General features: G+C 42.7%; 5 protein-coding genes across 9 annotated transcripts in view; 2 read left to right on the top strand and 3 right to left on the bottom strand.

Annotated features, from left to right (window-relative positions):
* The first annotated feature begins 10646 nt into the window (after positions 1-10646).
* On the top strand, positions 10647-203067 carry LOC106590128 (plexin domain-containing protein 2). Of its 2 annotated transcripts, XM_014180733.2 has the most exons (14): positions 10648-11167; positions 101765-102015; positions 131178-131324; positions 133483-133552; positions 145983-146105; positions 150853-150971; positions 152396-152495; positions 163183-163278; positions 163771-163852; positions 168528-168588; positions 168874-169030; positions 175319-175357; positions 196373-196536; positions 198602-203067. In XM_014180733.2, the coding sequence occupies exons 1-14, from the start codon at positions 11068-11070 to the stop codon at positions 198719-198721; spliced, it is 1629 nt and encodes a 542-aa protein (XP_014036208.2). In that variant the 5' UTR covers positions 10648-11067; the 3' UTR covers positions 198722-203067. The 2 variants fall into 2 exon arrangements, with proteins under 2 accessions (XP_045566480.1, XP_014036208.2); XM_045710524.1 differs by lacking the exons at positions 196373-196536; positions 198602-203067 and adding an exon at positions 175486-175708 and having other exon boundaries at positions 10647-11167.
* Positions 203068-208996: 5929 nt separating this feature from the next.
* gimap4 (GTPase IMAP family member 4) lies at positions 208997-213579 on the bottom strand. The gene is made up of 3 exons (XM_014180731.2): positions 213358-213579; positions 211985-212734; positions 208997-211574 (listed from the first exon to the last, which is right to left on the bottom strand). Exons 1-3 carry the CDS (start codon positions 213386-213388, stop codon positions 211549-211551), a joined length of 807 nt encoding a protein of 268 aa, XP_014036206.1. The 5' UTR covers positions 213389-213579; the 3' UTR covers positions 208997-211548.
* Positions 213580-213700: 121 nt separating this feature from the next.
* chmp4c (charged multivesicular body protein 4C) lies at positions 213701-217026 on the bottom strand. Its single transcript, XM_014180732.2, has 5 exons — positions 216598-217026; positions 216063-216240; positions 215683-215791; positions 215365-215497; positions 213701-215247 (listed from the first exon to the last, which is right to left on the bottom strand). The coding sequence occupies exons 1-5, from the start codon at positions 216833-216835 to the stop codon at positions 215186-215188; spliced, it is 720 nt and encodes a 239-aa protein (XP_014036207.1). The 5' UTR covers positions 216836-217026; the 3' UTR covers positions 213701-215185.
* Positions 217027-217787: 761 nt separating this feature from the next.
* Positions 217788-228934, top strand: zfand1 (zinc finger, AN1-type domain 1). The gene is made up of 8 exons (XM_014180730.2): positions 217788-217914; positions 218558-218600; positions 218804-218843; positions 219009-219136; positions 224725-224816; positions 225099-225220; positions 228066-228221; positions 228668-228934. Exons 1-8 carry the CDS (start codon positions 217860-217862, stop codon positions 228842-228844), a joined length of 813 nt encoding a protein of 270 aa, XP_014036205.1. The 5' UTR covers positions 217788-217859; the 3' UTR covers positions 228845-228934.
* A 14467-nt stretch (positions 228935-243401) lies between these two features.
* myripb (myosin VIIA and Rab interacting protein b) overlaps positions 243402-249446 on the bottom strand; it is a 181998-nt gene continuing 175953 nt past the window's right edge. For all 4 annotated transcript variants that reach the window (XM_045710516.1, XM_014180725.2, XM_045710517.1 and 1 more), the window contains one exon: positions 243402-246722. In XM_045710516.1, the coding sequence (XP_045566472.1) occupies positions 246682-246722 (41 nt within the window). In that variant the 3' untranslated portion in view covers positions 243402-246681. The remainder of the gene's footprint in view (positions 246723-249446) is intronic.

Below are 249446 nucleotides of genomic sequence, written 5' to 3'. Positions count from 1 at the left end.
GAAGCAGCTATTCCTCAAGCACCGAGAACCTAACGCTTCAATATAGTAAAAATGTTTATAATTTCACTTTTAAAAATGTGTTACCTTTTGATATGTGGCATAAACACAACCAGTCACAATGTTTTAGTCTGATTAAGCTATGTCAAAAGTCTCCTGTAGGCATGTCCCCTCATACTACTCTGGTGGTAGAGCATTAATGTGTCTGTATCTCTGTATTGTGTCTGTATCTCTGTATTGTGTCTGTATCTCTGTAATGTGTCTGTATCTATGTAATGTGCCTGTATCTCTGTATTGTGTCTGTATCTCTGTAATGTGTCTGTATCTATGTAATGTGTCTGTATCTATGTAATGCGTCTGTATCTCTGTAATGCGTCTGTATCTATGTAATGCGTCTGTATCTATGTAATGTGTCTGTATCTCTGTAATGCGTCTGTATCTATGTAATGCGTCTGTATCTATGTAATGCGTCTGTATCTCTGTAATGCGTCTGTATCTATGTAATGCGTCTGTATCTCTGTAATGCGTCTGTATCTCTGTAATGCGTCTGTTTCTCTGTAATGCGTCTGTTTCTCTGTAATGCGTCTGTATCTCTGTAATGCGTCTGTATCCTATGCAATGCGTCTGTATCCTATGCAATGCGTCTGTATCTATGTAATGCGTCTGTATCTCTGTAATTGTATATGTATTCATGTCAAAAATAGGGACTTCAATGGAAATAAGTCCCCGACTTTATTGTGAAATCTTTGTACTGTATATATATGTATTTTATATGTATCCAAACTGTGCAGAGGCCATTTGATGAAGGGAAAGAGACATCTGTTACAAAACACCAATAAGTTTAATGACATTCGGAGATTGTCAAGCCAAGCCTTCGCTACTGGGTAAGCCTACAAAGTAGGGAGGGATGTGTTTTCTGTCTGTGGAGATTGACATAGTCTATTTATTGTGGTGTTGAAAACACAAACCATGATATTGAAGTGCCCGAAGTCGCTATGTTTTGTTTATTGGTTGCGTTGTGCATTGGCACAGAAACCTGTTGGTGGACAATTCGTTGCATAGATTTTATATAATTATTAACATGGCATAAAAATGTTGGAAATCTGATTTCCCGGCTCTGATGGTAGTGTAATGAAATAGATGGGGAGAGTGAGCTCGTCCGTGGTGGTCGGCGAACCCTCAACCTTCTGGCCCGTAGCTCTGCGTTGCATCTACTGTGCCGCAAAGTCGATATCCACGTTAATAAACACAGGGTTTTTGTATTTGTATTTATTAAGGATCCCCATTAGCTGAGGTCCAGCAAAATGAAGGCAGTTATATACATTTAAAAATACGACATGGCATTACAGTGGTTGCTCAACAAAAAATGTTGCGATTATGCTGCTGGACTGAGAGGTAATTTGTGGTTTAGTGCAGTACCCTGCATCACTACTTCATTTCTCCAGACCAGCGCAAGGGGGAATTAGAGCACTGATTATGCTTTTCGGTCCCGAGTCGCTACTGTGTCTCTAAAAATACACTTATTTTTTTGTTACTACTCGTCAGTATTACTTACTAAAACTGTTATTACATTAAGGTTTTTATTCTAAGAGAAACTTAGACTACAATTAGGGTGTGCATTTCATAACACTTTTCACAATACATTAAGTGTATTCCCTCTAGCCAGGACTCTACTACCACATATTTACAGTACAGAATCCATGTGTACGTGTGAGTAGAGTGTGTGCTAACATGTGTATAAATAGGGTCGCTACAGTTATTGATATTTGTGGCCGTAAACATTATTTTGACTTAATTCCATGAAAGGGGAGGGTTTACAATTTATTTTACAGCACAAGGAGAGGTTCGTGAAAATATTTGTTTTATGTTGGGGAGGGGGGTGCATTGAGTTGGTTCCGGGAAAGTATTCAGACCCCTTCCCTTTTTCCACATTTTGTTACGTTACAGCCTTATTCTAAAATGTATTAAATAAATGTTTTCCCTCATCAATCAACACACAATACCCCATTGTGACTAATTGAATGTATTACATTTGCAAATGTATTAAATATTAAAAACAGAAATGCCTTATTTACATAAGTATTCAGACCCTTTGCTATGAGACTCGAAATGCAGCTCAGGTGTATCCTGTTTCGATTGATCATTCTTGAGATGTTTTTACAACTTGACTGGAGTCATGATTGGACATGATTTGGAAAGGCACACACCTGTCAATTTAAGGTCCAACAGTTGACAGTGCATGTCAGAGCAAAAACCAAGCCATGAGGTCAAAGGAATTGTCCGTAGAGCTCCGAGACAGGATTGTGTTGAAGCACAGATCTGGGGAAGGGTACCAAAACAGTTCTGCAGCATTGAAGGTCCCCAAGAACACAGTGGCCTCCATCATTCTTAAAATGGAAGAAGTTTGGAACCAAGACTCTTGCTCGGGCAATCGGGGGAGAAGGGCCTTGGTCAGGGGTGACCAAGATGATCAAGAACACGATGGTCAGTCTGACAGAGCTCTAGAGTTCCTCTGTGGAGATCGGAGAACCTTCCAGAAGAACAACCATCTCTGCAGCACTCCACCAATCAGGCCTTTATGGTGGAGTGGCCACACGGAAGCCACTCCTCAGTAAAAGGAACATGACAGTCCGCTTGGACTTTGCCAAAAGGCACCTAAAGGACTCTCAGATCATGAGAAACTAGATTCTCTGGTCTGATAAAACCAAGATTGAACTCTTTGGGCACATGACAGTCCGCTTGGACTTTGCCAAAAGGCACCTAAAGGACTCTCAGATCATGAGAAACAAGATTCTCTGGTCTGATGAAACCAAGATTGAACTCTCTTTGGGCATAGCAAAGGGTCTGAATACTTATGTAAATAAGGCATTTCTGTTTATAATATGGATTGGATTGGCCTGAATGCCAAGTGTCACATCTGGAGGAAACCTGGCACCATCCCTATGGTGAAGCATGGTGGAGGCGGCATCATGCTGTGGGGATGTTTTTCAGCGGCGGGGACTGGGAGACTTGTCAGGATCGAGGGAAAGATGAACCGAGCAAAGTACAGAGAGATTCTTGGGGAAAACCTGCTCCAGAGCGCTCAGGACCTCAGACTGGGTCAAAGGAACTCAAGCATTTCGCTACACTCGCAATAACATCTGCTAAATATGTGTATGTGACCAATAAAATGTTATTTGATTTGAGGTTCACCTTCCAATCGGACAATGACCCTAAGCACACAGCCAAGACAACGCAGGAGTGACTTCAGGACAAGTCTCTGAATGTCCTTGAGTGGCCTAGCCAAAGCCCGGACTTGAACCCGATCAAACATCTCTGGAGAGATCTGAAAATTGCTGAGCAGTGATCCTCCTATTCCAACCTGACAGAGCTTGAGAGGATCTGCAGAGAAGAATGGGAGAAACTCCCCAAATACAGGTGTGCCAAGATTGTAGTGTCATACCCAAGAAGACTCGAGGCTGTAATCGCTGTCAAAGGTGCTTCAACAAAGTACTGAGTAAAGGGTCTGAATACTGATATAAATTATATATTTCAGTTTTTTATTTTTAATACATTTGCAAAAATTTGTGTATCCGTGGAGGCTGGTGACTTGAAAAATTGAGGAGGATGGGAGACCCACGGTATAGGCCCGGAACGCACAGAGACGTCAAAGTGTGTTTCAAAAATCGTCAAAGTGTATTTATTTTAACCTAAAGCATGTAATAAAGACATTTATAGTACAATATTATGAGGAATGGGAATGAGAGGGCTACTTACACCGTTTTGGGAAGGGATCACAGCAGGGATTGAATGAGGGTATGAGGCATGAGTTGAAGTGTTCAGAGGCTTGACTTCAGAGCAGGACAGGATTTGACTGGGAAGACAAAAGACAATAACACAACACACGACAGAGTTAGACAACAGAGCTAAGAATGTGTTAGTCCAAGCAAGGAGTAAAATCATTGATGTGTAATGATGTGATTGAGTTTGTGTATGTGATTGACTCTAAATACAGTAATGAGAGAAAATTGATAGGGGTACTCACAGTGCTTGGAGAGGAAACATTCAATGTGCCAGTGGATGAGCGGGCACATGAGACGTGTCTTCAGTTCATGTCAGGAGAGAGTTGACATTGGTAGTGGAGTGGAGTGGTCATCACCTCTTGATCAGAGAACAGGAGGGGACTTAGCTGTAAATACAAATAGCATATACATTCCATTACAGCTGTGCCCTCGGGGGGGGGGGTGCTGTCAAACTGCAGCAACCTAATACTTGTTCTATGAATTATATTTAGACTAGATTAGGAGGAATTTCCTCTACCCAGACACAGAGACAACAAATGATAAACAATATAACTCACAGGGCTGAGCTTGCTTTATGAATGTTTGCATAGTGCAGGCCTATGCAACTGTAGGCCTTTAAAAAACAATTCTCACATCTGTCATCACTATCATGTTGATTGATTAATTACAGTTTATAATTTTGGAATGAAATGGTCTAGGCAGCCTAGCCAGACTAAGTTTGCATATAAACCAAATTTGATCACATTCACATGTTCTCCTGACAAACAAATGGACTATAAATACATGACGTTACCAACTAGTTACCCTGACCAAATGAACAGTGCACATAGGCTGTATGCATCTGTTCTTAATAGTAGCCTACAGTTGATCAGACTGAAAAATTGTCTGGTTTTCATCCAATACAGCATGTCAAATCTTTAATGTTAAGGTCTAGCCTAGGCTGCTGCACGATTTATGTAATGAGATTTTGCTTGTGTCTGTCTGGAGAGATTATGCGTTATCGTCTTTGCTAAATCATTACAGGAGGAAAGTGGAAATCCTACTTGAGTGTGAGCCCAAACAATGCGCTGCATCAACCTCTCTCTTTAATCTAACTTTTAATGGATGATGCGATGGAAGCTATCAAATCATTCTGAATTGATTTTGACATCCCAGAATAGACAGTAGAAAGTTCCGTATGTTCAGCAAGTAAAGCATTGTAACGTGCAACTACCGCTTCAACCTCCTTATAGTTGCACTTGTTAGCAGAAGCTTCCCTCTCGTCGTGTCCTCTAAAAGCCAATTCTTGCATGCCCAAAAACGTGGTGGTGTTGATAAGCCGCTTGAAGACATCCCTGTTCCTTCTTACTCTCTCATTGTGTTTCATAGTTTGAATACGCAGACCTTCGTCATGATCGATTCGGCTTTTTCCCAGAAGCTTGAATCTGATATGGGCATTTATATGCTCCCTGCTTTTGTTTTGCCGTTTAGCTGAACGATCGATGTTCTTCAGGTCACTATACCCCCAAGGCTCAAATTTTATAAAAAGCAGGCAAGGCCAGCAATATCAAATCAAATCAAATCAAATGTATTTTTATATAGCCCTTCGTACATCAGCTGATATCTCAAAGTGCTGTACAGAAACCCAGCCTAAAACCCCAAACAGCAAGCAAAGCATGTGAAAGAAGCACGGTGGCTAGGAAAAACTCCCTAGGAAAAACTCCCTAGAAAGGCCAAAAACCTAGGAAGAAACCTAGAGAGGAACCAGGCTATGAGGGGTGGCCAGTCCTCTTCTGGCTGTGCAGGGTGGATATTATAACAGAACATGGTCAAGATGTTAAAATGTTAAAATGTTCATAAATGACCAGCATGGTCAAATAATAATAATCATAGTAGTTGTCGAGGGTGCAACAAGCACGTCCGGTGAACAGGTCAGGGTTCCATAGCCGCAGACAGAACAGTTGAAACTGGAGCAGCAGCACGGCCAGGTGGACTGGGGACAGCAAGGAGTCATCATACCAGGTAGTCCTGAGGCATGGTCCTAGGGCTCAGGTCCTCCGAGAGAAAGACATAAAGAGAGAAAGAGAGAATTAGAGAGAGCATATTTAAATTCACACAGGACACCGGATAAGACAAGAGAAATACTCCAGATGTAACAGACTGACCCTAGCCCCCCGACACATAAACTACTGCAGCATAAATACTGGAGGCTGAGACAGGAGGGATCAGAAGACACTGTGGCCCCATCCGATGATACCCCCGGACAGGGCCAAACAGGCAGGATATAACCCCACCCACTTTGCCAAAGCACACCCCCCACACCACTAGAGGGATGTCTCCAACCACCAACTTACCGTCCTAAGACAAGGCCGAGGCGGCTTGATGAAAGGCTTCCTGTTTACCAGCTATAATTTTGATACCAATTGGTATTGAACACCCTCACCTTTTCATCCTTCTTCATGAAACTGATATCAGGCAAAGGTTGACCCTTGGTTTTAATTTCCACCTTTTCCATGTACCCAGAGAATGAAAGGGTTCTTAACACAAACCCTCTCATAATGCTCTGCGGCACAACCCCAATACAACGCACTAGGACCATTCTCTGATCCTAATCCTATGATTGGGTGGAAAACATGTCAGTTTATACTGAAAAAGCTTTGATTGGTTGGAGGGCGTACTCCGAAAGTGGTCATAATTACTATGTAGGTCTATTGAAGGGGATGAGGCCTACGAGCCTCCTAGGTTTGTATTGAAGTCAATGTACCCAGAGGAGGACAGAAGCTAGCTGTCATTTGGCTACACCATGGTGCTACCCCAGAAAGTACTGTTGAAGGTACTATACCTTCATTGCAAAACAGTGTGTTTTAATCAATTATTTGGTGACATATTAATATATTTAGTATTGTTTTATTTAACAAGGATAACTTTTTAATGTTTCACTATTTTTATTTTTATGACATTTCACTGAGGAGGATGGTCCTCCCCTTCCTCTTCTGAGGAGCCTCCAATGTTGGGTGTAGATTGATGAGGAAAAAAACAATTTAATCAATTTTTGAATAGGCCTCTAACATAACAAAATGTGTTAAAGTCAAGGGGTCTGAATACTTTCCGAATGCACTGTATGCATTTCAAAACTATGGGAGAGAGGATCTGAAAGTAACCTGGTCAGGACTTCTGAGGTGACATAGTCTGGTGGTAAAAACATTGTCACAGAGAAGTGAAAGAAATTCCCCACAACAATATCCTCAAAAACCGTTTCCTCAGATCCCCATTTCAAGTCCAGGCTGCACTTGAGCAATAGTTTGAGCCCTGCTCAGGGCAGAACAGAAAGCACTCTGTAACACATTACAAAACAAGTCAGACACAAGGAAAGAGCCCATACCAAGGTGTACCCATTGTCTCACAAAGCATGGTAAGGTACATTTCTCAAAGCTAAAGTGAGATTCATGCACCACTTCCCTCAGCTCTGGGACACTTAGCTGTCACAGACACTTACAGCACCTGGCACAGATCATGAGCTCCATTCACTTAACGCAGCGTTATGCCTCCCAGAGATAAATCCCGTTAGCACTGCTGCACTTGCTTTGTTGGCAGTCACTCAGTCTGTGTATACCTGGTGAGCAGCACAGTTAGATGTGGGAGTGACTGTTAGCCTATTCGTGGGTGCTTTTATATATATATATAACATTTTTACATTTTAGTCATTTAGCAGACGCTCTTATCCAGAGCAACTTACAGTAGTGAATGCATACATTTCATACAATTATATACATTTTTTTTTTTTCTGTGCTGGCCCCCCGTGGGAATCGAACCCACAACCCTGGTGTTGCAAACACCATGCTCTACCAACTGAGCTACAGGGAAGGCTTTATATATATATATATATAAAGTGGATTCAAAAAAGTGGAAAAGAGGATAATATATTCTTTCTAATGATGTCAACTTTATTTCTCAACTCCTAGTGTTTAGCTAATTACACTCATTGGAGCCAATCACTCACTTGAGTATATGACATAGGCTTTGATTTAAATAATAATAATAATAAAGATTACAAAATAAAAAACATTAAAACAAATATTTAAAGAGCAACAACAAAACAACAGTAACGAGGCTATATACAGGGGTCCTATTTAGTAGGGGTGTTTTTTCATGGGTTTTTGTGGGTAGTTGTTCTGTGTGTAGCTGTGTGTCTCACAGGACTGTTTTTTTCGTCGTCGTTTTGTATTAAGTGTTTATTTTGGTTTTCATCTGAATAAAGAAGATGAGCATACACATTCCCGCTGCGCCTTGGTCCCATCTTTACGACGTACCTGACAGGTACAGAGTCAATGAGCAGGTTAGTCGAGGAAATTGAGGTAATATGTACACTACCGTTCAAAAGTTTGGGGTCACGTAGAGATGTCCTTGTTTTTTTTTAAATAAAAAATTCCCCATTAAAATATCATCAAATTGATCAGAAATACAGTGTAGACATTGTTATGTTGGAAATTACTATTGTAGCTGGAAATGGCAGATTGTTTATGGAATATCTACATAGGTGTACAGAGGCCCATTATCAGCAACCATCATTTCTGTGTTCCAATGGCAGGTTGTGTTAGCTAATCCAAGTTTATCATTTTAAAAGGCAAATTTATCATTAGAAAACCCTTTCGTAATTACGTTAACACATCTGAAAACTGTTGTTCTGACTAAAGAAGCAATGAAACTGGCCTCCTTTAGACTAGTTGAGTATCTGGAGCATCAGCATTTGTGGGTTCGATTACAGGCTCAAAATGGCTAGAAACAAAGAACTTTCTTATGAAACTCATCAGTCTATTCTTGTTCTGAGAAAGGAAGGCTATTCCATGCGAGAAATTGTCAAGAAACTGAAGATCTCGTACAACGCTGTGTACTACTCCCTTCACAGAACAGCGCAAACTGGCTCTAACCAGAATAGAAAGTGGAGTGGGAGGCCCTGGTGCACAAATGAGCAAGAGGACAAGTACATTAGAGTGTCTAGTTTGAGAAACAGACGCCTCACAAGTCCTCAACTGGCAGCTTCATTAAATAGTAACCGCAAACACCAGTCTCAACGTCAACAGTGAAGAGGCGACTCCGGGATGCTGGCCTTCTAGGCAGAGTTCCTCTGTCCAGTGTCTGTGTTCTTTTACCCATCTTAATCTTTTCTTTTTATTGGCCAGTCTGAGATATGGCTTTTTCTTTGCAATTCTGCCTAGAAGGCCAGTTTTCAGCTGTGCTAACATAATTTCAAAAGGGTTTTCTAATGATCAATTAGTGCCTTGACACCAAGGAAATTGAAGCTCTCAACCTGCTCCATTACATATCCGTCGATGAGGACCTCTTTTTTTCTGTGGTCCATGATCATCTCCTTTGTCTTGATCACGTTGAGGGAGATGTTGTTATCCTGGCACCACACGGCCAGGTTTCTGACCTCCTCCCTATAGGCTGTCTCATCATTGTCTGTGATCCCAATTATAATGTGGGGAGGTCAAAATAATGAAAAACTATACACCAAATCTATTCATTTTAAAATGATTAGTTCTCCTTGCCATTATCATTCACCTGATGATAAGACAAGACATGATTTTTTTTCTTCTTATAATATATTATAGGGGTCCCTGGGTCACCATTTTGCCTGAGAGGGGGTCCCTCTGAAAGAAAAGGCTGAAGACCTCTGCTATACAACAAGAAAATACAAAATATTCCACTTTACATCATTCAACTGTGGCCAAATGACTGATATGCAGAGCTTACTTTGAAAGGGTATGTGGGGAATCATGACCTGCCTAAATGATTATTTCCATTGTAAGCCTCCTAAATCACATGTAAAAGGACCCCTTTATGACCAGAAAATGATTTGTTCATCATCAAGCTTTTCCATGACTGCGGTAGCCTACAGTGGCACAGCCCTCTGAATTCCCTTGGGGAAAATGTCTTAATTGGAAAGATTCCGTGGTCCAACTTGTCTTTCCTGAACAGCAGAGCCAAGTACAGGGGGAGAAAAAGACGGTGAGTTCTAAGGCATGGAGCGCCGCCATTTTAGACCAAACGGAGCCGTCTGGCAAAGGCACCAAACAAGACTTTCCAACCCTGCTGCCAGACACAAGTTACTGCAATAATGGTTGCCAGTTATTTAAAAGGTGAAAGAAGGTGAAGGAATACAACCTTGTCCCTTGATCACAGTACAACTCCTGCTGAGATTGAAACAAGTCTTGCTGAGACTGAGGCTGTCCTAATATGGACACCGTAAATGTCTACATTGTATGGTGATCTGTATTGTTACCTTGAAATAATAGTCTAAGTGTTATTAAATGATTTCATCATGATTTATTGGAAGATAATGTTAACGCCTACAGTCCCTATTTTTCTTGACCTTTTGGGGGAAATTGGCCAGTCGTTCCCCAAAAGAGGGCGCCATTACGGTCCAATCAGGCGATAAGAAGGTGATACCTGTACCACCATCAGCAGAGGGGCGCATGGTTGCCTATATCTTGACTGTAATGACAAAATATTTTCACACAAGACTCATGCAAATAATTAATGCATACTAGTATTTCGGAAAAAGACAGAAATATTAGACAATCCAATATCAGACATTAGCATAGGTCATTAGGAGCGCGCAAAGTGAGCGCGCAAGCACAAGCAGCATATGACTGATAAGGAGAGCGTGTTTTCAATAGATTTTATGGTTGATTGTAAAAAATAAAATAATAATGTTTAATGAAAGAAACTGCCGTAGAGTTTGATATGTCCCTGTTGTGTGTCACAACAGGGACTATGCAGTTATTGGTGGATACCATATTCCAGAATAGAGAATACGCGCATCAACTGCGAGTCTTGCACGGTATTGTTGCGGGACTGGTGGTTTGCACTGACTGTCAAAAGCAAAACACTATATTGGTGGTGGTGAATTGGTGTGACGAGGGAGCGGGGGCAGCTCACCGTCCTCTCTGAGAACGCAACTCACATTACACCTCCTCTTTCCCGGGTAGGAATGAGACCTACGTTTGCGGAGCTGGGATGACCTCAATATTTTGAACCGTGTTGCTTGTTTTAGTGGTGGCTAGGGTCCTCTCTCACTCACTCACTCGCGCACACACACACACACACACAAACAAAACACCACACATCATATTTGCCGTTTGTAAACCAGCGAACAGCGCAGACAGGGTTTGCTCTGCAGAAGGCTGTCTTGCAGACTCGAGAAGAGTTACGGAGTGGAGTCTACGTTTTGGACCCCCTACGACTTTGGTGTATAGAAAATACATTCTAAAAAGAGGAGCAGTGCAATCAGTCGCGAATCTCGAATATGGCGGGGGTGAAAATATTCAACCTTGTTGTTGGAGTTGTTTTAGTTTTGCAGTCTCTTGGAAATGCGTTTCAAGTGCCTGGAGGGGACCTGACAAACGGTAAGAAGACCTCACACTACCTAATATTTGCACCATGAAGACCTCTCCATATTTGGATAGACAATGGTCAAATAAAACACTATGCATATTGTCCTGTAGAAATACGTTTACATTGCTTTATTTATTTTTGCCAAGTGCGTTGTGGTGTAATATGGTTCAATATGGTGCCATTATTTTCACTATTGCTCTAATGGTGTACAATAAGGAAACGAGGTTATTTGTAGACTCATTTACTCTATATTTTACTGTCTTTAAGATTGTCAGAAAATGTTTTGTATGGTAAATACCAACTTATATGATCACCTAGACCATATAGTTTTGATTAATGCTGTGATATTGCGATTTACAAAAAAATCTAACCATCAGCATCCACGACCACTAGAAATAATTTCCATGTTTTTTTATCACGTTGTAAATGGGTTATAAAGGTTTGTGTGCTTGTGAGGGTTGATGAGATGCGTGGTGTGCGTCCGTGTGTGTGCTGCGCGCGTTCGCGTTTGAAGACTGCTGTTATTGGATGTGTGCAAGCTATTGTTCTCTGCTATTTTTATTTCAGTGATCGATACAGCTGTTACATAGGCTACGTCAGAGACTTTATTAGTCTCACTATAAAAATGAGCACAGCACAGCCTGTGTCCCAACATGTTGTCATGGTTATTTATAATAGTATATTGTAAGAAGTGTTGAACGTGTTTTTTTCCCTCGTTTTTCATTATCACATTTAATGTTTTAAATGTATTAGATGTGATTCATGAAGGGCTCGATGAATATAGCAAGCTAGGGTAGGATTTTTGAAAATCAAATAAAAACGTTTTACATTGTGGTATCCTATAAAATCCAACAACCTGCAGTCTTTGGCCCAACTATCATGTTCACAAAATCCTTCAATAAATGATTATCTCCATGATAGGAAATAGCAATAGGGTTTTGGCAGTGGTGCACCCCTTCAGCCATCTGAGTTTAAGTGACTGGAGTGCACTTTAAGACTGGTCCCAGATAAGACCAGGCCCTGGCAGTGGTAGTGCTGTCTACCACTGCCAGGGCCTGGTCTTATCTGTGCTCCTCTTGTGCTTCTCCATTGTTCCTCAAGCTAGGTGGGAGGTCGATGGCATCAGATTTCCATTACACAAAGTAATCAGTGGCGGTCCTTTTTTTATTTCTATTACAGCATATTGGATGACTGTCATTCATATTCCATTCACCCAGTTCAATGTAAAAGCGATAGGTTTAGGCTACTACATGCTATTTGAATTTTCCCTATACCCATCATGAGGTTGCTACAACCTATCCAATGAATGAAAGTTTACAACGTAAGTGCACACAGGTTGAGAGAAAAATTTGAGGTTACTGACAGTGACACATTCAATTCCGCCTTGCACACTCTTGCCATCTAGCTGATATAGGGTGTAATCATTAGTCCAACAGTTGCAAATGAGAGTTTCTATTGGACAAATTCAGGTATGTTCATCCCCGTTTTGTTCCATTTGCTTCCGTTTAAGAAACATTTTTCAACAGAATCGGTGGAATTAATACACCCCTGATCACTGTAAACACAGTTCACTTTCATAGCAACCACGTTGTATTCCTTCCCGCATCTATGCACTCTCCTCCTCTCACCTTGTCCCTTCGCTTCTGGACTTCAATGCACAACACATCAGCTGTATGAGACCAGGCGAAAAAACCTTTCCAAGCCAAACCATATCATAACCGCCACACATAACCTACATCGTTGTCACCATATTAGCTAAAGTAACGTCATATTCAACATAGCTAATAGAACTAATACGTTAGTAAACCTGCTACAATCATGCAGTAACGTTACAGTTTACAGTGAGTAAGCAGTTACACCAGTGGGCCCTGGTGGCAATAAATTAGTAAAACCAAAAGCTTACCTTGACTTGGAAGAGTTCCAGTATTGTGTTGGATCGTCATAGCCAGCTAGCTAACATAGCATCCCTCTGTTTGAGCAGGTTGTTTGAGTAGGCTAAACTAGCTAACTGCATTTGCTAGCTAAGTAAGTGATGCTGAAATAAATAAAAAAATGTCTCTCTATTTCTCTTGCTTCTCCTTCATTTTTGAGGAATTTAATTTGTTCAAAACTGTTCTCTCTCTCTTTCAGTTAACTACTCACCACATGTGCACTGCAATGCTAGCAAGCTGTAGCTTATGCTTTCAGTACTAGATTAATTTTCTGATCCACGGTGGACAACATGTCAGTTCATGCTGCAAGAGCTCTGATAGGTTGGAGGACGTCCTCTTGAAGTTGTTAATTACTGTAAGTCTATGGAAGGAGTTGAGAACCACAAGCCTCCTAGACTTTGTATTGAACTCAATGTACCCAGAGGAGGACAGAAGCTAGCTGTCCTCCAGCTACACCATGGTGCTACCATACAGAGTGCTGTTGAGGCTACTGTAGACCTTCATTGCAAAATAGTGTGTTTTAATCAATTATTTGGTGACGTGATTATGTTTGTTTTATCTAAAAAAGGATAACTTTGAATGTTTTAAACATTTTATTTAACATGAAATTCACTGAGGATGGTCCTCCACTTCCTCCTCTGAGGAGCCTCCTCTGCAAGTCATTGAATTACCTACTCCTTGAAATTTGCAGTTGTCTAAAAAAAGATATATATATATATTGCTCAAAACATTTTATCCTTTAGTGCGTGGTCTCAAACCCAAACCCTAGGCAACACAGGGAAAAGGGGGTGATTTCAATGATTGACTTGGCATAGAGGAACTTTGTCAATACTTTATCCTCTTGAATAAAATACAAAATAGCTAGCAAGACGGAGATCAGAGGTCATTTTTAATGAGTGAACTTCGCAAGTGGCTAGTTTACAGCAACTACCTTACCTAAAACCACTGCAAAGGTTTTGCCTGCAAACTTGTTTTGAATCATGACGTTCTGCCTCGTGATTTGTCCACAGAATTTATTTTTTCTCATCGACGAAGTTCCTCTATCCCAAAAGAGTCGCAGTGTTGCCTAGGGTTGGGGTTTCAAGACTATTTAGTGTGTGTACTTTACTATATTTATACTTACGATATCATTTAACAGTAAAAGTTCAAACCTCACTGGAGGACGTCTGTTGTGGAGTGTAGAGAGATAAGATGTGCAGGTATTTAAGCTTTATGGGAGAGTTCCTCTTTCTTCTAAGTTTACCTAGAACAACCTGTACAAGTCTGTCAGTCTCCACTTCCAAAGTTCAACAACCACACACTTTTAATGAATAACCATAATTTAGAGTATCAAGTATTGGTATTCCTGAAGGAGATGCAAATCTTTAAATTGAGTGAGGAAACTTGATGATCCACCCTCTCCAGCATGGGTTCTAGTGGACAAGGTCATACTGTCCACCAGGGCCATAGTGGGTGAGTCCACCTAGGGAAGACTACAATCTCCACAGGCCTCTAGTGGATGTATAGTAAAGGTGGACTGTAAGCAGGGTTTGACAGGTTCAGAGTTCAAAGTGCCTGTAACGACCGTCGCAATGAGGGGACCAAGATGCAGCGTGGCATGTGTTCATGATTATTTATTTAAATCAGAACACTAAACAAAATAATAAACAATGGAAACAAAAGCGCACAGTTCTGTCATGTAAAACACAAAACAACTACTCACAAAACACAGGTGGGAAAAGGCTGCCTAAGTATGATTCCCAATCAGAGACAGCGATAGACAGCTGCCTCTGATTAGGAACCATACTCGGCCCAACACAAAGAAATACAAAACATAGAATGCCCACCCCACACCCTGACCTAACAAAATAGAGAAATAAACCATCTCTCTCAGGTCAGGGCGTGACAGTGCCACCATTGCTCATCAATAAGAAGCAGATGAAATGCGGTCAGGAGATGAAGCAGGAATCCAAATAGGGGGGTTTATTGCACAGACATATGAGCACATGGGGAAACATAAAAATCATAAAAATCCAGACGGAAAATATTTACACAAGAAGCAACCTAATATCACACAGTCAAACTCTCAGTCATTTAGTAAGTTCAACATTCTGCCATTCTCACTGTTAAACATCGCACAGTGTTCAAGACAACAACTCTTTATGTCAATCATTTGATCTGATCAGTCAACACCAGTTTTTTTTCTAAAGTAATCTAGTATCATTTCATTTCAACCCAATAAGCAAAAAAGAAAAACTGTACCAATCTTCATGTTAAACATGGATAACGTTGTAGTTTACTAGAGAAATTCAGGAGGGAGATAAACACATGTTAACATACAAGCATGACTGACAAGTGCAAAAGGGATAAATAACAAATGGATCTTACTATACATGGACTGACAGGAAATTAAAAGGATCTTAATATGAACATTTATACATGTTCTTCAATAATGGAAAGTACTCACTTATCAGTCACACACCACATGGAAAGGAAAACATAAGCTGGCTGCCCCATGTATTCACCAACAGGAATAAGGAAGAACGGAGTGAAAAACTGTTGCTTAAATAGTCAATGGCGCTAATGAGCAATGGAGGCAGGTGAAGTGAGTGGCAAGGGAGGTGCGTGGCCAGAGCAGAGGGAAAACCAGAGGTGTGTTCAATTTGCTTGAACATTTGCTACGTTGTGGAACAGTTTGTACTAAACGACACGTTTCTCCAAAATGTTATTGTACGTTCTTGAACAGATTTTGAGGTACTTTTTCTCCCATTTGGTGAGTGTGGCAAGGTGTGGCTTGAAGCAATGAGTGATGTATTTAAAGGGCAGTAGCCATGCTGACAGCGTTCCCCAACACACAACCCAATCCCTCCCCCATTTTCAACTGGTCGTGTAGTACAGCATCGTTTCCGTTCATTTCAACACAGCCCATGAGCCTTTGTAACAGGGAAGACTCCGATCTCCACAGGGCTCTAGTGGATGAGTCCATACGGTCCACACAGAGAAGACTCCGATCTCCACAGGGCTCTAGTGGATGAGTGCACACTCTCAAGTTAACTTATTGAGAAGCATGCAACTGGGGAACCTTATGCCAACACTGGTTCTGTTTACAGACATGCTCCTGTTTCCCAGAGACTATTAATTGCTGGCAGGGGAATTTCATCACATATTGGATAATGGTTAGAGAAAGGTATGGTTCCTGACAGCGACAGTAAATTAAAGCCTCCTCTGTGTGTCCGTGGGCATTTGTGGAGAGCTCTTCTGAATGTGTGTCTTTATTTGAGAGAGAAAAACAACTATTAGTATGTGATTGTTTGAAATGTACATGCACACACACGCATGCACACACACGCATGCATACACACGCATGCACAGCTTTGTTTTCGTGAAATTTCAGTATAAAAATGTTTGACCATTCAAAATCATATTTTCCCTAACCGCTGAAACGTAACCCTTAACCTAACCCTAACCCCAAAAACCCTAACCTTAACCATAACCCTAACCTTTACCCCAAAACCCTAAACCTAACCCTTAAGCTTAAAATAGCATTTGAACAAATTCAGGACCTGAAAAGAGTTATTGCTTTCCTACCTTATCAGGACATTTGGGTGAATTGTTAGGACATTGTGGTCCTGATAATGTAGGAAAACAAGTACACACACGAGCACACACACACACACACACACACACAATAGATATTGTGTTGTCTTTACTGCGCTATTCACCATGTCAGGTACTTTGTCTTGGTTTATAGCGCCAATCAATCTCCTTGGTCAGCCCGTGTTGCATGTGGATCATCTGGCATTAGATCCTGGTTAGGTTAGAATAATCATGAGCTCACATTCTATCTAGAGGACTCAGGATCTGGGCCTTTCAGAGATAAGGTGTGAATTAAAGTGTCACCCTGAGGTTATAGAATCAAATAATTACCACGCCATCGATTCCAACCACTACCTGTTTTTCCTCAAATGCAACAAAGTTTTCCAACCTCAACAGTTACTAGCAAAACACATGGAAATGGATCTATCTGTCAACCTCTAAAAGGCTTGGAGAAATTCACAACTTCAGAGATCTTTCCAGGTGCTTCTCTCTCTGCCTCTGTTCTATGTAGGGCATTATTTTTAGAGTAGCTATCCAGTGAGGTGCTTCCCGTGTCATAGCATTGACTGACCATATTTTATATTTTATGGCAGGGGATTTCAACTGGGGATCTGTAGCCCCCTAGGGGTCTGCTGAGTTACTGCGGTGAGTCCGCAAAAACTATCGCTAGCAACAACAGAATAAACAAATGTTGAATTACATACCTACGGTAGAAAAGAGGACAATGTTTCTTGTTAATGATGTCAACTTTATTTTTCAACTACACAACTACACACACTGGAACACACTTTAAAAAGCACATGTGAATAGGCTACCAGTGCGGCATGTGCCTCTGGCTGCTTGTAAGCTTTCTACACTTGTACATACAGTGCCTTGCAAAAGTATTCATCCACCTTGGCATTTTTCCTATTTTGTTGCATTACAACCTATAATTTAAATTGATTTTTATTTGGATTTCATGTAATGGACATACACAAAATAGTCCAAATTGGTGAAGGTAAATGAGAAAGATTACTTGTTTGAAAAAAAAAAAATTAACGGCAAAATGGTGTGTGCATATGTATTCACCCCCTTTGCTATGAAGGCCCTAAATAAGATCTGGTGCAACCAATTACCTTCAGAAGTCACATAATTAGTTAAATAAAGTCCACCTGTGTGCAATCTAAGTGTCACATGATGTCAGTATATATACACCTGTTCTGAAAGGCCCCAGAGTCTGCAACACCACTAAGCAAGGGGCACCACCAAGCAAGCGGCACCATGAAGACCAAGGAGCTCTCCAAACAGGTCAGGGACAAAGTTGTGGAGAAGTACAGATCAGGGTTGGGTTATAAAAAAATATCTGAAACTTTGAACATCTCACGGAGCGCAATTAAATCCATTATTAAGAAATGGAAAGAATATGGCACCACAACAAACCTGCCAAGAGAGGGCCGCCCACCAAAACTCACAGACCAGGCAAGGAGGGAATTAATCAGAGAGGCAACAAAGAGATCAAAGATAACCCTGAAGGTGCTACAAAGCTTCACTGTGGAGATTGGAGTATCTGTCCATAGGACCACTTTAAGCCGTACACTCCACAGAGCTAGGCTTTATGGAAGAGTGGCCAGAAAAAAAAGCCATTGCTTAAAGAAAAAAATAAGGAAACACGTTTGGTGTTCACCAAAAGGCATGTGGGAGACTCCCCAAACATATGGAAGAAGGTACTCTGGTCAGATGAGACTAAAATTGAGCTTTTTGGCCATCAAGGAAAATGCTATGTCTGGCGCAAACCCAACACCTCTCATCACCCCGAGAACAACATCCCTACAATGAAGCATGGTGGTGGTAGCATCATACTGTGGGGATGTTTTTATCGACAGGGACTGGGAAACTGGTCAGGATTGAAGGAATGATGGATAGCACTAAATACAGGGAAATTCTTGAGGGAAACCTGTTTCAGTCTTCCAGAGATTTGAGACTGGGACGGAGGTTCACCTTCCAGCAGTGACCTTAAGCATACTGCTAAAGCAACACTCGAGTGGTTTTAGAGGAAACATTTACATGTCTTGGATTGGCGTAGTCAAAGCCCAGACCTCAATCCAATTGAGAATCTGTGGTATGACTTTAAGATTGCTGTACACCAGTGGACCCCATCCAACTTGAAGGAGCTGGAGCAGTTTGCCTTGAAGAATGGACAAAAATCTCAGTATATAGATGTGCCAGGTTTATAGAGACATACCCCAAGTGACTTGCAGCTGTAATTGCTGCAAAAGGTGGCTCTACAAAGTATTGACTTTGGGGGGGTGAATACTTTTGCAAGCCACTGTGCATTTTTGCTAACACATGGCTAATCATCATTTAACCAGCTAAACAGCTGCTCTTAGTGATAATGTGTTTGAAATAACCTTTCTAGCCAGTGCTGCGTTCACGTGCTTGTCGAAACTTAGACATTGCCGACTTGCTAACTGGTTGAACGCGGCACGTGTATAACTATAACCAGTCGGAGATGTCATGGTTTCCTAGTTCCAACTAGCAAGTGAACAGGAGGCTGTGTTGGAGTTTACACTTTCAATTATAATGTGGGGGGGGTCAAAATAATGAAAAACAATCTACCAAATCTATTCATTTTAGAATGTTGATAACTTATCCTTGCCATTATCATTTACCTGATTATTAGATATATATATTTTTTTCTAATACATGAAGGGGGTCCCTGGGTAAGAACAGGTTGAAGACCCCTGTTTTATGGTGAGTAGAGTCTTTCTCCTTTCCTAGATAGTACATTAATAATAGACAGGGGGTAAAAGACAAGAAATACGATAATGAACATCAGCCGTGCACAGTAGATCACCTGCTGGGTGTTGATGAACGGTGGTGATTCAACATGTAGAATCATTGGAAAATTCATCGAAAATTATGGCCAATGATCTGTGGTCAGGGGCGATAGGAAGGCCACCCGCTGCTTTAAACCGTCTGTCGGTGCAGTCTGTTTTGTCTCTAAGACTTTCCAATATGAAGTTCACTGGTATCTGGGACCTTGTTATGTACAAATCACGCGGAGACTTACTCACACACTCTGGTTCTGTATTTAGCCAGCATCCACAGCAGCAGAGGACAGGGAAAATAAACACATTTTATTGGCTACATTTTAAAGGCTACACACACAGAGCCCGACACACACACACACACAGCCACATACACGCACACGCACACGCACACTTCCTCTCATAGTTATCAGTGAGAGGAGCTGTGGCTTACATCTGGATGGCATTAGATGACCCCATGGGCTTAACACATTTCTTTGAAACATTCCCGCTCATCCTCATAGCCATGTGACATGATGCCTGTGGGGATGCCAGTGGCACGCTCACACACTGATCAGAACAGAACGTATGATTTTGGGGTTAATTCTCACCCTGGTTCCCTCTCAGAGAGAGATACTGTAGGCCGCTTCAGTGTGTGCTGCTTGCTAACGCTGCGGTCTGATTTAAATGCCTGCGAGGAGGACTGTTAATGTGCTAAGATTGTGGTTGTTTGTGGAATGCCATGTGGAAGTGGAGTGCTCTGTTGTATGGGATTCAGGGACAGTGCTGTTCAATGCTGCGTTGTGCTTTGCAGAGTTGAATGGGTTCTCAGTTAGCGAGTGACTTAACCATGACAGGCAGTTATCCACGACCCTAGTTCTGGGACCCCTGCTTCTCATCCATCATAGTGCCACAGGCTGCCTCCGTTCTCACACACACACTGATACACACACTGACACACACTGACACAGATACAAGCCACACTTGTACGCACTCAGACACAGAGTTGATGCAGTGGTTTCTTAGCAGTGCCACACATAACCTTCAAAAAGCTAATACAGTTTTGACCTTCACGGCTAATACAGTCTATCTAACTTTTCTGGTGAGGTGTCTTCGGTGTCTTACTGGCAAAACGGGCCACAAAAGAGCTCTTTCTGTCTGTTCTGAAAAAAAATGATGTTGAGTCAGAAAGAGGAGAAGTGCGGGAAGTTTATAAGCCTTCTCGGAAGGAATTTCTCTCTCTGTCTCTCACTGCACATTCTCTATCCGGTCACAATGAACCAGAATGCGTGCCAAATGGCATCATATTCCCTATGTAGTGTACTACTTTTAACCAGTGCCAATAGGGCTGTTTGGGCAATTTGTGACGCAATACCAGTCTCTTTATTGGCTCTCTGAAGCTTCCATGAATGGACGGAAGGCGGTGGGGTGGTTGGAGCCGAGGAATGGGTGGTGTGGGTCATTGTCTTTCTTGCTCTATATATGGTGTCAAGCCCTTTATGCCACGCAGGACCTCGATGGTGCGGTCCCATACCGCAACAGGGCAACACCAGGCTCTCGCGTTAGTCACACCTCGGACCCTGTCATCTCGGGTCCACCCCTTCGCTCTGTGAAGAACCCATATAGATGTAGGGGTTAGGGGGCATGGGATAGATCTTTAAGGGTAGAGCCAGAGAGAGAGGGGCGAGAGGTGCTCAATAGGTACAGAGACAAAGTAAAGTATGCAGTGGTTAATGAAACCTGGTGCAGTTAAGCTGCAATTTATTGCCAGCTATTGTCTTTCATGTCGTTTCCAATCTCTTTCGTGTCCATCTCTGCCCTTTGTCTCACACAGTCATTTTCTTAGCCTTTTCTTAGAATTACAGTAATCACTCTCAGTGGGGTGTGTGTTGTGCTTTTGTCTTGTGTTTATTAGATAAATATAAGCACTTAAGACTGGATTGGGTTTGTTAGGCCCCCTATAAAAGTTTGAGGAAGCAGGAATTGATGGATTAAAGGATTGGTGTTGACTATAAGTGACTTTTATTGAATAAACTGGATCTGAATGGGCTTAACTGAGTGCTCTCTCTGTTAATAGAACTGAATGGTTAGAATTCAATTCGCCATGCATGATAAACCCTTTGATAAACAGCCCAGCAGGAAAGGCTTATCATAGTCTATGACAACTGATCTCAGACCAGCCACTGAAACGGAGATGAATCCACAGGTAGAGCCTTATCTGTCGTCTGGCTGTCCCAGCAGCTGTATGATGCTTCCTTTGGCTCAGCTGGGTAGTCTTAACAAGAAAGATAAATAAATGTGTTTTTGAGATGGAAGGATTTTCACCGGGCTTCATTCGCATGCAGGGCAGATGTGAGTGTGGGATGACAAAGGAGGAGAGGAGATTTGGGGAGAGTGCACTCCCTTACCTCTCCCCCATATTCTGCTTTCTTTCCTGAGCAGGCAAGGGTACTAGTGTAGAGGGGTGATAGTGTGGAGTGAGTTAGGGATGGTAGTATGCAAGACCACATGGTAATAGGGCATGGGCTATAAAGGCAAGTATGTTGCACCTGTATAGTCTGTTCCGTGATAGAAAGGCCATACTCAATCATGTACGGTTTGCATGTTGTCCTCAGCGATCAACAAAACCATGGGAAGTAGCTGAGCTCTCAAATACCTCATAGCTGCTGGAAATGGCAGTTTCATAGAGGCAGTACCTGAACACATCAGTCATCCTGTCGGAGGAAAAACCTCTATCTCCAAAAATGACACTTTTCCGGAATTTTTGGGAAAAACATATTTTGAACCTACATTAATGAAACATTAGGAGCAACTTTTGATACATTTTCTTGGTCCTACAGTCATTACATTGTCAGAGTACATAAAGGGGCGTGGGTAGTTCTTCAGACAGTGATACAGCGTTGCTTTGATCTAAGCTAAAGCAACATCTTAAAGCAGCCAGCCAGTCAACAGAGAGATTAAGGAGCATAGCCCTGAAACATGATACACTTCAGCAAGTATAACACATTTCCCTGAGTTAGACTAAGAGTCAGCTCAGCAGACTACTGGGTTTTACAAGAGCAGAGAGAGCAGCTCGCTGCCTCAGAGGAACTGTCTGCCTGTGTAACGCTATATCAGTTATGTGTTGTGTTGTCTACTCTGTATACTCTGTATTAGTGGTCCCAGGTGGGTAGTGTCAGTTAGCACGCCGCCTCAATGCATACAAAATTGATACTCACATGACTGTAAGTTGCTTTGGATAAAAGCATTTGCCTGATGGCATATTATACAGTACCAGTCAAAAGTTTGGACACAAAGTCATTCCATTTTTTTTTTTTTTACTATTTTCTACATTGTAGAATAATAGTGAAGACATCACAACTATGAAACTATAACACATATGGAATCATGTAGTAACCAAAAAAAGTGTTAAACAAGTCAAAATAGAGATTCTTCAAAGTAGCCACCCTTTGCCTTGATGACAGCTTTGCACACTCTTGGCATTCTCTCAACCAGAGGTAGTCACCTGGAATGCATTTCAATTAACAGGTGTTAATTGACATTTCTTGAAGTTCTTGAAATTTTCTTCAAGTGCAGTCGCAAAAACCATCAATCGCTCTGATGAAACTGGCTTATGAGGAACGCCACAGGAAAGGAAGACCCAGAGTTACCTCTGCTGCAGAGGATAAGTTCATTAGAGTTAACTGCACCTCAGATTGCAGCCCAAATAAATGCTTCACAGAATTCAAGTAACAGACACGTCTCAACTTCAAGTGTTCAGAGGAGACTGTGAATCAGGCCTTCATGGTCGAATTGCTGCAAAGAAACCACTACTAAAGGACACCAATAAGATGAAGAGACTTGTTTGGGCCAAGAAACATGAGCAATGTACATTAGACCGGTGGAAATCTGTCCTTTGGTCTGAAGTGTCCAAATTTGAGATATTTGTTTCCAACCACCGTGTCTTTGTGAGACGCAGAGTAGGTTAACGGATGATCTCCGCATGTGTGGTTCCCACTGTGAAGCATGGAGGAGCATGGCTAAAACAGCATGGCTATCACAGCATTCTGTAGCGATACGCCATCCCATCTGGTTTGCGTTTAGTGGGACTCTCATTTGTTTATCAGGACAATGACTCAACACAGGTGAAGCTGGTTGAGAGAATGCCAAGAGTGTGCAAAGCTATCATCAAGGCAAAGAGTGGCTACTTTGAAGAATCTAAAATCTAAAACATATTTTGATTTGTTTAACACTTTTTATGGTTACTACATGATTCCATATGTGTTATTTCATAGTTTTGATGTCTTCACTATTATTCTACAATGTCAAAAATAGTAAAAATAAAGAAAAACCCTTGAATGAGTAAGTGTGTCCAAACTTTTGACTGGTACTGTCAATATATTTTTTTATTAATGCTGTGGAACATAGATGGGATGCCGGGTTGTTTGTTTGGGATGGACCCCGTGGAGAGGGAAACTGAAAACGTCCTGTTAAGTGTGTCTCTGTGTTTTTGTGTGTGTATGTGTGTGTGTGTGTCTGTCTGTTTGTCTGTCTGTCTTTTCTCTCTCACTGTGTGTTCTGTGTGCGTTTCTGTATGTGCATATGTACACCACTCTCTCTCTCTCCATCTATTTTGTGTGTTGAGTGTTGACAGTTGTATACCACTCTCTCCATCTCCCTCTCGCGCTCTGTTTTGTGTGTGTGTTGTGTTGACAGTTATATACCGCTCTCTCTCTGTCTCTGTATTTCTCTCTTTCTCTCTCTCTTAATTCAATTCAGTTCAATTCAAAGAGGCTTTATTGGCATGGGAAACATGTGTTTACATTTCGAAAGCAAGTGACTCTGTCTCTCTCTAACTCTCTTTCTCTTTGTGTGTGTTGGTGTGTGTGTTGAGTGTTGATAGTCATGGGAGAGTGTGGAGTGTTGAATAACCCTTCTGGGTGTTTCATGAAGGAGGGCCAAGGCCTTCAGGGGCCTTTCAGTGTGCCCAGGCATGCTGAACGGAACACAAAGGGCCAGGGGAGGACTATCTCACCACGGCCCATCAGCAGGCTTCATTTCCCCAGCCCAGCGGGAGCAGTGGCTCCCCTTTGTACCAGACCAAGCTGTGTCACTATCTGGGGCTAACAACATGCTGCTACATGTCTTTGTAGCATGTGTGTGTGTGTGTGTGTGTGTGCGTAAGAGAGAGAGAATGTAGGTGTGTGTTTGGTGTTGTCATTCTCTCAACGTTTTTATATCAAACTCGAAATGATAATCATCAATTATTTTCATATCTCATATTTATTTTTTCCTTTGCTGTAATATGAAATGAAACCCGCCAGGAATAATAATTCAGTGTAAAGGTTGGAAAGTTTCCCCAAAAAGTTCCAAGGGTATCCTGTCACAGCGGTCGATGAAAGGGGACCAAGGCGCAGCGTGTAGAGTGCTCATTCTTACTTTATTTCACGAGAACACTTAAACAAAATAACAGAACGACAGCCAACAGTTCCGTAAGGTACTCAGACCAAACGGAAAACAACTACCCACAACCCCAAAGGAAAAACAGGCTGCCTAAGTATGGCTTCCAATCAGAGACAACGAAAGACACCTGCCTCTGATTGGAAACCATACCCGGCCGAACATGAAAACCAACACATAGAAAATGATAACTAGAACAAACCCACGTAGAAACAGAAACCCCAAAATACCTACAAAACAAACCCCCCTGCCACGCCCTGACCACTCTACTATGGCAAATTACCTCTTACAAGGGTCAGGACGTGACATATCCAGCTTGCCAGCTTCTCACTTAGAGTTGTTCTACTGTTGATGCTGCTCTGTACTCAGCGATATTAGTGGTAAAGATGTTTTGAACTGTCTGCAAGTCCAAGCAGAACTATGGGATTCCTTCGTTCTGAAAGCAACAACACAGTCTTTGTTTCTGTGCCTGGAAAGAGGCTGTGTTGCTGCCGGGCAAGTCTCTCCCTCTGCCAAACAAACTCATCCTTACAACCAGCAAACATGCCATGCAGCAATAACAGTCAATGAAGTGTCTTGGGTTAAAAGAAAATAATTCACACTACCACAAGTACATTTTTGGGTCAGAAATGGGGAGGACAGATGCTGAAGTCAAAGTCATGTTTTTGTGAACTACCACCTCTGTCAGCAAATGGGTAAATATTGTCTCTCTCTATAACTTTAAGACATTTTTTTATGAATAATAAGGACGATTCCCATAGTCCAGTTAGCTTTGAGATGATATTTCATTGTCATATGGGTGTTTACTCTATGGATGTTATTTTGGTTGTCGTCAGATTCTCCATTCACAGAGATGGGCGGGTGCTCCTCTTCATGTCATTTGTGTTAAATTGATTTTATGGAGAACTAAATGCAGCAGAAAATAAATTAGCTCCGATTTGGGGGAGAACTGAGAAAGTGTTTTCGCCTATCGTGTGTGTGGGAAAGCAAGAGGAAAACTTTGTTTGGTCATTTGTTTGTGCATACTGTATACTGCAGGCTAAATGACTAGATGGATTACGAGCGCAGCTCTGCTTGTAGGGGGTCCAAAGTTAGGCTTGGTGTTTTCACTAGTCACAGGGTTAGAAAAAACTCCTGTCCCTTAGTGTGATAGTTTCACTCGTGATCTACTTAGTGGTTGCTGTTTTGGTGTAGGCCAGCAGATCAGGAGATACTTAGGGACTCTGAGGAGCTGCCTGGAAAGGGAGGATCCTGGTTCAAGGACTCTCCCATCAGCCAACAGTGTTTGTTTGAGCGAATGCTCGATGCCTGGCGCTTCTGACCTGTCCTGATGTTTCCCAGCTGTTGGGACCCTGCCCCTGTCTAAATGGGTCTCAAATGGCACCCTATTCCCTATACTACTTTGGACCATGGCCCATAGGGAATAGGATGCCATTTGGGACACGGTCTGTCGGCAGAGAACTCATCCCTCCCTCCCCACAATCCACAGGATGTGTGTTTCTCGTGGACTCTCACTCAAACCAAATATCTACTCTGGGATTTTTAGTAACCCTAATGATCATTAACCTAATGATTAGAAATATTTACACAATGTAGAGGAGTGATCAACCTCTGGCTGACATTATGACATCATGGCAAAAAAACGAAAAATGAAGCAAAAAACCTTCCCTGGGAGTCTTCGTTAACACGATGACTGCGATTGTTTACCTGAGTCGTATTCGAAAAAGGAAAATGAGCGTTTCTTATTAGATAAGTTCAGGCTAGAGAGCTGCATTGCACCTGCGTGTCCCGACAAAGTATTTGGCCACCGTCAGTATATTTCAAGCACCTCTTTGTCACACTAATCACACACGCTCATAGGATAATTCTGCTGCAAGTTCAGTAGCCTTCCTCTCTTCTCTTGGGTGTGCGAGATAAAATATGCTTCTGCGTGGTGCCAATGAAATAGCCTATAGGCTATATGCATGGGCAGAGAAGCATACACAGTTGTCTTTCCATGTTAATTAACTTCCTAAATATTATAGGCGATAGTTTAGGCTCCGCCATTGACTGGAAATAAATATTGATCACACGTTTTTTTTCTTCTCTGCCTGAAATTGGTCCCGTTCCCAAAGTTATGCAAGATTATTTTGAAACGGTTGTCTATCTGTTTTGTAGGCTATTTGCTATCTATTGTATTAAAAGCACCTCTGTTGCAATATTCATAAACTAATAGCCTAATTCTTGATGATTTATGTTCAGTATCCTATCTTTCTTCTCTTTTGCTGGGCGTGCGAGATCAAGTGCGCCTGTATGTGTAGTCTCAATTAAATAGCATGTAGACTAGGCTATATGGACGGAGAAACACCGTGCAGTTGTCTTTAACTCCCCAAATGTGATAGGCTTTAGTTTAGACTCTGACATTGACTGGAAATAAATATACTGCTCAAAAAAATAAAGGGATCACAACCTCTATGGGCTAGGTGGCGTCCCACCCGTGGTGCACTCCATCAACAGCAGGTGCATTTCAAGAGCGGCAAATTTGAATCCAAATAAATGTCAAAATTCAAATTTTTCAAACATACAACTATTTTACACCCTTTGAAAGATAAACATCTCCTTAATCTAACCACGTTTTACGATTTCAAAAAGGTTTTACGGCGAAAGCATAAATTTAGAGTATGTTAGGACAGTACATTTACAAGAGTTGTGTGTAATGTTGTGCCAATTCAAAGACAGGCGTCACCAAAACCATAAAATCAGCTAAAATTATGCACTAACCTTTTACAATCTCCAACAGATGACACTCCTAGGACATTATGTTAGACAATGCATGCATTTTTAGTTCTATCAAGTTCATATTTATATCCAAAAACAGCGTTTTACTGTGGCGTTGATGTTCAGGAAATCGTTTCCCTCCAATAACCGGCATTCAAGTCAGCACCACAAATTAAATAATTAAAATTAGAAAACATTGGTAAAATATTATATTGTCATTTAAAGAATTACAGATTTACATCTCTTGAACGCAATCAACTAGCCAGATTTAAAAATAACCTTACTGGGAAATCACACTTTGCAATAATCTGAGCACTGCGCCCAGAAAAATACGCGTTGCGATACAGACTAGCCGCCATGTTGGGGAGATCTAAAATCAAAAATACTATGTAAATAATCCATTACCTTTGATTCTCTTCATCAGATGTCACTTCCAGGTATCACAGGTCCATAACGAATGTAGTTTTGTTCAAAAAAGCTCATCATTTATGTCCAAAAATCTCCGTCTTGTTAGCACATGATCTAAGCCCGCCGGACTTCACTTCATGAACGAGGGGAAAAAATATATTTACGTTCGTTCAAACATGTCAAACGTTGTATAGCATAAATCATTAGGGCCTTTTTTAACCAGAACATGAATAATATTCAAGGTGGACGAATGCATTCTCTTTTATAACGTATTGGAACGAGGGTACCCAACATGAACTCGCGCGCCAGGTGTCTAATGGGCCATCATCGTTCCATGAATCTTGTTCGGTCAGATCTCCCTCCAGAAGACTCAAAACACTTTGTAAAGGCTGGTGACATCTAGTGGAAGCAATAGGAAGTGCCAAAATATTCCTCAGCCCCTGTGTTTTTCTCCTCCCAGACCTGGACTAAAGCATCCGCCAACTCCTGGACAGGCTGTGGTGCAACGTGGCGTTGGTGGATGGAGCGAGACATGATGTCCCAGATGTTCTCAATTGGATTCAGGTCTGGAGAACGGGCGAGCCAGTCAATAGCATCAATGCCTTCCTCTTGCAGGAACTGCTGACACACTCCAGCCACACGAGGTCTAGCATTGTCTTGCGTTAGGAGGAACCCAGGGCCAACCGCACCAGCATATGGTCTCACAAGGGGTCTGAGGATCTCATCTCGGTACCTAATGGCAGTCAGGCTACCTCTGGCGAGCACATGGAGGGCTGTGCGGCCCCCCAAAGAAATGCCACCCCACACCATGACTGACCCACCGCCAAACTGGTCATGCTGGAGGATGTTGCAGGCAGCAGAACGTTCTCCACGGCGTCTCCAGACTCTGTCATGTCTGTCACGTGCTCAGTGTGAACCTGCTTTCATCTATGAAGAGCACAGGGCGCCAGTGGCGAATTTGCCAATCTTGGTGTTCTCTGGCAAATGCCAAACGTCCTGCACGGTGTTGAGCTGTAAGCACAACCCCCACCTGTGGACGTCGGGCCCTCATACCACCCTCATGGAGTCTGTTTCTGACCGTTTGAGCAGACACATGCACATTTGTGGCCTGCTGGAGGTCATTTTGCAGGACGCTGGCAGTGCTCCTCCTTGCACAAAGGCGGAGGTAGCGGTCCTGCTGCTGGGTTGTTGCCCTCCTACGGCCTCCTCCACGTCTCCTGATGTACTGGCCTGTCTCCTGGTAGCGCCTCCATGCTCTGGACACTACGCTGACAGACACAGCAAACCTTCATGCCACAGCTCGCATTGATGTGCCATCCTGGATGAGCTGCACTACCTGAGCCACTTGTGTGGGTTGTAGACTCCGTCTCATGCTACCACTAGAGTAAAAGCACCGTCAGCATTCAAAAGTGACCAAAACATCAGCCAGGGAGCATAGGAACTGAGAAGTGGTCTGTGGTCCCCACTGCAGAACCACTCCTTTATTGGGGGTGTCTTGCTAATTGCCTATAATTTCCACCTGTTGTCTATTCCATTTGCACAACAGCATGTGAAATGTATTGTCAATCAGTGTTGCTTCCTAAGTGGACAGTTTGATTTCACAGAAGTGTGATTGACTTGGAGTTACATTGTGTTGTTTAAGTGTTCCCTTTATTTTTTTGAGCAGTGTATATTTGACTCTGCTTGCAAATCGTCCTGCTCCTAAAAGTTATACAAAATGTAGCTCAAGTCAGGTAAGTGTCCACTCTCCTCCTATTTTCTGGCCCAACTCTACTCCGTTTCAAACTATGTCTACCCTATTGACAGATGTAGGCCAATAATATCGATGGCCTAACATAATGGGTAAGAATCTCTGGTATTTAAACATTTTTTATTGATCTTGCCTGGCAAAAAATTCTGGGACCGGGGCTGCAAAGCAAACTACACATCTAAAATAACATTGCGGGACTGCGGTTGGGTTCGGGACCGCAGTTGGGTTCGGGACCAGTTTGGGTGGGAGTCGGACAAGAAGTCAGCGGAAGCGGGCGGGCGCAGTATGAACAGAAGCGGAGCGGGACGAATAAATCAGTCCCGTGCAGACCTCTAGTTCAGGCATTCCCTCCCTGTTTGAGTCCGTTTTCTTCCGCTTGGTGCCTAATGTATACGACCCGGATAAACCATGCATAGGGAAGGCTGATTAAGATGTTGATTCCCATCCTTGTCATACAACAGGAGTTTCTGGTAAAGGCTGTGTGGTTGCTGCCAAGTGCTCTCAGGCTCACGCCTCTTCTTACTAACTGCCTGGGAGGCTTCCTGGAGCTCAACTCAGACACAGAGCTTGTTTTTAGGCTTACATACTGTAACGGTAGGTGTGTGCATGTGACTGGCAGGAAGCTCTGCCCAGGTAACCGGAGACTCTCTCAGTGAGGCCTGTGTTAATCCTGTGGAATGCCCCGTGGCATTTCTGAGAGTTAATTGTGTTCTGTGGAGAGAGCATTTGTCCCAATTGGCACCATATTTCCTTCATAGTACTTTTGACCAGAGCCCATAGGGTGCCATTTGGGATGCAAATTTGTACAGTCTGAGATGAACAAACAACACCCCTCTTGAGCAATAGGTGTGGTAGAGTTTACACGTGACTCAGAGGTCCACACTATTTCAATTGCACAGGAACACTAAATCAAAGTTTGTGGTAGAGTGCAGACATTTCATAATGAATTGGCTGGTCTGAATGAGAAACGTTGGTTGTGAAAACATTGGTTGTTTTTCCTCGCAGCTAGCACCTTTATTTGCCCCGGGTTTTTGATGTTTTCAGCAATGGCCTTCGGCATCTGCTGTTGAATATTGGAAGGAGAATGTTCAAAGGCCGCTTTTGTGGTTTTCTTTTGTTTACGTTTATTTAACCAGGTAAAAAGAGCTGAATAGTATGCCTGGGTCTGTAGAGCTGTTCAAGGTTAATGTATTTTCTAAGCAAGATACAGTTGAAGTCGGAGGTTTACAAACACCTTAGCCAAATAGATTTAAACTCAGTTTTTCACAATTCCTGACATTTAATCCTAGTAAAAATTCCTTGTTTTAGGCCAGCTAGGATCACCACTTTATTTTAAGAATGTGAAATGTCAGAATAAGAGTAGAAAGAATGATTTATTTCATTCATCACATTCCCAGTGTGTCAGAAGTTTACATACACTCAATTAGTATTTGGTAGCATTGCCTTTAAATTGTTTAACTTGGGTCAAACGTTTTCGGGTAGCCTTCTACAAGATTCCCACAATAAGTTGGGTGAATTTTGTCCCATTCCTCCTGACAGAGCAGGTGTAACTGAGTCAGGTTTGTAGGCCTCCTTCCTCGCACACGCTTTTTCAGTTGTGCCCACAAATGTTCTATAGGATTGAGGTCAGGGCTTTGTGATTGCCACTCCAATACCTTGACTTTGTTGTCCTTAAGCCATTTTGCCACAACTTTGGAAGTATGCTTGGGGTCATTGTCCATTTGGAAGACCCATTTGCGACCAAGCTTTAACTTCCTGACTGATGTCTTGAGATTTTGCTTCAATATATCCACATAATTTTCCTCCCTCATGATGCCATCTATTTTGTGAAGTGCACCAGTCCCTCCTGCAGCAAATCACCCCCACAAAATGATGCTGCCACCCGCGTGCTTCACAGTTGGGATGGTGTTCTTCGGCTTGCAAGCTCCCCCTTTTTCCTCCAAACATAACGATGGTCATTATGGCCAAACAGATCTATTTTTGTTTTATTTTTATTTCTCCAAAAAGTACGATCTTTGTCCCCATGTGCAGTCTTTGTCCCCATGTGTTTTTTTTATGGTCGTTTTGGAGCAGTGGCTTCTTCCTTGCTGAGCGGCCTTTCATGTTATGTTGATGTAGGACTCGTTTTAATGTGGATATAGATACTTTTTTACCTGTTTCCTCCAGCATCTTCACAAGGTCCTTTGCTGTTGTTCTGGGATTGATTTGCACTTTTCGCACCAAAGTACGTTCATCTCTAGGAGACAGAACGCGTCTCCTTCCTGAGAGGTATGACGGCTGCTTGGTCCCATGGTGTTTATACTTGCGTACTATTGTTTGTACAGATGAACGTGGTACCTTCAGACATTTGGAAATTGCTCCCAAGGATGAACCAGACTTGTGGAGGTCTACAATTTTCTTTCTGTGGTCTTGTCTGATTTATGTCAAGCAAAGCGGCACTGAGTTTGAAGGTAGGCCTTGAAAGACATCCACAGGTACACCTCCAATTGACTCAAATGATGTCAATTAGCCTATCAGAAGCTTCTAAAGCCATGACATAATTTTCTGGAATTTTCAAGCCGTTTAAAAGGCACAGTCAACTTAGTGTATATAAACTTCTGACTCACTGGAATTGTGATACAGTGAATTATAAGTGAAATAATCTGTCTGTAAACAATTGTTGGAAAAATTACTTGTGTCATGCACAAAGTAGATGTCCTAACCGACTTGCCAAAACTGTAGTTTGTTAACAAGACATTTGTGGAGTGGTTGAAAAACAAGTTTTAATGACTCCAACCTAAGTGTATGTAAACTTCCGACTTCAACTGTAAATGAAGAGGTCACAGGACTAACCCTGTGTGCTAGGTCTTCATATGCATAGTGCACAATATGGGGAATGGGGTCCCATTTGTGACACACGCTATGTGTCAGTTGTAATGTCCCTCTGGTCTTGTGTATATTTCAAGTTGTTTTGATGAGTGGGAAGTTCTCAGGTGGTGGTGAGCTACACTAATCTCATCAACAATACTCCTAATTGACTCTGATTAACTGTCTTTTGTCTACTGGACCCCGGATGACACTAATTGCGATAGAGAGCAAATTAATCCTGGCAGATTCATTAGGAATTCATTAGTCATGCCATTACACACCAGTAATTGATGCGCCCTCCTCCAATGAAGGGGTCACGACAGGTTGTAGACGTGACGTCACTCAACCATCAGTACTGACTGGTCCGTGGGCGGTGATGGGAAGGAAGCGTGGCTGGTGGGCGGAGATATCGGAGGACAGGCTCACTGTAAAGGCTGGAATGGAATAAATGGAACGGTATCAAACACAAAGATGTGGTCTCCTTGTTTTTGATACCGTTTCATTCGATCTTTAATCTTTTCCAGACATTATTATTAGCCGTCGTCCCTCCCTCATCCACACCAGCCTCTATGATCTATGGGGACACAGGATGACTCGTCTCTTAAAACATCCAGTTCCTGCTGAGCCTAGGGGGGGGGTTATGGGGTGTCTGGGGGAGATTGAAGGATTGAGATATTGATGAAGTGTCAGCCTGACTCTCTCCCTCTTGGGTCCTTTCCCTTCTGCTAGCACTGCCATACAAAGTAGCCAAGGTGCCAATGCGATGTGCATTATCACGGCTCTGGCGTTGTGAGCTGCTAACCAAACTCCGTCTCAGCGCCTTTTAGTAATGCAATAAATAAAGGTTTGTGGGGGATTTAATCCGAGATCTGTCGGTCTATCAATTTATCCTCTGTTAAATATTTTTGGCCCTAGCGTTGTAGAGCTGCCAGTAGGCCTATCAGAGGCGCCGGTCAAACATCAAGTGTCCAATCCAAAGAACTGTCTGCTCCTTGATGTATGCAGTACAAGTCTTTTCTATTGACTTTGGCTGAAATATATCGACGAACCGATGAGGAGAAAGAACAAAAATGTCTTATTTGGCTTTTTTTTGTTGCCTTTCCCAGTAAGGGAAGTGTTTTGCATATAAAAGAGTATGCTTTCTAAGCAAACTAGTGATTCTCTGATATCAACAAATCCCCCACTGTAGATGCTATTTCCCTTTTTCTGGATGAGATGTAAAAAAAAATGTCCGCATGCAGAGGAGCCATTTTTCTGGCAACATTTTCCTCAGTGAGTTGTTTTGGAGATGAGCCCAAACAGAGCCTGGAGAGAAATACAGATGCTGAGGGAAAGACTGTTTTATTGTCTGCACATTATTTCTGGAAGTAATTAGGATTCAACAAACTAAATGGATGGATGAACGCACAGAGTTTATTAAAAGGTCAGTCTCCCTCACTCGGATGGCGTTGGCTGACTGTGTGTGTGTGTGTGTGTGTGTGTGTGTGTCAGAGGATGCTGGTGGGAGGAGCTATTGGAGGATGGGCTCATTGTAATGGCTGGAATGGTATTTTTGGAACAGAGTCAAACATGTGGTTTCCATATGTTTGATGTGTTAGATACCGTTCCATTAATTCCATTCCAGCCATTACAATGGGCCTGTCCTCCTGTGTGTGTGTGTGTGTGTGTGTGTGTCTCTGTGTGTGTGTGTGAGAGAGAGAAAGATAGCGAGAGAGAATATTGAGCAGTCACTCTACACCGAGACATCCACAGCTGCCAAGTATTGACGATGTTTCTCCTAACAGGTAAACTGATGGCACAGATGAGTTATTATGGGATAATTCTTGAGAGAGCGATAGAAAGAGATGGATAAAGATGAGGGGGAGAAGACAGATGGTGAATGAAAGAGAGGAGAGAGAGAGGGAGAGATGGAGAAAGTATTTTCCTACTAGCGCTGACTTTACTGATAACTACTTTGAGGGAAAATGTATGACTGTGGTATGTGGTTGTCTTACCCAGCAATCTTAAGATGAATGTTCCAATTTAAGTCGCTCTGGATAAGAGCACCTGCTAAATGACAAAAATGTATTTATTATTTATTTATTAGTATTTTCCTATGTGCACTGCTGGTAACTATACTGAACAAAAATATACAATGCAACATGCAGCAATTTCAAAGATTTTAGTGAGTTACAGGAAAGCAGTCAATTGAAATACATTAATTAGGCCCTAATCTATGGATTTCATATGACTGGGAATACAGATATGAATCTGTTGGATCAGAAAACCAGTCAGTATCTGGTGTGACCACCATTTGCCTCATGCAGCGCGACACATCTCCTTCGCATAGAGTTGATCAGGCTGTTGGTTGTGGCCTGTGGAATGTTGTCTCACACCTCTTCAATGGCTGTGTGAAGTTGCTGGATATTGGCATGAACTGGAACACGCTGTCATTCACGTTGATCCAGAGCATCCCAAACATGCTGATTGGGTGACATGTCTGGTCAGTATGCAGGGCATGGGACAGTTTTCAGCTTACCAGAATTGTGTACAGATCCTTGCGATAGGGGGCTATGCATTATCATGCTGAAACATGAGGTGAAGGTGGCGGATGAATGGCACAACAATGGGCCTCAGGATCTTGTCATGGTATCTCTGTGCATTCAAATTGTCATCGATAAAATGCAGTTGTGTTTATTGTCCTTAGCTTATGTCTGCCCATATCATAACACCCCCCCCCGCAACCAGTGGGCACTCTGTTCACAACGTTGACATCAGCAAACCGCTCGCACACACGACACCATACACTTGGTCTGTGGTTGTGAGGCCAGTTGGATGTACTGCCACATTCTCTAAAACAACGTTGGAGGTGGCTTATGGTAGAAAAATCAACATTTCATTCTCTGCCAACAGCTCTGGTAGACATTCCTGCAGTCAGCATGCCAATTGCACGCGCCCTCAACTTGAGACATCTGTAGCATTGTGTTGTGTGACAAAACTGCACATTTTAGTGTGGCCTTTTATTGTCCACAGCACAAGGTGTACCTGTGTAATGATCATGCTGTTTAATCAGCTTCTTGATATGCCACACCTGTCGGGTGAATGGATTATCTTGGCAAAGGAGAAATGCTCACTGACAGGGATGTAAACAAATGTGTGCACAAACTTTGAGAGAAATACGTTTTTTTCTGCATTTGGAACATTTCTGGGATATTTTATTTCAGTTCATAAAACATGGGACCAACATTTTACATGTTGCGTTCATATTTTTGTTATTGAAGGTTGTCTCACCCAGCTATCTTGAGAAGAATGCTCTAATTGAAGTCGCTCTGGATAAGAGTGTCTGCTAAATGACTAAAATGTAAATGTAAATAAAAATGAGCGAGACAAGGAGAACCGATTGGGAGATAGTGCTGTGATAATGATTCTCTCCCACAATCAGTTTTCCTATCTGTCCTCGACTGTGTCCAAAATGGCACCCTACAGTGCATTCGGAAAGTATTCAGACCCCTTTCTCCACATTTTGTTACGTTACAGCCTTATTCTAAAATTGATAAAATTGTTTGTTTTTATCATCAATCTACACACAATACCCCATAATGACAGAGCAAAAAAAGGTTTTTGGAAATGTTTGCAAATGTATAATTTTTTTACTGAAATATCACATTTACATAAGTATTCAGACCCTTTACTCAGTACTTTGTTGAACCACCTTTGGCAGCGATTACAGCCTCGATTTTTCTTGGGTATGAAGCTACAAGCTTGGTACACCTGTATTTGAGAAGTTTCTTCTATTCTTCTCTTCAGATCCTCTCAAGCTCTGTCAGGTTGGATGGGGAGTGTCGCTGCACAGCTATTCTCAGGTCTCTCCAGAGATGTTCGATCGGGTTCAAGTCCGGGCTTTGGCTGGGCCACTCAAGGACATTCAGAGACTTGTCCCGATGCCCCTCCTGCATTGTCTTGGCTGTGTGCTTAGGGTCATTGTCCTGTTGGAAGGTGAACCTTCGCCCTAGTCTGAGGTCTCGAGCGCTCTGGAGCAGGTTTTCATCAAGGATCTCTCTGTACTTTGCTCTGTTCATCTTTCCCTAGTCTCCCAGTCCCTGCCGCTGAAAAACATCCCCACAGCATGATGCTGCCACCACCATGCTTCACTGTAGGGATGGTGCCAGGTTTCCTCCAGACGTGACGCTTGGCATTGAGGCTAAAGAGTTCAATCTTGGTTTCATCAGACCAGAAAATCTTGTTTCTCATGGTCTGAGAGTCCTTTAGGGGCATTTAGGCAAACTCGAAGCGGGCTGTCATGCTTTTTACAGAGGAGTGGCGTCCTTCTGGCCACCATAAAGGCCTGATTGTTTTTTGGGGGAAGGTTCTCCCATCTCCACAGAGGAGCTCTGTCAGAGTGACCATCAGGTTCTAGGTCAACTCCCTGACCAAGGCCCTTCTCCCCTGATTGCTCTAGGAAGAATCTTGGTGGTTCCAAACTTCTCCCATTTTAAGAATGATGGAGGCCACTGTGTTCTTGGGGACCTTCAAAGCTGCAGAAATGTTTTCCTCAGATCTGTGCCCCGACATAATCCTGTCTCTGAGCTCTACGGACAATTTCTTCGACCTCATGGCTTCGTTTTTGCTCTGACATGCACTGTCAACTGTGGGACTTTCTATAGACAGGTGTGTGCCTTTCCAAATCATGTCCAATCAATTGAATTTACTACTCCAATCAAGTTGTAGAAACATCTCAAGGATGATCAATGGAAACAGGATGCACCTGAGCTCAATTTTTGAGTCTCATAGCAAAGGGTCTGAATACTTATGTAAATAAGGTATTTGTTTTATTTTTTTATACAGTTGCAAATATTTCTAAACCTGTTTTGCTTCGTCATTATAGGGTATTGTGTGTAGATTGATGAGGGGAAACATTCTTTTAATCCATTTTAGAATAAGGCTGTAATGGCATTTTTTGCTGTTGAAAAAGTCAAGGGGTCTGAATAGTTTCCGAAGGCGCTGTAAATTCCCTATATGGTGCACTACTTTTGACCACTATGTCAAGAATAGGGTGCCATTTGGGATGGGGCCCTCAGTAATATAGGACCTTGTGACACCTCTGATTTAATCTGTATGATCATAGATGACGGGGGCATTGTGTCACTGTCAGAGTTCTGCTTTGCACATACAAAATGAACCATTCTGCAACAGTCACTTGATATCCTTACATCAGTATTTCCATATAGAGACAAGCGTCGTATTAGTGCACACAGTAGCAAAATGTTTCTCAAAGGAAAATTAAAACAAGCATTTCTTATTGGACACATTCAGGTGGTCCCTCGTTTCGGTCCAACTACTTCTGTTTAATTCGTAGTGAAAACGATCAAGTTCAACCATGGATATAAATCAACTTCCTTCAGCCCTCACATTTGCAGTGAAACCCATGGGGTGCCCAGCCAGCCCCAGAATCATTCCTCCACAGACCAGAGTGTACGCAGTTCCGTTCCTTGGCTCTCCACTCTGTCTGAATGTGATTAGTTAGCCCTAGTTCTATTTCCCCAGTTTCCTGCCTTAACGTTCAGGTGTCACATGTGATTAGAAGGAAGCTCTTAATGATTGGCCAATCTTGCTGTTTTCTCTGGACCGACCGGGCCAATGCGATGTGTGTGTGGTTAATTGGGTGGATGGCTGGCTGGGGATGTGAGTGCAGTTGACTCAATCAATCAGTTTCTCACATCATATCACTACTCTCTATTCAGCCTTCCAGACGACCGTGGAGTAAGAAAGACAGACCTTGAGACAACTAAATCACCCATTCTCAGTCAGAGTAGGGTTGCAAAATCCTGTTAACTTTCCCAAAATGCCCAGTTTGAAGATTCCCATAATCAGAAGGGAATGAGCAGGAAATCTATCCATCAACCAGGATTTTAGGAAAACCTGGAGATTTTGGGAAAAGTTCCTGGAATTATTTAACCCTGTTGTGGAGTCCATCTATAGGAGAATGGACCAGTATTCGAGCATGCAGGTGTCATAGTGTGTACAGATGTGTCACCTGAGCTGGCTAAGGGGCTTTTATGGGATATTATTCACTGTGTTAGACACAGTGTTGTGCGTGACTCGGCAAGTGTTCCAGAGATTTGCACACCGTAAAACACTGCTCTACTGCTCTCCTTAAATGTCTGGCAGAAACGGATTGGCCATAGGGCAGTTTGGGCAATTTCCAGATGGGCTGGTCTATCTTTAGCCCAGTGGGCTTGTCTTATTTGAGGGTTTGCGCAGAATTATAATTATTTGGCTAAAAATGGGCCGGTATGTTAGAAATGCCCTGGAAGATTTCTGTTCCCAATCTGTCCCTGGTTTCTGTGTGACGGTGTTAATTTGGCAACTATTTTATATATAGTTTCAGTCTTAGTTTTAGTGTTAAAATGCCTTTTAGTCTTAGTCACCTTTTTAATAATTTCATTCCTTGTTCAAATGGAACAGTATTCTCGGTCATGTTGTCAACAAGGCAGCATAATCAATCGTTCAGAAATATACAACATATCTTTTCTATAAAATACTCTGTTTGAATTTTCAAACTGGTTTTCATTGGGAAAGCAGATAAAGGCTTTTTATTAAAAGCAATTACTCTTGCATGTGAAAACACAGAATCCTACTCATTACTACACGTGCTTAATCTACGTCACTTTTGGGTGGCAGGTAGTCTAGCGGTTAGAGCATTGGGCCAGTAACCAAAAGGTAATTGGTTTGAATATCCGAGCTGACAAGGTGAAAAATCTTTATTGATTTTAAAAATGCAATCAATGTTCACCCGGGGCATTAATGGAACCCCCTCATTTCTACGTTCATAGGGGCCGGGTTAAATACTAACCAATATTGAAATGTATTACTAATCAGCCATAGGAGCTTGGACAAAAACATAACCGAACAGCAGAAGATTTACATAACCATTGCAGGCATACAGTGACGGAAAAAAGTATTTGATCCCCTGCTGATTTTGTACATTTGCCCACTGACAAAGAAATTATCAGTCTATAATTTTATGGTAGGTTTATTTGAACAGTGAGAGACAGAATAACAACAAAAAAATCCAGAAAAACGCATGTCAAAAATGTTATAAATTGATTTGCATTTTAATGAGGGAAATAAGTATTTGACCCCTCTGCTAAACATGACTTAGTACTTGGTGGCAAAACCCTTGTTGGCAATCACAGAGGTCAGACATTTCTTGTAGTTGGCCACCAGGTTTGCACACATCTCAGGAGGGATTTTGTCCCACTCCTCTTTGCAGATCTTCTCCAAGTCATTAAGGTTTCGAGGCTGACGTTTGGCATCTCGAACGTTCAGCTCTCTCCACAGATTTTCTATGGGATTAAGGTCTGGAGACTGGCTAGGCCACTCCAGGACCTTAATGTGCTTCTTCTTGAGCCACTCCTTTGTTGCCTTGGCCGTGTGTTTTGGGTCATTGTCATGTTGGAATACCCATCCACGACCCATTTTCAATGCCCTGGCTGAGGGAAGGATGTTCTCACCCAAGATTTGACGGTACATGGCCCCGTCCATCGTCCCTTTGATGCGGTGAAGTTGTCCTGTCCCCTTAGCAGAAAAACACCCCCAAAGCATAATGTTTCCACCTCCATGTTTGTCGGTGGGGATGGTGTTCTTGGGGTCATAGGCAGCATTCCTCCTCCTCCAAACACAGCGAGTTGAGTTGATGCCAAAGAGTTCCATTTTGGTCTCATCTGACCACAACACTTTCACCCAGTTGTCCTCTGAATCATTCAGATGTTCATTGGCAAACTTCAGACGGGCATGTATATGTGCTTTCTTGAGCAGGGGGACCTTGCGGGCGCTGCAGGATTTCAGTCCTTCACGGCGTAGTGTGTTACCAATTGTTTTCTTGGTGACTATGGTCCCAGCTGCCTTGAGATCACTGCCAAGATCCTCCCGTGTAGTTCTGGGCTGATTCCTCACCGTTCTCATGATCATTGCAACTCTATGAGGTGAGATCTTGCATGGAGCCCCAGGCCGAGAGAGATTGACAGTTCTTTTGTGTTTCTTCCATTTGCGAATAATCGCACCAACTGTTGTCACCTTCTCACCAAGCTGCTTGGCGATGGTCTTGTAGCCCATTCCAGCCTACAATCTTGTCCCTGACATCGTTGGTGAGCTATTTGGTCTTCGCCATGGTGGAGAGTTTGGAATCTGATTGATTGATTGCTTCTGTGGACAGGTGTCTTTTATACAGGCAACAAACTGAGATTACACTCCCTTTAAGAGTGTGCTCCTAATCTCAGCTCGTTACCTGTATAAAAGACACCTGGGAGCCAGAAATCTTTCTGATTGAGAGGGGGTCAAATACTTATTTCCCTCATTAAAATGCAAATCAATTTATAACATTTTTGACATGCGTTTTTCTGGATTTTTTGTTGTTATTCTGTCTCTCACTGTTCAAATAAACTTACCATTAACATTATAGACTGATAATTTCTTCGTCAGTGGGCAAACGTACAAAATCAGCAGGGGATCAAGTACTTTTTCCCTTACTGTAGAACACAATCTAACAATTAGTAGATTTAAAGGGTCAATTTGGGATTCTAGTCCTTTATGGATTTTACAGTAAATAATTTGTGTTGTTGTTCCCTAATGGTTATGAACATGTATGTTTGGAGATGAAGCAACCAAAGAGTGTTTTTTTCCTGCTGTAACCACAAAGCACAGGGTGTAGGGTCAGCCGAACCCATAAAGGGTCATCTTTCCCCCACAGTCAGAGGGTGCATCCCAAATGGCACAGTATTTCCTAGAAAGTGCACTAATTTTGACCAGGCTCTGGTAAAAAAAAAAAAAAAGTGACATGCGTGTCACGTGATTTGTTAAAACGTGTTCATAAATACATTTTTTGTTTTACGTGTGATTTTTTTTCAAGTTAGATAATAGAAAGCTGAACTGCACTGAAAAAGCTAACTGTCTTCATGCATCTCAAATGGCACCCTATCCATATATAGTGCACTGCTTTTGACCAGAGCCCTGTCAAAATAAGTGCACTATATAGGGAATAGGGTGATATTTGGGACGCCAGATGTATGTACACACACTTTGAGGTAATGCAAGGCTTTTTGTGTGCACAGCCATAAAGCAACATGTGATAGCTCGAAGTAGATAGTAGGCTAAGGGTCAGCCATTCTGTCTTTTACTGCCTGTCTGTTACAGTTATGACCTAATCTGGTGGTTTTAGAGCATGCCAGGGTTGCTGTGACCCCTGTCTCTGGTGTTTGTTCCCAGCTAGCACATAACGTTCTGAGAACCATATGCTTCTTAGAGCTTGGTGAGAGCCATGTTGTTCTATGGTTATTTTGCATAAAACCTTCCCAAAACTTTCTGGGAATGGTGCAGGATAGTTGCTTTGCTTTGAAACATTCTCAGCACATTTAAGGAACAAACAAAACAAATATTTTCTTGGTATTTCATTCCTTTAACCTGTTGGGGGTAGGGGGCAGTATTGACACGGCCGGATAAAAAACGTACCCGATTTAATCTGGTTACTACTCCTGCCCAGTAACTAGAATATGCATATAATTATTGGCTTTGGATAGAAAACACCCTAAAGTTTCTAAAACTGTTTGAATGGTGTCTGTGAGTATAACAGAACTCATATGGCAGGCAAAAACCTGAGAAGATTCCTTACAGGAAGTGGCCTGTCTGACAAGTTGTTCATCTTGGCTCTTTTTATTGAAGACTGAGGATCTTTGCTGTAACGTGACACTTCCTACGGCTCCCATAGGCTCTCAGAGCCCGGGAAAAAGCTGAATGATATCGAGGCAGCCCCAGGCTGAAACACATTTACGCTTTTGGCAAGTGGCCGATCAGAGGACAATGGGCTTAGGCGCGTGCCCGAGTCGACCCCATGCTTTATTTTCTTTCGTCTGTTTACCTAAATGCAGATTCCCGGTCGGAATATTATCGCTTTTTTATGAGAAAAATGGCATAAAAATGGATTTAAACAGCGGTTGACATGCTTCGAAGTACGGTAATGGAATATTTTGCATTTTTTGTCACGAAATGCGCCATGCTTATCACCCTTTCGGATAGTGTCTTGAACGCACGAACAAAACGCCGCAATTTGGATATAACAATGGATTATTTGGGACCAAACCAACATTTGTTATTGAAGTAGAAGTCCTGGGAGTGCATTCTGACGAACACCAAAGGTAATAACATTTTTCTTATAGTAAATCTGACTTTGGTGAGTGCTAAACTTGCTGGGTGTCTAAATAGCTAGCCCTGTGATGCCGGGCTATCTACTTAGAATATTGCAAAATGTGCTTTCACCGAAAAGCTATTTTAAAATTGGACATATCGAGTGCATAGAGGAGTTCTGTATCTATAATTCTTAAAATAATTGTTATGCTTTTTGTGAACGTTTATCGTGAGTAATTTAGTAAATTCACCAGAAGTTTGCGGGGGTATGCTAGTTCTGAACGTCACATGCTAATGTAAAAAGCTGGTTTTTGATATAAATATGAACTTGATTGAACAAAACATGCATGTATTGTATAACATAATGTCCTAGGTGTGTCATCTGATGAAGATCATCAAAGGTTAGTGCTGCAGTTAGCTGTCTTCCGGGTTTTTGTGACATTATATGCTAGCTTGAAAAATGGGTGTCTGATTATTTCTGGCTGGGTACTCTGCTGACATAATCTAATGTTTTGCTTTCGTTGTAAAGCCTTTTTGAAATCGGACAGTGTGGTTAGATTAACGAGAGTCTTGTCTTTAAAACGGTGTAAAATAGTCATGTTTGAGAAATTGAAGTAATAGCATTTCTAAGGTATTTGAATATCGCGCCACGGGATTACACTTGATGTTGAGTAGGTTTGACGAATTCGTCCCGCCTAGCCCAGAGAGGTTATGCACGCTCAAGTTCAGTTTTTTTGTCTTATTTCTTGTTTGTTTCACAAGCGTCCCACCTAGCCCATAGAGGTTAACAGAAGGTTTCCTAAAAGATCAAACATTGTTACATGTACCAGTTCTCCAACTGTTTTGACATTGGGAATATTTTCAAACAGTTTGAAGAACATTAAGAAACAATGTTCTTCTTTGGAAATTTCGGTACTTCAGCATAACGTTTCCTCATGGTTCTGAGAACGTTGAGAAACAACATTCTTCTGTGAGAATTTCAATACTTCCATAGAACTTTCCACACAAGTTCCCATGTGGGTCTATTTAAAGTCAAATTTTTACTATTCTTGGAACATAAAAAAAAATGATGCGACTTAAAAAAACCTCTTACGACGACAATCCCGTTAGCGGGATTGAGTTTGACAACAGCCAGCGAAAAATCAGACCGCCATATTCAAAACCACAAATCTAATGATTTCTATTTCTCAAACAAAGGACTATTTTACACCATTTTATAGATACACTTCTGCTGAATCGAACCACGTTGTCCGATTTCAAAAAGGCTTTACAGCGAAAGCAAAATATTAGATTATGTTAGGAGAGTACATTGACACAAATAACCACACAGCCATTTTCCAAGCAACTAGCATGCATCACAAATACCCAAAACACAGCTAAATGCAGCACTAACCTTTGACGATCTTCATCAGATGACACTTCTAGGACATCATGTTACACAATACATGCATTTTTTGTTCGATAAAGTTCATATTTATACATAAAAACAGCATTTTACATTGGCGCGTGACGTTCAGAAAATATTTTCTCTCAAATACTGCCGGTGGAGCAGCGCCACAATTTACAAAAATACTTGTCATAAACGTTGATAAAATATTAAACTGTCATTCAAAGAATTATAGATGAACATCTCCTTTATGCAAACGCTATGAAAGATTTCAAAAAAGCTTCAAGAGGAAAGCACTCTTTACAATAATCTGAGTACTGAGCTCAGAAAAATACACTAGGCTATACAGATAGCCGCCATCTTGGAGTCATCTAAAATCATAAATTGCATTAGAAATATTCCCTTACCTTTGATGATCTTCATCAGAAGGCACTTCCAGGAATCCCAGGTCCACAACAAATGTTGTTTTGTTCTATAAAGTTCATAATTTATGTCCAAATAACTCCTTGTTGTTCGCGCGTTCCATTCAGCTACTCCAAATGTAGGAAGTGCACGGACAATGTCACGACGAAAAGTTTAAAAAAAGTTGTATTTACGTTCGTTCAAACATGTCAAACGTTGTAAAACATCAATCTTTAGGGCCTTTAGAACGTGAAGATTCAGTAATATTTCAACAGGACGGTTCCTGTGTCTTAAAAAACGTTTTGGAACGGAGGATCCATCCTCGTGAACGCGCACCAATGAAGTGATGTCATTCCCTGGCTCACCAAATTCCCCACCTTCTCATTCGGTCTCTGTTCATCGTAGATGCTTCAAACAACTTTGTAAAGACTGTTGACATCTAGTGGAAGCCTTAGGAACTGCACAATTATTACTACGTCACTGTGTATTCAATAGGAAACGACTTGAAGAGAGCCCATGCATCCAGATTTCCACTTCCTGGTAGGATGTCTCTCAGGATTTTGCTTGCCATATGAGTTCTCTTATACTCACAGACACCATTCAAACGGTTTTAGAAACTTCAGAGTGTTTTCTATCCAAATCTACTAATAATATGCATATCCTAGCTTCTGAGTTTGAGTAGGAGGCAGTTTAATATGGGCACATATTTTGTTCCAAAATTGTCAATACTGCCCCCTATCCTTAAAGAGCTGTAAGAGGGTATTACACGTACCAACACAGGTGTGATCATTCTACAGTAGTCCCTGTTGCGTACGATCAAACCGGTGTGATTAGAATGCTTATTTAGAAGTTTCTAATGATGCAGCAATCAGCATGAGCTGGCCACACTCTTTTTTTCAGAAACATTTTGCACAAACACAGTCCTTACAAAGTTGTCCAGAATGTGAGCAGTTTATTTTTGGATGCAATGTTCAGACATTCACAGAAGTATCTACAGCATAACACAATCACCCAAACGGAAAAAATGTAGGCTACATTTGTCCTAGCACAAACTAAGGAAAGATTGACCTAACAAGCGGTTATATTTTTATAACTCTCGGCTGACAAAGTGCAATATGAATTAGCTAATAGCAATTACTATTTATAATTAATCACATCACGGGTAAGCTCACCATTGATCGAAATAATTGAGTAAAACTTTCTAGAAATCGAAAGTAATCCAACAATGGGTAGTTTCTGCGCACCCCCATGCTTTTTTTCTCTCACAGAAACCAAAGATAATAAGAGAAGACAAGATGAGTTTGGTCTGTTTATAGCTGCATGTTGAAGGGGGTGTGTCATCTACCATCGTTCACATCCCACCATTCACTTCCGAAAGTTCTCAAAAATGAGTGAACCCTTACCTCATTTTGTTATAACATATTTGGTCCGACAGACGATTACGTGACGCCCATAATGCATTCTATGTCAACAAACATGGCTCCACACACAGCTGGAATTAGCTTAGCTTACAGCAGTCCCACACTCCTCCAGCAGCACAGGTGCCTGTGGCATAGTCAGGTCAAACAGGAAGGGGATGCCGGCATTCAGATGCAGGAAGATACAGAGAGGGGAGGTGGAGTTCAAGGAGAATGGTCAACAGCTGGCAGTATAGTGGCATGACAAACGAGACGTCCGTGTCCTCTCCACTGTCCATACAGCAACCATGTCAGCCACAGGGAAGGTGGACCACCTGACGGGAGAGAGAAAAATCAAACCAGACTGCGTGCTTGACTATAACCTCAAAATGGGGGCAGTGTATAAGGCGGACATGATAAACAGCTTTGTGGAATGCACTCGGAAAACGAAGAAAAAAAAAGTGGTATAAGAAGATATTTTTCCATCTGATCGACACTGCTGCCCGTAATGGCCACATAGTTCACCGCCAACTAACAGGTGAGATGATTACTGAACAAGGTATTTTTTTGTAATTGGACATACAGTTCACACAGAAACTATTATAACGTAAAAAGGCACTTACTTTGATAGAAACGCAGCCTGGATTTGAGCCAGGGTGTCTGTAGTGACGCCTCTAGCACTGATACACTGTGCCTTAGACAGCTGCGCCACTTGGGAGTCATAACGCCAGGGCAGCTTCAAAATACAACACAAGCTAATACTTTTCTGACGCAATTAGCATTGTTTTACAGAGCTAATGGAAGAATGTAGCTAACTACATAAGCACGATTGAATATAACACCATAAAGGTTATGAGATGTGTAACGTTACCTTGCGTGTCGCCATTATAAGGAATATGGACAAATATATTATGCTCTATACATACAGTGAGCTACAGTAGAAACGACATAATACGACATATAGAAACTATAACGCAATACACATTTCCAAAGTTATTATTGGTAACGAAAACAACAATGACTGCGATGCGGGCAACAGGCAGAAAATGTGAACACGTGTGTGCAGATCCTGTTCTGAGGGGAGATGCGCAAATGTCTGCAGACTTGAACTGCACAAACAATTGGGAAGTGCTTGTGGAATTTTGTCCGGGTCAGAAATGTCAAAACAAATGTATTGTCCGCAAAAGAAAAAATTACTACTTTTATGTGAATGAATGAGGCGGAACACACCTCAATTCAAACTGTTCTTAGAAAATAAAAACTTGTTAGAAAATCATTTGAAATTGACAAGTTGAAAACAGCCTATAAATAAAAACAGGCTGCATGCCTTTTTTGAGGGCAGCGCAAATTAATTGTACTGTTGCGTAACAATCGCATTCTGGAATGGAGAGAATATTCACGCTGGGGTGACCGTTAGAGATATTTGGAACTCACGCATGAAAAGGTTAAGCGATGTTCTCAGAACATTCAGAGATGTCTGTTCTTGGGAATGTTCAAGCAAATGTAATTGTACACATGAGCATCAATAAGCTCTAAATTCCATTCTCAGAACATGAAGAAAATGTTCTATAAAAATCACAACTTTAGTAACGGTCAGAGAACGTTATTTAAAAACATACGCATTCCGTTCTTAGCATCAACAAAACTCTATCACCTATCTTGTTAAGCGTGTTGGCCGTGCCCACTAATTAGCCACACCTGATCTTAATGAGCGCATGTTTCCTTTGAAATGAGGTCTGTTTGAATAGACTGCAATGAACAGCTTTGAATGAGTAAAAAAACATAGCATGCTAGCTACATCCTGGTGGCAAGTGGACTAATTTAATGGGTAGAGAATAGAAGATCATAGGTTTTGATACCATGTTACAATAAAAAAGAAATGCGTTTGCATGATTAATGCCTAAGGAAATTAATTTCCATGTGTCCTATCTGTGCTTGGAGTTCAAAAAGTGAATGCAAAATAAGCTAGCAGTGTTATTAAAAGCAGGGGTGCATCTTTGGTTTCAAAAGTGGGGGGACATCTTTTTTTTATCCAGTCAGATAAACACTCCAAACAGCCTACCCGACCGCTCAGAGGTGTCCGCATGGTCCTAAAGCACACCATTACGTCATTTTGTATCACATTCCAATTATAAAACTTGGCGGGACGAAAATGCAATTTCAGAATGTTCCCAGTGAAAGTTGCACCCCTGATTAAAAGTCTTATTTGGGGCTAGGGGGTAGCCTTAATCCCCCAGTTGGGATTGCTAGCAAGGCGGGAAATTCAAAACATCAAAAATCTAATAATTTCAATTTCTCAAACAATCAACTATTTTACACCATTTAAAAGATAAACATCTCCTTAATCTAACCACATTGTTCGATTTTCAAAGAGGCTTTACGGCGAAAGCATAAAGTTAGATTACGTTAGGACAGTACATAGCCAAAAAAGTACAAACATCCATTTTCAATTCAAGGACAGGCGTCACCAAAAGCAGAAAACCAGCTAAAATTATGCACTAACCTTTGACAATCTTCCTCAGATGACACTCCTAGGACATTATGTTATACAATACATGCATTTTTGTTCCATCAAGTTCATATTTATATCCAAAAACAGCATTTTACAGTGGCAGAATTTTTTTTCTCCCTCAAATGCTTCCGGTAAATCAGGTTACAATTTACAAAAGTACTATTCGAAAACATTGGTAAATTATAATATTGTCATTCAAAGAATTATAGATTAACATCTCGTAAATGCTACCGCATTGCCAGATTTCAAAATAACTTTACTGGGAAATCACACTTTGCAATAAACGGGGTCCTATGCTAAGAACATGCTAAGAACAATAGGCTAGGATATACAGGTTAGCACCATCTAATATCAAAAATACTATTGTTAATAATACCTTACCTTTGATTATCTCCATCAGATGGCACTTCCAGGAATCCCAGGTCCACAACAAATGTGGTTTCTTTTGACAAAGTTCATAATTTATGTCCAAATAACTCCAAATTGTTCCATGTTGTTAGGCGTTCAGTAGGCTCCTCAAAAGTAGGGCGGGGGGGGACGTCACGACGGAAAAGTTAAAAAAATAATCTATTTACGTTCGTTCAAACATGTCAAACGTTGTTTAGCATCAATCTTTAGGGCAATTTTTAACGTGAAACATCAGTAATATTTCAACCCGACCTCTCCTGTGTCTCCTATGTCTTGAAAACCGTTCTTGACAAATGTCTCGCCTCACATGCATGCGCAGGTGCGCGCAATAATGAAGTGACGACATCCCAGGGACGTCAACTTCTCTTCCTTGTCATCCGGTCTCTGTTCATCATAGACGCTTCAAACAACTTTATAAAGATCGTTGACATCGAGTGGAAGCCGTAGGAAGTGCGAAAGAAATCCTTTGTCACTGTGTGATCTATTAGCAATGACTCGAATATAGTACAGCCACAAAATTCTAATTTCCTGGTTGTATTTTTCTCAGGTTTTTGCCTGCCATATGAGTTTTGTTATACAGTGCTCAAAAAAATAAAGGGAACACTAAAATAACACATCCTAGATCTGAATGAATGAAATAATCTTATTAAATACTTTTTTCTTTACATAGTTGAATGTGCTGACAACAAAATCACACAAAAATAATCAATGGAAATCCAATTTATCAACCCATGGAGGTCTGGATTTGGAGTCACACTCGAAATTAAAGTGGAAAACCACACTACAGGCTGATCCAACTTTGATGTAATGTCCTTAAAACAAGTCAAAATGAGGCTCAGTAGTGTGTGTGGCCTCCACGTGCCTGTATGACCTCCCTACAACGCCTGGGCATGCTCCTGATGAGATGGCGGATGGTCTCCTGAGGGATCTCCTCCCAGACCTGGACTAAAGCATCCGCCAACTCCTGGACAGTCTGTGGTGCAACGTGGCGTTGGTGGATGGAGCGAGACATGATGTCCCAGATGTGCTCAATTGGATTCAGGTCTGGGGAACAGGCGGGCCAGTCCATAGCATCAATGCCTTCCTCTTGCAGGAACTGCTGACACACTCCAGCCACATGAGGTCTAGCATTGTCTTGCATTAGGAGGAACCCAGGGCCAACCAGACCGGCATATGGTCTCACAAGGGGTCTGAGGATCTCATCTCGGTACCTAATGGCAGTCAGGCTACCTCTGGCGAGCACATGGAGGGCTGTGCGGCCCCCCAAAGAAATGCCACCCCACACCATGACTGACCCACCGCCAAACCAGTCATGCTGGAGGATGTTGCAGGCAGCAGAACGTTCTCCACGGTGTCTCCAGACTCTGTCACATGTGCTCAGTGTGAACCTGCTTTCATCTGTGAAGAGCACAGTGGCGAATATGCCAATCTTGGTGTTCTCTGGCAAATGCCAAACGTCCTGCACGGTGTTGGGCTGTAAGCACAACCCCCACCTGTGGACGTCGGGCCCTCATACCACCCTCATGGAGTCTGTTTCTGACCGTCTGAGCAGACACATGCACATTTGTGGCCTGCTGGAGGTCATTTTGCAGGGCTCTGGCAGTGCTCCTCCTGCTCCTCCTTGCACAAAGGCGGAGGTAGCGGTCCTGCTGCTGGGTTGTTGGCCTCCTCCACGTCTCCTGATGTACTGGCCTGTCTCCTGGTAGCACCTCCATGCTCTGGACACTACGCTGACAGACACAGCAAACCTTCTTGCCACAGCTCCTATTGATGTGCCATCCTGGATGAGCTGCACTACCTGAGCCACTTGTGTGGGCTGTAGACTCCGTCTCATGCTACCACTAGAGTGAAAGCACCGCCAGCATTCAAAAGAGAGCAAAACATCAGCCAGGAAGCATAGGAACTGAGAAGTGGTCTGTGGTCCCCACCTGCAGAACCACTCCTTTATTGGGGGTGTCTTGCTAATTGCCTATAATTTCCACCTGTTGTCTATTCCATTTGCACAACAGCATGTGAAATGTATTGTGAATCAGTGTTGCTTCCTAAGTGGACAGTTTGATTTCACAGAAGTGTGATTGACTTGGAGTTACATTGTGTTGTTTAAGTGTTCCCTTTATTTTATTTTTAGCAGTATACTTACAGACACCATTCAAACAGTTTTAGAAAATTCAGAGTGTTTTCTATCCAAATCTGTTAATAATATGCATATCCTAGCTTCTGAGTTGGTGTAGGAGGCAGTTAAAAATGGGCACATATTTTTTTCAAAATTCTCAATACTGTCCCCTAGCCCCAACAGGTTAAAAACCTACAAATAACCTATTATTTCCATTCTGGGAGCGTTAATAAAACCTCACAGGAAAGAACCAGAGTAAGATTTTCATAGAACCTCCCTGCAACCAAATGTTTTTTTTCCTTCTTCCAGAACAGGCTAAATGTTTACACACACACACACACACACACACACACACACACACACACACACACACACACACACACACACACACACACACACACACACACACACACACACACACACACACACACACACACACACACACAGGATAAGTCTCCCTGGTCAAGCAGCCAAAGCCAACCTTTGTTGGAATCTCACCAATCTGTTGACAAACTGTGAGAGAAAGCCACATCCCGCTGAGTACATAATTGCAGCCAGTTCGTCACTCTCCAAACAAAACTGAACATGGTCAATAAGAAAGCAGCAATGCCTTCCCGGGAACTTTACAGTTCGAGAAACTAGTTAATGAATGAATATTATGAGCTTTAGGAAAACAGTAGAGAACTGGTAAGATAGGAACATGTAAAAGTGCCTTTGGTTATCCACTGCATTGTTTAACAGGAAGACCTAATATAATAAGCAGATCCTTTTATCCAATGCTACTTACAGTCATACATTTCCCCAGCAAGAATCAAAGCCACAATCCTGGTGTTGCCAGTGCCATGCTCTACCAACTGAGCCACACAGGACTATACTAAACCATACTGACACATCACTGTGCTTCCCTCCACTGTGAAACAGCAGGAAATGGGCCCTGTCCATATTTTCATTGTCGATTGAATAACACATAGATTTTCTCAAGTCATGACTCCTTGACTCACTCTCAGTAAATGGTTAATTAAACTGAAACGTAAAGCTCTGCTGTTTCCACCATTGCTAATTAATGTCCCAAACACAGAAATATATATTTCCAGTTTCACATCGTTAAATTAAACAAGACGTTGAGCATGCTTCGAACTGACATCAAGTTGACTCAAGCGAGCAGATCAAGTATGAGACAGAGAGAGAGAAAAGCAGAAGTTGCCAATCACTCCAGCAGCTTAACAAAAGGCTCACTATACCCTCTGTCAGGCAGCTGTGTGGGGCTGGACTGTGGGGCAGTAACTCTCAGGTGAGGCCATCCTGGGGATGCAGGCTGGGACTTGCTAGCTACTTCAGCTCAGAGAGACAAAAACAACAGCAGCCACAAAGAGGACAGCTGTAAAGAGGGGCCAGTGTATGCCAGTGGAGGCTGCTGAAGGGAGAACGGCTCATAATAATGCCCGGAATGGAGCGAATGGAATCAAACACCTGGAAACCATGTCTTTGATGTATTTGATACCGTTCCACTGATTCCACTCCAGTCATTACCACAAGCCTGTTCTCCCCAATTAAGGTGCCACCAACCTCCTGTGGTATATGCATGACATGCACAAGGGCAAAGGGGGACATGATACATGTCAGAGATGTGCTAACACAGTGTTATCAGGCTTATCGGAGCCTGAGTACTGAAGCCACGTTGACATGTGTTTGTTTATTTTCTCCCCATTGTGAAGTTGTGTCAACACAGCAGTTAAAATTAGCCAGCTCACCATGTGTTGCTACTATTGATCCGTCTAATAAGAGTATTGATCCAATTCAAACATATATTTGACCCCTGGAGAGGATGTGTTGGAGGCCTTCGCACACTTCAAGACTGATGGCACCATTTGTCCTCCGCCGGAGCGCGGTCTATTGCGTTGATGGAATCTTTAATAGAAATAGACAGTCAGGCGAACAAACATTGCCGGGGAGGCTTTTGAATTTGCGAGGCTAGAATGCAAATGGGGTTGTAATTCCTCCTCTACCAGAATATCCTCTTCAGAGCATGCGCTCGCCTTCTCTTCTATGTTTCATTCTGCTCTCCAAGAAAAGGTAAGCGCTCTGATTAGAGAGGGATGTGGAAACTAGAGAGATGGATGTTCCTTGGCACCCACACAACCCCCAACCCCCCCAAGGCCTGATGGGAATAATGTGTGTGCCATATCGGCTCCATGCCTCTGGGCTCTCTTCCAACAGCTCCTCTGCCCTAGCTCTGCCCATTCTGGCCTCCATTGATCAAACTCACAGGCCTCTCAGACACAGCCATGGCTGCCAGCCTCAACCAGACAGGAGAGAAGGAAAGGTAGTGGTACCACTTAAAGGAGCTACTAGAATAACCCTTCCCCTCTCCTCCACTCTGGCCTTGCACAACTACAGTATGGCGGAAGGGAGACAATGAGAGGTAAATGCATACAGACAACTCCAGAGGAAGACCGGAGTATATGAATAAAACATAACAAAACTGAGAATACTGTAGTAGCAACAGCAGTGCTGTTTGCAGACAAAATCCCTGACATTCTCCCCTTTCCAAAATTGTAAAACAGACTGCGAACAGAACATTTTTGGGAAAAACAGTGACAATACAGTGAGGGAAAAAAGTATTTGATCCCCTGCTGATTTTGTACGTTTGCCCACTGACAAAGAAATCATCAGTCTATAACTTTAATGGCAGGCTTATTTGAACAGTGAGAGACAGAATAACAACAAAAAAATCCAGAAAAACGCATGTCAAAAATGTTATAAAATGATTTGCATTTTAATGGGGGAAATAAGTATTTGACCCCTCTGCAAAACATGACTTAGTACTAGGTGGCAAAACCCATGTTGGCAATCACAGAGGTCAGACGTTTCTTGTAGTTGGCCACCAGGTTTGCACATGTCTCAGGAGGGATTTTGTCCCACTCCTCTTTGCAGATCTTCTCCAAGTCATTAAGGTTTCGAGGCTGACGTTTGGCATCTCGAACCTTCAGCTCCTTCCACATATTTTCTATGGGTTTAAGGTCTGGAGACTGGCTAGGCCACTCCAGGACCTTAATGTGCTTCTTCTTGAGCCACTCCTTTGTTGCCTTGGCCGTGTGTTTTGGTTCATTGTCATGCTGGAATACTCATCCACGACCCATTTTCAATGCCCTGGCTGAGAGAAGGAGGTTCTCACCCAAGATTTGACGGTACATTGCCCCGTCCATTGTCCCTTTGATGCGGTGAAGTTGTCCTGTCCCCTTAGCAGAAAAACACCCCCAAAGCATAATGTTTCCACCTCCATGTTTGACGGTGGGGATGGTGTTCTTGGGGTCATAGGCAGCATTCTTCCTCCTCCAAACACAGCGAGTTGAGTTGATGACAAAGAATTCAATTTTGGTCTCATCTGACCACAACACTTTCACCCAGTTGTCCTCTGAATCATTCAGATGTTCATTGGCAAACTTCAGACGGGCATGTATATGTGCTTTCTTGAGCAGGGGGACCTTGCGGGCGCTGCAGGATTTCAGTCCTTCACGGCGTAGTGTGTTACCAATTGTTTTCTTGGTGACTATGGTCCCAGCTGCCTTGAGATCACTGCCAAGATCCTCCCGTGTAGTTCTGGGCTGATTCCTCACCGTTCTCATGATCATTGCAACTCCACGAGTTCAGATCTTGCATGGAGCCCCAGGCCGAGGGAGATTGACAGTTCTTTTGTGTTTCTTCCATTTGCGAATAATCGCACCAACTGTTGTCACCTTCTCACCAAGCTGCTTGGCGATGGTCTTGTAGCCCATTCCAGCCTACAATCTTGTCCCTGACATCCTTGGAGAGCTATTTGGTCTTCGCCATGGTGGAGAGTTTGGAATCTGATTGATTGATTGCTTCTGTGGACAGGTGTCTTTTATACAGATAACAAACTGAGATTAGGAGCACTCCCTTTAAGAGTGTGCTCCTAATCTCAGCTCGTTACCTGTATAAAAGACACCTGGGAGCCAGAAATCTTTCTGATTGAGAGGGGGTCAAATACTTATTTCCCTCATTAAAATGCAAATCAATTTATAACATTTTTGGCATCCTTTTTTCTGGATTTTTTTGTTGTTATTCTGTCTCTCACTGTTCAAATAAACCTACCGTTAAAATTATAGACTGATCATTTCTTTGTCAGTGGGCAAAGGTACAAAATCAGCAGAGGATCAAATGCTTTTTTCCCCCTCACTGTAACTTCCCTCTTGTGGACAATCCGTCACAGGTAGTGTATAGCAAATAAGGCACAAAATCCAGCCCAGTATGTCACTGCAGACACTCAATATAAATGGCCTTGTCCCGACAATGTGCCTCTGCCACCGGTAGGTTCTGATGAAAAAGGGAGAAAATAAATCAGAGGTATGGAGGGATGAGGGAAGCCACAGGGGGGATAAGACTAGGGCCTGGGCTGTATGGCAGTAGCTTGCAGCAAGCAAGAGAAAGATACCTGAAGCTTCAAACACCAGTCAGGAAGAGAGGGAGAGAAAGAGAGAGCTACCTGAAGCCCCAGGGGATATTACAGGCTTCTTCTCTAGCCTGCCTTTCTCTCTGTCTCTGGGGAGAAGAGAACGCAGGTTAGCGTTTTTCGTCATGAATCTTGTTTTGGAGGCAGCTCTGCAGGATTTTAAACCTAACCCTAACTTTAACCCTAACCTTAACCACACTGCTAACCTTAATGCCTAACCTTAAATTAAAACCAAAAAGCCAATTTTTGTTACAATATAGCCAATTTTTACTTTGGAGCTGGCCCATATAGAAAAAATCTTTCAGTTCTGCCTCAAGGACAAGACTCATCCCAATAAACATCAACCTGTAAAGAGAACAAGGAGAGAGAGAGAGAGCCGTGGACGGCTTTACAGACCGCAAATATCAGTCAGGACCAGAGGAAACAGAGGAATGCTGGAGAAATTAGCTTTGCTCCTTCTACACCTTCTGTAAGGCAGCCAGGACTGATAGTAGTCTGATATGTAGGCTGTGTCTCAAATGGCACCCTATTGGCTATATTCGTTAATATTAACCCTAAATACTCTGCTGCTACAACTATTATTGTTATTATTATTATTATTATTATTATATCCTGCTGCCTAGTCAATTTTACCCCTGCCTACTTGTACATATCTACCTCTACTACCACTGTATCACTGCACATTATGTTATTGGTACTGATCTTGTATATACCGTAAATTCACGTGTGTTTTACTCTCGTTTGTTTTTATTTATATATATCTGACCTGGTATGGATTTCGTGCTCTTTAAAATCGTATTCTGGATGTTCTATTTTCTTACCTTTTGATATTCAATACTGCATTGTTGAAGAAGTAAGCATTTCGCTGTACTGTTTACACCTGTTGTATCCTGTGCAAGCGACAAATAAACTCTGATTTGATATTACCAATGTAGTGCACTAATTTTGAGCAGAGCCTATATAGGGAATATGGTGCCATTTGTGAACCGTACAGTTCTTCTTTATGAAGAGACCAATAGGGGAAGGGTAGCCAATTAAAGAATAGTCCTTCTCTGTTAGTCTTTTGTGTCGATATAGCAACTCAGATGCTTCCTTTAGATTGATAGCTATTCCAAAGTAACTTATCAAAGTAACAGCCTTCAAAACAGAAGGACAAATGAAAAGTATGTTGTGATTCATCAACTGATTATAGAATTAGCATACCATTATAGGCTGGCAAGGAACGTAATAACTGTTGGAGAGACTTAATCTTTAGATTTACAACAAAATGGACAAAAGGTGGGCAATAATTAAAAGTTAGTTCACACAGATTTCCTATCAAGTCAAACAAATATTATTTTTCCTGCAAACATTTGGAAGAAGTTTCAATTTTACATTTCAGTTACTCCTGGTTGCCTTGAATTTTAGCCCATAAACTCAAAGGAAAATCAATAAGGAAAGCAGTTCAGGGTTCTTTGCGGCTTGAGAAAAAAACGGCATAATACACCCACACTTGTGAAAAAGAGCCAACATAACAGTACTGTGTATTCAAACAACACGTGTCATCCTCAAGAGCTAGAATAGAAACAAAGATGCATCCACAGACATTTCATTTGCATCAAAAGAGGTAACTGACAATGTTTCATTTAATGTTACACATCCTGCAGCAAACTCTGGTAATTGGTGTTTCTCTAAGAAGCGGAGAAACAGGTATTTTTTATACCTGTTACCTGTCAGCTCAAAGACACGTGGGAAATCAGAGCTGCTGGGTGGAAAGTGGAACAGAAGCCATAGAGTTGGATAAAGGGGTCATCTTTGCAACTTTGCTATAATGGCTTCGTCAAAGTTATTATATCTATTGTGCCCTCTATCCAACTCTATGGTCAGGAGCACACCTCTTGACATTACAGTAGCGACTTTGTGACAGCATGGGCAGCACCATTGAGGGCTATCAGCATTTTCCGGGCTCTATTCAATCAGATCCGCTTTAGCCAACATCCGCATTGCAGTTGTTTTGGCCATGTCGGAGGAGCTCCTGGCATTATAGCTAAAGTGGACATTGCCATTGGCTGCACGGAGTCGTATTAACAGAAATCCTATGCAGCATTGTTTACAAGTTAATCTACAACTTAATTAGGATGATAGAAATCCACATTATTTCGTTTTCTATATACAGGAAGTTTTAATATCCCTTGACTTTTTCCACATATTGTTGTGTTACAGCCTGAACTTAACATGTATTACATTGAGATTTTGTGTCACTGATCTACGAACAGTACCCCACAATGTCAAAGTGGAATTTTGTTTTTAGAAATTTACAAATTAATAAACAATGTAAAGCTGAAATGTCTTGATTCAATAATTATTCAACCCCTTTGTTATGTCAAGCCTAAATATGTTCAGGAGTAACCATGTGCCTAACAAGTCACAGAATAAGTTGCACGGACTCACTCTGTGTGCAATAATAGTGGTTAACATAATTGTTTTTAATGATTACCCCTTCTCTTTACCACACACATACAATTATCTGTAAGGTCCCTCATTAGAGTAGTGAATTTCACGCAGATTGAACCACAAAGATCAGGGAGTTTTTCCAAAGACTCGTAAAGAAGGGCACCTATTGGTAGATGTGTAAAGATAAATAAATCAAATACTGAATATCCCTTTGAGCATGGTAAAGTTATTAATTACACCCAATCACTACAAAGATACAGGCGTCCTTCCTAACTCAGTTGTCAGAGAGGATGGAAACCGCTCAGTGATTTCACCACGAGACCAATAGTGATTTTAAAATATAGTTACAACGTTTAATGGCTGTGATAGATAACTGAGGATGGATCAACAACCTTGTAGTTACTCCACAATACTAACATTACATTTTAGACATTTTAGTCATTTAGCAGACACTCTTATCCAGAGCAACTTACAGTAGTGAATAACATAAATGACAGTGAAAAGAAGGTCTGTACAGAATAGAAAATATTCCAAAACATGCATCCTGTTTGCAATAAGGCACTAAAGTAATAGTGCAAAAGAAATGTTCCAAAGAAAATACCTTTTTGTCCTGAATACAAAGCATTGTTATTGGGGCAAATCCAACACAACACATCACTGAGTACCATTCTTCATATTTTCAAGCATGGTAATGGCTGCATCATGTTATGGATATGCTCGTCATCGACAAGGACTATGGAGTTTTTCTTTAGGATAAAAAGAAACGGAATAGAGCTAAGCACAGGCAAAATCCTAGAGGAAAACCTGGTTCCGTCTGCTTTCGACCAGACACTGGGAGACAAATTCACTTTTCAGCAGGACAATAACCTAAACCACAAGGCCAAATATACACTGGAGTTGCTTACCAAGACGACATTGAATGTTACTGAGTGGCATAGTGACAGTTTTGACTTAAATTGGCTTGAAAATCTATGGCACGACATGAAAATGGCTGTCTAGCAATGATCAACAAACAACTTGACAGAGCTTGAAGAGTTTAAATAAGAGTAATGGGCAAATATTGTACAATCCAGGTTAGCAAAGCTCTTAGAGACTTACCCAGAAAGACAGCTGTAATCGCTGCAAAGATGATTCTAACATGTATTGACTCAGGGAGTTGAATACTTATCTAATCAAAATACTGTATATTAGTGTTTTATTTTTCATTAATCGTTAAAAAATGATATCTCTTCCACTTTGACATTACAGAGTATTTTGTGTAGATCATTGGAAAAAAAATGACATTTTAATCTCAATTTGTACTACAAAGTGTGAATACTTTCTGAAGGCACTGTAGCCTACAATTTCTCGTTCTTAACTTCTAACACGAGTGGGGCGGGTATGGCTTCGTGACAATGACGCAAAAGCAGCTGCTCACCGATTTGACGGCTCCAACGCAGTTCCACCTCTGACCCGCCAAAACATCCGCTACGCGGGTGTCTGTTATCGCCGATTAGCGATTGATCTGATTGAATCTAGGCCTAAAGTAGTCAATCTCTTCATCTTCTACTTCAATAAGTTATTCTATTTGTTGTGCCCTCTATCCAACTCTATGGCCGGAAGCAAACCTCTGCTCTGTAATAGCAGGTGAGGGCACATGACCAGACTTGGGTTGTGTAGATTACATGGCTTATCACCTTTTAAAGGGAGTGTGTCTGTCTGTCAACGCGGTTTCCTGTGTCTTCTCCTAACAACTTTGTGGGCTCAGGAAGTGTGTCATGCTGAACTCATTGACACACCTGCAGTGTTCACATTTTCTAGGCTGCTATATGAGTATCCCACCAAACATGTACAACTCTACTGTTAACCATTGGGCTAAATACTATATGGTGTCTCAAATGTCACCATACAGTATATAGAGAACAGGCTGCCATTTAAATCGCAGCCTATATCTAAATACTCTCTACCATTCCTAATATAAAACTATACTCATGATCACCTAAGATCCTATAAGCACACAGTCCCTCCCTAGTGTATGACAGCTGCTGCCATCTCCCCAGAGCTGGTTGGGCATCCGTGGTTGCGTCTCAAATGGCACGAAAGTAGTGCACTATAAAGGGAATAGGGTGCCATTTCAGACGCAGATAGTGTTTCCGCAATGGACCACTCTTCATTACATCGACTGTGTCATTCAGGCTATGACAGAAATGAGGGTCTCTTGGAGACTGTGGGTCTGGTGTGCTTATCTGTGTGTTTTCTTGTTTCTGTGTGTGTCAGTGTGGGCGTGTACTGTTGGGTGCCTGAGTGGGCCTGGGGTAACAGACGCCACACAGACAGACACACACACACACAGACAGACACACACACACACACACACACACACACACACACACACACACACACACACACACACACACACACACACACACACACACACACACACACACACACACACACACACACACACACACACACACACACACACTCTGCTGCTTATGTTAATAGAAGAAAACATTTGCGGATGGGATTGCCTAATTTGTCATTAAAGCCTATTAGTGTGTTATTATTAACTTGACTCTATTAACTCAACTATTGAGTTGAGTTGGCTCCAAGTTGAAATTCTTTTTGGCTTTGAAATGGCTGTAATGTTATTCAAAAAAAAAAAAAACATTATTTACACCATTAATGAGAGAAAGGCTGCATGACTTAACACTTAACAAACAAGTCTGTGTCCTAAATTGCACATTATTCCTGATATATAGTGCACTACTTTTGACCATGGACCATTGACCCCTGGTGAAAGCAGTGCACTATACAGGGAATATGGTGCCATTTGGGATGCAGACAAGGCTCCGCAGGGCTTGTGAAAGAACAACTTGGACAGAAAATGACTCACAAAAACATTTATATCTGCGGGAGAGGGGGAGAGAAGCAGAAAAAGAAGAGCGAGCGAGAGAGACAGTGAGACATCCCAACAACATTTTAGTGTGTTTAAAGCTCAGGGTGTGTGACAACCAAATAGTGTGGTGAGAGAGAGAGAGAGAGAAAGGGGAGAGGGGGAGAAGAGATAGAGATACTTTTGGCTTTGTCTTTCCTTAAATGTTACATTCTCATTTCATTAAAACCTCACCCCCCCCCTTAAAAAACAAATATCCCGTGTACTACATACTTACCTTGCCCTCTACCCCACGATACAAAACAACACCACACATCACAACAACCAAAACCTCACCACTTCTACAACCGTAAATCCAAAACATCTTCATCAGCTATACAGACAGCCCCTCCCCCCAACACACCATATCCCCTGAAACATCTCCACACTTTTTTATCATTTTATAGAACTCAAATTCCACCCTAAGGCGCGCAGAGACCATCCCATTAAATAATAGTAAACCTTTGACTCTATTCCTCCTTGTTAGCCAAATAGCCAACTTTGCCTGAGCAAACAGAAAATTCAACAACATACATTTGGCCTTTTCCTTATTTGAATTCCTGTACCCCATTATAAACATCCCAAAAGTAAATTCCAGCCCCAACCTCTCACACAGACATTCCAACAGAGACCGAATGGCATTAACCTGGCGCACACAGAAAACACATGAATCACAGTTTCACTCATGATACAGAAAGGACATGCCTGTCCGACTCCCAGGTCGACCCGTGCCAACCAGCTGTTAGTTGCCAGGGCTCCATGTAGAACCCTCCATTGGAGGTACCCTGACCTCTTTGGTACTGGGGGTTTGTAAAGCCCCCTCCATCTAAAACCCACCATACTCTCCGCCCCATATACCCCCTGCCACTGATGTGCCTTCACTCCTGTTAGGCTTCTAATGTTCCTTACCTTAATGCAGATGTTGTAGAGGGATTTACCTCCCACCCCCTCAAACTCCCCCAGGCTCGGCGTGTTAAAATCAAACAAGTCCTCCAGACCCCCTTGCCAGTCCCCAGTCTCTGCCTTCACCTGCAGTGGCAGAAACATTGGTGGCCCCTCCCCCTTTGGCTGCTCAAACACAACCCTTACCGGCTCAGACAGTGCCTCCTGGACCTCCTCCAGGAACCTCTCCAGCAACCTAAGATATGTTAGTCCTGTTTGTTGTGCCAGGACTTCTGGGGTTTTCCACCCCTCCTCTCCCAGCAGTCGCAGGTCACCCAGCCATAGTAAACCCACTGCCATCAGTCGCCTCTGCAGGGTGGCCGACTGAACCGATCTCAAAGGGTTGGGTTGTGGAAGATAGGCTCCTCCCACACACACAGCCCAGGCTCCACACCCCCTTCTCGTGTGGGCCTTAATAGCTGCCAGGCCCTCAGCACCGCAGAGTAAAAATCTTAAATACCTGCTGCATCTCCAGCTTCATGAGGAATAGCTGCCAGTCCAACCCTAATCCACCAGCTGTTCTCAGCAGCGCGCATGCTGGTTCCCTCCAGCCGACATCAGTATGGTACAGCAGTCTCTGCGCTGCCTTTAGTCGGAATGCAGCCACCTTGCTCTCCAGTTCCACCATACCCTGTCCTCCTTCATGTACGGACATGTACAACACTGCCGCCCTCAGCCATTGATGGCCCTACCAGAAAGAAAATCCACCAGCTTGCGTTGTAGGTCTGCGAGCAGACCTGCGGGGGGGTTGAGGACAGCCAGTTTATGCCACAGGGAAGATGCCACCAGGTTGTTGATTATCAGCACCCTCCCTCTATATGACACTTGGGACAAGAGCCACCTCCACCTGGCCAGTTTTGACACCACTGCCTGTGACAGCCCCTCCCAGTTCTTCCTGACCCACCTCTCCGAGCCCAGGTACACCTCCAACATTTTAAGCCCTTCACAACCCCACTGCAAACCCCCTGGAAGCAGAGAGGGGGCCCTATCCCTCCATACGCCACATAACAGAGCTTTGCTCTTGCCCAGTTCACCTTAGCTGACGAAGCTCCCTCGTACACCTTCAGACTAGTCTCTAGTGCCCGCGTATCCTGTCCTTCCCTGACATCATAGAAATGTCATCTGCATATGCTGACACTGCTATGCCTGTCAACACCCCCATGCCTGTCCAGCACACTCTCTGCAGTCTCCTGCGTTGCAGGCGCAAGAAAGGCTCAATGGCTAGTGTATATAACTGCCCCAATAGAGGGCATCCTTGTCTAATGTCCTTCTTCATCCAGACTTTGCCTACTGAGCCCCCCTCCCACCTTGACCATACAATGATGATCCAGCATACAACATCTTCACACAGGCCAAAAACCTTTCCCCAAACAGAGACATCACATTAAACATATACTCATGGCCCACTCTATCAAAAGCCTTCTCTTGATCTAGAGAGACCAGTCCAAAGGTCACATTACAACCTCTCGACAAGTCTAACGTCCCTGATTAAGAACAAGTTGTCCGTGATTGAGCATCCGGGTACACAATATGTCTGGCCCTTGTGTACTATAGAGTCCAAATGGGTCTTCAGTCTGTTAGAGAGGACCTTGGCAAATATCCAGTTCTAAAGTTCACACAAGTCCCCTTTTTTTGGGCAGGAGAGTCAGAGCCGCCGGACGGCAGATCATCGGCAACTCTCCTACCCCGATGCACTCACGCAACACGCAAAAGAAGTCCAGCCCAAATATTCCCCAGAATATTTTATAAAACTCCACTGGGAGTCCATCGACCCCCGGTGCACGGCCGGGGGACATCTGGATTACGGCCTCTGCCAGTTCATGAGACAACAGAGGAATGTCCATTTCATCCCTCTGTGCCAGAGAGAGCTTAGCTCTCTCAGAGTACCTAGCTCTTACAAGTGCTCCCTTTGCTTTAACCTGGAAAAAACTGCCCAGGTCGCTACGTAATTCAGTTAAATTAGCCTACATTGCCTTGCCCCACCATCTCTACCTCCATCTCACTAATACTACGCTCGAATTCCCCCAATACTCTCCTAGCCTCTGAGGATGAGAGAGCTGTATACTGTTGACAAAAAATACGCATTTGGACTTTCCCCACATCTCACCATTGACTCAGACTCATACTCCTCTCTTTGCTGCCCCCATCTTTCCCAAAAAGTCTGGAAACCTGAGCAAAAAGTGGCATCTTCTAAGAGCTTTACATTCAACTTCCAATAGGATGCCTGCCGAGGCCCTGGTGAAATAAACAGTCGAGCCATGGCTATGTGGTGATCCGAAAAACCCACCAGGACAATGGTAGCACCCAACAGCCTATTGCTCTGATTCCTGGACATGTAAAATCGATCAAGTCGGGCTGCGCTCACCCTAGCCCCAAAGACCTTCACCCATGTATACTGTCTTGTGTCAGGATGTCTAGTTCTCCAAACATCCACTAGGTCGAACTGATTTAATGATGTCCCTTAACACCCCCAATGAGCCTGAATGAGGCTCCTCCCCATTTCTGTCTTTCTCAAAATCCATTGTACAGTTCCAGTCCCTGCCGACCACAGCATCTCCTCAGGCGCTACCTCTGAGAGTTTCTGTCTAAGACACCCAAATAGAAGCCCCCTCTCTCTCCCTGGTAGGCGCATACACATTTATAAAGACAAAGCCAATGTTGTTCATTTCTGCTTCTACTACAAGCAGTCTACCCCTACACACCTCCTTTGAGGAGCACATTTTTACAGACAGACCCGGTACAAAAACGACTGCCACCCCTGCACAAAAATTTGGCCCATGGCCCCCAATCGACTTCATTCACCTCATCACTATGCGTCTCCTGCAGAAACAACACCTATACTTTTTTTTTGTTTTACATATTCACCAAACATACTTCTCTTTCCCACATCTCTGGCGCCATTTATATTAAGCGAGCCTACCAGAAGAGTCTCCATAAGAAGTGAGAGGAAAGCCAGCAAAGAAAGAGACCGATAACAAAGCTCAAAAAGCCCCAGTGTCAGAAAAAAACTATGAATCTAAACAACGTCTGAAGGTAGCCATTTACGCACGGTTGTGACCTACTTCCTCAACCTAATCCGTTTCCTGGGTGAGATGACACCATGCCCCTCATTTTTCATAGCGTGTTGTACTGATCTTACAAACTTTCCCAGATAAAAAGAAAAGCCTCAAGATGATATTTTTCCCCTTTGTCTCATTCAGGAACCTTGATAGTTCCCTCGCCGTGTACTTTGACCCCTCTGCTTGAGTGGCTGTCAGCTCTGGACCCATTGAGGAGTCTGCGGAAAAAAAGGCCTCATCATCCTCTTCCTCAGACTCACCTTCCTCCTCCTCATCTCCATCCTGACCACCTGCCCTTTCTCTCTGGTTGGGGTCTCCCCCCAAACACCAGGCAAAGGTTCCTTTGACCACACCAGCCTCTCCCCTCCCACCTCTTTTCTTCTCCCCCTTTTTTCTCTTCCGCTTGACACCCTCCTCCACCCCCCCCAGTCGCTTACAATTCCCTACTATACTGTCCTCATCCACTTGCATAACCTGACTAGATATCCTCATTTACACCACCATCCATGACATGACTAGGCCCAGCCTCATCTACACCACCATCCGTAGCATGACTAGGCCCAGCCTCATCTACACCACCATCCATAGCATGCCAAGGCCCATCCTTAGCTGCCCCACCATCTCTAGCCTGACTAGACCCAGTCTCAGCTGCCCCACCATCTCTAGCCTGACTAGACCCAGTCTAAGCTGCGCCACCATCTGTAGCCTGACTAGGCCCAGCCTCATCTACACTACCATCCATGGCATGACTAGGCCCAGCCTCTGCTGCCTACGTCTCATGGCCCCCTGCATGAACCCCCCTTGACCTCGATTTCCCCCACTAGCGCTTGTACCCTCACATTGTCTACGGCCTTTATGTGGGCATGAAAGCTCTTATGCCCTAAATCCCCACACTCAAAGAACCGTAGACTATCTGTGCTGGCAAACCCTGCGTAGAGCCTCTCCCCATGCCTCACTTTAAAATGCACATTTAGCTGTTGCTCATTGTTATTCAGAAACATGAAGAATTGCTTCCGGAATGAAACATGCTTAACGGCATCTGCCTGAAAACCTGCCGACAGTACATAAAACCCGCTAGCAAACTTACCAAACCGACTCAGTTCTTTCCGGATTTGATCAACCGTAATAAACGGAGGCAAATTAGCGATTACCACTCTAGTCGAAGGACTCGACGGGAGAAATCTGCACCAACACATTCCTTACAAATATTCCGCTAGCAATCAACCTACCTACCAAATTCACTATTTTCATGAACACAACCACAGCTTTGTTCATTCTAGATGCGGAATGTATAAATTCACCTCCTACCTGTTCGCCGACGGCGAGTAGAACCTCTTCCACCTTAATTCCATTCTCAGGAACACACCTGAATCCATGCCGTAACGACAGTGTCTCCTCCGCCCTAGGCTGCGAAGCCATCGCGCACACTACACCTTCCAAGTCCCAGGAAACTAACACTCTGTTCACTTCCTCCCTAACTTTAAAAAAAACTGTGGGTATCGCTAAATTAACAGTGTGTTTAACCTTCCACCATAGAAAAAACATTTAAGAAAACACCAAGAAAGAAATTCAAGAAAACCGCCACTCAACTACACACGGCCTCTCAACTACCAAACACTCCCAGCATGCACTGAGAGAGAGAGTTGTAAAACAGGAAGGCAGGGACAAAATCTTGCTGACAAACAGGAGAATTGCTGTGTAGTTACATGCTCCAGATAAGAATCACATAATCTCCACAGAATCTCTTTTAAGGCTGCCTGTAAATCCCAGCCTATCCTCAGTTTCTCCAACACGGCAGGGTGAGTATATTCCCCAATTCACTCTCCTATGCTTACTAGCGCGGGTGAGACTATCGTATCATCAGCGGTGGTGTAAAGAACTTAAGTATAAATACTTTAAAGTAGTACTTAAGTGTTTTTTTGGGGTATCTGTACTTTACTATTTACAATACCGTTCAAAAGTTTGGAAACACTTAGAAATGGCCTTGTTTTTGAAAGAAAAACACATTTTATGTCCATTAAAATAGCATCAAATTGACCAGAAATACAGTGTAGACATTGTTAATGTTGTATATGACTACTGTAGCTGGAAACGGCTGATTTTCTGATGGAATATCTACATAGGCATACGAAGGCCCATTATCAGCAACCATCACTCCTGTGTGGTCCAATGGCATGTTGTGTTAGCTAATCCAAGTTTATCATTTTAAAAGGATAATTGATCATTAGAAAACCCTTTTGCAATTATGTTAGCACAGCTGAAAATGGTTGTTCTGATTTTTAAAGAAGCAATAAAACTGGCCTTCTTTAGACTAGTTGAGTATCTGGAGCATCAGCATTTGTGGGTTTGATTACAGGCTCAAAATCGCTAGAAATAAAGCACTTTCTTCTGAAACTCATCAGTCTATTCTTGTTCTGAGAAAAGGCTAATCCATGCGAGAAATTGCCAAGAAACTGAAGATCTCGTTCAACGCAGTGTTCTACTCCCTTCACAGAACAGCGCAAACTGTCTCTAACCAGAATAGAAAGAGGAGGGGAGGCCCCCTGTGCGCAACTGAGCAAGAGGACAAGTACATTAGAGTGTCTAGTTTGAATAACAGACATCTCACAAGTCCTCAACTGGCAGCTTCATTAAATAGTATCCGCAAAACACCAGTCTCAATATCAACAGTGAAGAGGCGACTCCGGCAGAGTTTCAAAGAAAAAGCCATATCTCAGACTAGCCAATAAAAAGAAAAGATTAAGATGGGCAAAAGAACACAGACACTGGACAGAGGAACTCTGCCTAGAAGGCCAGCATTGCCTCTTCACTGTTGACGTTGAGACTGGTGTTTTGCGGGTACTATTTAACGAAGCTGCCAGTTGAGGACATGTGAGGCGCCTGTTTCTCAAAATAAAAAATACAATTAATTCCATTCCCCACCCCCAAGAACCCCCAATGCACCAACAACCAAGAGAATGAAAAGGAAAAGACAGAAGAAAACAGCAAACCACAATGCAAAATAAAATAAAAAATAAATGTAAAACAAAGGACATCAAGGACAACTAAAATCATAACAGCAATGCCAACTGTATATGTTTGTGTGCATGTCTGGCACTATTACATGTATGTGTGTGTTCTTGTATGTGTTTATTTGAATGAGAGTGTGTGTATATGCATGTGTACAAACACCTGCACAGCATCAGCCTCAGGCAAACCGACATTAGGTGTAAAAACACTGCCACTTAGTGTCATTCAAATGTGCTTTTTATTGTTTTATTTTGACTTAAAAAAATGTTTACTTTTATCTTTCACCATCATTCTATCTCCCACACAGTAACTCCACTCCCACTTGTCTCCAATTCCACATACGAACCCTCAGCTTCCCTCAGCCCATCCCATCTATCTCTGCTGGCCACCCACTTCGGGTTTCTACGCAACACATATCTTTCAACTATGCTATGATGTTTAACATACAATTTCAATATATCTAATTGAATAGAATCCACAGATTGTGAGTTGAAGATAAATACTTTTACTAAGAGTATTAGTATATTAGTAATTGACTGACCCGGTCTCTCCAGATCTCCTAACAGTACTATTTCTCAGGTCAATTTTAGATCAATGCTATGCATTTTCAGCCATTCCTGAACCTGAGACCAGAAACAGGCTACCTGAGGGCAATACCAAAATAAATGGTCTATTGATTCTGTATCCTTACAACAAAATCTGCAGAGCTTCGATGATTTTATGCCCCAAATATTCAACATTTTGTTGGTGGCAAGAATTCTATATAATAATTTTAGCTGAAAAGCACGAAGTCTTGAATCTTGCGTTGTTTTATATATCAACTCATACCTCGTACCTTGGAATCGGAACATAAAAAAAATCTCTTCCCAACTATTTTTAGCAATCTGTATGGCACAGTTGTCAACATCCTGGTCCTCAAATGAAACTGGTATACTTTCCTATTTATGCTATTTTTATTCCTCCGCCAGTTTTGATCCTTTATATTGGGCAGACAGACCATTTCCCTACCTACTCCCACTGCCACCTGCCTCCTCCATTTTTGGGGTAATGCTGTAATCAATCAGTTGTACTCTTGGATTGAGCAGACCTTTCCGTACAATTCTGATAACTCCATGAAGGACATAACTCTACTATTCTAATTTACAACATCATTTAAGAACAAAATACCCTTTTCAAACATCTTTCCCATAAATACAGGTATTTTATCAACCAGCACATTTGAGTTCAGCCATAATATTTGTTGTAATATTTGTTTTATCTTTTCAGGGGGATGAAATTGAAATTGTAGCCAGATCTGCAATGCTTGTTTGAAAAAGTGTGATACTACTTTTCAATTAATTGAAAATGAGACATGGCAATCTGCGCAAAGTCAAAAAGGCCATTTTTAAATGGATGAGCTTTTCTTAGTAATCTACTTGAGAATCATTTAGGGTTCAAATAAAACTTTTGAATGAGTCAAGCTTTAAGAGAGAGGTTTAGTGTGTTTATATTTAATCATCTCAACCCAATTCATATTCACTATATAGATAGGCACGTTTCATTTTGTCTGGTTTAGCGTCCCAGATAAAGCAAAATATTTTTTGCTCATATGATTTGAAAAACGAATCATCAAGAGTAGGTAGCACCATAAGTAAGTGAGTAAACTGAGATATGACTAAGGAGTTAATCAGGGCAATTTTTCCATAAATGGACAGGTATTTACCTCTCCATGGTTGCAGGATCATGTCTATTTTTACAAGGTTTTTATTGAAATTCATTGTGGAGAGCTTATTTATATATTTTGTGATATGAATACCGAGTATGTCTACTTCACCATCAGCCCATTTTATAGGTAAACTGCAGGGTAGTGTAAAAAGTAGTATTTTTTTAAGGATCCGATACGTAATATTGTACACTAGGTTTTAGTCCAGAGAGTAAAGAAAAATTATCTAGATCTTCAATGAGACATTGCAGGGATCTAGCTTGCGGACTTAATATAAAACTTGAGTCATCGGCATACATGGACACCTTTGTTTTTAAGCCTTGGATTTCTAATCCTCTAATGTTGTTATTACATATGATTTTAATAGCTAACATTTCAATGGCCATAACGAATAGATATGGTGACATCGGACACCCTTGTTTAACTCCTCTTGACAATTCAAAACTCTCTGAGAAGTAGCGGTTATTTACTATTTTACACCTGGGGTTGCTATACACTATTTTTACACATTTTATAAGAGAGTTACCAAAATTGAAAAAATCAAGGCATTTTTAAATAAAATCCAGTCTTACTTTATCAAATGCCTTTTCAAAATCCGCTATAAATACAATTCCTGGCTTCTTATATGTTTCATGATGTTCTATTATTTCTAGTAGTTGTTGTATACGTATTATCTCCAATGTATCGTCCATGTAAAAAACCTGTCTGATCAGGATGAACAATACCTGGTAAAACCCTTTTAATTCTGAGTGCTATGCATTTTGCTAGTATTTTTGCATCACAACATTGAAGTGTAAGGGGCCTCCAGTTTTTTAGATAGACTGGGTATTTATATTTGCCATCTGGGACTTGTTTTAATAATAGAGAAATCAGACCTTCCTGTAGAGTACCTGACAGACTACCCTTTCTATAGGAGTAGTTAAAACAATCTAACAATGGAGCTTTTAATATATAAAAAAATACTTGATATGCAGTTGAAGTCGGAAGTTTACATACACTTAGATTGGAGTCATTAAAACTAATTTTTCAACCACTCCACAAATTTCTTGTTAACAAACATTTTTGGACAGAACTGAAAAAGCGTGTGTGAGCAAGGAGGCCTACAAACCTGACTCAGTTACACCAGCTCTGTCAGGAGGAATGGGACAAAATTCACCCAACTAATTGTGGGACGCTTGCTGAAGGCTACCCGAAATGTTTGACCCAAGTTGCTACAACTTCGTATGTCTAGTAGCGACTCCTTCATCACCCTGTTTTCCCTGAGTAGACAATCCATGTTGGAATCGTGGATTTTTACCTTGACTGTGAGTGTCTTGTTTTCTCTTTGGAGCGTGAGAATTTCACTCTGGCTGAACTCCAAACTCCCCCTCAGCCCTGCGACCTCCTCACACAAGTTTTCCAGTGTTGCATGGATTCCAGCCAGAGCACTAGCCTCTACCTCAATGGTAAGTAACGTCCGTGTCTGTATATGATTCTGTTTTTCTTTTTTTTGTCGGGTTAAAGTTATTTTGTGAGGTGGTCGGATCTTTCCATGATGGAGTATGTTGTTCCTCCATAGTGTAAAGCTGTTGGTACTCGTCGATTTCCCTCAGAATCTCCTTAGTATCCAGATTGGCTCTTTACTGCAACCAGTTGTTTTATGAAAAGATAACAATGAGTCTTTCCCACGACGACAGCCAGCTAGCATTCGCGGATACCACGCAAAAAAAGGAATACAAACTTGCAGTCCCAGCCATAAAGACTAACCTTTAGAATCCTTAGCAACAAAACTTTAGTTCGGATTAAAATCAATTTAATGAAAATGTTTTAATAAAAATAACAAATATAATATAAACAACAAACCGAGTGTAGACGCCACACATAGCTGGCAAACCATGCTCATTATAATCAATACAACCTTCAAAAAAGTTTTTTACACACATCATAGGTGTCCATTACAATATATGCAATAATCGGAATGCATTATTTGTCACCAGGAATTGAAAACATGAATAAAACTGTAAATACATTATGCTCCATACATATATACACATACTGTATGTGCCTACAGTAGAAGCGACAACACGATATACAGAAAAGAAGGAACTTACTTTGATAGGAATGCACACATGTCCAAAGTTATTATTTGTAAGGAAAACAACAAGGAAGGCAAAGCCAGCGCCAGGTAGAATAATCTTCCAATTCTTCCAAGACTGTGCAAATATATGCATATTTGATCTGCGCAAACATGAGTGAAGTGTGGTGGGTTCTCCTGGAAGAGAGAAGTTTATTCGGCTCAGTAAAGCCTCAAACATAAATTGTCTGCAACGCTGAAATTGACTACTTCTATGTGAATTAATGAGGAGGCGTAACACGCCTCAATTCAAACTGTTGTTAGAAACATAGCTTATAGATCATTAGCAAGCAGCGTGTGTTAACTGTGCTGTTGCTTAACAATCACATTTTGGAACAGTGAGTGCATTCTGACATCACGTGCATAAAACAACTCACGCTGGGGGGACCGTTAGAGATGTTTGGAACTCACATGTGAAAAGGTTCATCAGAGCAACAGTTTTCAGCTGTGCTAACATAATTGCAAAATGGTTTTCTAATGATCAATTAGCCTTTTAAAATTATAAACTTGGATTAGCTAACACAACGTGCCATTGGAACACAGGAGTGATGGGCCTCTGTACGCCTATGTACGCCTATGTAGATAGTCCATTAAAAATCTGACATTTCCAGCTACAATAGTCATTCACAACATTAACAATGTCTACACTGTATTTCTGATCAATTTAATGTTATTTTAAAACAAGGACATTTCTAAGTGACACCAAACTTTTGAACGGTAGTGTATATTTTTGAATACTTTTACTTCAATACATTCCTAAAGAAAATAATGTACTTTTTTACTCCATACATTTTCCATGACACCCAAAAGTACTCGTTACATTTCGAATGCTTAGCAGGACAGGAAAATTGTCAAATTCACGCACTTATTAAGAGAACATCCCTTGTCATCTCTACTGCCTCTGATCTGGTGGACTCACTAAACACAAATGCTTAATTTGTAAATTATGTCTTAGTGTTGGAGTGTGCCCCTAGCTATCCGTAAATTAAAAAAGCAAGAAAATTGTGCCGTCTGGCTTGCTTAATTTTTTTAGATAAAGCAAAGCAGTGCGACACAAACAACAACACAGTGTTACACATGGAATAATCAAACGTACAGTCAATTACACCATAGAAAAGTTTATACACAGTGTGTGCAAATGAGGTAAGATTAGGGAGGTAAGGCAATAAATAGGCCATAGTGGCGAAGCAATTACAAGTAGAGATACTGAGGTGCAAAGGAGCAAAAAATTTAAATAACAATATTTCGATGAGGTAGTTGGATGAGCTATTTACAGATGGGATATGCACAGGTGCAATGATCTGTAAGCTGCTCTGACAGTTGATGCTTAAAGTTAGTGAGGGAGATATGAGTCTCCAGTTTCAGTGATTTTTGCAATTCGTTCCAGTCATTGGCAGCAGAGAACTTGAAGGAAAGGCGGCCAAAAGAGGAATTGGCTTTGGGGGTGACCAGTGAAATATACCTGCTGGAGCGCGTGCTACAGGTGGGTGCTGCTATGGTGACCAGTGAGCTGAGATAAGGCAGGGCTTTACCTCGCAAAGACTTATAGATGACCTGGTGGGTGGGTTTGGCGACGAATATTAAGCGAGGGCCAGCCAACGAGAGCATACTGGTCGCAGTGGTGGGTAGTATATGGGGCTTTGGTGACAAAACGGATGGCACTGTGATAGACTGCATCCAATTTACTGAGTAGAGTGTTGGAGGCTATTTTGTAAATGACATCGCCGAAGTCAAGGATCGGTAGGATAGTCAGTTTTACGAGGGTATGTTTGTCAGCATGAGTGAAGGATGCTTTGTTGCGAAATAGGAAGCCGATTCTAGATTTAATTTTGGATTGGAGATGCTTAATGTGAGTCTGGAAGGAGAGTTTGCAGTCTAACCAGACACCTAGGTATTTGTAGTTGTCCACATATTCTAAGTCAGAACCGTCCAGAGTAGTGATGCTGGACGGGCGGGCAGGTGCAGGCAGCGATCGGTTGAAGAGCATGCATTTATTTACTTCATTAGAGCAGTTAGCCACAAGGAATTTTCATTATTCTGTTACAGAATGGTGTCATCTGCGTTGAATAGCGGCAGACGTTTTAAACTAAGAATTGAACCTGGGCACCCTAGACTGCCAGAGTCCGACAACAGGCCTGAGAATGGCAGGCGGGCAGTCATTTGAGAAACTAAGGCTGTTGAGTCTGCCGATAAGAATGTGGTGATGGATAGAGTCGAAAGCCTTGGCCAGGTCGATGAATACGGCTGCACAGTATTGTCTTTTATCGATGGCAGTTATGATATCATTTAGGACCTTGAGCGTGGCTGAGGTTCACCCATGACCAGCTCGGAAACCAGATTACATAGCGGAGAAGGTACGGTGGGATTCGAAATGGTCGGTGATCTGTTTGTTAACTTGGCTTTTGAAGACGTTAGAAAGGCAGGGTAGGATAGATATAGGTCTATAGCAGTTTGGGTCTAGAGTGTCTCCCCCTTTGAAGAGGGCGATGACCGCGGCAGCTTTCCAATCTTTGGGGATCTCAGACGATACGAAGAGAGGTTGAACAGACTAGTAATAGGTGTTGTAATAATTGCGGCAGATCATTTTAGAAAGATAGGGTCCAGATTGTCTAGCCCAGCTGATTTGTAGGGGTCCAGATTTTGCAGCTCTTTCAGAATATCAGCTATCTGGATTTGGGTGAAGGAGAAATGGGGGAGGCTTGGGCAAGTTGCTGTGGGGGGGTGCAGAGCTGTTGATCGGGGTAGGGGTAGCCAGGTGGAAAGCATGGCCAGCCGTAGAAAAATGCTTATTGAAATTCTCAGTTATCGTGGATTTATCGGTGGTGACAGTGTTTCCTAGCCTCAGTGCAGTGGACAGCTGGAAGGAGGTGCTCTTATTCTCCATGGACTTTACAGTGTGCCAAAACTTTTTGGAGTTTGTGCTACAGGATGCAAAATTCTGTTTGAAAAAGCTAGCCTTTGCTTTCCTAACTGCCTGTGTATATTGGTTCCTAACTTCCCTGAAAAGTTGCATATCGCAGGGGCTATTCGATGCTAATGCAGTATGCCACAGGATGTTTTTGTGCTGGTCAAGGGCAGTCAGGTCTGGAGTGAACCAAGGGCTATATCTGTTCCTGGTTCAATTTTGTTTGAATGGGGCATGCTTATTTAAGATGGTGAGGAAATCACTTTTAAATGATAATCAGGCATCCTCTACTGACGGAATGATGTCAATATCCTTCCAGGATACCTGGGCCAGGTCGATTAGAAATGCCTGCTCGCTGAAGTGTTTTAGGGAGCGTTTGACAGTGATGAGGGGTGGTCGTTTGACCGCAGACCCATTACAGACACAGGCAATGAGGCAGTGATTGCTGAGATCCTGGTTGAAGACAGCAGAGGTGTATTTAGAGGGTAGGTTGGTCAGGATGATATCTATGAGGGTGCCCCTGTTTACGGATTTGGGGTTGTACCTGGTAGGTTAATTGATCATTTGTGTGAGATTGAGGGCATCTAGCTTAGATTGTTGGACGGCCGGGGTGTTAAGCATGTCCCAGTTTAGGTCACCTAACAGCTCTGAAGATAGATGGGGGAAATCAATTCACATATAGTGTCCAGGGCACAGCTGGGGGCTGAAGGTGGTCTATAACAAGCGGCAACGGTGAGAGACTTGTTTCTGGAAAGGTGGATTTTTAAAAGTAGAAGCTCGAATTGTTTAGGCACAGATGTGGATAGTATGACAGAACTCTGCAGGCTATCTCTGCAGTAGATTGCCACTCCGCCCCCTTTGGCAGTTCTATCTTGTTTGAAAATGTTATAGTTAGGGATGTACATTTCAGGATTTTTGGTGGCCTTCCTAAGCCAGGATTCAGACACGGCCAGGACATCCGGGTTGGCAGAGTGTGTTAAAGCAGTGAATAAAACAAACTTAGGGAGGCTTCTAATGTTAACATGCATGAAACCAAGGCTTTTACAGTTACAGAAGTCAACAAATGAGAGCAACTGGGGAATGGGAGTGGAGCTAGGCGCTGCAGGGCCTGGATTAACCTCTACATCACCAGAGGAACAGAGGAGGAGTAGGATAAGGGTACGGCTAAAGAATATAAGAACCGGTCGTCTAGTGCTTTCGCAACAAAGAGTAAAAGGAGCAGGTTTCTGGGTGCGGAAGAATAGATTCAAGGCATAATGTACAGACAAAGGTATGCTAGGATGTGAATACAGTGGAGGTAAACCTAGGCATTGAGTGATGATGAGAGAGGTTTTGTCTCTGAGACACCATTTAAACGAGGTGAGGTCACCGCATGTGTGGGAGGTGGAACAAAAGGGCTAGCTAAGGCATATTGAGCAGGGCTGGAGGCGCTACAGTGAAATAAGACAATAATCACTAACCAAAACAGCAATGGACAATGCATATTGACATTAGAGAGAGGCATGCGTAGCTGAGTGATCATAGGGTCCAGTGAGTAGCTAGGCGAGCTGGAGACACGTCGATTCAGACAGCTAGCGGGCCGGGGCTAGCAGGCTAGCAGAAGGGCCTTAGGGGGACGTCATGACGGAAGAGTCTGTTGTAGCCCCCTCGGACGGTTACGTCAGCAGACCAGTCATGATGGATCGGCAGGGCTCCGTGTAGGCAGTAAAAGGGTCCAGGCCAATTGGCAAAATAGGTATTGTAGCCCAAGAAATTGGCTGATGGACCTTTTCAGCTAGCCGAGAGGTGTGCGAAGCTCGGGGCTAGTTCCAGGCTAACTGATGCTTGCTTCGGGACAGAGACGTTAGCCAGGAGTAGCCACTCAGATAGCAGCTAGCTGGCTGCGATGATCCGGTGTAAAGGTTCAGAGCTTGCGGTAGAAATTCCGAGATGTAGAGATGTGGTAGAGAAAAAGCAGTCCCATATGCTCTGAGTTGAATGCGCTGTGCAGACTGGCAGGAGTTGACCGGACTGAGGTTAGCTGATGACCGCTAGTAGCTAGTTAGCTGGCTAGATCCTGTTGGGAGTTCCGGTTCTAAAGTATAGAAAAGAGCAGATCCGTACCACATTGAGTGAGGCGGGTTGCAGGAGAGTATGTTGAAATTGAGGTTAAAAATATATACTAAATATACTGCTCAAAAAAATAAAGGGAACACTTAAACAACACATCCTAGATCTGAATGAAAGAAATAATCTTATTTTAAATACTTTTTTCTTCACATAGTTGAATGTGCTGACAACAAAATCACACAAAAATAATCAATGGAAATCCAATTGATCAACCCATGGAGGTCTGGATTTGGAGTCACACTCAAAATTAAAGTGGAAAACCACACTACAGGCTGATCCAACTTTGATGTAATGTCCTTAAAACAAGTGAAAATGAGGCTCAGTAGTGTGTGTGGCCTCCACGTGCCTGTATGACCTCCCTACAACGCCTGGGCATGCTCCTGATGAGGTGGCGGATGGTCTCCTGAGGGATGTCCTCCCAGACCTGGACTAAAGCATCCGCCAACTCCTGGACAGTCTGTGGTGAAACGTGGCGTTGGTGGATGGAGCGAGACATGATGTCCCAGATGTGCTCAATTGGATTCAGGTCTGGGGAACGGGCAGGTCAGTCCATAGCATCAATGCCTTCCTCTTGCAGGAACTGCTGACACACTCCAGCCACATGAGGTCTAGCATTGTCTTGCATTAGGAGGAACCCAGGGCCAACCGCACCAGCATATGGTCTCACAAGGGGTCTGAGGATCTCATCTCGGTACCTAATGGCAGTCAGGCTACCTCTGGCGAGCACATGGAGGGCTGTGCGGCCCCCCAAAGAAATGCCACCCCACACCACGACTGACCCACCGCCAAACCGGTCATGCTGGAGGATGTTGCAGGCAGCAGAACGTTCTCCACAGCATCTCCAGACTCTGTCACGTCTGTCATGTGCTCAGTGTGAACCTGCTTTCATCTGTGAAGAGCACAGGGCGCCAGTGGCGAATTTGCCAATCTTGGTGTTCTCTGGCAAATGCCAAACGTCCTGCACGGTGTTGGGCTGTAAGCACAACCCCCACCTGTGGACGTCGGGCCCTCATACCACCCTCATGGAGTCTGTTTCTGACCGTTTGAGCAGACACATGCACATTTGTAGCCTGCTGGAGGTCATTTTGCAGGGCTCTGGCAGTGCTCCTCCTGCTCCTCCTTGCACAAAGGCAGAGGTAGCGGTCCTGCTGCTCGGTTGTTGCCCTCCTACGGCCTCCTCCACGTCTCCTGATGTACCTGCCTGTCTCCTGGTAGCGCCTCCTTGCTCTGGACACTACGCTGACAGACACAGCAAACCTTCTTGCCACAGCTCGCATTGATGTGCCATCCTGGATGAGCTGCACTACCTGAGCCACTTGTCTGGGTTGTAGACTCCGTCTCATGCTACCACTAGAGTGAAAGCACCGCCAGCATTCAAAAGTGACCAAAACATCAGCCAGGAAGCATAGGAACTGAGAAGTGGTCTGTGGTCCCCACCTGCAGAACCACTCCTTTATTGGGGGTGTCTTGCTAATTGCCTATAATTTCTACCTGTTGTCTATTCCATTTGCACAACAGCATGTGAAATGTATTGTCAATCAGTGTTGCTTCCTAAGTGGACAGTTTGATTTCACAGAAGTGTGATTGACTTGGCGTTACATTGTGTTGTTTAAGTGTTCCCTTTATTTTTTGAGCAGTGTATATACAAAGAAAAAAAAGATATATACACAGGACACGACAAGACAAAGACAAAGACGTCTGACTGCTACGCCATCTTAATATAAGGAGTTTGAAATTATTTGTCATTTAACTTTTTGATACTTAAGTATATTTAAACAAATAGTCAAGTACTATTTTACTGGTTGACTTTCTATTAAGGTATATTTTACTCAAGTATGACAATTGAGTGCTTTTTCCACCACTGATCATCAGTCCTCAGACTTTCTCTTCATATGTGTGTTTGAGTGTGAGTGAGGGTTTTTGGTGGGGGGTACTAGTAACTGTTTCAGGGAAGAGATGCGGGTGGTGGGGGTTGGATGGATGGTTATGAGTCTGACATTGGGTAAGGGTGGACATGAACACGTGTGTGAATAAGTAAGAAGTGGGGTCCAGCTGTTTGACCTGGGGGTCGACTGCATCAAGCTTTCTGGTAATACCAGCCCTGCCCTCTTTGGCCCTCTCGCTCTCCCCTCCCTGTCTTTTTTCTCTGTCGCTTTCTGTTTATTGTCTTATTTTACAAGGCTGCACCTGTTTTCCCCTACACAGCTGTGTAGTCTTGACTGGAATCCACTTCCCTCCATCCCTCTCCTTTCCTTTATGGAAAATGCAGGGATTTTCCCATAACATAGAAGACAACTGACTATTGGTGAAATGGTAACTACCAGGTGTAAACAAAACAAAATGGGACTTAAGTCAATTCCTGACACATGACTTTGCACCTGCCTATTCCAATAATTACATTGAGCAACAGCCTAGTGCAGTGTGTGGGGTTGCAAAATTCCCCAAATTCCCAGCTTTTCCAGATATCCCAGTTGGAAGATTCCCAAAGTCCGGGCAGATTGAGGGAATAAACAGAAAATCAGGAATCCTCCAAACAACCACTGTTGTCAGAAACTACGTGACATATGTGCAGATAGAGTATGTGCACCACATAATTGCTCCTCTCTCACTCTGCTGTGTGTGCATGATGTGCCTCTTGCTTGCTGTCGAGGGGCTACATGGCGAGGGGCTGAAGCTCATTGGTTGAACTTGAATTGCTAGTGGCTGTAGGGAAAATGGTGCAGCACAACTTTCAGAAAAACAGTCACTTTCAATACTAGGGATTTTGTTGCTAATTGAGATTAGACAGTAATCATGCATATATGAACTACACATTGCAACATCCAGCCCAAAGCAGGGAACTTTAAAAAATACTCACCAAAGTTCCAGAGCATGTCTTTAAGTCACAAGGAGTTGAACTGAAAATTATTCCATTTAAGTGATAATGCCCGAGAAGACGGTGTTTCGAGGATATATTTGCAAACGGTGCCAATATATCCTCCAAACACCGGCTTCAAGGGCATTATCATTTTTTTTACAACGGATTTACCAACATATTCAAATAATGATCGACATATTTTCATTAAAAACGTTATTTTGATTAATTTATTAGTATTATTTCAACCTTCCACAAGATATAGCCCCGACACAAATCTAGGACTACTAGAGACGTGACCCAGTCGTTTGTTCTTTTGTTCTGTATTTATAGACTTGACCCAGTCGTTCGTTCTAAATGTTCCATTGCTGTACTGGTTGGCAATGTTCTTATCCCTTACTTACTTGCTAGCTAGCCAACTCCTGCTAACTTACAGTCACATCAAAAAATGCAGACAGAATAAGACAGTAGCTGCATTTGTTTAACCTGTTTTCTAGTGACATTTATTTGGATACATCCATAACAATGAGCTAATCAGGCACGATTTCGCCTGCCATAGAAAATGTGCTCTCTCGTTAGGACACTGTTGTTCAGAGGAGCTAGCCAACACAGCTAACACAATAACTTCTAACTGAAGATGGAAAGATTGCAAACTAGTTGCACTTACTTCAGTTTTACCTTTTTTCAATTGCCATTTCTTTGTATATACAGTTGAAGTCGGAAGTTTACATACACCTTAGCCAAATACATTTAAACTCAGTTTTTCACAATTCCTGACACTTAATCCTAGTAAAAATTCCCTGTCTTACGTCAGTTAGGATAATAGTAGAGAGAAAGATTTATTTCAGCTTTTATTTCTTTCATCACATTCCCAGTGTGTCAGAAGTTTACATACACTCAATTAGTATTTGGTAGCGTTGCCTTTAAATTGTTTAATTTGGGTCAAATGTTTAGGGTAGCCTTCCACAAGTTGGGTGAATTTTGGCCCATTCCTCCTGACACAGCTGGTGTAACTGAGCCAGGTTTGTAGGCCTCCTTGCATGCACACACTTTTCAGTTCTGCCCACATATTTTCTATAGGATTGAGGTCAAGGCTTTGTGATGGCCACTCCAATACCTTGACTTTGCTGTCCTTAAGCCATTTTGCCACAACTTTGGAAGTATGCTTGGAGTCATTGTCCATTTGGAAGACCCATTTGCGACAAAGCTTTATCTTCCTGACTGATGTCTTGAGATTTTGCCTCAATATATCCACATAATTTTCCTGCCTCATGATGTCATCTATTTTGTGAAGTGCACCAGTCCCTCCTGCAGACAAGCACCCCACAACATGATGCTGCCACCCCCGTGCTTCATGGTTGGGATGGTGTTCTTCGGCTTGCAAGCCTCCCCCCTTTTCCTCCAAACATAATGAAGGTCATTATGGCTAAACAGTTCTATTTTTGTTTCATCAGACCAGAGGACAAGTACAATCTTTGTCCCCATGTGCAGTTGCAAACCATAGTCTTGCTTTTTTATGGCGCTTTTGGAGCAGTGGCTTACATTTACATTACATTTTAGTCATTTAGCAGACGCTCTTATCCAGAGCGACTTACAGTAGTGAATGCATACATTTTCCCCCGTGGGAATCGAACCCACAACCCTGGCGTTGCAAACACCATGCTCTATGGTTATGTCGATTTAGGACTCGTTTTACTGTGGATATAGATACTTTTGTACCTGTTTCCTCCAGAATCTTCACAAGATCCTTTGCTGTTGTTTTGGGATTGATTTGCACTTTTCGCACCAAAGTACATTCATCTCTAGGAGACAGAACGCGTCTCCTTCCTAAGCGGCATGACGGTTGCGTGGTCCCATGGTGTTTATACTTGTGTACTATTGTTTGTACAGATGAACGTGGTACCTTCAGGAGTTTGGAAATTTCTCCCAAGTTTGAATCAGACTTGTGGAGGTCTACAATATTTGTTCTGAGGTCTAGGCTGATTTCTTTTTTTTTTTCCCATGATGTCAAGCAAAGAGGCACTGAAATACATCCACAGGTACACCTCCAATTGATTCAAATGATGTCAATTAGCCTATCAGAAGGCTGTTTAAAGGCACAGTCCAGGCTGTTTAAAGGCACAGTCAACTTAGTGTATGTAAACTTCTGACCCACTGGAATTGTGATACAGTGAGTTGTAAGTGTAATAATCTGTGTATAAACAATTGTTGGAAAAATTACTTGTGTCATGCACAGAGTAGATGTCCTAACTGACTTGCCAAAATTATAGTTTGTTAACAAGAAATTTGTGGAGTGATTGAAAAACGAGTTTTAATGACTCCAACCTAAGTTGATGTAAACTTCCGACTTCAACATTAAAATTATGCCAGCTGATTTATGATTTAGACTGGCTGAGAAACGCTGCCTGCCTCTCTTTCTCGTCCCACCTATCATCTAAACAATTATGAATCTCATGTACTGTACCTATGTATCAGACCTCAGGGTAAGGCCCAGATGCAGACAGTTCGAATAACAGACGTTTATTTATAAAACAGGGGCAGGCAAACGACAGGTCAAGGGCAGGCAGAGATCGGTAGTCCAGGGCAGAGTCCGTAAGGTACAGAACGGCATGCAGGCTCAGGGTCATGGCAGGCAGAATGATCAAAACCGGGATAACTAGAAAACAGGCCCTCAAGAAAACAGGAGTACGAAAAACACGCTGGTATGCTTGACGAGACAAGACGAACTGGCAACAGGCAGAGAACACAGGTATAAATGCACAGGGGATAATGGGGGGGTGGAGACGAGCACAAAGACAGGTGAAACAGATCATGGTGTGACACTATTTTCTCTCCAAGTGTCACGTTAGGACTCAGGCCGGGCCGTTCCAGGCTGTCGGGGCAGTCTGGCAGCTCGGGACAGTCTGGGCAGTCTGGCAGCTCGGGACAGTCTGGCCACTCCGGGCAGTTCAGCGCAGTCTGGCCACTCCGGCAGTTCAGCGCAGTCTGGCCACTCCGGCAGTTCAGCGCAGTCTGGCCACTCCGGCAGTTCAGCGCAGTCTGGCCACTCCGGCAGTTCAGCGCAGTCTGACCTCTCTGGCGACTGTTGACTGGCGGGCAGCTCTGGCGACTGTTGACTGGCGGGCAGCTCTGGCGACTGTTGACTGGCGGGCAGCTCTGGTGGCGACTGTTGACTGGCGGGCAGCTCTGGTGACGACTGTTGACTGGCGGGCAGCTCTGGTGACGACTGTTGACTGGCGGGCAGCTCTGGTGACGACTGTTGACTGGCGGGCAGCTCTGGTGACGACTGTTGACTGGCGGGCAGCTCTGGTGACGACTGTTGACTGGCGGGCAGCTCTGGTGACGACTGTTGACTGGCGGGCAGCTCTGGTGACGACTGTTGACTGGCGTGGCTGGGTTGACGCACTTGTAGCCTGGTGCGTGGTGCTGGTACTGGGCTTACCAGATTATGTACACACACCTCCAGGCTAGTGCGGGGAGCGGGAACAGGACGAGTCGGACTGGGTTGACGCACTTCCGGGTCCGCACGAGAGACAGGAGCTGGAAACCCAGGGCTATGGAGGCGCACAGTCGGTCTCGATCTTACCTCCTGCACAACCCGTCTTGGCTGGATGGAACTAGTAGCCCTGTACGAGCGGGGTGCTCGTACAGGGCAGACTGGGCTGTGCAGGGGCCTGATGGTAGCCGTGCGTAGAGCGGGAGTTGGGTAGCCTGGTCCTCGGAGGCGTACCGGCGACCAGATGCGCTGCGCAGGCATCCTCCTACCAGGCTGGATGCCCGCTCTAGCACGGCACCTGCGAGGGGCTGGAATAACGCGCACCGGACTGTGCGTGCGTATGGGTGAAATAGTGCGCTCCTCAGCGAAACATAGCGCTCTCCACCCCATACTCTCCTCCATATAACCACGGGTAGCTGGCTTCCGGCTCTTCTTACGCCTAGCCAAACTACCCGTGTGCCCCCCCAAAATTTTCTTGGGGGTGCCTCTCGTGCTTCACCATCAGCGCGTACTTGGTCTCGTACCACCGCCTCTCTGCCTTGGCTGCCTCAATTTCCCACTGCGGGCGTCGATAATCCCCAGCCTGGTGCCAAGGTCCGGCCCCGTCCAGAACTTCCTCCCAGGTCCATTTCTCCCGCCAGTCCAACTCGAATTCCCTCTGCTCCTTCTTCTGCTGCTTGGTCCATAGTTGGTGGGTGATTCTGTCACGGTTGTCGTTGGAAATGGAGGACCAAAACGCAGCAGGTATGTGTATGCTCATCTTGTTTATTAACTTCCAAAAAACGAACGTACAAAAATAACAAAAACCACGAACGATTGCCAAACTGACAGTCTGGTAAGGCACTAGGCTAAACACAGAACAATCACCCCCAAATCACCCACACAAACACACCCTAATATATGGGACTCTCAATCAAAGGCAGATAGACAACACCTGCCTTCAACTGAGAGTCCCAACCCCAATTAACCAAACATAGAAACACACACACCAGACTAACCATAGAATACAAACACATAGACCATCAACCAAAAACCCGGAAATACTAAATCAAACACCCTTTACACAACCACATAAAACAAATACCCTCTGCCACGTCCTGACCAAACTACAAAAACAATTAACCTTATACTGGCCAGGACGTGACACCAAGAGCATAAATTAAGACCTATTAGTGAACATTTTGCCAGTTCTGGGAACACAATTTTTAATTTTACTATTGTTCCCTGAATGTAAATTATAGGTTATTTTGAGGTTTTTGAATAACTTCCTTAAAAATGTCACTGAATATTTTAATAAGACTTTTAATAAAAACACTAGCTTATTTTGGATTACCTTTTTTCAACACAGATAGGACATTAATTTGCTTAGGCATTAATCACGCAAACATGAGTCCACCTGGTGGAAACATTTTGCTGAAGTATTGGAATTCCCACAGGAGAACGTTGTTTCTTAACGTTCTCTGAACTATTCGAGAACCAGTTGGAGAACGTTCCTAGAACTTGACCAAAAATGTAATTAAATGCAACCATGTTCAATCTTTTAGGAAACGTTCTGTTAACGTAATGAAATACCAAGAAAAATAACGTTATTTTGTCAAGTTCCTTAAATGTGCTGAGAATGTTCCAAAGCCAAGCAACTATCCTGCACCGTTCCCAGATTGTTGTGGGGAGGTGGTATGCAAAATAATCATAGGACAACACTTTCACCAATCTCTAGAAACATAGGATTCTTAGAACATTATGTGCTAGCTGGGAGAGGTCTGTGACAGACAAGGTCATAATATCACGTCAATCACCCTGCAATCTGTTTTAGCGTCAGCATCTAGCGAGACAGACGTGGTGTCAGGGGAGCCGAGGCCTCCTTTATTACCTGCCTTTCACCGGGATTGTGCTCTCATATCAGGCTCCATGTGTCGCCTGTCATGTCCAGTCAGGGGCCTGTCACTGTGAATCTGCCATAGGACACACACACACACACACACACACACACACACACACACACACACACACACACACACACACACACACACACACACACTGGGCCTGGGGAGAAGAGGTGGTGAGAGGGGTGTAAGGGGCTGTGTCATCGGCCCTGTGTCATCGGCCCTGTGTCATCGGCCCTGTGTCATCGGCCCTGTGTCATCAGCTCCACTGATTTAGCACCTGGTGGTACATACAGTAAAATATAGCTAGTCATAACCCAGCTAGCACATTTGGTTCCTTGGAAGTTGTGGGAACGTATGTTTTTGGTTTCACATCAGTTGTGGGAACTTTATCTCATCACCTCAAATTATCAAAATATTGTCTCAACTTAATTAAACAGATTATGAGTATTTCATTAATAGAATTGTGACCAGGCTTCTGTGTGAAAATTAAACAGATCACCCACTTGCACCAAGAGAGAAAAACCTATCAAAACAATCAATTAGTATTGACTGGGAAAAGGGAAGAGACAACCCTGAATAAATGTTGTGGGATTTAAGAGGCAAAATCCTTGCTTGATCCAGGATATTCCCCTAGCTGTAAGCTTGGTATTAGCTGGCTTTCTGTGTCTGTCTGTCACTCTGGGTTAGCTACTGAGAGCTCCACGGCTTAGATGGAAGCTGTCTAATTAAGGCCTACCGGCAGCTCAACCCTGGGTTTTCATATTCTATAATGTTGCTTTGTGATGGTGTTACAACCCAGCAGGAATGAACTGCAGAGAATGCAAATACGGCTACATTTTGGGGGGGTTGAGACTCTTTTTACACATAACAATTGTAAATCTATATATTTTCAGGAAAACGAACTGCCCTTCACTTGTATGGTAGATGGACCCTTCAGCTATTTTGCAGGCATCTTGTATATCTCATTGACTTCTGATTTCTGTGTGTGTGTGTGTGTGTGTGTGTGTGTGTGTGTGTGTGTGTGTGTGTGTGTGTGTGTGTGTGTGTGTGTGTGTGTGTGTGTGTGTGTGTGTGTGTGTGTGTGTGTGTGTGTGTGTGTATGTGTGTTTACACAGTACTCTGATAATAGGGTAGTGCTGAGGCTCTTTGGTAGTGACAGGGAGAGGCTCTCTGATGCTGATGGATTAACAGCCAGACTGAAGGCAGGCCCAAGGCCCTCACTGTGCCTCTTTAACCCCTCAGAGAGAGAGAAACCACTGGCAATACACACAGAGTCAATCAATCACCAGATACACACGCATGCACGTACACACACACGCGCAAACACACACACAAACAAAGATAGATAGATAGATAGACTCAGTTAAAGGGTCTCTGGCACAAGCAAGGTCCCCCATACACACTGTTTGGCTGCAGACACTCCTCTTAAGAGATTGCCATTAAATTGACGGCAGTGTATTTAGACCAAAGCACCAACCTTGATCGATGTGATTGAAATGACCCTAATTTCCTTGAGAGAGAGGGAGAGAGAGAGAGAGAGTGAGAGAGTGTGTGTTAATGACTAAACAACAAACCAATGTTCATTTTCATTCCCAAAAAGTGGAGTTATCTGATATACCAGTATAACATTAAATCAAACTCTTTTTTTATAGATATATTTTTTGTACCCCTTTTTCTCCCCAATTTGATATCCAATTGGTAGTTACAGTCTTGTCCCATTGCTGTAACTCCCATACGGACTCGGGAGAGGTGAAGATCGAGAGCCGGGCGTCCTCCGAAACACAACCCAACCAACCCAACTGCTTCTTGACACAATGCCCGCTTAACCCGGAAGCCAGCCGCACCAATGTGTCGCAGGAATCACCGGAAACTCACCACGTGCACTGCGCCCGGCTCGCCACAGGTGTTGCTAGTGCGCGATGGGACAAGAACATCCCTGCCGGCCAAACCCTCCCCTAACCCAGACGATGCTGGGCCAATTGTGCCCCGCCCCATGGGTCTCCCGGTCGGTGCCGGCTGCGACAGAGCCTGGACTCAAACCAGGATCTCTAGTGGCACAGCTAGCACTGCGATGCAATGCCTTAGAACACTGCGGGAGGCCTAAATAAAACTCACTGGTTTTCTTACACTGGATGGCAATCAAAAGGTTGAGCTAATGATCCTGTTCCAACTCCGGTACTGTAGAGACGAGGGAACTGTAGAGACGTGGGAACTGTAGAGACGTGGGAACTGTAGAGACGTGGGAACTGTAGAGACGTGGGAACTGTAGGGATGTGGGAACTGTAGAGACTCTGGAACTGAGTCCATCTCTGGTTCTCAGGTAGACAGAATCTGTCTCTACCTGCTCTCTTGCTGTAATGATCCTTGTCTTAGTTACCATAACTTCTCACAGTGATGGGAAAGTCTGAGAAGTAGAAGAGATATTGTACAAGTGCACGCACACACACATACACACACAAACATTGGTTTCACTATCCAAGTGGGGACCAAAATATGTATTCCCATTCAAAATCCTATTTTTCCTAACCCTTAACCTGACCCTCACCGTAACCCTAACCTTAACCCTTACCCCAATACCTCAGCACTTTATCAATAATTGTCTTCTTCCTGTTGAACTGTTATGGGTGACCCCTCTGAGCTCTCGGCCTTTCATGTTCTCCCACCCTCTCCAGACTGGTCGGATGTACAATATAGAAACAGGGCAGAAAGTTGCATAAGGCCCGTGCAACCCAAGGTTTAATACCAGCATCATTTTTTTATTTATTTATTTCACCTTTATTTAACCAGGTAGGCAAGTTGAGAACAAGTTGTCATTTACAATTGCGACCTGGCCAAGATAAAGCAAAGCAGTTCGACAACATACAAAAACACAGAGTTACACATGGAGTAAAACAACATACAATCAATGATACAGTAGACAAAAATAAGACTATATACAATGTGAGCAAATGATGTGAGATAAGGGAGGTAAAGGCAAAAAAGGCCATGGTGGCAAAGTAAATAAAGTATAGCAAGTAAAACACTGGAATGGTAGATTTATAATTTGAAGAAAGTTCAAAGTTCAAATATAAATAATATGGTGCAAAGGAGCAAAATAATAAATAAAATAAATAAATACAGTAGGGGAAGAGGTAGTAGTTTGGGCTAAATTATAGATGGGCTATGTACAGGTGCAGTGATCTGGGAGCTGCTCTGATAGCTGGTGCTTAAAGCTAGTGAGGGAGATAAGTGTTTCCAGTTTCAGAGATTTTTGTAGTTCGTTCCAGTCATTGGCAGCAGAGAACTGGAAGGAGAGACGACCAAAGGAGGAGTTGGCTTTAGGGGTGACCAGAGAGATATACCTGCTGGAGCGCGTGCTACAGGTGTGTGCTGCTATGGTGACCAGTGAGTGGAGATAAGGGGGGACTTTACCTAGCAGGGTCTTGTAGATGACCTGGAGCCAATGTGTTTGGCGACGATTATGAAGCGAAGGCCAGCCAACGAGAGCGTACAGGTCGCAGTGGTGGGTAGTATATGGGGCTTTGGTGACAAAACGGATGGCACTGTGATAGACTGCATCCAGCTTGTTGAGTAGGGTATTGGAGGCTATTTTGTAAATGACATTGCCGAAGTCGAGGATTGGTAGGATGGTCAGTTTTACGAGGGTATGTTTGGCAGCATGAGTGAAGGATGCTTTGTTGCAAAATAGGAAGCCAATTCTAGATTTAACTTTGGATTGGAGATGATTGATGTGAGTCTGGAAGGAGAGTTTACAGTCTAACCAGACACCTAGGTATTTGTAGTCGTCCACATATTCTAAGTCAGAACCGTCCAGAGTAGTGATGCTGGACGGGCGGGCAGGTGCAGGCAGCGATCGGTTGAAGAGCATGCATTTAGTTTTACTTGTATTTAGGAGCAGTTGGAGACCACGGAAGGAGAGTTGTATGGCATTGAAGCTCGTCTGGAGGGTTGTTAACACAGTGTCCAAAGAAGGGCCAGAAGTATACAGAATGGTGTCGTCTGCGTAGAGGTGGATCAGAGATTCACCAGCAGCAAGAGCGACATCATTGATGTATACAGAGAAAAGAGAAAACCTAACCCCTAACCTTAAATCTAACCCCTAAGCCTAAAATAGGATTTTTCATTTTGGGGACCTACGATTTTTCTTGTTTTACTATGCATGTGAGGACTTTTGCTACTCAAAAGGATAGTAAAATTAGACCACACACACCACACACACACACACACACACACACACACACACACACACACACACGTAGACATATGTGAAAGCTTAGGGGATGAAGGGACTAGTATTGAAGTGAAGTGTCTGAGTGGAGCTCAGGGCTTTTTGTACATCCTAACCCAGTCCATTCACTGCCACTACAGCTCTGACTTTAAATGTACGTCTCTGCTAAGTAACACCTATGAGGGAGCAATAGAAGAGAAGAGTGGGAAAAAGAGATTGAGGTCGCTCAGATGAGAGGGCTTAAATGTGAAACGTGTTAAATATTCCATGGCAATGTTTCTCATGCTTTTTCTGCAGTGAATAACAAACATACTCTTATACATACACTGGGAGAAAAACACACACACACACACACTCTCACACACACTCTGTCCTGTACGCTATCACTCAATCTAGCGAAATATGACCCACTCCATGGCTGGCAGACCAGAATGTGGAATTCCACATGTCCTCTGTCACTCACACCATACAGTAATATTAGGCAGTAATTCACTTCCCTTTGTTGTTCTCTCCGGCTCTTCCCTCTCTTTCTCTTTCCTTCTCTTTCTCTATTTTTCACGCTCTCCCCCTCCATGTCTTCTCTGTGTGTGTGTTGTGTGTGTTTTGTTTGTTACAGTAAGTGCAGCGTGTTCTGTACAGTACATACGCTGACCAGTCTTTGAGTAAAGAGAACCAGTGATTATATCATGAAAGCCACAGTGGTGATGGCAGACTCCCTGGTGGTTCGAGTCTGTGTTTGTGACCGTGTGTTTGTGGTTTGTGACCCTGTATTTGGGGTTTGTGACCCTGTATTTGGGGTTTGTGACCCTATGATTGAGGTTTGTAACCCTGTGATTGAGGTTTGTGACTGTATTTGTGACTAGGGGCCTTTGCTCAGGAAACTCCATGTAATTAACAAGTTTCACATACTCTCCATAAAGGATTCTGGTGATAAACTGAATGGATTCTTCTTTAAAGTAAGGCCATCTTTCAATTACTGCATTATTGAGCTGTTCCTAACCTTGCTGAATATGGATCTGTACGGTGTATACCCTAGTGAGAGAAATCTTGTTCAGATGTAACAAATTGATAGAGATTTCATTTAATTTGGACCTCGAGCTAAACCAGAATGTTACCCTCCACACACACACACACACACACACATACATACACACATACATACACACATACATACATACATACATACATACATACATACATACATACATACATACATACATACATACATACATACATACATACATACATACATACATACATACATACATACATACATACATACATACATACATACATACATACATACACACACACATTCTACCCACCCAAACACACACTCTGACAGACCTCTTCATTGGATCAGTTTCCCCGAGCACTGTGGAACAGAGTGTGAACGCAACATTAGTCTTGAGCTAATTAATCTCCTGCAGCTCTCGCGTGAATGTAATTAACACTTTGGATGGGTGCAGATTGGTGTTATTATTTATGGCCCGTTGTTCTCGCCTCTTTCTTCCGCTCGGCCTGTGGCACACACTTTTATTTTTACGACAGACCCAACCGTGTTACAAGGCTATTGGGAGTACTTTGTTCCACTTTAATATTTTTATATGGTCTGCATAATCGAATGTCACTCTTGACACATATGTTGTCCATGACAGTATTCTGTTCCTACCCTGTTTGAATGTAAATCTGTAATGCATATACCTGAGTGAACTAGCTTGCATTAGGTTAAGTCCCAAATGGCACCCTATTTCCTATGTAGTGCACTGCTTTTGACCAGGGTCCATAGGGGGCCTTGATGACTTTGTGCTGTGGAGTTCTGTGTTGTGGAGTTCTGCGTTTCGCTGTGCCCCCCTGGATAATATGATACAGTATTGGACACATTGTCAATTCCGGAAGTCTCTTTGCGTCCTATTTGCAGTCTCACCCCGTAGCTCAGCAGATGCTTGTAATGCGGAGACTTCATCTAGAAAGATGGGACTAATTGTTGACAAAACAACATGTCTGCAGCAATCGTGTGGGCATGACATAGTCAGACAGGATGACAGGATGTACCAAGCGGTGACTGTCATAGAGATGCTTTGCATTCAGTTTGAGAGTGTTTTATCCCTTGTCTACCCTACTTTAACAGCACAGGGATCACTTCAGCCAGTGTGTGTGCCATTGTGCTTTTATGTGCGTGTGGGTTTCATAGATTTCAAAAGAAGAACAGGTAGCCAGCCCACCACTCTACACTCTGGGTGTTTGGTAGACCCAACTGCTGGCTTGCAGGCGTTGGGTCACTTAGTTGGGTTGTTTTCTTTTAAAAAAAAGACGGGTTATTGGTGCTGGGTTATTGGGATATGCCCCAGTGGGTCAGATCAGATGACTGGAAGCATAGTTTAGTAGGGGCGTGGCTTTCAGATAGTTATTTTTAGCCACCCATTAGAGTAAATGTCATTCCTCTTCATCTATTCTCTTGTATAGTTATCACATATTAAGGTTGAACATTGACATTTTTGAACATTCATTGATGCTTACAGAATTGTATGAATTCCCTAAAAGCCGATGTAAATCCTGTTGTTGGGATACAATAAGGTGGTATACCTTATTATAATATGTAAAATGTTAATATTATAGAGGAATGTGTAAAAAAAAAAAAAAAAGAACTATTTGATTTTGCTGTATGTAAACTTGCTGTATGGAATTACATTTACTCTCATGGGTGACCAATAAGATCTATCTGAAAGCCACAACCCCAGTAAGCCACGCCTCCTGAAAATAACCTAAGGATTACATTAAAAAAGACAGAGCTGCGAGGTCAACCCAGCATGAGAGTAGAAAATACCCAACTGATGGTTCAATTATCCCGTGTTTGGGTAATCCCAACAACCCAACTTGTTATTCATGCAACCCAACTGGCTGGGTCAAAATAACCAAGCGTGTCTTCTGTCCAATATTTCCCCAGTGCTGGGTTACCAAATAACCCAAACAGGGTTGTTTATAACCCAGCATTTCTTAGAGTGTAAATGACGACTGTAGCGTGGTCACTAGGAATGCATCCCAAAAGGCACCCTAGTCCCTATATAGTCCACTACTATTTCCTATTCCTTATGGGCCCTGGTCAAAAGTAGTTCACTACATATGGAATAAGGTAGTATTTGGGACGCAGTGAGAATGCATCTCTTTTCAGTGTCTCAGCAGCACTGAACAGGTGCTGTTTGTCCCCGGAGGATTACTAATCTGTCCATGTCAGCTCTATGGGGTAATAACAAGTCTATGTTTTAGGGTAGAAAATAGTCAAGGGACATGTTGGAACAGATAGAGAACACAGCACACTTTCCTCTGTATAATTACAACGTCTGAAGGGAGTGTGCATGGCTCCCGTGTCTGGCCCAAATGTGTTATTGTTAATCTTCCTCTTTTGTCTCCACACTTTGTAGAACAGACAAATCGTAGGTGTCTACAGCACAAAACAATTATCCTCTCAGAACTAAACTATGACTAAAATGAACTATAATCAACAGTGAAAGCTGCAATCACTTTCGGCACAAAAAGATCAGCTCTAACTGATTAAATGAATTGAGAGTTGGTTGTGAAGAGTGTTATCAGAGAGAGTACAGAGGAAGTCTGTGAAGGAGCGGTGACAGTCCCTGTACCTCATATTTGATGTGAGATCAGGCCTAGAGAGGGACAGCCATCTTCACTAAAACTCTATTAACTCATCGGTCAGATCTTCTCTCTGCCTTGGCTTATCTGTCCACAGCCTCTGTTTAGGTTGAACATGGCTGCTAAATATCCTCCTGGAAGGTTTTTCTATCTATGAATGAGTCCCATCTTGCACCCTATTCCCTATATAGTGCACTACACATTAAGGTAATAAGGTGCTATTTTGGACGCCCCCGATGTTTTCCCTCGGTTTTCTTCTCTCGTGGTTTGTGCATCCATGCCCCTGGCCTTGCACTTGGGTGACCCTGTGCGTCCTCACGTGAGAGGTTCTGCTCTGACTTGTGTGAGAGCATCAGGTCTCCTCTGTCTGTCTGCCAGCCCATCTGGCCAATGTCAAACATACCCTGTGGGAATATCTGGGACAAGGAGAGTTCAAGTTCTCTTTTGACAGAGCGAAGGCCATTTTTGCAGTTTGCCTCTGTCATTGATGGACAGAAAATATGAGTAGTGTACATTTTTCCTTCCCTCTCACCCCCATCTCACTCTTTAAAAAAAAGAAAACCTCCAAATAGTTACCCAGTGCTTTTATCTTCTATATAATGATGTACCTTTTATCTAGTATTCATTTGATTTCTACCCAGCAGAAGCAGAGTTTGTGTACTATACGCCTCACCGTTATTTCTGCTTTGTTTTATGGATTTTTGCCCTGTAGTATAGTGTTGATCTTGTGAATCAATATTGTGGACGAGCAACAGTAGACAGACCAATGAGGAGAGTTAGACTTCAGAACCCAAACTCATAGAGGAATATTTCCAACCCTTCTGTCACTCTCTTCTCCCTCATCACTTATCCCCTCTCATTTAGACAGAAAAGCTTGGTCTTTCTTTTCTTTTTTGGGCATTTTCTCCATCTTTCTCTCTCTCCCTCGTTCCCCTCTCTCTCACTCCCTCATCGAGTTGTAAGGGACAACCTCACTGTTTTTGTCTTCTTCAGGAGATTAATTAAGATTAATAAATCAAGTAGGTTTTGAAAACTCAAGCATGTGAACCAGCTCCACTCACCCGCTCACCCGTTGTGCTCAGAAACGTTAAAGAGGAACAAAGGGGGGAGAGAAAGGTAGGGGAATGTCGTTTGCAGTTCCATTTACTTTTTACATCATCATCTTTTCTGACTTTTCTGGCTCAAGGCTGAAGTTATTTGCTGACCTTTCCAAGGCTCCCAGCTGTGTCTGTGTATGATGACAGAGTACTCCTGCCAACACCACTCACTGAATGATCACTAATGAGGGGAACCCGCCGGCACGATCGCAGAAATAATTGTCATTTTACTCCCATTAAATGGGATTTATACTAATTGAAGCCTCATTATTTCACATTGTGTACATCCAATTACGTGTGATTTCTCTAAGTGTTCACCTTTTGCTGTTTTTTTCAGCCTCACGTCATAAAGGAGGCTATATGTCCAGGGTTTGTGTGCATACCTGAGGGCCCCAGTTGGTCCCAGGGAGATATCTTCATGTGCTTGGGGACGAGGTGTACTGGATGTGCCTAAAACTCAGTGATGTTTCATTTTGACTTTATTTCACCAGGAAGATAGCTGTGGGGAATTCCAGGGGGAGACTCCCTTGGCTTTTCTGGCCTCAATGGGACTTCCTGGTAACCTGGTCAAGCAGACTGACTGCTGCGTTCACAAGATCAGGCTGGTTTCACAAGGCTAACTTCCTGGTGAAATAAAGTCAAAATGATACATTACTGAGGTACATCCAGTACATCCCCAGAAGGTTATTTATGACCTCAGTGTCTTATATGATCTCTATGGCTTTTGATCATTATTTATACATGTCAACTCCAGAACAACCACTTGACCCCTCAGTCTCTCAGCCCCGCCTCATTTAAGGTGGCAATACAGTGGCTTGCGAAAGTATTCACCCCCTTGGCATTTTTCCTAATTTGTGGCCTTACAACCTGGAATTAAAATGAATTTCTGGGGGGTTTATATAATTTGATTTACACAACATGCCTACCATTTTGAATATGGAATTTGTTTTTTATTGTGAAACAAACAAGAAATAAGACAAAAAAATTGAAAACTTGAGTGTGCATAACTATTCACCCCCCAAAGCCAATACTTTGTAGAGCCACCTTTTGCAAAAATTTCAGCTGCAAGCCTCTTGGAGTATGTCTCTATAAGTTTGGCACATCTAGCCACTGGCATTTTTGCCCATTCTTCAAGGCAAAACTGCTCCAGTTCCTTCAAGTTGGATGGGCTCCGCTGGTGTACAGCAATCTTTAAGTCATACCACAGATTCTTAATTGGATTGAGGTCTGGGCTTTGACTAGGCCATTCCAAGACATTTATATGTTTCCCCTTAAACCAGTATGCTTAGGGTCATTGTCCTGCTGGAACGTGAACCTCCGTCGCAGTCTAATATCTCTGGAAGACTGAAACAGATTTCCTACAAGAACTTCCCTGTATTTAGCACCATCCATCATTCCTTCAATTCTGACCAGTTTCCCAGTCCCTGTCGATGAAAACATCCCCACAGCATGGTAGTGGCAGCAGGGGATGTTGTTCTTGGGGTGATGAGAGGTGTTGGGTTTGCGCCAGACATAGCGTTTTCCTTGATGGCCAAAAGCTCAATTTTAGTCTCATCTGACCAGAGTACCTTCTTCCATGTGTTTGGGGAGTCTCCCACATGCCTTTTGGTGAACACCAAACGTGGTTGCATATTTCTTTCTTTAAGCAATGGCTTTTTTCTGGCCACTCTTCCGTAAAGCCCAGCTCTGTGGAGTGTACGGTTTAAAGTGGTCCTATGGACAGATACTCTGTCCATAGGACCACTTTTTTCTTTTATAACCCAACCCTGATCTGTACTTCTCCAGAACTTTGTCCCTGACCTGTTTGGAGAGCTCCTTGGTCTTCATGGTGCCGCTTGCTTGGTAGTACCCCTTGCTTAGTGGTGTTGCAGACTCTGGGGGCTTTCAGAACTGGTATATATACTGAGATCTTGTGACAGATCATGTGACACTTAGATTGCATACAGATAGACTTTATTTAACTAATTATGTGACTTCTGAATGTAATTGGTTGCTCCAGATCTTATTTAGGGGCTTCATAGCAAAGGGGGTGAATACATATGCACACACCACTTTGCCATTTTTTCTTTTTTATAATTTTTTGAAACCAGTATTTTTTTTCATTTCACTTCACCAATTTGGACTATTTTTTGCATGTCCCTTACATGAAATCCAAATAAAAATCCATTTAAATTGCAGGTTGTATTGCAACAAAATAGGAAAAACGCCAATTGGGATGAATACTTTTGCAAGGCACTGTATGTCCAGGGTTTCTGTGCATACCTGAGGGCCCCAGTTTATCTCCATGTGCTTGGCAAGGGCTCCTGCTACATTGATGGAGCTGCTTTCAATGGGGAGGTGGAAAAGAGTGCTCTGACACCCTCAAAAAGAGACAGTCAGAGCCAAAAGATGTCCCTCCAACATATACACATGCACTTTCTCACACACACACACACACACACATTTGTTTTACTATCCTTGTGGGGACCAAACAACTGATTCCCATTCAAAATCATATTTTCCCTAACCCCTAGTCCTAAACTTAGCCCTAACCCTTAACCTAACCCCTAACCCTAATTCTAACCCTAAATGTAACCCTACACTTAACCCCAAAGCCTATAATTTTCCTTGTGGGCACACACATGCAGCACACATGCAGCACACATGCAGCACACATGCACACATGCACTCATGCACGCACACACACACACACACACACACACACACACACACACACACACACACACACACACACACACACACAACATTCCTCTCTCCAGTATGGGCGAACCCTTGTACGGAAGTGCCCTGTCAGTGCCATTGAGTCAGGTAGACAACCAAAGGGGAAAACCAGCGGGACCCTAATACCCAGGAAGAGAATGAAAAGAAGGGTTGCACCGAGATTTCATGATCTTCTAAATGTCGTTGAAAGCGTTTGGTGAAACCAAATTACAGTTCTCCTGGCGTTTGTGGATTAGTCGTGTTGACAGGTGTGAGTCGGGCGAACAGAGCCACTCTTGAGAGTCACAGCAAAGGTTTGCAGGGCATTCGGGGGAGGGGGGGGTAAAAGAGGAACGGAGGGGGAAGATTTTCTCTCACACAAAGCTGAAGGAACTCACACATCCATGGAGAAGCCTCGTCCTGCTACGATATTATTCGGGGTGTTCCTCAGGGGTCTGTACTTTCCCCTCTAAAATGACTAACACAGACCATGGAGTCTCTCCTTGATAATGAGAGAGTTCACTGGCCCTGAACCAGTTGGGAGAAGTATAAACCATTACAGAGAGAGTGATCAACAGACACCAGCGCATGTGGTTTTTATTCACAGTGACTCAGAGAAAGACATTCCATGAAAAGCACAACACATTTGTTAAGGGTCTCTATTTTCCAGTCATGGTGTGTTCCGAATTATTCATTTTTCATAACTTTCCACCATATATACTGCTCAAAAAAATAAAGGGAACACTTAAACAACACAATGTAACTCCAAGTCAATCACACTTCTGTGAAATCAAACTGTCCACTTAGGAAGCAACACTGATTGACAATAAATTTCACATGCTGTTGTGCAAATGGAATAGACAACAGGTGGAAATTATAGGCAATTAGCAAGACACCCCCAATAAAGGAGTGGTTCTGCAGGTGGTAACCACAGACCACTTCTCAGTTCCTATGCTTCCTGGCTGATGTTTTGGTCCCTTTTGAATGCTGGCGGTGCTTTCACTCTAGTGGTAGCATGAGATGGAGTCTACAACCCACACAAGTGGCTCAGGTAGTGCAGCTCATCCAGGATGGCACATCAATAGGAGCTGTGGCAAGAAGGTTTGCTGTGTCTGGCAGCGTAGTGTCCAGAGCATGGAGGCGCTACCAGGAGACAGGCCAGTACATCAGGAGACGTGGAGGAGGCCGTAGGAGGGCAACAACCCAGCAGCAGGACCGCTACCTCCGCCTTTGTGCAAGGAGGAGCACTGCCAGAGCCCTGCAAAATGACCTCCAGCAGGCCACAAATGTGCATGTGTCTGCTCAAACGGTCAGAAACAGACTCCATGAGGGTGGAATGAGGGTCCGACGTCCACAGGTGGGGGTTGTGCTTACAGCCCAACACCGTGCAGGACGTTTGGCATTTGCCACAGAACACCAAGATTGGCAAATTCGCCACTGGCACCCTGTGCTCTTCACAGATGAAAGCAGGTTCACACTGAGCACATGTGACAGACGTGACAGAGTCTGGAGACGCCGTGGAGAACGTTCTGCTGCCTGCAACATCCTCCAGCATGACCAGTTTGGCGGTGGGTCAGTCATGGTGTGGGGTGGCATTTCTTTGGGGGCCGCACAGCCCTCCATGTGCTCGCTAGAGGTAGCCTGACTGCCATTAGGTACCGAGATGAGATCCTCAGACCCCTTGTGAGACCATATGCTGGTGCGGTTGGCCCTGGGTTCCTCCTAATGCAAGACAATGCTAGACCTCATGTGGCTGGAGTGTGTCAGCAGTTCCTGCAAGAGGAAGGCATTGATGCTATGGACTGGCCCGCCCGTTCCCCAGACCTGAATCCAATTGAGCACATCTGGGACATCATGTCTCGCTCCATCCACCAACGCCACGTTGCACCACAGACTGTCCAGGAGTTGGCGGATGCTTTAGTCCAGGTCTGGGAGGAGATCTCTCAGGAGACCATCCGCCACCTCATCAGGAGCATGCCCAGGCGTTGTAGGGAGGTCATACAGGAACGTGGAGGCCACACACACTACTGAGCCTCATTTTGACTTGTTTTATGGACATTACATCAAAGTTGGATCAGTCTGTAGTGTGGTTTTCCACTTTAATTTTGAGTGTGACTCCAAATCCAGACCTCCATGGGTTGATAAATTGGATTTCCATTGATTATTTTTGTGTGATTTTGTTGTCAGCACATTCAACTATGTAAAGATAAAAGTATTTAATATGATTATTTCATTCATTCAGATCTAGGATGTGTTATTTTAGTGTTCCCTTTATTTTTTTGTGCAGTGTATATTGAAGTGTCTAACAAAGATCCTTTGGAGGGTGAGAGATGATGTATGTGTTCGTGGAATGTATACTGTATGTTCCCCTTGGATCGAAATATACAGTGTTCTTTGACAGGGGATCTTGCAGGCATACATTGTCTCAGTGGGGGGGGGATATGCATGCTTGGCTACAGGGGCAGTGTTAGACACCTAAGAACAACAGCATTGAGATCTGAATAGTAATTAGCAGCATGCTACATACTCCAAACAGACATAGCTGCCTAGACTTCATAATGAGAAGAGCTCACAGGGGGGTGGTGGTGAGAGGGGCCTCAAGGACTCTGTTTGGGAGTCTGTCTGCGTCAGTCAACTTTGTTATGTTTTAGCCTTGTGATCAGCATCCAATTGTGTTGAATTAAAGAACTTCCGGAAAGATTTGTCCAACCTTTATTGATAGACTTTTAGAATGACCTGTGGTTTAAAATGATAAAGATTAGCTGATGCAGAGAAAGTGTGGTCTACTGATAGAGACTATGGTTTCATACGTGTGGTCTAGTGATTCACATTATTTAGCAGACACGCTAATCCAGAGTGATTTACAGGCACAATTAGGGTTAAGTGCCTTGCTCAAGGGCACATTGACAGTTTGTCGGCTTGGTGATTCAAACCAGCAACCTTTTGGTTAATGCGCCCAACGCTCTTTAACCGCTAGGCTACCTGCTGCCACTGATGACTGGCATTGTCTGTGATGTCAATATATACAGTTTAGTTAAGCCAGTAGTACATTTAGAGTACAGCACATTGGACTCCGTGTAGTGTCCTCAGCATTAACTTTAGAATTCTTGCAGTTTCTCCTGCAAGTGTGTGTGTGTGTGTGTGTGTGTGTGTGTGTGTGTGTGCGAGAGTTAGTTAGTTAGTTAGTTAGTCTCTGTGGTCTCATCCGTGCAGCAGCTGGTCTCTGAGCTGTTTACTTTGCGGATGCTCATTACAGAGTGAAACTGTCAGCCTCCACTTTGGGCACATTAGCATGTTAAGCCTCTCCACTCCACTCTCACCTCCCTAGTCCTGCTCTCATGGTAAACACTTCTGGTCTATCTGGGGCCCAGAGAGAGAGAGGGGAGGACCGAGGGGAGGGAGGATGAGGCGAGGGGGGGGGGGCAGCCATTTGTTGTTTGTTTATACAACTACCCTCATTAGTATAGCTGGAATGACATTAACGGTCAGGCAGGCAGGCTTTGAACTAATGTCAGTTTTTGTATGAGTCTGGGGGAAAAACTGTAAGTGGGAAAGTGATTAAAAGGATAAACCTATGCCAGGCAGGCTCTAGGACACACTGTCTGAAGTGATGATCTGCCTGGTGTCACGAGTGTGCGTTTTTGCATGCATTTGTGTGTGCGTTAGAGGTCTTTGCGGATTCACCTGTACCCAAATACCGAGACCTGATCCGGATAATGTCACGGATCTGGGTCGGATCTGATATGATTGTCACGGGTCTCGGGTACAGTATGTGTAATTTTAACTGACTTGTCCCGAAGGGCTTGTGCATTTCCAAACACGACTCCTGCAGTAGAAAAAGAGAGAGAAAAATGGTATAATAATAGGCTACAACAAACAAGAGCTAACAGGTAGGCAGGCTGCTACTTCATTTTCTGAATGGAGATGTTATTTGTAACTGTAAGATCAGAAAGCGCATGCACTGCAGCCTCAGGTAGTCTAGCTAGCTAACGATAGCTAGCTTAACTAGGTTCTTGTCCCGGTTTGATGCAGACAAGCAGTCCAAGACAGGTACTACGCAATCATATTTGACGATAAATAACCTAGCTATGGCAGCTATTAGTCTATTAGGCTTGTTTGCTGTCTCTCCTCTCTCCCTCCCTCCTCCCTGCTCCTCATGTCACTTGCTCACAGTATGGTCCCTCCCCTGCCTGCTTGAGTGGAACCGCTCTCCCTCCTCTCACACTGTATCAGCTCCGGTTAATAAAGTAGCTTAAAAACATATTTTTCCACTGCTTTCCCTCCCTCAGATTGGATCGAACCGAGTCTGGATCCGAACAGGTTTATTCAGAACGGGTCTAGTTGTCCTTGGGTCCGTTCGGAACGGGTCTCTATATTATTTGTATTTATTTATTTATGCATATTGGGTCTAGGTGGGAAAGCCCCAGGTCCATTTTGGGACGGGTCCAACTTTTTGGATCCGTGAGGCACGTGTGTGTTTGTGTGTCCTGTCCTCACTGTGACCTGATCAGAGTTTATCCTGGTCAGCTCACATGGTCAGGAAAAACTCTTGGCCCTAGGTAAGCTAGGTATGACTATGGGCCACTGGTGTGTCTTAAATATGCTGAGTCACTGCTTCAATGCTATTCTGCATGTGTTTCATCCAAAGTAGTATAATTTCTCCATAAAGCAATGAGGAATAGTCCACTGAGACAGTGAGTTATGAGAGTGGCAGAAGATTAATGACCAGACCAGAGTTTTGGCTCCACCACTGGACCACTGCCTTTTTGACCATAAAAATATTATTGTTCTATATAATTATGCTGCTAGGATCCACTGGTGTACAATATAGCCCGTTTCTCATTTCAGTTTAACTACTTAAAAAGGTCAATAGTTGAGAATGTCTTGGCTTACAAATTATATTGAGGAGAGAGCAGAATGATTGAGCTAATTAAGGAGTTATATTGTAATCACATTTTACATTTTTGAGGAAAGGAAAATGTTGGTATGATAAAAAAATTACTCATAACTTATAAATCTATCTATTTCTAAATCATAACATGTTTACATTATTGCTTTATTTCTCTTAGAATAAAGTGTACCTATGTCACTGCAACTAAAAACAGCCTATTCCTCCTATACTGTACCACTTTTACTTATCTCCCCTCTTCCTCTTTATCTGTGCTCCCCAGGGGTCTCCTACTCCTACCTGCAGGGGCAGCCGCTGGCTGAGGAGGACGTGGCAGTGGATGTGAAGTTGTACAGTCACCGGTGGAGGAGATGGCTGTCCCCAGAACAACCACATAACATGGACAGTAACAGGGCCAGCCAGGACCAGGATCAGCAGGACCAAGACCAGAGTCAAGACCAGCCTGAGGGGAACTTCCCAGGCCTGCTCTCAGCAGAGGACAGCCAGGACACTGACAACAGCTCCCAGATAGAGGTACAGTACACCAACAGTGTTTCCCCTACCATTACTCAGCAGGATACAAAGGACGGATCCACTTCTTACCTCTGTTGCCCCCTGTCAAAAAAAGTGGTTTGATATTTGCAGTGGTGAAAAAAGTACTCAGTTGTCATACTTGAGTAAAAGTAAAGATACCTTAATAGAAAATAACTCAAGTAAAAGTGAAAGACACCCAGTGAAATATTACTTGAGTAAAAGTCTCAAAGTACTTGGTTTTAAATATACTTGGGTATCAAAAGTAAATGGAATTGCTAAAATTAAGTATCAAATGTAAAAGGATAAACCATTTCAAATTCCTTATATTAAGCAAACCAGACGGCACAATTTATATACATATAAATATATATATATACACTCAGACATCATTTACAAACAAAGCATTTGTGTTTAGTGAGCCCGCCAGATCAAAGGCAGTATGGATGACCAGGGATGTTCTCTTAAAGTGTGTGAATTGGACCATTTTCTAGTCCTGCTAAGCATTCAAAATGTAACGAGTACTTTTGGGTGTCAGGGAAAATTTATAAAAAGTAAAAGTACATTATTTTCTTTAGGAGTGTAGTGAAGTAAAACTTGGCAAAAACATAAATACTAAAGTAGAGTACAGATACCCCCCAAAAAAAGACTTAAGTAGTACTTTAAAGTATTTTTAATTAAGTACTTTACACCACTGGATATTTGTAGCACCAAACCTGTTTACCATGAACTAGTGCTTGTTGGTAATTTATTTCTGGGTAAAACCTATTACTGGATTCCTGGATTCCTGTCATTGTTGTTGAGCTCCTCATACTTTCCTTTGTTTGCTGAAGGGCGGAGGCTTACCAGAACTCTGTTACTTTAGGGGGCTTGGTGTTCCGCCAAGAAAAAACTATTTAGGGGAAACACTTGGGCCAACAGAGTGAACACCCCAGATAACCCTCTGAGACAGGCAGGGAGAATGTCTGGATTTACCTGTGAGGTCTCTATTAGAATAATGAACAGAGCCTAAACTGCATTAGTTCCTCAATCCTCTTTAATCTAGAACTACAGTAGTCCAAATATTCCTGGGCAACTCTCTGAGGAGAAAAAGTAGACAACCCGAGAACAGAGTGATTAGATGATAATGAAAAACAGGACGAGGGGACCTTTTGGCGGATGAATACTTAATATCAAATTAAAGCTCAGCACACCCTTAGGTAGTCATTCATCATAACCTGCTGTGTGTGGACTGAGGGTGAATCACCTTAAAGTACCCCAGAAAGAGACCAGAACAATAGGTTATTAAAGGGTCATTCCACCACTTTTTATATTTACAGTGCCTTCAGAAAGTATTCACACCGCTTGACTTTTTCCACATTTTGTTGTGTTACAATAACCCATAATGTTAAAGTGGAATGATATTTAATTTTTTTTACAAATTCATTAAAAATGAAAAGCTGAAATGTCTTGAGTCAATAAGCGATCAACCCCTTTGTTATGGCAAGCCTAAATAAGTTCAGGTGTAAAAATTTGCTTCAAAAGTCACATAAAAGGTTGCATGGACTCACTCTGTGTGCAGTAATAGAGTTCACATTATTTTTAATGACTACCTCATCTGTGTAACCCACAAATGCAATTATCTGTAAGGTCCCTCAGTCGAGCAGTGAATTTCAAACCCAGATTCTATCACAAAGACTAGGGAAGTTTTCCAATGCCTTGCAAAGGGCACCTATTGGTAGATGGGTAAAAAAAACTGACATTGAATATCCCTTTAGGCATGGTCAAGTTATTAATTACACTTTGGATGGTGCATCAGTACACTCAGTCCCAACAAAGATACCGTTTCCAGAGAGGAAGGAAACTCAAGGATTTCACCATGATGACTTGGTGACCATGGTGACTTTAAAAAGGTTAGAGAGTTTAATGGCTATGATAGGAGAAAACTGAGGATGGATCAACAACATTGTAGTTACTCCACAATACTAACGTAAATGACAGAGTGAAAAGAAGGAAGCCTGGACATTATACATAATATTCTAAAACATGCATGCCAGTTTGCAAGGCACTAAAGTAAAACTGCAAAACAATTGGCAAAGAAATTAACTTTATGTCCTGAATAAAAAGCGTTATGTGTGGGGGAAATCCAACACAACACATCCCTGAGAACCACCTTTCACATTTTCAAGCATAGTGGTGGCTGCATCATGTTATGGGTATGCTTGTCATTGGCAAGGACTAGGGAGTTTTTTAGGATAAAAAGAAACGGAATAGAGCAAAGCACAGCAAAATCCTAGAGGAAAACCTTGTTCAGTCTGCTTTCCAACAGACACTGGGAGACAAATTACCCAGAAAGACTCACAGCTGTAATCGCTGCCAAAGGTTATTATAACATGTATTAACTCAGGGCTGTAAATACTTATGTAAATATGATATATCGGTATTTCATTTTCAAAACATTTTCAAAAATGTCTAAAAACATGTTTTCACTTTGTCATTATGAGGTATTTTGTGTAGATGGGTGAGAAAAAAACATATATTTAATCAATGAGTTCAGGCTGTAATACAACAAAATGTGGAATAGGTCAAGGGGTGTAAACACTTTCTGAAGGCACTGTATTATCTTCAGCACCATACAGTGTCTACACAAAAGCAACAAGTTTTTATGGTCCTAAAAAATGGCATCATGAAATTGCATTGAAAGGTAAAAATTGCAATGTGTTTCTAGCCATTTCCCTGCTCCCTCCATCACCTTGAATCTCATAGCCTTAGAAAATCACTGTTTTCTACGTAATTATGTTTTTTCATATCTTTTTAAGTACATAACGTAGAAATTTGCTTTTTTCTCAGAGACACTGGTATGATGCTGGACGTAATGATTATGAGGTTGAAAAGTGGTTGTATTCCCCCTTAACTTTGACCTCCTTCTCGACAGTCACAAGGCAATAGACCAGCTGGAGATTAATTTCTGGCCCTTGGTCTGTGTGTCACTGTGTCCCTTTGTAAATGAAAGGCAAGGACCCAGGTCCCTTGTTATTGTGCCTACTAGCCGAGCTCACCGTTGCAGCCTAGCGCTCAGGCATTTAGTCGTAACGATGGCGGCGGTGCGTCTGGTCCAGACTGATCGTTAAGTCTCTTTGTGACTTCAAATCATCTCAGGTCTGCAGCCCCAGCGTCGCTCTGTGTGATAACAGAAGACGCTTTGATCTTCAGCTAAACACACACATGCGGCCACCCAAACACTCACACTCACACACACATACAAACACATGCGTGCTAACACACACATGCACAAACATACACACCATGTGCGCCCACACTCACACCACCAGGCGCATAACTTGCGGGGGGGGGGGACAGGGGGTCATTACCCCCTCAATATTAGAAACAGGTAAAGTTTACTCTAAAGAGCCAGGCAACTACTGGCTTTATGTGGCTTTTCACCACAGTGCTACTCAGTTCCTCATTTTATGATTGGATACCGCTGACGCTAAATACGCTTTTGGTTGTGCCCGGTCCCCACTGCCTAGAGGCAGCCAGCCCATGGCCTGGAAGATGAACGGAGCAATGCGCAATTTCTTCTCTTTCCCTTTCACTATGCGCTCTCTCTTTCTCTTTGTGGCGTTTGCTGAGGAGAGGTAGCTATATTCATAGCACTCCAATGTGTAAATGTTTGGAACATTTGAAACGAGTAAAAGGTCATGGACATTTCATAAATGTATTGCTATATTGCTATGTAACTAGCGAACTACTGGTGATGAGATATTGTGTAAAAATAGTTTTATACCAAGTGATGCAATGCTAGTTTGGCTAGGCTAACATTAGCCAGCTAAGCTAGCACCAAAGCTAGATCTTTTACTTTTCAACTCAGATGAGTCAGTGTTCACCCTAGTGAAAACGTAGCTAGTGCCCTTAATGGAGGTGCACAACAACACCAAAGAGTAGAAAAGTGTAGGACATAATATTTTTGTTGTTGCAGAGAACTGTAAGTAAATTAATGGCTACATAGCTAGCTAACTAAACTGTACATTTCATAATAGTACCAGTCTATGTAGTCAGACAGCTAGCTTTACATATTGCCAGGTAAAAAAATAATTTTGCTAATAAAATCACCATCTAAATCATGTTAATAAGCTAACCCCATCATTGTTAAGGTCAGCCATTTTTGTCATATGATAATGGTATTTGGTCATATTGTCACGGTTGTCGTAGGAAGGAGCGGACCAAAGTGCAGCGTGTGTGTCGTTCCACATTTTATTTTCACTGTGAAATTATGCAATACATATAAATAAACTGAATAACAAAACAACAAACCGTGACGCAGAGGTGAAACATACACTAACTCAAAGACAATCTCCCACAAACCCAGGTAGAAAAAAACCCTACATAAGTATGATCTCCAATTAGAGACAACGAGGACCAGCTGCCTCTAATTGGAGATCATCCCAAACAAAACCCAACATAGAAATACAAAACTAGAACATGACAACATAGAAAAACTAAACTAGAAAACCCCCGTCATGCCCTGACCTACTCTACCATAGAAAATATCAGCTTTCTATGGTCAGGACGTGACAGTACCCCCCCCCAAAGGTGCGGACTCCGAATGCACCTAAAAAAAAAATGTTTTTAAAACAACGGGAGGGTTAGGGAGGGTGACAAATGTCTATGGCGGCTCTGGTGCAGTACGCAGAACCTTCTTATCCCACGGATCCTCCAGCAGAGGAGGCGGCTCCGGTTCGGGGTGTAACCCCCGCTCTGCCCACTGATCCCTCCGCTTTTGTGTCACCGGACCGTGGATCATCACCGGAGGTTCTGGACTGCCGACCGCCGCTGGAGGTTCTGGACTGCGGACCGCCGCTGGAGGTTCCGGACTGCGGGCCGTTGCTGCAGGACCAAAGTGCAGCGTGTGTATCGTTCCACATTTTATTTTCACTGTGAAACTATGCAATACATATAAATAAACTGAATAACAAAACAACAAACCGTGACGCAGCGGTGAAACATACACTAACTCAAAGACAATCTCCCACAAACACAGGTAGAAAAAAGCCCTTGTTAAGTATGATCTCCAATTAGCGACAACGAGGACCAGCTGCCTCTACTTGGAGATCATCCCAAACAAAACCCAACATAGAAATATAAAACTAGAACATGACAATATAGAAAAACTAAACTAGAAAACCCCCCTGTCACGCCCTGACCTACTCTACCATAGAAAATAACAGCTTTCTATGGTCAGGACGTGACACATATGATCATGGCAGGGTTGAAAGACAGACAATAGAGAGAGTGAGAGAGCGCACCACCCATGTTGAGGCAGGGAGAAGACGAACAGGTCATCAGGTAAGAATTTTTGTTAAAAGGCACAATCAGTTCAAGTGATCATCTTTGCTGACTGTAGCCCAAGTACAAAAACAAAACACTTGTTGCCTACATTCTGATTTAATTTGGTTGTCATGGCAAGGGTTAGAAACAGTCAGTGGAGAGAGCGAGAGAGAGAACACTGCCCATGTTGAGGCAGAGAGAGGACGAACAGGTCATCAGGTGAGAATTTGGAATGTAGTAGTGAGTAAACAATGGTGAACACACACATTTGAATATTTACAGTTGAAGTCAGAAGTTTACATACACCTTAGCCAAATACATTTCAACTCAGTTTTTCACAATTCCTGACATTTAATCCTAGTAAAAATTCCCTGTCTGGTGTCAGTTAGGATCACCACTGTATTTTAAGAATGTGAAATGTCAGAATAATTGTAGAGAGAATGATTTATTTCAGCTTTTATTTCTTTCATCACATTCCCAGTGGGTCAGAAGTTTACATACACTCAATTAGTATTTGGTAGCATTGCCTTTAAATTGTTTAACTTGGGTCAAACGTTTTGGGTAGTCTTCTACAAGCTTCCTACAATAAGTTGGGTGAATTTTGGCCCATTCCTCCTGACAGAGCTGGTGTAACTGAGTCAGGTTTGTAGGCCTCCTTGCTCGTACACGCTTTTTCAGTTCTGGCCACAAATTTTCTATAGGTTGAGGTCGGGACTTTGTGAAGGCCACTCCATTACATTGACTTTGTTGTCCTGAAGCCATTTTGCCACAACTTGGAAATTTGCTTGGGGTCTCTGGTCATTAGACCAGAGGACATTTCTCCAAAAAGTACGATCTTTGTCCCCATGTGCAGTTGCAAACCGTAGTCTGGCTTTTTTATGGCGGTTTTGGAGCAGTGGCTTCTTCCTTGCTGAGCGGCCTTTCAGGCTATATCGATATAGGACTCGTTTTACTGTGGATATATATACTTTTGTACCTGTTTCCTCCAGCATCTTCACAAGGTTGTTGTTCTGGGATTGATTTGCACTTTTCGTACCAAAGTGCGTTCATCTCTAGGAGACAGAACGTGTCTCCTTCCTGAGCGGCATGACGGCTGCATGGTTCCATGGTGTTTATACTTGCGTACTATTGTTTGTACAGATGAGCGTGGTACATTCAGGCGTTTGGAAATTGCTCCCAAGGATGAACCAGACTTGTGGAGGTCTACAATTCTTTTTCTGAAGTCTTGATTTGATTTGATTTTCCCATGATGTCAAGGAAAGAGGCACTGAGTTTGAAGGTAAGCCTTGAAGTACATCCACAGATACACCTCCAATTGACTCAAATGATGTCAATTAGCCTATCAGAAGCTTCTAAAGCCATGACATCATTTTCTGGAATTTTTCAGGCTGTTTAAAGGCACAGTCAATTTAGTGTTTGTAAACTTCTGACCCACTGGAATTGTGATACAGTGAATTATAGTGAAATCATCTGTCTGTAAACAATTGTTGGAAAAATGACTTGTGTCATGCACAAAGTAGATGTCCTAACCGACTTGCCAAAACTATAGTTTGTTAACAAGAGATTTGTGGAGTGGTTGAAAAACAAGTTTTAATGACTCCGACCTAAGTGTATGTAAACTTCCGACTTCAACTGTAAGTGTGGTCCTAAAACATGCCTTGTAGATGTATTATTGTTTTAGTTTAGTCATATTTTGCCAATAGAAAGGCCCTTCGATTTTGGCAATAGAAAGTAAGACCATGTTTCTTGTCATCAGTTGCGTAACATAGTTTCTTTGCCCCCCCCCTTAAAAATGTGTCAGCCAGACAGTCACTCACAAAGTATACTACCAATTACTGTCCATGGTGCTGAAATTGCAACATGTGTATGCGGCTGCATGTCTTGAATCGATGATAGGATTTCTATGGACCCAGGGCATAGCTTTGATTCAGCTTATGGATAAGTGTTTATTGGTAGGCCTATTTGGTCGTCATTTTCTCAGGTTAAGCCTAACATTTCACGAAGCTATACACGGTGTCGCATTGCTGCCATTTTTGGCTGGTAGCAATAATGTAATTACTTTTTCAGTAATTACAGTTGGAAATTCAAATATTGCAGAATGTCAAATACATAGTCAGCTACCAATAGATGTCATTCCCTGTATTCACTCATCACAATATTGGTTTTGAAAGTTTTTTTGGGACTGATGCCCGACTGAGCATTCTACTCAATGCATCGTCAATGAGTGCTGATGAAGATTTAATCAAAAGTGCATTACAGTGGCTTGGAAATACAATAACATTCAAAATTAGGCAAGTAATTATTAGGAAAACCTTTGGTCATCATTTTGATGTCACCAGATTGACTTTTAGATACAGTATAACGTTAGCTAGCTAGCCACCGGATTTTAGCTAGCTAATGTTAGCAATGTTGACAAACTAATGACAACATTGCCTTCCGTCTAAAGTCAATTTGACCACATGATAATGCTGGCAAAGTTGTTTGCTACTAAATATTTGCCTACTAAATATTTGACTACTTTAACAATGTCATCATATTTCCAGGCCCTCTAGTGTAATTTAGACGAAACAGTAGTTAGCCTAGTTCCAGAATGACTGGGCTTATCACCCCTTTAGGGTACCTCTACGGCGCTGTTGGTAGCTGGTTGCTTGAGAACATTCATAACAATGACATGACCGACTGACGAAGGTGCAACCTATGAATAGGCTACCTGAACCTGCATGACATGAGCCGTCCTCGCGCTGACATCTCCCAGCTTAGATAGAAAGTTGTTGATACTAGGGATGGATTCATAATGTGGTGTACTATCTATAGCTATATACTGTCTTTAGCTGCGATTTAGGTGCTATTTATAAACTGTATACATTAAATTAGGCCTAAATGAAATTAGATACAAATTGAGAGACTCCTCTAGTCTCCTTAAGTCCTCCTTTTTTGTGTGCAAATGTTTTCACCACGGCCTGTAGGTCCAGGTTGCGGGCCCGACTGTTTCTTATACTGGGTATTTTTGCCAAACCAGACAGTCTTTCCTGAGACATTGTGCATTATATGTCCATTGTGCTGCACACCATTTAACTCAAATGCCGGTTCACCAATATGAACGAAAATCGCAAACCGCTTTTTTTGTTCAAGCCCTCAATGACTGTTGTCTGCTAAATACGATAATCTACTTGCATCTGACAATTTATTGGCTGTCCAGTATCCAGACGACCTGTCCCCAGAGCTTCCTATACAGTTAATCTCTTTCCGTAATGTGTTGAAGCCGGCAATTAAGGAGAATGAGAGGCTCAATTAAAGGTGTTGCAGAACTTCTGTATTTGAAGCACGCCTCCCTTCTGCCCAGTTTCCCTGATGTTGCTAAGGCAATCAAGCTGTTTTTACCATACATGTAACTGTCGCTTCTGCGGAGAGATCAGTTTCTAAACTAAAGTTCATAAAGAACTACCTAAGAAGCATTAGGCTCTTGGTCTGATATGAGCTTTTGAAAACCTGAGTAAGCACCACTCATTGTACTGGTGCTGTCGTAGCCTTGACCATGGCCGATATCCCCCTTATACTTTCAATCAGTTAAATGTTTTACTTTTCAAGACTTTTTCAGTCACATTCCTGAAGCCCAAGAAACAAAAACTTAGCTTCCCAGTACATATGGGGGAAAAAATGTTTATGAATTATTTACTTTTTGGAGGCTTACTGTCAAAATGATTTATTACATAAAAAATAATAGACATCGATGACAGGCGCATGGGGTATCTGGTACACCAGTGGTTGTCCTGTTTCTCATATGATGCAACATACATCATAGGGGGGTGATTTCTGTATTTTGAAAGTTACATATCTTGAAAACCTGATTGCTGACAAGCAAAACATTTTGGGACTAAAGGTCATCTCAGTTAAACCACAATTACTTTCAGGTGTGGTACAAAGTGTGGGAATGAACTAACATTAAACCCATTTGGTGCAATGCAATCAATATTTGATATTGATTGTGTGACGAATTCCTTGTTCATTGTGACGAATAGCAAACCGCTGAACCAGTCAGTACATGTTGTCCTTAATCATGGCTTGGGAGTTGGGAAAGCTTGGCAGCCATGTGTTTGTTGTGGTGTTGTGTTCAGTGGTGATATTGCTGGAGCGTTGTGAATGTGGTGCGGGATGATTGTCCCAATGATGCCATGTTAAATACCACATGGCTTTACCAAAGACTAGAGCACCCCCATCAGTACTAAGCAGCAGCATGTCAACAAACAGACACAAGTCTCAGTATAAATCAGTGCTTAATTTGTGAATTGGGAGGTGCCGGAACAAAAAGTAAGTGTGAGAGGGGGGGTGACCTGGGGAGCTCTCATAATAAAGCATTGCATGCATATCATCACATTTGTGTAGTGGCATAGAGCAGAAGAGGGACTTACAGAAGTTGCACAAATGGGGCCTTTTTATAAACGCATTTCATGGAATTCTACGTCATTTTACATGACGGAAGACATTGGCATAATCTTTTTTAATGCCTCGTTCAAAACAACTGGGAACTCGGGGGGGAAAAAACGAGCTCCGACTGTTTTGAATCCAACTCCAAGTGGGGAACTCTGGCCTCTTTCTCGAGCTCCGACTTTCGAACCTGAAGATCACCGACGTGATGATTCGGTCTCGTTTTTTTCCCCGAGTTCCCAGTTGTCTTGAAAGCACCTTAATACCTGCACAAATAATCGAAATGACAGGCTACTTTGACACTGACAAACTGAGAATCTGAGATCAAATGAAAACGACCTTGTCTTGAATCCATCAATAGCCTAGGGGCCTAGGGGTGGGGAGACACATATTATATGCTACAATATGAGGAGGAAATCATAGTCCTAAAAATGACAATGATGCATAGCTCACTAGCTGGTGATGGCCTATGTGCTTGTGCCAAAAGCCTGTCTCTCTATTGTTTTATTTTGTAAAACAATATTAGGAAGTTGATCAAATATTTTGGTAGCCTGCAGCTGACAGATTAGAGTCTTTTCAGCAGGAGCCATTTGCTTTCCAACCTGTGTTTTCCCGTGATTGTAGGCTGTTTAAAATATTATGGAAGGCCAGTTTTTTCTGTGTGCTGTTTGTTCACTGATATACTTGCTGCGTGTTCCCGACTGTAGGCTATGCCTAGTTATTGGGCTACACTCTACAGCTAGGTTATTTTTCAAATAAGCGATTTATCCTTTGTGGCAAAATGTTTGACCTTCTCATGGTGTAGTAGGCTATTCTGAATTATTTCATTTATTTCTGAACAGACAGCAGTAATTCTATAACTTTGGCAAATGTGTTTCACTTCATTAGGTGTGCGGCAGCATCTCCAGAACCCTATGATTCTATAAGGAAATAAATGATGAAGTGCATGCTAGAGATATGAGAGTTGCAGGCTCATGTCTATCAGAGTAAGAGTGATAATAATAAGTGAATCTCATTCTAGTTCTGTAATAGACACGGGGGGCGGCAGGAGAATTAACGAAGAGGCAACTCGAATTAACTTTGATCACATTTATTCGAATTTTTACATTGCAAAAAGTGAACATTATTTTTCATTCCACGAGAGGTGTCGGATCTGGCCAAATACGTTCTGGAACTAAACAGTCCAAACGGATCTGGCTCTAATTAAACACTGAATATAATACCATTTACTGGATGTTGGATTATGTCTTAGTGCTACACCCCTTTAGTTTATTTCAACATATAAACTTCTTCCACTACCAAGATTACACTTTCTAGTTCTATACTGTCAGAGTTTCCCCTATATTCATTTAGCAACGGCCACTCATTTAGCAACGGCCACTCCAAAAAATATGATTACAAATATATAATAATAATTATATGGATAGTTAAATGTTTTCAGTGACAGAATCACACTCTAAACTCTAAATACTCTCAGTTAGACCAGTGCTGTGCAGAAGGAAGGAGGAAAGGTGTCAGCAGCCTCTTATTAGTCTGGGAATGTGAATATAAAAAGACTAGGCTTTGTCCTGAAGACAGGGATGCATATTGGAAGGGAGAGGGGGGCAAAGGGATGACGGTGGTGCAGGCAGCTTGACAGGGGAAATGACGGGGCATTGGTGCTAATAGCCACTGCTGACACACACAACGCAAAAGCAATTTAGAGGTGCTCCTCTTGGCCGCAGAGACAAAATTCTACACATTTTGCCATAGGGCAGAGAGAGCATTTTATAATTTTAAAAGGAATTCCCTGCAAATCTACACATTCTGCCATGGCTTATGTCATGTTCTTATGCCATCTGAGTGACTGAAATATTATAACAAAATCCCTGGGTGCCCCATGCTATGGCTTTTTAGGGTCTCCCTGACTGTGTAGTTTTTTATTTTGGTGATTCTTAAAGATATTTTATATCTGGTTTTAGTCATTTAAGTTTACCTCTTACATCTTTTTACATTTGCATGTGACGTTCAGAACTAGCATTCCCACCGAACACTTCTGGTGAATTTACTAAATTACTCATGATAAACGTTCACAAAAAACATAACAATTATTTAAAGAATTATAGATACAGAACTCCTTTATGCAATCGCGGTGTCCGATTTTAAAATAGCTTTTCGGTGAAAGCACATTTTGCAATATTCTGAGTAGATAGCCCGGCCATCACAGGCTAGCTATTTTGACACCCACCAAGTTTGGTACTCACCAAACTCAGATTTACTATAAGAAAAATTGGATTACCTTTGCTGTTCTTCGTCAGAATGCACTCCCAGGACTTCTACTTCAACAACAAATGTTGGTTTGGTTCCAAATAATCCATAGTTATATCCAAATAGCGGCGTTTTGTTTGTGCGTTCAAGACACTATCCGAAGGGTAACGAAGGGTGACGCGCCGGCGCATATCGTGACAAAAAAATTCAAAATGTTCCATTACCTTACTTCGAAGCATGTCAAACGCTGTTTAAAATCTATTTTTATGCGATTTTTCTCGTAAAATAGCGATAATATTCCGACCGGGAGTCGTTGTTTTCGTTCAAAGACTGAAAAAGTAAAATGGACTCTTCACGTGCACGCGCGCGCCCGTCTCATTGTTCTCAGATCGACCACTTACCAAATGCGCTACTGTTTTTCAGCCAGTAACTGCAGAGTCATCATTCAACGTTCTGGCGCCTTCTGAGAGCCTATGGGAGCCTTAGAAAGTGTCACGTTACAGCAGAGATCCTTTGTTTTGGATAGAGATGACAAAGAAGGCCAAGAAATGGTCAGACAGGGTACTTCCTGTACAGAATCTTCTCAGGTTTTGGCCTGCCGTTTGAGTTCTGTTATACTCACAGACACCATTCAAACAGTTTTATAAACTTTGGAGTGTTTTCTATCCAAAGCTACTAATTATATGCATATTCTAGTTTCTGGGCAGGAGTAATAACCAGATTAAATCGGGTACGTTTTTTATCCGGCCGTGAAAATACTGCCCCCAATCCATAACAAGTTAAACTGAAAACGTTTCACCATCCCTACAATTATTTTTATCATCTGGAGAAGCGGCAACGATATAGGGGAAACACTGACCGTATAGAACTAGAATTAGGAAGCGTCATTTTTTGGATGCAAAAAATGTGTGCTTGCTTTGGCTGTCCAAAGTATTTTATGGAAGTGGAAGAAGTTTATACGTTTAAATAAACTAAAGGAGTGGGGCACTAAGACATAATCCACCATCGAGTAAGTGGTATTATATTTATACTGAGACTTGTCCGTGTGTCTGTTTGTTGACATGCTGCTGCTTAGTACTGATGAGGTGACCCAGTCTTTGATAAAGGCATGTGGAATTTAACATGGTGTCATCACGACATTCATCCCACACCACATTCACCTCATTAACAACTCTACAGCAATATCAACAGTCAACACAACACCACAACAAAATACCCCAAATGTTAAAACTGTTAAATGTTCTCTCTGGTCTGAGAATGTATTTCAGGATTATTTGTGAACTACTTATTGCATTTAATTATTTATTTTTAAATCTTTTTAGAATTTTCAAGTATAACTTATTTTAATGGAATGCTGTCTTGCATACAGTCGGTTTCTTACACTAAGAAATGTGTCACTAATGAATTGTATTTTTTTTGAATGAAGGTGAAATGAAGTGTTAAATTAGTTTATCTCCAGCATTTTTCTTTGTTGTGCGCCCAAACTTCCTGACGAGCAGGGTTGAGGGTCAATCAATTTAAATTCAGTCAATTCCAAAAACAAATTGCATTCAAATTTCAATTATCCTCAATGCTTCTCTGAAAAATGTGGAATTACAATTTCAGTTTACTTCCTGAATTGACTGAATTGAAAAATGGAATTGATTGACTCCAACCCTGCTGAGCAGTTCATGCTGTAGGAGTGAAAACATCTATGCATTCGTTTTTGTGCAAAGGAGAAGAATATATTCATGAGAGTAAGCCTTTCTTGGTTTTTGTTGTCACTTATCTTCAAAAGCAGTGGGGTTTAAGAAAAAAAAATCTTACAAGAGAGGCTTGAATGTTCAAAGATGCTACCAAATTGGTTTCAACCAAATGTAAACTGTCATTGATTTTTAGACGATGGTCAATAGTTAGCCTATTATACATATTTTTCTATTATTATTTTCATGGATGTCCCACATTACACTAACTTTTCCACCGCTGCTGAAAAAAATCCTAAGAAAAACACTGACTTTTATGTTATGTCTTACTGGCATAAAACCCAGGTCGAACTATTGAAACTATACAGCCTGTCATGTTTCCTAGTCTGAATTGACTGTATGTGTACGTTGGCATAATAAATCAAGGATTGCAAATCTGCTCTTTGAAGTGTTCATGTTTTTACCAAGGTTCTACCTAGACTCTCTTATGTTGGCTGTAGGGGGAGTTGCTGCTAGTTAATGTCTGTCCAGCCAGGGTCATATTAATTAATGCACATCATAGCAAAACGTTTTGGGGAAAAAAACAGCATTTCTTTTTGGAGGAATTCATTTAGGGGCCAGCACCATTTCTGCTTGATTTCTGAACACGACCCTGGTCTGTGCCGTCTGTCTGATTGCTCAGGAGTATCCCAGGGGAGCGATGCATTATTACATTCTTCATTTCTGTTTAGTTGGGGGTAGAGCGAGCGGGAAAGGAATTGACTCAGCTTTGAACATTTCAATTGCTTCATTTGATTTCCATCTCATCTTCATTTGCAGAACAATGCGTTAGTATGACCCTTTCACAGTACCTTTATTAAAAGATTACCTGGGAGAGATGCTTTTCTAAATGTATATATATATATGTCCTTATGTCCTTATGTGTATATATATATCTTACTTCACTATATGACATTACCAGGAAATAGCTTCAATCGTGCTGATTTGTGCCAGTACTACCAGATAGTTGACTGCAGTGCTCGGCACTGTTATTGCTCTCCAAACTGAACCTGCAGTGTTTTTGATCTCAGCCAGTGTCGTCTGCCTTGATCTTAGCATGCCTCTCTCACTGTCCCACCTGGAGTGTGTCTCTCTGCCAGGGCTGGGGCTGAGATTAACATCATACTTCCCTTTACTGTGGTTTCTAGCCTAGCAGTGATAGCACATTTTTGCTATCAGCCGCCAATACAGCTCTTGTCTAAAGCACTGGAAGCCTAAATCTTGAGATGAGGCAGGTTGCCAATATATTTTTAGTTATATCGCTTGGGACAATCTCATGAAGTTCAGACAGGAACAAGTCTATATGTCCTTAAGTAAATAAACTAGCCTAAAAGCTGTTAGCTGAGAAGGCTCCAAACCACATGTTTATCTGGTGGCCAGAGACCTGCAACCACAGAACACTAGAGCTCTTCAATAACAACACACCTCTGTATGTGTGTGGGTGTAGACCAAGGATAGGCAACTTTGATGGGGGTGGGGGCCACAAAAAATGTAAACTCATCAGGGGCCGTAGTGGCTCGTGGGTCTGTGTACCTGCATCCATACCCACACATGCAGTCAGAGCCGGCCCTAGCCTTTTGGGGGCCCTAAGCAATACAAATTTTTATTTATATATATATATATATATATATATATATATATATATATATATATATATATATATATATATATATATATATATATATATATATATATATATATATATATATATTATATATATATATATATATATATTTATATATATATTTATATATATATATATTTATATATATATATATATATATATATATATATATATATATATATATATATATATATATATATATATATATATATATATATATATATATATATGATATATATGACAGAGAAGAGACAATTTCAGTTTTAGTTTTAATATCCTGTAGTTTTAAAGCATGTTTGCTGCAATTCTACACATTTTGCCATTGGGTGGAGAGAAGATTTAGCAATTGTATAACTCATTTCATGAAATTCTACTACTTTTGCCATAGGGTAGAGACAAATATTTGCAGTTTTTAATATGAAAGATTTTTAATATGAAATCTGATTATCAATTGGGGCACCCCGGTCGGTAATTCAACCATGATTACTACAAGTTTAGATAGCTGGCCGCTAGACTAACTTACTAATCAAAATTTGACTGACATGGCCACCAGTTGCCCATGCCTGGTGTAGACCATAGACCATAGAGGCTGCTATCAAGAGAACACCTCCTTGTCACATTCTCTTGAGCTATAAAGCTATAAAACAGTAGAATTTTCCTCCCGCCTAGGGGTTGTGCCAGCGGGCAATGAAATTCAAATTACAAATCTCACTCCAAGCTTTCTTCAAAAGTTGGCAGCCCTGTATTTTACAGGCTCATAAGTCTGCCTTTGGTTGCAACAGCTTGAGTTCATTGTTAAAACAAGAAAACAAAAGTTTCACAACTAAAGCGTGACTTTTCTATCCATGCGTTTCACGCTTTCATGTTTACTGTTGTGCTATTTTGTTGACTCCTGTTTGCTTCGCACCTGGATGACGTGTTCAAAGCACCGAGCCCTACTGGTTTGTTAGTGAGCAGGTGCAGCACACCTCAGCTCCATGCAATGCAATGCTGTTGGATTTCACAACACGCTCCACTAATGCTGCGCCAGTGGGCAGGGGATGATGCAGAGTGATAAATAATGGATCATAGACATTATCAGCTGAAGTGAGTGTGAGCGGCGCACACGAGTACTGTTTTCTTTCTAAAGCGCAGAAGTGTGTGTGTTAGCGTGTGTAGGTTGTTTATGCGTATGTGCGTGCCAGTGTGCATACCTACGTGTGCGTGTGTGAATGTGTGTGTGCGTTGTAGGAGGGATAGAGGGACGCATAGAGTAGGGAGAGAGCCATTAAAAGGTATGAGATGAGATGTTTTTTTTTACTGTATTGTCTGTATTCAGTAACACTGATGTGATTGATGCTCCATTGTGAAAGTATACCTATTTACCCAATTAAAGCAGCAAACTCTCTCTCTCTTTCTCTCTCTAGTCTGAGCTAAGTGATTAAACCCACAGGTAGATGTCTGGCCTGGAAATAGTTTTCTAACCTCTTATTTCTGTTTACAGGAAGTGCTAGGAACAATCTCATTGCACTACAATAAATCTGTTTGGCAGAATCTCTTAAGAGATGACAGATACATTTTGAAATGGAAAACATTGGCATAAAGATATTCAGGCGTCACCGTAACGCAATGCTGATGCAGTAGCTTGAATAAATGACTCATACATGAAATTGAAAAGTGAATTGGAGATTGTTTGGTTCACGGAATGCAACTCATACAGCATACTGTATGTGGGTTTATTATTTGTCTGCTTAATGGAATTGACGGGGGGAAACTAGTATGACAACAGCCAGCTGGACCCCCTCTCACCTCCAAGGAGTTCCTCCCCGCCTTCCTCCTCTTCCTCCTCTCCAAAGACGTCCGGGAAATAGCCAACACATCCTGTGCTGATTAGTAGGAAACGTATGAAGGGTCTAATGGTAGTCGTTTTTCTTTGTTTCATAACCTCCAAAACTAATCTGCTGAGTAAGCCTGACTGGCTGCTACAACGTGCTTGTTTTCTTAACAAGCTTTGTCTGCACCCGCGGCTCCCAAATGCGAAAAAAAAACGCCTTTGGTAATGTGTGTTTTAAGGTCGACCAATTAATACATAGCAATATCCCATCTGCTGCGCCTAGCTTCAATTAAGAGGTTTATTATGTATTAATCCCACCAGGGCTACGTAAACCCAGAACACGCTCACTCTATTCTATTCTACACTCCGAGGTTATAGCTGACATTTTTGTCAAAAATGAGTTAGTCATGTATGATCGTTAGTCATGTAAGATCATAGTCATGTATGATCTTTAGATGGTTCTTCATATGTGAAGTTACATTGTAAAAGTACATTTTAAGGGAAATAAACGGTAACGTTCTAGTTGCATAAATCCATTTGAACGTGGGTTCTATCTGCAATCCAATGACAAACCTAAACAAGTACGGACGGACCAATCAGAACACGTCTTTGCTATCTCCCTCTAAGTATCGTCTAGACTAGTCTAACCAGCAAAAGTGGCACGCAAGCAAAAAACACTGTCAGAAATCTTCAAGTAAGGGATGTTGTCACATCGTTGTTCTGTGATGCCAGTAATTCGTCTGATGACCATAATACATTCATTCATGTATTTGATGATGTGTTCTGACTCTATCTTGGTAAATCAAAAAAATAGAACAGATAGAACCTTATAGTCCCAATGTCACGACTCCAGTATTACAGCATGGGACGTGTTGAGGCCCCACACATCTTCCACATTACTGTCCTCCGAGGGGAATAATATGGTGTGTTTATTCTTAATAAGAGGAGTGATGTTTGTTTAACCCATGTAGTGTTTGTCTCACAGCTCTTTGACTAGCCGAAAACACGCAAGCGCACAAACAAACAGGTGTACACACACACACACACACACACACACACACACACACACACAGAGAATCAAAAACACAAGCGCACGCACGTGAGAGAGAACATGCACGCACACATGTACATGAATGCATGCGCGCACTCACACACACCACAATGTTCAGATGATCAGAGGAAGCACAAAGCACAGCGTGTCCAACTCATCAGTCTGATAGAGGTCAGTTGAAAAGCCTCCTCTCGCTTCCCAAGCAACGAAACAATTGAACAACTTCCAAAGCTGCTGAATATTATTGGTTTTCAACCCACAATAACAGTGGAGATTCAGCACATTTGCAAAGATGTTATCCTTGTTTGGCATGATGCCTGCTGACTTGTCATTTGGGGAGAGCGGTGTCTTTGTAAACAACATTTCACCTGTCTTTAGTACAAAGAAGCTACTTACTGTAAGTCCCAAATGGCACCCTATTCCCAATATAGTGCACTACTGTTGAGCAGGGCCCATACGGAATATGGAATATGGAACTATTTGGGACTTATCCCATCTGTTGCCCAACTTGGTTTTGTCGAATTGGCCTTACTAAAATGCCATGCAAGCTTTTTAGTTATTAGAAATAACTATTGTTTTGTTACTGAATGTTTTTTCTATCTCATACTGTATATATTGTCCATTCGGAAAGTATTCAGACCACTTGACTTTTTCAACAATTTGTTATGTTCCACCTTATTCTAAAATTAATTAATTAGTTTTTTCCCCTCATCAATTTTATTTTTATTTCACCTTTATTTAACCAGGTAGACTAGTTGAGAATAAATTCTTATTTACAACTGCGACCTGGCCTAGATAAAGCAAAGCAGTTTGACACATACAACAACACAGAGTTACACATGGAATAAACAAACATAAAGTCAATAATACAGTAGAAAAAAATAATGAAAAATAATATATACACACAATACCCCAAAATGACAAAGCAAAATTTAGAAAATTCTGTGAACATTTAAAAAAAAAAATAACATCACATTTACATACTGTAAGTATTCAGTCCCTTACTCAGTACTTTGTTGAAGCACCTTTGGCAGCAATTACAGCCTCGATTCCTCTTGGGTAGGACGCGACAAGCTTGGCACATTCTGTATTTGGGGAGTTTCTCCCATTCTTCTCTGCAGATCCCTTCAAGCGCTGTCAGGTTGGATGGGGAGCGACGCTGCACAGCTATTTTCAGGTCTCTCCAGAGAGGTTTGATCAGGTTCAAGTCCGGGCTCTGCCTTGGCCACTCGAGGCCACTCCTGTGTTGTCTTAGCTGTGTGCTTAGGGTCGTTGTCCTGTTGGAAGATGAACCTTCCCCCAGTCTGAGGTCCTGAGTGCTCTGGAGCAGGTTTTCATCAAGGATCTCTCTGTACTTTGCTCCGTTCATCTTTCCCTCGATCCTTACTAGTCTCCCAGTCCCTGCTGCTGAAAAGCATCCCACAGCATAATGCTGCCACCACCATGCTTCACCGTAGGGATGGTGCCAGGTTTTATCCAGATGTGACGTTTGGCATTCAGGCCAAAGAGTTCAATCTTGGTTTCATCAGACCAGAGAATCTTGTTTCTCATAGTCTGAAAGTCTTCAGGTGCCTCTTGGCAAACCAAGTGGGCTGTCGTGCCTTTTACTGAGGAGTGGCTTCTGTTTGGCCATTAAGGCCTGATTGGCGGAGATGGTTGACCTTCTGGAAGGTTCTCCCATCTCCAAAGACGAATTCTGGAGCTCTGTCAGAGTAACCATTGGGTTCTTGGTCACCTCCCTGACCAAGGCCCTTCTCCCCTGATTGCTCTGTTTAGCCGGGCGGGTATTGGCGCTTTGCCTGTTTGATGGTTCGTTGGAGGGCATAGCGGGATTTCTTATAAGCTTCCGGGTTAGAGTCCCGCTTCTTGAAGGCGGCAGCTATAGCCTTTAGCTCAGTGTGGATGTTGCCTGTAATCCATGGTTTCTGGTTGGGGTATGTACGTACGTTCACTGTGGGGATGGCGTCATCGATACACTTATTGATGAAGCCAATGACTGCTGTGGTGTACACCTCAATGCCATCAGAGGAATCCTGGAACATATTCCAATCTGTGCTAGCAAAACAGTCCTGTAGCTTAACATCTGCTGCATCTGACCACTTTTTTATTGATCGAGTCACTGGTGCTTCCTGCTTTAATTTTTGCTTGTAAGCAGGAATCAGGAGGACAGATTTATGGTCAGATTTGCCAGATGGAAGGCGAGGGAGAGCTTTGTATGCGTCTCTGTGTGCGGAGTAAAGGTGGTCCAGAGTTTTTTTCCCTCTGGTTGCACACTTAACATGCTGATAGAAATTTGGTAAGACGGATTTAAGTTTCCCTGCATTAAATACCCCGGCCACTATGAGCTCCGCCTCTGGGTGAGCGTTTTCCTTTTTGCTTATTGGTGGAATACAGCTCATTCAGTGCAGGCTTAGTGCCAGCATCAGTCTGTGGTGGTATATAGACTGCTACGAAAAATACAGATGAAAACTCTCTAGGTAGATAGTGTGATCTACAGCTTATCATGAGATACTCTACCTCAACCTCGAGACTTCATTAGATATCGTGCACCAGCTGTTATTTACAAAAATACATAGTCCGGCGCCCCTTGTCTTACTAGACACCGCTGTTCTATCCTGCCGATACAGCATGCCGATACAGTCATAGTTCAGCCACGACTCCGTGAAGCTTAAGATATTACAGTTTTGAATGGCCCTTTCGTAGTTTAATCTTCCTCGTAGGTCATTGATTTTATTTTCCAAAGATTGCTTGTTTGCTAGCAGAATGGAAGGAAGTGGGGGTTTATTCGATCGCCTACAAAGTCTCAGAAGGCAGTCCGCCCTTTGGCCCCTTATTCTCTGCCTTCTCTTCACGCAAATGACGGGGATCTGGGCCTGTTCCCGGGAAAGCAGTATATCATTCATGTCGGGCTCGTCAGACTCGACATGAATGATATACTGTTGAGTAATCGCAGTTCTGATGTCCAGAAGTTATTTTCGGTCATAAGAGACAGTAGCAGCAACATTATGTACAAAAAAAGTTACCAAATAAGTTACAAACAATGCAGAAAAACACAATTGGTTAGAAATACGTAAAACATCAGCCTTGTTCTCCAGCGCCATGCACTGTCAACAGTGGGTACTTATATAGACAGGTATATAGACAGCCTTTCCATATGTCCAATCAATTGAATTTACCACAGGTGGATTCTAATCAAGTTGTAGAAACTGGATGATCAATGGAAACAGGATGCACCTGAGCTCAATTTCGAGTCTCATACTTTATTTTTCATGCATTTGCATCAGATTTACCATATTATACATGTCTTGAATCAGGTTTAACACTCCTATTTGTATTAGTGGGTTACGAGAGGCCCAGATCAGAGAGAAGATGTCCCATTAAAAAACATTCTACCAGCTGTTAGTTGTTGTCCCAAATGGCACCCAGTCCCACATATAATGCACTACTTTTAACCAGAGCCCTCGGGGCCCTCGTCAAAAGTATTGTCCTATGTAGATAATAGGTGCCATTTTGGACGCAGGCAGAGATAGGGGTGCAGCTCAGGGCGTTCGGCTTACTCCATACAGGAAATAGTAAAAGGAGTCGTGTGGCGTCCACATTGCTCGTAAAAGCCCTCATGAATGTGTCTATTATAAAGCATAACCGGGCCTTTTGCACTCCATTAGCCTATAAGCCAGGGTTTTACGAGTGCAGGATGTCATGCTTTCTGGCTTTCTTAATTTGATTAGCAGCCATTACGACCACTTCAGATGCTGACTGGGCCCAAGTGGAACACATGAAGAAGAATGAAGAAGCATGCATAAGCCTACAGTACTGATAAGATTGTGCCGAAGAGGATGCTATTTTGTTAGGTTTTTTGCGTTGTTTGTAACTTATTATTAAAATTATTTTGAACATAATGTTGCTGCTACCATCGCTTATGACCAAAAATAACTTAATTTGTGTGAAGAAAAGACAGAGGAAAAGAGGGCGCAGGTCGGGCTGCCTTCTGAGAATCCGTAGGCAAGCGAGAGAACTCCCACTGCCATCTGTTCTACTTGCTAACATGCAACCATTGGAAAATAAAATTGATGACCTACGATTATCCTACCAACGGGACATTAAAAACTGTAATATCTTATGTTTCACTGAGTCGTGGCTGAACAATGACACAGATAATATAGAGCTGGTGGGATTTTCGATGCACCGGCAGAATGTAGAAGAAGCTACGTCTGGTAAGACGAGGGGTGGGGGTGTGTGTCTTTTTGTCAATAACAACTGGTGCGCAATGTCTAATATTGAAGAAGTCTCAAGTTATTGCTCGCCTGAGGTAGAGTACCTTATGATAAACTGTAGACCACACTATCTACCAAGAGAATTCTCATCTATATTATTCGTAGTCGTCTATTTACTACCACAGACCAATGCTGGCACTAAGACCGCACTAAACCAACTCTATAAGGTCATAAGCAAACAAGAAAATCCCCGGCTCCATTTTTCATCTGTATTTTTCGTAGCTGTCTATATACCATTACAGACTGATGCTGGCATGAGTTGTATTCCGTCATAAGCAAACAGGAAAACTCTCACCCAGAGGCGGCGCTCCTAGTGGCCGGGGACTTTAATGCAGGCAAACTTAAATCAGTTTGACCAAATTCTTACCAGCATGTCACATGTGCAACCAGAGGGAAAAAACTCTAGACCACCTTTACTCCACACACAGAGATGCATACAAAGCTCTCCCCCGCCCTCCATTTGGAAAATCTGACCATAATTGTATCCTCCTGATTCCTGCTTACAAGCTAAAACTAAAGCAGCAAGTACCAGTTACTCGCTTAATACGGAATAGGTCAGATGACTTGGATGCTACGCTACAGGACTGTTTTGCTAGCACAGACTGGAATATGTTCCGGGATTCATCCAATGGCATTGAGGAGTATACCACCTCAGTCATCGGCTTCATCAATAAGTGCATCAATGACGTCCCCCCCTACAGTGATCATAAGTACATATTCCAACCAGAAGCCATAGATTACAGGCAACATCCACATCGAGCTAAAGGCTAGAGCTGCCGCTTTCAAGGAGCGAGACACTAATCCAGACGCTTATCCCGCAATGCCGTCAGACGAACCATCAAACAAGCAAAGAGTCAATACAGGATTAAGATTGAATCCTACTACATCGGCTCTGACTCTTGTCGGATGTGGCAGGGCTTGAAAACTATTATGGACTACAAAGGGAAACCCAGACACGAGCTTCCCAGTGACGCGAGCCTACCAGATGAGCTAAATGCCTTTTATTTTTTTATTTAACATTTATTTAACTAGGCAAGCCAGTTAATAACAAATTCTTATTTACAATGATGGTCTACCAGGGAACAGTAAGTTAACTGCCTTGTTCTGATGCAGAACGACAGCTTTTTACCTTGTCAGCTCTGGGATTCGATTCAGCAACCTTTCGGTTACTGGCCCAACGCTCTAACCACTAGGCTACCTGCCGCCCCAAAATGCTCTTTTATGCTCGCTTCAAGGCAAGCCACACTGAAGCATGCACGAGAGCACTTGCTGTTCTGGATGACTGTGTGATAACGCTAGAGGTATAAGATGTGAGCAAGACCTTTAAACAGGTCAAAATTTACAAAGCCGCGGCCCACACCACCAATGAACTATCATGGTCCAAACACACCAAGACAGTCATGAAGAGGGCACGACAAAACCTTTTCCCCCCCTCAGGATACTGAAAAGATTTGGCATGGGTCCCCAGATCCTCAAAAAGTTCTATAGCTGCACCATCGAGAGCATCCTGACCGGTTGCATCACCGCCTGGCATGCCAACTGCTCGGCATTTGACCATAACGCGCTACAGAGGATAGTGCGTACGGCCCAGTACATCACTGAGGCCAAGCTTCCTACCATCCAGGACCTATGTAATAGGCGGTGTCAGAGGAAAGCCCATAAAATTGTCAGAAACTCCAGTCACCCAAGTCATAGACTGTTTAAAAAAAATAGATATATTTTTATCTCACCTTTATTTAACCAGGTAGGCCAGTTGAGAATAAGTTCTCATTTACAACTGCGACCTGGCCAAGATAAAGCAAAGCAGTGCGACAAAAACAACAACACAGAGTTACACATAAACAAACTTACAGTCAATAACACAATGGAAAAATCCATGTACAGTGTGTGCAAATGTAGAAGAGTAGGGAGGTAAAGGAAATAAATAGGCCATGGAGGCGAAATAATTACAATTTAGCATTAACACTGGAGTGATAGATGTGCAGATGATGATGTGCAAGTAGAGATACTGGGGTGCAAAATAGCAAGAGGATAAGTAACAATATGGGGATGAGGTAGTTGGGTGTGCTGTTTCCAGATTGGCTATGTACAGGTACAGTGATCGGTAAGCTGCTCTGACAGCTGATGCTTAAATTTAGAGAGGGAGATATAAGACTCCAGCTTCAGTGATTTTTGCAATTCATTCCAGTCATTGGCAGCAGAGAACTGGAAGGAAAGGCGGCCAAAGGAAGTGTTGGCTTTGGGGGTGACCAGTGAAATATACCTGCTGGAGCGCGTGCTATGGGTGGGTGTTGCTATGGTGACCAGTGAGCTGAGATAAGGTGGGGCTTTACCTAGCATAGACTTATAGATGACCTGGAGCCAGTGGGTTTGGCGACGAATATGTAGTGAGGGCCAGCCAACGAGACCATACAAGTCGCAGTGGTGGGTAGTATATGGAGCTTTGGTGACAAAACAGATGGCAATGTGATAGACTACATCCAGTTTGCTGAGTAGAGTGTTGGAGGCTATTTTGTAAATGACATCGCCGAAATCAAGGATCGATAGGATGGTCAGTTTTACGAGGGTATGTTTGGCAGCATGATTGAACGAGGATTTGTTGTGAAATAGGAAGCCGATTCTAGATTTAATTTTGGATTGGAGATGCTTAATATGAGTCTGGAAGGAGAGTTTACAGTCTAACCAGACACCAAGGTATTTGTAGTTGTCCACATTCTCTAAGTCAGAATCGTCCAGAGTAGTGATGCTAGTCGGGTGGGAGGGTGCGGGCAGCGATCGGTTGAAGGTTTTACTTGCATTTTAAAGCGTTTGGCCTCGGAATGAGTGTTGTATGGCTTTGAAGCTTGTTTGGATGTTTGTTAGCACAATGTCCAAAGAAGGGCCAGATGTATACAGAATGGTATAGTCTGCGTAGAGGTGGATCAGAGAATCACCAGCAGCAAGAGCGACATCATTGATATATACAGAGAAAAGAGTCGGCCCGAGAAATGAACCCTCTGGCACACCCATAGAGACTGCCAGAGGTCCGGACAACAGGCCCTCCGATTTGACACATTGAACTCTATCTGAGAAGTAGTTGGTGAACCAGGTGAGGCAGTCATTTGAGAAGCCAAGGCTATTGAGTCTGCCGATAAGAATGCGGTGATTGACAGAGTCAAAAGCCTTGGCCAGGTCGATGAAGACGGCTGCACAGTACTGTCTTTTATCACTGGCGGTTATGATATCACTTAGGACCATGAGCATGGCTGAGGTGCACTCATGACCAGCTCGGAAACCAGATTCCCTAGTGGAGAAGGTACGGTGGGATTCAAAATGGTCGGTGATCTGTTTGTTTATTTGGCTTTTGAAGATTTTAGAAAGGCAGTGCAGGATGGATATAGGTCTATAACAGTTTGGGTCTAGAGTGTCTCCCCCTTTGAAGAGGGGGATGACCGTGGCACCTTTCTAATCTTTGGGGATCTCAGAAGATACGAGAGGTTGAACAGGCTAGTAATAGGGGTTGCAACAATTTCGGCTGATAATTTTAGAAAGAGAGGGTCCAGATTGTCTAGCCCAGCTGGTTTGTAGGGGTCCAGATTTTGCAGCTCTTTCAGAGCATTAGCTGTCTGGATTTGGGTGAAGGAGGAGCGGGGAGGGGGCTTGGGCAAGTTGCTGCAGGGGGTGCTGAGATGTTGGCCGGGGTAGGGGTAGCCAGGTGGAAAGCATGGCCAGTCTTAGAAAAATGCTTATTGAAATGATTGATTATTGTATATTTATCGGTGTTGACAATGTTTCCTATCCACAGTGCAGTGGGCAGCTGGGAGGAGGTGCTCTTATTCTCCATGGACTTTACAGTGTCCCAAATGTTTTTGGAATTAGTGCTAATGGATGCAAATTTCTGTTTGAAAAAAGCTAGCCTTAGCTTTCCTAACTGACTGAGTATATTGGTTCCTGACTTCCCTGAAAAGTTGCCTACAGTGGGGGCTATTCGATGCTAATGCAGAACGCCACAGGATGTTTTTGTGCTGGTCAAGGGGAGTCTGGGTTGAACCAAGGGCTATATCTGTTCTTAGTTCTACATTTTTTGAATGGGGCATGCTTATTTAAGATGGTGAGGAAAGCACTTTTAAAGTGCATCCAGGCATCCTCTACTGACGGGATGAGGTCAATATCCTTCCAGGATACCCGGGCCAGGTCGATTAGAAAGGCCTGCTCGCTGAAGTGTTTTAGGGAGCATTTGACAGTGATGAGGGGTGGTCGTTTGACCGCGGACCAATTACGCACGCAGGCAACGAGGCAATGGTCACTGAGATCCTGGTTGAAGACAGCAGAGGTGTATTTAGAGGGCAAATTGGTCAGGTTGATATCTAAGAGGGTGCCCATGGTTACAGATTTAGGGTTGTACCTGGTAGGTTCCTTGATAATTTGTGTGAGATTGAGGGCATCTAGCTTAGATTGTAGGACGGGTGGGTGTTAAGCATGTCCGAGTTTAGGTCACCTAACAGTACGAACTCTGAAGATAGATGGGGGCAATCAATTCACATATGGTGTCCAGGGCACAGCTGGGGGCTGAAGGGGGTCTATAACAAGTGGCAACAGTGAGAGACTTTTTTCTGGAAAGGTAGATTTTTAAAAATTGAATTGTTTGATAGCCTGCAGAGTTCAGTCATACTTTCTCTGCAGTAGATTGCAACTCTGCCCCCTTTGGCAGTTCTATCTTGTCAGAAAGTGTTATAGTTAGGGATGGAAATGTCAGGATTTTTGATGGCCTTCCTAAGCCAGGATTCAGACATGGCTAGGACATCCGGGTTGGTGGAGTATGCTAAAGCAGTGAATAAAACAAACCTAGGGAGGAGGCTTCTAATGTTAACATGCATGAAACCAAGGTTTTTATGGTTACAGAAGTCAACAAATGAGAGCGCCTGGGGAATGGGAGTGGAGCTATGGGCTGCAGGGCCTGGGTTAACCTCTATATCACCAGAGGAACAGAGGAGGAGTAGGATAAGAGTACGGCTAAAGGCTATACGAACTGGTCGCCTAGTGCGTTCGGAACAGAGAGTAAAAGGAGCAGATTTCTGGGCGCGGAAGAATAGATTCAAGGCATAATGTACAGACAAGGGTATGGTAGGATGTGAATACAGTGGAGGTAAACCTAGGCATTGAGTGATGATGAGAGAGGTTTTGTCTCTAGAGGCACCATTTAAGCCAAGTGTGGTCACCGCATGTGTGGGGGTGGAACAAAAGGGCTCGCTAAGGCATATTGAGCAGGGCTGGAGGCTCTACAGTGAAATAAGACAATCACTAACCAAAACAGCAATGGACAATGCATATTGACATTAGGGAAAGGCATGTGTAGCCAAGTGATTGGCGAGGCTCCATGTTGGCAGTAAAAGGGTCCAGGCCAATTAGCAAGAATTGGCTGATGGACCTCTTCAGCTAGCCGGGAGATTGGCCTAGCTCAAGGCTAGCTCCAGGCTAACTGGTGCTTGCTTCGGGACAGAGACGTTAGCCAGGAGTAGCCACTCGGATAGCAGCTAGCTAGCTGCGATGACTCGGTGTAAAAGTTCAGAGCTTGCGGTAGGAATCTGGAGATGTGGTAGAGAAAAAGCAGTCCGATATGCTCTGGGTTGATATCGCGCTGTGCAGACTGGCAAGAATTGACCGGGCTGAGGCTGGCTGTTGTCCGAGCTAACGGTGATGACCGCTAGCAGTGGCTAACTGACTACTAGCTAGTTAGCCGGCTAGCTTTTGATGGGGGTTCCGGTTCTAAAGTGTAAAAAATAGCAGATCCGTACAACATATATATATATATATACGAAATATATACAAAGAAAAAGATATACACATGGGACAGGACAAGACAAACAGACATCCTACTGCTACGCCATCTCGGATACGCCAACGTTTTCTATGCTACCGCACGGCAAGTGGTACCGGCGCGCCAAGTCTAGGACCAAAAGGCTCCTTAACAGCTTTTTACTCCCAATCTATAAGACTGCTGACAAATTATTTTTTTTCTTTAGTTTATTTGGTCAATATTTTCTTAACTCTTCTTGAACTGCACTGTTGGTTATGGGCTTGTAAGTAAGCATTTCACGGTGAGGTCACTTGTCGTATTCGGCACATGTGACAAATAAAGTTTGATATGATTTGAGTACACACACAAAGACACATGTCAACATACACACACGCTGTTTTCATAGCACCTGTCATCAACATTTTAATAAGTATATTATACAATGGATATCAAAACAGTTCTACAGTTTTAATTCAATTACTATGAATGGTAGTCACATATTTAACTGTAACTGTTATCATTTCAGACTAGTCTTCCATGCTTTTTGCAGTTAATTTTGAAGCCAAGTGATTATTTATCTCGAGAGACAGAGAGATGTTTCTGTCTGGCTAGAAAATGTCCCACGTAAAACTGACTTAATGTACATGCAGGAGCAGAGGCTCTATTTTAATAAATCAACCTGAGCACAGGGTTACATCCACTCTCATTCAATACTTTCACTCCCTACCTAACAACGTTTTGATGGTCTTTCATAAATCTCAAGCTACGAACCACAGCTCTTGTCTTACTATATTACTATCGACAAATGGTCACTTATTGAATCAATGCTTTTGTTTCGTTCCAATATAGGAACATCTATAGACTGTCTGTAAAGGGACACTCCAAATAAAGTGTAACTAACCAGTGTTTTTGCTTTGTGTCCAATAGGAGGACACAGATCACAACTACTACACATCAAAGACCTACGGCCCCACGGACCCCATGAGCAAGGACTTGTGGGTAAACGTTGACCAGATGGACAAGGAGAAGGTGAAGATCCATGGCATTTTGTCCAACACTCACAGGCAAGCTGCGGTAAGACAACCTTCCTCTCAGATTCTGATTATGTGGAAAAATGGAGATACCTGGAATGACTTGGAATGATTTGATATGAAATAGACTCATAATGACCTTCAATTGGACAGACTCTGCAGTGGGAGCTGCACCCTGCAGCAGTAGGGTGAAGTTTCCCGTAGACAATGATCTTGGGTCAGTGATCTTGGGCCATTAGTTAAGGTTAGGATTGGGGGAGGGGAAGCTGATCCTAGATCTGCAACTGGGGAAAACTTCACTCCGTAGCACACTACCTCTGCACAAACAGGTGCATACTGATAAAGGTCACCAAGCCGCTTTGGGCTTTGTATCAGGTCCTTGTACAGTCAGGAGACAGAGAACAGGGTGGCATGAAGGAGGGAGGAGGGAAGGAGGGAGGATGGGAGGAAACAATGAAACAATGTTCCATCCACAATGAGTAAAGACACAAAATGGAGTGGTGCATTGTGTATTCTCCCCTTCAGTCACTGGATGATGGACTGAGCCATACAAACTGGGGCAAGGCTTCCCTTTTAATTGGAGAGAGCTATGGAGAGTGCAGCTTTCCTTATTCTTCCACAGTGAAAGAACCGAGCAAGTGGTATTGGGAAGTTTTCTCAGGGTCTGTCCCAAATGGCACCCTATTCCCTACACAGTGCACTACTTTTGACCTTTGGGCCCTGGTCAAAAGTAATGCACTACATAGGGAAAAGGGCATCATTTGCGACGTACGCTTAGACTGTGTCCAGAGAATCAATATGTTGGATGTTGGACATGAATACCCAAAGTGAATGGTCATTGAAGCAGAAGAGAAGAGGAGAGGGAGAGAAACAGACCACACTGAGCGCGACATCACATCAGACGCAAGCCATTTGGCCTGGGGATAGTAGTGCCAGCCAGCCCAGCCAGCCAGCTGTACCAAACCCCATTCAGCCAAACTGACAAGGACCTTCGCTGAGCAGGGGATACGCAGAGGATGTATCCCTTTGCACACTATTTCCTATATGGTGCTTTTCGACCAGAGTAGAGCACTATATAGGATAGGATGCCGTTTGGGACACACCCCCAGAGATTACCATAAGGAGGCTAGTGGGCCAGAAATGTGACTGCCGTGTTCGACAATGTGTCTTAGAAGGAGGAGAAGGAAGTCTCACTGTTAGCTGTGTTGATTTCTGGCACCGCATTGTGCCAGCCCCAGTGTGTTGGAATACCCACAGAACATAATCAGCCAAAGGAATCGTAAAACAAGCAAATTCATCAAAATAAAGCGTAGAAGCTAAGCTGTTGAACGACTGTGTTTAGTCATGGTAATTGACTGTGGTGGGCCGCAGCATTACTCCCCCTGGCCTAATCCTGGATTATGTTGCTATGTTTACCATGGAGTTATGCACCTATTCCCTATATACAGTCCTATGGGCCCTGGACAAAAGTAGTGCACTGGGGAATAGGGTGCCATTTGGGACGCAGGCCATTATACAGTACTGCAATGACCCATGTGACAGTTGTGCTGCCTTAAAGCAGGCTGTAAACCATCACATTTTATTCGATTTAACTACTCTATCTGACACAGAAATTGTCCAAATAGTGTGGTAGAATGTAAAATCCAATAGCATATACATTTAGGAATCAATAGAAATGTATGAATATAATATAAATATACTGTAGTCAGCTCATTAAGGTTTTTTTTACTTGTTATCGAACTCATTTTTCAGTAATTGGTCGGGAACATTTTTGTACTAATCTTGTTTTGCACAGAAATGAGTGTGCACATTGCGTTTCACTCTGTGAGCTCATTGAAAAATGCATGTTCTTTTATGTTCAAGCTCTAGGAAGGGTGTGTAAAAAATATAAAATAAAAAATGTATGAACTCAGAAATGTTTTGTTTTCATAACCACAACATTGCATTTTATCCTGGGAGATGTATATTTGCTTAAAAACAAATCATAACGTGGCTTGTGGTAAAATGAGTAGTCAGCTACCCTAAGAACTGAGAAAGGTTGAGCTTAAGAATGTTCTGTCCCGAGTGCCTCTTTGTTTACCTTAAACAAACTTTCTTTGTCTGAGACTGAAGTTTTATCCTAATCTTTTTCAGTCTTATCTTACATGTCTTTTTGGAGCTCTCTTTCTGACCTGGGTCTTATGTTTTATTTCTTCATGCAGAGAGTCAATCTATCCTTCGATTTCCCCTTTTATGGACATTTTCTGCGTGATCTCACCGTGGCAACTGGTGGTAAGTGAAAAACCTCTTCCTGAGTTAATGTTGTCGTGATTGAGGGAGATAGAATGAATGCTAGCAAAAGTGAAATTGTGTGTGTGAGTGCATGCGTGCGTGTGCGCATGTGCTTGACTTTTATTTGGTAGCAGTCTGAATTATCATTGCAATTATACATGGCATATTATAAACTGGGTGGTTCGAGCCCTGAATGATAATTGCTTAAGTGGTATATCAGACCTTGGTAACCAGTTTATAATAGCAATAAGGCCCCTCTGGGTTTGTGGTATGTAACCAATATACCACGGCTAAGGTCTGTATTCTTCACCAAGTTGCGTTCAGCTTACAGTTTTTTACAATCACTTTAGCACTAATTTCAGAACCTTGATGTCATTTTTCACAACTCTAGACACAAAACTCACAACCGATGATCAAAATGCACAATTTTCAAAACTCTAACACTTTTTCCAATTGCTTGGATACAATACACATAAAGCTACGATCATTTGTTCATTGAACTAAAATCATCTGTTCAAAATGACACAACTTAACATCAAAGTATTACCATTTCAAAATGCAATTCACACATTACGTCTGAGATGACTGTCTATTCATTTCATTACAATGATCTAACTATCAATTGATACAACTGCTCAAAATGATAAGTAACTGTTGCATTATTCTTAATGCATAGTTTTATGGAAACTGACAAACAATATTCCATGTTTAGATCATGAAAGTTTCAGGATAACGAGATCCATTGACACCAATTACCGTGGAACAAATTGGACGACATTATCTGTAATATTTCATCATCATTCTTTATCAGACACTGTTTCTATGGTCCCATGTACCACTTTTCCAGACCATGTTTTCAGATTTGACATTACTGTGCACTCTATTAGGTACACCTATCTAGTACTGGGTAGGACCCCCTTTTGCCTCCACAACAGCCTGAATTATTCACGGTGTTGTACGTTAAGAGATCTACACACCACTGTTTTAAACGGCTGTTATTTGAGTATTTGTGGCCTTTCTGTTAGCTTGAATAAGTCTGGACGTTCTCCTCCGACCTCTCTCATTAACAAGGTGTTTTTGCCCACAGAACTGCCACTCACTGAATGTGTTTTGTTTATCGCACCATTCTCTGTAAACTCTAGAGACTGTAGTGATGAATAATCCCAGGAGGGCAGCTGTTTCTGAGATGCTGGAACCACCATGTGTGGCACCAACAATCATACCACGGTCAAAGTTGCTTAGATTACTCATCTTGCCTGTTCTAATGTTTGGTCGAACAACAACTAAAGCTCTCTACTCTATATACTCTATATATTGAGTTGCAGGCAGCCACTTGAATCGCTGTTCGAAAGAGCAGGATATTTGCGTTAACATGCAGGTGTACCTAATAAAGTGGCCATGGGGTGTATGTATGCAGGCCCTTGTAATCGCTTTTCCAATACTGCCAACTCGTTACTGATGATTTGATATCACATTGTGGTACGAGTATATAGTGAAATGAGTGGTATCCACCTACAACAACATAGCGATAACATGGAGCCGGCAGGTGATCCAGGTCACAATAGAGGTCAAGCAGTGGGAGGAGGAAGACGAGGAAGACGTGGTGGTCAAAGGAATGGCAGGGGACAAGCACCCCTTCTGACAGGTGGTCGTGGGCCTCGTTTGAGAGGTCTGGGAGAACGTGGTAGAGGACAAGGCCACGGACCAAGACAGCGGCAGCACCCGCAAAGAGTGTCCAATGAAATCTGAGCAATAGTTGTAGACCATGTCGTAAATCATGGCATGACAATGACTGAGGCAGCTACAATGATTCAACCAAACCTCAGAAGATCAACCGTGGCCTCAATCATCAGAACTTTCCGCAATGAGAACCGGTAAGTCTTCAGCATGCACTAAACATTAGGCTACTCTCAATTGTCAAATGACTGTATACTGCATGCCAGTGTGTACCACAGAGTAGGTGATGTGACTAAATGTGTTCTTACTGTAATTTTCCCTGCAGAATTGAGACTTGGCCAAATAGGGGAGGCAGAGGCAAAATTCTGACTGACCAACAAGAGTGGGCTGTGGTCAATTTGGTTCGGGCCAGAAATGATATTCACTTTACAGAAATTCGTCAGCACATCTTGGACAATGACGACATGTTCAACAATGTGGAAGCCATAAGTTTGCCGACTATTGCACGCATGCTGAAAAGGCACCAGGTGTCTCTAAAACAGCTATACCATGTACCTTTTGAAAGAAATGCAGACAGAGTGAAGCAACTGAGTACTGAGTACGTTCAGTTATGTTCAGTTTCAAGATGCCTGTTGTGAAAAATTCCCCCAAAATTACTGATTACAATGATGTAGAATTTTCTTTCCATAATGTATTTTTAGAGGGTGATGGAGCTGGATGCTGACGAAAACCATCACAATTTCCTCTTTTTGGACGAGGCAGGCTTCAACCTGGCCAAGACAAGGAGGAGAGGTCGGAATTTCATTGGCCAGCGGGCAACCATCCAAGTACCTGGACAACATGGGACCAACATCACCATGTGTGTGGCTATATCGGAAGATGGTGTGGTGGGACACAGACCTCGTATTGGATCATATAATGCTTCTCTCCTTGTAGCCTTCCTTGATGAGCTAAATCAGGTCTGTAGAGCTGATGGCATGACCTATGTCATTGTGTGGGATAATGTCAGGTTCCACCATGCTCAAATGGTGCAAGCATGGTTTCAGGCTCATCCACAATTTACCACCCTGTACTTACCCCCATACTCTCCTTTCCTTAACCCGATTGAGGAATTTTTCTCTACATGGAGGTGGACGGTATATGATCAGCGGCCTCATGAACAAGCCGCCCTTCTCCAGGCTATGGATGACGCATGCAATGACATCACTGCAGACCAGTGTCAGGCCTGGATTCACCATGCCCGAAGATTCTTCCCAAGATGTTTGGCTAATTAAACATCAATTGTGATGTGGATGAGAACCTGTGGCCAAATCCACAAGACAGGGTTGATGGAAATATAGAAGTACAGTAATCAAGCCTTTGTTTTGCTTTTTACAGTAAGCCAGGTGAGGAACACTGCAGTTGACCTTTAACTGTTTTTTCATTTTTGTAGCTAATTATTTTTGCTTTGATTCAAAGAAACCTATGTTGTGATTTTATTGTATTTCACCAATACATTTCATATTTTGTTCAATGATTCCACTGTGTCTGTAGTATTCTCTCTACTAGTCCTTTTACAGTGATGTATTTACGTGTAGTAGCATAATGAAACATGGTATCACATATTTTGTACTACAATATTTAATGATTGTACAAACAACTACACAGTGAAACTATCAGTATCTTGTGTGTGGGTGATCTAAATGAATGTTCCTATGGTATTTCATGATAAATGAGTTATTTGAACCAATGATTCTGCAAGTGCAAGGTTTCTTTAAAGATATGAATGCACAATGCAATGTTTTGAACATTGGACAGCCTGTGTTACAAGTGATGACCATTTTCAGTTTTGTGTCTAGAGTTTTGAAAAATGACCACAAGGTTCTGAAATGAGTGCCAAAGGGATTGTAAAAAACTGTAAGAACAGCCCTTAGCTGTGTTATATTGGCCATATACCGCACCCCCCCGGCCTTATTGCTTAATTATACAGCCATTGCTTTATTGCTCCAGGGTTTAGAAGAGTTTGTAATGAGGTTAGAGAAATCATTGCTGGTGTACAGAAGCATTTAGTGTGTGTGTGTGTGTGTGTGTGTGTGTGTGTGTGTGTGTGTGTGTGTGTGTGTGTGTGTGTGTGTGTGTGTGTGTGTGTGTGTGTGTGTGTGTGTGTGTGTGTGTGTGTGTGTGTGTGTGTGTGTGTGTGTGTGTGTGTGTGTGTGTGTGTGTGTGTGTGCGTGCGTCCGTTCCTCCCGCGTGCGTGCCCGCGTCCCCCGCGTGCATGCATGCGTGGGTGCATGTTCTCTCGCGTGTGCGTGCTTGTGTTTTTGATTCTGTTTGTTTGTACCTGTGTGTGTGTGTGTGTGATTGATATCTGAATGCTGAGAAGTGTAAAGGGTCAAACAGAAGGTTATTTATCTCGCCTCGTCACAGTCTGTCGACTGCCAGGCCAGCCAAACAAATTGAGCTTTGAAAACTCTCATCTGGCACAGACCGCAGTACAAAACCACTAACAGCCCTCAGCACAAGTCGTCCAGGCAGCCAGTTAGACTGGTACAAAACCACTTACAACACTCAGCACCAGTGGCCAGCCTGCTAGACCTGGGGAAAACCACCACCACTCCCAGTACCCAACACTCATTAATACCAGCCGGTACTGGAATACATCCCAAGTGGCTCCCTATTCTCTACATAGTGCACTACTTTAGACCAGGGCTCTGGTCAAAAGTAGTGCACTGTATAGGGAATAGGGTGCCATTTGGGATGCAGATTATGTTGGAGAGAGAACCAGACCAGAGTTTTGATTTGGAAAAGGACCTGCACTGCTAAGTGCTGGAATAATAACCTATTGATACACATGTGAAATAGGAGTGATATAATAATCAATTGATATACATATGAAATAGGAGTGATATAATAACCCATTGATATACAGTACATGTGAAATAGGAGTGATATAATAACCCATTGATATACGGTACATGTGAAATAGGAGTGATATAATAACCCATTGATATACAGTACCTGTGAAATAGGAGTGATATAATAACCCATTAATATACATGTGAAATAGGAGTGAAATAAGAACCCATTGATATGCAGTACCTGTGAAATAGGAGTGATATAATAATCCATTGATATACATATGAAATAGGAGTGCTATAATAACCCATTGATATACGGTACATGTGAAATAGGAGTGATATAATAATCCATTGATATACATATGAAATAGGAGTGAAATAATAACCCATTGATATGCAGTACCTGTGAAATAGGAGTGATATAATAACCTATTGATATACATATGAAATAGGAGTGATATAATAACCCATTGATATACAGTACATGTGAAATAGGAGTGATATAATAATCCATTGATATACGGTACATGTGAAATAGGAGTGATATAATAATCCATTGATATACATATGAAATATGAGTGATATAATAACCCATTGATATACAGTACATGTGAAATAGGAGTGATATAATAACCCATTGATATGCATGTGAAATAATAATCCATTGATATACAGTACCTGTGAAATAGGAGTGATATAATAATCCATTAATATACATGTGAAATAGGAGTGAAATAATAACCCATTGATATGCAGTACCTGTGAAATAGGAGTGATATAATAACCCATTAATATACATGTGAAATAGGAGTGAAATAATAACCCATTGATATACAATACCTGTGAAATAGGAGTGATATAATAACCCATTAATATACATGTGAAATAGGAGTGAAATAATAATTCATTGATATACATGTGAAATGGGAGTGATATGAGAGTATGAATATTAAGAAGAAAATGGTCAAATTATGACAACGCTTCGTCCTTTCTATATCTGTGGGTGTGGGGTGGGTTTGTGTGTTTGTGTGTGTAATGGACCAGAGCAAGTCAGACACGTTACAAAAGAGGCGAGTGTGTTAGTAAATGTTCCAACCGCACTAGGGAGGTGAAGGAAGGAGGAAGGGGAGGTGAAGGAAGGAGGAGGAGAAGAAAGGAGGAGAGGGGAGGAGGAGGAGGAGGAGTATTTTCCACCGAGAGTATTTTGGAGTATTTTCCTCCAACGTCTTTAGTGGCTATTATCACATCAAGGAGTCATGCTTAAACCGTACCCAACTATTCCAGCAATGTATGCTGACATTAGACTGTAATCGTAATGGAAGAAAATAAATCACTATCGCCATTATCATCATGCGAATATATCATTTTCCTGATTTCTTAGACTATTATTGGACAAGGTGAATGTTCCTCCCTAGCTATAGTATATCTCACTACCTCAGAGTTATCCTGTAGAGCATGGAGCTTCCAGAACAGTGTTTTAGTCATGAGAGATGAATAGTGTGTGTCCCAAATGGAACCCTATTCCCTATAGGGTGCACTACTTTTGACCAGAGCCCGTAGATTTCTGGTCAAAAGTATAGGGAATAGGATGCCATTTGGGACGCTATCAAATGCTGTTAGCAGCTAGCAGCTACCCCACAGTAGATAAAGAGTCCCTACATGCCTCCAGAGAGAGACGGAGTGATGGAGGAGAGGAGGAAGAGGAGGAGGAGCAGGAGCGGCTATCAGCTCACCGCAGGCTCCAGGACTCTGCCTCTGTAAATCCCTGTTCACACACCTCCATTTCAGTGTCTACCCCTCCCTTCATCTCTCTATCATCCTCTTTTCCTCCCTCCCTCCTTCCCCTCCTCCGCCTCCCAACTCATTTATCCATTTAGCTAGCCTTTCCACCCCTCCAGCTCTGCCCTGCTCCAACCTTCCGTTCCTCCATTGGAATTGTGTTATCCTCCTGTGAGCGTCAAGCTAGAGAGACAGTGGGGGATGGTGCGGGTCTAAGGCTGGAGACATATGGCCCTGCATGCAGCCAGGAAGGGGATAGGACAGGAGCAGTACTGAGCTGTCCATATTAGGACAGCCACAGTCTCAGCAGTAGTCCTGTTATGGACATCGTCAATCAACTGAGTGTACAAAACATTATGAACACCTGCTCATTCCATGACAGACTATCCAGGTGAAAGCTGTGATCCCTTATTGATGTCACTTGTTAAATCCACTTCAGTCAGTGTAGATGAAGGGGAGGAGACAGGTTAAAGAATAATCTTTAAGCCTTGAGACAATTGGGACATGGATGGTGTATATGTGCCATTCAGATGGTCTGGGGCAAGAACTGCAGGGTTTCCCGTGTGTATCAAGAATGATCCACCACCCAAAGGACATCCAGCTAACTTGACCTAACTGTGGGAAGCATTGGAGTCAACATGAGCCAGCATCCCTGTGGAACGCTTTCGACATCTCGTGGAGTCCATGCCCCGACGAGTTGAGGCTTTTCTGAGGGGAAATTAGGAATGCTTTGTACACTCAGTGAATAGAGTGGAGTTGAGAAGTGTCTCAGCCGCACTGAGGATAGGGGTCAACACAGAGGTCAGGCCCATTTACAGACAAATCACAGCACATTATCAAACGAAGTGGTGTTTGACATGGTGTTGCTTCAACACTTAGAAATGAATCACCTAATAACAGAAGTCACACAAGAAGTGTTGTTGTGACGTGAAGTGTTGTTGGTGCTGCTGAAGCCAAATGTAGAGAAGTGTCTAGAGGTAGGAGGTTGTAGCGCTAGAGACCGGTCTTATCGGTCCCAAACGGCACCCTATTCCCTACCTGGTCAAAAGTAGCACTATATAATAGAGTGCCATTTGGGACACAGTGTGGTGATATGTGATCTGATCCCTCCGTAACCCCAGCTGTCAGAGACAGCCAAGGTAGAAACCCAGCAGTGTGATGCCTTTACTGGCCCAGAACTGGCCCCCTGTCAAAACCCTGAAACACACACACACACACATACACACACACACACACACACACACACACACACACACACACACACACACACACACACACACACACACACACTTCACCCTCAGCTCCAGATTTCACCATACACACATGCATTGGGTTCAGCGGCTGTGTTTTTCTGCAGGCACACTTTGGTTGGAGGCTTTGGTTGCATCCCAAATAGCACCCTATTCCCTTTTTAGTGATGGGCCCTGGTCAAAAGTAATGCACTAGGGAATAGTTTACCATTTGGGACACATACTTTATTTTAAGGGGGGATAAACACAGGGCTGACGTGTGTGCACTACTAGAACAAAAGGTCGGGTTCTTCAGTGTGTGGTTCTTCATAGAGCCCTCTGTAAAGGGTTCTACCTAGAACCCTACGTGTATATGAAGGGTTCTTCTAGAACCCTCTGTAATGGTTCTACCAATAACCCTTTTATCATCTAAATCAAATCTAATGTTATTTGTCACATGCGCTGAATACAACAGGTGTAGACCTTACCATGAAATGCTTACTTACAAGCCCTTAACCAACAATGCAGTTCAAGAAATAGAGTTAAGAAAATATTTACTTAATAAACTAAAGAAAAAAAAAGACAAAAAAGAAAAAATTAAGACAAAAAAATGACATAACAATAACAAGGCTATATACAGGGGGTACCGGTACCGAGTCAATGTGCGGGGGTATAGGTTAGTCGAGGTAATTTGTAAAGTGACTATGCATAGATAATAAACAGCAAGTAGCAGCAGTGTAAAAACAATCTAAAGGTTCTTCCTAGAACCCTCTATGAACGGTTCTGCCAACCTTATTAGCCTTTGAAATTAAACTCTGACAATACATTACATACACTACCGTTCAAAAGCTTTAGAACACCTACTCATTCAAGGGTTTTTCTTTATCTTCACTACTACTCTACAATGTAGAAAATAGTCCAAATAAAGAAAAACCTTTGAATGAGTATGTGTAAATGATAAGGCCTTTCTTTGAGAGCTTAGTTATACCATAAGTCAGTGTTGTTAGGAAACTCCTGGTTTACATTCCACATCAGGCCTGCAAGTCACATTATGCTTGGCTTGCAAAGTGATGTGTAATGCATATTGGAATCCAGCCAGTGTGAGGATATTCAACGATTTGAACTTTTAATCACCTGGAACGTGCATTGAGAACAACTGCCAAGGTAGGGAAGATTCATTAATGAGACTACCTAAATCATCTAAAGTGGAATAACCATTGCATTAACAGGTGCAATAAATCCAAGTAACAGATTGGATTATGTTAGAAACATTTATGTTATTTATATTTGAGTAGCATAAGATTAATTAATCAATCAATGTACATGCAAAAACACAGATATTGATACAAGCAATTGTGAAAATCAACCTACAATAGAGCATTCTGGGAAATATGACAATGATGGGTGTGGTTTTGATTGTGTCATTTTTAATCTGTGTAGAGTAAAACAATCACACTCGACTCTGGTTATTAATACCAACAGACAACACTTGTACACCACTGAGTGTTAAGTTAATTTTACTCCTGAATCAACACTAGAAATTAAAATCAAGACAGAAATCATGGTAAAGATATCAACTATGTTAGTACTGTTATTTGAAATGATTAAGGGAATACCAGATACTGTACATGCACAAATGTTCCCATATAGGTACAGTTTAAAACATTCTCACGCCTATCTTTTTAAACTTTACTTTGATTACTCAAGCTCTGAGGTAAACACTAATGCAGGCACTATTTCAAATAAATAAAAAATGACAATTAAAAAACGTATTTACATTCAGAAGGGTTCTATGTAGAACCCTTCTTGCCTTCCAAAGAATCGTCGAGGAACCCTTTTTTCCTAATACGGTTCTTAGGATGTTAAAGGTTCTAGGTAGAACCATTTTCCTTACAAATAACTTTTCTCTTCCAAAAAGTGTTCTTCAGATGAAAACAGTTATTAGCAGAAACCTATCCCTCTGCAAAGAACCCTTTTAGAACCCTTTTTTCTAAGTGTGGAATGCAGTGGAATAACAAGGCAGCCAGTAAACACACACACACACACACACACACACACACACACACACACACACACACACACACACACACACACACACAACCTATATCTTCTAGCCACACACAAGCACTTGCACACTAACAGGCAAACAGACGACGTAGAGAGAGAAAGAGACAGACACAGGGAGGAAGCCGAGAGACACAAGGTGGTCACTCAGTATGGCGACAGCAGTTTGTCCAGTTGTTTCTCCTCTCTTCCTGTGAGCCTATGCTAACAAAGGCTTTCTCTACGTGTGTGCCTCTAGTGTCTGATAAGCCACAGTCATTATGATTACACAGACAAAATGAGGGAAGCCTCTCCCTTAATTGAAGAGATGTTTTTCTCTGCGGCTGTTTGTGAGATAAGGTAATGGCCAGACACGCAGCAGACGCTCAAGGCGAATACAGAGAGATAGAAAGTGTGTGTGTGTGTGTGTGTGTGTGTGTGTGTGTGTGTGTGTGTGTGTGTGTGTGTGTGTGTGTGTGTGTGTGTGTGTGTCTGTGTGTTCCTTCTATGCTGGCTGCTCCTATGAAATCTCTCCAGAACTTAACAAAGGCTCAGTATGGAAAAACAATTGGGTTCTTTGGACAGAATGTTTAATAAAGTAGAGTGCTTGGTCAAGAGGTTCTGGTAATGCCCATTCATGTTTTCCTCTATATACAGAACAGTACTCCCTGACACCAGCACATATAAACAGAGGTGGAACTAGAAATGGAACAAAATCTCTTATCCCTCTCACTATCTGTCTCTGTGTTTCTCTCTCTGTCTCTCCCTCTCTCCCTCTCTCTCTTTCTCTCTCTCTTCCCCCTCACCATCTCCATCCCCCACACACTCACCCCCTTTTCTCTTTCTCTCATTCTCTGCTGAATTCTTACTCTTCTACTCCCACTCCTACTGTCCAGTTCCCCAACCGTCCTTAAAGTGACGGCCATAATGAATTTGACTGCCCGCTCTATTGAATGGCTCTCTCTCTGGGTGTCTGCTCTTAAGTGTACTGCGAGACTGTCATATTTTCCCCAAGCTGTCGGTTTAATGTTTTTGTGTTTGCAACAGATTTTTAGGAAAAGCCTCTCTCCTTTGACCGGAGAAGCAGGCACAGAGCCAAAAGTCTCCCAACAGGCTGAATTTAACATAGAGGATGGTGCGTGTGTGCACGTGCGTCCGCGCATTCTTGCGTGTGAGTGTGCCCGCGTGCATGTGTCTCTGTGCGTGCGTTTTGCCTGTGTGTGTCCCTGATGGCCTTTGTGTGGTTATGTGGGCCTACACTGTACGTCTTTGTCTGGGCCCATTCTGTGCTGTTTCAAGATACAAAGAGAAAGGTGGGGAGACCAGGTGTGTCGGAGAAAAGGCACATGGTTGGGCTATTGGGTAAACACTACAGCTGATTGAATGCACTGATTGAGTCAGAGTTGAAACATTTGTGTCATTCTCCTCAGTGTGGAGGGAGGGAGGGAGGGAGGAGGAGGGAGGGTAGCCCCAAATCTCCACCCTTTTATCTCTAGCTAAATCTCTCTCTCTCCCTCCCCCATGTTTACCTAGTAGACCGACAGGTAGGCTTACTGTAGTCACTCAACTCCCCCTCCTCCTTCGATCCTCCTTCGATCCTCCCGTTCTCCTGTATCTCCACAGCTCTGTGCTCTGCTGACTGCACTGGGTGGGGGCACACACACACACACACACACACACACACACACACACACACACACACACACACACACACACACACACACACACACTGCTGGATGGGGGCTGCACTTGACTGTGCAGCCCCCAGGATTGATTTCTCACTGGGAGGGGCAGTGTTCTTGGCCTCTGTCGTAATGTGTTGTTTTCTTTACAGCACGTCTGCTGTTGGTGAAGACATATGGTGACACGAGCTGGCAGTGAATTGGCTGCAGCTATGAGTGTCCTTTGAAGAACACTGTTTAGGTTTTTTCCATCTTTTTTTATTTTTTAGCTTTTTCTTGCTGTACAAAAGTTTCAGCCAGATGCGTTCATCCGAAGGAACTTACAGTCATGTCTGCATGCATTTAACATATGGGTGGTCACAGGACTCAAACCCACCATGCTCTACCAACTGAGAAACAAAGGACAACTTTTTTCTATTGATGTCCTCTCTGATGAAGCTGTATTTAGATGATGCGAGTATATACACACACACACACACACACTGTGGAAAAGACGAGAGAGAAAGCAGCAGGCAACCTTTCACCAGCCTTCTAACTGTCTCTAATGGCTGAAGAAGAAACAGTCCTCTGTGACTCTAACCTGTCATACAAACACCACCTTGTTGTGAGACTGAACAGAGTGGAAGCCCTTAACAAAGTCCTTATTGTCACTGACTGTGTGTGTGTGCGTGCGCGTGCGCGTGCGCGTGCGCGTGCGTGCTTGCCTGCGTGTCTGGTTTGAGACTGTCAGGCAGAGAGGGAAGCTTCGCCAGGGAACATGACTGAGAAACTCCATTATATGATGAGTGAATTTACTCTGCTAAATCAGCATTTCCTCTTTGAAGCCCTTCAGGTTTTATTTTATGGAATATAATTAGCTAATTAATCAGCAGGACCAAGCAGCTGATGCAGGTGGGGGGTTAGGAAGCCAGTGGCTGGGGGTCAGCGGGGATATGATGGACCATTTTGTAAACGTGTGGAAAGATAAACAGACATGCATCTTGACTTGCCGAAGTTCGGTGGTTTATTGGACTGCACCTGACCGAAAGGGGGCAGCACCTGTCTGACCTTGACACGTGAGAGCGAGAGAGACCTTGAAACGAGTTGAATAATAGTAGGCCCTCAGTCATTGACATGCCGACTTGTTGTGGGGTGGCGACTGTCGTAATGAATGAGTACTACCCGCTCTGTGTTTCTTCCTCAGGGTTCATCTACACGGGTGATGTCGTCCACAGGATGCTGACGGCCACCCAGTACATCGCCCCCCTCATGGCCAACTTTGACCCCAGTGTCTCCAGGAACTCAACCGTCATCTACTTTGACAACGGTACGTGGCACTCAGTCCCTAATTTGTCTATGCTCTGTCCTTAAGATTGTAGCAACTCCAGCTACAAGATCCCACGTCTGACAGCAGTGTGTAACTTGCAAGATGCAAACGCTGAGACCCATGGCTCTCAAAGGCATGCTGTAGCACATGACAAACTGCGCCAGAAGCACAGACTATTGGTGAGAAGAAAAAAAAAACTAATAATGGGCTCTTTCAAAACAGGTCAATCTTACGGTTGGAATCTCTTCTCTGACCATGTAGGCCTCCATTGCTCGCCAATCTCCCCAAATCAGTGTCTGCCTCCCAAATGGCACCCTATATCCTGTTTGGGGGATAGGGTGTCATTTAGGACGCAGTTGGTGACTGACCAGCTGAATGACCTTTTCCAGTGGACCATTTCCATCATGGGTTAGGCAGTGTGGCAGCTGATCAATACCCAGCCTAGATGCTCTTTACCAGTCCATCCATCAGGCAGTGGCCTGCCAAGGCTGCATGTAGACTGGAACCTCAGCCTTGCCTCTCAACCTCATACACATCCAATTAAAACTTGATTCATCTACTTTAAATGTATCCCCCCCATGGGGACCCACTGACAGCCTCTCTTTCTCACTTTAAGAAATATTCAACGTTGTAAGAAGTTGTGTCTATGTGTTTTCAACATTTTCGAGCCCTATGCAGTCATCGTCCCCCTGCCGACTAGTACACTATTCCCAGTGTGTCGAGAATTATTTTTTTTTGCCTAACTTTCTGCAGCATATAAGCCATTTTAGGGAAAAACAAGGCCAGCTTGTGCAGTGCACTCATTCTCACCCAGTCTGTATTTTTAGAAGAGGGAGCCCCAGATAGCACGGCTGCTTTCTCTCTGAACTCAATGCATTTTAAGTAGGCTCCGGACTTCTATTAGGCTTACCTTTATAGCACTGACTGGTGGAACTCACACGGCCAACAAGGAGTAGTCACACTATTCTCTTTTCCCTCCTCCAATCTACCTATACCTCTGTCTACCTCTACACGTCTTCAATTTACCCTCAATTGCCCCCTCTCCCTCCCTCCCTCCCTCCCCATCCAAAACAGAATCCAAGCAGAGTAGCGTTGCGTTCCCAGCCCCCTAGCCAGGACCCATTCTCAGTCAGATGGATAGAGTATTCAGAACAGACAGGGTTACTGTGACAACCGCTGGCTGCATCCCAAATGGCACCCTATTCGCTATATAGTGCACCACGTTTGACCAGGGCACATAGGGCACCCCAATTTCCTGTACAGGGAATAGGGTGCCATTTGGGACGCGGGCCACTGCCATGCCCTGCCTCGATTCCTGTCCTCTCTACATCAAGCATGCAGCCCCATGCCCCGGCCAGGTCATCGAGAATCCTGTAGCATCAGCCTCATGCATAAGCCTTCTGGAGACCAGGTGTGGATATTACAGGGGTTTCCTGTAGCACTACAGCTGCAGTACTCCTAGCTGTCAGCAGAGAAACGAAATCCCCACTTTACTTTGGACGGGAGAGAGGTTCTGGCTGTGTGATGGAAAAATTGATTATTTGTGTTAACAAACCTTTATTGCTCTGGCTCTTGGCCAAATGACTGTCTGGCTGCATGGGAGAGCAAAGGCATCACTTTCACATCCAAAGTCTCTCTGAAGTCCACACTAAATCAAAACGGCATGGGGAGGAACGTGAGGTTTGCACCCGGGGTAGGGATGCGCACGGTTATTTGAATATCTGAACGGATGTTAGTGTTCAAATACATTTTGGAGCGAAAACAGGCCTCTATAACCAGAGTGCTTTTTCTAAATGAAATGACAATATCAGTGTAACATTGTTATACACACGGATATACCATGACATTTCAAATGATTCATGGAATAAAGTAACAAACTTCTCAATGTCGCTTTTTGACATGCACGTGCGCCCAATAAAAAGACCGGTAGCCTTCACCTGTCTTGTTGTTTATGTTGTCCAATCAAATCGGCAAAGAGGCTCAATGTGTAGCAAATGGGAGTGAGAGTTCACTAATGTAATGCAATGATGGAACAAAAAGAAAAACAAAAAAAGCTCTAAAAGTTAGCGTGAAGGCTACAACGAGCAACCATCAGGTCGGCTGTTTTATCTGAATGGGGTTGGAGAGAAAGCGCAGCATGTGGCTTCAATCAGCCTAGCTACTCCAGTCAAGACAGGCACAGTTATGTGGGATGATGAATAACATTGTGGCTGCTACAAGTTAGCTAGTCTTGGCTGTAGCCGAGTTGCCTTGGCGTCTCTCTCTCTCTCTCTCTCCCTCCCTCTGCTCGCTACACACACACCGCCCCATATAACCTCTGCAGGCACAGCTGCAGCAATAGAGCGCCAGCCTCTACCACGCGCAGCAGTGCTCAGGTTAAAAATGTACGTTTAAAAAAACGAATGTATTTCGAATATACTGATATCCAACAAAAAAAAGAAGGATACTATTTGAATAGTGAAATGATTTCAAACCCCCCCATCCAGTGCAGAGTACTTCATGTGAGCTTCCTCCTGATTCTTCAAAAATAATTAAATGTGGCCTGTATGTTGCAAGGAGTTTTGTTTACTGGAATATAAACTCAGCAAAAAAAGAAACGTCCCTTTTTCAGGACCCTGTCTTTCAAAGATAATTCGTAAAAAAACAAATAACTTCACAGATCTTCATTGTAAAGGGTTTAAACATTGTTTCCCATGCTTCAATGAACCATAAACAATTAATGAAGATGCACCTGTGGAACGGTCGTTAAGACACTAACAGCTTACAGACGGTAGGCAATTAAGGTCATAGTTATGAAAACTTAGGACACTAAAGAGGCCTTTCTACTGACTCTGAAAATCACCAAAAGAAAGATGCCCAGCGTCCCTGCTCATCTGCGTGAATGTGCCTTAGGCATGCTGCAAGGAGGTATGAGGACTGCAGATGTGGCCAGGGCAATAAATTGCAATGTCCGTACTGTGAGACGCTTAAGACAGTGCTACAGGGAGACAGGAAGGACAGCTGATCGTCCTCGCAATGACAGACCACGTGTAACAACACCTGCACTGGATCGGTACATCCGAACATCACACCTGCGGGACAGGTACAGGATGGCAACAACAACTGCCCGAGTTACACCAAGAACCACAATCCCTACATCAGTGCTCAGACTGTCTGCAATAGGCTGAGAGAGGCTGGACTGTGGGCTTGTAGGCCTGTTGTAAGGCAGGTCCTCACCATACATCACCGCCTCCAACATCTTCTATGGGCACAAACCCATCGTCGCTGGACCAGACAGGACTGGCAAAAAGTGCTCTTCACTGATGAGTCACGGTTTTGTCTCACCAGGGGTGATGGTCGGATTTACGTTTATCGTCGAAGGAATGAGCGTTACACCGAAGCCTGTAGTCTGGAGCGGGATCGATTTGGAGGTGGAAGGTCCGTCATAGTCTGAGGCGGTATGTCACAGCATCATCGGACTGAGCTTGTTGTCATTGCTGGCAATCTCAACGCTGTGCGTTACAGGGAAGACATCCTCCTCCCTCATGTGGTACCCTTCATGCAGGCTCATCCTGACATGACCCTCCAGCATGACAATGCCACCAGCCATATTGCTCGTTCTGTGCATGATTTCCTGCAAGACAGGAATATCAGTTTTCTGCCATGGCCAGCGAAGAGCCCAGATCTCAATCCCATTGAGCACATCTGCGACCTGTTGGATTGGAGGGTGAGGGCTAGGGTCATTCCCCCCAGAAATGTCCAGGAACTTGTAGGTGCCTTGGTGGAAGAGTGGGGTAACATCTCACAGCAAGAACTGGCAAATCTGGTGCAGTCCATGAGGAGGAGATGCACTGCAGTACTTAATGCAGCTGGTGGCCACACCAGATACTGACTGTTACTTTTGATTTTGACCTCCCCTTTGTTCAGGGACACATTATTCCATTTCTGTTAGTCACATGTCTGTGGAACTTGTTCAGTTTATGTCTCAGTTGTTGAATCTTGTTATGTTCATACAAATATTTACACATGTTAAGTTTGCTGAAAATAAGCACAGTTGACAGTGAGAGGATGTTTATTTTTTTTGCTGAATTTACTAGGCTTACATGTATCTTTTATAATCTGAGAAGGTGAAACTGTGGTATCAGAGAAGACGCATGTCACAACTCATTTTGGCTACCCTGGATGCCTTAGGCAATGTTTGAAACTTAAGGAACCTTGCCTCCTCTGGGTTTTGCTCTCCATATTCGTATCTAATAGAAATCTATGTAGGTCTATGTAGTTCTCTATTGTCCTGTGTAGTTATATATCAGGGGTGGGTAATCATTTTGTCTCAAAGGGCCACATTGGGTTTTCAAAATTCAGGGGGCTGCATAGACTTCTTTGGGGACCGATTTTGTTATAGGTCCATTATAATTTCTACATACTTTCTATCCAGTTTTAAACCCCTAGGTTTCCCACACCTGTTACATATGGTTCTAAGTGGTTCTGTATGGTCCTGTGTGGTTATACTGTATGTGGTTCTATATTATTCTGTACGGTCATGTGTGGTTCTATGTGGTTTTGTGTGGAACTGTGTGTTTATATGTAGTTCTGTGTGGCCCTGTGTGGTTATACAGTATGTTGTTCTGTGCGGTACTGTGTTGTTCTAAGTGGTTATATCTGGTCCTAAGTGGTTCTTTGTGGTTTTGCATGGTCCTGTGTGGTTATGTGGTCCTGTTTGATTGTCTAAGGTTCTGACAGTCTCCCTCTTTCCCTTTCCCTCATCCAGGCACTGCTCTGGTAGTCCAGTGGGACCATGTCCACCTGCAGGACAGCTACAACCTGGGCAGCTTCACCTTTCAGGCCACACTGCACAGCGACGGCAGGATCGTCTTCGCCTACAAAGAGGTCTCTCTCTCTCTCTTTCTCTTTATCGACGTATTAAACCTCTCTCTCGTTCTCTTTATCTACATATGCCTCTCTCTCTCTCTCTCTCTCTCTCTCTGTTGCTCCCTATCTAGGCTATATGTCCCTCCCCTCTGCCTCTTTCTCTCGCTTTCTCTATTTCTGCTACTCTCAGTCCCTCTCGCACTGTCTCTCTTTATTTCTCTCGCTGCTCCTCCCTCCAGCTATCTCCCACAGACGGGTGGATTGCTTAGCAACAAAACCGATCTGTGCGCAACCCTTGAGGAAAACAGAAGGGATTCGTTTAGAATCAAAGGATTGTTGACAACATGCACACTTTATTTCCTCTCCAAATGTTTATTGAGAACATAAATACATTTGCACAATGAGTACTTGTTGTCTCTCAAATATATCGTTACAGTTGTTGGCTAGCTAGATAGCGATAATTAGCTAAACAAGACATGGTATCAAGAACAAGATAAAACTAGCTGAAATGAACCACCTACGATTCCCCCCACATGGCAGCTTCTTGTCATTGTTGCTAGTTATCTGAACTTTCAGAATCATAACAACACACGGCCTCTGCAATGCTTACGCATCATTTTCGTGACGTTGTCAGCTAACCCAGCTATAGGGTTATAGGAGTGACATTACGTCACACCCAGCTTGTGAGGAGCAGGGAATTATTCACGTTCACCGCTCTCTCCTTCTCCATCTCTTTCTGTTTCTCTATTTCTCGCTCTCTCTCTCTCTCTCTGTTTCCATTTCTCTCTCTCTGTTTCTCTCTCTCGCTCTCTCATTCCTCACCCTCTCTTCCTTGTGGCGACGGAGCACTTATTACATTCTCTCCGTGATTGAGTTGATAAATAAAGCTCTGTGCTCTCCAACCTCTGTTCTCAATCAGGGCATGACGCGACATATCTCTTTCTCTCTCTCTCTTTCTCTCCATTCCAATCAGGGAGTACTTCTCTCTAACCACTCACCTCATCCACCTTCATGTAAAGACGTAAAGGTGACTGCTGTGTTCACTTCACTTTCACCACACAATAAAAGTGTGTCTCTCCAAGGATCTCTACATTCTCAAGTTTGAGCCCGCCGGACTTGTTTTGTGGAGTTATTAATTGGATTTTCTGGGGAGATGAGTTGATTGTAAGCTCTTTGTTCTTGCCAGTAAATGAAGTCCCATTGTCTGTAGGCTTGCGTCACAAAATGGCACCCTATTCCCTATATAGTGCCGGCCCTGGTCAAAAGAAGTGCACTATAAACGGTATAGGGTGTCATTTTGGGACACATTTACCCCAGCCTTCCATCAGCATCAGAAACTGTTAGGCCTCTGCCTGGTTTGGTCTGTTTGCAGCCGGCTCAGTTAGATAGGTGTGACGGCTGGTGATTGATGCCCCTCCACTGGTCTCTCCTCTCTCTTCCAGATCCCCATCGAGGTGGCCCAGATCAGCTCTGTCAATCACCCGGTGAAGGTGGGCCTCTCCGATGCCTTTGTGGTGGTCCACAGGATCCAACAGATTCCCAGTGAGTCACGATGATGCAGAGAGTGCTGCGTCACTGCACGCACGCACACACACGACTCCCTGCATCGCTACATACACATAAACCATCATAAACCACATCACACACACACGCATGCACGCACACCTTTTACCACTCACACATCACATAGACACATACCACATTACACTTTTTACTACACACACACCATCAAACATCACTTCAGTTTTTTACTGTGTATATACCATCACATACCACCTCATACTGCATGACACCAAAGGATGGGCAGTGGATACATACAGTAAGCCAATCACATGACCAGTACCAGTAGTTTTTTTTCCCCCTCTCAAAACTCCTTCCTTGTGGGGCTGGAATACGGTGAAGTTGCCCCTAGACCAGGGGTGGGCAACTACGGCCCGCGGGCCACATTCGGCATTTTAAAGGAATTATTATTTTGGGTTAAAAAAAAACACTCCAGGCCACACTGGAACATCTAAAGGTAGATATAAAGTATGGATGAACAAATAAGTAAAAACAAAAAGTCTGTGCTGCCTTTTGTTGAATTCGAAATCCCAAAATTCACCCCTGCCCTATATGCTGATCTTGGTTCAGTTTTGCATTTCTCCCACTGGGGGATGGGAAGTTGGTCCTAGATCTGAATCTCACCCCAAAGCGCGCATTAGTTCAACCTTTTGCTGTGGCCTCTCAAACGGCAGAATGGGAATGATTACATGGGCGCGGTCCAGAATTGTCTCTTTGCATGACGTTCCTTCCAATTTAGGCCCATTAAAGTTAAAAGAAAGTTGCGCAAAAGAGGAGAAAGTCAACCTTTTCATCCGCTGCTAGACCCGCTCTGGGGCTTTCATTTCATTTTCAAGTCTGCGAAAATCATTGATTTAATTGCTTGTTGATGATATGTTCATAGGACTTGGCTTTTGAAGAATGTACAGTATTTGTTTCACATAGCGTTTTATAGCTTGTTATTTATAACATTTCGACTTTGTCTGGAATTATTAAATCGTGGGTAATAAGTACCTCTGCTCAGAAAACTTTAAAGACTCCCCGTTGGCACCCCATTGCCTATATAGTGCACTACTTTTTTATTTTACCAAAGCCCTATGGGCACTACATAGGGAATAAGGGGCCATTTGGAACATAGCCACTGTGGTCAGTAATAAAGGGTTTAGGTGTTATAATGGGGAATTCAAACCTGCTGCTCAGCTGTTCTGTGAGTGTTGAACTTCTGTGGTTGTTGATTATTTCTACTTTTCTGAAAACTGTGGGTTCAGCTGTGCTCTTGTAACTGTTGCCACAGTAGCTCTCCCACAACACTCTTGTTGGTACTATATAGCCCTCAAGCTCAACTCTGGACCTCGAAGCCAGTTCCACTGTGTTTTTTCCATTGTTCCCCTCTAATCAGGAACTCATTTAGACCTGGGACACCAGGTGGGTACAATTAATTATCAGGTAGAACAGAAAACCAGCAGGCTCCGGACCTCATAGGGTAAGAGATGAAAGCCCCTGCTGTAGAGGGTTTTCAGGCTTCCAAAGGACTTGTGCTAAATACTACCCGCTTTGGTGCAGTCTTTCTAACGTTCAGCTCAGCTGGATGAAAACAGTCTCCTCGGCTGCGTCCCAAATGGCACCCTATTCCCTATGGGACCTTGTCAAAGGTAATGCACTATATAGGGAATAGGGTGACATTTGCGATGTGAGGTGGGGGGGGGCTGAGGAGTATTTATCTCCGCTCTGCTGAGGAGTATTTTTCTCCGCTCATACAAGAGTAATAAAGGCCTAGTTTCTTTCTTTTAATTATTATAATAATTATGTTTTAATCAGGAGGTGCTGCCACACCCTCAGCACCCTTACTTCCCGTGGCTATGACACCAGGAGATACTGACTCTGCAGGTATCAGATTACGTTTGGACCTGGCGAAATGTGGAAGCTATACCTGACCACTAGGGGCAGCGTGAGCGCCTATTACTGTATAGTAGGCTCACTAGGGCATTGTGGATGGTGAATGGGCGTTTAAGCTGTAGACGCCAGCTCCAAGGGTCGCGTGTTCAATCCCAGTGCTAGGCATGCGTTTTTTCTTTTTTTTAAAGCCTTTCCTAAACCTTAATCATTAACTTACCCAATTAATGCCTAAACTTAAGTTTAACCCTATCCCTAACTTTAACCCTAACGTTAACCATTCAGAATTAATCCCTAAACTTTTTTGGACTGACAACGAAGATACGGCACCAGATGGTGTAATTTAAACTTCAAGCCATGGCGTAATTCTGTTGCTGGAGTTATGCCGTTTTATTTGGAGATTCGGTTGCAAAGTTCTGTCTGTTCTAGCCTGAAAGACTGTAAAATGCTGAGCCAGCTTCCTCACAAACTTTTACTGGGTTCCCTTCTTTATTTATTTTGGTTTAATGGACGTACAATACAGCCCAAACAGTAGTACTGTACTCCCTCTGAAGTAAACTATTGGTTTGCTAATTTCCTGTATGAGAGGCCTTTCCTTTGGAAGTGTAATATCATGAAAACATACATTTGATCATATATTTCATATACCTAGTGAATGGTGGCGAATGTGATATCTCTAGAGAGGATAGAAACAGGCAGGTTGGTGGGTGAACATGGAGAAGGTGATATTTGGGCAGAGAGCAGAAACTCATGTCTGTCTGTCTGTCTGTCTGTCTGGAGAGAAAGGTCAGGATTAGCATCTTGGGTCTTCTGTCGGTCAAAAGGGCAGGACAATCTCGCTCTCTCAATGTGTCTCAGCCGCTGCTGTTTAGTAGGCAAAGCATGTAGCCAATGCATCCATTTCAGGATATACAGTACCAATGTTAGCTACTGGTTCGTCAACATGTTATGCTGTGCAGTGCTCTGAAAAGGCTGGATTTGGTTGTTTATAACTGATGATTCTTAATTAAAAGGGAATTGAATCTTGATCACTATAACTCTCCTTGATGTGGCAGGGCTTGCGAGCTATCACGGATTACAAAGGGAAACCTAGCTGCCCAATTACGCGAGCCTTCCAGACGAGCTAAATGCCTTCAATGCTCACTTCGAGCCAAGCAACACTGAACCATGTGTAAGAGCACCAGCTGTTCCAGACGACTGTGTGATCACGCTCCCCGCAGCCGATGTGAGTAAGACTTTTTAAACAGGTTAACATTCACAAGGCCGCAGGGCCAGACGAATTACCAGGATGCGTGCTCAGAGCCTGCGCTGACCAGCTGGCAAGTGTCTTCACTGATATTTTCAACCTCTCCCTGACCCAGTCTGTAATACATAAATATTTCGAGCAGACCACCACACTCCCTGTGCCCAATGACTATCGCCCTGTAGCACTCACATCTGTAGCCATGAAATACTTTGAAAGGCTGGTCATGGCTCACACTTATCACCATTATCCCAGACACCCTGGACCCACTCCAATTTGCAAACCGCCCCAACAGATCTACAGATGACACAATCTCTATTGCACTCCACACTGCCATTTCCCACTTGGACAAAAGGAACACCAGCGTGAGAATGCTGTTCATTAACTACAGCTCAGCATGGTAGGTGGTAGGCCTGATCACCGACAACGATGATACATTCTATAGGGAGGAGGCCAGAGACCTGGCAGTGTGGTGCCAGGACAACAACCTCTCTCTTAACTTCAGCAAGACCAAAGAGCTGATCGTAGACTACAGGAAATGGGGGGCCGAGCACACCCCCTTCCACATTGACGGGGCGATCGAGAGCTTCAAGTTCCTCGGTCTCCACTAAGGACCTATCATGGTCCAAAAACACGAGCACAGTCATGAAGAGGGCACGACAACACCTTTTCCCCCTCAGGAGGTTGAAAAGATTTCACATGGGCCCTCAGTTTAAAAAAAAAAGTTATACTGCTGCACCATTGAGAGCATCTTGACAGGCTGCGTCACCACTTTGTATAGAAACTGCTCGGCACCCGACTGCAAGGCGCTACAGAGGGTAGTACGTATAGCCCAGTACATCACTGGTGCCGAGCTCCCTGTCATCCAAGACCTCTATACCAGGCAGTTTCAGAGGAAGGCCCTAAAAAAGGCTCCAGCCACCCAAGTCACAGACTTTTCTCTCTGTTACCGCACGGCAAGCGTTACCAATGCACTAAATCTGGAACCAACAGGACCCTGAACAGCGTCTACCTCCAAGCCATAAGACTTCTAAAGAGTTAATTAAATAATTAATCAAATAGCTACCCGGACTATCTGCATTGATCCTTTTTGCACTCACCTTTACGACTGATCACTTACTCTGCTGCTATTGTTGACTATCTGTCACTTTATTCCTAGTTATATGTACATATCTACCTCAATGACCTCGTACCCCTGCACATTGACTCAGTACTGGTAGCTCTTGTATATAGACTAGTTATCGTTACTCATTTTTTTAATCTATTGTGACTTTTATTATTACGTGTTTGACTTTTCTATTATTTCACTATTTTCTTTCTCTCTGTATTGTTGGGAAGGGCCCGTAACTAAGTATTTCACTGTTAGTCCACACCTGTTGCTTGTGATGAATAAAAATGTTGTGATTTGATTCATTGTGGATATGAGACATCAGTAAAAGCCCTAACAATCTTGACACACACACACGCACCCTGATCTGGTCCCCTGGACAGCAGGTAGAATGGATCCTTCTGCAGTATTGATTGCACTGACCCAGGGTTCCACCCAGCTCTGAAACTCAGACTGTGTCAGATGGCTGGACTACTTTGATCTGAATTCCTGTTGTGTAATCCCAATCCCTACAGCTGCGTGGAACTCATTTTTCATTCTCCTGGAAGAAAATAATGTCTTTTGAAATGTAGATCAACCTTTTAAGGACCGGTTGTTCTTTTAGACACATCTGCTGATACTTGTAGTGTTAACGACTGTACATGAAAATGGTATTTTAAGTTATCTCTCTCGTATTCTAATATGATTATGTCTTTAGACTAGAATGATTGCTTAGTGGCTTTAAGCTCCAAGCATCAGAGCGTACCAAACCCTATTCCTTTAAATAGTGCACTACTTGAGTGGGCTCTGGTCAAAAGTACTGCACTTTATAGGGAATAGGGTGCCATTTGGGAAGCGCCCAGGCAGCTCAAGGGCTGAGTGTTTAGTGTACAGGAGTGAACTCATGTCGAGTCAATAAGTGTCTCTGCTGCCAATTACCGGCCTGAGCACACACAGCTAGCACAGCCGAGAGGCTTCCTCTAACCCACTCCTTTAGCCACGTTCACGCTTAATTTGTAAAATTAAACATTTTACAATGCTTGCTAGCTATTTCCAGGCCATGGCGTTTGGGCCTGGCCTGTGCTGCACTGGCAGCAGCAGAGGGAGGATTTTCCGGCATCCCATGGACAGGCGAGATAATTACCAGGTCAGGTGTTAGAGGCCTGGAGACCCGCTGGTCTTCCGGTGTTAAAACCTTTAAACCCAGGCTTTTATTTAGCCACCCCCGGGCTGGGCAGCCAGATGCACGGACAGCCAGACTCCCAGTCACCGTAATGCATTATTCTGATGATGTTTTCAAAACCAGAAGTGCCTCAGTCCTTTTAATACCTGTCTGAGTTTATTCTTGTGCTAATTCACCATGGTAAATGTACAATAGCAGGCCCAGGATTAGCTCACCTCATTATTATACAGGCAGAGGAGGAGGTCAGCTTGACATCCTTGTGTGTATTCATCATATCCATTCATATTGTGATATTGCTGAATTTCCATGTCCAATGTTCAATGATTGCAAAGATTTTGGGGAGGAGATAATGGAAATAATTTGCTCAAAGCAAGAGAGCTTGCCGTGTGGTGGTAAGGATTCTGAATTAATGAGGCGATATAAAAGCTGCATGACTGTTATCTTGATGGCAGGAAATACACTTGTATGGAATTAGAGCTTTTATACCCCATCGGGAATAGGAATAGTATAGGGACCTAACCTCACAGTCAGGGTCCTATGTGATATTCTGTTCTGCGCAGTGATTATTATTATTATCACAGGGCTGTTGGAACAGTGTGAGTAATGAAAATCTGCCCGCGTATTTATTCTATTTCTCCTTCCAGCAGAGTTGGACTCCACTGTGACACAGGTACAAAGGCTACTGGCAAATAAAGCACTATTCAGAATTTGGATTCCCTTATTCCTTCATTGACTTTTCCCACATCACATTTCCAATGATTCTCATCCAACTTTCAGGGGTGAATGAATAAGAAACCAATTCCTTGGCTGGACCCTTCTTAGGTGTGTACCAGACCAGTAGCCTATTTTCCATTGTATTTTGGGGAGATATTGGGCCAGTGCATAATTTTGCATGAGCGTGCTTTTAATTAGATTATGGCCTAATTGACCCTTGTGTGCATAATTGATGACACACTTCTACAAAGCTCGTTTTGTTTGATGGTATTGGAGCAGGACAGCTAAATCCTCATTACCACTTTTGATGCTCAGGCTGAGACTGTAATTGCTGTTAAAGCTTCCTACCTCCCAGACCCACTGTTTCCCATAGGTGCAGATCTAGGATCAGCTTCCCCTTCCTAATCTTAACCTTCACTAGTAGAGGGAAAATGCTAAACTGACCCAAGATCCAACTAGCTCTCACAGTCTCGTCAGAATTAGACATTCATCCATGTTTCTCAAACGTCAAATGTAAAAGTTGTTGCAAATGTAACATTTTAAAGTGTTTAAGGTAAGGGTTATGGTTTGGGATAGGCTTAAAACAAAAATCTGTTGCTGGAATCGAACATGCAATCTTTGGAATCAGAGGCAGATGCTTACGCCCCAGCAAAACCGAAACCTACTTGAAGGTAACAGCGCTCACTGTTGTCCCTAGTGGCCGGTTTCCACGTTATCTCCCAACGTCCTCGGACATGGTTGGATGTCGAATACTCACTTGTATCACGGGTGACCTGGCTGCCAAGATCAGCGTCTGAGAGCAACTTCACCCTACACCCCCAGACTCATCCACCTCCAGAGGAAACCCGAGGCAGGCGACCGAGTCTGGATAGCCTGTCCACAGAGCAGCACCACCAGGCAGGCAGAGAGAGAGCGAGAGACCTCCCCCCCTCCTCTGGCCCCTCAATGCTATCATTGGACTTGATCATCCTAATGCCTGGGGCTAGAGGAAGCCAGCCATAGGGGAGGGTAGATGGTGGGTGGGATGGGTTTCAGGGTCAAGTCAGCTAATACTCTACAGTATGCCTTGGTCAGATGTTTTTGGTGCCAAAACCAAGCATGTTTTGACTGTGTTTTTCACACATTCTAATGTCTCTATAGTTCTGTTTTCTCACCTGTATTAGAAGAATGTATACTCATAGGCTGTGTCTCAAGTGGCACACAATTCTCTATATACTGTTGAAGTCGGAAGTTTACATAAACCTTAGCCAAATACATTTACACTCAGTTTTTCACAATTCCTGACATTTAATCCTAGTAAATAAAAGCCTTCCACAAGTTGGGTGAATTTTGGCCTATTCCTCCTGACTTAGCTGGTGTAACTGAGTCAGGTTTGTAGGCCTCCTTGCTCGCACACGCTTTTTCAGTTCTGCCCACAAATTTGCTACAATATATCCACCTAATTTTCCTTCCTCATGTTGCCATCTATTTTGTGAAGTGCACCAGTCCGTCCTGCAGCAAATCACCCCCACAACATGATGCTGCCACCCCCGTGCTTCACAGTTGGGATGGTGTTCTTCGGCTTGCAAGCCTCCCCCTGTTCCTCCAAACATAACGATGTTCAATATGGCCAAACAGTTCTATTTTTCTTTCATCAGACCAGAGGACATTTCTCCAAAAAGTACGATCTTTGTCCCCATGTGCAGTTGCAAACCGTAGTCTGGCATTTGTATGGCGGTTTTGGAGCAGTGGCTACTTCCAAAGTACGTTCATCTCTAGTAGACAGAACGCGTCTCCTTCCTGAGCGGTATGACGGCTGCGTAGTCCCATGGTGTTTATACTTGCGTACTATTGTTTGTACAGGTACACCTCCAATTGACTCAAATTATGTCAATCAGCCTATCAGAAGCTTCTAAAGCCATGACATCATTTTCTGGAATTTTCCAAGCTGTTAAAAGGCACAGTCAACTTAGTGTATGTAAACTTCTGACCCACTGGAATTGTGATACAGTGAATTATAAGTGAAATAATCTGTCTGTAAACAATTGTTGGGGGGTTGCGCGAAACGATAACTATCAGGTAGTGCTGAGCGATTAGTGCTTTTTGAGGTTGGTTCAGTTTCGGTTCAATTATTTAAAAATAATCATGTTTTCGATTTTAGTTTCGGGGAAAAAAAGAAAACACAGAATAAAACAATTAATAAAAGTCCCCTTATGGTAGTGACTGCCCATTACTGCTTATCACTGATTAACCATTATTTATTCACATTTCTTTACTTTAATAAAATATTTGTTTTATTTGATGACTTTATGATTTAATTCCGAATCATCGTCTCATCTCTATAGAGCTTCTGCATATGCTATCTGAGAAAATCACAATTTTAGTAGTTCTTCAAAGCAATTAAGAAATACTTTTATGACTGCTGAATACCAACTATCAATCACTTAGATCATGTATTTTCAAGTAGAGATACGTCGTAAGCAACTGCTTTCTATCTCTCTTGCACAATCTCTCTTAACTCCATCAACGAGGTCTCCATGTCTGCACTACACAAACCGGACAAGTAAGCAGGTGAACAATGGATTATGGTCATTAATTACCACATTTTCTGTGCTAAACTTTTTAAAATCTTTTATTTTATTTGTTATTTTATTTATCCCTTTTTCTCCCCAATTTCGTGGTATCCAATTGGTAGTTACAGTCTTGTCCCATCGCTGTAACTCCCATATGGACTCGGGAAAGGCAAAGGTCGAGAGCTGTGCATCCTCCTAAACACAAACCAACCAAGCCGCACTGCTTCTTGACACAATGCCCACTTAACCCGGAAGCCAGCCGCACCAATGTGTCGGTGGAAACACCGTACACCTGGCGACCGTGTCAGCGTGCACTGCACCCGGCCCGCCACAGGAGTCGCTAGTGCGCGATGGGACAAGGACATCCCTGCCGGCCTAACCCTCCCCTAACCCAGACGATGCTGGGCCAATTGTGCGCCGCTCCATGCGTCTCCCTGTCATGGCCGGCTGCGACCATGCCTGGACTCAAACCAAGAATCTTTAGTGGCACAGCTAGCACGGCAATGCAGTGCCTTAGACCCCTGCACCACTCGGGAGGCTTTCTGTGCTAAACTATGTGGAATATTGACCTGTTGAAAACTATAACTCCCTACTACATTGCAAAGTTCGAACTTGATCTGATTTATCTCCACCGAAACTGAGCATTGAACTCACAGAAAAAACGCGAATTAAGTGCAATTCAAATAATTGAACCGATGTCAGTCAATTAGTTGTTTAAAAACAGAAAAGTAACAGAAAAGTAGGTTATTCGCTCAGCACTATTATTAGGCTAATAGTGGGGTCCTAATAGTGGGGTCCTCATGGAAAAACTGGGCTGGTGTGGGGGCCTCGAGGAATCGGCCCTGAAATGCCAAAGACGATTTCTGGTTCCAGTCTGCCGCCGCGGTATCTGGATCCACAGTTGCACACAACAGAATAATGGCTTTGCTCTTAGATGAAAACTCATCCAAGCAGGCAAAATGTGTTCATTTTATATTGGTCAATTATGTATGAGTGTATACAGTAAGTGTATATAATGAATTGGGCTCACTAGCAGTCAAACTCATTGCTGTGTATGTTCCACAGCCATGGTGCTGTTTATTGAATTTCAATTTTCTATCTCATTGCTCAAGCAAGTGTGTGTATTATAGAAAATGTAATGTGTTGAACAATGTCATACGGGCTACGTTAAATAATTACTCTCACTGATGTACATAAACGTCCCATTGAATTCCAGGAATTTCAGTCACATTAACTTGAATTAAGGATTTAAACACACCAGGAAAATGACTGGAATTAAGGAATTAACTAGCAAAGCTTTTACATTTATGAGATTACAATGGCGGAGCTATGCCTTTTCATTTTAATTGAATTAGGATGTACAGTATAATATATAATATTATAATCCTTTCTATCTGTGTATAGTTGAGTGTAGTGCCGGGGGGAGATGCATAGACTGCAAAACCAAGTGGGCCATTTTACACTAAGATTGAAAAAGCCACTTATTATTGGGGGACTACTGAGAGTCAATGATGGATCAAATCAAACTCTCCGTTTTACCGAGCCTGGTCCTGGTGACTGCAGCAGCAGATTATCTTAGTCACTGGGGGAGCATCCCAAATGGCACCCTATTCCTTACATAGTGCACTATGTTTGACCAGGGCCCATTGACCAGAGCCCTACGGGCCCTAGTCAAACGCAGTGCACTATATAGGGAATAGGGTGCCATTTGGGACGTAGCCATTCGAGGAACTGGGGGCTTTCAACAGGGATATCACCTCTAGTGGGACATTTCTGCCCACCCCTTTGCCAAGTGGCAGGCTTTCTGATACAGAGAGAGAGAAAACTAAAGGAATGCTCTTCTCTCTTCCCATATGGCCTGATTCTGCCTCTCCGTTCTCTTATTCTCTCTCGCTCTCCTCCTCGGGAACCACTTGTCCTAGTTTTAGCTCTCCAAGGAAGATTTGTGACCGTTTTCTCTCTCGCTCTTTCCTTCCTTCCCTCCCTCTCTTTCCCTTTCTCTTACTCACTCCATTCAGATGTTCGTAGGAGAACGATCTATGAGTACCATCGCGTGGAGCTGACGAAGACCAAAATCACCAACTCCACAGCAGTGGAAATGATGCCTCTACCGAGTAAGATGGATTCCTTTGATAGACGTGGCTCATGATATGATATATGATAAAGACAACACAAGTAGGCCCCCATGAACTAGCCTAGGTTCTAGATATAGTCATAGGTTTTAGAAACGTCTGTTTTGCATTTAGCAAACTACAACATTCTAGCTATGGATTTCTATGTTGGTGTTTTGACAATTGGTATGAATGTATCAAGTGTCTCAGAGTTGGTGTTCTAATTTACGATCAGTTAACCTTTAACATCTCAATTAATAAGATTACATGGGCATGGGAGACCTGATCCTAGATCAGCACTTCTATTCTGAGATGCTTAATATATTGTTTTGCATTATCAACTACAACAATCTAGCAATCTATATATAGATTTCTATATTGAGTTTTGACTGAGTCAGTAGACGTGTGTGTTGTGACGTGTGTGTGTGTGTGTGTTGTGACGTGTGTGTTGTGACGTATGTTTGTTGTGACGTGCGTATCCTGTTCCCTCCATAGCATGTCTCCAGTTCACCAGCTGTAGCAGCTGCATCTCCTCCCAGATCAACTTCAACTGCAGCTGGTGCCACCGCCTTCGCAGGTCAGACACCCCTCTATACCCTTTACCGTATGTCTTTGTCTGCATCCCAAATGCCGCCCTACTACCTATGTGCTCTGATCAAACGTAGTGCACTATATAGGGAATAGGGGCCATTTGGGACGGAGACCATCTTTTTGGGACGGTGACCATCTCCATCGCTCGCTCAGTCTCCCTGTCTTTCTTCTCCCTCCTTTAAATGTTGCTATTAGTACCAGTCACTCAGCACCTCTCTTAGCTAGCTATTGAGTGTGAGGTGTATGTATTGACATGTGGCTATCATGTGGAGACTGACCCTCCCCTAAGCCCTCTGCTCAGTGTTTGTGTGTCCCAAATGGCCCATGGACCCTTGTCAAAAGTTGTGCCCTGTATACTGTAAAGAGGGAATAGGGTGCAGTTTGGGAGGGAGCCAGTGAGTTGTGGTGATGTTGTTTTTCCTTATTGATGGCCCGCCATGGAGAGACAGGGAAGGAATGAACAACAGAGGGAGAGAACATGAGATCCGACCCATTACTCTTGTTTTTTTTTGGCGAAATGGAGAATTCCTCTCTCTCTCTCTCTCTCTCTCTCTCTCTCTCTCTCTCACCATTTGTCTTTCTATCTTTCACACCCTCGCACAAAAAGGTAAATATTTGAGACCGTGTAGAGTGTTATTGCACAGATGAGATATTACCTGCCTGTTGTGAGATGTGAATGATGGAGGTTTGGACAGCGTTGTTGGAGTGTTGTTGGAGCATTGTTTTAGTGTTGGATCGCAGCGTTTGGGTTCAGAAGACAGGGAAGCATAAATTAATCATGAAGCAGAGAATGTGTTCCAGGCATGTTGTTGTCCATTTGAGGTTTGTAAAAGCCATTAGTTATCAAGTGCACTGAAAGCTTTTGGGCCTCCCTTCTTGGAAAATGTCTGTTGGACTTAGCGGAGATGATTTGACTACTCCCCATATTCCTATGTCTCTACGCTTTGTCCGTATCTCAAATGACAGACTACAGTCCCGTGTGGCTCAGTTGGTAGAGCATGGTGTTTGCAACGCCAGGGTTGTGGGTTCGATTCCCATGGGGGACCAGTATGGAATTGTTTTATTTTTTTAATGTATGAAATGTATGTATTCACTACTGTAAGTCGCTCTGGATAAGAGCGTCTGCTAAATGACTAAAATGTAAATGTAAATGTACTATTCCCCTGTGGACGCTGGTCAAAAGTAGTGTACTATATTGGAAAAAGGGTACGACTTGGGAAGCCTTTTAGTGGCCAATGCATCCATAATGAAACGACCCCATAGTTATTTTAGATTAATCGTTTATTCCGAGAGTGATGATGCGCGATTTAGGGGACGTGCAGTACACGCACCGGGACCACTGGGCTTTGTGAGGTCACTAAAGGTCAGGGTTTAGCCTTCTCCTCTCTGTCTCCTCTCGGTCTCCTCTCTCCATCCAACTTAGAAAATAATAATACAATCATGTGTGCATAAATTTGATGTATTGGTGGCTCTGGGAATCAAACCCATAATCCTGGCATTGCAAGCACAATGCTCTACCAATTTAGCCATACAGGATCACAGCGGACAATGTATCTATATTCTGTACCCTCCAGAGGAAGACTAATTCTACCGCCTGTGCATCGAACTGAACTCCCTTTACGTGCATCACCTCAGCAGTTTATTAGAGCTGCGATGACACACTATACGCCTGAATTATAATGATCTAATTACGCTGCATTTTAATGAGATTTAAACGCGTGCGTCCTGCATCACACCGTTAGGGCTCGCTCTGTCCTTGGTGTCCTTCAACAACAAACTTCCCTTGAAAAGTCAAATGAATGCACAGTTTAAACAAGCTAATTGAAATGCATTGCAGCATTGTTGGGCAGTAGGTTAATGAAAGGAAGGCGCCTGTGATTTAAGAGAGCAGCCGTAATGAACCATCTCTCTTTCTCTCTCTACCTCTCTCTCTCTCTCTCTCTACCACTCTCTTTACCTCTCTCTTTACCTCTCTCTCTCTCTCTTTACTGCTCTCTCTCTCTACACCCCACCTCTCTCTCTCTCTACCTCTCTCTACCTCTCTACCTCCCTCTCTCTTATTCTCTCTCTCGCTCTCTACCTCTCTCTCTCTCTCTCTCTCTCTCTCTCTACCTCTCTCTACCTCACTTTTCCTCTCTCTCTACCTCTCTCTTTACCTTTCTCTTTACCTCTCTCTACACCCCACCTCTCTCTACCTCTCTACCTCTCTCTCGACCTCTCTCTCTCTATACTTCTCTCTTGCTCTCTACCTCTCTCTCTCTCTCTCTCTCTCTACCGCTCTCTCTCTCTCCCTCGCTCTACCTCTCTCTCTCTAAATCTCTCTCTACCTCTCTCTCTCTCTCTCTCTACCTCTCTCTCTCTCTCTCTCTCTCTCTCGCCCTCTCTCTCTGTGATGTGTAAGAACCTGCTCGTTGGGTACCTGCTCTCCCATGTGTTTCAGGCTAAATCAGCTCATTGGGTCCCTCTGATGTATGCAAGCTGGGCGCTGGGCTGGGTTGGACAATTAAAAGCGGGTTGGAGCTAATAAAGCATGCAAGGCATCCCTATGGACCAGCGACTTGCCGTGGTTACCAATACTGCCGAGCGCTCATTTGGTGAGAAAGAGACGATTTGTTTACTCAAAAACACAGCTGGTGTGCATCATGAATGTACTATCAAAATGACTGCCGCCACATAACATTTCAGAGATCTTGCGCTTGAATAAGATGCGGTCACTCTGCGTACCTCATTCAATCACATTGCGTGTGTGTGGAGATAGATTGAGTGTAGTGCCAAGAGTGTAATGATGGTTTCAACATTCCTACACACTGATAAGCTTAACGTTCACTATGTAGACCCAGTGAGCTTTAGTAACCCTCAAACCTCTGGTAGTAAATCCATATAATGTCAAGAAATATGGCCCATTGGTATGAGATAGACTAAATGTCTTTGAATGTACCCGCAATGTAACCGAGACCAATGAGTCTTTAAAACCCAATAAAGAAATGCATCTTCTCTGCCATGAAAGAGGGGGGGGGGGAGAAAACGACAAGACCGTACAGAAACTTTCTCCCATGTGTATTCATTTATATTCAAATGAGGCAGCTCAACCCATTTATAATTAGCGGTGTGGTGGCTGAGTGGATGTCGGAAGGAAGGTTTGGAATGCATCCCAAATGGCACCCTATTCCCTATATAGTGTGCTACTTTTGACCCGGGCCCATAGGGGAATAGGGTGCCATTTGGGATGTTGGATGGCATTGAGGTAAAACATAAATGGATCCGAAGGGACTGGTCAGACCTGTGTTGCAGTAATATCCTTGGCCTGTCTCGGTCTCTCTCTCCCTCTCTCGCTCCGCTTCTCCCGCGAAAATCGGAGGGGGAAAAGAGGTGAAGGAATCTGTCTCGGCTGATTGGACAGATGAGGTGGAATTTTTCATGCAACAATACGGTGGAATCCGGGCAGTGTGGGCTGATTAGACAGCAGAGGGAGATGGGAATGGACTCCTCTTCTTCTCCACACGGAGAGCGTTACCACATCCACCAGGACTAATGGGAGTTATAGGACCTGATGGGAATAAGGATGGAGAATGGAGGTTAATGCGGCCTGTCTGTACGGTAGTGGGGGCTAGTAGGCGGAGATATCCGAAGACAGGCTCATTGTCGTGACTGGAATGGAATAAATGAAACGGTATGAAATACATGGAAACCATACTGTCCCATATTGCATTCCAGCCATTATGATTAGCCCGTCCTCCGATATCTCCACCCACCAGCAACCACTGCTCCATGTAGAGAAGTAGAGGGGTGGATTGTTCGTGGGTCTTGCTGCATTGTTAGCGGGTTAGGTGTCTGTGAGGTGCATGACACTGGTTTAGCATTTGTTTACCACCTACGCCATTGGTGATATGATTGTACAGCTTTCTGTCTTTGACTTCAGTGGACTATTTGAGCCAGACAGACAAAATAAAAAATATAATAGAGAGAGAGAGAGAGAAAGAAAGATGGAGAACAAACAATCCCTCTGTGTCAAAGCAAGAAAATATGTCCCTCAAAATTCAGTGAATGTAACATTGAAATGTCAGCGAGGTCTTACAGAGGAAAGAGAAGAGAAGAAAAGAGAGAGGGATAAGGAGGGGGGGGGTATGAAGGTTCGCCTGGGGGTCAGTATCTTCACTCACACTCATTATGATCTGTGAACAAGAGGAAGAATGAGCAGTTGCCCTCGATCAAAGGCTAGTCCACAGAGTTTACGAGTCGCCTCTGGCTGGGAGGCATTACGCATTCCCCCTCATCCCCTTCACCCCTCTCTCCCTCTTCCCGTTTCCCCTCACCCCCTACATCAACCCCTGTACTCTGAGCAGTTTGACCCAGTGAACTTCCTCTTCACAAATCCCCCCCTATATATTCAAATAATCATGGCCTTTTCCCCTCTTTGAACTTATTTTGGACACCCAGACTCCAGACTGAGATTATTATAGTGGATTATTATAAACATTTTTGGTTTCATGTAACATCTGCAGGTCTACAGAGCTGGATAGCACCACGTATATATGTTGCTATAATTTACGTTTTAGAGATGTATTCGTTCCATCTTTGATTGTGGTTTAGCCCTCTTAGTGATGCATGTCTTGTGTTCATGTTCCTAAACTCTTCCTGACAATCGTCTCCTCTGGTTTCAGGTGTTCCAGTGGGTTCGACCGCCATCGGCAGGACTGGGTGGATAACAGCTGTCCTGATGAGGTGAATATCGTCATGGCTGATGGAAATGGCTCGCTTTCTAATATGGATAGCGAGTGAGTGGGGATATGGTGGAATGTGTGCGTGCATGTGTATCTGCTGTAATGTTTTTTGTGTGTGGCTGCCAGGATGATGGATGCCCTGGTCTGCTATGTGCAGGGGGAAAGGCGATGACCCAGTTACTCCTTTCACATCTTCAGCTCTCACACACACACACACACACACACACACACACACAACATATTCTTACATGCATGACGAAGATGGCCCTTGTATTCTGTCTTGCAGACCAAGGACAAAAGCTGTGATATCATCAACACCACACAACTCTATCCGTTCACCACCACGTTAGTTGCCAAGACAACAGGCCGGAGCAGAGGAGAGACCACCACAGCCGAAGCCTCTTTGTCTACGTCCCTCTCCCCGACCAGCGTCCCCACAGAAGGTAAGACAACTAACGTATGCCCCAAAGCAGATAACTCCAACTAGTGTCTGAATACTGGTATGATATGATCAGACATTTTTTTTCTGGTCCAGTCAACATGTTCAGGAAAAACTGGGTCGTGTTCAGTTAGTGTTCCTCAGTTTTGTGCTCCAATGAGAAACACTCATTTTCGTTTTCATTTGCAAAATGTTTTATTACAGTGTATCTTAATGAACACAACCCTGGCCCTATCTTCGAACTGAAGGGTAGGCTAATACACGAAAGTCTTGATGGATGTGCTGTTGTGACGTTAAGTAAAACAAAGTACACAGTACCTTTCCTGTGAAGGTACAGGTACTTCATTACAAATGATGTACTGTATTCTTTATCTACAATATGTTCTGCCTCTTTTGTAATTTCTTTGGTAATATAACTATCCGGATAGTTTTCCTTGAGCACCAAATGCACTCCAGATGGCAACAAATGATGCAAGGCATGCCAGCTGTGTTTTACCCAACTAAACAATGTAGATTGAATTAGGACATCTCTAAAATCTTAGAGATGCATTCACACAGAAACATATTAGTGTTCAGTCCTTTTGGCTGGTTATTCATTTTTTATGACAAGTAAATTATAATCATTTTTATACTGACTTTTTATTGATTGATGTGTTGCTGATAAATATCTTCAATCATCAGGCAAGTGCTGCCTGCAACCCCAGCAAGCAGGGACAGATGGCTGGAATAGATGGCCACTCTAAAACAGGGTTTCTCAGCCTCTGTCCCAGGGGCCAAGCATGTCCATCCTGAGTTCATGATTAGTTACACTGCAGTAGTCATCTCAAAGATATCAGACACAAATCCCTCCTGGAGAAAAAATAACCCTGGGTCCTTCTGCTGATGTCAGGAGAAACTCTGAAACTCCGAAGGTGTCCTTTTGAGTTTGTTTACCTTCCTTTCCCTCCCTCCCCAGAGATACTGGAGCTACTTAAAGACTGATTATCAAATGGCATCCTATTCCCTATGTAGTGCACTACTTTTGACAGGGGCCCATTTGACTTGAATAGGCAGCTAGAATTCATCTAGAATTCACCTTTACCATTCATCGTCCCAATGAAAAGTCAAATGTTCAACTTAATCTCCCTGTCACTATGTGTACAATCACATTATGCACTTTAATCATGACTAAACGCGTATGCGGAGTGAGTTTTCTGCCCAGTAACTGGCACATCCCGGGGTTGATAATTGACCAATGTGTTAAAATGGGTTGGGATGTCTGGGAGATACACAAAGCCTACACTGTGCTAATGGACAACTCATAGTCTCAAGCATCCACTCTTGTTAACACCCAAGAGAAAGAGGTGTAGCCAGCTAACTGTAGAATCCATTGCAATATGTAACAGCGTGTATTTCTATCAAATCAAATCAAATTGTATTAGTCACATGCGCCGAATACAACAGGGAACCTTACGGTGAAATGCTTACTTACGAGCCCCTAACCAACAATGCAGTTTAAAAAAAGAGCAGCAGTAAAATAACAATAGCGAGACTATATACAGGGGGGTACCGGTACAGAGTCAATGTGCTGGGGCACTGGTTAGTTGAGGTAATTGAGGTAATATGTACATGTAGGTGGAGTTATTAAAGTGACTATGCATAGATGACAACAACAGAGAGTAGCAACGGTGTAAAGGGGGGGGGGGGGCAATGCAAATAGTCTGGGAAGCCATTTGATTAGATGTTCAGGAGTCTTATGGCTTGGGGGTAGAAGCCTCTTGGACCTAGACTTGGTGCTCCGGTACCGCTGCCGTGCGGTAGCAGAGAGAACATTCTATGACAGGGGTGGCTGGAGTCCTTGACAGTTTTTAGGGCCTTCCTCTGACACCGCCGAGCAGTTGCCATACCAGGCAGTGATGCAACAAGTCAGGATGCTCTCGATGGTGCAGCTGTAGAAACTTTAGAGGATCTGAGGACCCATGCCAAATCTTTTCAGTCTCCTGAGGGGGAATAGGTTTTGTTGTGCCCTCTTCACAATTGTCTTGGCGTGCTTGGACAATGTTAGTTTGTTGGTGATGTGGACACCAAGGAACTTGAAGCTCTTAACCTGCCCCACTACAGCCCAGTCGATGAGAATGGAGGCGTGCTCGGTCCTCCTTTTCCTGTAGTCCACAATCATCTCCTTAGTCTTGATCACGTTCAGGGAGAGGTTGTTGTCCTGGCACCACATGGCCAGGTCTCTGACCTCCTCCCTATATGCTGTCTTGTTGTTGTTGGTGATCAGGCCTACCACTGTTGTGTCATCGGCAAACTTGGAGTCATGCCTGGCCATGCAGTCATGAGTGAACAGGGAGTACAGGAAGGGACTGAGCACGCACCCCTGAAGGGCCCCTGTGTTGAGGATCTGCGTGGCAGATGTGTTGTTACCTACCCTTACCACCTGGGGACGGCCCGTCAGGAAGTCCAGGATCCAGTTGCAGAGGGAGGTGTTTAGTCCCAGGGTCCTTTGCTTATTGATGAGCTTTTCAGGGCACTATGGTGATGAACACTGAGCTGTAGTCAATGAATAGCATTCTCACGTAGGTGTTCCTTTTGTCCAGGTGGGAAAGGGTAGTGTGGAGTGCAATAGAGATTGCATCATCTATGGATCTGTTAGGGTGGTATGCAAATTGGAGTGGGTCTAGGGTGTCTGGGATGATGGTGATAAGTGTGAGCCATGACCAGCCTTTCAAAGCACTTCATGGCTACAGACGTGAGTGCTACAAGTCGGTAGTCATTTAGGCAGGTTGCCTTAATGCGCTTGGGCACAGGGACTATGGTGATTTGCTTAAAACATGTTGATTTAACAGACTCAGACAGGGAGACACTGAAAATGTCAGTGAAGACACTTGCCAGCCCATGCTCGCAGTACACATCCTGGTAATCCGTCTGGCCCTGCGGCCTTGTGAATGTTGACCTGTTTAAAGGTCTTACTCACATCGGCTGCGGAGAGCGTGATCACACAGTCTTCCGGAACAGCTGGTGCTCTCATGCATGTTATTTGCCTCGAAGCGAGCATAAAAGTAGTTTAGCTCGTCTGGAAGGTTTGTGTCACTGGGCAGCTCTTGGCTGTGCTTCCCTTTGTAGTCTGTAATGGCTTGCAAGCCCTACCGCATCCGACGAGTGTCAGAGCCGGTGTAGTGCGATTCATTCTTAGTCCTGTATTGACGCTTTGCCTGTTTGATGGTTTGTCGGAGGTCATAGCAGGATTTCTTATAAGCTTCCGGGTTAGAGTTCCGCTCCTTGAAAACGGCAGGTCTAGCCTTTAGCTCAGTGCGGATGTTGCCTGTAATCCATGGCTTCTGGTTGGGGTACGTACGTACGGTCACTGTGGGGATGACATCATCGATGCACTTAATGATGAAGCCAATGACTGATGTGGTGTACTCAATGCCATCGGAGGAATCCCGGAACATATTCCAGTCTGTGCTAGCAAAGCAGTCCTGTAGTTTAGCATCTGGTTCATCTGACCACTTTTTTTTATTGATTGAGTCACTGCTGCTTCCTGCTTTAATTTTTGCTTGTAAGCAGGTATCAGAAGGATAGAATTATGGTCAGATTTGCCAAATGGAGAGTGAGGGAGAGATTTATATGCGTCTCTGTGTGTGGAGTAAAGGTGGTCCAGAGTTTTTTTCCCTCTGATTGCACATTTAACATGCTGATAGAAATTTGGTAAGACGGATTTAAGTTTCCCTACATTAAAGTCCCCGGCCACTAGGAGCGCCGCCTTTGGGTGAGAGTTTTCCTGTTTGCTTATGACGGAATACAACTCATGCCAGCATCAGTCTGTGGTGGTATGTAGACCGTTATACGCTGCCGATACAGCGTATGACCAGCCAGCTGTATGTTGATAGTGTCGTCCTTCAGCCACGACTCCGTGAAGTATAAGATATTTCAGTTTTGAATGTCCCGTTGGTAGTTTAATCTTCTGCGTAGGTCATCAATTTTATTTTCCAAAGATTGCACGTTTGCTAGAAGAATGGAAGGAAGTGGGGATTATTCAATCGCCTACGAATTCTCAGAAGGCAGCCCACCCTCCAGCCCCTTTTTCTCCGCCTTCTCTTCACGCAAATGACAGGGATCTGGGCCTGTTCCCGGGAAAGCAGTATGTCATTCACGTTGGACTCCTTAAAGGAAATAAAGGATTCTGCCAGTTTGTGGTGAGTAATCGCAGTTCTGATGTCCAGAATTTATTTTTGGTCATAAGAGACGGTTACAGCAACATGATGTGCAAAATAAGTTAAAACTTAAGTTACAAACAACGCAAAGAAACAAACAAAAAAACACAACTAGTTAGGAACACGTAAAACATCATCCTTCATCTCCGACGCCATCTTTATTCATCTTATTAATGCGTGCAGATGACTGATGATGTTTTATAGGAATGCATCACTGTATGAATCTGCGACCACAAGGGAGGGAGGTTAGCTAGATTGATAAATCGAGGGAAGTGAAGTGGAATTGTGAAGTGGAATGGAATGGGCAGAATAATTGAGTACGCTCTCAGACAATAATAGTTAATATGGTAAGGTGCTCTTTGGTTTCCCAGGCTTGTAGAATTGATGTAAAAAATGGAGTCTAAACCTGTAGGGAGTCTAAACTTGCAGAGTCTAAACTTGCAGAGTGGTGTTTAACGGTGTCTTAGGCAGTGGTTGGAATGGTGAGTTAACATATGATTTCTGGTTCCTGTTCTGTAGAACTGGTGCCCGGTGGTTCTGGGTTAAATGGGTCTGGATCCAGCTCCACTATGTGGTGATCTCTAAAGCAGATGCCTAAGGTTTTGGCTCTGAGTACTACCCACTACACAAACATCAATGGCATCCAGCTCCACTTTTCTGACTTCTAAATTACAAATTGTAGGATTTATTTTTTCATTCTCCTAATCTCTGTCTTACATTCAGTGTTTCAGTCCTTGACCTTTTCTCTTTTATACTCCCAATTTTCTTCTTGGTAGAGATTGCATGGAAATGCCAATTTCTCTCAGCCAATGTTAAACGGGCAATCTGGGATTAGAAAAACAGCAAAACTCATGAGGCATTAATAAATTATATTCTTCAAAAGTCAAAACATTTATGTACCTATACCAGTTTGCCCCTTTAAGACCTTCACTCAATGAGGTGGATGAGGTGATGATATGACCACAGATGCCTTGAACGCTGGAGAGAGGTGGAGAGGAGTGTGAGAGAGATCCAGCTGAGAGGCAAAACAAACCCCAGCGATGTGTGGGTGTGTTAGCATGAAAAAAGTCAGGGGTTCTGTGTGACACACAGAGACCCTCACAATTCCTGACACGCACAGAGGATCAGTTTCTCCCTCCGACCCAGTTCTCTCAGCTTGGCGGTTCAGAGGCACGTGCTACTAGGGGAGGGAGGGAGGGAGCGAGGGAGAACTCTGTTACTAGGAGGTGTGAGAACCCATCACTTCCCTCTCCTGTTCCCAATCCCCCCTTTCTCCTTCTTCTCCCCTTCCCTCCCTCTCTTACTGCTCTCACTGGCACGGGATTGGTCATTGAATTTGATTTCCTGCCTTGCCCTCATACACCTTATCGCATAGGCCGTGACATTTCTTAGACTAGGAAATGGTTGCAGGCATTAAATGATCTTTGATCTTGGAAATGTAAATGAAAAAAAGCCTTTGAAATAGATTTACTCAGTTGAGACCCCATTTCAAAGCTCTTTCTAGTTTTGATATGGTGGAATAGCACGCATAGCGTTTCACAGGCTCATGTATATGGCAAATTAGCATAATATGGATCCTATGAGGTGTGTAAATTCATATCACCCCTCTCTCAGAGAAGTGGGTCACAGTGAATTTACATGTTTCATAGTTGCTTAACCCCAGACTGCATTTTAGCTGTTGAATTATGCATGGGAGAAGCATTTTATCCAAAACATTCATTTTCATTGCAAATTAAGTGGAGAAAATTCACTTTTAACCCAAGATTATCCGTATATGAAATAATGGTCAAAAAAAAAAAATTTGCTATAAACCTGTGTAATAATTGTCAGTGATGATTATTTCCGAATATTTGATTGACATTCTTCACCAGTGTTAAGATCAATAGTTGTTGTTGGCAGGCAGACAGCTCTCTGCTGTATAATAGACATAGGGACTCTATATGTAAATCTACGGCTGTAAGGATAACACAAATCACAGACAAACCTTTTTCTGACCCTCTATAACTCATCCCTTTCTCTGCTTCTGTCTCTCCCTCTATCTTTATTTCTCTCTGTCTCTCTCTCTGCGTCTCTTTCTCTCTCTCTCTCTTCCACAGATGACACCAAGATTGCTCTGCATCTCAAAGACAATGGAGGTAAGCCTCTCTTTTCCTTCCTAGATCCTTTGACTGTTGACAGTTGTGTTTCTCTGTGCTGCTGCATGTTGTGTAGAGTATACGGGGTATGTTTACAAGGCTGCGGTCTGTGTATTTATGGCTGACAGATTGCTTGCTCCAGAAAGCAGATCGCTTTTTGATTTCTGGGGAGGACAGGCCAAGGGAAGGAGCGGCTCATTGAAGCACCTCATCCAGAGGCTGATTGAAATGGCTCTGTACCAAGCTTCTGGATGGGACTGATCAATCATGGTGTCTAAAATCTCAATTTAATACATTTTAAATTCACGGTACAACACATCAAAATGTGGAAAAAGTCAATGGGTGTGAATACTTTCTGAAGGCACTGTAGTTGTGTCCCAAATGGCATCCTATTCCCTATAGTGGACTACATTTGACCAGGGCCCATAGTATGTTTGCCATTTGGGACACAGGGGTATTCACGCCTCTTGACTTTTTCCACATTTTGTTGGGTTATAGCCTGAATTTAAAATGGAATAAATTGAGATTTTGTGTCACTGGCCTGCACACAATACCCCATAATGTTAAAGTGGAAATAAAAATTTTAAAAAAAATGTAATTATGTCTTCAGTCAATAAGCATTCAACCCCTTTGTTATGGCAAGCCTAAATAAGTTTAGGAGTAAAAGGTTGCTTAGCCTCTTGAGGACCCCTTCGAGATACAATCCCGCTAAAGGGATTGGTTGGACAACAACCAGTGAGATAGCACGGGGCGAAATTAAAAAAAATAATATCTCTAAAATAAAATTCAAATATTATACGGCATTTTAACCTCTATGGGCTAGGTGGGACGCTTGCGTCCCACCTACTCAACAGCCAGTGTAATCCCGTGGCGCGTTATTCAAATACCTCAAAAATGCAAAAACTTCAATTTTTCAAACATATGACTATTTTACACCATTTTAAAGACAAGACTCTCGTTAATCTAACCACACTGTCCGATTTCAAAAAGGCTTTACAACGAAAGCAAAACATTAGATTATGTCAGCAGAGTACCCAGCCAGAAATAATCAGACACCCATTTTTCAAGCTAGCATATAATGTCACATAAACCCAAACCACAGCTAAATGCAGCACTAACCTTTGATGATCTTCATCAGATGACAACCCTAGGAAATTATGTTATACAATACATGCATGTTTTGTTCAATCAAGTTCATATTTATATCAAAAACCAGCTTTTTACATTAGCATGTGACTAGCATGTGACTAGCATTCCCACCGAACACTGCCGGTGAATTTACTAAATTACTCACGATAAACGTTCACAAAAAGCATAACAATTATTTTAAGAATTATAGATACAGAACTCCTCTATGCACTCGATATGTCCGATTTTAAAATAGCTTTTCGGTGAAAGCACATTTTGCAATATTCTCAGTAGATAGCCCGGCATCACAGGGCTAGCTATTTAGACACCCAGCAAGTTTAGCACTCACCAAAGTCAGATTTACTATAAGAAAAATGTTATTACCTTTGCTGTCTTCGTCAGAATGCACTCCCAGGACTTCTACTTCAATAACAAATGTTGGTTTGGTCCCAAAGAATCCATTGTTATATCCAAATAGCGGTGTTTTGTTCGTGCGTTCAAGACACTATCCGAAAGGGTAAATAAGGGTGACGAGCATGGCGCAATTCCTGACAAAAAATGTCTAAATATTCCATTACCGTACTTCGAAGCATGTCAACCGCTGTTTAAAATCAATTTTTATGCCATTTTTCTCATAAAAAAGCGATAATATTCCGACCGGGAATCTGCGTTTAGGTAAACAGACGAAAGAAAATAAAGCATGGGGTCGACTCGGGCACGCGCCTAAGCCCATAGTACTCTGATCGGCCACTTGCCAAATGCGATAATGTGTTTCAGCCAGAGGCTGCCTTGATATCGTTCAGCTTTTTCCCGGGCTCTGAGAGCCTATGGGAGCCGTAGGAAGTGTCACGTTATAGCAAAGATCCTCAGTCTTCAATAAAAAGAGCCAAGATGAACAACTACTTGTCAGACAGGTCACTTCCTGCATGGAATCTTCTCAGGTTTTGGCCTGCCATATGAGTTCTGTTATACTCACAGACACCATTCAAACAGTTTTAGAAACTTTAGGGTATTTTCTATCCAAAGCCAATAATTATATGCATATTCTAGTTACTGGGCAGGAGTAGTAACCAGATTAAATCGGGTACGTTTTTTATCCGGCCGTGTCAATACTGCCCCCTAGCCCTAACAGGTTAAAGATACTCTACTCGTTAATCCAATCACATTGTCCGATTTCAAAAAGGCTTTACGGTGAAAGCAAAACATTAGATTATTTTAGGATAGCACATTAGCAAAAAAAATTAAAAATAAGCCATTTTCCAAGCACGGATAGCCATCACAAAACCAGATATACAGCTAAAATTAAGCACTAACCTTTGACAATCTTCATCAGATGACACTCCTAGGACATCATGTTAGACAATACATGCATTTTTTGTTCGATCAAGTTCATATTTATATCCAAAAACCCAATTTCTACATCAGAAAATGTTTTCTCCCCATAACTTCCGGTGAATAGGCACATTTAATTTACAGAAGAACTCATAAACGTTGACAAAATTTATAACAATTATTTAAAGAATTAGAGATAATCTACTCCTTTATGCAACCACTTTGTCACTGTAGTTTTTCAAGGGATTCAAAAGAAAAACTAAATTTGTAATTTCTCCCACTTCCTGATTCAATTTTTCTCAGGTTTTTGCCTGCCATATGAGTTCTGTTATACTCACAGACACCATTCAAACAGTTTTAGAAACTTCAGCGTATTTCTATCCAAATCTACTAATAATATGCATATTCTATTTTCTGGGCCAGAGTAGTAACCTGTTTAAATTGGGTACGTTTTTCATCCAGCCGTGAAAATACTGCCCCCTAGCCCCAAGAGGTTTTAACAAGTCACATAATAAGTTGCATGTGTAATAATAGTGTTCTACATGGTTTTTGAATGACTACCTCATCTCTGTACCCCACACATACAATTATCTGTAAGGTCCCTCAGTCAAGCAGTGAATTTTAAACACAGATTCTACCACAAAGACCAGGGAGGTTTTCCAATGCTTCGCAAAGAAGGGCACCTATTGGTAGATGGGTAAAACAAAAACAAAATTACATTGAATATCCTTTTGGGCATGGTGAAGGTATTAATTACACTTTGGATGGTGTATCAACACACCCAGTCACTAAAAAGATACAGGCGTATCTGTAGAGGAAGGAAACCACTCAGGGATTTCACCATGAGGCCAATGGTGACTTTAAAACAGTTACAGGGTTTAATGGCTGTGATAGGAGAAAACTGAGGATGGATCAACAACATTGTAGTTTCTCCACAATACTAACCTAATTGACATAAGGAAAAGAAGGAAGCCTATACATAATACAAATATTCAAAAACTGTTTGCAATAAGGCACTAAAGTAAAACTGCTAAAGAATTGGCAAAGAAATCAACTTTATGTCCGGAATACAAAGCATTATGTTTGGGGCAAATCTAACACAACACATCACTGAGTGCCACTCTTCATATTTTCAAGCATGGTGGTGGCTGCATCATGTTATGGGTATGCTTGTCATCGGCAAGAATTTGTGAGTTTAAGAGAAAACAGCTAAGCACAGGCAAAATCCTAGAAGAAAACCTGGTTTTGTCTGCTTTCCAACAGACACTGGGAGACAAATTCACTTTCAGCACGACAATAACCTAAAACGCAAGGCCAAATATACACTGGAGTTGCTTACCAAGACGACGTTAAATGTTCCCGAGTGGCCTAGTTACAGTTTTGACTTAGATCGGCTTGAAAATCCATGGCAAGATTTGAAAATGGCTGTCTAGCAATGATCAACAACCAAGTTTACAGAGCTTGAAGAAATATTGTACAATCCAGGTGTGAAAAGCTCTTAGAGACTTACCCAGAAAGATTCACAGCTGTAATCGCTGTAATCGCTGCCAAAGGTGATTCTAACATGTATTGACTCAGGGGGATATGTTAGTGTTTTATTTTTATTTTTCAACAAAATCTGTCTTCTTTTCGATATGCAGATGTTTGATTTAGTTTATTTGGAATTTTCTAAATGAATAATTTTCTTAGTGGACAATTCCACATTGAATACTGCATGGTGATGAATTACGGCCACACCATCTGTTTGGTGAGTAGGCCTAGTCTTAATGATTCTGGATGAAAATATGTTCATGGTCTTTATCAAACAAATGTGTTTGCATATTTTCAATGTTGAACCTGTCTATGTTTAGGGGGTTATATCCTAGCCCTAGGCTAACCAATTCTAAATGGCACTAGCTGTTCGCAAAGTAGCCTAAGCGTAAAATAGACGGGATGAAATTATTCCAAGACTGCAGCTCGTTGTTGGAACACATATTTCCCTACTTCAATCAACCAGTCCATTTTGAATTTGTGATAATACTGTCATCCTTTGGCAAGGAATGTAGCTTATGTATCCCATCAGTTAGATACATTTTTATACACATGTATTTCTGTAGGCCTAATGGGAGCTTATGCACGCACTCGGGATGCTTGTGTAGAGGGAGCGGTGTTGTTAGACAATGTCATGTTTTTAATGTTTTGACAATTTAAATGTTCTTTTTTTAAAATATTAAAGTTTTCTGCTGTATAGCTTCACCCACACGGTGTTTAGTTTGTGTGTGTGCGTCTTTGAGTGTGAGAGAGTGACATTTGAATTCCAAAATGAGTCCCGACTCTATCAATTCCAGAGTGAAGCACTCAAATATTTAATTTCCTGCTGGAGAGGAATTGGAAATCTCTTATCGTCCTTTCATTGCTCAAACATTGCCTATCTCACTTGCTGACTTGTGGCACAGCCTCTTCCCAGAAACCTGGGGTATCAGCCAGACAAGAGAACATCTCTGCATGCACATTTTAATTTTGGAGAAACCAGGTCTGTTTCACAGGGTTCGTCCCAAATGGCACACTTTTTCTTGTGTAGTGCACTACTTTTGACCAGGGCTCATAGGGCTCTGGTCAAACGTAGTGCACTATGTAGGGAATAGGGTGTTATTTGGGATGCATTCACTGTGTGGGAAGCGTGCTGGGAAGGGATTTGGACTTAAGGTGAAAGCCAAAAGGGAGGGAACGAGCCAATGTGATGATCTTGAGAACATACTGAAACCACAAACAGCCAAAGGCTGCTGCAGCCCAAACCACACCATGTTGTCGCGAGGTGCACAGTGTGCATGTGAGAGATTACAACCACAAACCAGTCTCACGTACACAGTATCCAAGCCATGGGACTGCAATATGGAGAGGGTGTCTAAAGTAATGGTAGCTGTGGCCACCAGTGGAGGTTGCTGAGGGAAGGACGGCCCATAATATAGGCTGGAACGGAGCGAATGGAATGGCATCAAACACATGGAAACCACATAATTCCGCTCCAGCCACTACCATGTGGCCGTCCTCCCCAGTTAAGGTGCCACCAACCTCCCGTGGTGGCCGCAGGTTTAGCACACATCTTCACTCTTAGGGAAAAAAGGTGCTATCTAGAACCTAAAAGGGTTATTCAGCGCTCCCCATAGGAGAACCCTTTGAAGAACCCTTTTTAGTTCCATGTAGAACCCTTTCCACAGAGAGATCTACATGAAACCAAAAGGGTTCTACCTGGAACCAAAAAGGGTATTACCTGGAACAGTGGCGGTCGGTGCCGTTTAATTAAAAGGATGCACATTGTTTGTCTGAGCATGGCCTTATTTCTATTACAGCATATTGGATGAGTGTCAATCATATTCCATTCACCCAGCTCAATGTAACATCGATAGGTTTAGGCTACTACATAATACTCAAATGTTCCCTATACCCATCATGAGGTTGCTACATCCTATGAATGAAAGTTTACAAAGTTTACAGGTCGAGAGAAATTTGTGTAGTCAAGGTGACAGACGTTGACATATTCAATACCTCCTTACAAACTCTTGCCTGCATCTAGCTGATCTAGGGTGTAATCATTAGTTTCTACTGGACAAATTCAGGTATGTTTATCCCCGTTTTGTTCCATTTGCTTCTCCATAAGAAAAGTTTTTCAACAGAATCGGCAGAATGAATACACCCCTGATCTCACACACAAACACAGTTCACTTTCATAGCATCCACATACAAACAGTATGATCCCTTTGATCGTTGTATAATTCCTTCTCGCATCTACGCTCGCTCCTCCTCTGACCTTTTTGGACTTCAGTGCACAACACATCAGCTGTCTGTGACCAGGCACAAAAAAACTTTCCAAGCCAAACCTTAATATGATAACCGCTAACCTCTACACACAGCCTACATCGTTGTCACCATATTAGCTAACGTCATAGTCTAGTCAACATAGCTACTACAACTAACGTGTTAGTAAACCCACTACAATCATGCAGTACAGTGTACATTCAGCAAGCAGTTTAGCAGTTACACCGGCGAGCCCCAGTGGCAATACATTTATAAAACCAAAAGCTTACCTTGACTTGGAAGAGTTCCAGTGTTGGATAGCCATAGCCAGCTAGTTAACATAGCATCCCTCTCTGTTTGGGCCGGGTGTTTGAGTAGGCTAAACTAAACTGCATCTGGCTTAAAGGCCTTTGACACAACCTCTATCTTCCCCCAATGTCATCTACTCTCACTATCTGTTCAATAAAATCTGAAAATACCAACAACAAAAATATTTTAAGCAATGCTAGCTGTGTATTTAGTATTTCATATTTAGTGCATCTCATCCACTCTACATTGAACCCATCATCTCTCTGCATCGTGTCCTAGCTTTGGGCTTGTTTTTAGTGTAATTTCTATCAGATCCATCAGTGCGTGTGTCCTTTAACCTTGGGAAACATGGAGCATGGCAGAAAACGCTAAGTCGATTAGCCGCGGCTAAGTGATAAGATAAGGGACAATAGGGATGTACCGTACTGTCTCACTGCAGAGGCAACTCTAAGAGGACAGGACACTCCTTATCCTCCATTTAAAATCAGGATGAGAAATAGGCTCTTTCTCCCTTTGAATCTGGCAGAATGAATCAGGCTGCATCGCCAATGGCACCCTATTCCCTACATAGCGCACAACTTTTGACTTGAGCCGTATGGAAAAGGGTGCTATTTGGGACACAACCTCAGTATATGTGCTGATTAGCCTTGCTAGACACATTAGCCAGGTGAGAGGATGGCTGTGGCCCTGTGACACTGTATTGTCAGTAATGTGGTGCTAAAAGGGATAGCGTGGTCTGGGTCCACACGGTCATTCAATTAATCTTCTATCTCCTAGTGCTAATGTGTTTTTATTGCTGTCTGAAGGCTCAGTAAGCAGGTTAATGTGGTGAGAGCGTTTATGAGGAGGACACAGCGTGATTGATCATAGGGAGATGGTTCAATGTTGGACTCCATCTATGTCTGCCATGACCCCCCACAGTCCCATTCATGTGGCTGTGTCATGACGTGACTTTGCTTCATTAGACTGAATAAACAATGAACTAAGACCATGCACATGTCCACCTTTCAAGGCCATGCAAGCAGTAGCAGAAGAATATTCACCCATTTTTGATGATTGAGACACTGAGACTACTAGTGGAGGCTGATGAGAGGAGGGCGGCTCATAATAATAGTTGGAATGGAGTAAATTGAATGGTATCATTCCATGTATTCCTTTCCAGACATTACTGATGTACAGTTGAAGTCGGAAGTTTACATACACTTAGGTTGGAGTCATTAAAACTCGTTTTTCAACCACTCCACAAATTTCTTGTTAACAAACTATAGTTTTGGCAAGTCGGTTAGGACATCTACTTTGTGCATGACACAAGTAATTTTTCCAACAATTGTTTACAGACAGATTATTTCACTTATAATTCACTGTATCACAATTCCAGTGGGTCAGAAGTTTACATACACTAAGTTGACTGTGCCTTTAAACAGCCTGGAAAATTCCAGTAAATGACGTCATGGCTTTAGAAGCTTCTGATAGGCTAATTGACATAATTTGAGTCAATTGGAGGTGTACCTGTGGATGTATTTGAAGGCCTACCTTCAAACTCAGTGCCTCTTTGCTTGACATCATGAGAAAATCAAAAGAAATCAGCCAAGACATCAGAAAAAGAATTGTAGACCTCCACAAGTCTGGTTCATCCTTGGGAGCAATTTCCAAATGCCTGAAGGTACCATGTTCATCTGTACAAACAATAGTACGCAAGTATAAACACCATGGGACCATGCAGCCATCATACCGCTCAGGAAGGAGACGCGTTCTGTCTCCTAGAGATGAACGTATTTTGGTGCGAAAAGTGCAAATCAATCCCAGAACAACAGCAAAGGACCTTGTGAAGCTGCTGGAGGAAACGGGTACAAAAGTATCTATATCCACAGTAAAACAAGTCCTATATCGACATAACCTGAAAGGCCGCTCAGCAAGGAAGAAGCCACTGCTCCAAAACTGCCATAAAAAGGCCAGACTACGGTTTGCAACTGCACATGGGGACAAAGATCGTACTTTTTGGAGAAATATCCTCCGGTCTGATGAAAAAAAAAATAGAACTGTTTCGCCATAATGACCATTGTTATGTTTGGAGGAAAAAGGGGGAGGCTTGCAAGCCGAAGAACACCATCCCAACCGTGAAGCACGGGGGTGGCAGCATCATGTTGTGGGGGTGCTTTGCTGCAGGAGGGACTGGTGCACTTCACAAAATAGATGGCATCGTGAGGGAGGAAAAGTATGTGGATATATTGTGGCAACATCTCAAGACATCAGTCAGGAAGTTAAAGCTTGGTCGCAAATGGGCCTTCCAAATGGACAATGACCCCAAGCATACTTCCAAAGTTGTGGCAAAATGGCTTAAGGACAACAAAGTCAAGGTATTGGAGTGGCCATCACAAAGCCCTGACCTCAATAGAAAATGTGTGGGCAGAGCTGAAAAAGTGTGTGCAAGCAAGGAGGCCTACAAACCTGACTCAGTTACACCAGCTCTGTCACCAGCTCTGTGGGAAGCTTGTGGAAGGCCACCCGAAACGTTTGACCAAGTTCAACAATTTAAAGGCAATGCTACCAAATACTAATTGAGTGTATGTAAACTTCTGTTCCACTGGGAATGTGATGAAAGAAATAAAAGCTGAAATAAATCATTCTCTCTACTATTATTCTGACATTTCACATAATTAAAATAAAGTGGTGATCCTAACTGACCTAAGACAGGACATTTTTATTCAGATTAAATCTCAGGAATTGTGAAAAACTGAGTTTAAATGTATTTGGCTAAGGTGTATGTAAACTTCCGATTTAAAATGCCACCACTTGTAACTTTGTTTTACAGGCTATTGTTTTGCCAGCTTTCAGCTTTGTGACCCAATGTGAATAACATGTAGATTTATACACACCACTGTCTCCACTGCCCAAGTGGCTTAGATGTGCCTCCCCTTACAAAAAAAATGTGACGTTAATTTGATAACATATGAGAGCATTGGGACGCAAAATTTCAACATGTGATAACATGAAACAACATCAAATCTAATTTTATTTGTCACATGCGCCTAATACAACAGGTGTAGACCTTACAGTGAAATGCTTACTTACAAGCCCTTAATCAACAATGCAGTTTTAAGAAAAAAAGGGTTGAGAAAGTATTAACTAAATTAAACTGAGGTAAATACATTTCAAAAACACAAAAATAAATACATATTATAAAAATTAAAAACATTTAATTACCTAATTTGGGATTTGAAATCCCAACCTCTTGGTTGCTAGGTAACTGAAGTTCCTGCTGTGCCACCAAGACTGTGGACATAATGGCAATTGACTATACATATATTGCCAAGAATACTTTTTAACACTTTGCTTAAAATAAACTTGGTGTTATTTCTATAAAATTACAGTATGCTGCTGTATTCTGATTTCAATAAGGCCTAGATTCAATCAGTTCAAGAGTTAACCGGCGATAGCCGACAACCGCATAACTAATGTTTTGGCGGTGCCAGAAGTGGAACTTCATTGGAGCTGTCAAATCGTTGTGATTGTTGTCACGAAGCTACACCCTTCCCACTGGCGTTAGAAGTTCTGAATGAGAAAGTGAAGGCTATATAGAAATAATGACGCTTAAATTGAAAATCATTCGACAAAATAATGAGGATTTCTATCAGCCTAATCGAGGTGTAGATTACTTCTCACATTCCAGTATTCAAACTTGTAAACGAGGCTGCATGGGATTTCTCTTAATGCGACTCCGTGCTGCCAATGACAATGTCCACTTTAGGTATAACGCTGGGAGCCGCTTGTGAATTGAACAGCTCTAACGCAGTTCCACCTCCGACACGTCAAAACATCAGCTATGTGGATGGCGGCTATAGACAACATGCAACATTACTTGCTGATTGGCAGCCTACTGTAGTACCGTCAGTTTATCTGAATACTGCACAGGTAGCTTATTGGAGGCATGGCATTCAGTAAGCTTTTTTTGGTCTCCCATGAGAGGGAATGTTATCCCAGTTAATGTGTTCTGTTCATAAACAATATGTTTCTACACTGCCAGTACTCAAGTCTTGTTAAAGGCTGGCATAAGTGCATGTGATATTAAAGCGCCATACAGTATTTATTTTATAGCTAGTCACAATGTCATTGTAATATCCACTTTCCTGCTTGCCATCAGGCCAGGAAGTGTGACAGATTAGCTAGAGTAAGTTACTGTGAAATTGACAATAACTGACTTGTTGACAGTAAGTTATAGAAAATTAAACATTAACTTTCTGTGAACCAGCTGCTATGAAGCTACTGGTAAATGCACAGTAACATCTTATCAGTGCAGTTCTTCATTGTCACAAGTTCATACAAAGATTGCAGAACTGACAGTGTCAAAACAGGTGCTCAACCTTAATCAACATAACATAACATTTCCACTGACGGTTGCCTCAATACAACATATTTTACACCAAAAATGGTAATGAGCCCAAGCCAGCACATCAACTCCACCTACATTTCAAAGTGCAGTAATGATTGTACCTTATATTGAATATATTGTGTAGAAACATACCATTATACTAGATTATCCGCACATGTACTCTAAAAGGTATCGACCAGTACAATGTGAATTCCAATGTGTACTTCTGAATGTGCCTTATGTGTACCTTTTTTTATATTTTTGTAAATCAGGGAGCAACATTGTATTGTAACCATACTCTTATTTTTGAGAGTGTATGGATATATGTTCTTGGTAACAAATCAGTACCTGGTGGCACTGCTGAGAGATTAATGCACTCCATGGCAGTTCAAATCCTGAGAGCATTGTATGTTAAAAAGCAGTGTAAAAGTTCTAACGCCAAATTTTTGTTTTCACATTTCACGTGATATTCGTTCCAAAACCAAGTTCCCCTCTCACTCTGAGCGCTGGGTGCACAACGGACCTGCTAACCTGCTAACACTTCAGACTAACAGCCTCGGCACTACTGTGGAGTAGCTGCCTCCAACTGTGTAAGGATAGGCAGTTTGACTCTGTACTCTCCTCACAGACAAATTGCCTTCCAGGGAAGAAAAGGAGAAAAGAAAGGGGCATTCCAGCTCTAGTTTCACTTTTGGTGGTGGTGTTGTTTTTTGGGCCCCAGTTTTGGTTTCATGAAGTAGTTGAGAGGGGATTAGATTTTTGTGAGCCAAATGGATCATCTCTGCTAAGGAGAAGGGTATGAATGAGAGAGGAGTCTATAAGGGACTGATGAAGGATTTGCCCAATTCATTGTAACACAGTGGCTAAGACATTTTGTACAGATAGGTCATGTTTTATAGTGTGGTCCAAATCTTTATGCTCTGAGACAAAGAACTCAAACAAACACAGAGACGCACGCACACACACACACACACATCCATCGACACACAATAAAAGTCCCAATCCCAAGCATAGCTACGTTATCTTGATCCCTGTAGTACTTTGTTTTGTTTTCACTCTCAGCCCAGATGGGTATATTAGGATCAATGAGTTAGCCAGCTAACTTTGATAAACAACCAGAAATAACTATTGATTAAGAAAGCTTAACATAGGTATGTGTTTTTGGTTGTTGAGTCAATTTGACATTTCAAGCCAAAAAATAATAATCATTATTTCAGAATATGGCTGGCTAACTCATTGATTCTCCTTTGTTGTACATCCCTCTGGTGATTACAGATTGATATTAGATTATAAATACTTTCCCACTGAAATTGGTTGAAATATACACTGCTCAAAAAAATAAAGGGAACACTTAAACAACACAATGTAACTCCAAGTCAATCACACTTCTGTGAAATCAAACTGTCCACTTAGGAAGCAACACTGATTGACAATAAATTTCACATGCTGTTGTGCAAATGGAATAGACAACAGGTGGAAATTATAGGCAATTAGCAAGACACCCCCGATAAAGGAGTGGTTCTGCAGGTGGGGACCACAGACCACTTCTCAGTTCCTATGCTTCCTGGCTGATGTTTTGGTCACTTTTGAATGCTGGCGGTGCTTTCACTCTAGTGGTAGCATGAGACGGAGTCTACAACCCACACAAGTGGCTCATCCAGGATGGCACATCAATGCGAGCTGTGGCAAGAAGGTTTGCTGTGTCTGTCAGCGTAGTGTCCAGAGCATGGAGGCACTACCAGGAGACAGGCCAGTACATCAGGAGACGTGGAGGAGGCCGTAGGAGGGCAACAACCCAGCAGCAAAATGACCTCCAGCAGGCCACAAATGTGCATGTGTCTGCTCAAACGGTCAGAAACAGACTCCATGAGGGTGGTATGAGGGCCCGACGTCCACAGGTGGGGGTTGTGCTTACAGCCCAACACCATGCAGGACGTTTGGCATTTGCCAGAGAACACCAAGATTGGCAAATTCGCCACTGGCGCCCTGTGCTCTTCACAGATGAAAGCAGGTTCACACTGAGCACATGTGACAGACGTGACAGAGTCTGGAGACGCCGTGGAGAACGTTCTGCTGCCTGCAACATCCTCCAGCATGACCAGTTTGGCGGTGGGTCAACCATGGTGTGGGGTGGCATTTCTTTGGGGGGCCGCACAGCCCTCCATGTGCTCGCCAGAGGTAGCCTGACTGCCATTAGGTACCGAGATGAGATCCTCAGACCCCTTGTGAGACCATATGCTGGTGCGGTTGGCCCTGGGTTCCTCTTAATGCAAGACAATGCTAGACCTCATGTGGCTGGAGTGTGTCAGCAGTTCCTGCAAGAGGAAGGCATTGATGCTATGGACTGGCCCGCCCGTTCCCCAGACCTGAATCCAATTGAGCACATCTGGGCCATCATGTCTCGCTCCATCCACCAACGCCACGTTGCACCAGAGACTGTCCAGGAGTTGGCGGATGCTTTAGTCCAGGTCTGGGAGGAGATCCCTCAGGAGTCCATCCGCCACCTCATCAGGAGCATGCCCAGGCGTTGTAGGGAGGTCATACAGGCACGTGGAGGCCACACACACTACTGAGCCTCATTTTGACTTGTTTTAAGGACATTACATCAAAGTTGGATCAGCCTGTAGTGTGGTTTTCCACTTTAATTTTGAGTGTGACTCCAATTCCAGACCTCCATGGGTTGATAAATTGGATTTCCATTGATTATTTTTGTGTGATTTTGTTGTCAGCACATTCAACTATGTAAAGAAAAAAGTATTTAATAAGATTATTTCTTTCATTCAGATCTAGGATGTGTTGTTTAAGTGTTCCCTTTATTTTTTTGAGCAGTATATATTTTCAACTTCTTTTCAACCCAAACTACATATTTGCATTTTTTTTTATTAATGTTTTGTGCTTAGTGGGTTATAGTCTGTTTTTCACAGACATTTGCTTCACATAATGAGGTAAATACTTCAGATAAGATGTACATGTAACTGCCAAAATAAAGGAAACACCAACATAAAGTGTCATAATATCGCATTGGGCCACCACGAGCCAGAACTAGCTTCAATGTACCTTTTTTTTAAGATGTTATTTTATCTTTTATAAACAAAACAAAGCATACAGATACAAACAACAACATCATACAAACATCAACTACATCACACCTGGCCAGACCCACTAGCACATACCCCCGTCTCCCATACACCCACATCACTTTCCGCCTGAAACTGCTCCATATTGTTTCTCTCCGTAGACCACGCACTTTCAATATTTTAATAATAAATCATTAGATTTTACAATTGTGTTAATTATTGGGGATTGATTGATTTCCAAGTGTTTAGTATATGTTTTTTCAAGATGAGTGATGAGAAGAGAATCGTCAAATCCATCCGGGATCTCATTACATCCCCATATGCCATGTCTTGAAATATGCAGACAGATGGACTAAAAGTATGTTTACATTGTAATACTTCTGACAGCCAACTTTCTAGCTCCGCCCCCAACTTCGGGACTTTATAGCATTCCCAGAAAGCATGGACTATTGAGTCACTATTAGTTTTACACTTAAAACATGACTCTGCCATTGTGCTGTAGAATTTGTGAATTTTCCCCTCATCCAGGGGACCAGGAACCACCGGCCTGAGGAGAGAAACATGAAAAGGTGAGATCCGGTAGTTAGTGGGAAGCTGTAACCTATAAGTCACCTCGTTGACCCTCCGGAGGACCTTAAATGGCCCCACAAACTGTGGGCGCAGCTTCTTGCAGGGCAGGCGGAGTGGGAGGTTCCTGGTGGAGAGCCAGACGCGATCACCAGGATGAAACATGGAAGCCTCACTGTGGTGGCGAGCCGCCTGCTCCTTCTGGCGACGGACAGCGCGCTGGAGTCTCAAGTGAGCATCAAACCGAACTTCCTCTGCGCCCCGAACCATTCCTTCACCACAAGGGCTTCGGTCTGGCTCGGAGTCTACGGAGCCTGGGCTGGCTGATAACCCAGGGCACACTGGAAGGGAGTCAGCCTGGTGGAGGAGTGACGTAATGAATTCTGGGCATATTCCACCCAGGGAAATAATCGGGCCCACTCCCCCTGTCTGTCTTGTCAGTGACTCCTCAGGAACCTCCCCAGCTCCTGGTTCATCCTCTCCACCTGCCTGTTGGACTGTGAGGCTGACCATGACCCCCAGCTTCTCCATGAAAGCCCTCCATACCCATGATGTGAATTGGGAGCCACGGTCGGAGACGATGTCCTCCGGAAGGCCATAGTGCCGGAAGACCTGCTGAAACAGTGCCTCAGCGACCTGGAGAGCGGTACAGAGACCAGAGAGAGAGGAATAAACCGACATGATTTTGAGAATCTGTCCACAATCACCAGAATGGTGGTGAAACCGTCAAAGGGACGAGATCGGTGACAAAACCAATGGGGTACAGGAAGGGGAATGAGTGTCCCTGTTGGAGCGTGCCAGAGGGATTTAGTTTGGGCACATACTGAACATGAGTTGACATACATTTACGTAATTTAGCAGACGCTCTTATCCAGCGACTTACAGTAATGAATGCATACATTTCTTTCCCCGTACTGGTCCCCCGTGGGAATCGAACCCACAACCCTGGCGTTGCAAACACCATGCTCTACCAACTGAGCCACACGGGACCCCGACATAGTGAGTCACATCCTGCGCCATGGTGGGCCACCAGTATTTCTTGGAGATGGAGTGAGCGGTGCCTGGTATCCTCCAGACGTGACGCTTGGCATTCAGGCCAAAGAGTTCAATCTTGGTTTTATCAGACCAGAGAATCTTGTTTCTCCTGGTCTAAAAGTCCTTTAGGTGTCTTTTAGCAAAATCCAAGCGGCTGTCATGTGCCTTTTACTGAGGAGTGGCTTCCGTCTGGCCTCTCTACCATAAAGGCCCTATTGGTGGAGTGCTGCAGAGATGGTTGTCCTTTTGGAAGGTTCTCCCACCTCCACAGAGGAACTCTGGAGCTCTGTCAGAGTGACCATCGAGTTCTTGGTCACCTCCCTGACCAAGGCCCTTCTCCCCCGATTGCTCAGTTTGGCCGGGCGGCCAACCCTTGGAAGAGTCTTGGTGGTTCCAAACTTCTTCCATTTAAGAATGATAGAGGCCACTGTGTCCTTAGACCTTTAATGCTGCAGACATTTTTTGGTACCCACAAAATCCTGTCTCGGAGCTCTACTGAAAAGTCATTCAACCTCATGGCTTGGTTTTTGCTCTGACATGCACTGTCAACTGTGGGACCTTATATTGACAGGTGTGTGTCTTTCCGAATCATGTCCAATCAATTGAATTTACCACAGGTCGACTCCAATCAAGTTGTAGAAACATCTCAAGGATGATCAATGGAAACAGGATGCCCCTGAGCTCAATTTCGAGTCTCATAGCAAAGGGTCTGAATACTTATGTAAATAAGGTATTTCTGTTTTCATTAGGGGGATATTGTGTGTAGATTGATAAGGATTTTCTTTCTTTAATCCATTTTAGAATAAGGCAATAACATAACAAAATGTGAAAAAAGGGAAGAGGTCTAAATACTTTCCGCATGCAATGTATATATTTATATTTAGTTAATTTAGCAGATGGTCTTATCACACTACAGTGCCATCAGACTTCTGATACCAATGCAGGGTAAAATGGGGCCACAAAAATGGGAACCGTTAGAATTTTTTATTTATTATAAAAGTATTTTGAAAATACAAATTACAGCTCTCAAAGGTATGTTGTTGTCACGCCCTGACCTTGGAGATCCTTTATTCTCTATTTTGGTTAGGTCAGGGTGTGACTAGGGTGGGCATTCTAGTTTATTTATTTCTATGTTGGCCTGGTATGGTTCCCAATCAGAGGCAGCTGTATCTCGTTGTCTTTGATTGGGGATCATATTTAGGCAGCCATTTCCCCACTGTGTTTTGTGGAATCTTGTTTATGTGTAGTTGCCTGTGAGCACTCCATAGCTTCACGTGTTTGTTGCTCTTTATTGATTTTGTGAGTTTCATTTAATAAAGATGTGGAACTCTACGTACGCTGCGCCTTGGTCTGAGTATGATTACAACGACGATCGTGACAGAAGATCCCACCACCCACGGACCAAGCAGCGTGCCCAGGAGGAGCAGTGATCCTGGGCCTGGGAGGAAAGTCAGGATTGGAGGACATCCTGGACTTGGGAGGAAATAATGGCAGGAGACAAAAGCCTGCCATGGAAGCAGGTGGAAGCAGCAAAGGAGGAAAAGCGGCGACTTCGGGGCTCGCGGCCACGACGTAGGCCCAAGAAGCAACCTCAAAAAAAATGGGGGGGGGACACACGGGGTGGGCGGTGATGCTGAGGGGTGAGTTAGAGACCATGGAGGAAGCGTTGGATAGATTGAGAGAGAGTGAACGGAGGGGTGAGATAGAGGCCTTCAAGGAGTGGTTGGCGAAATGTGAAGAGAGTGAAGTGGAAGAGCTGTTGGTTTGGCTGGGGAGGCAAGACATTCGCCCTGAGGGGCGTGTTAGCCGTCCGATGCCACCTGTATCAGCTCCCCGTATTCGTCCTGAGGAGCGTGTCATCTGTCCGGTACCATCTGTGCCGGCTCAACGCACCAGGTCTCCAGTGCGCCTCCACAGCCCAGTACGTCCTGTGCCAGCTCTCTGCACTCGCTTTGAGGAGCGTGTCATCGCTCCGGTACAATGTGTGCCGGTTCTACGCACCGTGTCTCCAGTGCGCCTCCATAGCCCGGTGTGTCCTGTGCCAGCTCCCACCACTTGCCGTGCGAAGGTTGTCATCTGTCCAGGACACGTTGTACCAGCTATACGCTCCAGACCTCCAGTGCGCCTCCACGGCCCAGTACGTCCTGTGCCGGTTCTACGCACCGTGTCTCCAGTGCGCCTCCACAGCCCAGTGCGTCCTTTGCCAGCCCCCCGCACTTGCTGTGCGAAGGTTGTCACCTGTCCAGGACACATTGTGCCAGCTCTACGCTCCAGACCTCCAGTGCGCCTCCACAGCCCGGTACACCCTGTGCCAGCTCCACGCACCAGGCCTCCAGTGCTTCTTCCCAGCCTGGTACGTCCTGTGCCAGCTCCATGCACCAAGCCTCCGGCGACCGTTCCCAGTCCAGAGCTTCCGGCGACGAGCCCCGGTCCGGAGCTTCCGGCGACGGGCCCCGGTCCGGAGCTTCCGGCGACGGGCCCCGGTCCGGAGCCTCCGGCGACGGGCCCCGGTCCGGAGCCTCCGGCGACGGGCCCCGGTCCGGAATCTCCCGCGACGGTTCACGGTCCGGAACCTCCCGCGACGGTCCACGGTCCGGAACCTCCCGCGATGGTTCACGGTCCGGAACCTCCCATGACGGTCCACGGTCCGGAACCTCCTACGACGGTTCACGGTCCGGAACCTCCCACGACGGTCCACGGTCTGAAACCTCCTAGGTCAATCCACGGCTCGGTTCCTCCGGCGACGATCCACGGTCTGGAGTCCCCGGCGATGATCCACGGTCTGGTTCCTCCGGCGACGATCCATGGCCTGGAGCTTACGGCGACGATCCATGGCCCGGAGCTTACGGCGACGATCCCTGCACCAGAGTCGCCACCGAAGTGGGCGGATCCGCGAGCTGAGCGGGGTCTACGTCCCGCACCGGAGCCGCCACCGAGGCTAGATGCCCACCCGGACCCTCCCCTATAGAGTCAGGTTTTCCGGCTGGAGTCCACACCTTTGGGGGGGTATTGTCACACCCTGACCTTGGAGATCCTTTATTCTCTATTTTGGTTAGGTCGGGGTGTGACTAGGGTGGGCATTCTAGTTTATTTATTTCTATGTTGGCCTGCTATGGTTCCCAATCAGAGGCAGCTGTTTATCGTTGTCTCTGATTGGGGATCATATTGAGGCAGCCATTTCCCCACTGTGTTTTGTGGGATCTTGTTTATGTGTAGTTGCCTGTGAGCACTCCATAGCTTCACGTGTTCGTTGCTCTTTATTGTTTTTGTGAGTTTAATTTAATAAAGATATGGAACTCTACGTATGCTGCACCTTGGTCTGAGTATGATTACAACGACGATCGTGACAGTTGTTACATAATATTTTGGAGTTTAGTTCAGCCCAGCGTAATACAGATGACAAAATACATATTTCAAATACATTTAACAGAAATAACTGCCCATCGCTGACCCTAAGCATGATGGGATGTTAATTGCTTAATTAACTCAGGAACCACAACTGTGTAGAAGCACCTGCTTTCAATATACTTTGTATCCCTCATTTACTCACTTGTTTCCATTATTTTGGCAGTTACCTGTATGTAAATCCACAATGACGGGCCATGTTTTAGCAAACAGGTTTGATTAGCACTCTGGACCTCCCTGTTTTCCTCTGTGATGATGGAGATCAATAAGGCAGAGAGCCAGGAGAGGAGGGAGCTGCCTGTGGCACTGGTGGGTGGCTCGTCACTAATTAAACCAAGAAAGCGAATAGAAAAGTAAACAAATATACATACACAATAAATAAATAGACCCAGAAAGGAATGCTGCCATAAATCTGTAAGAGCTGAGAGAAAAAAGCTGTGACGGTCATCACTTCATTAGCTCACTCCTGCGATGATCGATGGGCCAGCCTCCACTGGGGCTCACACACAATCACATGCGCACGCGCACACACACACACACACACACACACACACACACACACACACACACACAAACACACACATCAGTGGGAATCAAACATGGTGAGAATATAGAACAGGGTGTTCCAATGTTATCTTATTATCAGGCTTTCAGCTTTGATTGTTAGAGGGCAGGTTTCAATTGACTAGTAGTAGTAGAAGTAGTACTAGTAGTTCAAACTTAAAAGATGCAATATTTAACTTTTTGGGCGACCCGTCCAAATTCAGTTATAAAGCTGTCATTCTCATTGAAAGCAAGTCTAAGAAGCGGTAGATCTATTCTATGTGCGCTATTTCTATGCCTTCTGTTCTTAAGTTTCATTTTTGCATCTTTAACTTTCGGTTTTGTACACCAGCTTCAAACAGCTGAAAATACAATATTTTTGCTTATTGAAAATACATTTCACAGCGGGTTAGATGGTACCATGATTCTCTACGCCATACATTGATGGTTTTGTCACATAAACTGAAATTAGGCGAACTATTCGAATTTTAGGGAAGAGGAAATGGCGGTGTGATTTCTGCATATTGCACCTTTAAGAAAACAATCACAACATTGTTATGTTAATGTGATCTTCAGAGTTGGAGGTGTCAGTTAGTGATTCAGAACTGGCTGCCAGTTTGGACAGGTTTGTCTCTGTCTCGTCCCACAGACGTGAAGATGACACATTCACATTCATTTATGGCTCTCCGTAGGACAGTCAATCATTATGGAGTCTCCTCTCCACACACCCACCTTATCAAACTGGACTGTCATTACTGAAGAGTGTCTGATAACTCTCAATATCGCCATCCATTTTCTCCCATCCAATAACACCATAGGCTAACCTTGGTTTGGGATTATCTGCACCTTTCGCCGCACCTGCTATAACAACTCTAAATCTGTGTACACAACCAATAAACTTAGATTTTATATCTCATGCCTCTGCTGAAGCATGCTGCTCATGAATAGCTAAACAGGCTAAGCCACAATGATGCTAATCTCCTCCTTCAATACACACGCACGCACACACACACACACACACACACACACACACATATACACCGTATCTGCTGCTGAAGGCTGAGCTAGATCCGGAATCTTCCGTGAATGGTTGGAGGAGAATTGTTACCAGAGTTGTTATGATTAGGCTGTAAATGCTGAACAAGGCATTTACAGTATACAATAATAATTTCAGCATCATAACATTTGTTCAAATTAACTTTTAATCACAAGCGTGTTTATGAAGAGCGAGGCCCTACCGTGACAAGAACTGGAGAAACAGAGACCAGCAGCATCCATGAATGATGAGTGTCCCCTACTGTTGAATAGGAAAAATGCAGTGAAAGTGTGTGTTCAATCTCTAAGCACCTGGTAGACGGATTGTGCCAATTGTCTGTGCGTGGGTGCGTGTGTGTGCGCGCGTGGCTGTGTCTGAGTGTTTGGGTCTGTGTGTTCAAGAGAGAGATTCTAAAGGGTGTTTTGGCTGTGTTTCTCCAGCGATGCCAAAGGAGAGTTCTGCAGAGCGGAAGGGCACACACCCCCTGCACACTGGACTGATCCTGGGCATCCTCATGGTCATGCTCATCATGGCTGCCACAGTCCTGGTCACCGTCTACATCTACCATCACCCCACCTCGGCCGCAAGCCTATTCTTCATCGAGGTGAGTCTTAACACTATCACTACTCTATGAGAGGCTACTAGCAGCTCTATGCACATTTGCGATTCCCTGCAGGAGACCGGGGTTCAATCCCTGTGAAGGGAGCACCCTTCTCACTATATCTCCTCTTCACCTATCTCCCACGGCTTCTCATCTGTGTGTCCATAAAGCATAAAACATTTGAAAGAAGAGTGCCTCTCCATCCACTCTCCCCAAAGAATAACAAGTTCATGAACAAAGACAGGTATTGCTTTGACTTCTCAAAAGTCCAAAGTATCCACTAGATTTAGAAGTCCCTTTGGTCTGGACTGTCTATATGTTGGTCAGTTATGTGACCTGAAGTACTTCAGAACAGCAGGCAGAGACGCATGCTAGCCTGAGGGTAGTCTCTCTCTCTCTCTCTCTCTCTCGCTCTGCCTGTCAGGTTTGAATATGATGTGTGCTTTCCTAATCTACCCCAGCAGATACTTAATTCCCAGGTCAGGCTATAACCAGATGCCCTTATGTGTGTCCCAAATTGCACTACCTTTGACCAAGGTCCATAGGGCTCTTTTCAAAAATAGTGCACTTTATGGAGAATAGTGTGCCATTTGGGATGCAGCCCCGCCAAAAACACATTGTAAAGGATAGCACACTTTATAGCTTTACACTTTATCCGTATCTCCAACTCATAAAAATGCATGATTGCTTTCACAGGGCGCAGGCTTGGTTCTTTGTTGATAAATGCCTACGAATGCTTCGACAAGGTTCCGGCTTCATTTGTACGGTTTGGAAAATGTAATGAGACTGATTGAGGTTTAAACATCCAGAGAAAATAAACGACAAACGCATAATCTTCAAGGTTAATATCGCACAATGAGCCAATCCCTCGACATGGAACAATTTCCCTGAGAGAATTCAAATGCTTCTCTCGCTGAGCTCTCATCACTCCCCGAGTGGTTTAGTACATGGTATATATTAAACGGCGAGTTTCAATTAATCTCATACAAATACATCGGCTTCAATCGCACATGCCTAAGATACCTCAGATATTATTTCTCGCTGTCTGCGATACAATGTACTTTGCTTATTACTAACGCGATCTATCATAATTAAAATGAGATGGGCAAGCTAGCTACTGACAGCTCAGCTGACACAGGATGTAGCATAGTGGCCTAACCCTGAGCACAGGTCAGTGGCATTGCTAACCTTTGGTCTTTGACCCTAGTCTGAGACCTCAATGACCCTCATGACTTCTAACATGTTTATATACGGTCCTCTAATGCCGGGTGTACACTACACGACTTTCAAAATCCTCACACCGCTGAGCCTCTCACATTAAACGAATGCCTTTCGTGTAGTTCTTTGTCTTGCCAACGTAGTGGTGCGCACACTAAACGATCTGGTGGGGTGTCAGACAATACAAGATTCTTCACTTGGTCGTGAGGATTCTCCGTACCACCACACTGTCTTGCAAAAGCAATGATATGATGACGTGATAAGATTGTTAATGTAGCTAGAACAAGCTGTGGCTCAAAGCAGCCTCATAAGTTTTCAGTCAGACATTCACGCTTGCCATACAGAGTTGACATTTCTAGCCGACATTTTGAATTGAATAACATGAATTGTGAACTTCAGAGCTGTAACGATTTGACACTTTGGCTTTGGTTAAAGGCAAGTACAAATGCATACTGGTAGTCATCGCTCCTGCTCGAGAGTCTACACATTCTGGGTGATGCGAAACAACGTCATCATCTCACTGGCTTCTTCTCTGGCGAGCTCTCATTGGCTATTGCTGATCATTGTTTTCAAAACTTGTTGTTGCACATCTCACACTACAAGAGCTTTGCAGATTTTGTGCCGATAAAATCAAACATGTTTGAAAATATCTGGGACAGCTAAAAGACATGATCGGTAGCCTCAGATTCTGTCTCTGACCCGCTCACATTAAACAAGCGTCGGTGACAGCTGCGCGCACCGAGTAGGCAACAACATGGGGATTTTGTCTCCGATCTCAAAAAATGGAATTGAGGATAAAATCTTGTACTGTACACCCGGCTTAACATGTGACCCCTTTCCCCTTCTCCAGAGACGTCCCAGCAGGTGGCCGGCCATGAAGTTCCGCCGAGGGTCCGGTCACCCGGCCTATGCGGAGGTGGAGCCCGTGGGCCAGGAGAAAGAGGGCTTCATCGAGTCTGAGCAGTGCTAAAGGGCATCCCCCCCACCACACACACACACAAACACCCCCCGCCGTGCCGCTCTCCCCCCTCCCGTATTGCCCCCCTTGCGCCCGCTCCACAGGGACTGACACACCAGTATTGCCCCAGAAACAGGCCTTCCGAATCTGCCGCACCAATGGCGACTGATTGACGCTGGTCTCTTGTTTTGTTGATTAAAACACTCACTGTCACGATTGTAAACTTAAATTAGAAAATTGTGGAGGTGTTAATTTGAAACCCCACACTCTTGCTGGTTGTTGAAGAGTGGGCCTTGTGTTTGATGGACTACCATGGTGGACTACCACCTTCAACCCTGGCTTGTCCAACAGAGAGCTGATCTGAGAGCTTAGGGAGGGTCACTGCCAGAGGGACTGGTGGGGTTTGTGCTGTAGGAAAACCTTGAAAACTGATCTCAAGTCAGCTCTTCGTCCAAGTCCTCAAAGTCTCACACTCATGCTGGTTGAAGTGACTGACTGACTGACTTGTTGGGGACAGAGGGAAAGTAGCCCTGTTTATACCTGGTGCTAACATGCGTCCTTTGTCCTGATCTTGTCCATATTTTGATTGTGCCAACATTTTAAGGTGTAGATGATTAAAAGACACATTGTGATCTGATTGTGATCAGATCTTGCTGACCACCGCCGGAGGTTGTCAGGCACGCATTGTGTCTGGATATCAATTAAGTGTAAACAGATCTGGATGGTCAAACCATTTAAATCATCATAACACCGGCCTTTAAAATCATTGACAGGTATCAAAATTGACTTTGGGCATCAGTAACTGTCTTAAAACAAATAAATCCATATTATTTTAAAGAATATCTGTCAAATAATTTGCATACAGGGAGGCATGAGCTAATCTGGTCACAATGCGGGCACAGTGGACGGATAAGAGACACATTTTAATACTATGTGTAGAGGTGAAAAAACCTTGATCAGATAGTGATTGGATCATATTGATCAGATCACGAAACTCACATGTTAGCACAAGGTGTAAACGAGGCTATTGAGTGGGTTGTACAGAGTAACTGCACTACACTGTGCTGGTGTGTGATGCATTGTGGGAGTAGGTGGAATTATACAATATATTTTTCAGAAACAATACAGAGTATGTGAACAGAGATCTCAACTTTAAATGTCAGTGAGGTTATATAGACTTTACATCCTTTTGTGATTTTGCAAATGTACTTTTTTCACATTTTGTTTCTGTTGCTTTTTTTACTTGGGTTTTCTTAATCATAATCAGTGAGGGGGTTTTGTCTTCCTTCCCACTACCATAATAAGGCTTCTTTACCATAGCTTTTACTCCATAGTGTGGTTCAATAGTGTGATATGCTCTTGCTACTGCCACTCATCCCACCCAGGAGTAGCAGTCTGCAAGTCTGGAAATGTTCAGCTCTGGCATCTCTTTTTTTAAATTTTGTCAAAGATTGTGTGGTTTTTGCTTACTGAGAAAACCTCTGTTTTCCACGATGGGGCGATGGGCACACTCATTGATTTGATTGCTCCCTTATTAACATATGTTGTTGTTGTTTTTTTTGGGGGGGGGGGTTACAGTGATTTCAGTTCTGCCGTGCCATTATTTCCTTGACTGGAGTCTGCTCAAACATTTTTTGCACAAAAGTTTTTCCATGCACATTTATCTTTAGTTCATTTGACTTGTGGTACTAATGCAAAATTGCAAGACAGGCGCTTGTGAGTGTGTGTGGTTGTGTGTACGCATGGTTTATATGTGAGTGAGTGAGTGAGTGAGTGAGTGAGTGAGTGAGTGAGTGAGTGAGTGAGTGAGTGAGTGAGTGAGTGAGTGAGTGCGTGCGTGCGTGCGTGCGTGCGTGCGTGCGTGCGGTGTTTGTGTGATTAGATATCCACCTGCTTGAAGGTGGGTCAGTTTGAGCTGGTTCTGTGTAATTGATGCTCATTGGTTGACCTGAGGTACATTAACAAGATGTTATGAGACGTGTCGGCGATACTTAAAAAAACATACCTGGCTTGAGTTTGCCTTGGTTAAAAATTGTGGTATACAGTGTGGTTTTCAATAACAGTTTGACCTGCTGCTGTTTCAACCTGAAGAAGAATCTAAATTGTACAGGTCTGGAGGATTCGTGTTATATAGAGTGAGATATCTGCCGAAACGTTAAACGAACGTAATGTTAGAGTCAAAAATACATTTTTGGAGATCTCTAACTCCATACTGTTCCAAGTCAATATGAATGGATGACTAGTACATGCCATTTAACCCTAGCATAGCAATGTATATACATAGACCTACACCTTAGTAGATTGACTCTCAAAACATTTGCAGATTCGGGTTATTAATGAAAAGCATACATATGATATATTAGATTACTATTTTGTTTTTCTTTTTGAGTGGCCTTTTCTTCTCTATTTTCTTTTCTTTTTATGTGAATTAATGTATCAATCATTGCATAACTGCTGTTGCTGATCGATATAACGGACAAGGCTTTCATACATTGATCAAATCAAACAAAATTATGATTTTTGTTTCTTCATACTTATGATTTGTATACTGTACCAAGACTGACCGAACAAATACAATGAAATGAATTTCACCATCAATTGTAGATTGAGCTGGGAAATATGCCTTGGGTTACAATAGTACATACACACTGTACTATTTAGAATTACAAATAAATAGATTATACAAAAAATATATATTTCAAATGTGCAATATAGCATTCATCAAACTTCATTATGCATTTTTTTATTTTCAAAAGTTTAGTGATAATGATTGGGAATTATTTAGGGTTACATCATTGATGATTAATGAATCCCCAATTGCACTGAGACCAAAGACCCATCCCAAAGTTTATTTTGTCAGCATACTACAATGTTCTCTACCATGGAGACCTGCTCTCTACTCTGTGTCCAATGTTCACAATCTCTCACTTCATTCCCCACCAAGTCCTAATCTATCTTGCCCTTTAACGTTGAATCAAACCACTATTTTCATATTGCACTCACCACTGAGCACACCGCCACAGACCTACATTCAACTCAAAACACACGCAGAGACATAGGCACACACTCACGCAGACATACGCACACCGACGCATGCAACGTACGCACACACACACACGCGCGCGCGCACATGCTCGTATAGGATGAATGATTCATCAGCTGCTCAAGAACTCAACACAACCCCATTCATAACAAGTCCATCTACAGAGGTGGAGTTACTGAGTGCAGCAACCCTCTACTGAACATTACGATTATTTTCCAAAACAGTGTTAGAGTCGATGGGCCGGACACGTGACTACCCTCATAGCTTTTCCATGCCTACAGCCAAATGCTGTAGTCCCAAATGCTACCCTATTCCCTACAAAGTGCACTATACAGGGAATAGGGTGCCATTTGGGATGCTGGCACTGCTTTGAGATTGGCTCAGTCTTCCCTTGTGGAGAAATGCTGTGTTGTTTGAGCTCTCTGGGACATCTGCTTGTTCTGCTGCCACCTAAAGCTGTAAATGTTTTTATAACTACTCAAACCTGTGTCCCAAATGGCATTATATTCCCTATTTAGTGCGCTACTTTGGACCAGGGCCCATAGGGCTCTAGTGAAAAGCAGTGTACTATAAAGGGAATAGGTTGCCATTTTGGACGCAGATGAAGTGGACTGAGGATGGATCTGAAAGAGGGGTTTGAGTTTTGGAAACAAACTTGGAGGATGAAGTGGGGGGCATTCAGTAGGCCTAAGTGTTCAGTCTGCGTTAGACAGTGAGTGCAACACTTTCAAACTAGGTGTTTGGGAGAAGAAACCTATTCAAGTTACTCCAGTAATCACTGAATGGCCTGATTGCTTTTAACCAACATTCTCTTAACATGCTTTTTTTAGAATAAGAAAAGCAACATTTGCTGCGTTTAGACAGGCAGACCAATTCTGATCTTTTTCCCACTAATTGGTCTTTTGACCAATCACATCAGATCTTTTCACATCAGATCTTTGTCAAAAGACCAATTAGTGAGAAAAAAATATAAGAATTAGGCTGCCTGTCTAAACGCAGCCGTTGTGCTGTTGTTGAGATTAGAATACTGCAGAGTGCTGTTGCTTTTTCTACAGACGAATGACTTAAAACGAACAATGTAGCTCATACAGGTACAAGTCTTGTTCCACGGTGATTGCCTGAACTCAAAATGGAGGACGGAGGAAGATTCACATTTCTTCTAAGCTGTGACCCTATGTTTTGTTTCCGATCTCATTACAAAACTCTTTAGGACATGACAACGAGAGACTCAAAAATCACACAGTACCCTAGCTGTCTGTAATTTCTGTAACTACTGTCATTTTGATTACATTTGAAATAAAGAATGTTGTTTAAATCTTGTTTTCCACTTTTCCGTTCACCTCAAATGTCCGACTTAGTAGTTACTGTTGTGACATTGGGGAATTGTACACTACAAGTATAATTCATCATTAATACCTAAGTAGCAACACAAAAGAGACAGCCCTGGTGACTATTCTGTCCTGCCCCTCTCGGTCAGTCTCTTATCCTCCCCCCGGTGAGTTCTGTGTTTCTCTTCCCTCCAGCAGAGTCCCTCGTGGTTTCCTTTGAAGGCTGTTGGTCCATCCTGCTGTGTGAGCAGCGGTGTAAAGTACTTAAGTAAAAATACTTTAAAGTACTACTTAAGTCATTTTGAGGGGGTATCTGTACTTTACGATTTCTATTTTTGACAACTTTTACTTTTCTTCATTCCTAAAGAAAATAATGTACTTTTTTTGCGCCGTACATTTTCCCTGACACCCAAAAGTACTCGTTAAATTTGGAATACTTAACAGGACAGGAAAATGGTCCAATTTACGCACTTATCAAGACAACACATGGTCATTCCTTCTGCCTCTGATCTGGCGGACTCACTAAACAAAAATGCTTCGTTTGTAAATGATGTCTGAGTGTTGGAGTGTGCTCCTGCTTATCGATACATAAAAAATTAAAGACAATTGTGCCATCTGGTTTGCTTAATATAAGTAACTTGAAATGCTTTATACTTTTACTTTTGACACTTAAGTACATTTTAGCATTTGCATTTACTTTTGATACTTAAGTATATTTAAAATCAAATACTTTGACTTTTACTCAAGTAGTATTTTACTGGGTGACTTTCACTTCTCCTTGAGTCTTTTTCTATTAAGGTATCTTTTACTTTTACTCAAGTATGACATTTGGGTACTTTTTCCACCACTGTGTGTGTGTGTGTGGATGTCTGAGTGCTGCTGACAGCTCTCCATCTCTGAGGAAGAATCAGCAAGAAGAGTGTTTTCCTCAGTGGAGTGCTAGGGTAGCCAGTATTTTCCCCGGCTTGATATAAAAAGATGTAAAAAAATATATATATTAAAAAAAGAGGAAAGGATGTTTGAGGCATAGAGGCAAAGGTGAAATGACTATGGCTGGGTAAAATAGGGTAGTCTGCTGGGTTAAGCCTCTACATCAACGTGTTTTTCAAAGCAATTCAGCCAAAGCAGTGGCCACAATCTCTCCTGAAGTTAAGTTTTCGATGACGATTAAGAGGAAATATTGTGGTGGTATCTCATTCAAATGCCAAGCGTGGTATAAATCATTGAGTTCCAAAAAAAACCTTGAGCAGCTGCAAAACTGTCCTATCCAACCCAAATTCACTGTTGAATCTTGTAATCCCTGCTGTTGTGGATAAATAAATGAAAAGCGCACACAGAGTGAAGCGAGAGACAGACACAGGATGCTTGTATTAAACCTTAGTATTCTGTACCCCCAAGCCACTAGACCCCCTAACAGATATGTTTCATTTAAATATGACACCAAAAACTTCAGTTGGTGTAATCCAAAATCCATTTAAAGTTTTCTGTCTCTTGAGAGGCTGTTTAGTGGCTGTGCTCAGTTTTGTGTGCATATACAGCTGATTGCAATTAGACAGAAGCCGGGGGATAATGCCTTTTTGAAGCTGATACACAAATGCAAATTGATGACTAGCTTCCCATTAAACAACATGTGAAGACAGCAGAACTGTCTACAGTCTTTACACAACAGAAGCCTGTCGGTTATTAAAAAAATGGATCTCCAACGCGGGCAGATTTAATTAAAGTTTCAGATGAGCTCGGCAGCTCTGCATCTGACAGCTAGGCTACACACGGCGCAGCAGCATGAGTGTCTGTCTGGATGCGTCTTTCTGAGGCTGTGATTCTGACTTTGTAAACAAGAAGTGTGTGTGTGTGTGTGCGTGCGTGTGTAAACAGGTGTGTTTGGGGGTAAATTGAAAGCAGGTTTCATCGAGCAGATGTTGAGATTTGAGGGGCTCTTTGACTGGCTGGGGAAGTCACTGCTGCTAGACTTGTTTAAGTAAACGTTTGTGTGTTTTTAGGATCAGCACCACAGCGATGGACCAGTGGAGTGTGTTAGGGGGGGATCCAAAGCCAGGACCAGGAGCTTTCTGTGCATGGGGGGGGGGGGGGTCAGAGAGTGGACCACACACACACACCAACATGTGGGTGCACACACACACAATTGTCATCCTATTCTTCCTGATAAACCGTGATGTGGTAAATAAATAACAGCAAGACGGAAGCATTTTAAACCATCCCTGTAGAAAACAGAAAAGAATAGCCATTGTAAAGAAAAAGTCACCAATTCAGAAAAAGCCCCCTTTAGGGAATACTCATCGTATATCCGGACTGTCACCAGAGCCTGCTTCACCAAACACTACCGCTGGGGAAAATACACTAAACAGGAGTAACACTGCAAAAAGGGAGAGAGACATGCAGAAGAAAGCTCCAGGGACTCCGTCTGAAGCACCAACAACATTGTGCACATTACTCTATACCCCACCTCAGGTGGGCCACTTGAGGTGAGGACAGGGGTGTAGAGGGCATGTAGGGAATGGAGGTGCACTGCCGACTGCCAAGAAGATTCCTCTATACTGTCAGTGGTTTGTAGTGGTGTCAGAGGGCAGTCCAACAACATACTATAATTTATTATAAACTGGGTGGTTCGAGCTCTGAATGCTGATTGGCTGACAGCCGTGGTATATCAGACCGTATACCACGGGTATGACAAAACATATTTTTATGACTCTAATTTCGTTGGTAACCTGTTTATAATATCAATAAGACATCTCTGGGGTTTGTGGTATAGGGCCAATATACCACGGCTAAGGGCTGTATCCAGGCACTCCGCATTGCGTCGTGCGTAAGAACAGCCATTAGCCGTGGTATATTGGCCATATACCACACCTCCTCGGGCCTTATTGCTTAATTATACATATATTATAGTATTGTTATAGTATATTAAACAACATGTCCATGAGCATAATAATCTGGTAACACCCTGGCAACCACCCATCTAATATTAATACCATAGCATAATTTTTGTAGGTTTTGTACACTGAATGCTGGATTTTATAAGTACAAACATGATGTCTTATTGCCATCTAGTGGTCCAACCTACTCATAGAGTACAGGTCCATTTAGAATAGGATGCAATTGAGTTCACATGAGTCTTCCATGCTGAAAAAACCCCAGTATAGACCAGCATAAATTGCAAACTGGTCTATGCTGGTCCATGCTGGTCAGATGCTGGTCAAGCTGGTCTGACCAGACCAGACTTCATTGTGTTCATTGTGTTTTCACTGGTGAACAGCCTTCATTGTTTTCATTGGTAGGCCAGCCTTCATTGTGTTTTTGCTGGTGATCAGGCTTTCGTTGTGTTTTCGCTGGTGACAGTGTTTTCCTTAAGTACATGGAGTAGAAAAAGTAGCAAGCCAGTGAGTCCGGGCTGGGTGGGCATGGGGGTGACTGCCCCCCGCATTTTTTTTTGTTGCAAAACAAGCTATTTTGGTGGCTTCTGGTACATTCTAATGCCTTGATTCAATCCAAAATACACAGATAAATTATTGAATACTTGAATACGATTTTACTTCCCAGACTGGTGAATTTAGTTTTGGAATTGATTAGAAAGATATGACTTTGCAATAAAAAGTAATTGTTAGTTGTTTTGGATATTGTCTAGGCCTATATGTTCATGACAGTTTTGAAACCTTTCTTCTCTTGAGATTCAAGTCATATTCAGAGTTGTACTGCAATATATGAATTACCACAATTATTTTTCTTCTTCAAATTATGTATTTTATTGGCTCTGCTGCTGTGGACACTTAGGGTAAGGAAACCAATTTGTCATTATGTAATTTGGGTGAACTATCTATTTAATAGTTTGGCCTTTCAATCAATCACTGTGGGTGGGATTGTCAGGGGAGGGGGCAGGATGTTTGCAGTGGCAATTTTAGCATGTAAATCTTGGTGGGGCAAATGCAACCATTTTTTTAAAGCATGCCAGCAAAGCCACTACACAACACAACACTAAATAATACATGAATTGCACTATAACAGTGGCAAACGGTACCCACAAAGAGGTGTCACTACAGTCCCTGGTTCGAATCCATGCTGAATCACATCCGACCGTAGTCCCATAGGGCGGCGCACAATTGGCCCACCGTCGTCCGGGTTTAGCCAGGGTAGGCTGTCGTTATAAATAAGAATTTGTTCTTCACTGACTTGCCTAGTTAAATAAAGGTTAAATTAAAAATATATATATTTTTAAGCGGAGCCTCATCTGGCAGCGAAAAAGTTTATTCAGCCTCATTTACTGCCTTTTGAAAAACCATAGCTGACTTGCTTAAATAAATATGGTTTCTACTGACTCCTTGTGGATTTGTGTAACTCAATAAAAAGTGCATAGAGAGAGAGAGAGAGAGAGAGAGAGAGAGAGAGAGAGAATGCAACTATTTTAGTAGACCTATGTCGTCAAAAAGTAAGGTTAATATACTGAATAAAAATATAAACGCAACATGTAAAGTGTTGGTCCCATTTTTCATGAAGTGTGTACATTACCGACTTCAACTGTATATATAAATTATAATTAGCCTATTTTGCGTGTTATTTTGACATTCATTCGTGTTACAGTTTGCAAACAATGTAAAAAAAAAATATATAAAGTCGCGTACAAACATGGTCTCTTGAGTAAGGCAGCTCCAAAATGCAGGTGTTTCAGTCTACCTCAGTGCTTTCTGTGGCGGAGGGGCAGCCAGCGAAAGCACAGTGTAGGCGTTGGTAATATACTCCAGTTGCGCCGTAATTGTCTCAGTCTTCTATCTCTCATGGGGATACTACGTCATCGCAGAATCTTCAGGGAGAGCTAGGCAGTTCAACACTCTTGGGTGCTGCCATAGCTTTACATTAGAAGCGCCCGTCCAAGAAGGCTCAAGGTCATTGGCCACAGATAAAATGATGTCAAATCATGCTATGTCTACCGTGGCTTTGATTGGACTGATCTTGTCAATATCATACTTTCAAAATCTTAGTTAGCTAGACAAGCAGTCGTCATCATGAATCACATTGACAATCTACCGGCAAATCCTTTGCAATCCTTGTCATATGAAGAGAAAGCATAGATTAAACAGTATCAGTGCTCATCAGCCATTGGACATAAACAATACATAACAAGTAAGAAATTGCAAATGCAACATATGCAAATGTATCATTCTCCACATTTAATGACAGTTTCTTTGTGGACTTTTCCCCATAACAGAAGCACGCAAATGTCCTCTCGCGCAATGATCGAGACCCAAGGACTGAGCATGCGTGAATCCCTTGGCTTGATATGGCGAATGTATCCATCTAACGCGCTCTACAGCGCCTAAAGTCATTTTCCTGTGCTTTGCCACAGTTAATTTATTGATGCGCATCAGTTCTAGCGCGTTAATATGTTCTAAGGAAAAAGGTTGGAAATAGCCTACCTTCAACTGGTAACAAAAAGCTGTCACGAGGTGCGCACGTGCTTCTGCCGGCTGCAGCGCTCTCAACATACACGCCCCCTCCCCATTTTGGCAGTACCTCTAATTAATAATTATTGACTTCAATAACATCTCAATCACTGACACACACCCTATTGACTGATACACCAAGGACTCCACTTAAAAAGGGACAACCTATATACATGGTAAAAGATCCTTAGTAAAATGTTGAATCAAAACCAGGCTCTGAATTTGGTAGTCCACACACTGACCAGGATATAGCGATCTTTGTCTTTCTGTGATTCCTCAAATCTCCTTACCTTCTTAACCATATTGGAGGAGAAGGTCCATGGGCCCTCCCCTGAGCTTCTTTTCCAATTGGTTTTGAGCAGGAGATGAGAGCGTACAAGGAATTGAGGAAAGATAAATTGATATTTTGCCTTCAGATAGTAAGGACTTGACAAAAACACTGGAGGTCACAGGTTCGCAGAAATTTCATCAAAATATACACTTTATTTGGATACTTTAGGAAAATATATAATTGTCTACTACAGCAATAGACAAAATAAACAAAACAGCATCAATTATAAAGGGAAACAAAAGACGACTAGTTGCGCTGACTAGAGATGACACCTACCTCATCTCCCTCTAATAAATCAATCAACCAGCGGCAACTCGAAACAGAACTTTGAAGATATTTCTGTGCTGATACTTTACTTGACTCAGAAACCTTACAGCACATGTGCATTCACGTAAGTGTAGCTAACAGAATATGATGTAACATCAATGCGTAGCATCAGTATGGAGATGTTTGTAAAATGGTTTGTATACATTATCAACATTGAAAGAAATTCGTATTATACTCACCACTGGATGTTAGTTAGTGCATGTAGCTACCACTAGCTAGTATTGATTGTCAGAATAGGAAGAAATTATAAGAATAAAAGACCTACAGTATATAATAATAATATAAAAATGATAATATGATGACGATAATGATATGATGAGACATTCTTGTACTCACAGTGTTAAGCCTATTGCAATGCTATCAACATGGGCCATGTTGCAATTCTACATCAGATGAGTAATTCATGTTTCAATTCTAACTAATCTGAATAATTAAGCGACCCTACTTAGAGTGTTATGGAAGCATATAGCTGCCAAAATTCTATATAAAAATGAAATGGGTAAAATGTATCATTACACAATAACATTTTAAATTACATTTCAGTAGCTATGCACTTGCATAGAAGGTTGGGTTTGATACATGTGGATTTTGTATATTTCACACACATTTCACACCCATGAACAAAACCCAGACATAGATATTTGTATTCTCTACTAGTAGAGTAAAACCGTACCTGCACTTCAAGTGCTTGATAAAACATTGTCTAAAATGCCAATTTAGGTTTGGTCACAATTCGGTAACTTTTCCACACACAATTCCCTGAACAACATTTTCGCAGACAATTATTAAACATTTTTAAATCTAGTAGTGCAATTGTACAGAATACCTGTCCAGGGCTCTATACTGACATGTTTTACAATGAGCAGATGTGCTCCTAAATAGAAAAATGTAGGAGTTAAATAAAAGTTGATGAATAAAAAAGGTTAAGAGTGTTCCATGCTCAATCAATTATAATTTAACCTTAAATATTTGAGCCACTTAGGCGAGACAAATGTTCAGCTGCCTCTTTAATGGGAGGGCCTTGACCGTTGTTAATGGTGGGACTCACATGTCTGTCTGTGAGAGATGATATTCTCCGACGTGTCTCTTCGCTAGCAGTTGAGCAAGCTCTAACTAACATTAAAAAAAAAAAAAATAGCGTGTGAACAAAACGATGTAAACTGCCACGAAACACGAAGACAAAGTCCCACTTTAGTAGACTTTCGGGTAAATTCGACCAACTTCGATGCCAGTGCGCTTCTTAAAAATGTATCGTTCAGCATTTCCCTCAGTGCGCACAGCCCCCCCAGGCGCTGTTGCTGCTCGAGGTGGGATAGCTATATGGATTTCGTAGTTCTTTGTTTTGTTTCATAGAGGTAGCTAATCACACCAACAAATACTTTGAAAATGTCTACAGCAGATATTTTCTGGGGCCATAAATCACAAGTCGCACATGTGCTCATACTTGACCAACACACATCTATTTTGAGACACATATGAGAGTAAAATGGTTGCTCTGTAGAGCCCTGCTGTCTAGTATATACTGTAAAGACTTGGTTAAGAAGTATCACAGGGACTTCCCTGTCTCTGTCCCAGCCTCAGAGACTTGTCTCGTACTGTAGTTTTCCCATTATCCTCCCTTCATGGAGCAAAGGGTAGGCCCTCTATCTACCCTAGCTCTAACCACTAGGCAGGTAGCCTATACTAGGCCCTCGCTCTAACCACTAGGCAGGTAGCCTAGTGGTTAGAGCGTTGGACTTGTAACCGAAAGGTTGCAAGATCGAATCTCCGACCTGACAAGTTAAAAATCTGTCGTTCTGCCCCTGAACAACGCAGTTAACAAACTGTTCCTAGGCCGTCATTGAAAATAAGAATTTGTTCTTAACTGACATGTCTAGTTAAATAAAAGGTAAAACAAAAAAAATACAAGTACACATTAGCCATCTGAAGTCATTTAGGGTTTCTTCCATCGTCCTGTATGAATGTCTGTGATTTTGTTCTTGGTCATATTTCTTTTAAAATTTCATGTGCAAACCAAATCAGTAAAAATCGAATCCCCAAATAGATACATTTCATCAGAGCTGACATTGGTGGGAGGTAACAGTCTCAAACAGCATAATGTTAGCCTACATCCAGTTACAGATAATATCGCTCACTGATATAAATTAAAAAATATATCTTAAAACTCTAAAATAATCTGGGACTGTATTCATAAATTGAGTGCTGATCTATGATTAGGTCGCCCCTCACCAGTCTCATTCATTATGGATCTAAAAGGCAAACTGATTCTAGATCAACACTGAGACAATGTGTGAATACAGGCCTTGAGGTTAAGGGTGATGTATGGATGTAGATTCAGCAGCTCTTAAATCTCTCCTTTAGTCAGTCAGTACATCCACTGAATCTGAAAATGGACACATAACAGATGTAATATAATTGGAAGAACTGTCATTGTCATGTCTATGTGAAACTATCTAGGCTAGTTAATGGCAGTATTGATATTACTGGAGAGGAACATTGCCCTGTCCTGGACAATCCTAATGGATTGAGAGAATAGTTATGGTTAGCATAGAAAAAAATGAAGGAAGAAATGTTAAAAAGGGTTGAGGGGAGAGGTAGTGAGACTAATTCCACACTACATGAGTAATTCAAATACAGTTACCGTAAGTGGAATAATACAAATGTAATGCAAGTTCACATTTTTGGAGTGAAGAGCAAAGATTCTACATTTCACCCAGTCTGAGGTTTAGCCTATGAGACTGCTGTTTCCTGGTACCAGACTATGCCTGAGTTGTCAGTAAAGCTGTCACTCACTGTGGGGCGGGTCCACGTCCAGTTTTGCCAATCCTACAGCAGAGTTCACTTTGGGCCTTGCCCCAAGCTCCCGGTTCTGTTTTTGGTCCAGATGTTTCTTCTCCTCCACCTCCTCTGGGTTATAGATGCCCTCCTCTGCCACCACCTTCTCTATCTTCTCCATGAGCCGCCTCAGTTGGGGGTGCTCCCCAAATATGCAGTTATTGATGACAAAGTACCTCCTCTTGCACTTTTCCAACACCCACTGCAGATCCTTCCCCTCCCGCTTGATGTGTCTCTCGATGGACATGTTCCTCAGTACCTCAGCCCAAGTGAACACTAGAATAGTATGCCTCCACACGCGCTCCCCAAACAGGGCCAGGTGCTCCTCGATGCGGCCCCGGTCCACCTCGGTAAACATGCCCACGGGGATGACAAGCAGGAAGGCGTGGGGGCCAGGGGGACCACACATAGAGGCGCCCCGTATCATCTCTTGCTGGTAGAGGACAGGCGTTGTCTGGGCTGAGAACCAGCCCGGCGTGTCTATCACTGTCACCTGGCGCCCCTCCACCTCAGTCTGACGCTTGACACAGAACTCAGCTGCCCGTTCTAGGCGGAACTCCTCGCGGCCCAGGATGGTGTTGCCTGTGAGGCTCTTCCCAGGCCACCTCCAGCCCAACAGCACCAGCCGCAGCTCAGATAGACGGTTGGCTTCCCGGGCTGCTGCCGCCAGCCTCTTCTCCTCCTCCTCTGGGTCAGGCACATCCTCTCCTGAGGGTACACATATCACAAGTCATTAGCAAGGACTTTTTAGCTACTACTGTTTCAGCAGTTTATTTAACACACACCTGAGGAGTATTTTTCTCCGCTAATACAGGAGTAATTAAGACTAGTTCACTCATTTTGTGGAATTAATTAATTTATCAGGGGGTGCATTAGCATCTTCGGCTCCCCTACTTCCCGCGGCTATGGATTCTTTAGTTAGCGCTGCATAATGCTTTATCAAATTCAAATCCCTTATTGAAAATGAAAGAAAGCCAGTTAAGAACCAAGTCATATAGCCTGCCCTACGCATGTGCATTGAGGTCTATGAGGATAGCGGACAGCTAGCAATCACTTTGACTTTCATTCGTTAGTCCGTGCCAACAAAAAATCCAGCCAGTTCATCATCTCCCGTGTGTTTATTTATGGTTGAAACCGGAGTCTTGCTTTGTGTCGTCAGCCAAATTAGTCAACTATAAAGTGAAACGTGTCACATTCGGGTCAGAGTTAAACTGGCTAACCTAGCTACCTAGCTGTTAGCATTCCGTAAACTATCGATAACCGGCTTTTAATAGGATTTGTTCGATTAGTTGTATCGATTGACTTGAGACACCGTTTATATTGAGACCCACCTGTTGATTGAACTTGTTTCTCTGATTCCATGCCGGTGCGTCGTTATTCTAAAATTGTATTCCGCAATTAATCCGCTGGAGAAGGATTTCCTGCTTGGTTGACATACGGCGCGGGACTACACATTTTAGCAGGACGTGTGTGCGGGAAACTTGTGTTATGGTGCCCCCTTGGAACCTCCTGCGGACAGTGCAGCCTACCTCGATTATAGTTCATTGTACAGTGGAGGTTTGTGGCTTGTGCGGGCCCTGATAGGTATTTGACCGACTATTGCATTACCAAATTACTCCCATTGGACAGTGGTCACATTACTGGAACAAGTTACAGTAAAAAAATAAAACTTCCTGAAAATGACCCCAAAAAAATGGGGTAATTTTATTTTGTTAAAATCTTCAACATCCTTCATATTTACAAAAAATATATTATTGTTAAACTCCAACTCTAAAACTAACATTCATAGCATAGTGAATTATAATAAAGAATATGAGTGAAGCTCTAACACAAACCCAGCACCTTTTACAAAGGTAGCCTATTGATAAGAGACATACAGTACAGTGCCTATTGAAAGTCTACACATTCTGCTGCCTTCAAATTAAATACATTTCATTAAATGTTCACAACCTACTCCACAATTATATTAATTCAACAAATGTGTTGATTGTGTATGTCTTTACACCAGTGTTAAACATTGGGTAGAATCACAGCTGTAATTTATCTTAGGGCAACATTTATCCATTGTTTTTGTCAAAATTACTCAAGCTCAGTAAATTTGGTTGGGAGTCATTGGAGAGCAATATTCAAACCTTGACTGATTTTCAAGCAGATTTAACACAGGTCTAAGACTGGACCATTCAGGAACACTTAACACCTATAGGAAAGCCACAACAGTCCGTCTTTGGCATCAACATTTGTGAAATTTTCCAGCTGAAAAATTATAAAACTATCCCAGGGTTAGGTATTCAGAAGCCTGTGGCAGGGTTTCCTCTAACTTTTTATCTCCTTTCATATTTATTTTCATCTTGTCTAACTTCCCAAGCATTCCCATAGCATGTGTCTACCACAACACTGAAGCAATTTAGACACTTCACTTTTGAAAATGTGGAGTTGGTTGTGTAGATCGTTAGGAAAAAAAAAAAACATACAGTTGATTCCCTTTTTAGATTTAAAGGGATAGTTCACCCAAATGACACATTGGTTTCCTTACCCTGTAAGGCTAAGCAGTCTATGGACCAGGTATGACAGCAATCCTTGCATTTGTTTTATTTCCTTGGCACTATTACCAAATGCAAACATTTAAGCATTTGTGGCACAAAACCCATTCAAGTCATAGTACCGATATTAGCATTTTTTTAAAATTTTTACACACCATGACCAAATCATACAAAAGTATCTACAATTGATTGTGAATCTCAAAGTCACTTATACACTGAACAATGGCTTAAAATGGGATTTGTGCAACAAATGCTAAAATGTTATTGGTTTCCTTACTCAGTAAGACGCAATCCATGTTTCGGTTTAGTTTCCCTGGCACTGTTTTAAAGTAGGTGAACTATCCCTTTAATTTTAAGGCAGCTAAATGTGAAGAGGGGTGTGTAGACCTTCACTAGCGACTGTATCCTTCATTGACAGAAAATGTTGTAATATAGCAGTAATAAAAATCTCCTAGTCAGAGCTCACATTCCAATACGTCACTTCCATATTTGTACAACACACATAAAAACAATCCAACAAAATAGAAATCATTGGCTCTTCCCTAAGAAACTTAATAGAACAAAAAGATAAAAACATTCAAATTAACCTTCATACATTTTAGAGTCCGGTGTGTGTTAGTTACACTGCCCAGGCTGCCAGCATCTGCATGTCGTCATCATCCTCTACCCTCTTCTTGGACGCTGTAAAGCAGGAGGTCAAACTGACTCCAGGTAACAGTTTTAACACCCACTGTATTATAAAAACTAGCATACACTTCAACTAGTTTATTATTCTGCAGGCCCTTGTCCTGTACTTACGAGTGCGCTGGCTGGGTCGAGTTGAGGGCAGCTTGGAGGTGGGCAGTTTGGAGGCAGGCACACTGGGCACTCTGCCCATGTTCGTCATGCTGTCCTCCAGCTCCAACTCTGCCAGCTCCGCTAACAGCTCATCCTGCAGGATAATCAGAATGAGATGCATGCAGTATTGTACATGTTTGGCAGTCAGGAAGTCACAAAACCTAAGTAACCTATCAAGCAGCTAAATAAATTAATCCTCCACTGGTCACAGTGAATAGGCTAAGAGGATGAAATGAGATGCCTTTTATTTTGAGAAATGGTGAGCAGTAAATAGGTTACCTCATCAAATGCATCTCCGAAAGGTCGGGAGATAGCATCACAGATCTCCTGGGCCACTTCCTGCGACTCGGTGATGTCCTGCATCAGAGAGTCAATTTTATCCAGATCCCTGGGAGGAAAACAGAGAAGATTTAGGAACAGTATAATAGTACCGGTAGGTACATCAGTAAGCCTAGTTAGATATGATCCTCTTTTTTGCCTGATATAACGTTAAACTCCGGTTGAAATAGAATTAGGAGCATATAATTGGCAATAAAGTAAACCTTGAGAAAGAACAGTGTTTGATGGCTACCAAGGCCCAAAGTTGTGCACTATAGGTAATAGGGTGCCATTTGCGGCACATACCCATTGTTTAATGGTTATTATCCTTGTTCACTCACATGTTCTGGTGGACGCCCTTGATGGCCTTGGCAGCGTAGCCCATGGTCTTCAGGACCTCAGTGTTGGTGTTGGCATTCTCCAATGCCTCCCTTTGGAACTCGATGGTGGAGAGGGTCCCGTCAATCTGAGTGAGCTGCTGCTCAAAGCGCTTCTTCCTCTTCAGTGCCTGGAGGGCCGCTGGTGGTACAGAGGTACAAAAATATGGTTACGATGATTATTAAATAGCATATAGAAGTACCAGTTGCATCTTTAGTAGTTAAGAAAAAAAAGCAATGGCAGAAGGGGTACAGAAAGACCCAAATTAGTATGACCTAGATAGGAGTCATTAAAGAAAAGTAACTGATAGCCTAATGACAGTAGATTGGGCTGCAAGCAGCACTGACACAAAACTATTGTCTGTTTCTAGGAGTTCCCTGTATTGACAAAATAACAAAATACTTCAGAGAAGACGGTATCCTATTAATAGATTGAGGTTCAGGTGATTCAACATGGACCAACCAAATCATGCAGACGTGACAATATCACAATACATACCACGTTTATTCTTGAGGCCATTCTTCTTCGCGATCATAATTTCTTGTTCAATTTTATTTTCCAAGAAGTCCTGTTTTTTCGCCAGCATCGCCTCTGTTTCTCGAAGTTTGTGAATGGCCTCCTGCGGGGTAGGACCTGTCCGAGACCGATGGCCATGTTTCGACTTCGAAGAGCTTGGATAGTGGCTAGAAGAGCTCGAACTTGAGCTTCCCTTGAACAATTTCGAAATTTTGCTCATTTTGTCCTTTTTTTGTATTCAGTTAAAGTTACTTTTCAAATGTCGCTCGTTAGATCAACTTCTCTGGAGAAAGTCGCGCCAGGTGCAGGTTGCAATTCAAGTCCGACGGCTTCAATTCAAAAATAGCTAGCCAGTCCCACACACCTGAGTGACGATTCCTGAAATGTGACACCTGTGGCTGGCGGTGGAAAATAACAATAGGCTTTTATAATGAATGACACAATGGCCTAGGCCCTAGCTATTAAGAAAAAAACGCGAATTTTAAAAAGATAAATAACTAGGCCCCTATGAGAAAAGATTGCATATAAAGGACAGGCTTTAAGAAATGTATCTAATTATTTAATGTCAAGAAAATCAACACAATAATCATTTAAAAAAACAAAACATTTACAGTGGAATAATTCACCTACAATGTAGGCCTTTTTACAATGTATCACTCATAAATGTATCATTACTAGTTAGTACAACGTATCCATTTATCATGGACAGAGAAAGGTTTAGATTTAGTCACGTGAGTCCGTTGTAGGGACAGAGCAAAGATTTTTATAAGTAACATAAGATAGACCACAGCCTGTTGTTTCCAATGGGAGCATAGTCACAGTGGGCAGAACAAGCGAGGAGTTGGACGGAACCAAACACGAACTAGCGAGAGCCGATTGGCGCGTTCCAGCATATATTTGTACATTTCCGTTAGAGAACGCCTACTCTGTGAAGTGCGCGTGTGCAATAACTCAACTCAACTTTGACAAAGGGTGAATTCTACAAAACTTTGGCCACTCTGTTCGTAACAGATTTATAGTTTTGAAAACAGAAAACTGCATTGAGATCAAATGTTTAATAGATGAGAAAATTTGCCGAATGTCGGATAAAATCCCCCTCGCTCCATCTTCTCGCGCTGCCGGCCACCACCATATTTGGTAGTGAGTGGTATTAATGCTTCACATTTATACATCCGGTGAAATATCTGTCTCATTGTTACGTCTGTGGTCAAAGTTGAAAAGTTGACTTTAACGCAAGAAGGATCATGGCTGAGCTAGACATTGGGAAACATTGTAACATAAAGTCCTGCCATCAGACAGGTTTTCATAAAAAACATTTTTTACTAGAAATATGTGATCGAAAGAATGAACTATGTTGCTTAACGTTAAATGTTGTGTTTTTGTATTTGTAGCTACCGTTTGTTTTGCCAACTTGCTAACTGGTTAGCTAGCTACATGGCTATGCTAATCACTGCAAGGCTGGCTAACTTGCAAGCTGTTGACAACCTTTAGCTGCTAGCTAGCTAGTTAATAATACTTAGTCAATTTGTAAGTGAAGCCAATTTAATTGAGCTCTTATTTCTCTCTAGAAGTAGCTAGAAACACAAAAGCTTTGTTAGCCAGTAGTCTCTTTGGAATCCTTAACGAGTAAGCATGGGCAGCTAGAACTAGCAGTGGCTAGCTAGGCAGTTAGCAGTAGCTATCACCAGAGAAGGAAGAGGAGACTTCCCATTCCCTATTTTTTTTCTGGTTCTTATAACTTTACAGCGAAATAAGCAGACCAGACCCAGCTGCTAATGCATTGTTGCATACTAAAAACATTTTTTTTGTATTAAACTGTCTGGGTGGGACATCTTCATTTATCCACCATCTTTTTGCTATCACTGCTGCGAGCCTTTGATTTTGGCATTATGTTGAAGTTGTCAATGCATTTTACTACTGTCTATCCCAATTTCTCCTCCAGATTTTCTGCCATTCATTTGTGATGCCTGCAGGGGCGTTTTCTGGTAAGATCAGATGTTTGCTGTTGTTTAACCTTTTATTTATCCAGGTGATAAATATGATGGCCTGACTTGTGTATATGCGTTTAACTAAATTCAGTCACTATGGCTCTTGGGTTTGAATGTGATATGATGTGATTGACTACTAGACAAGTCTGATGTGAATGTGATGTGATTGACTACTAGACGAGTCTTTACTTTCCTTCCAGCCTTGAACACAGAAGTCGAGATTTGCACGCTTGTCCTGTGGTAAGAAACTCTGTCTGCATCCTAATTCCTACTTTTGACCCAGAGCCCACTATTTTGACCCAAAAGTAATGCCCTATATAGGGAATAGGGTGCCAAATGGGACGCATCTTCAACTAGTTTTCTCATGATTTTGAATTCAGCCGTGATTGAAAATGTTTTTCTCAGGTGGACGTTAAAAAAGAAGTCCAGATATCTGGTGGCTGTACAAGATACCCATGCACATTTGAAGACTGCAAAGGGAAGGAACTGTTGCCAGTCATTTGTCCACACTGTCAGAAACATTTCTGTTTGGTGTAAGTGTCATGTTTTTTTCTCTTCGTCTGCCCTGGTCTCTCCAACAAGAACAGGGACCATATTAAAAAAGTCCTTCTCAGAAGGAGTGCTGATCTACGATCAGCTTTGCCTTTTACTTCACAATGGATGGACAGGGGTGATCCTAAATCAGCACTCCTGTTCTGAGACACTTTGTGAATACAGGTCCAGATCTACTGAAACTAGTGTTAGGTGATGTGTTGGTTGAGGAGTAGAGCATGGGTTCTCAAACTTTTTGGGTCCGGGACCTCTTTTGTGACAGCAAATTTATCAGGGACCACCTCGAGTGAGATAGTACAACTCTTCGTATGTTATTTCTATGACTTTGCCAGTGCATTGCTGGACAAACTGTGTCTCAGGCCCTGGGAAAGACAATTTTAAAGGCACACCTCTTGGCATTGGAGTGAAAATGTTGCAGTTTTCACGCAAATTTCCTGCAATTGGTAAAAACCTGAGGGGTGGGCCTGGAGAAATGTAACCACTCTCAAATTCATAGAACTAGATATAGATACAAGTACTAACCGCCCATAATATCTAAATTATAGTTTTAACAATGTTTTGAGGCTATACAGTGTTCTTTTCAAAATATTTAGTGGAACAGGCTTATATTTTGGGTTCTGATGCGGTACAACAGTTGAACTAAGCTCATGGGGCATATATAAGCTATATTCTTTACAAATCAATGGGTATATCATGATATTCCATACAAGAAAATGGATGTAGCTATACTAAAGGTGTCTGCATGCTTCCCATTTATTATTTTTTTATTTAACCTTTATTTAACTAGGCAAGTCAGTTAAGAACAAATTCTTATTTACAATGACGGCCTACCAAAAGGAAAAAGGCCTCTGGGGACACGGGGGCTGGGATTACATTTTTTTAAATTATAAATATAGGACAAAACACACATCACGACACTACATAAAGAGAGACCTAAGACAACATGGTAGCAGCACAAAACATGGCACAAACGGCAAGAAGGTAGAGACAGCAATACATCCCATCCAAAACAGTTCGGAACAGTTTGTGCACACGCTACATTATCAAAGTATGTGGACACCTGCTTGTAGAACATCTCATTCCAAAATCATGCGCATTAATATGGAGTTGGTCCCCCTTTGATGCTATAACAGCCTCCACTCTTCTGGGAAGGCTTTCCACTAGATGTTGTAACATTGGTGTGAGGACTTGCTTCCATTCAGCCGCAAGGGCATTAGTGAGGTCAGGCACTGATGTTGGGTGATTAGGCCTGGCTCGCAGTTCCCGTTCCAATTCATCCCAAAGGTGTTCGATGGGGTTGAGGTCAGGACTCTGTGCAGGCCAGTCATGTTCTTCCACACCGATCTTGACAAACCATTTCTGTATGGACCTCGCTTTGTGCATGGGGGCATTGTCATGCTGAAACAGGAAAGGACCTTCCCCAAATTGTTGCCATGAAGTTGGATGCACAGAATCATCTAAACTCGGCAAAAAAAGAAAAGTCTCTTTCAGGACCCTGTCTTTCAAAGATAATTCGTAAAAATCCAAATGACTTCAAAGATCTTCACTGTTTCCCATGCTTGTTTAATGAACCATAAACAATGAATGAACATGCACCTGTGGAACGGTCGTTAAGACACTAACAGCTTACAGATGGTAGGCAATTAAGGTCACAGTTATGAAAACTTAGGACACAAGAGGCCTTTCTACTGACTGAAAAACACCAAAAGAAAGATGCCCAGGGTCCCTGCTCATCTGCATGCCTTAGGCATGTTGCAAGGAGGCATGAGGACTGCAGATGTGGCCAGGGCAATAAATTGCAATGTCCGTACTGTGAGACGCCTAGGACAGCGCTACAGGGAGACAGGACGGACAGCTGATTGTCCTCGCGGTGGCAGACCACATGTAACAACACCTACACAGGATGGCAGCAACAACTGCCCAAGTTACACCAGGAACGGACAATCCCTCCATCAGTGCTCAGACTGTCCACAATAGGCTGAGAGAGGCTGGACTGTAGGCCTGTTGTAAGGCAGGTAGTCACCAGACCTCACCGGCAACAACGTCGCCTATGGGCACAAACCCACCGTCGCTGGACCAGACAGGACTGGCAAAAAGTGCTCTTCACTGACGAGCCGCGGTTTTGTCTCACCAGGGGTGATGGTCGGATTTGCATTTATCGTCGAAGGAATGAGCATTACACAGAGGCCTGTACTCTGGAGCGGAATCGATTTGGAGGTGCAGGGTCCGTCATGGTCTGGGGCGGTGTGTCACAGCATCATCGGACTGAGCTTGTTGTCATTGCAGGCAATCTCACCGCTGTGTGTTACAGGGAAGACGACCTCCTCCCTCATGTGGTACCCTTCCTGCAGGCTCATCCTGACATAACCCTCCAGCATGACAATGCCACCAGCCATACTGCTCGTTCTGTGCATGATTTCCTGCAAGACAGGAATGTCAGTGTTCTGCCGTGGCCAGTGAAGAGCCCGGATCTCAATCCCATTGAGCACGTCTGGGACCTGTTGGATCGGGCCACCCCCCCCCTAGAAATGTCCGGGAACGGTGGAAGAGTGGGGTAAACCTCTCACAGCAAGAACTGGCAAATCTGGTGCAGTCCATGAGGAGGAGATGCACTGCAGTACTTAATGCAGCTGGTGGCCACACCAGACACTGACTTACTTTTGACCCCCCCCCCTTTGTTCAGGGACACATTATTCCATTTCTGTTAGTCACATGTCAGTTGTTGAATCTTGTTATGTTCATTCAAATATTTACTCATGTTAAGTTTGCTGAAAATAAACGCAGTTGACAGTGAGAGGACGTTTCTTTTTTTTGCTGAGCTTAGAATGTCATTGTATTCTGTAGTTAAGATTTCCCTTCACTGGAACTCAGAGGCCTAGCCCGAACCATGAAAAACAGCCCCAGACCATTATTCCTCCTCCACCAAACATTACAGTTGGCAATATGCATTGGGGCAGGTAGCGTTTTCCTGGCATCCGCCAAACCCAGATTTGTCTGTCGGACTGCCAGATGGTGAAGCATGATTCATTACTCCAGAGAACGCGTTTCCACTGCTCCAGTGTCCAATGGTGGCAAACTTTACACCTCCAGCCGACGCGTGGCGTTGCGCATGGTGATCTTAGGGTTGTGTGCGCGGCTGCTCGGCCAATGAAACCCATTCCATGAAACTCCCGACTAACGGTTCTTGTGCTGACGTTGCTTCCAGAGGCAGTTTGAAACTCTGTAGTGAGTGTTGCAACCGAGAACAGACATTTATTTGCACTTCAGCACTCGGTTGTCCTGTTCTGTGAGCTTGTGTGGCCTACCACATCGCGGCTGAGCCGTTGTTGCTCCTAGAATTTTCCACTTCACAATAACAGCACTTTCAGGTGACCAAGGCAGCTCTAGTAGGGCAGAAATTTGACACACTGACTTGTTAGAAAGGTGGCATCCTATGATGGTGCCGCTTTGAAAGTCACTGAGCTCTTCAGTTAGGCCATCCTGCTGCCAATGTTTGTCTATAGAGATTGCATGGCTGTGTGCTCGATTTTATACACCTGTCAGCAACAGGTGGGGCGGTAGCCTAGTAGTTAGAGCGTTGGGCCAGTAACCAAAAGGTTGCTAGATCGAGCTGACAAGGTCAAAATCTGTCGTTCTGCCCCTGAACAAGGCAGTTAACCCACTGTTCCTAGGCCTTCATTGTAAATAAGAATTTGTTCTTAACTGACTTGCCTAGTTAAATAAAGATTAAATAAAAAATAGCCAAATCCACTCATTTGATGGGGTGTCCACATACTTTTGTATATACAATGTATATTATGATGATATTTTGTGACCTTCGCCTGTTCCTGCGCACAACATGTTTTATTGAGGCAAGCTGAAGTCTACGATCCTTTGTAGGTGATTGGTCAACAATAGGGATTCTTCAATGAAGTGTTGTCATTCAACGAGACATGCACATTTTTCACTTGAGAAATACTGCACCAAACATTTGAGGTAGATGTAAAATTACACGACTAAAATCTCCTTGGCACAAATGTCTGTTAAAGACAGATTTCTTGAGTGATCATACAGTGCGTTTAGAAAGTATTCATGCCCCTTGACTTATTCCACATTTTATTGTTACAGCCTGAATTCAAAATTGATTAAATTGCTTTTTTTTTCTCACCCATCTACACACAATACCCCATAATGACAATGTGAAAACATGTTTTTAGACATTTTTGTAAATGTATTGAATATGAAATATAGAAATATTTATATACATAAGTATTCACACCCCTGAGTCAATACATAGAATCCTCTTTCGCAGTGATTACAGCTGATAGTCTTTCTGGTAAGTCTTTAAGAGCTTTACACACCTGGATTTTACAAAATTGCTCATTATTCTTAAAAAAATTCTTCAAGTTCTGTGAAGTTGGTTGTTGATCATGTCTCGATTGCCATTTTCAAGCCTTACCATAGATTTTCATGCTGATTTAAGTCAAACCTGTAACTAGGCCAGTCGGGAACATTCAATGTCATCTTGATAAGTAACTCCATTGTATATTTGGCCTTGTGTTTTAGGTTATTGTCCTGCTGAAAGATGAATTTCTTCTCCCAATGTCTGTTGGAAAGCAGACTGAACCAGGTTTTCCTCTAGGGTTTTGCCAGTGCTTAGCTCTATTCAGTTTGTTTTTATCCTTAAAAAACTTCCTAGTCCTTGACGATGACAAGCATACCCATAACATGATGCAGCCACCGCCATGCTTAGAAATATGAAGAGTGGTACTCAGTGATGTGTTAGGACATAAAGTTAATTTCTTTGCCACATTTTTTACAGTTTTACTTTAGTTTTACTTTATTGCAAACAGGATGCATGTTTTGGAATATTTTTATTCTGTACAGCTGTCCCTTTTTTCACTGTCATTTAGGTTAGTATTGTGGAGTGAAAACTGAGGATGGATCCACAACCTTGTATTCTCCCATCGCAGCCATTAAACTCTAACTGTTTTCGGCATCATGGTGAAATCCCTGAGCGGTTTCCTTCCTCTCCGGAAACAGTTCTTTGTAGTGACTGGGTGTATTGTAACACAACAAAAATGTGGAAAAAGTCAATGGGTGAATACTTTCTGAAGGCACTGCATATTCATTCTATTTTGAGGAAGTGTATACTGGCTACAGGGTCTCAAGATGGACTTACCCGAACGGAAGCGTGCTGACGCACATTTTAAATTACAGTGCATTTATGTATTCGATTTTTTTTACATTTTCTGGGAATACAAGAAGTATTAATTTGACAAATGGATAATTGGTGGAGCACTGTGGATACCAATATCCCTGTGAGCCTCCCAGGCCTATGTTTCCCAGGGTTAATAACATACATTTTATATGAGTAATATTACATTGTATTATATTACACCCTCTAAACTTATTCCACGGATCCCTTGGCCAAAATTAGGTTAATATGTTGTTCGAAATATTCCTTAAAAAAATGTAATGTAAGAAAATATATTTCTTTGCGATCTAGCCGTGGACCGCCTGCAGTGGAAAGACAGATGATGGGTGTGTTAAAAGCTCCTCTCATACCCCCATTTTCTTTATTCTCCAGCCACCGTCACCAAGATGACCACAAGTGTGATAAACTGGAAACGCCCAAGCCTCGCATGGCTGCCACGCAAGCGCTCGTGCAGAAGATTGTAGGTTAGTCACAGTCGCAACTTTTCATCACAAACCAAAAAAAATACTTTTACTGGGTCCATTGGAGCTATATCCCAAATGGTACCCTATTTCCTATTTCCACAGGGCTGTGGTCAAAAGTAGTGAACTATATAGGGAATAGGGTGCCATTTCAGAGTCTTATTCAAAATAAATTGTATGACATCCATGGCCATACAGGATATGCTTATCCCTGCTATTCTTTAGCCTGTCCACACGAGGCCAGTGTTCACCAAAATGTTGGGTTCTACCCTCTTGACTGAACAGAGTCCAAGAAGGCTTTGCCTCCGAGGAAAGGTCGCAAGGGAGTAAAGAACGCTGCAACAGCAGCCAAGGTGGCTTTGATGAAACTAAAGCTTGATGCTGCAGGAGACAAGGGACTGCCACAGGTACTACCAGTCTGGAATTAAGAGTGATGGAAAGCGAGATGCAGAGTGATTGCGTCCAACTTATTCCCTAGTGGGCTACTTTCAACCAGGGCCCACAGGGCTCTGTTCAAAAGTAGTGCACTATTTAGGGAATAGGGTGTAATTTGAGATTCAACCACTGAGAGAGTGTGTCTGGCGCATATACTTGAACTGTGATGGCGTTATTAAAGTGGGGCTGTGAGATATATATATATATATAATGCCACATACTATATTGGGTCAAGAAATAATAACCTAATTTATGCTGCATTGATTTGCAGGGTGGAATATATACTACCGGTCAAAAGTTTTATAACACCTACTCATTCAAGGGTTTTTCTTTATTTTGACTGTTTTCTACATTGTAGAATAATAGTGAAGACATCAAGAATTAAATTACACTTATGGAGTCATGTAGTAGCCAAAAAAGTGTTAAACAAATCAAAATGTATTTTATACTTGAGTTTCTTCAAATAGCCACCCTTTGCCTTGATGACAGCTTTGCACACTCTTGGCATTCTCAACCAGCTTCATGAGGTAGTCACCTGGAATGCATTTCAATTAACAGGTGTGCCTTAAGTAAATTTGTGGAATTTCTTTCCTTAATGCGTTTGAGCCAATCAGTTGTGTTGTGACAAGGTGGGGGGGTATACAGAAGATAGCCCTATTTGGTAAAATACCAAGTCCATATTACTGCAAGAACAGCTCAAATAAGCAAAGAGAAACGATAATCCATTACTTTAAGACATTAAGGTCAGTCAATATGGAAAATTTCAAGAACCTTGAAAGTTTCTTCAAGTGCAGTCGCAAAAACCATCAAGCGCTATGATGAAACAGGCTCTCGTGAGGACCGCCACAGGAATAGCAGACCCAGAGTTACCTCTGCTGCAGAGGATAAGTTCATTAGTTGCGCTGCATTTTCTGAGGCTGGTAAGTAAATGCTTCAGAGTTCAAGTAACAGACACATTTCAACATCAACTGTTCAAGGAGACTGTGTGAATCAGGCCTTCATGGTCGATTGCTGCAAAGAAACACCTACTAAAGGACACCAATAAGAAAGAAGAAGAGACTTGCTTGGGCCAAGAAACACGAGCAATGGACATTAGACCGGTGGAAATTTGTCCTTTGGTCTGGAGTCCAAATTTGAGGTTTTTGGTTCCAGCCGCCGTGTCTTTGTGAGATGCGGTGTGGGTGAATGGATGATCTCCGCATGTGTATCTCCCACCATAGAGCATGGAGGAGGAGGTGTTGGTGTGGGGGGTGCTTTGCTGGTGACGCTGTCTGTGATTTATTTAGGATTCGAGGCACTCTTAACCAGCATGGCTACCACAGCATTCTGCAGCGATATGCCACTCCATCTGGTTTGGGCTTAGTGGGACTTTCATTTGTTTTTCAACAGGACAATGACCCAACACACCTCCAGGCTGTGTAAGGGCTATTTTACCAAGAAAGAGTGCTGCATCAGATCACCTGGCCTCCACAATACTCCGACCTCAACCAAATTGTGATGGTTTGGGATGAGTCGGACCGTTGAGTGACGTAAAAGCAGTCAACAAGTGCTCAGCATATGTGGGAACTCCTTAAAGATTGTTGGAAAAGCATTCCAGGTGAAGCTGGTTTGGAGAATGCCAAGAGAATGCAAAGCTGTCATCAAGGCAAAGGGTGGCTATTTGAAGAATTTCATATAAAACACTTTTTTGGTTACTGCATAATTCCATATGTTATTTCATAGTTTTGATGTCTTTACTATTATTCTACAATGTAGAAAATAGTAAAAAGAAAAACCCTTGAATGAGTAGGTCTTCTAGAACTTTTGACCGGTAGTGTATATACTGTATATTTGTTTGCAATTGTTTATACCAATCTAAAACGATGCATAAGTCTCTGCGATGCTTTAGGCTAGACACAAGCGATAAAATGCCAGATGAAGAGTTATCTCTGATGGGAATATCTTTGGTTTGTCTCTATGATATTCAGAAGCTGAGTTACGGCCTTCTAAAGTTGAGGAGTCAAAGAAATTACACCCTCTAATTTCTTTGACTCCTCAACTTTCAAAGGTCGTACCTCTGCTGAATATCATAGAGACAAACCAAAGATATTCCCAGCAGTCGACTCTTCCTCTGACATTTTATCGCTTGTATCTAGCCTAAAGCATGGCAGATTTATGCATAGTTTTTTTAAACAATTGCATATAATAAATAAACAAATATTCCCTCCTCAAGTCAAGGAAGGTTTCCACCCATGGAAGAGTCACCTCTGATGGGAATATCTTTGGTTTGTCTCTGATATTCAGAAGCTGAGCTATGACCTTTTTAAAGTTGAGGAGTGAAAGGAACTTGCTTGGAAGTAATCTTATACAATGTGACTCTGTTGCTATCAATTGATCTATTCACTTTCTGTAAAAGAGAATATATATATATATGTATAATTCAATTGAAAATATTGGCCTATAAAACATTTGGTAGCGGGGAAATCGGGTTTAGAATGCATTTTCCTTATCTATTATTATTATTATTATTATTATTATTATTAAATAGCCTATCCAAAAGATGCCATGAGTCTTGTTAAACTATGTGGAATTGAGGGAAATGGGCTTCAAAACATTTTCTTAGGGCCCTCATTAAACATTCAAGCTGGTTTAATATAGGCTATGTCTATAAACAATAAAAAGGCAGTGATACTAAAAATGGGGGACATGGTGAAAAGGTTGGGAACCCTGCTGTAAACAGCATCTACTTGTCATCATTCTATAAAGAATCAGTGTCTTTTTTTGTGCTTTTGCATTTGATTCGATATACAAGTCTACATCTCTGACTTTGCTTTCCAGACAGAGAGGACCTATTTCAATGTCTTCCTTCCCAAAGAGGGCAAAGACTCCAGCCTGCCTATGTTTTTCTGTTCCAAGTGGAGTGTGGGGAAAGTAGTGGACTACGCTGCCTCGCTGGCCAGCCTCAAGAACGACAACAACATACTAACGGCTAAGGTAACAGAAAACGGCCTCGAGCAGCAGGTTCCAATCAACCTATTGTACCGCTATCATCAAACAAATTTTAGAAACCTCTCTTTTTGAAACATCTTAGAACAATGTATTAACAGAAAGGTAACCGGAAACTATCACGAGCTGTCTCCAAGCAGAAAAACCTATTCTACCATTGTCATTATACAAATATTTGAGACGAAACATACCAACACGAACATCGGCGGTGCGCAATGGCTATCCATCCTATCGCCACTGACCACAGAACATCGGCCACCATTTTCTGTTTGTTTCCACTTTATTCTACATGTTGAATCGACACCATTTGTTGACACCCAGCAGGTGATCTACTGCGCATGGCAAACTTTCCTGTTGGTCTGTCTTGTCTCTAAGATACCTCTTACTACAAAACGACTTTTTCCTCCCCCTGTGGCGTTGTTGTTGACGTGTAGAAGCTGCGGCTGTGCCACCCCCAGACGGGCGAAGCCCTCAAGATGGACGACACCCTTCTCTCCATGCTGGCTCACCCAGACTCGCCCCTCTACAACGGGGGCAACGTGATCCTTGAGTACCTGGACAACGACTACTCAGGCCTGGAGGACACCTCTGCCTACATCCCACAGACCTGACTCGCACACGACACTGATGGTCTAAATCATTTTGAGTCGTTGGAATACGACTGAAATTTATTTATGATATTAAAGTTATGATTTACAGCAGTTTGACATGTGCTTCATTTGCTTAGAAAATACAATGTACGAATGTGTATTTTGGGAAGTACAGGGGCGGTAGTGTAGTCATGATCTGGAAAAGGGCTTCCAATGTCAGTTCTCTAGTACCTATGTGTTAGTAAACATTTCCCTTATTATTGTGATCCTCTGGGCCACTTAGGCAATTTGGAATTCACTATTGACTAATGAAAGCTAGCCACATGCATTTAAATTGGTGTGAGCAAGTAATGTTACGGCAAGGATGGGGATAGTGATCTGTGCAATTATAAATTGGGAGCTGGAACCAAAGTACTCAACAGTAATTTGCCACTGATTAATGGTATACTCATTGAAAAACAAGCAGATTCTAATCAACCCAGGTGGGACTTGAACCCACAATCCCCAGGCTGATTGATGCCTTTTCCACTGGGCCACTGATGTAAAGGTGAGAAAAATTGATTTGGTCAGAAAGTGTTGTTTTTATAGGCGAGATAAACTCCCTGCTACTCTGTTCTCAGCCTCAGCCAAGTGGAACATCGATGCCACAGCCACAGGAACCTTCTCTACCTGTTCAAACTGATGTCATTTCCAACATTATTTTCATCATTCAAATAAGAAAATTACACTACCCAAGGTTATTCATGGTAAATGCTGCAAATATTGGCTCAATCGGAAATTACCTTTAAATGTCCACCGCGCTTTTAAGCGGATCTACCGGTGATCGGATTGAATCCCGGCCTTAGCAGCATGACTTTCAAGCAAGTAGCAGTTTCTTATGCTTTCAATCCCATCAGACCATATACTGATAGTGTTTCCATACCTTTTAATATCCTGTTAAATCTGATACACCAGCACCCCCACGAAACAAACACCATCAGTTAGCAGCAAATGATTGGTCATTGGAACTAGCTGCAGGAAAGCTGCCATTCTAGACTGGGGAAACCAGAGAAGATCAATGGTGGACCTCTGCCCACTCTTTGTGTAGGCCACGATTTATGGTCAGTCTCAATAACAAAAACACCATGGCATAAACGGAAATGATTTAGACCTTGAGTCTTAGTCCAGTCAACACTTAATCATCCTGCAAGCAAGGTTTCCTCAGTCAACTAAGAAATTCCTATAGTGAAGGGTGTCCATATTAAGACAGCCTGCCTAACACCGTAATAGTGAAATTCAACAACAGCAGAAAGTAATTCAACACCAGTAGAAAGCAGATTTCTCTGTATGTGAGCAGAACATACTACTGTCTTATAGTCAATGTATGATCTATCATGAAATAATTATAAATGCTGTAATTACAACCAAAAAACGCTGCCATTTTAGCTGATTTCTTGTAATCACATTCCTGATGTGCATATGTGAGGACTTGTCCTAGTCCAAAGATCAATACAATCTATTCCTTAGATGATTTCTTGGAGTGGACGTTCTGATCAGGGATCTCGAAAATGACAATCTGAGTGTTATCCTGGATTTGTATCTCTCTCTTCTTTCTCACCACACATACAGAAATGTAAATGGAGGGAGCCAATAGTATGTTCATGGTCATTTCAGTTGAGATGACACTGCTGGGCAAAGAGTCTCAGAATGTGTCCCAAATGGCACCCTATTCCCTGTAAAGTGCACTACTTTTGACCAGAGCCCTATAAACGGAATAGGGTGCCATTTGGAGTGTACCTTAGATTTTACACAGTGTTTTTTCGCTACCCTTCCACAGCTGTAGCCTCTCCTATAGTGTTGTCAGACACACAGCATGAGTTAATGAGACTGCTATGTGACATTCTGACTTAATTAATATGCAATGAGTGTGTGGTAAGACTCGTTGAGGCAGGATTTGGAGGATTTCACCAAACGTTGAGAGAGGCCTATGACGTCTTTAGCCCAGAGTGGGAGAGAAAGGCAGTAGTGTTAGATTATCAGGGATCAACCTGAAGATCCGTCTAAGCTCATGTTTCTCATGCTAAGCACACACATTTTAAGGGTCACAACATACTGTATATCCTCCACACTCAACTGGCGGACCGGATCCGGACCCAGAACGGGGTCAATACGGAACGCAGGTCCCCCCCCCAAACAAACTTTTACACAGTCGGGTTTTGACCCCTGGTATCAAATAAACAAACATAAGACATGGAAGGATGCATAGAATTGAAGGAAATTAGCTATAAATTAAAAAAAAAAAAAATCTCTGTCCGATGCATAATATGTAGATTTGCTGCAACATTTTCTCTCCGCCAGCAAGTGGGGTGTGAACAGTTTGGGGTCTCATGGGTTGCGAGGTGGGGGTTTGTTACTGCGCCGATAAATTACATTATCCACCCGGAAAAGTTGTGTGACCTGACATCTCAAATAGTACTTGCGTACCCCTGCTGTATATTTACGGGGCGCAGCATGTGTTATCATAGTATGTGCATATGTTCTTTGAGCAATTTGTGTGCTCGATATTTGTCGATGTAAAGGGGTAGTCTGCTGCTCCTTGGTTCAAACATAATAGATAAGTCCTATTTTATTAGTAAAATGATGGCCTCATATTTTGGGAGCAAAGAAATCTGAATAATTTACAGCAGCTCAATACAGTTTAAAACGGTATGGTGAGAATGTACTGGACACACCTCAAATACATTTTGCCCAGAAGCTTGAATATTGGGAAAAAATCTGATAGGGGTTGAGCATCTGGTGGAAGCGTCTCATATTTGTTCTGTTGAAAATGAGAGCTCCTCGCCATAAATCAATAATATGCAATATGCATCTTCAAGCATTAAGCCTCAATTTGGTCTCTGGCGTCAAATCCGAGTCATGATTATACATCCTCGGGCAGTAATTTAGTCATTAGCACAGCCATCCTCTCTTGTTGGGTGAACTCTTACTTACATCATGGCATCTGATCCTCTTCAACAGGGCAATAATGGCTGTCCTAATCTATGGAGGAGAACCAAACTGCTTCCCCCAAGTGTACCGTGCCTCACCCATACTAAACAGGCCAATGACGTACTACAATATCCACCAAGAGTTATGAATAATGCCACTCTCTCAATTGTGTGCTTATGAATTGTGACAGTTTTCTTGACCGTTTTTTTGTTTAGCAGATTTGTTTCTTACAATCTGCACCAATAATATTTGATTAAGGGGTGCCAGGAGTGTCTTCTTTTACACCGAACAAAAATAGAAATGCAACATGCAACAATTTCAAAGATTTTACTGAGTTACAGTTCCTATAAGGAAAATCAGTCAATTTAAATCAATTCATTAGGCCCTAATCTATGGATTTCACAGGACTGGGAATACAGATATGCATCTGTTGGTCACAGATACCTTAAAAAAAAGGTAGAGGCGTGGATCAGAAAACCAGTCAGTATCTGGTGTGACCGCCATTTGCCTCATGCAGCATGACACATCACCTTCGCATTAATAGGACACATCTCCTTTAGCCCCCGAGTGGCACAGCGGTGGCACAGAGCTCTAAGGCACTGCATCTTAGTGCTAGAGGCGTCACTACAGACCCTGGTTCGGTCCCGGGCTGTATCACAACCGGCCGTGATCGGGAGTCCCATAGGGCGGCGCACAATTGGCCCAGCATTTTCCAGTCTAGAGGAGGGTTTGGCCGGGGTATGCCGTCATTGTATATAAGAATTTGTTCATAACTGACTTGCCTAGTTAAATAAAGGTTAAATAAAATAATATTTTTTTTATAAAGTTGATCAGGCTGTTTATTGTAGCCTGTGGAATGTTGTCCCACTCCTCTTCAATGGCTGTGCGAAGTTGCTGGATATTGTCAGGAACTGGAACGTGCTGTCGTACACATCGATCCAGAGCATCCTAAACTTGCTCAATGGGTGATAAGTCTGGTGAGCACGCAGGCCATAGTAGAATTGGGACATTTTCACCTTCCAGGAATTGTGTACAGATCCTTGTGACATGGGGACGTGCATTATCATGCTGAAACATGAGGTGGTGGCGGCGGATGAATGTCACAACAAGGGGCCTCAGGATCTCGTCACGGTATCGCTGTGCATTCAAATTGCCATCGATAAAATGCAATTGTGTTTATTGTCCTTAGCTTATGTCTGCCCATACCATAACCCCACCTCCATCATGGGGCTCTCTGTTCACAATGTTGACATCAGCAAACCGCTCATCCACACAACACCATACACGACATCTGCCATCCAACCGGTACAGTTGAACCCGGGATTCATCCATGAAGAGCACACTTCTCCAGCGTTCCGGTGGCCATCGAAGGCCCACTGAATTCGGATACGACGCTGAACTGCAGTCAGGTCAAGACCCTGGTGAGGACGACGAGCACACAGATGAGCTTCCCTGAGACGGTTTCTGACAGTTTGTGCAGAAATTCTTCGGTTGTGCAAACCCACAGTTTCTTCAGGGTGTCTGGTCTCAGACGATCCCGCAGGTGAAGAAGCCAGATGTGGAGGTCCTGGGCTAACGTAGTTACACGTGGTCTGCGGTTGTGAATGCCGGTTGAACAAATTGCAAAATTCTCAAAAACGAGGTTGGAGGCGGCTTATGGTAAACAAATTAACATTAAATTATATGGCAACAGCTCTGGTGGACATTCCTGCAGTCAGCATGCCAATTGCACCAATTGCACATTTTAGAGTGGCCTTTTATTGTCCCCAGCACAAGATGCACCTGTATAATGATCATGCTGTTTAATCAGCTTCTTGATATGCCACACCTGTCAGGTGAATGGATTATCTTGACATAGAAGAAATGCTAACTAATAGGGATGTAAACAAATTTATGCACAACATTTGAGAGAAATGAGCTTTTTTTGTAAACATGGGACCAACACTTTACATGTTGCGTTTATATATATATTTTTTATGTAGATACAGTACCAGTCAAAAGTTTGGACACACCTACTAATTCAAGGGTTTTTCTTTATTTGTACTATTTTCTACATTGTAGAATAATAGTGAAGACATCAAAACTATGAAATAACACATATGGAATCATGTAGTAACCAAAAAGGTGTTAAACAAATCAAAATATATTTTATATTTGAGATTCTTCAAAGTAGCCACCCTTTGCCTTGATGACAGCTTTGCACACTCTTGACATTCCATCAACCAGCTTCATGAGGTAGTCACCTGGAATGCATTTTAATTAACAGGTGTGTTAAAAGTTGTTAAAAGTTAGTTTGTGGAATTTCTTTCCTTCTTAATGCGTTTGAGACAATTAGTTGTGTTGTGACAAGGTGAGGGTGGTATACAGAAGATATCCGTATTTGGTAAAAGACCAAGTCCATATTATGGCAAGAATGGCTCAAATAAGCAAAGAGAAACGACAGTCCATCATTACTTTAAGACATGAATGTCAGTCAAAATGGAAAATATCAAGAACTTTGAAAGTTTCTTCAAGTGTAGTCACAAAAACCATCAACAACGATGAAACTGGCTCTCATGAGGACCGCCACAGGAAAGGAAGACCCCGAGGTACCTCTGCGGCAGAGGATAAGTTCATTATATACTGCTCAAAAAAATAAAGGGAACACTTAAACAACACATCCTAGATCTGAATTAAACAAATAATCTTATTAAATACTTTTTTCTTTACATAGTTGAATGTGCTGACAACAAAATCACACAAAAATAATCAATGGAAATCCAATTTATCAACCCATCGAGGTCTGGATTTGGAGTCACACTCAAAATTAAAGTGGAAAACCACACTACAGGCTGATCCAACTTTGATGTAATGTCCTTAAAACAAGTCAAAATGAGGCTCAGTAGTGTGTGTGGCCTCCACGTGCCTGTATGACCTCCCTACAATGCCTGGGCATGCTCCTGATGAGGTGGCGGATGGTCTCCTGAGGGATCTCCTCCCAGACCTGGACTAAACCAACTCCTGCACAGTCTGTGGTGCAACGTGGCGTTGGTGGATGGAGCGAGACATGATGTCCCAGATGTGCTCAATTGGATTCAGGTCTGGGGAACGGGCAGGCCAGTTCTTAGCATCAATGCCTTCCTCTTGCAGGAACTGCTGACACACTCCAGCCACATGCGGTCTAGCATTGTCTTGCATTAGGAGGAACCCAGGGCCAACCGCACCAGCATATGGTCTCACAAGGGGTCTGAGGATCTCATCTCGGTACCTAATGGCAGTCAGGCTACCTCTGGCGAGCACATGGAGGGCTGTGCGGCCCCCCCAAAGAAATGCCACAACACACCATGACGGACCCACCGCCAAACCGGTCATGCTGGAGGATGTTGCAGGCAGCAGAACGTTCTCCACGGTGTCTCCAGACTCTGTCACGTCTGTCACGTGCTCAGTGTGAACCTGCTTTCATCTGTGAAGAGCACAGGGCGCCAGTGGCGAATTTACCAATCTTGGTGTTCTCTGGCAAATGTCAAACGTCCTGCACGGTGTTGGGCTATAAGCACAACCCCCACCTGTGGACATCGGGCCCTCATACCACCCTCATGGTGTCTGTTTCTGACCGTTTGAGCAGACACATGCACATTTGTGGCCTGCTGGAGGTCATTTTGCAGGGCTCTGGCAGTGCTTCTTCTGCTCCTCCTTGCACAAAGGCGGAGGTAGCGTTCCTGCTGCTGGGTTGTTGCCCTCCTACGGCCTCCTCCACGTCTCCTGATGTACTGGCCTGTCTCCTGGTAGCGCCTCCATGCTCTGGACACTATGCTGACAGACACAGTAAACCTTCTTGCCACAGCTCGCATTGATGTGCCATCCTGGATGAGCTGCACTACCTGAGCCACTTGTGTGGGTTGTAGACTCCGTCTCATGCTACCACTAGAGTGAAAGCACCGCCAGCATTCAAAAGTGACCAAAACATCAGCCAGGAAGCATAGGAACTCAGAAATGATCTGTGGTCCCCACCTGCAGAACCACTCCTTTATTGGGGGTGTCTTGCTAATTGCCTATAATTTCCACCTGTTGTCTATTCCATTTGCACAACAGCATGTGAAATTTATTGTCAATCAGTGTTGCTTCCTAAGTGGACAGTTTGATTTCACAGAAGTGTGATTGACTTGGAGTTACATTGTGTTGTTTAAGTGTTCCCTTTATTTTTTTGAGCAGTGTAGTTACTAGCCTCAGAAATCGGCAATTAACTACACCTCAGATTGCACCTCACAGAGTTCAAGTAACAGACACATCTCAACATCAATTGTTCAGAGGAGACTGCGTGAATCAGGCCTTCATGGTCGAATTGCTGCAAAGAAACCACTACTAAAGGACACCAATAAGAAGAATAGACTTGCTTGGGCCAAGAAACACGAGCAAAGGACATTAGACATCTGTCCTTTGGTCTGATGAGTCCAAATTTGAGGTTTTTGGTTGAAACCGCCTGTCTTTGTGAGACCCAGAGTAGAACGGATGATCTCCGTGTGTGGTTCCCACTGTGAAGCATGGAGGAGGAGGTGTAATGGTGCGGGGGTGCTTTGCTGGTGTCACTGTCTGTTATTATTTAAAGGCACACTTAACCGGCTACCACAACATTCGGCAGCAATACGCCATCCCATCTGGTTGCGCCTCGTTGGACTATCATTTGTTTTCAACAGGACAATGACCCCAAACACACCTCCAGACTGTGTAAGGGCTATTTGACCAAGAAGGAGAGTGATGGAGTGCTGCATTAGATGACCTGACCTCCACAATCACCCGACCTCAACCCATTTGAGATGGTTTGGGATGAGTTGGACTGCAGAATGAAGGAAAAGCAGCCAACAAATTCTCAGCATATGTGGGAACTCCTTCAAGACTGTTGAAAAAGCATTCCTCATGAAGCTGGTTGAGAGAATGCCAAGAGTGTGCAAAGCTGTCATCAAGGCAAAGGGTGCCTACTTTGAAGAATCTAAAATCTAAAATCTATTTTGAAGTGTTTAACTATTTTTTGGTAACTACATGATTCGATATGTGTTATTTCATAATTTTGATGTCTTCACTATTATTCTACAATGTAGAAAATAGTAAAAATAATGAAAAACCCTTGAATGAGTAGGTGTGTCCAATCTTTTGACTGGTATTGTATACTGTATATATCATCTGTATTTAGATATCCTCTCACTGGACCTAAACTCTTAGAAAAAAGGTTTCCAAAAAGGGTTATTTGGCTGTCCCCATAGGAGAACCCTTTTTGGTTCCAGGTAGAACCCTTTTTTGTTCCAGATAGAACCCTTTTGGGTTCCATGTCAAACCATCTATGGAAAGGGTCCTACATGGAAGCCAAAAAGGGTTCTACCTGCAACCAAAAAGGGTTCTTCAAAGGGTTTTCCTATTGGGACAGCCAAAGAACAGTTTAAGTTTCTTGATAGCACTATATTTTTAGAAGAGTGTAGTCATGGGCCTCAGGCCAAAGCTGCTATCACCTTTTTGACATTTCAGTTTTACTCTGAATTTCTCCTCAACCGGACTGTCACCTGTGACTCATCTCTCTGACCTAGCTGTGTCAGGGATGTTTGGACATGAACTGTGCAAACTCATTGACACCACATTCAAAAGAATATCACTCTATTGATCACTCAAGTTTTGTACTCGAGCTTTCATCAATGTGTTAATGTATGTGAATATTGCACATCACTAAATAACGTAGGCCTATGACATAAACATTTACCATGTTGCATTGAAGTAACTGTCCAATGTTCTAGATTTCAATAACCTAGAATGAATTACAATACGAGTGAATTGTATTAGACATTTCCAAGTTCATTCATTGAAAATGATACTAGGTGATCTGTTTTCCACTATCTGGTTGGTGCTGTGACAACAGTAGGACTTGTCGATACTAATCAAGATGATTGACGCGTACCCGCCTCCACAGCTCTGGTTCACTGTCTTGTACCCGAAGTAAAGGTCCCCAAAGCAGGAGTCTACTAACTAAGTTAATGTTGTCCACGTGTCATTGACTCCTTGATGGAGTGCACCGCGGCGTGCCATGGACCAGGAAAACCGCAACCCAAAAGCCCCATTACGTTACTTTTTAATTCTTAAAGGATAAGGAGAGATTTGCAAGAAGGAGGGGATGGGGAGGACGTGGTGGTGCTGACGATATCAACCGGAGTATCCTCTCTGACAGACGTTCTTGAGTCATCATTTAACATGGGCAGTCCGGAATATATAAATTCGGGCTCACACCATTTCCGCTAATGAATAACCTGGCACGAGGAAAACTCCACCGACCCACCTCAACAAGCTACCTACGTTTACGGTAAGTTGAAACTGGTTGTGTGCTCTCCACTTTTATGTTTAAAAGGTGAACATATATTTAGGATTATAACGTATTTATTCAGTTATTAGTTAGCCTTGTGTCAGAGTAGATAATTAGTTGGTATATGTATGTTCTAAAATTACACATTCTTGCGCAATTACGCAAGAATCAGGCTAATTCAAAGTATAGGACAAGATTACATTGACACAAGTCTAAAGTCGGGTTTAATTACTTATCTTTACCTTTATGTCATTTTAAAAACACAACGGACCATGTGCAGTGCCTTGCCGTCCATCCACAATGACACCTGAGACTACAGCCGGGTGCCCAGTGACAGTGAGAGAGTGCGTCCTGGGGTCCCGCTGGCTGATGGCTGCGCTCACGATTCTGTTGCTGCTCGCAACGAAGGTCACATGCGTTCACAGTACCACAGTGGAGCACGACTTTCACATCGTCCACAATGTCGACAACAGAAGTAAGTTGAAACCCGTTTTATTATCGAATAAGTGAATGATTTGTCTTCATAAGCATTGGATTTGATCTTGAAAGGTGCCATTGATGACACATTGGATATTACACATGATTTTGTATACATTTCTTTTGTGTTATAATTAAAAGAAAACAATGTCCATTTCAAACCTATTACAAATGGTTAGTAAAAGGGTTGTACAATTTGTTCATCATTTTTTTAAATCATAATAAACAAATGTAATACTTTTGACTGTAACACACCACTGTTAATGTGATATAATTTATAATTATTCAAAAAAATACATTTTGTCCAATTGTAATATTATCTAGATGTTCAACATCTTAGTTATGGATTTGAACATGTATTTTAATGATTGATATGGTATTCATAAATTAAACATTCACAGTTTGCTTGGCTTATAAATCCTAAAATCTTCACAGAAGACTAAAGTGTTGCCTAAAAATGATCATCCAAAGCCAGTAATGGACCTCCACTGCCTGATGAAAAGGTGACATCCACTTTCAGGTTATTGTTCATACCAATAGCTTAAAATGGTATTGTTCATACCAATAGCTTAAAATGGTATTGTTCATACCAATAGCTTAAAATGGTATTGTTCATACCAATAGCTTAAAATGGTATTGTTCATACCAATAGCTTAAAATGGTATTGTTCATACCAATAGCTTAAAATGGTATTGTTCATACCAATAGCTTAAAATGGTATTGTTCATACCAATAGCCTAAAACGGTATTGTTCATACCAATAGCTTAAAATGGTATTGTTCATACCAGGTTATTGTTCATACCAATAGCCTAAAAATCGTATTGTTCATACCAGGTTAATGTTCAAACCAATAGCCTAAAATGGTATTGTTCATACCAGGTTATTGTTCATACCAATAGCCTAAAAATCGTATTGTTCATACCAGGTTATTGTTCACACCAATAGCCTAAAATGGTATTGTTCATACCAGGTTATTGTTCATACCAATAGCCTAAAATGGTATTGTTCATACCAGGTTATTGTTCACACCAATAGCCTTATACCAAGTAAAGATATTGTTCATACCAGGTTATTGTTCATACCAATAGCCTAAAATGGTATTGTTCATACCAGGTTATTGTTCACACCAATAGCCTTATACCAAGTAAAGATATTGTTCATACCAGGTTATTGTTCATACCAATAGCCTAAAATGGTATTGTTCATACCGGGTTATTGTTCATACCAATAGCCTAAAATGGTATTGTTCATACCAGGTTATTGTTCATACCAATAGCCTAAAATCGTATTGTTCATACCAGGTTATTGTTCATACCAATAGCCTAAAATGGTATTGTTCATACCAATAGCCTAAAATGGTATTGTTCATACCAGGTTATTCTATAACCTAACAATAAATACTAATGCTGTTCATACCAGGTTATTGCTCACACCTATAGCCTAACAAAAAATGGTATTGTTCATACACAATGTTCATCCCACATTTATTGGTATTGGTATGAACAATAACCTGGTCCTTTAGTGCATTATCACTAGTTATGAATCAGCAATATGATGGGTATTAGGTGTGACTACTGTTTACGCATAACGGTACAACTGTGTACTTTGTGGACAGGCATTTGTGTGTGCTTTTAAGAAAGATAGTGTGTGTGTTGGGTGGGGGGGGTCTGTCTGTCTGTCTGTTAGTGCGAGCACATTCTTGTATATGTACAGTCGTGGCCAAAATACTGGCACCCTTTTTCAAAGAATGCACCATAATGCACCAGAAAACTGTTAAAATGAAACATATTTTGTTATCCATATATCTTTGGTGTGCAGTTGAACAAAACAAAAAAATTGGAATAATTTACTAAATCTTAGCTAATTCCACAAACAAATCCTAAAATGGCCCGGACGATATTATTGGCACCTTCTAGAAGTAGTTAGAAATAATTTCAAGCAGGTGATTCTCATTTACTTTGGAATTGAACTCACCTGTGGTGAGTTGAAGGTGTCTGCAGTATAAAAATCACGTATTCAAGCAGTTTGAATAGAGAAAAGGACTCATTCTCCTGTTTTGTGTCACTGTGTGTAACGCAATGAGCATGGACAAAAAGAAAGAAAACCCGAGAATTATCTGAGGAGGTCAGACACAAGATTGTAGGCAAGCATGGACAATCTCATGAATACAAATTCATCTCCAGAGACCTCGATGTTCCTGTTTCCACTGTACGTAATGTTATCAAGAAGTTTAAGGCCCATGCCACTGTAGCCAATCTCACTTGACGTGGCCGTAAGAGAACTTGATGGAAGATTGCAGCGAAGGATTGTTTGAATGGTGGAGAAAGCATCTCGGGCAACTACCACACAGATTCAAGCTGACCTTCAGACACAAGGTACGACAGTTTCAACTCGCACCATCCGTCACCAACTCAATGAAAGAGGGTTATTATGGTAGGAGACCCTGGAGGACCCCACTGTTGAGAGAAAGGACATAAGAAAGCCTGACTGCAATTTGCCAAAACACACTTGAACATGCCAAAATCCTTCTGGGAGAATGTCCTGTGGACAGATGAGACCAAATTAGAGCTTTTTGGTAAAGCATCTCTATGTTAACAGAAAACAAAATGAAGCTTTCAAAGAAAATAACACCTTCCCTACAGTCAAACATGGAAGAGATTCAGTGATGTTTTGGGGTTGCTTTGCTGCCTCTGGCACTGGGTGTCTTGAACCTCTGCGTGGCATCATGAAATCAGGTGAATACCAAGGTATTTTGGAGCGCAATGTCAGATCCAGTGTCAGAAAGCTGGGTCTCCGTCGAAGGTCATGTATCTTCCAGCAGGACATTGACCCCAAACACACTTCAAAAAGAACCCAGGAATGGTTCAAGACAAAAACGCTGGACTGTTCTGAAGTGGCCAGCAATGAGTCCAGATCTAAATCCCATTGAAAGCTTGTGGAAAGATCTGAAAACAGCAGTTGGGAGAAGGCACCCTTCAAATCTGAGAGAAATGGAGCAGTTTTCACAAGAGGAGTGGGCCAAACTTCCAGTACAGAGGTTCAGGAAGCTCATTGATGGTTATAGGAAGTGCTTGATTGCAGTTATTTTGACCAAAGTCTGTGCTACCAAATATTAAGTCTAGGGTGTCAATCATTTTGTCAATGCCTTTTCTGTTTATTTTCTGATTTAACTGGATATATTAAGTTCAGAATAAAAAACAAAGGTTCTGTAATATTAACAGTGAAATAAAGAATTGTGGAGACCAAATACTTTGTTCAATTTCAACTTATTTTTAGGGAAAATTAGTTACTTGAATAATGTGTAAGGGTGCAAAGATTTTTGGCCACAACTGTATATATACTGAACAAAAATATAAACGCAACATGCAACAATTTCAAAGATTTTACTGAGATACAGTTCATAGAAGGAATCAGTCAACTGAAATAAATTCATTCGGCCCTAATCTATGGATTTCAAATGACTGGGCAGTGGTGCACACACGGGTGGGCCTGGGAGGTTCATAGGGGCACCCACTTTGGAGCCAGGCCCAGCCAATCAGAATTAGTTTTTTTCCCCACAATAGGGCTTTATTACAGACAGAAATACTCAGATGTTTAGGCCCTGGGCTGGCATGGTTAAACTTGGTATGCGGTTATGAGACCGGTTGGATGTACTGCCACATTTTCTAAAATGACGTTGGAGGCGGCTTAGGGTAGAGAAATTAACATTCAATTCTCTAGCAACAGCTCTGTTGGACATTCCTGCAGTCAGCATGCCAATTGCACGCTCCCTCAAAACTTGAGACCACTGTGGCATTGTGTTGTGTGACAAAACTGCACATTTTAGAGTGGCCTTTTATTGTCCCCAGCACAAGTTGCACCTGTGTAATGAACATGCTGTTTAATCAGCTTCTTGATATGCCACACATGTCCGGTGTATGGATTATCTTGGAAAAGGAGAAATGCTCACTAACAGGGATGTAAACAAATTAGTGAAAAACATTTGAGAGAAATAAGCTTTTTTTGTGGTATGGAAAATATCTGGGATCTTTTATTTCAGCTCATGAAACATGGGACCAACACTTTATATGTTGCATTCATATTTTTGTTCAGTGTATACTCAATACTTAACGCTTCCACTCACCCCTTGTGTCTTTATCAGGTCCAGAAATAGATCCATTCTGGTATGTGGGGCGTGGGGTAAGGCCCATCGGGCGTTTTGGGAAGAGGCAGAGCGGAGGAGGGGGCAGCGGAGGGCTCAGACACCCTGGGGCCGTGGTCAGCACACTGGAGATTCTCCTCGACATCATCAGGAACCAGGAAAACATCGGGAAGACACTTAGCGGAGAGGACGCCGACTGGCTACCATGACAACATGCTTGGCCGCTCGCCCCCCCACCATCTGTGTCTGTGAACGTGTCTTTATTTAATCAAGGATTGTCTTTCTTTGTCTCTATCTCCTTTTTCTTTCTGTCGTTCTTTCTTTCTTTTCAAGGTTTGCTCTCAAGCCTACAGTATGTCTTAGTCTAGGGACCTCTAAACTGGCTGACCAGTTGTAGTCTGTATGGTACATACTGAGAAATGCAATCTATATTGATTAATAAATGAAGATAGCCTGTAACTATGTTTTTGGTACATTGGTGCTGTGACTGATTATTGTTGAATAAAAAGCAGGAAGTATATAAAGACAAATATAAAGATGCTCAAAATCTGAATCTTTCTGTGAATAAGCAGGTCAGTTTTTCTTACCATTGGTGAGGGGTATTCATTGTAACATAAAGTAAGACCATACTTCATTGATCCCCAAAGGTTAGGAATGATAGGAAACTCCAGAGGTCATTCAGGTGCAAACTTTATTCAATTAGTATTACACTTTTTCTCAAATCAGAGCAATTTGGCACATAGAGAATCTGTATTTTTTGCTTCTTAATATTTTTTCCCCGACACATGATATGGATTGCAACAAACGATTGCGCATATGAGTGAATAGTCCATCAGAGGTGTGCAAAGTGAACTTCACTGCGGCCTAGGAACATAGGGACAGCTGGTTGCCTCCCGCAGACAACACAGAAGGATCAAGTTTATGATTGGGCAATTATTTTATATGTCATATCCATTTTTTTTATTTTTTTTTACATATATATGGATATATATATATATAATCCATATATATATATATATATATATATATATATATATATATATATATATATAATATATATATATATATATATATATATATCTATAAACAAATTAGGAGGTGAGATAAAATATTTTTTTTTACAATAGAAAAATACAGGACATTGATAATAATGAACCCCTTTGGCTGTGCTTCTCGAATTTTGTACATCTATTTAAAACCAGAAACATGCGTTGATACACAACACACATCCAGGAACAACGATGACATTCAGGAGCGATATGCATAACCTGTCAAATGGGATCATAGGATGGATGGAAGGACTTACCAGTGCACAGTGTTCAAATATAATATAACCGAAGTGCATAGGTATGGGAATAACCTGTCACTAGCTCCGGTACAGGGCGTTACATATTATTCTTATTGTCATTTACTAGACGCTCTTGTCCAGAGCAACTTACAGTAGCATTTTCATACTGGTCCCCCGTGGGAATTGAACCCACAACACTAGCATTGCAAGCGTCATGCTCTACCAACTGAGCCACAACAGGACCCCACGTGACGAAAGGTCAAGCTGCACGTAACAACCTGAACCAGAGCAAACGTCATACTATTTTACCTGTAATTACTAAGGAACAGAATCCCTCAACACTGTATTTCATCTCCTCTACATTAATATACTATCTAATATTTTCAATATAATGACCAGGGCCTCTCAAGAGTATCTCAAGAGTAGGAGTGCTGATCTAGGATCCATTTTGTGTTGTAGATCACAATGAATATGGTTACATGGACAGGGAAAGCCTGATCCTAGATCAGCACCCCTACTCTGAGACGCTAATAAAAAACACAGGCCTGGCATTCCAGACTCTCACCGCGGTCATTGGAGTAATACCAGACACCGCATCAACTGTTATTTATCGCATCTCCCATGTTATCATGAATATGAATACCATCATCCCCATTAAAATCACACATTTTCAGACAATTAATGCAGGCATACATGTAAAGCACTTTGAAGAAGGAAACATGACACGGCTTCAGACTTAACTGATGAGAAAACCTTTCAGAGGGGGAGAATAAAGCCTGGACTGGTTTCCGCCCACTTTGTTTTAGTGAAAAGAACTGCGTAATAACAATCTTCAAAAGTACAAAAATAAAATCATGCTTTTCATGGCATTTTGTCATAAAGCCCAGTAGACTTCATGATGTATAAATCTTTACAAGATATTTAACACAACGTACAATTAATTATTGGAGCCATATAGCACAGGAGAGAAATCAAAATGTATGCCAAATAAAGGCCACAAAGCTGAAACAAATGAAACATAAAAATAACAAGCAAAATATACATTTGACATTTTTGTCATTTAGCAGATGCTCTTATCCAGAGCGACTTACAGTTAGTGCATTCACCTTAAGATAGCTTGGTGGGACAGCCAAATATCTCAGTCATAGTACATATATTTTTCCTCAATAAAGTAGCTATCAGCAACGTCAGTGCTAGTAGGAAAATAAATTCAAGTGTGAGTATTAGTTCACGCACAAATTGCCCTGTCCTTTAATCCTAGTTAATGTGTCAACCATCATCTGCAAGTTATGAGCAGGCAGCAGTTCACACACCAAGTATGCTACTGGGAAGACAGATATCACTTAAAGTAGATGGCCCTAGCTAGCAAAAGACAGTACTAGACAACAACAAATTAAGACAAAAATGATGCTTATCACTCCTGGAGATATCAGGAGTCCTCTAGCTATAGAATGAAGCATATTCAACAACAAAAAATACAGAATGGTGAAGATTTCATAGAGAGATTGTTTTTGTTTGGTCAAGAAACATGTGTCAATTTATTCTAATGTTGGCTTCTTTGGGTTCATAAATGCTTTACATATACTTTATATAATAGGTAGACCATTTGTGTGATAAATGTTTCATTATTTGTTAATGCAACTAAATATTTTCGCATTGCATTATTTTGGCCTTGGTCTCTCTGGAGCCAGATGCCAAAGTCTCACAACATGTGGATGGAGGTTATTTTGGCCTTGCAAAACAGATATTACATAAACTGTCATTGTGTGGGCCTAGCAATTTAGTCAATCTTTCTCCAAATATGGTAACTGAGCGCTAGAGTAATTAGCTCATCTCAAAATCACCTCCTTCAAAAGATTGAGGTGTGTTTAGCTGTTACCGTAATGTAAATAATGAATAAAGGAACAGGAGAGGATGCCAGATGTTTCTGTGAACCTCTAAGTGAACCTCTAATCCAAAATTCGAAAACACGTCAGACCGGACCGTAGTGAATGAGGATTGTTATCTGCTAGTTCAAGGAAATGATTACTTTTGAGTCTTTACACAGAAATAATAATAAAATGACAACATTGAACAGGTTCTGTAGGTGCTCTGCAATTCATCAGTGAGAGAAACAACAAGAACAAAAACAGTAGTATAAAACATGGCTCAGCCTTTTTTTGGGACATTCAATCACAGAAGTTTTCACATGGTTTTTCACATCTTCAAACACCTACAACACCCTTGCAAACAGTTGACTGACGGAGGTTATCTTATTTTCTGTACAAGGACTTTGAAGTTAGGTCTTCTTTTGACAGTAGGACAGTGAGTTGTCTCGGCGAGGAGTGTTCGTTCGCTGATTTTAAGGCAGAGACACGTCGTCCATCAAACCACCCTGTTGTGGGCGTTGCGGTGTGGTAGTTACAGTGAATGAGGCCCAAGGGGGCTGATGGAGTAGGTTGGGAGGTTGAATGAGTCAGTCCTGGGCTGAGGGAGGCAGGGAAGGGGTCTGGAGGTATTCAGGGGGTGACTGGATGGGGCCGTGCCTGGCTGAGGAGAGCGCTGGGTGGGGTGCACAGGGCAGGTGTTGGCCCCTGCATAGCCCAAGGCAGACGCTGGATCAAGGCACTGGAGTGGAGAGACCCCGCGGGGCCTCTGAGGGACTCTTTGTGCTTTCTGTCTGTCGCTACGGATGAGGTGCTGTTACCTGCTGCTCAGACTCCTTATCTGGAAAAAGACAAGGAAATACATATTGAAATATATGACTTGACCTATTCAGGTAGCTAAAGAGTGTATTCAATAGTCACAATGACAAATTAAGCTATTACACAGCATAACCATTAATGTAGTTTGCATTGCGTATACACTGAGTGTACAGAACATTAGGAACACCTTCCTAATATTGAGTTGCACCCCCTTTTGCCCTCAGAACAGCCTCAAGACGTCGGTACATGGACTCTACAAGGTGTCAAAAGTGTTCCACAGGGATGCTGCCCCATGTGGACGCCAATGCTTCCCACAGTTGTGTCAAGTTGTCTGGATGTCCTTTGGGTGGTGGACCATTCTTGATACACACAGGAAACTGTTGAGCGTGAATAACCCAGCAGCTTTGCAGTTTTTGACACACTCAAACCGGTGCGCCTGGCACCTACTACAATACCCAGTTGAAAGGCACTTAAATCTTTTGTCTTGCCCATAGCACATATACACAATCCATGTCTCAATTGTCTCAAACCTGTCTCCTCCCCTTCATCTACACTGATTGAAGTGGATTTAACAAGTGACATCCATACGGGATCATAGCTTTCACCTGGATTCACCTGGTCAATCTGTCACTTGGTAGGTGTTCCTAATGTTTTGTATACTCAGTGTATCTGGTAATATCTAATCAGAACTGGGCATAAAATGTAGAAGTTCCCAAGACCGAGAGAGAAACAGTAAAACATTAGTCCCTTAGTTAAATAATCATTACATGATGCTATAGTCTGGGACTCACCCACAAACAGGACCAAGGCTCGCCTGCTGAGGAGTGACAGACACCATCCTAGCTGGAGGGGTGCTCTCATATTTTCTATCAACATAGACAGGTCTCTAACTCCTCTAGCTCCACAATGGGATAGGGTGCTGTTAGCCAGCCTGCCAGCTTAGTTGAGTCTGCCCCTAGCACAGTCAGTGTAGTCAGCTCAATGTTCCCCATTGAGACCATGTCTGTGACTCGATCTAGGTCTGGCAAAATTAAACACACCTTAGCAATCCTACTGGAATAAAGACCTCCTCCATTCCTGTCATTATTGAAAGAGATTGTGATCATACCTCACATCTAAAAAATTGGACTACTTAATGTAAGATCCTTCAGTTCCAAGGCAGTCATAGTCAATGAACTAATCACTGATCATAAACTTGATGTGATTGGCCTGACTGAAACATGGCTCAAGCCTGATGATTTTACTGGGTTAAATGAGGCCTTTCCTCCTGGTTACACTAGTGACCATATCCCCAGAGGATCCTGCAAAGGCAGAGGTGTTGCTAACATTTATGACCACACAAAAGGCTACATTTCATCTTTTGAGGTTCTAGTCATGAAATCTTTGCAGCCTACTCAATCAAATATAGCTACTGTTTACAGGCCTCCTGGGCCGTGTACAGTGTTACTCAGAGTTCAGAGTTCCTTCAATTCCTATCGGGCCTCATAGTCATGGCAGGTAATATTCACATTTTTGGTGACTTCAATATTCACATGGAGAGCTCCACAGACTCACTCCAAAAGGCTTTCGGAGCCATCATCGACTCAGTGGATTTTGTCCAACATGTCTCGGGACTTACGCATTGTCACCATCATACCCTGGATCTAGTTTTGTCCCGTGGAATAGATATTGTGGATCTAAATGTTTTTCCTCATAATCCTGGACTATTGGGCCACCATTTTAATACATTTGCAATCAAATAATTAGCTTAGACCCCAACCAAGGGTTATCAAGAGCTGCACTATAAATTCTCGGACAACGCAAAGATTCCTAGATGCCCTTGCAGACTAACTCCACCTACCCAAGGACATCAGAGTACAAAAATCACCTAACTGAGGATCTAAACGTAACTTTGCGTAATACCCTAGATGCAGTCGCACCACTAAAAACCCCCAAAATAAAATACAGAAAATATCAGAGCCCGGAAAGAAGCTTCCAGAAAATTGGAACGGAAATGTCACTCCACCAAATTGGAAGTCTTATGACTACCTTGGAAAAAACAGTACCGTGCAATATCGAAAAAGCCCTCACTGCTGCTCGATCAGCCTACTTTTCAAACCTGATTGAGGAGAATAAAAACAATCCTAAATACATTTTTGATACTGTTGCAAAGCTAACTAAAAAGCAGCATCCCCGAGTGAGGACGCGCTTCACTTCAGCAATGATGAATTCATAAACTTCTTCAATGAAAAGATCATGATCATTAGAAAGCAAATTACAGACTCCTCTTTGAATAGGTGTAGTTGTCCTAAGTCTGCACAGAACTGCCAGAACCTCAGATCAATGGCGACACCCAAGTTTTTGTCGACACATTCACGAAAATAGTCATGGCCTCTAAATCTTCCAACTGCCTACTGGACCCTATTTCAACTAAACTACTGAAAGAGATACTTCCTGTGCTTGGCCCTTATATATTGAACATAATAAATGGCTCCCTATCCTTCCGATGTGTACCAAAGTAACTTAAAGTGGCAGTAATAAAGCCTCTCCTGAGAAAGCCAAACCTTTACCGCAGTTGTGTTTTTTTTTTACTATCTGCCTATATCGAATCTCCCATTCCTCAAATTTTGTTGTTGTTGAAAAAGCTGTTGCTCAGAAACTCACTGTCTTCCTGAAGACAAATGACATATAGTTGAAGTCAGAAGATTACATACACTTAGGTTGGAGTCATTAACCTGTTGTGGTATAGGGGGCAGTATTTTCACAG

This window comes from Salmo salar, chromosome ssa29 (genome assembly GCF_905237065.1).
Source record: "Salmo salar chromosome ssa29, Ssal_v3.1, whole genome shotgun sequence".
Classification (NCBI taxonomy): domain Eukaryota; kingdom Metazoa; phylum Chordata; class Actinopteri; order Salmoniformes; family Salmonidae; genus Salmo; species Salmo salar.
The sequence above is the reverse complement of the archived record's forward strand: the minus strand, read 5'-3'. Positions and strand labels throughout refer to the sequence as shown.

Coding starts and splice junctions, on each gene's coding strand:
- LOC106590128 (XM_014180733.2), top strand. CDS start 11,068: ATGGCGGGGGTGAAAATATTCAACCTTGTTGTTGGAGTTGTTTTAGTT. Junction 131,325..133,482: donor ACACTCACAGGCAAGCTGCG/GTAAGACAACCT, acceptor TTCTTCATGCAG/AGAGTCAATCTATCCTTCGA. Junction 196,537..198,601: donor CAAGCCTATTCTTCATCGAG/GTGAGTCTTAAC, acceptor CCCCTTCTCCAG/AGACGTCCCAGCAGGTGGCC.
- gimap4 (XM_014180731.2), bottom strand. CDS start 213,388: ATGGAATCAGAGAAACAAGTTCAATCAACAG. Junction 212,735..213,357: donor GAAACAAGTTCAATCAACAG/GTGGGTCTCAAT, acceptor GTGTACCCTCAG/GAGAGGATGTGCCTGACCCA. Junction 211,575..211,984: donor GGACGTGGACCCGCCCCACA/GTGAGTGACAGC, acceptor GTCCATTTTCAG/ATTCAGTGGATGTACTGACT.
- chmp4c (XM_014180732.2), bottom strand. CDS start 216,835: ATGAGCAAAATTTCGAAATTGTTCAAGGGAAGCTCAAGTTCGAGCTCT. Junction 215,792..216,062: donor AAGGGCGTCCACCAGAACAT/GTGAGTGAACAA, acceptor TTTTCCTCCCAG/GGATCTGGATAAAATTGACT. Junction 215,248..215,364: donor TCGACCCAGCCAGCGCACTC/GTAAGTACAGGA, acceptor CCTGCTTTACAG/CGTCCAAGAAGAGGGTAGAG.
- zfand1 (XM_014180730.2), top strand. CDS start 217,860: ATGGCTGAGCTAGACATTGGGAAACATTGTAACATAAAGTCCTGCCAT. Junction 224,817..225,098: donor GCTCGTGCAGAAGATTGTAG/GTTAGTCACAGT, acceptor TTGACTGAACAG/AGTCCAAGAAGGCTTTGCCT. Junction 225,221..228,065: donor GAGACAAGGGACTGCCACAG/GTACTACCAGTC, acceptor TTTGCTTTCCAG/ACAGAGAGGACCTATTTCAA.